Source organism: Rhinolophus ferrumequinum, chromosome 27 (assembly GCF_004115265.2).
Source record: "Rhinolophus ferrumequinum isolate MPI-CBG mRhiFer1 chromosome 27, mRhiFer1_v1.p, whole genome shotgun sequence".
Taxonomy (NCBI): domain Eukaryota; kingdom Metazoa; phylum Chordata; class Mammalia; order Chiroptera; family Rhinolophidae; genus Rhinolophus; species Rhinolophus ferrumequinum.
This window is the reverse complement of record NC_046310.1, coordinates 21880041-22082419: the sequence shown is the minus strand read 5'-3', so window position 1 is coordinate 22082419 and position 202379 is coordinate 21880041. Positions and strand designations below refer to the sequence as shown.

The 202379-nt window shown below is 41.5% G+C and overlaps 3 protein-coding genes across 8 annotated transcripts; 2 read left to right on the top strand and 1 right to left on the bottom strand.

The window, feature by feature from the left end:
* The first annotated feature begins 50995 nt into the window (after nt 1–50995).
* EDARADD (EDAR associated via death domain) lies at nt 50996–101263 on the top strand. Its single transcript, XM_033099511.1, has 6 exons — nt 50996–51195; nt 60056–60114; nt 61883–61922; nt 67198–67256; nt 87483–87528; nt 100881–101263. The coding sequence occupies exons 1-6, from the start codon at nt 51165–51167 to the stop codon at nt 101261–101263; spliced, it is 618 nt and encodes a 205-aa protein (XP_032955402.1). The 5' UTR covers nt 50996–51164.
* A 16736-nt stretch (nt 101264–117999) lies between these two features.
* On the top strand, nt 118000–144953 carry LGALS8 (galectin 8). Of its 6 annotated transcripts, none has more exons than XM_033099505.1 (10): nt 118000–118138; nt 125492–125580; nt 126468–126678; nt 127928–128047; nt 132324–132380; nt 133140–133166; nt 133290–133412; nt 133887–133975; nt 134723–134888; nt 143712–144953. In XM_033099505.1, the coding sequence occupies exons 1-10, from the start codon at nt 118097–118099 to the stop codon at nt 143859–143861; spliced, it is 1074 nt and encodes a 357-aa protein (XP_032955396.1). In that variant the 5' UTR covers nt 118000–118096; the 3' UTR covers nt 143862–144953. The 6 variants fall into 6 exon arrangements, with proteins under 6 accessions (XP_032955396.1, XP_032955395.1, XP_032955397.1 ...); XM_033099504.1 differs by having other exon boundaries at nt 127928–128083; XM_033099506.1 differs by lacking the exon at nt 132324–132380.
* A 141-nt stretch (nt 144954–145094) lies between these two features.
* On the bottom strand, nt 145095–191128 carry HEATR1 (HEAT repeat containing 1). Its single transcript, XM_033099503.1, has 45 exons — nt 190977–191128; nt 190499–190671; nt 189723–189939; nt 187689–187830; nt 186077–186178; nt 185509–185649; nt 184163–184374; nt 183878–184011; nt 181996–182098; nt 181009–181119; nt 180472–180589; nt 179332–179439; nt 176954–177049; nt 176432–176520; nt 175368–175579; nt 174920–175041; nt 174147–174338; nt 172550–172733; nt 172274–172410; nt 171312–171504; nt 166660–166829; nt 166107–166265; nt 164579–164821; nt 164170–164301; nt 163186–163289; nt 162893–163036; nt 162134–162252; nt 161912–162033; nt 160244–160372; nt 159152–159382; nt 158276–158402; nt 157067–157227; nt 154564–154610; nt 154332–154455; nt 153568–153708; nt 152735–153024; nt 152168–152315; nt 151126–151284; nt 150869–151003; nt 150629–150733; nt 150375–150543; nt 149719–149873; nt 149029–149187; nt 147526–147634; nt 145095–146688 (listed from the first exon to the last, which is right to left on the bottom strand). The coding sequence occupies exons 2-45, from the start codon at nt 190638–190640 to the stop codon at nt 146600–146602; spliced, it is 6426 nt and encodes a 2141-aa protein (XP_032955394.1). The 5' UTR covers nt 190641–190671; nt 190977–191128; the 3' UTR covers nt 145095–146599.
* Between the last annotated feature and the right edge of the window lie 11251 nt (nt 191129–202379).

Here is a 202379-nt window from a genome sequence, read left to right as displayed (position 1 = left end):
TGCACCTTTCCATCCCTTATGCCATGGTTGGAAGTTTTCACAAAGGAAGGAAAGTGCATACACTAAATCTTTGGTTGCAAGCCCCAAAAAATCACCTCTAGCTAAATTCATTTTAAAAAGACTAACAAATGAAAAAAAATGTGGATTCGCTTACAGAAGATACCACCACTCGCACCTCCCATGAGGACAGCGTTCAGATTCTAAGCAGCCTTTTTCAGGGCCCCGCCCTTGGACTGATCAATTCCAATCCCTTGTAGTCCATTGTCCCTCTTATCAAAATTCAAATTCCTTCTAGAGCTTGGATTGAAGGGGGAGAGCAAGCTCTTGGACTGTCCGCCCCACAAGAGTTCACAAAATGAGCAAAAGGGAGGTAGACAAATGAACAGTGAACGCTCTACCTTCAATTATTAATAGAAAGGAATCAATGTTGGTCAAACAAAAGCAACAGATGTGCCCTTCAGGAAGTCGTGTTTTCAGTCGGGTACTCCATTCACACTTACTTTTTCTTAACCTCAGCTTGTAGGCATATGTTCTTTAAACCATCACAGATGTCCTGAGGGTGGGACACAAAGAAGTGAAGATCAGGACGCTGGCAGCCCGGTAAGAACCACAGTGTGCCTGCTGTCATTTAGGTAATTTATGATTTACTGACATCAGCTGGATTAGATGAACCTAGTTATCTGGAATTGAGGTATAGAAAAACTGACCACATTTTTCAAATGGGAGAATTTAGGGGTCTCCCAGATCTATTCATCTGAGAAAGGTCAGGGCCAGCACTGACGGAAATTCTGCCAGGGACAGCTGTAACTCTATTTCCCGTGATTCACAATGGAGCCAAACAGAGTCAGCCATGGATGACCTCAGTGTGCTTCATCTCTTCCAATGAACAGTGTCAAAATGTGCTTACGTCAAAATTAATCTTATTCATTTTTGGAATGTAGTCACACTGACATCAAACACACACACGCATACCCAGGTTTATATTTCTTGCAGGTTCACTCCATTTTGTTCTCAACTACAAATGATCCCTCATCCCTCTCATCTCTTTGTTTCCCCTTCCCCTCCGTCCCACTCTATGTCTTCCTCTTCTCTGAGAGGACAACCTCATCATCTCATCCCCATATCCAGAGCGAGTCATCCAGAGTGTGATGGCAAGTCCTACCCAAGACCTTCACTTAGCAGTAACAGTTTGTTGCTGCTCTCATTAGGACTTAGTGTTACCTGTATTTATGTGTATTATAGACATCTAGAATGTGAAGTTTTCGAGGACTCCATCTTCTCATACCAAGTTATCTTTAATGGCTGTTCAGTTCCCATAAACAATAGTCAAGAAATATTTGTTAATGTTATTTAGGATCTCAGTTTAGAAGACATCTCTCTCAGAACGAATCCTGAGAGTGATGTGCCTGAACATTTGCTGGGAAGTGGCTGCATTGCACAGAAACGGTCCTGGAGAAGGCAGTGAGATGAAACTGGCCGTCTTTTATTAATGCAACAGAGTACAGCTCCTTAAACAGAGGGGTGTTTGGTGACTATCAAAAAGACGGAGACCAATTCCTGGGAATCCATTCCTTCAGGAGTTTTTTGTTTTGTTTTGTTTTTCTCAAGCACAACTGGAAAGACTATACCTCGTGGTTTTTGAAGCAAAGCCCTGAGAATTGTCTTGAGTAAATTACTGTAATTTTTAAGAGACTTTATGAAGTAACAAAACTGCACTAAGTAGTTACATTTCCAAGATATCATCATATGTATTGTGTTTCTGTGATGATTTTATGGCTTGGTTAACTTGTGACTTTGTCATGCGGGGATCCTGCCGACTACGCCATGTGTCATGCGGGGCGGCCTGCAGGGTCTCAGCTCCCCACATAAGAACGCAGGATGTGGCTAGGACAAAAAGGACCACCCACGGAGCCATAGGTAGGGGAGTCATACCACTATACTCTCACTGGTGGCTGGGTTGGAGACACAGGAAACAGGAGCCACACAATTCTCAACCCTCACTGCTCCACTTGCAGGCTCAGCCACCATCTTCTTGCTAGCCCCCATTTTTTTTGCTAGCCTAGCCACGGCAGTTATATTAGTGCCCAATGGCTCACTGGTTACAGCTGACGGCCAACTAGCCACAGCTGATGGCCATTTGATCACAGTCGATGGCCATTTACTACCTGAGCCAGCACCTTTCTATGTGAGGCTGAGAGCCTGGAAACTGCTTTTTGGGGCTCTGTCCCCACAGACTTCTAATGAAGGAGGAAATCATTGATGAATAGTCCTAAATAAAAGTCAAGGTAATGGGGTGGAAATTTAATAACACCAGTAACTTTCAGGCTGAATTGTGATTAATGTACCTGCTGAGCACTGGCAATCTGTTGTGTTTAAACAACTGTAGTTGCAGATATTACTGGTGTTTTAACAACGGGCCACGGCAATTTTTTAAAAAGGGATTTGCGCCTGTAACTGAATTATAAATCAAGAAATCCTATTTGCTTGATGATAGGATTTCCGAATTTTACTGAGGGAATTTCTTCTCCTTTTCTTTTCACAGGTGATAGGGATTAAAAGTAAAGTGAATGAACTTGGTTAACTTGTGGCTTGTTATTAGATACCTTCCTAAAGTATTTGCTGTTTTTCTTAAATATTTACTCAGCTGTCACACTCTCAAGCATTTTCACTTAATAGCATTAAAGCTGATAAACTCGAGTAAGTTAGATTTATTTCCATTTGTAAAGGAGTTTACATAATGATATATGCAGTTTGTATAAAACCTTTTACATAACAAACACGGTATAATGCTAGACGTTAATATATAATGTGATGGGCAATCTATTAAATCTAAATAATTGGGAAAACTGGAATTCTATAATAATTCTGTGAATTTCCTCCTTCCTCCTAATTTCTATAATGCAAAAGACTTCACATAATCATGAAGTTCTATGTAATTATCTGCACTTTGGGACAGTCTGACTTGACCCTTTCATGTCCCACTCCAGTCCACTTCATAGGGTCCAGGGCACATCACACTGAGGGCAACACTGAGTGCTTGTACAATGGAAAAAAACAGACTTCACGGGAAGTGGAGAGGGACAGGGTTATGGACAAGGGGACTGCCGATAGGGAAAGGCAGAGAAGGTCACAGGTCATAAGTGGCTCTGGAGGTGTTCCTGCGTCAGCACTCACCAACCTTTTCCCTTCTGTCAATCTGTACCTAGTCACTAGGAGCCCCAAGAAGTATAGTTTCTCCAAATTCAGTTGCTTTTTCCTGAGTTCAATTGAGTATGTTTATTGAGTCCAGTCAGCTGCTTCATCCTGGCTTCTTCTCCAAGCGTCACATCCATACTTCCTCCTCCAGTACTGGACCCTCTTACCCACCTCTCCCCCCAGTGGAGTCTGCTTTTTGTTGTGCAACCTCAATGGGGCAGGATCCCAACCTCCTGTGCACCATTCTCTCTCATCTGCCAACATGTTGACTCAGCTTCAGACTCTTTTTGGCTTTAACAGAATCACACACTTGCTGGTTTCTGTTTTGTATTATTTCCTTTGTTCTGCTTTGGGACTTTTAATGATCTCTCTGATACACCTTCTGTACTTGAGCAGGATGGCCATCTTGCATTTAGAATGTTAAGCAAAGACTCTGTGTTCTTTTCACACAAAAAAGACAAGCATAGCACACACTCTGCCAAACATAATAAGGCCTCTGACCTAATGCCTCTTAGGGCTGGGATCCCAATGGAATTCTCACGGTCTGCGACTGTCCACAGTCACGGAAGGAGAACTGACTCTGGGTGGTGAACACAAAATACAATATACAGAAGCAGGACCAGTCACCACACTAAACAACATTCTAGGGGCTCTTATAGTCCCCCAGAATGAAACAGGTAATTTATCCCTCTCCTTTCTTCCATGATTGCAGGGTTCACTTTCTGTTCTGCAATATAATAAAATCAACTCACTATTTCTTAGAAAATACTTGCTATGTTCACCAGTCTGCAATTGCCACCAGGTTATAAAACAATCAGAACACCCAGAGAAAATATCCAATTATTTCAGATTACTTTACAATATTACTTGAGAGAATTTCCCCCCCAATTTTCAGGTCTTATTTTTAAACTGTCTTGAAATCTGATGTTCCTACTCTGTGGTGCTTTCTTCAGACGTCCCTGGATATATCACACAACTAAATTAGAGTGAGTCTTCATGTACCAAGTAATTTACCTAAGAAGAAGTCCCTCATCAAAACCTTCATTGTGGTTTTTAAATTGCCATGGATAAAAATTTACTAATTTATCCAAATATTGCTCAAAATTGTTAACAACAAAAGAACATTTTGGAAATCAGTCGTTGTGCTTATTCCAAACTTAAGTTCATAGCTGAAAGCTTTGTGAAGTCAATTTTTCAATAGACTATTATTTAAAGAAGTTTTAGGTTCAAAATTGAACAGAAAATACAGTTCCTATATACTGCCTGTCCCCACGCCCCCAGCTTCCCCCACCAGACTGGGACATTTGTTACAGTCAATGAAACTACATTGACACATCACTGTCACCCAAAGCACATCGTTACATTAGAGTTCACTCTTGTGTTGTACATTCTATGAGTTTTGACAAATGTATAATGATGTGTATCCACCATTATATTGTCACATAGAATAGTTTCTGTGTTCTACCTGTTCATCCTCCCACCCAAAGAAATCATTTTTCTAGTAAACTTCCTACCTTGAGGTTTAGGTCACAAATGGGTAAGTGCATATCAGCTGGAATTAATTCCAACCACTAGCTTAAAACAGAATGAAACATCAAATTCATTCACCTGAAATGTTTTCTCTTTACTCTGTGTGCATGATGTGCTTACAAGGGGAAAAAAATTGATGAGTAGTTGTGTCTAGCTGTCTTATTAAACATGAAAGATTATCCACTTAATCTTCTGACCAAAATTCTGAATCGAGAGCATGAGATCTGAATTTGCAGCAATCCAGGCACCCTAAGCTAAGTCAGAGACAAGTGTCTGTAGCACTGTCAAGGTTGGAAGAAAATGAAGATACAGTGACCTTCCTTGGGTAGCTTTGGTATAGCACCCGGAGCTCTGACTTCCCATGTCTCTCTGTGCCCTCACCTGTGAAGTGACCAATGGTTAGGATTCTCAGCTCCTCAACCTGTGGCACGAGGTATCCATAGTACCTTCATGTCCCCATTTGTACCTACAGAAAAAGCAGAATCCTGATTTATATTTGTTGAGTAACAACTGAAAAGTCTCTTGACTGACCTGAAAAGTTGCATACAATTTATATTAATTTAAGTAGAAACCTACTAATGTGTTCTTGGTGTATAATTTCTATGATACAGAGGAATAACGTGGGTACTTCCCTGGCTGGCACTGAACTAGGTAAAGAGTGGACAACCCTTAGCAGGGATGCTAAAGGGGAGTTTGAGCATCAAGTACCTGAATGGGCCGGGGGTGTTTTGTGAGTTTTTCGATCCTGACTTTCAGTGACTCCTAAAAAGCAGAGAGCTGTACGAGCCTTTTCTCAACCAACCAACCAACCAACCAACCAACCAACCAACCAACCAACCAACCACCCAACCAACCAACCAACCGACAGAAAGCCTTTTTCTAATGTATTTTAAACATTTTAGAATTATCTCTTCCCCTTTTCAGGATGAGCATCGATGTCAGCAACTCAATAAGTGGCTTATTATCTTGTGTTCCCACAGTTAGTAGTTTGAATTGGAAAGTAGCTCTAAACGGCAAATTGAGTGAATGAACCAATCAGCAGCCATAGCATACCAATTTCTGAAACAGACTAGACTACATACAATAATGCCCAGGAAACAGGGATGTAGTGTACTCTGAGAAAAAAAATAGCAAGAAGAACTTTCAGACTCAAAGATTTAAACAGATAGCCAGTGTTTAGATGAAGGGAACTAATTATTGTGGGGCTATTTTAATAGAGTCAATTATTAAGGAAATACTTTAAAACATCCAGATAGCAGTGTCAGAAAGAACAATTTGGAAAAAGTCACTAAACTGTATTAAACTATTAGTGCACCATTTCTCTCGATGTTCACAGCAGCAGCTTAAGACTTTTCAGATTTTAAAGAGAACCTTTTCATCCCAAAGTAAGTATCTCAGCCATCACTGTCATTATATTTAAAACATAAGCATCTTAACCAAAAATTTTATTTCATTTGCAAAAAGCACACAGAAAACCAAATATATGTCTCCCACTATCACATCAAGCCACGGACTTGCATCTGTGCCCACATGTCTGCCTTTCCTCTTTGTATACCCCACCCTTCCACACTAGCCCTATTCCCTTTGCCAACTTAAGGGCACTGCTCTAACAAATGAACAAACAACACAAACAACTAATTGACACAGACAACAGTATAGTGGTTACCAGAGGGGAAAGGAGTGGGGGGAGGTCGAAGAGGGTAAAGGGGGTCAAATATATGGTGATGGAAGGAGAACTGACTCTGGGTGTTGAACACAAAATACAATATACAGATGATGTGTTATAGAATTGTACATTTGAAACTTATATACTCTTATTAACCGATGTCACCCCAACAGATTTAATTAAAAAAATGTTTTATTTGCAATACTACCTTTTTCTCTAACCTTCAGTTCAGAGTCAGTCTTTGATTTCTCAAGGAAGGCAGTATTTTATAGTAACATTGGAGCAACCATTTTTACTTTGAGCATCCCTAGTGAGGTTAAATAAGAGAGTTGGGATTGTCCAAAAGAAGGGACACCTTTGAGCTCAGTGAGGTAAGGGAGGACCATGCCTGCGTGTTCACCAAGAAATCCCACTCAGAGCATCAAGCCTGGGCTGAGGACTCTTAATGTTAGCTGTTATTATTATAGTGAGGACTTGGGAAAACTCATTGAATACTGTCAATGTGGAGGGGGGCAAAGGGTTATAAGAGACAGGACAGCACAGGGCCCTCAATAAAAGCTTAAATGGCCCAGAAATGTCAGTTTCTCTGACCTTGTTATCGAACCAAAACATGTTGTGGGGGTAGCAACTGACAATACCCAGGAGGACTTAATATTATAGGGTCATCATAGCAAAATAAGAGAAATGAAAACAAACAAATCACTAATTAGCTAAAGAGGATCCGTATCACATAAACCATCATGTATGTCAATAACCCTGAATCACTTGGCAACGTCCAGTCCCGTGCAGCCACTAAATCACTACCTCCGGAGACAGCCGGGTTGTCGAGCTCCCTCCGTTCTCGCAGGCACAGTTTGTAGTTTGAGATAAGGTTTTCACTATGGTGATCTTGTATGCATCCTTATCACCATAAATGGGTATCTGAAACAAAAGATCAAATGTCGCTAGTGGTTTCCCTTGGCGCAATTTCCCTCTCATGTTTGGCACATGAACAGAAACAGAAACAAAAACAGCCCACTGTTGTTTCCCTTGAGGGGGGCTGGAGCACCTACAAGGAATGAGCCAGGAAATCTGCTGCTGCCACACCCCCACCCCCACCCCTACCCCCTTCTCTGAAAACTGCTTCTTATGGCTCATAAGGAGGCTTAGCAGAGACGAGGTTACAACCAGTGGAGGTGCTTTTGCCTCGCTCTACTTTGAGATCTTCTATCAACAAACTCTCTCCATGCATCTACAGGGTCCTGGTTCCCCTGTCCTCGACACCCTATCTTCCCTACGAGTACCCCCTCTTCTCCAGAGGAAAGGGAAAGTAGCCTCTCTTAATCCAAGGTTGGAGAACTCGGCTATACTCGAAACAAAACAAGACAAGGTCTTATACTGGGAGGAAGAGGAAGCTATCCTGTACTTCGTATTGTAAGAAAGTGGTTATTCTAACCAATAGACTGGGACCAAGGAAAATAAAGATTTTAAAAAGGCTAGTGAGTTGAACATTGATTGATGAGTAGAAACCAAAAGAAAGTTCCTTAATTGATAAATATTTTTAGTAAAATAAATCTAAAATATTCTCTGTAAAAAAAAAAAAAGAAAAAAAGAGAGCAAGTTGTGCTTTCCCTGAGGCAATTATAGATAATATGACCATGGTTAGTAGGCTAAGCCCACACCCATTGCATGATGGGATACAGTCATGCTCTGCTCCGCCAAGGTCACGTTCTCAGAAATGTGTTGTTAGGCAATTTTGTCCTTGTGCAAACTCCACAGAGTGCATTTACACAAATCCAGATGGGACAGCCAACTACACACCCAGGCCATGTGGTACAGCCTATTGCTTCTGGGCTACAAACCTGTACAGCACGTTACTGGACTGAACATTACAGGCAACTATAACACAATGGTAAGTATTTGTGCATCTAAACAGATGGAAACGTAAACAGGTACAGTAAAGATCTATTATAATCTTATAGGACCACTGTCATGTATGCGGTCAGCTGTTGAGTGAAACGTCGTTTACAGTGCATGAGTAGTGCTACCTAAGTCTCCCCATTTAGCCAAGACCCTCACATCATACCAAAGTGATCTCACGTTGGTAGTGATCTCCTGCTCCTGGTAGAAACAAACTCAAAAGCTCTCTTGGAGGAAAATAGCTCCAACTGAGGCATTCTGGGTTCCCATAGGTTAAAATCAGTGAAGTACAAATTCACAATTTAAAAAAAATCACCAAACATATAGGTATTATCTGCTATCGATAAAAGTCAGAAACAACAACAGATTTAGGCCTCTAAGGATTCCAAGGATGGGAATTATATATCAGATTCTGATATCAAAATAACTATGTAAGACATGGTTAAAGTCTGATCAAATTAAATGAAAACCAAAGTTTTTTAAATGAGCAAACAAAGGACTGTCAAAGTCTATGTAGAAAAGAACAACAACAACAACAACAACAACAAAATAACATTTAAAAATGAAAAATATAATCAGGGATATTTCAAACTCATCACATAGATTAAAAAGTAAACTACATGCAGGTGAGAGAATTAGTTAACTGGAAAATAATACTGAAGAAATTACCCCAATTGCAGTATAGAAACTAGAAGACGAAGAATATGAAAAAGAGGCAAGAGACATCAAATCTAGAATGAGGAGGCTCAACAGACACTGAATCCCAAGAGGCGAGAAAAGAGAAAATGAAAGAAGAGAAATATTCAAGTAACTAATGGGCAAGAATTTCCTAGAAAGGATAAAGAACACATACCCACAAATTTAAGAACCCCAGTGAATCTCACATGATGAATACAAAAAAATCCACACATAGACACTTTGGAGTGAAATTGCAGAATAGACAGTTAAATAAAAAATCTTAAAAGCAACCATAGAGGAAAAGCAGATCACTTCTGAAGGAATGACAACTGTACTGCAGATTTCTCAAAGCAGCAGTGTAAGCGAGACGACAATGGAATAAACGACCTCAAAGCCTGAGAGAAATTCTGTGTCAACCTACAATTATGCACCATCAAATCTATCTTTCAAAAATGAGGGCAAAATGAAGCCATTTTCATATTGCCTAAAGCCAAAAAGTTTATCTCTTACAGATACTAAAAGAACTAATAGATGATACACTTTCAAAGGAAGAAAAACACTCCCCAAAATGAAAGTCAGAGATGCAAGAATGGATGTGGAGTAAAGAAATCAGTAAATATAAATTAATATAAACACACACTATCTGTATTAAAAAGTATTAATGCCTAATGAGGAGTTTAAAAAGAATAAATAATAAGTAAATTGGGAAGGTGTAACCAGGTGATGCTGTGTTTCTTGATCAATGTAATGATTACATGAGAAATATTACTTTGTGAAAATCAAGGTATACATTTATATTTTCTGCACTTGTTTGGATGTGTGTTATACTTCAGTAAACATACAAATAAATATATGTATATATGCATATATGTACATATCTATTTTCTTACGTATACATTTTTTTAAAGAAAAAAAGAAAAATAACACCTGCATCTGGCCAGTTTAAAAGCAAGTTCTACCTAACTTGAAAGCAATAGATCACACCAAATTTATAAAACCTCTTCTAAAGAATAAAAACAGAAGTGGTCTCCAATTCATTCTGTAAGATGAGTCGTACATTAATAGTAAAACCAGACAAGGACAGTGTGAGAAAGGAACATGAAAGGCCAGTCTCACTAAGGAGAAAAATGTCAAAAAGTCTCAAACCAAATATTAGCAAACTGAATCCAACAGCATATAAAAAAGATGACACACTTGAGTTTATTCCAGGGACATAAGAGTGGAATAACATTAAACAATCAATGTGATATATTTAACAGATTGGAGGAGAAAACGCACATAATCATCAACAGATATGGAAAAAAATTAAAACTCAGTAGCTATTTATGATTAAGGGGAAAAACTCTTACTAAATTAAGACTAGAAGGGAACATCCTTTATTCAATAAAGATTACATGTCAGAAATACAACAAACATTATACTTAATGGAAGACCTGTAAGCTCCCCTTGAGGTAGTAACAAGATAAGTGATTCCCACCATCACTGCTACTGTTGAACATAGTATTTTGAGGTCCTGACCAGCACTCAAAGGAAAGAGATGATGGATGTATAATTAAATAGAAGATGGTCTGAAAGAAAAAAAAGGAAAGATATCCCATGATTGGGGATGAAATACTTTTACATTATAAAAATATCAATTATCTCCCAATGAATCTCTAAATCTAGTGCTACTGCAGTTGGATTTTTCTTGAGAAACTCGACAAACTTGTTTTAAATTTTCCATACGTAAATAGCGGTCCATAAATAATTAAGTCAATCTTTAAAAAGAAAAAGGCGACATCTTGCCCTCCAGACATTGACAGACTTCAAAGCCATTAAAAAAAATTGTAAACAGTGACAGTGGCCAAAGAACAGATCATAGCCCAACGGAACAGAAGGGAAAGCTTTGAGATAAATTGACATCTCGAGCAGCCTTTCCACTTTCCTCTCTGCATGAGACATTTTATGGGGAAGGTTTAGACGGTCCAGGACAAATGCCTTTCCAGCGCCACACTAACTGTACTGACCTCTTGAATTTACATCTTTTTTTTTCTTTAAAAATAATTTTTGTAACAAGTATAATTGACTTACCACATTATATTAGTTTCAAATGTACAGCATAAAGAGTCAATATTTGTATACATTGTGAAATGATCACCACAGTAAGTCTAGTTAAAATCCATCTCTTGAATTTACATCTTATCTAAGCTCCTTGAAAGAATGGTCAACTAAAACTGGAGTGAAACCTGGTGATGAAGACGGGTGGTGAAGACACTGTTAGCACCCTGCTAACCATGTCTTTTTCTGTTAAAATGGCTATTTTCCACCATGGAGCTACATAGGTAATTTATTACAAGAGAACAAATATTCAAAAGTAAATATTCCGATGAAATTAATAGCTCTACTGTAGTTGCCATTTTTATACGATTATGAAGTCGTATAAAAGATTAATGTTCACCGAATGCTCTTTTGTAAGAGCATTTAAGTCAATCTTTCCTTTTGTTTTTTTTTAACTTTTGACGAGTTTTAATGGGTCATTTATCCCCTCTCTTCCCCAAGGATATTGTTCCTTGTTCTCCTTTTACATGTAATCTCACTGCAAGGTACTTCCTGTGTCAAAATGTAGAACTGGTACACACCTCTCTTCCCCTCCCTCTGACCCATGGAAGGAAGGAATTTCTTTCTTTTTTTTTCTGTTATTCTATTCTGGAATTTCTTACAAAGGTTTCATTCTTCATTCAGGGTTCAAGTACAGAGCAATGGCCTTTGATTTTCCTTCCTTGAGATCAATCCTAAATCTTTTAAGTAAATAAAGTGAGTGTTTAAGTCAGCTCTGGTATTATTATTTACATGCCCTTTATAAAGCTTGAATCATTGTTAAAAATGACATACGGCATTTGTACGCACCTGGGTAAGATCTGGACAGAAAACATAGACAAATGAAAGCACTTTGATGTGCTTGCAAGAATGTAAGTACATTTAAAATTTGTGTTTAAATTTAATATAGTTACATTATATATAAAAAAAAAATCTGTGAAAATATTAGTGATGGCACTGAAGACCTACCTACTGGGTAGGAAGAAAGGTAGGATGGGGATGTATGCAACCTACTGGGAGGCAGATACCTCCCCAGCCCAGCCTGTCCGCTTCCAGAGCTCAGGTCTCAGAGGTCTCAGGTAAAATCAGTGTTTTGATCATTCCAAAGATCAGAAAAACCTTCCTCCAGTAATGCTAGTGAAGGCCAAAAAGTCAGTGCCCTCACTTCCCCCTCAGCCAGGCCCTTCCAGAGTAGGTGCACTGGGGGGGTTGGAGTAATTTCTTAGGGTCTCCAGGTCCCCCAGTAGAGCAGATTTGTCATAAGGAATAGGCAAAGGGGAGCCGGGGACCTGGGCACAGAGGGAGGGAGCCCAGAAAGAGACTGCTGCCTGCTGCCCTAGGGGATTTTCTCCCCTCCACGTCCAAAAGGAGGTGCATCATTGAGTCCCAGATTCACCTGGACACGGAGTCAGACTATCCACTAAAGCCCTATTTGCCGCCCACGCCTCATGGACTTGGGACCCTGAGTGAGCCTGTTCCAGGAGAAGCCTCTTCCAGGACTGGTGAAACCAAGCCAGTGGGACTGCCCAGGGCTTCTGCTGCTTTGAGCTGACATGGGGCAGGGATAAAAAAGGTCTAGAAGTCCCTTTCTTTCTATATCAGCCCAATAGAATGGTCCCTTCGAATTGTATCTATAGGAAACGGTTGACAGGTGACTGTGCAGTTGAAAGTGTCCCACCGGGCTCGGCGCCAATAACATCACTAACAGTGGCATTTGAGCACTCACTATGTGCCAGGCTTTATATGCTTTCCACGGGGCACGTCTGTGGCAAGGGCTGCTCTTTCTCCTGTTTCTGAAAGGAGGAAATTGAAGCTCAGAAATTGTCCATAACTCCCCAAAGTCATAGAAGGAACAAGAAGTGACACAGGACTTGGCTCTTGCAATCTGATTCCAGGGCCATTGTCCTAACCACACACGCACGTGTTCTGGGAGTCTAATTATAATTACGCCACAGTTCACTGTATGACCTTGAGCAGTCATTCATCTGAAAGGCCTTGCTTTCCTTATCTGCTGTTAAGCTGCTTGTGAGCTCAGATTTTTTTGACTGTTGTTTGAGTTCTCGTTATTTAGAAGGGTTTGGCAGATAGAGACTTTCTGAGTGAACTTTTTGGTGTACATTAATTTTGCAAGGCCACTTAGTATTTTTTAAAAACTTTTATTTATTTAAGTGTGTTTTTCCAGCTCATCAGCTCCAAGTCAAGTAGTTGTTTCAATCTTGTTGTGGAGGGCACAGCTCACAGTGGCCCACGTGGGATCGAACCGGCAACCTTGTTGTAAAGAGCATCGCGCTATAACGAAGCCATTTAGGTTTGATCTCTGCGCTTCACTGCCTAGTTTACCACTCAAACTGAACTGATCTACTCCATCCATGCCCAAACAGGCACCAGTGATGAGCTTTTCGTTTTCTTCACTTTGGGACAAACCTTTTTATTTGGAGTGCACTGTTTCTCAGGAGCCTTTTTCTCCTCTGACCTCTGGGTTATAGGACTCACCTCAGCTCTGCCTTGTGAATCTTCCCTTATGGCCTTGAACCTGTTTTCCTCTTTGAAGGACTCAGATTTAATCGTTTAGAAGATTACTTGCATCAAGTACCAATATTGACTCCTATAATATACTGAATTCCAATGTAATTAGGATTTGTAGCAAAACCCGCTTATGTACAAATCACTTATATTAAGCAATCAGGCAAAACCACATTATTATAAGAAAATATTTTGGGGTGGAGTAAAATAGACCAGAATATGGTATCTGGAATTGGAGACACTGCAGTTAAAATCCCAGTACTTATTTTTTTTTCTAGATAGTGTCAATTAGATAAGCTAATTAGCTTTTCGAAGCCCCAGTTTCTTATATTTCCAAAATAACATATTTCTTATAATAGCAAACAACTGTGTGGCGCACTAACTATTACCTTGTTTAATCCTCACCACAACCTCATCGATAGGTATTTTATTATTCCCATTTTACAGGTGGGTTAAGCTGAGACAGTTACTAAGTAAGTGGTGGAGACAGAGTTTGAACTGGGCAGGCGGCTCCAGAAACACTGGCTCCAGAGTGTGTATAACACAAGCTCCCAGCTCCTGGGCCTGACTTGCACACTCCAAGCTCCCAACGATCTGTCACTGCAGAAGCCAAGTACTGCTCATTGTACAGGAGGAAAGTGGAGGAAGGTAAATATCTAATAACTTTCATGCTCTTCGATCCCTGGCAGAAGTCCCAGCAGCAACCCCAGGATTTTATTCACCTCCAAAGATGGACTTGTGACTCTGGGAAAGGTGGGGGCCTCTGCCTATTCTAAAAATGTGGAGAGCTGAGTGTTGCCTTTGAACTCCACGTTCAGGAGGGAGCTGGCCTAGTCCACAGAGACAGTCACTGTGCAAAGCGTAATTCTGGTGAGTCCATAGGAACAGACAGAGAACTGGTGCTGTGAGCTTTGTGTTCAGCTGAGAAGAGGCCAGCGTTTCTTCTCCAAGTGCTTCAGTTTTGAGAAAGATTCTGTTGTGAGGGTTTCAAACTGGTGGTCCGTGGCCTCACACAACCACAGAACTAACCTGTTTGGCTTCCAAACCATTGACCTACAGATTTTTTAAAAATGTAATTAGTTGTCAACATTTAGCAATAAGAAGAGTTCAGCAAATTGCTGACCTACTGAAAAATTCGAAGGTCTGACAACAGTCCCACATGTCAACTGTCAGCTGGAGCTCAGCAGATGCTGATGTCATTGGAACAGGTATAAACACCACTTCCCTACAGCCTCCCTTGTACCTCCCTAGCAGCCCATTTCACTAATGTCCATGCCTCCCGGACTCTCAATAACAGCTGAAACAGCCACCCCTATTCTAGCCTCTTCAGGCTTTTCCCTGACATCAGCCCATTTCACCAGATGCTTAGCACCTTTATTGCTGAAGGCTGCCTTCTTCAATTGATTAGGGACTATTTCCAGGTTAAAAAGTAACTTAGCCTTGCTAAAAGGCAAGCATCTCCCTAGAAGCCATTATGGGAATTGTGTTAATAATAAAGATTTGAGGCATCCAGAAAATCCATTTTATCAAATGGTCTTTTGGCAGGGCTTGCTTGATAATAAATCATCTTCAGAACATAAAATATATACATTTTAAGGACTATGGTTTTTTTAAGTTTTCATTTCACAAATGAACCTTTTCAAAAAATGAACGAGTCAACATACAGAATTACATAGTTAAGATGCTCCAAATGTCATGCCTGCAGAAAAGTGTAATGATGATCAGCCTTGTAGCTAACTTATTAAGGGGCCGTTTCTTGAAAACTCTTGAAATCGTATGTACATAAGTGAATAAGACAGAATCTTTCATAGAGAGAATCCTCTTCATGAGCAAAATTTCAAACCTCTAAACTTGGATTTTTTATGGTTTAATACTTTCTAAGAGACTATCCTACTCTGGATTACTTTTAGACACACATTACAACTCATTATTCTTGATAATAGCTAAACCATGCTAAGTCAAGATCCCTGGAAAATCTAGAAGTAGAATCCCATATATAATGAAAGTCCATTCAGATGTAAGTAGATATGAACTAACTTAGCAGTATCATCAAATCCATAGTTAGGAATATTTTTTCTCCCATAATTAATCAGTAATTATAGATTTATGTCATATTTAGCATCTCTTAGAACACATAGTGCACAGCATAAGAAGTATTATAATTTATCATTCCTCCAGGAAGAGAAGGAAAGCATTGATGACAAGAAAGAACAGAAGTGTGCACGGCAGTTGGAAGTCTTATCTTTGCTACCCTAGTCCTTGTACCAAATTTAACACAATTAAAACTATTTTCTGTGCTTTTATATATTTATAAAGCAACTCCTGGTCTTTGTTTACCTTTAATTTTCACAAAATACTATAACCATGGTACATCATAAAGAAAGAGGGCAGTCATCTACTCATATTTTATTGGACACACAAAGCTCTCTGCCAAACATCATTAGGCTTTGAGAGTCTCTGAACTCACAGCTGTTGGAGACAATGGCACCAGCAAAAACAATGGCACCAGCAAAAGGAGACACACACCGTGCTGCCTCTCTTATCTTGGTGTCATTTCAATTCATAAGATCACATGTCTGCAAAGATACAATATCTATTGATGACAAAAACTCTCCATAAATAGTGAAAAGCTGAAAGCTTTTCCTCTAAGATCAAGAAGAAGACAAAGAGGCCCATTTTCACCACTTCTATTCAACATTGCATTGGAAGTCCTAGCCAGAGACTCATGTAAGAAAAAGAAACAAAAGCCATCCAAATCTGAAAGGAAGAAGCAAAACTTTCACTATTTGCAGATGACATGATATTATAAAGAGAGAACCCTAAAGACTCTACTAAAAACTATTAGAACTAATAAGTGAATACAGTAAACATGCAGGATACAAAAAATATACAGAAATCATGGTGTTTCTATACATGAATAACAAATCATCAGAAGGAGAAATTAAAACAATCCCATTTACAATTGCATTAAATAAAACACCTAGGAATAAATTAACCAAGTAGGTAGAAGACTTGTACTATGAAAACTATGCCATTGGTGAAAGAACTTGGAGAAGATACAAATAAATGGAAGTCTATCCTATGTTCATGGATAGGAAGAATTAATAAAATTAAAATGTCCATACTACCCAAACCATCTACACATTCATGCAATCCCTATCAAAATTCCAATGGCATTTTTCACAGGACTAGAACAAATAATCCTAAAATGTATATGGAACCACAAAAGACCCCAAATAGCCAAAGCAATTGTGAGAAAGAAGAACAAAGCTAAAGATATCGTGTTCCCTAATTTCAAACTATATTACAAGGCTATGGTAATAAGAACAGCGTGGTACTGCCATAAAAAGAGATACATGTGAGAAAAACTCGTAGATCAATGGAATAGAGAATAGAGAGCCCAGAAATAAACCCATGCCTATATGGTCATTTAATCTATGACAAAGGAGGCAAGAATATACAATGGGGTACAGCTAGGCTCTTCAAAAAGTGGGGTTGGGGGTGGCCAGTTGGCTCAGTTGATTAGAGCGCAGTGCTCATAACACCAAGGTCGCCAGTTCAATTCTGACATGGACCAGTGAGTTCCGCCCTCTGCAACTAGATTGAAAAAAAAACAACGACTTGACTTGGAGCTGATGGGTCCTGGAAAAACACACTGTTCCCCAATGGTCCCCAATTAAAAAAAAACAAAAACTGGTGTTGGCAAAGCTAGAGCTACACGCAAAAAACTGAAGCTGAACCACTTTCTTATACCACATATAAAAATAAACTTAAAATAAATTTAAAAATTAAATGTAAGACCTCAAAGCATAAAACTCCTAGAAGAAAACATAGGCAGTAAACTGAAATCAGTCTTAGCAATATATATATATATATATATATATATATATATATATATATATATGTATTTTTGATATGTCTCCTCAGGCAAGGGTAACAAAAGCAAAAATAAATACTTATAAATGGGACTACATTAAACACTTTTGCAGAGTGAGGGAAACCATCAACAAAACAAAAAGATGATCTACACAATGGCACCAGCAAAAGGAGACACACACCGTGCTGCCTCTCTTATCTTGGTGTCATTTCAATTCATAATATCACATGTCTGCAAAGATACAAGATAATCTATGAATGGGAGAACATATTTGCAAATGATATATCTGATAAAGGATTAATATCCAAAATATATAAAGAATTCATATAATTTAACACAAAAAAAAACCCCCAAATGATCCGATTAAAAAACGGGCAGAGGATCTGAAGAGACATTTCTCCCAAGAGGACATACACATAGCCAACAGACAAATAAAAATATACTCATATCACTGATGGTCAGGGAAATGCAAGTCAAAACCACAATGAGATGTCACCTCACACCTGTCAGAATGGCCATCATCAATAAATCAACAAACAACAAGTGTTGCCAAGGATGTGGAGAAAAAGGAATTCTTGTGCACTGTTGGTGGGATTGTAAATTGGTGCAGCCACTATGGAAAACAGTATGGAGGATCCTTAAAAAATTAAAAGTAGAACTACCCTATGACCTGCAATTCCACTTCTGGGTATTTATCATAAGAAAATAAATACACTAATTTGAAAATTTACATGCATCCCTGTGTTCACTGCAGCATTATTTACAACAGCCAAGATATGGAAGCTTCCTATATGTCCATCAATAGATGAATGGATAAAGAAAAAGTGGCACATATATACTATGGAACATTATTTAGCCATAAAAAAGAATAAAATTATCCATTTGCAACAACATGGATGGCCCTAGAGTAAGTGGGCCATAAGTGAAATAAGTCAGACAGAGAAAGACAAACACCATATTGATTTCACTTATATGTGGAATCTCAAAACAAAACAAAACAAGCAAGCAAAACAGAAATAGACTCATCGATACAGAGAACAAACTGATGTTTGACAGAGGGGGTTTGGGAGATGGGTGAAAAAGGTGAAGGGGATTAAAGTACAAACTTCCAGTTGTAAAATAAATAAGTCACGAGGATGTAATCTGCAGCATAGGTAAAATAGTCAATAATAACCTAATAACTTTGCATGGTGACAGATGGTGACTAGACTCATCATGCCGATCACATTGTAAGGTATACAAACATCAAATCACTATGTTATACACCTGATAATATAATATTATGTGTCAACTATACTTCAATAACTTTTTTTTAAATTTGTAGACACTGCCGAATTGTGTGAGAACCACTGCTCGATCATGCCAACGGATTTCTTCCCTATTTATATAATTTCCCATGGGCACCATTAGGTCCAAGCTTGCAATAGCTAACCCAGGACACTTCCAATGTAACCAACTTTTAGGGTCAGCACACTGAATGCAGACTGCAGTGATAATACTCAGAGTTACCCATTTATCCGGATTCAAAATGATGATCCCCTTGGCCAAGCACCTTCAAAATTCCAGTCCCACGAATTGTCCCCCAAATTCTGATCCTTTCAGGATCTTTCTGATCCTGAAAGAAAGTGGTGAATCCTTACAGTTCCTTTTCCTTATTCTTATTCTGCAATTCTGCTGACCAAGCCAACGCTATGTTAAGGTTGGAACTAGATTTCATGGCAAACAACAATGACTAACGTTGCTGCATTGCTTGGAGTACTAACACATGCCTGGCACTGTTCTTTTCATTTTACAAGTATTAACTTATTTAATCTTCCCAACAACCCCATGAGGTTAGTACCGACATACCAAGAAATTAAGCAAGTTGCCCCAAATCACCTTGCAAATTAGTGGGAATATGTGAGCCAGCCTGATGTGCTTTGTCTAATAAAAAAGGCAACTCTTTGGCTAACAGAGAGGGGTGTGGTGACAGGGAAGTGTTCCCTTTCCTTCGGAGTCCTCAACAAAGAGGATCAGTGAGGCGTGTTTGTGTACAGGCAGACATTCGGGTAATACTTTCCTGAATCCTTCAATTGGATTACCTTATTTCTGGAGCCCTATACACTCTTTGTTCTGATCCTGACGAATGAAACTGCGGCTCAGGTCTGAGACTACAAACCTCTAATGAAATTTTTAATGAAATTTTTTGAAGTAAAAATGATTACTGACTCAGGTACTGTTAGAAGACAAAATTCTGAGCAGTGTTGCAATTTAAAGGATTGTTAAATAGATAAAGGCCGGCAATTTTCTTTAAGACTTGGTGATAAGATTCTAAACCGTAATGCACATTGGGGCAAAGCACGAGGGATGGGAGAGCGGTCAGATAGGACAGGAAGAGACTGAGGGTGGGCGAAGTCCTGGTGTAGGCTGATTGCACTATGGCCATGGCAACTGTCTGCAGCTCTAGCTGGGGCCAAGAGATCAACCACATAGACTTTACCTTTTCAAAGGGCTACTGCGAAAATACGCACAGATCGATATGTTTGATATATATATTCAAATCTAATTTCCAACCTCATAAAGTACCCTCCAATTCACTGCAGATCCTATCTCTGGAAATATCTCCTTTTCTCCCCCTTCAACATTTGGTGTTCCTCTCCCTCCACCCTACCCTGGTCCTTTAACTCCACTAGTCCCTCAAAGCCCGCTTCAAATGCCACCTGTACCCTGAGGTGTAACCAACCTCACAACCACAGGCCAAGCAATCTGTCTGTCTCTCCTTTGCAGTCCGGTGGTAACTGTAATGTACAGCATTCCTTCAGCGCTCGCCAGCACTGCTCTGTGTTATGAGTGGTCTTTTCTGTGGGTGTTTGTATCACAGCCCATCCAAACTGTGACATCCTTGGACAGAGAATTCCTCACTCATGTAACAGCTCTCTGATTATTTATTCCACTACCCACACACAGTAGTCGATAAACATTTGTTGACTGAATCATTGATATGGTTGGAATTTTCCATCAGATCCCAAAGAATATCCCCACCGACCATCCTAGAATCGGTGCCCCTTCTGGAAAGAGAAAATTGTAAACGCTAAATACTTCCATTTTGCTCTTATTAAATTTAAAGCCATAGGGAAAACAAAATCAGTATAATATTTCCTCGAGAGGATAAGGTCAGTGATGCAAGCACTTTTGAGAAAGCTACACTAAACTTCCCATTATCCTTGGACAGAGAAAAAGGAGAAGGCTGAAACTTGTGTACTTATCAGTTACCATCACAACACAAAGAGCATTCGCAAGTGGAGTGAAAGGCTGAACATATTCTGATTTTTAGCATTCTGGAGCTGAGTTCCTGGCTAATGTTTTTCTATGAAGGACAAAACATTCTCCTGTAATAATCTATGTCTAAGTGCACATTTTTTACCCTCTCCTTGAAAAAGTAACCCTTAAACTCGAGTCTAGAGTTACACGTTTGTTTTAAGATACTGTATTTATTATGTACTTATTATTTTTAAATTCATCTGCCATAGATATTTAATTACTTCACCCACGCTTTAATGTATACATTGTTACTATGAGGATTAGTTTGCCACCTACGACCTTATACCCTTGTTCTATAACTTCACCAGTATATATGTCACATAAATTCACTTTCTAGGCAGAAAGCACTCAGACACTTTATCTTGACATTCTTTCTCAGGTCTCTTTCAGAAAAATACATTTTATGATTTTTAACAGACTTCTTGAAGTAAAACGTGAAATCTTGTTTCTCTGATATCCTGAAATTTTCTTTTCGATGGCTTAAATATAGCATTTCTTGAAAAGGTAGTAAGATGGAAAGTGATCTTTCATTAACAAAGGATATTACAGATTCTTCCCAAAAGGGCATCAGAGTCAAAATGTTTAAACGATCATCCTACACATTGGTACCAATGCATGGAATCCTGTCAGCTCCAGGTTTTCTCTGAAGCACTATTTTAAAAGGCTAATGATGTTTTTCATAAGAAAGGTTTCAGAGCTCCTTGTAAGATTACTATAGTGATAAGTGATGTTGTGAATTAAATTGCACTGTTTGCATTTCCATGACCCTAGCAAATGTACTGCCATTCTACCATAACTGTTCTGGTTGATTTGTCATTTTTAATGAATGAGGAAATAGTTGAACATTTCTATGTCAGCCTAAGGTGTTGTGGGGAAAATGTAATAACGTATTTTGTATTTTTAATAGCAAGATAAACTTGTATTAATGAGCTAGCTGGATACTGGTGCTTATAACACTATAAAGGGGGATACTAGTGATTCATTTCTTAGATTTATATCTGTGACTTCTATGAATGACCTTTTGCTTGATGTTAGGTTTTCTGGCCTTCTCTGAAGACACTTTGTCTTTCTTTTGAAAAGTAATAGGAATAAAAAGTTATGAAAGTGAAAGAGACCTTTTTCCTCCTGAAAAACTTCTTGAGTATAAAATTTTCTTCTCTTTATCATACAACATAGAAAAACATGAAATAATTTGGAATCATGAATCACTCTAAGTGAGTTTATACAATGAGAAATGTCATGTAGAGAAAGATCCTTTTGAAATAACCAACATATTGTGCTAGGCTAGGCTTCAATGTGCTAGTTATGTTCAGGAGATGCTCAGATTCAAAACACTGGTAAAACTCATGCCATGTTTCTGCTCTGTTTCTTCACACATTAACTTCTATAATGCAAATCTTAAGATTAAAAGGAATCAAAGAGTCACGTAACAGAACCAGCATATTAGGACCCCTTTCTTAACTCCTACCAACTTCCCTACTCTATTCCACTCCTCCCGGGATCCTGGAGAAGACTCAGTGAGGACAACCACAACAAATGCTTAGACAGAGAAATGCATCATGGGGAGTGGTGCGGGACAAGGTCACGGAGAGGTGACTGCAGACAGGGAAAGGCTGACTGCACAGCCATGCCAGTCACAGGTGGCTGGCAGAGGTGATTTCGTGTTGGGACTGAGCTTCTCCCTACTGTCAATCTGTACCCCAAGGCATTGGGAACCTCATAATGCTGGGTTTCTGCACTAGCCTGGAACTCTTCAAGCTCAGTGCCTTTTCCCTTCCTCAGTGCCTTTTCACAGCCGCATTCATTGATTCCACGTGGGTGCTCCCTTTTGCTTTGTGCTGCTTCTTCTCCAAGGGCCAGATCTGTTGCCTCCTGAAGTGCCCTGTGCCTCCTGTGTCGGCTCAGCAGGGCAGCTTTCTGTTCCTGGCCATCTGGGCATCACATCTCACTTGGGCTTAGCGTCCCTCTGCCTTTGCACAATCCATGATCACTGGTGATTCCATTGTCTTGTTCCCTTCAAGGACTTTTGCCTTCTCCTTTAGAAGACTCTAGTTCACACTCATATTTCACCTGGCACACACAAATCCTATGCTCGTGTTTGGAAGAAAGACAGCAGATGCGTGTTCTGCATGTCTTTAAAATAGTCCTTTCCACTTGGTCCTTAATAGAGTGTTTAACAGGATTTTCACTCCTTGGTATCACTAATGGGAGTGACTCCTAGGCTGAACTGCACTGCTGGAATGTGCATGTCCCCCAGGGTGAAAATCGTCGTTGATGCCACCACTTTCCTTCCAGGCTCTCACCAAACATCAGCTACCCAGGGCAATCAATGGGTGATGTCTAATTTTATTATTGGCTCCTTAGCACATTTAAAGTAAAAATTATTAAAACAAAAATTTTACTCCGTTTGAAAAATTACACAGAAAACAAGGTACCATCATGCAACACAGATTATAACATTAGGTAAATTACATGTAGCTATATATTATTATATATAGTTCTATCTATTATAATTACATATAAATTAAAGTGACTGTCCTGTAATGCTCCGTGACAAAAATAGCCTCCTGGAAAGTCACTGCAGAACGAGGACTCAGTGAGGAGAAGCTATTTTCAAGGTGTTTCTAGCATTGCTGGTTCTGATACCAACGGAGATCTGGTCAATCCCTGAAAAGTCCTCGTGTGCACAGCATCTATTGTGAGGGGAGAGGAAATGGTGCCACTGGCCCTTCACACTGTCATGCAGGGTGTCAGGTGGGGTCTCTGGTCCCGCTCCCCACATAAGAACGCAGGACATGGTGAGGCCAAAAAGGAACACCCACGGAGCCATAGGTAGGGGAGTCATACCACTATACTCTCGCTGGCGGCTGGGTTGGAGACACAGGAACCAGGAACAACACAATTCTCAACCCTCACTGTGCCGCTTGCAGACTCAGCCACCTTCTTCTTGCTAGCTCCCCCTTTTTTGCTAGCGTAACCACAGCAGTTATATTCGTGGCCAATGGCTCACTGGTTACAGCTGACGGCCAACTAGCCACAGCTGCTGGCCATTTGATCACAGTTGATGGCCATTTACTACCTGAGCCAGCACCTTTCTATGTGAGGCCGAGAACCTGGAAACTGCTTTTTGGGGCTCTGTCCCCACACACACTCTACTCTGGGCGCAATGACCACAGAATCACTGGGCAATGGGAGCGCTCAGCTATTAGCATTTTCTGTGTCAGGCACTGGTCTTAGTGCCTTACGTGTACTGACAAATTGCAAGGCTCCTCATAACCCCAAGAGTTCTCTTTCCTTGAAAAGTTAAGGAACTCACTCCACATCACATTCCTAGTAAGTGGTGGGTTTATACCAGCAAGTCTCACTCCAGATGTGTATTAGGCAGGATTGTCTCAGTCACCATACTTTATACGGGGTGTTATTCCTTTTCTTCTAAAGGAGTAGTTTAGGGGAGGAGAAGGTACTTAATTCCACAATATTAATGACTCATAGAATATACCAGTATTGATTTAGAAAAAATACTCCTAATTTTTGTTTCTCTTTGGCTTTTAGCATACAGGAAAGTATTTTCTTTGAAATACAGGAATCTTGTCTTAGTGTTCTGCTTACTTAAGTTGGCTTATGCAAATAGGGCTAAAATAGGGCTAAAATTCCAGAAACAGACTGGAAGTGGATGGCCTCACATTGTCAGGATTTATTCATTCATTCATTCTCTCTTTCTCTCTTTCTCTCTTTCTCCTTCTCTCTAAACATGTCTTTCCTTCAGCTCCCACTGCAGACCAGCGTTTTCTGCTTCCCAGTCTAGATGGCAGGACATGGGTACTTCCAACTCCCAGGCTCCTATCCCCTCCCTTCTAAAATCCACGGTCCATTAGGGGAATCTCTTGGTAATCATTCTAAATTCTCAGCAAAGGGACTTGGATGACCTCAGCATGGCCAGGTGTTGGCTCTCGTACTAAAGTCTAGGTTTGGGGTAAGGTCATGTTACCCAAATGTGGCTGCTCCCTCAGCAAACCTGAGTGATGAACAGGCAGTTTTCTGAAAAGGGACAGAGGCTGGGGGGTGGCAGTGCAGAAGAACGAACGAACAGACAACCTTGGAGGTATCTACTACACTTAGATTTCCCTGAAATTCGAACGAGAAATAATTCTCAGACCCTCATTTCTTCCTGAGCGCATTGACATAGGCTTGGCTTGATGGGTTCAGAGTGACCAATGGTTACTTGAGAGCAGTTATTTTAATCCTGAGGGTCGCAGTGGCACTAACACCTGTAAAAAGCAAGAAAAGGGGCGCCAGAGAAAACAGTAAGCTTCATTAGGTTTCCATAAATGGAAGATATTAGTCTCATTACTTTAGGAACACAGCTCCTAGAACCTTCCCTGACACACAGTAACATTCAGTAAAGATTGTTTTTGTTTAGCGAAAAGCACAAAATGAATAGTATGAAATGTTGAAGTGGGAACACAAAGTGGGTGCTGGTGCCTCAATATTCTCCAAGGCCCATTACAGAGCTAACAGCCGACAATACACAGTAAAACTTAATATTACAAAGAACTATAAAAAAATTAAAACAAGGAGATGAGCATTTAATAGGCCAAGATTATATAAGCCATGTTATATGTGAACATCAAACTTATAGTAGCCTCTTTAACTACTGGGTGTTTCCTTCTAAAGATTTGACATCTCTTTGGATATCTAGTATGTCAGTCTTTTTAGTATCCTACAAGCTGTTTATACGAATTCCATGAAATGCTTATTACTTGCTGTGATCTTGAAGCATTAATGTCACAAAGAATTACTACCTAAAATTTAAAAGTAAATATTAGTTTTAAATATTTTGTGTCTTTTTGCGTATTAATTCAAATAAGTTACAAACATTTCCCGTGAAGTTCTATTATGTAGAGCAGGAGGAGGGCCCTGCAAAGGAATTTGGTCCTTCAGACCTATGGCTGTCACTCGTTGGCTTCCTCGATGGTTGGTATGGATTCTAATCAAAGTCTGGGTTAGGACAAATGGTGGCACCTTCTGCCCTGTACCACTTGGGGATAATGACCTCATCCTTCTCGGAACCAGGCACTCTACCACCCTCTATTCCAGGGGAAAGAAAACACAGCTCTTCCTCAGCAGTAAACTCTGCTGAGGTCAAAAAGGTTGCTGAGTGCCTGTCTTTCACTCATGGAGGAAGCCACGCCAACTAATCGACAAGGAATCAAGGTCCTCGTTGTATGGCTGCCATAGACGAATACCTCAAATCGTACAGTTACAGAAATCAAGAATTATGGACGGACCAAGGTCATAAAACCATTTAGAGGGCAAGACAGCTCCACAGAACTCTCAGGGTGCATTGGCTCCAAATGGCCTCTTAAGCCTGACATTCTGTAACGTCTTTTTCACCCTTGGCCGTCTAGTAACCAACCATCCCTTTCAGAATCACCATAAGTTGCCAACAGTTATCTGGGCTTCCCGTAGCATAGGACTGACTCCCAAACTTCTCTACCCTGTTCACAGCCATCCCAATTATCCTTGCCTACAGTTAAAAATTTCAAAACCAAATGACAGCAAGCTAGGTATATTAGTTTTCAGATGGGGGAAAAAGTGACACGGCTCCGACCTCAGGCCAGAATATGCTCTGGAATGCATTGGAGGGCACCGCACCATGGTTCATGAAAGCTGCAGTGAGACTGTAGACCTGCGTGTTCTGGGGCAAAAGATTAAGGGCAGAGGAGTACAATCAAACATCGTAAGCCCTGGAGAAGAAGCTGGGGTGAGACTCTTTGGGAAATTAAGACATTTCAAAGCAACTACGGATACAGGGGGGTAGTTTTAAAAAGCAAACACAGGCCCAGGCAGGATGCATGCCCCCCAAAAAGGCCCAGGCAGGATGCATGCCCCCAAAAAGACCCAAGAAGTCTATGAGGTTTCACCCTGAGATGTCAAAGCTGAGATCTTACCCTGCTAATTAGTAAAGGTCCCCCTGGCACACAGCCAGCCTGCAAAGACTGGGAAAGGTGGATGTTTTCTCAAATGCCCAGCTTTCAACAGAAAAATTACAATGCATACAAAGAAACAGAAAAAAAAACTTGGCCCATTGAAATGAAAAAATCTCCAGAATCTGCCATTAAAGAAGCATAGGCATTGGAATGACTAGTCAAAGACTTCAAACCAACTGTCTTAAACATGCTCAAATAGCTCAGGGAAAACATGGACAAAGACTAAAGGAAATCGGCAAAACAATATATAAATGAAATGAGAAGAGCGACAAAATTAATTTTTTTAAAGGACCAAATTCTGGAGCCGAAAGATAACTGATTTGAAAAATTCAGTGGAGTTCAAGAGCAGACTCGAACACACAAAAGAAAGAATCAACAAACATGAAGAATGGTCATTTGAAATTATGGAGTCTGAGGAGCAAAAGAGGTAAAAAGAATGAAGAAAAGTGAACGGAACCTGGAGGACTGACAGTACACCATCAAGCAGATGATGGAGGGGACACCTCCTAGTTTCCCTTCTCTCAGGGATTGCAGTCTGTGCTGTTTTTGCACAGTGCCTGGAAACTATTGCCTCATATGTTTTGTCTGGTTTTATAGAATTTGCTCTTGTTGGAAGACAAGAGGAAAATGAGAATTTCTTACAAAAAATTATTTTTTAAAAATCTTGGTGAAATCTAATCCTGTCATGGCTGTGCTTGAAATAAGCTCACTATCATTCTGAGGATATTATAAAAGAAAACATTTATCCATTTGAAGTACTATGATATAAGATAAAAAATAATATTTGAATCCTGTTAGCTCAAGCGTTATACGCCATCTTCACATCATACTTGTCCACAAGACTACACCTGAGCTTTGGGAAGCTCTACGTGCCCTTCACTATCTATCTGAAGAAGCCCTGCTTAAGAAGTACGAACAGACTGAAGAATTCTGACCTCAACTTAAAAAGTATTTCAATTATATGTGGATTCAGAGACTCATTGTACTGATAGGATTTAGACTAATAATTGCATTTCATCAGCATCCAGAGATTTTTAAAGGTTGATGTTAAAAAGCTCTGAGGAAAGCCTAGAAAGATCGATGATCCTCTTATTGCTGCCTTATGTATCAGTTTGAAATAGGAAAGAATATTCTATATGATTATCTGAAGCCTATTCTCATATCTAAAACACAATTTAAAAAAAATTATTTCTTTATATATTTAACAAAACAAAGAATCATTTTACAATAATGGTTTCTGTAAAAAAAAAAAAAGAAGTAATGCTGAATATTTTTACATTCTTCTTTGATATTCCCAGAATAGATGCCTGTATATTTCTCAGTTATGAAGGAGCGTAAAAATTCAATTTTTGGACACATCAGGTTATCCTATCATCACCATGATATAAAGATAAGGGAAATGTCCCAGGAATGTTTCATGCCTCGCTGTAATCCAGGCAGCAGCACAAAAGAGGGTCTGTCTTCAGGCAGGAGTCCCTCCCAAAACCCTCAGTGATGTGGGGAAAAAGATACCAAGTTACTGGGGACTCTCAGATTTGTTAATAACCAAGAAGCACAAACATCGGAGGAAAACCAACATCATGAAAGAGAGACAACAATCTCTATAAATGAAGAGTCTTTTCTGAAAAAGCAGAAGGGAGTTCTGAAATGGCTATAGTTAATATTTTTAGAGGGCTAAGTGACAATGGCACCTGCAGAAAACAGACTGGATGCTGAGAGAAGATCTTGCAAGAGAAAAATAGTTTCTAAAGTTAAAGAATTCACCAGATGGGCTATGTAGCAGAAAAGACACAGCTCAAGAGTAAATCAGTGAACGGAAATATCAAGCTAAGGACTTCTTTGAGAACACAATGCACAGAAAGGGAAGATATAAAAAAATGTTAAGATATACAAAGGACAAACCCTAAAGTTCCAACATCATTCCCACATTGTTTTATTTATACTGCTGTCATCTCCTTCCTGCCTTTCTTCCTACCCCCAAATAAGAGACCTTAGCCAGGCTTTTCTCTTCCCAAGTTTGAGGTCACTGAAGAGCACACCTTAGGGGCCCGATGAACTGAGACCACTTGAACTTCAACACCAGAAGGGGTGCCAGCCTGGCCAGAGAGCGAGTCCTCGTCTGCCCCATGGTCTGTGGCAGTCCCTCCCTCTGGACCCTGGTCTGCCACCTGCCTTCCCAGGCCCAGGTCTCAAACTGAAGATCGCTCCTGGAAGAACGCAAGGAATTGAGGCTCGGCAGAGCTTCCTTACCTGGAGTCTCCAAAATTTTCTAACTAAAATGAAGCCTGTCCAGGGGGCCTGTGCGGCCCTAGCATTTGGCCCAGGCTTTCACAAAAATAGGGAGGAAGGTGGATTCCTTCTCTCTCTTTCTCTCTTTCTATCCCCATACCAACTGGGAGTTCTTACAAGTTCCATCAGTGACTTCTAGGTGTAGCTTCTGTACCATTTTCACTGAAAGCCCAATTAAGGGCTTTCACGATCACCACCAATCGAACACACATACAAGCAATTAAAATTGTAAAATAAACAAGCCAATGTCCGTGAACCCTTTGGCAGCAGCACAGGGCACGAGAGAGCTCCCTACCTTGTGAAATGCCAACAGAGGCTGAGTGCAGAGAGCTGGGACCTGGGACCTTTGGCAGTTTCCATGATTGCAAATATAAATGTGCCAAAATCTGAAGGACAACATACTTACTCTGAAGGAGTAAAAATTTGTCAGGACTGAAAGAGTGGAAATCAATTTGTACTGAAAGAGGAAAAGAAGCCCTGCTATGAATCAGGCTGGAAGGACAGAACCAAATAAATGCAGCTGCACAAGCCACAGGAATTGCTGTCTCTTTCGGGTCAGCTGGAAAATGCCAGAAGGACTCCCTTTTTGAGTAACTACTGCTTTCTTGCCAATGATGCCCCAGACCTACTTTGCTATTCCCATGTATTACTGGGGATACCCAGTTACTAAGCCACCTTGTCCTCATGACGGCACGTGTTATATATTTGTGTCTCCCCAAAATTCGTGTTGAAACCCTACTCCCCAATGTGATGATGTTAGGAGGTGTGCCCTTTGGGGGTGATTAGGTCATGAGGACAGAGCCCTCATGAATGGCATTCGAGTCCTTTTAAGGGGAGAAACAGAGCTTGCTCTGTCTGCTGTCCATCATGTTATGTGAAGATACAGCGAGAAGATGGCTGTCAGCAGACCAGGAAGCGGGTCCTCCCCAGACATTGAATCTGCTGGTACCTTGGTCTTGAACTTCCCAGCCTCTAGAACCATGAATCATAAATGTGTGTTGTGTAAGCCATCCAGCCCACCGTCGTGTTATAGTAGCTGAACTGACTGAGACAACAAGTCCTGATGAATCTCTGCTTCTAGTAATTCCACCTCAGAAACAGCAATCAATCCAGAACTGTCCTCTGCTTCCCTCAGCCTTGCCTCAGACTCCTTCCGTGGGAGCCAAACCTCCCAAAACATGCTTTCTTTCTCCCTCTTGGCAAGTAGAATCCTGTGGCCCCTGTGGAATATCCTCCTCACTGCATCAAGTCCGTAAGTCTGATTTTAATGGACTACAGGCTTCTTCCTGGTGGGCTTTAGAAGATTAGGCTTTAACACCTCTGAGAAGGTTCTTGACAGATGGCCTCATAAAGGGGTGAACTGGGTTTCTGAAGCCTGTTCCGCCACCTTCTAATCGTGCTTGTGTGGCTGAGACAAACCCTCCCAGGTGCAGTTCTCACAGCGTTCAGGGTTTGGCTTTGAAGTTCCTCATATGACAATTCTGCTCTAATCAGTTCTTCACAGGAGAGCCAAGGGGTAGTGAGTACAAAGTGCACTGAGCAGTAATCTTAATGTCAGGGAACAGTTTTCCGAGTGTGTGTGTTTGCTAAGCATGGTGGTGAATGTCTGACAAGGGCTGAAACATTCAAAATCCAGAATAACCGTTTAAGGCAGGCATTGTTATTAACCCATTTCCTAAATTATGAAACAGGGTCAGAGAACAAGAAGTAGCAGAAAGAAGTAAGATTTGAGTCCAAGCAGCTTGACTGCACAGCCAGGATTAACCAATCAGCACGTGGACCTGGTCCTGGCTTCAGCACTGCTATAACCTTGCCATCACCTTGGTACACTGTTCATCTCTCAGATTCAGGCTCTTCCGCCACCAGTTAGGGATGTTTCAGCACATGTAACTCCCAAAACCCTCCTATGAACTCCATAATTGTAAATTCAACTGCCTACTTGACTTGTTATCGAGAACTGTGAAGGGTGTGACACTTTCCCCTACCTGCATGCTGAGAAGCTAGGCTGCCTCAGTTTCATGGACACTGGCAGAAAAGAAGGTATTTAGGTCAGACACAGGCCGTTACTCAGGACACAGCAATAACGTGAGCTTCGTGGTCACGTCGGTTCCCCTCATCCCCCATGTGCCACAGGCGTAACGTGGAGCAGCCCAGGTGGACGCTGTGCACACAGTGGGTTTGCATCACAGCTGAGGAACCCTGAGCTGTGCGACCCGAATATTTTATAATGAACGGTAAGCTCGGCTGACCTTCCCTAGAGGAGGACATCATCTTTATTGTACTGGGCAGTAAGCAAACCTGTCCTCTGCTCCGGAAAGAGACATTCCCTCTGTGTTTCAAGGATGCTCACTGCATCACACCCTTGAAGACAGTGTGGGACCAAAGCTGTCAGGGCCTCTGCTCACGAGCCATGCAGACATGGAGAACTGTCTCCCAACCATCATCACTCCTCATTTCTACTCTCTCTGGCTTCTTGTGAATTTTATCATGAGTGGGGCACTCTGATGACTCTGACCAATCCACTCATTTTGTGTCACACAGCACACAAAGTCACTATTGACAGGACCCAAGAAGCAGGACGAGGCCAACCTGCAGTACTGAGCTCGATCCCCTAGGGTTCTGGACCCAACCAGATGAACAAATCTCATAAACCATCATTGCCGTTAAGGTTCTGTTCTGACCCTTCCACGTGGCACAAGGCATGAACCCAGTTGCGGCAGGAAGTATTAGAGGCTGCACAGTCTTGGCCACGGCCCACTAGGAGGGAGTGGAGGGTCACTCTGACATCCATCAGAACGCTGGTCAGTGAGCTGAGGCTGACCTGACTGCCTCCCGGGGCCAAGCTGGTGATCACTTCTTCAAAGTCAGGGGCACATTTTGTACCAGCTTTTCTAACTGGATGAATCCCATTGTAGGGAAAACTGTCTGCAATGTGTACCTAAGTCATGAGTCAGTTATCCCTCTGGAAGTTTCCCCTGAGTAACCAAGAATAGCCTCATTTGGGGGAGCTCTCTGTAATTATCATAGGGCTACATGACCTCCTGGTGGTGTTTTCTTGAACACTTGAAGGTCTCCTCGCCACCTGCCCCTCCAAAGTACAAGTCTGAGTGTTTTTGGAAAGAGACATCAGGAGTTAGGGTTGGGGGGATTCTGGCTCAACCAACTGGACAGGATTACTGCTGAAAGCAGGCAAGGGTGATAAAATATCCAGGGTGGAGGATAAGAAATTTGAGCAGATATCGGGGGGGGGGGGTGGTTCTGATAAACTGGACTCAGCAGATTCTTGCTAAAACTGGATTAGAGGACAGAGCCCAAGGTCAGCGCCTCCTAAGAAAGAGGGCTCAGGGGAATCTGACCTTGTCATGACCTGAGTCTCTGTCATGACCCATCCTATTTTCCACAGTCACACATATCACGAATTCTTTTATCAGACATGCAGTGAGCAAGAAGTATTGAAACAACAACAACAATAATAACAACCAATGTAAGTACTCTGGCAGAGACAGGGGCAGTGCTCAAATCTGCCTCGTCAGGTTTAGAATACACGATTCCGTGAGTGACCACCACCATGTGACTTAATTATTGACATTAAGATGTAGCGTAACTCACATCTTTTGAGCAGAAGAATGTGTGGACTTTCTAGACCTGCGCTGTTTAAATACTATGGCCACTAGCCACGTGGCTATTGACCATTTGACATGTGGCAGTCCAAAGTGAGACACACTGTAAATGTAAAATACACACTGGCTTTCTAAAACTTAATACGACCAAAACGCAGACGGTACCACAACTCCAAGATTGCAAACACTGCAAGTAATCTACAACAATGGGAGTGGGACAAAATATGGAGAGGCCATGACAGTCCCTGGCATCAGATAGACCGAGGGGGAAATACTTATAATCCTGGAGGGGGTGGGCTGGGGCTAGTGACGATTTTTGTGTGTGACTCTGAGGGATAAAGAGAACTCACTGTGAACCACATGTGTGTGCCTTACATGTTTAAAGGAAAACGATCAAACTGTATCCAGAGTATAGCCAGAGTAATAACGTTTGAAATGCACTGAGACCTCCCCCAACCCAGTGAAGTATGTTCCTTCACGGTTTAGCTGTAATGTTGCTGTTTGGCTCCTCCCATTCTTGAAATCGCAGCACAGATCCTGCACCTTGCCTGAGAAAACCCAGAACTGACTACCACACTATCAAAGGCCAAAGTGATTCATTCAAACAATTTCATTTTGAGTGGCTACAGTGTGCCAGGAGCTGTTCTAGGTGCTGGTGGCATCGCAGGGCAGAAAATAGGCAAAGATCTTGCTCTCACGGAGCCCATATGTCAGTGGTCTCACTCCTCTGAAGTTTTAAGTTTATTCTTTCTTCCATTATCGGGCTGCTCTGTTTTTTCAGTTATCTTCCCAGATATGCATGTGTGTCGTGTAAGAAGGGGAAATTCCTTTCCTTATCAATACTAATAAACTTATGATGGAGGTTGTTTATAATTTCAGTTTTATCTCGGAGATATTTCAGGGGACCACCTTGCAGGTGCTTCTCCTGAAAAGTCCCCTGGAGGATTGGTTCAACCTTCTGAGTCAGGAACTTCCCTGAGAAGGGCAGTGACATGAAGGGTGACAAAATTGGCATTCTCTCATTAAGAAAAAGGATGAAAATACCTTAAGCACAGATATGCTGTTCAGCTGTCAAAAGAGCCACAAGGCTCTCAGAGGTGTGTGGCCAACTCATGGAGCCTGTCAGCTCAGAGGCTGTTGTCCTGAAGAGCACGGGAAATTCCCTGTTAGTGACTCTCCTGGACAGAGGCTGGATGATAGCCTTGACTCAGTTACTGTGCTGTTTAAGTATTGCACAAATTAAGAAAATTGCACTGGGTACTTGCCAGTTAATGAACAGTTCTAATCCATGTCAGTGTAAAGGGAATGGAATCAAAATATAACAAACAATTTATTTGTACTTCTGGGAGTGCGTTGAATTGTGCTTAACAAGCCAGCTGGGCTCTGGTAACTACTTTCATTTATACGGCATCATAGAGCTATTAGAAGGTGGGTAAGACTTCTGCGGAAGCTGATGATTCATTTCCTGAAGAACAGTCTAGACTTAGGCACACACTGCAGTTTGTGCTTGTGATAAGATTTCTGATATTTACTTTCTTCTTTCTTTGGTAAACCATCAGGATTAGAAAGTAATTAAAACGAGTCCACTATTTTCCTTACATGTTTATGGAGCTATAAACTTGCAGGATTTTTTACAAGCAGGGTTAGATATATCTGGGATAAAGTTGGAATGATCAGCGGTGTTGAAAGAGGTTACAAAATGAGAAATGTCCGTTTAAAGAACGCTGATTTTTACAACCGACAGATGGAGTAGGCAAAAGATTAATGAGTGCTGTGCTCTGAATGAAAAACAGTAGTAATCCGGTGACTGGTAAAACTTGCTCCACAATTCAGCCCCTCTGTCCACAGACATCTTCCTCAGCCCAAGGCACTTCCCATAATTGCATTCAGAACATAGTTAACACAACTGGGCTGTGAGTGTTGCTTTTAACTCCCAGCCACTCCACAGGCATGGCTGACATCTGGTAACTGACGCCTTGTTGGAATCTGCTTGTCTCCCGCGAGTGGGAGGGACCACTCAGGACCTGCTCTTCTTCCACGATCTCAGGCTCACTTCTTCCTCTCTTATTTCACCCTTACTAATGTGATCAGGCCAGATAATCTCACCAACCTTCAGCAACCAGGAAGCACCCCCAGATGATGAAATTGCCAGCAATCAGAAAGAAGCAATGCTTTCCTCTTCCACCCTCAAGGCAGAGCCAGCCTTATGAGCTCACTGCGGACACTGTGGTCCTTTTACAGACTCAGATACTTCCAACCCTATAGGCACCCGGTGTGGCTGCACAGTGACCGGAGAAGACAGAGGGGGAGTGGGACAGGAACGAGAAGAGGGTTGCAGCGTCATGGGAACTGAGCCCACATCTATTTTTATTTCTATTTTATCTCATCTCTGTCGACCCAGGTCATAGCACGGTGCCTGGAACCGAGTACAGCAAGCTTTCCAAAACTGATAACTGTTGCTGTTTGCACTAAGGACACTCAGTAAGTACGTGGGGGAAGACTGCTGACGTGGGAAGAAGGAGTGCCCTCCACCACAGCCGAAGTGGCCCATGTCCCCAGGTTCTTTGCACTGTGCTGCAGCAAGGCCCAGGTGACTTAGCACAACGAAGAATCATGCCACCAGATTCAGGACGGCGAGACACATTTAATGGGGCGAAGCTTCCATCCGCCACGTTGTACTGCAGGACTGAGGTCTTACCAGGGAGGAGGTGTTCACTCCTCTGCTCTCACTAAGCAGATCACTCCTTGGATCTCCCTCTTCAACCCTTGGAAACTGAAGTCGAGCACCAGCCAGCACTCCCTTTACAATCATATTGAATGTCTTAACATCACAGAAAAAATCTCATCAGAAACCAATCTCCTTTGTTTAAAATTTAATTAATTCTTTCTTTCTCTCTCTCTCTCTCTCTCTCTCTCTCTCTCTCTCTCTCTCTCTCTTTTTCACACACACACACACACACACACACACTCACACACAGACAGACATATTGGACCAGTGCTGGCACCTCTGCCTGCCACCGCAAGTCTGTTCTTAGCGCGCTCTTCCCCGTGCCTCCATTCCCAAGGGCTGGCTGGGTTTTCCGTCATGGTCTGCCCTCTCTTCAAGCTTTTCCACTCTCCTCAAGGGGAAGTGAACCGTCCCGTCTCACCAATGGTCATCGTGCACCTTATATATTGTAATGTTAACAGATTAGGAAGCAAAGGACCTGTGTCTGGTTATAGGTGAAACTACCTCTAGGGCTTGGGTCACATGACACCACCACACTTTGGTAGAACTTTGTTAAGGAATTATCTGAGGTCTCACGTCTGGGCAGTAGCAGAACAAGGCAGATCCCCTAGATTTCCTAACTCCCAGGAACTTCCTAACTTTCATGTCCATTACAGCACCATGTTCTCAGGCTTTGGGAGTGGCATGTTTCCAAACCCAAATCCTGGATTCTATGCTGTACTTCAGGTTCTCATAGACACTCACTTCAGCATCCCACTGGCTGGAAGCAATGGTTGGCAGAGGACTCCCAAATATCTTCCCTTCAGGGTTCCCCCTGCCTCTGCCTCATGCTGTAGGAGATGTGGGACTTCTGCTGTAGCCTGGAGCTCTAACATCCTCGTTGACTTCAGAGGTACTTTTCTATACCCGCTCATCTCATCTCCCAGCATCCCAATGTGACCACTGAAGGGTTAACTCCATGGTTTCTCTTCTACGCTGATTGTTATGGACTGAATTGTGTGTCCTCCAAACTCACACTAGTCCCCAGTGTGACTTATTTGGAGGTAGGACCTACAAGGAGGTAATGTAGGTTAAATGAAGTCACAAGGGTGGGGCCCTCATCCGATGTGATTGTTGTCCGCAGAAGAGGGAGACCAGACACCAGAACTCTCTCTCCCAACCTTCCCCTGCTGAGTGCCCACAGAGAAGAGGTTATGTGAGGACACAGCAAACAGACAGCTGTCCACAAGCCGGAAGCGGGGCCTCACCAGAAACCAACCCTGCGGGTATTTTGGCCTTGGACTTCCAGCCTCCAGCACTGTGAGAAGATAAATGTCTGTTGTTTAAGCCACACAGACTGGTATCTTATTGTGTCAGCACGAGCAGGCAAACACACTGATAAAGCCTTCTTTCAGGCTTTCCAAAAATGGCACTGTTTTCCACACACTGTGCTCCCTGCTCTAGGGGTCTCACCTCTCTATGAACAGCTGCCCTTCAGCCAGGAAAGCTACTAGGAATGTTGGAATTCCATGGGCTATTAGTAATCATCCGACTCTGTATCCTCATCTGCGAATCAGCACACACACTCTACAAATGTGATTACCTGGCTGAATTACAGTGCAGGGGGGTCCTTGGTACCCAAACCCAAATGCTGGCTCCCCTTTGGAGTGGTCACTTCACCACTTGCCTGCAGCCCACCCACCTCAGGGCAGTTTCGGGACACCCTTGTACGTCAGCTCCTGCCGAGCCAACAACAGAAGTTCACAATGCCTTTCCTACCTCTTGTGCTTTACTCATTACATCCTACACCTGGTAACACCATCCTCACCTGCTTTCCAAAATAATCCACCACTTCCTGGGACCCTTCCAGAGACATTTCTCACCTCTAAAGTCCAGTGGACAACAACTTACTGGAACAGCCAAGTGAATATTGATGCCAATTTGTCACACCACGTATGCTATGTAGTACTCTGTTCTGTGTTTGTAACAACAGGACTTGGACTTGTGGCAAAGGCCTCTGAACGTCCAAGGACTGTAAGTTTGTAAGCAGCTGGAGGCAGATTTTAACTAGAGTCTACTGTGTAAATATCGAAGCAGTAAGTCACGTACAGGTGAATGGGGCATGCATACCTCCAGAGACTTTGATCGTCCTCTCTGTAAATATGCACAATCACTCTGAACTGTCACCCCCACGCTGAGAGAAAGGATGACCATCTGAAACCAGAGTGTGACCTAGGAAAGGGGCTGCTGGACTGTGCAGGCAGCATAGCATCCAGGCCCTTTGGTCCCCGACCTCACTCAGTGCTAAAAATCCTCCTATCCTCTACGTTCGCTTCCTTTCAAAAGTCTAACCAATAGAAGCAGATAGGTCATTTCCTACATGATAACAAAAGTTCAAGGGTATGTATTTTGAAACAAATAATTTTGTACTCTGTTGGTTTTGTTATTTTAATAGGATTATCTATAAGTCATTTAGAAAGCACTTTTGATTTGCCAAAGTATATCTGAACTTATTCTAAATTAGTCATTTATTCTCTCCCCTCCCTCTAATGATTTTTTTCATGTTCCACTTTCACATGAGAATAGTCGAACCTCAAAAGGAATTCCATGTCTGAATGGGAGTTTTATAGCATTTTCTCTTCATTTCCATTAATGAACGAATTCCTTATAATTGCTTTAAACAGTATAAACAGTGTCAAGAGAATGTCCATATGCAAAGCAATGTACTTTGACTTTTCTGCTCGTAGAGTAACAACAAATCTTTTGAAAAAATAAAGAAAGCATACGTTAGAGGGCAGTTTTCAAATTCAAGCCATCATTAAAACTATATAAATCACATATATGTATGTGTGTCTAGAAAGGAAACAGCCATTACCCCAAATGATAGTTTAATTTGTTGGGAAAACATTGGGGGGATTTTACCATTTTTAGAGTTATTTTAATGTGGCTATATTATCTGCTAAAGAAAAATGCAATAAAATCTAAAACCAGTGCTATAGAGAAGTGGAAGTCTGGGGTGTGGGAGTGAGCAGTAGGTTATTTACCAAATTCTTATACGGTAGAATATGACCTGTTCAGGAATAAGGTATTCTTGTCACCATTTCTGCTTTGTTTCCCATTTAAGGAAGTATATTAACAAATTACTAGGATGAAATCCTAAACTCGAGCTTTCATGAGGCAGTTAGTTTTTAGAAAAGACTAACATTATAGGTCACAAGGTGAGAGGGGACCTAAGGAACACGGATTTTAACATTACTTGATCTTCATGGTGGTACTTGAAGTTCTTCTACACAGCGAGGATGGATCCCTGGGAGAGGAGTAAATGGGGTATTGGTGGCAGATCAACAAGGGCTGTGAGTAGTGATGTCGTTCAACCATCCCCTCTGGCTGGAAGATTCAGGGTCTGCAAACCTGAATTCTGGAACCAACTGACCTCTAGGTTGTTGGCAACTTTACACAAACATCTAACCTCTCCTTCCCTTAGATTCTCACTTCTAATATGAGAGTAGGGACACTAGCTCTCTTTAAGCCACACAAGGCTGCTTCAAGAGTAAAAGAATGAGACAAACACACATGAAAATATATGAGTAGTATTATTATTGATGATATAGTTATTCTGACCCACTAGCCTTTTTGCTCACAACGCCTTCAGTGAGAACAGTTTTACCAATGACCATTTGCAACATATGGCACTTGCTGAAACGAAACCATACCCAGAGATGTTAAGAACTGGAGATCATGCAACATGGGAAAACCGTCTTCGGCTGGTCTTCATCACAGCTGTATCCCCAGCACCTAACCCAATTCCTAGTACTTAGCAATGGTTGTATGAAAGAATGATATGCAGGTGGTCTGCTATTTTTGTACTAAATGAAGCTGACACTGAAGGTCTGAATTCCAGGCTCTGTGTTCTGCCTGATGTGAAGGGCATGTTAATATGAAGAAATCTTGTTCACTACTTACAGAGTCAGAATCTATATGCAATGTTTTAACAGAGAAGCCATGCCATGCCTACATAGGACAAGGAAGTGGCTACATTGCCTTCATCTGGAATTTAAGTCATAAGAGAAGTATGCACAATTAAGAACTGTGGCTCCTGAAGCCTTTGAAGGTGTTAGTATTTTGAATTCTATCAATGCACGACTGATAGAGACATCACTGTTTCCAATGCAGACAGGTCTGGGGTCTATTATCAATGTTTGTGCTCTCACTCTGCTACTGGGATGTGGGGGGGGGGGGAAAGGTTGAGCTAAATGAACCTCTCCATCAATGTTTGGAATTATGTATTTCTAGCTATTAGTAATACTAATTAGTAGTAGCTAGTTAATTAGCTATTAGTATTTTTATTGTACCTTTTAGGAACTGGTCAAGAATACAAGTTTTGCTGGGCAAGTTTTCTTATTTGTTGAAAGAGATGGGGAAAATGGAAGCCATAAAAGAAGAATTAAACTTTGAAGTGGATAAAGTCTGATTCTACACTCTACTGAGCTGAGTCTGGCTGAGCTTTGCAACTTAAGTAACTGCCTACTGCGTAGGTATCCAGAGCGAGGATGATAAATGTTACAGAAGTGAAAACATTCATTCAATCTGAGTGTGACATAACTCAAATGGGAAGACAGCATGTCAACCCAAGTATGCTAAAACCTTTATATGCCATAACCATTTAATCATTTTTTTGCCTAATGCCAAACATAGTCCTTATTTTTTGTGCCCTCTACTACCTGTCCGCAGAATGCTGAAAATCACAGCTGTCAATGAAGTGCTTCAGTGCTGAAGACAATAGATCCTCAAATTTCTTGACTGATTGAAAAAGTGAATATTCAAATTTAAAACTGTGCCCATTGACAATAGGGGTTCAGGGCACAGATGGGACTTAACCTGATAACTGCACTTGATCACTGTTCCAGTTTTCTTCTTCTTATTTTTTTTAAATGGGGGGTGTTTCCTTAACAGAACTATGAAAGAGTTCTTATACAGAACATGGATGAACATGTCTTTACAGTTACAAGACATAAAAGTGTACAAACATCAATTTTCAAAGGATTGCCTCTAGAAAATTCTTATGTTTAACGTAATTTTTAAAACTTATTTATTTATATGCAATACAAGAACGGATATTTTGTCATTTCTGTGGCAAAGTTATTCGTGGTATTGCTTTTCATTCATCTTTGAGAGTCCTGGTGAAGATTGTTTCTCTTTTAAATACTGGGAAAAAGATACTAAAAAAAATTTGGGAGGGCTCCTCAGTCACTCTTTCCTACCATCCTCATCTGTACAGGAGCAAAGTGGGTTGAAAATCTGGAGGGAGGAGCCAGGGGAAACTGAAAGTGTAAGTGGCTGAGGTACTAGAACAGGAAGCTGCTCCAAAATACAATCTTTCAGGAAGTAAGAAAATGGGATCTCTGCTTCCAGTTGCACACAGAGTATGGGAGCTTGGGTTAGAGAAACAAGCAAACTCCCTCTGATTATCAGGCTCAGGAGGGATGTGGGGGTGCCCCCAGATAGCTATTAGGCTACAAATCTTGTCTCTTTCCACTTCCATTTAAAAAATAAATAAATAAACCCTGCAGCACCTTCCTCCTCATCCCCCTCCCCCTGCAAAAAGAGTAAAAACCAGGGACTCTCAGGTATGCAAAAAAAAAAAAAAAAAAAAAAAAAAAAATAGAGTGAGACAAACCAGCAATCACAAACATTTCAGGAAAATGAAATCATGAAAAAAACGCTAATATATTTTTTATCTATTTTTAAAGAGAATTTGCATCTGAGAGAACTTTTAAAAAAGCGATCAGGACATTAAAATCTGTACAATTAAAATAATAAAAGGGACGGGAATCAGATGGCTCAGTTGGTTAGAGCACCAGCTCTGAACAGCAAGGTTGCCAGTTCAATGCCCGCATGGGATGGTGGGCTGTGTCCCCTGCAACTAAAGATTGTAAACAACGACTGGACTTGGAGCTGAGCTGCGCCCTCCACAACTAGATTGAAGAACAATGACTTGGAGCTGATGGGCCCTGGAGATACACACTGTTCCCCAATATTCCCCAATAAAATTAAAATAATAACAATAATAATAATAATAAGGCTAAGCAAGAATATTACGTCATGAAATGAGAGCAGGCAGTTAGGAAAAGAACCAACCAGAGATCTTGGAAATACAAACAGCTATTGAAAAAACAAACCTTGAAGAGACGGGCTGGATAGCAGAATGGACACTACTGAAAACCAAACCAGAGAGCTGGAACATCAAGCAAGGAATTCTCCCAGAAGGCAACACAAGGCATAAAACGATAAAAGCTACGAATGACACATAAAGAATTGTGGAGGACAGATCTTAAAGTTCCGGCCCAGGTCCACAGACGTCCCACTGATTTGGCGGTTATGTTTCCTGCTCGTCTTCTTAGCCAACATTAAAGCACCTTAGCGGGTGGGCTTTTCCCCAGGTATTGTTGACTTCCGGCTGGTAGCGCCGGTCTGGGCCGCGTTTTTTCCCCGCGCCCCCGGATTCCCCTACCAGCACCTGTTCCTTTCTGGCCCTCCGGGAGGCTCCCCCGGAAACCCAGGACCACCAGCAGTTTCAGTGCAACCCAGTCCCCGGCCTGCGCCTCCCCAGCAGACTTAGGCTCATGGCGCGCAGTGAGCGAGTCAGGGGCAGAGGACCAGATACCAGCCCAGCTGTGACAAAACTCCCAGCTTCTGGACGCCGGGTGGGGAGGCCAAGATGCTGAGCGCGGACCTGTCATTTGTGCCACGGCCCCGCCCCTCCGCCCCTCCGCCCCTCCGGCAGACCCCGTCCCGGAGCCCAGGTCCCGCCTCTCCGATCTGGCCACGCCCCGAGTGTGGGGCCTTGTGGGAATTGTGGTCCCCCGCGGAAGGAGGGACCGCGGCGGAGCGCCCTGGCACTTGCAGCTGCGAGGCTGCTGCGCTTTGCGGGCTCGCGTTCCACTGCTGCGGATGAGGCAGGACCACGCGGCCCCCAAAACAGGGGCGGTGCGGCCGGGAGACGTGGCGCCCTATCCTGGGCCCTCCCGCGTCCCTGGTCTCAGTCCTTAAATGCAGCGCTTCTCCTGCTCATCATTGCGCAGCCCTGAGGCTAGAATTTGGCCGGATTTTTCCGAAACAGGGCTCTCTCTTTGACTTCGTCTTTCTGTGGCTGCTCACCTACAGGCTTACAAATGACACCCTGACTTGAGGATTCTACATTGACACAGTCGGAGGCTGCGTTCAGGAGCCTGGCACCCGCGTGGCTCACACGTGCAAACACCGAGCCCTACCTGCACAGTGCCTTGCTCACCTGCTGCCCAAAAGCTGCTACACAGGAACACGCCTGGAATTGCCACCTGTCCCCAGCCCTCTGATAAAATCCCAGGCGCACCCATTTCAGGTTTAGATCGAGGTATTCCAATCCCAATTCTGATTGCCTACAACTGTCTGGAGTATAAAAAAGCCGGGAAGTTTCTCGTGTCATCCCAATAAACAATCAATTTTAATCAGACTGTAGGGGGCGGAAAAAACCCTTTTTCATCTACCCAACTAGAGTTTCCTCCTGGGGGCCTTGGAAATTAAACTGACAAAAGACATTAAGACATGGGAATTCCACAGTGAAATGTACTCAAGATGGTACCAAGTGATTGAGGCTTACAGAGCTCAGTCATTACTGCTTCCTGTATTTCTTCTATTCCTTTCTGTTTTCTTATCCTTCTGATATTCCCTTACATGTATGTTAAAACTTCTGTAGTTATCTCACAGCTCTTGGATATTTTGTTCCTTCCCCCTCCACCCCCCACCCCTTTTCTGTCCCTTCCCTTTTCCCTTTTGCAGTTTCTGTTGACATGTCCTCAAACGCCAAGACTCTTTCCTCAGCTGGGTCCTCTCCTAATGAGCCTATCAAAGGCACTCTTCATTCCAATGAAAGTGTTTTTGATCTCCAGCATTTTTGATGCTTTCTGAGGATTTCCACCTCTCTATGTACACTGTCCATCTGTTCACGCATGTCTCTATCTATTAGTGCCCTTAACATATTAATCAAAGTTGTTTTCAGTTTCCTGTCTGATAATTTCAGTATCCTTGCCATCTCTGAGACTACTTCTGATGCTGGTTTTGTCTCTTCACACTGTTGTTTGCCTTTTAGTATGCCTTGTAATTTTTTCTTGGTAGCCAGTCATGATATACTGGGTAACAGAACTGCAGTAAAAAAGCCTGTAGATGTGATGTGCTGTGGGGGGAGGGGAAGTGCTCTGTAGTCCTGTGACTAGGTCTCAGTCTGTCAGTGAGCCCGTGCCTTCGGATGTGAGCTTCCCAAATGCTTCTCAGTCGCCTCTCCCCCTTACATGGACAGGATTGCTAGTTAGCTGGAGTTGGATATTTCCTTCATCCAGGTTGGTGAGGCTCTGATAAAGCCATGATATTTTAATAGTGTCTCTGGAGGGCAAGCGTTGTTCAGAAAAACAGAATGCTCGGAGTCTTTCAAAATGATCCCCTTTTCCCAGCCCCCTGCATCTGATAATCATATGAGAACCGGGTCAAACTAGAGGCAAAACTCACAGAAGTGTGGCGACTCCCCTGGAGAGTTCATCTCTCACCCTTGTCTACACTGCACCTTCAGTGTGTCAATTACAGTTCAAGTTTTCCTGCCTTGGGGTTGGTTCCCACAGAGGTTTCTGCTTCCGAGTTTCTTTTTTTGGGAAGTTGTGATTCTCTGTATCTGCCTGCTGGTCTCTCTGATTTCAAGGGCACCAGTTTGCCCTATGACATCACTTCTCTGATGGATCTAAGGAGAGCTACTGATTTTTCAGTTTGTTGAGCTTTTTACTTGTTAGGAAGGAGTGATGACTTCTAAGCTCTTATGTGCTGGCCATTATGAAGTTTTTACTATTTGAAAGTGTTGACAAAAAAAACAGTCAGCCTAAGAAAAAGTCTTATAAGAATTGATTTGAGCTAAACTGATGACAATTACCAAGAAACAAAATCTCAATGGATTGAGAAAATGCTCTGAAAAATGGTAGTTTTACAGCTTATTTTGTACATTAGAATCAAAGGAGGAGGCATAAGTGTGTGTGGGGGGGTGTTACATGAAATCCATTGTTGATAGATTAAGAGGGTGAGAGAAAGCTAAGCAGGGAAATCTCGGAGACATTAAAGTGTAAAACAGACACATGCTTCTTTTACATTGGTGGGAACAAGACAGTTAATAATTAACATTTTTAGCACATAGAGATGGTATTTGGGGAACAAGATAACAATGAAGGGTTTTGTGGTCTGTACTGTGGTGGGAGGTTGTACCCTGAGGGGTCTGGAAAAGATTACTCTGACATATGTCATCTGAGATGCAAAAAGACAATAGACAGGCTCATTTAAGGTAAAGGTAGACCTTTGTCAAGGAAGCTACAGGCCTAGGATGTGGCTACCCACCATGGTCCGCTTTTAGTTAGGAATTTTGATGTTCAGACTATCCTTTGTGGTTACTTTTGGTCTCTGAGTTTGTAGGGCCTGCCATGCTGGCCTCCCCTGAGTTTGTCAGGTTTAGTATGGGGTCCGTTTTACGTCCACAAAAGCAAAGTAACTATTTTATTGTGTATTGATACACTTTTGTGATCATCATTAGTGTACCATAATTCAACCACTCTACTATCATTGAACAGTTAGGTGCTGCCACTTTTCCTTTATTTCTTATACTTCAATACTTAAAATTATTCTTTGTGCATTTAAAGTTATTATTGTTTTGAATTATTCTTATATCCAAAACTCACATCCATAATCCTCAATCCCAAACTCCATCAAAAAAAAAAATGATTAGTGTGCATAATTGCTTGGATCTTTTCGTGGAGAGATGGAGGGTGTGGGAAGAAAGGAATGGGGATTTAGGCCTCTTTCCTCAGATTGACATGGAAATTGCCTGAGTATCATAGGAAGTTGCCTGTTGAAACAACTAGTCATAAGCCCCTTTCTCTACCATAGAAATAAGTAGCCCTGACGGCGGAGAGAGCTTTTATTGAAATATTGGTGATTGGCATTTCTAAAATTCCAGTGCTAACTGACCACACAAAAAAGGTCAATTACCTCTGTTAACCTGTGAGAAATTGTATGCTAAAATGTGCAATTTACAGTTCCCCATGTTTCAACTGGATTAAACTTCTCTCCATACTAATGGTGCCAAGTGTAACTTAACTGACAAAAATGGACGCGTTTCTTCCACCAGCGCTGCTGATCCAGACGTTGATTTGAGGTTGTTCCTGCACAGGCTCTCCTCCGCACACTGTATGCCGTTGGCGCCCCCTACCTTTCCACTCCGTGCACTTCCCTCTCCTGCTTTTCATTTTCTCTCTTCATAATGTTCCACGTTCCCCAGAGAAAACCTGACTGATGAAAATAATTGATAAAACATAAGATTTGTATTTTGAAAGGGATAAAAATAGTGTATCACAAAGGAGTGAAACGCTAATGGCGTAAATCAGATAGGAAAAGTCTCAAATCATTTCAAATAGGCTAACCACTCTTCTGTAAAATGGAAAAAAATCAATTACTTTCATATTACTAATTTCCAGAACATCTCATAGTCTGGAAATTTTTGCAAACAGATCAATGTGAAACAATGTTTGTAGGGAGGGCAGGCAGGTCATGACTGATTTTAATGAAGCAGGCACCTTTGTGAAAATCATTTCTAAATGTTCTATTTAAAATTACTTAAAATGAAATAAAATATACATAAATAAGTATTCATATGTAAAATTAGAACACTACAGACAAAGCTAAAGTCTCTTTAAGCATTACTCTCTTCCAGTCCTGGTCCTTCTCTCATCCCACAAATTATGAGGTATTTTTCTGATTTGGTTGGTAGAAACAAGCACCATTACTGGCCCTGGGTTCCCTCTAATTCTCCTTTCCCAGCAGTAAGTGTTACCTGAGTAGTCAAGGGGGACATCCATGGATCTCTGGGGGACTTTCTGTGAAATCTTCACAGCACTCCGTCCTGTGACTTCTAGCTGTCTTGATCTCGTCAGATTTCCAGTTACATCTCTTCAAAACGGGGAGTCTACCGGGCTCTGCTTGGGTTCCCTTTCTCTGTACTGGAAATTCTCTTAAGGCAGTAAGCTCGGACACTCCTAGGAATTGCCTTGTCTATATCCTAGCCTTGGGGAGCACTGTCCTTTGCCTGGTGTGCAGTGCCTTAAAAACTATTGTTTCATGTATTTCCTCTGGTTTTTTTTGTTATTATTGTTTTAGGGAAGAGGGTAAATCTGGTTCCTGCTACTCTATGAGTATCTTGGCTATAAGGTAAAGTTGATATGTATCCACTTTTTAAAACTTATATGTAGATGTATATATATGTAGAACAGGTATAGATGGGTTTATGTCAACCCCTTATGTCATTCTGCAACTGGTTTTTTCATTTACAATGTTTTCGAGCTTATTTTTCATGGCATGATTATATCATATTCATCCATTCTCCTTTTACCGGATATTGAAGTTGTTTCTGATCTTTGCTATTACAAATAATGCTGCAACCAGCATTCATATGCATGTCTCCTTGTACCATGTGTAAGAGTTCCTTTAGGGAAGATACATAGGTCAAATTGCTCTCCGATGTCGCCATATCAGTTTACACTCCTACAATGTATGAAGACCTATTTCTGTATAATCTTGCCAGTATTTGATATTGGCAAACTTTTAAGTTTTTGCCAAACTGTTAGCCCATTATGATTTTAATTTGTATTTCTCTTATTTTTCGTGAGGTCGAGTTCCTTTTCATACTTTTATTGGCCATTTGTGTTTCTTCTAGGAATTTTGTTTAGTTTTCGCCTAACCTACTGAATTATTTTTTATCATATTTTATTTGAATAAATGTTTAAAAACTTGGATATTAATCTTTTGTTTTATATATAAATTATATAGTACATAATTCTATTTTATGTAGCTATAAAATAGAATATCATGTATGTAATTAATTAATCTAAGTTTACCCTTGTTTCATAATTTTCTATTGTCTGGTGGCATAGACTTTAAATTTATTCTGGTTAGGTTTATCAGATTTTTCTTTTATGTCTTTTGATTTTTACCTTATGAAAGCCTTTCCTATTACCGAAGTTAAGAAATTCTCTTATGTTCTCTCAAGGATTTTAAAGTTAAATGTTTTACAGTTAGATATTTAATCTATTTGAAGCTTACTTTTGTGTACAGGATGAGGTAGGAATATAAATTTCATAGTTCATATACATAGAGGAAAATAACCCAATGCTATTTTTTGAACTGTCCACTTTTCACCATTTAACTGTCTTTACCATATAGCAAATTCCAAAAGCATATGAGTCTGTGTCTTGCATTTTTTTCTGTTCCATTAATCCTTTTTTTTTTTACTTTTCTTGCATCGATGCTCATTATTTTAATTGTTGTTGCTTTATAATATCTTGCAACCTAGGAGGGCAAATCCCCTCTATTTTTCTCTTTCAAAATTATCTTGAATTTACCCTTCCATATGAATTTGGAATCAGTTTCATGTTGTCTGAAAATCCTGTTAGTTTGATTGGGTTTGTATCGAATCTACAGATTAATTAGGGGATCATGACTTTCTTTACAATAATGAGACACCTATTCACCTGGGATAGCTCTCTATTTAGTCAGATTCACTTTTATGTTTTTCAGCAAAGCTTTGTAGTTTTTGCAAATTGTTTTACAGTTTTACTGAATTTATTCCTAGTTATTGTATAGCTTTATTTGCTGCTGTAAATGGGATCATTTTTTCCTATTTGGTTATTGTTAGTAATAAGAAAGCTGTTGGTGTCGCATGTTGAGTTTATCTCTCCTCCAAGCTAAACCCACTAACTAGTTTTAATAGTTTCTCAGTTGACTTGCTTGGCCCTACATCCATCTTTTGTCTTAGCTTAGAATAAATTCGAAATGACAATTTGTTAATTGTTTTAATGATTGATGATTTTCTAGGCTTCTGAGTCACCAACCCAAGCCTATGTTCTGCATTTTGGGGTACAAAGCACAGGAAACTGTGCTCTTGCTAATGATGATGCAATTTTTTGGTTGGTCACTGATAACACCAGATTTTGTTCTCATTTGCCCTTTTCTTCTAACTGCAAAAACGAAAGAAAATCTCCTCTGGCTGACTTTAGTGAATTGGGCTTTAGGTATTAAATGTATAATGTTCATCTCTGAACAGATTTTCTCTCAAAATGTGGAGCAAGAAGTAAATTGTAATATATGAAGATATTCACTAAGAAAGCAGCTGGAAAGGGTGCCGAGTACGAGAGCACCTAAGATGTGAGTAGTGAGTAAGGATCCCAGGCTGGAGGAGTGTTTCTAGAATAAAAATGCTCACTGCACAGCTGCACCTCTTCTCCCTGTCTCTCCTGGCCACTCCACATTTCCCACTCCCCATGCCATGGCATTCTAAGTGTTCTTAGCGATATGAGCTGTGATTAAAAAAAAAAATACAGTGAATGTCTAAATAAACATCGATTCAAAATGTTTACCTTTCATGGTCATTTTGAATTTGGGGAAGAGCCAGAAGTTGCATGGTGCCAGATCCGGTGAATAAAGTGGATGAGGACACACTGGAATGTTTTTATTTGACAGAAATTGCCGTACTAGAAGTGATGTGTGACACGGAGTCTTTTTCGTTGTGATCAAAAAATACGGTGAATGCTGCTACCAGGTGCCATCCAACAGAAAAAGGGATCTTCAATATGGGAAGTGGCACATCGAACCTTAGTAACAGTGTGTGACACGTTTCAACGTGTTCGGTGCAGTCAGTTGGATATGAGCTACAGTTAAGAGAAGGTGTGTTTTAAATTGTCATTCTCCATTCTCCATTATGACAATGCTCCATGTCACACATCACTTCTGGTACAGCGATTTCTGTCGAATAAAAACATTCGGGTGTGTCCTCATTCATCTTATCTGGTACCCTGCGACTTCTGGCTCTTCCCCGAAGTCAAAATGATTCAGGACATCGAGGCAGCCATGACAGCGCAACTAAAGACACGAAAGAGGACTTCCAGAACTGCTTCAAAAAGTGGTAAGAATGATGGAATAAGTGTGTTTGAAGCGAGGGGGAGTATTGTGAGGGAAATTAATGGCAATGTGTCTTTTACTGTAATACATTTTTTAAAATTTAAACATTCATCGTATTGTTTGATCACACCTTGTACACCATACTGCCAGTTACCACATTGTGCCATTCTCTTTGTGGGAAACCAAACACAGCACCAAAACTGTGGTTTTCTAGCTCCTGCGTCTTAAGGGGCAAACAATTCAAAGTATGCTGGTAGAGTGGGCAAGCAAGATCTAATCTCCTGTTCGTAGAACGGCACTGCATAAGTGAGGAGGAGAGGGGCCTTTAAGAGTGATTCATGCTTCAAAATAGGTGCCAGAATGCTGTGCCCCTGTCAAACAGGATTGAAATCAGCAAAAAGAACCACAAACCCAACCTCAAAGTGGATTCTAAGAGAAAATACCCTTAAAAAAATTTCCCTTCCTATCAGAAGGCAGACCAAGAGGGAGTTTATCCTCCCACCTACAAATTCCCCCCAAAGGTTTCATCTGGAAGGTGTTTCTCTCTTTAGACACCCAGCGGGACCCTCTCTTCTGTCTCGTGTCTTCCATGGCACATTTCAGTGAATAAAACGCCGCTCTGGAGAGGACCATGGGCCTCAGGACTACCAAACAGGTGGGGAGAAGCGCAAAGCAAGGCCCTGGTCGCCAAGAGGGTATGTAGACATTTACCGTTTTCCTGCATTTTTCAGAGCTCAGTTGTTAGACAGAGGCTGCTCCTTTTTGATAAATTGCTGATACTGTGCACTAAAAGCTATTACGTTATCTATTTCAAACCAGTTCCTATTTTTCTATTTTTATGTGTGAAGATAGACATAGTTTATTAAAAACCCCTAAAGAGATTCCTATTAAATTGCACATCACGTTTGTATAACAGATGATACGGTGATGCTAGGTTTAGTTAAAATATAACAATCGTAAACAAAATACCAAAAAATATAACAATGCTTAGTAAACTTTGTCAATCTGTGCTCATGTAAGTAATCAACACAAAATGCCCCTTAAATTAAAACTTAGTTTTGTTTAAAGACCAATTCGGCATTTTCAAGAGAACTCCAGCTATTTTTCTGCAGAGGCCGCGCGAGTGTGCCAGGCGTGGTAGTCCCACTCGGTTTGTGTAGCGCTTGCCCTGAAGGTCATGTAATAACTAATGCCAAAGAGAAATCAAAATAGAAGTCGTTAGCGTGTACCGTCATGCAGCGGCACAGTCTGCCTGATGATCTGGAAGCTGTTTAGCCGAGATCGCCCCCGGGCATTTCCACCCGGGCCTGCCCGCCTGGTGTCCTGGCTCAGAGCGATCCTGCGCTGCTGTGCGGGTTTTAAGGCTGATTTCTCCGCAGCCCGTCGGGGCAGCCACCGCGCGAGCTCGGGAGACGTACCCTGGGACTGGGCACGAGCTGGAAGGACCGCGGCGCTGGGACGCGGCGGGGCTGGGACGTACCGGACCGGGACCGTCCCCGCGCCCGGCCCCGCCCGCAGCGCTGCAGGAGAGACAGGGGACGCGCAGAGAAGGGGTTTCGGTGGTTGCCGGAGCAGGAAGTGAGCGCGAGGAAGAGCGGGTGGAGAGCTGGGAGGAGGAGGAGAGGAGAAGGAGGAGAGAGAGGAGAAGAGAAGAAGGAGGAGGGAGAGGAGGAGGGGCGCAGGGCCGCGGCGCCTGCTCCGGGCGTTGGCACCACAGGACTTTCCTTCCCCGCGGTGCGCTCCCCTGCTGTCCCGAGGCTGCCAGCCCCGCTCGGGCGCTCGCCTGCCCACCCGCCCCATGGCTTCTCCGGACGACCCTCTACGCGCAGGTAAAGTGGCCCAGGGCCGTGCGCTCACCTGGAGGCGCCCGGGCCACGGCGGGGGGTCGGGGCTGAGCCTCCTGCGACCCTTGTGGGGCGCCCACCCGGGGTCCGCGCGCGGTCCGCAGGGGACAGTGACACGAGGTCCCCCCTCCACACACACACGGCCCTGCCCCCCTCACTCACGTGTACCCCGGACTCGCCTCTGGCTTCCCATTTCCCCAGCGCTTTTGTTCTGGACTCAAGCCGCCAGGTTGGGACAAGTCCCTCCAACCTCTCTGGCGAAAAAGAGCGCGAGGGGTGGATTACCCTTTTCTTTTGGGTTCTCCGTTTCTCCCCCTCACACGCCATCTCATTTCTCCTCTTCTCTCTTCGTTTCACTGTATTAAATGGGTTTGTTCTAAATATCGGCCCTTGAGCTATTTCATAAACTAGTATCACAAACACCAAGGGGCTGGCCCACCTGTGGGACCCCACCTGGAGGGCCTTTGATTACAGTGGCCTCTAGTCCCGTCCTTATTTTAAAACACTGTGTTTGTGCCTGAGGCAGGAATCTAGATTGTTCTCTAATCTCACTTGAATTTAAAATTCTCAGTCTTGACCTTCCAGGAGTTCTTTGTCCTTGCTCTTCCATAACCTGGGCTCTTTCTGCAGCTAATGCTTGTTGAACACACGAATGAATGAATGAATGAATGAATGAATGAATGAATGAATGATTTACACGTGGGACAGGAGGGGTCTTTTTCTAGTTTTGTGGAGGTTGGGAAGGCCGTGGGAAGGGGGGGAGTGGGAGAGGAGCGGGGAGACCAGATACACAGATGCAGAACCGCATATAACTGCTTAGGTAAGCGTGGTTTCTATTTCACTCCTTGGGCTCTGGCAAGGACAGAACTTGAGTGTTCCATCCTTAGTTTGTAGCTTGAGCAGTTGGGAGGAGACATCATCTGGAGATGGGTGAAATGACAGCTACATTGACATTGTGATATGCTCGGTTGGGTGTTTCCTGGACATTTTAAAGGAAGATCTAAACTCTTCAAGTGGGTTATGCTCAACATTTTATGATGGGAGATGGAAACTCCCATCAACACTGTCTTGATGTCCTTCCCCTTCCTCCATACCCATTGTTTGATATAAAGGGAGAAACCCTCCCGCTCTCCGTGCCCACTCTCACCTCTACATGGCTTCTGAGAACCTGACTGAGAACCTGGGTGCAAGAGGTGTTAGGCCAGATTTTACTAACAGTGCTCTCAGGTCTCATTAAATGATGATGGTGAGGGGGATTCATTGAATGGGGATAAACGTAAAATCTGCTCCCCACCCCCTTATCAAAGGTGGTGCTTAATAGTCACACAATGTATAAAAAAATCTCAGTGAGTCAATAGTGTGATGAGGCCACCAGGTTGGCTAATATGACCTTAGATGACAGTGAGAACACTGAGGAATCTAAATTCCAGTGATGGTCTCTGAGTTAGCGTGGCTCAGCCAAATGGGGGCTCCCAACCTGAAACAAAGGGACTTGGAAATCCCAGCGTATGTGTCATGATGAGAGAACTGAAGATCTGACGACAGGAGGATGTCTAAGGAAGGAATGTCTCCTTGACTTTATGGACTAGTGCCTGTAGGTGGAATCTTTTTGGCTCCTACAGAGGGGAGAGGCCTCCTAAGGTAGAGTTCTTGTCAGTTGCAGAGATGTTGAAGAACATATTCAGGCATCTGAAAGACGTCCCTGTATCCATGCCCACTCTGGATTTATCAATAAGATGAGGGTTCCTCCATTAAAAAAAAAAAAGTTTAAAAATGACTTCTCCTTTCTAACATCTCATTTGGTTTCTGTAACCTTCAGGGCACGCCCATCTACCCTTCCATTTCTGTAATGAAGCCACAGATGGTGCCGATACGTGGAACTTGTTAAATGGAATTTTCACTTCTCCAGCCCAGACCAAGTTTCCGTCCTCGCCTGATTTCCTACACATATCTCCCAACTGGTGTTTCACATCCATTCTTGCCTTCCACCAAACTGTTTACCAAAATGTGGCCAGAGTGATCTTCTACAAACAACTCAGACCCTGCCGTTCCTCTGCTTAGAAACCTACAGTGACTTTCCAACAAACCCTCCGTCCTTAAACTGCTTCCGTACTTTGTACACTGCTCTCTACCTCTTCCCTCCACTGACTGGTGCCTTTCTGTCCTGCAGCCACCTTGCTTCAGATGTGCCTTGACACTCGGGTACTTCCGCATCTTTGCAAAGGTCTTTCCTGTTTCCTGAAACGTTCCCTCCACCTGCCTCCGCTCCAGTTACCTCCTGCTCATCCTTCATATTTCATCTCAAAAGTGATGTAGATCAAGCCCCATGTGAGATACTCTGGTGCTCCCTGGAGCTTCCCTTTTAGCACTTGTCACTAGTATGATTATTTCACACCCTCCAACACACACACGCTGCATTAGACTATAAGTTCTTGGACAGAGTGTACTTCTGTTTTGCTCAGCAGATACCTCAAACACCTGCACAGTACCAGCACATAGTAAATGCTGGCTAAATACTTACCGCCTCAGTGAATGAATGAAAAGAGAGGACATCTAAGCATATATGCTTCAAATTGTGGGTAGAAAAAGCTCTTCCCATATTAGCATCTGAGGAACTCATTCTTCAAGTTAGATAATGTGAACTAAGTTTACCTTGTAAAGTTAAAAAAGATGTTTGTATGTCCACATACAAGTAACAAAGGTGTATATGTCATTATTCTGTTACGAGCTTAATTACATAAACACCCTTTACACTAAGAAAATTGATAAGATTGTTGAGGTTACATGTCATACTGGAGGAAAACAGTCATACTGGTTACAGTGTCACTATCTCACTCTGTCTCTACCACCAGTCGGCAATCTAACACGGAGTGAGTCAGAATTGCCCGTCAGATGTGAATAAAATCTGGTTCCTGTTCATACAGATATTAAGACAAAGAGGCTTTGCAAGGCCGGGTTGAGGTGATGGTGCAGTTCCTTGCTTCCTTGCGATGAGCTAAGTCCCACTGCCGACCAGCGCATCAATGATGCCCTCCCTTTGTTCCTAGGGTCTCCTTTGCACCTCACAGCGGGCTTTCTCCCCCGCCCCCCAGCCCTGGTCCTAGAGACCGGCTCAGGACATAGCCCCTTAGGTGGCAACTCAGCTGTCACCACCCCTCACAGCGCTTCTGTGTGCTGAGATGGGTCCGAGGTGCCACGTGCCTTCCTCACAAACCCTAAGAGCACTGGGAGCCGAAACCTGGACTCCAGGGGGAACCACTGCAAGCAACACCCTTGTTTGGAAAGCTGGACCAGCTCTGTCCAGACCCACCAGAGAGTGGTGACTGGTTGTGGTTTTCCTTTGTCCCTCCTCTTCCTTCTCTCCTCCCCTCCCTGGGGGTTTTTCCAATGCCCACTTCATTTCTTTTCCTTTCTTTTAATGCCTCTGTCTTGTCAGTTTCCTCCTCTCTACGCGTACTGGAACCTCCTCCTTCGTCCTTTTGTTCCCTCCTCCTCCCTTTCGTTTGTCCCTCTTCAGTTCCCCTCTGTAGGCACGGAGGGCCAGACTGACATGATTGACACACAGATGCTAGGAGCGCCCTTCCTTGATCCCTGGTTTTTTCTCAGCCTGTTCAGCCACTGCTCTGAGGTCTGAGGGTGACAGAGAGGAAGATAAATTAAACGGGGTCAGCAACACCCACAGCGGTTCTGAGAGCTTTGTCATCCTGAATCCAGTTAGCTCTCTGTGTCCTTGTAATCACTAATGCAAACAGCTGTAGGTCAGAAGAAAAGCTCTGCTACAAAAAATAATAACAAATGAAAAGAAATTAACTCTGAAATCACAAGTTCAGAGAATTGCCTTTAATTATTCACTAGAAAGCACTACAGTCCCCACCCTTTTGGCTCATGACGCTGGGAATTTGGGAAGCTCTGACTCACTTCCCTCTTTGTGTTCTCTGGAAAGACATCCTTAGAGCAGATCTTTGAACTTCCTTGGAGAAACTGTCTCTAGGAACTATTGGCCCTTATCTAACGGGACTAATAAGGGCGATGTCAGAACGTGACGCTACGGCAATGGGGCCACTCACCAGTGTCTGTGTTGGGCAAAGTGCCTCCTGCAGAGGCCGCTGGGTGCGGCGCCCAGTTTCCAGGGTCCGGAGATTCTGGATCCCTAGATGATGGGATCTGGTCTTTGGATGGACGATGAGTAGATGAGATTCTGGATGTAGAGTCGATGCTGAAATGATCTGGGGGGATGTTGGGTGAATGTATTGTGCACGTGGGAAGTACGTGAATTTGGGGGGGCCAGAGAGTGGACTATTATGGGTTGAACTGTGTCCTCCCCCCAAATGTTGTTGCATCCCAGTCCCCAATACCTTAGAACATGACCTTATTTAGAAATAGGGTCTTTACATATGTAATCATATTAAAATGAGGTCATTAGAGTGGGTTCTAATCCAGTATGAGTGGTACCCTTATAAAAAAGGGAAATTTGGATGCAGAGATTCTCCCCAGAAGAGCCAGTCAGGTGGTCAGTGCATGAACCCCTTCTAAAACCCTGAAGGTGGAAAACGGGCATTTTGAAAGCAGGAAGTCCCAGATCCAAATTCTGGCTCTTCACTACCCTGTGACCTTCGGTATTCAATATGTAAAAGGTGGGGGACACTTCTACCTTTCTCAGGGTTACTGAAAGGATGAGCTGAGACTGTGTGCAAACCATGCAGCACAGGTGGGCTGCAGGTAAGTGGGAGGCTCTAGTTGTCACTGATGAGGTTTGGGTATTTGAGTGGGTGATGAGTAAGTTCACAAACGGGGCTTCCTATGTCATAGTAACCTTTTGCCTGAAGGTGCCCTCTTACCCACAGGGCCACTACTTGTCACCACTCCTGGGCTTTTAAAGCTGGAAGGGCACTTGGGGGCTCTCTCTTCACCCAAAATATTAGAGATGAGGTACTTGTCCAGAGTAACAAATAACTGTGCCGCCCGCCTCCTTGCTCTCACCCGAGGGCTCTGAGAGCCAGGCCAGGTGTTCTCTTCAGGGCATCCGTTCTCCACTGGTTTCTCTCAGGCCTTTGGAGAAAGTCCCCAGGAGATGCTCATGTGAATGAAACATCATTCTCACCGCCATCAATGAGATCCCTCTCGTCAGTTGCCAGCTGACCTGATCTATGCCTTGTTTATTTCCTTATTTTTTTCTTTATTCACACAGCCATTTGGGTCTATTTCTAGATTCTCTATTCTGATTACTTAATTTATGCGAGCATCAAACTTTTAATTACTGTAGCTTATTTTTGAGAATTTTCTTCATTTATTTTGATTTTTTTAATAAACTAAGAACCTTGTCTCTCTCTACTCCCACCATAAAAATCCATGCATGTATGTATGTATCTGGCACTTATATAGTTCTTACCAGGCACAGTTGTGAACATGTTAAATTTACAAGCTGGTGTAAAAAGACACCTTTATAATTTTTACTCTGGTAACCAAGAATCGGTATGTCTTTCCATTTTTTTTTTTTTTTTTTTTTTGCATGTCAGTGATGCTCTGAAGAAAACTGCCATTACGCTGCATCAGTATTTTCTATTGCTTCCGGAAGACCTCAACCTACTATGAGTTTTAGCTCCATAAATCAATTTTCCCAGGACCTGATAATCTCTGGGTTTGGGGTTTTTTTCCTTTTTACCTTTTGACCCTCTTGTTTAGAGTGACCCGTCCAGGGGAGTGGAGGCAGCTGAGGGACAAAACATTGCCTGAGACAGTAGAGCTGTAGCCAGGAGCTGGAGGAAGGTCCCCGCAGTGGTGGAGAGGGTGGGGGGAGGGGTGGGATGCTGGTCTTGCCACCACGGAGCTTGTATGGTATCCTTTCCGTTTCAGCTCCTCTGTCTCATCTGATACCAGAGCCTTGTCTGAGGGCTCAGCCTATTACCTGGGCCCGTCAAAATAAAAAAAAACTTTTAAAGCTTCTAAGTAAGCTATTAGGTTTTATACTTAATAAAATTGTGAACATGCAGCTCCAAGAACTCTCAGGAATGCCTTAGGACAACTTCCTACTTCTAGACCGGTCTCACATAACCAGGATCAGCCCTTCCCCAGGCTGCTTAGGCGCACAGCTGCCTGGGTCTTGAGCAGTTTGGCGAGAACACGCGTGGAGGAAGTAACATCCACAGCCTGATCCACGGCAGAGGCTGATCCAGTCACAGCCACTGCAATCAAAATAGTAGAAGGGCCGGAAGTGCCTCTGATACCTGAACGCGCTGCCGTTCCTCATTACGCTCTCACTTTGCCGTCATGCTTCAGGAAACCTGAATTCTGCGTGCCCTTTCCAACTGCAGCTCCCTTTACTCTCGGAGATTTCAGACCAAAGCCAGAGACCCGGTACCTCCAAACCCTGTTGTCCGCCTGTGTCTTCCTGTTCCCCTCGGAACCCTCTGAGACACACTCAACGAGGGCCCAGAGCTGGGTCAGCTCCGGGGGGGATCGTAAGTTCATCCTGCCTGGTGGTTCCCAACGTAAAGGTGATCAGCTGAGTGTGGGCACCAGAGACCAGGGTCCCTCGTGCTATGACAGGAAGCTGCTAAGACTTACGTGAGTCATCCAAGGTCACACCGCAAGACTTGTCCGAGGCCAGACCACTAGCTCTCAGTGGCATGCAGTGAGGACACAGGCCAGTGTTCCTTTCTGGTAACTGCCTTATTTCCATCCTCTCTGCTCCCTTTGGTGGTGTTCTGCTTTTCCCAGCCACCTCCTCCATTTTCCTCCCCTCTGTCTTTTTCTCTTTCCTTCCCCTCTTACTAATTTGTCTGTAGGAAGCAGGACTAACTTGTCCTGGACCCACTGCGCATATCTGCCCAGGATGCTGTCAGGGTCATTTAGAAACACCCCACCCCTCCTGCACCCCAGGACTCCAGTGCTTCTTAGCCCATTGACGTGAAATTCCATTGTTGATACCTGTTACAATACTACTCCCCCTGGGGGGCTAATGTTTTAAAGTGTTACCATCCAGGTACACTTTAGTGAAAATGAAATTGTTGACATGAGGCTGTGACAGGAGGAGGGAAGAAGGGACCTGAGGCTACTTAGTGGTAGCTTCCACCACCCTCTGTCCAGCCAGGAACCAGAATGTGAGAAGTAGGGAAAGGAAAGATTAGAAAACCAAATGCAGGTATGTCTGGCTAATGTGTCACGTTCTTTCTCATCTCTAGGCCTTTGCCCATGCTGTTCCTTCTGCCTAGAATGCTTTTCCCTCCCCAACCCCTTCTCCTGGCTAGCTTCAACTCCTCCGTCCAGACTCAGATATGAATTCCTAGGCAGGCTCTCCTGCACGCCCCTCTGCTCCCCACCGTGCACCCCAGGCTGGGCACGCGCTCTTCCTGTGTGTTTCCACATCGTTAACCCGAAGTGCTCTGTGTTATAAGTGCCTGTTACTCGGACAGCAGGCATCCCATAAACTCAGGGTGGATTTAGCAACACAATTTGTTCTTATTTTCTTTATGTTGATTTAAATCCGAATCTTAGTCTATATCCCACTGGGCTGGCAGGAAATTCCATTTCAGTACAACGGGGCCCCTGGCCCCCTCCTTGGGGTCACACAGGAATCTGAGAGGATGATGTCGTGCTTGGAATATGAGGGGGAAGCCCTGAATTTTTAGTGCGTTGGCGTGGGAATCAATGTTCTCCTTGTCCAAGCCTGAGGCGACCCTTGAGATCCCGCAGTCCCCTGTTTCTGTACCAGGCACAAATCGTGGGTCTTCTTGCTGGGGCTGGGACCCTGGGACCCAGGGGTTACCCCTTCTGTGTGTTCCCTGATGTGGTCTTGCCACCTGGGCTCTGCCAGAGACCCCCTCACAGAGCTGCAGACATCTGTCCCTGCTCTTGGGAGGACTCTGGCAAAGCTCTGCCTACGTGTTCTACTCCTCTGGCCACCTCCTTTAACCTCTCCAGTGACTGTAGGGCGCCCTAAAACAAACAGAAGTGTTCCCTTCACACCACGTTTTCTTCAGGCATTGCAACGAGCTGTGGGAAGCCTCAGAGGGAAACCTCCGGGAAGACAAATGATCCCCACAAACTGTCCTTCCACGCTTGTTTGGATCCCAGAGGCGGTGCCAGGCCCCAGGGCCTGGCCCACAGCTTGTACTTACGGAGGAAGTTGGACTTTGACTAGCCCAAGGCTGCCCCCTAGGGTTTTGCTGGTCACACACTGCAAAGCTAGAGGATTTCACTCAAATACATATTATTTATTAAGAAAGCTTTCTGGCAGGTGTTTTGTAAAGGTAGCCGGTTCCTTTTTGTATATTTTCTCATTAAATTCTTGAAATGCAGCAAGTGATAAAACATAAGCAAAATACTGAGAAATCAAAAACCACTTTTGGTTTGATAAAGATTCTGTGGGGTATTTTTGACCTTGGTAATTCACACGAACTACATCCAGACGCTTAGTATTTTAAAATGATAAAAATGAATCGCCGGAGAGTAGGAAATAAGGAAAGAAGCAGAAGTCAGAATTATTAACAAGTCATTCCTGCTTGAAGTTATAATCAGATCCAATATGCAAAAGTGTTATTAATATCATATCTGCATAACTTGTGGTTATTTGTAACTCTGGGTATTTGTTGATATTTATAAGTAAACTGTTTCAAAATATGTGTTTTTTTTAAAAATAAAGTTTATTTGTCTTAATCTCTTTCTTGATACAGTTTAAACCCATCCCTTTTCATTTTGTCTACATTAACCATTGAAAGTAAGTAAGCCTGGCAATGGTAGCTTACATCTACTTGAAGACAATAATCAAAGGATACATTTATACTTCTAAATTAAAGGAAATGCTCTCTATTTGTGTTTTTGTTTTGTGTTATTTTGTTTTTTACAGATCACATGGCGAAGGAGCCAGTGGAAGACACAGACCCTAGCACTTTATCCTTCAACGTGGTAAGTTACAAATTCTACACTAATGGCGATGACTTCTTGTTTTTCCTTTTTTCCCCATTGATATTTCTTTACATTTTTTATTACTCAGTATTTCCACAAAGATCAGAAACCCCAAAATGAAAATTTCCCAAGATAAGTTTTGTTTTTTGTTTTCTTTTTAAATTATCATGGTAAGATCTGTGGCATAATAAATTTTGGGTTTCTCCAGTCTAAAAGTGCTATTAGACTCTGTTCCTGTTTTGTTCATACCAGAATTGATCTTCTCAGATTATGTGAGATCTTGGTCTACTTGTCTACCTTTAATATTACCTATGTTCAATCACCCCCTCTTTAAAATTCAAAATTCAAAATATCTAACTTGACAACCAAGGAAAAAATAGGACTGCCTAATAATGGTAACTGAGTGCTGCCTGTATGCCAGGTGGGTACACTCTGTTGATTTACTGGTCACGGTGTTGAATCCCCACCCTATAAGGTGGGCACTGCCCATTTTCCAGATGAAAAGCTGAGGCATATGGGGTGAGGTCAGTTGCCCCACTTGGAGCAGCCAGGTGGGATTTAAACCCGGCAGCTGACTTCAGATGCCCACCCCACCCTCCTGTAACCCCTCTGGCATGTCTGCTTCTTTCAGCTTGACCAAAAAGTTTTCTCACACATTGTTCTTCACCCTCCACTGAACCTATGAGACAGTGGGGCAGGCATTTTTATTCCCATTCTACAGATGAAGAAATGGAAGCTAACTGACTTGTATGAAATTACCATGCTCTCCTGTGCGGTACTGCCTCTTGCTTAGGACTAAATCTGTGCCTCTCACAAAATTCCAGGTGTTACTGTACATACAGTGTGAGACACATTCCTTTTATCAAAGTGTTTGGAGGATCTGATCTACTGAATCATGAAAAATTCTGAGAACTTATTTAGCTAAATGACCTCAAATACATTTAACATTATTAAATTCGATGTCTTTAAGTCTTTGGTGATTCACGAGACTCCTCAGTGTCTTGAAGACCCGAGGTATTTATTTTCATGGCTGTAAGTTAACCACTGCAGAGTATAAGTGATTTGAAAATAAGACCTAACTGGAAAATAAGCCCTACCATGATTTTTCCGGATGCTCGTAATATAAAATAAAACCCTAATGCGTCTTTTGGAGCAAAAATTAATATAAGACCCGGTCTTATTTTTGGGGAAATACAGTAGGGCTTATTTTATATTATGAGCATCCTGAAAAATCATGCTAGGGTTATTTTCTGGTTAGGTCCTATTTTCGGGGAAACACGGTAGGATGGTTAACTTTTATATCCAGCCTAGTCAACCAAGGACAGAGGTCTACAACAGTGAGTACTGCCCAGAACACATGCTTGTTGGCCCAAACGGACATCACAGAAATGGTGAGACAAAATGGTTCTGTCCCTATAATTCATGAAAACAAATGCACCTCAATTTTAAACTGTAGGCAATACACAGGAGGATTGCACTGCCGATAAGAGAGGAAGTGTGGTTTCATGGTCACAGCTGAGGAAATTAGGAAGGCTTATTCTGTTTCATTGTCCAACATCAACTTCTCATCAACATTGATTTTGTTTCTGTAAAACTGAGAATACAAACAAGCTTATGGGTCAGCCCTAATTATAAGTCCAAGGCGAAAAACTTGCAAGGTTTTAAATTAAAAGCATGACTTTCCCAAGACAAAGCTTTCTTTTCACTTTGATCGTATAATTGACTGTGGTATTTAAAAATAACTTTCCTCTTTTGTTGTTTTCTACAGTCAGACAAATATCCCATTCAAGATACGGGACTCCCTAAAGGTATGTACAGTTAATATAACTACTTGAACTTGCGATTATTTTAATATCTCGAACAAAGCACTAGTCAAAGTAATTCTGCATTATTTAAAATTGTAAAACAGAAACATATTGGTCATTTAGTTCACGATATTTTAATGATTATCTCAGGCATGAATTTTCTTTTTAAAATCTAGAAATTATTTTATAACCATCAAGCTTCAAATTCCTGTGTTGTTTTTAACATGCATATGCTGAAGACACCCAGGACTCTGGACTGCAAGAAGCCTAACGCAAGTTAGTTTAAAAAAGTGGTGAGGGATTCTCTGGCCCTAGCCCTTTGCCTGCTGCTGGGCCCACATGTTTGAAGGGCAGCTCCAGATAAGGCTCCGTCCCGCCCTCTTTCAGAGCTCTGTTTTCTGTGGTGGCTGCGTTCTCAGCAGAATTTCCCCACAGGTGGGAAGGATGGTCCCCACACCTTTAGCTTCACTTGGTACTGCTCAAAATGGGAGAGAGAGAGGGAGACTTTCCCACAGCACCCATAGCACAATTTTAGGGACGGTTGTAATCTGAGTGGTTTGGCCACGTGGCCGTTGCTGAATCAGTTGTGGTCACCAGGACGCTGGAGGACTTTGGCCAGGTATGAGCTTTGAGGTTGGGGTAGGGGGACCTGCAGTCATTTCCACCCAAACCACAGAAAAGCAGGTTCTGCTACCAAAGGGCAAAAAGGGCTCTTTCTTAACCCTTAGATGGATGTATGGACCTGCTGCAGACCGTGAGGTGGCCAGGCCTTTACCTGTCCTAGTCCCCCTGCCAGACAGTTTGTGGGACTGCGGCCATCAGCTATCGTGTAGGCGTAGGCGAGGCTGCTTGTTGTCATGCTGGAGCGTGTTTACCTTGCGCTCTGCTGACAACCAGGGAGGAAGGGGAAGGTGGGGGTTGGGGAAAGGAGGGGGAGGAACATTCAGATCTGACCAACTTCCGAATGGGCACCCCCCCACACCCCTCACTTCCTGCAGAGGGAGGACTTCCCAGCTCGCATTATGTGGGTTTCCCGGCAGTACCTGTGGTAATGGGTATTATAGGGTCACTGCCTGGAGGTGGGCGAGAGCTCCTGCCAGGGCCCACCTGTGGTTAAGCCTGGGTGCTGCTACCAAGTCTCCCCTCTCTTCATTCCCTACTCACCAGACTCCCCCCTGCTCCCTGAAATGAGAGTTCATTCTTTTGTCTCCTACTGCACATGTCCCAGGAATGGCAGTGGTATAGGGAAGACCAGGTGTGAGCCCCAATCCTGGCCTTGAGGGGAGGTTTCTGGCCAGCTCACTGCCCTTTCCCCTCTCCCTGAATGACTCCTGAGCGCCCTGAATCCCCCAACGTGTGGTTCTCTAGTTCAGCAGGAAAGTGGAGGGTGTGAGCCTGGCAGCCAGGCACAGAGGGGAGGCAGTCTTGGCTGGCAACAGAAGATATCAGTGTGCGGTGATGCATCATCCAGGGAGCTTGTTTAAAATGCAGATTCTGGACAACGGGTCTGGCCAGGGAACCGGAATTTTAATGCTTCTCTCAGTGGTTGAGACACAAACCTCACTTTGAGAGTCAGCCTAAGAAGCTTCGGGAACTTCGTGTGTCCGCCAGGCCAGTGAGGTATGTGGAAGAGAAAGCCCCACTCAGCCACACCGGCTCTGGGTGGACTCAGCAGCGACTTCAGGTCCCAGGTGTCAGTCTCCTGTTTGCCACGCGGGAACGACACGTCAGCATCCACCTCCCAGGGAGCTTGTGAGAATTTAATGGACCGAGCCTGGGACACTGTCAGACGGCTGGAGGGAACTATGAAAAATCAGGGCCGAGGACTGTCAAAAGCTTTCAGAGCGGAGTGGCAAAAGTGGGACTATTTTAGACAAAGACTGAGTTGCAGTGACTCTGGGAATGCAATGTCATGGTTTGATCTGTCTAAAGATCTTTCTTATTTTTTATCACTCTTTCACATGACTTCCTGTTTTCAAAGAAAAAGATTATTGCTTAACAACCTGATACTTTAGTAACTGTACGATTGGGGTTCTCCTAGAACTTGAGTTTCACAAAACCTTAATTAAAATGGTGATGAGTTGACAAGTAACAATGGCTGTGAAAACCGTACACTAAATCTTTCCTCTGTCCTTATTCATGGGGAATGGCATTATGAAGCATGGAATGTTTTATCTTCAAGGAAGTACATCATCTTCTATGTAACCAACCATGTCCAGACATTTAAATAGGTACTCCAACATTTCCATTCAATAATATAACAATTTAGTGTCCGCTAGTATTTTTTTTTAACATACCATAATGGACCCAATATCATCATTAAATGTTTATGGTAATTTTCTCATTGAAGTTGTTTTTAGGGGAAAAGACCTATCTGAATCAGTGAACAGACTAATTTATAGATTTAGAAGTAAATGTCATCTAATTTTATTAAGTACAAACTGAGACTGACATTTAAGTGAATTTTAGAGGAGCTTATAGATGAGTCATTTGCAATTAGCTTGAGCAGTTTCCATTTGGTTAAAAAGTACTCAACATGTATTTTCTTAAGCAGATTAAGCATGTTTCACAAACTCTTTATTATGCCTCTGTATAACATTCCTACTTTATTCATGGACAGGAGAAAGCTAATTCCTTAAAGCCGTCCAAACCAGAGTGGTTTTGAATAATGTGGTTTTACCATAAATCAGCTGTGGAACTCTAGTGTAATTTCAGTGATCAGCATGTTTTTGAGGTGAAAAATGTTATTCTACCTGTTTCTCATTGGGCACAAGTGCGTAGCTTCCGCCTCCCGTGATTTTAGAGACCTCAGAGGGTTCATTCTGTCCGGACTCTTTTATGGTAGGGATTCTGTGACAGCCCACAGCCACTGAACTCAGGACTAATTTAAGGTTGGACAGAATTCCTGATGTTTCGTAGAAGACGCCCGCTTGGGTGTTCTGAAGGGAATGTGACTCTTCACATTTTGAGGAAAAATATCTTTGGGAAAAGAATTCTGAATTTTGAGACTCTATTCATAGTGAGGGGACATTGCACATGAATACATCATAAATCAATTAAGATTTTATCACCTTCATTTTTTCTGGTGTGAATGCTCTTTTAGTGTTCAAAAATTTTTATAGTGAATTTAAAGTTAAAAGAGAACTAGAGTAGACTGATACTATTGTTAATAATTTTGAGGAATTTGAACTTAAGCATAAATGATCTTTGGGGTGCATTATAGAACAATTTGTTAACTAAACGTAGAAGTGGTAGTTCTTCAAGTTGTCATAACAATTTGAAAAAGTTAGTAGAAAATAAACAAGTACCAAGGAAGTCACTGAAATAATTCAGAAGTAAAAATGTCTGCCCTAAAATTAGCAAGCTGATATGCTGTGTTTTATATGATTTCTCACCTCGCAGATTGGCAGTCTTTTGTTAATAGGTTTTCTTGTTCAAACACGAAATCGAACACCCTACCACCTGCATGGTTTGCTGTATGTGCGGGTCCTGCTCATTCTATAAGTACACTGCCTCCCACCGACCTTGACAGACTCTCTTGCGAATCTCCTGTTATAATAAATCAAAACTCAACCCCCTCCCCCAAATGATAACATGAATACAAAGGTGACCATTCTGCAAAACTTGTTTTCTTTTATGGAGGGCAGAAGGGAGGTGACCACAAGAGTGTTTGGAGTGCCACATAAGAAAAATTGCTATTTCAAATCAAGTTATCCTTGTATTGGGGGAAAAAAACTCACTCTTACAAAAATGCTGGGTTGACCATTATGACGCTAGCCATTGTGAGAAGAAGTATGGCTGAAATTACAGGTCCGTTACTTTCTGCTGTGAAGAGTCACACATTAGTCTGCACCAGAGTCTGTGGAGTGCTTGTTGGATGTCAGATTTCTGGGGGCCCTGAGATTCCAGTTAAGGAGTCTGCGGTGGAGCCTAGGAATCTGCATTGTTAATAAGCAGCCTACGTGACTCAGAAGCGAGAGCTGAGGACTGGATCTTAAGAACACACGCATAGGCTAGGTCTCTACTGCTCTAGCTGGAAAAGATGTCACATAGAATTTCAGTAAAAGACCATGCTGTTAGTTTAAATTTTTCAGATAATACTATTAAGGAAAAAATGTCTTTTACTCTGGTCGTAATTGTGCTGGAGGCAATGAATATAGCCCCTGATTTGAACAAATTAGCCACCCAGCACACAATAGGTGAAGGAATGTAACAAACGTAAAAAATGAAGAGATAAATCAATCTTTCACTTGTTCTTATCTTTTGAACCCCGAGTTAAATTATTCTCTATCTAAGGCTTTACAACTCTAAAAATTTACGTGAATGAAACATTTCTTTCATAGCATACTATATTTCTGTGACCTTTTAAGTTTAGAGTGTGATGTTGAATTGTGTGGTTAAAGATCAAAATCTAATGGAACAAAATCAGTGTTTAACACATTTGTATAACTTTCACCACACATTGGGGAGCTAAGTTACAACATGTAAGACAACGTGAGGGTGAAGTTCATTCACAACAGTGAATTTTGAAAGGTGTTAAACATTTCACATGCATGTCATGCTCCTTTGACCTCCCTGGCAATCCCCACTTTCATAAGAGAACTGACATGGTTTGCGTTTGACTTTTGGGAGGGTGAACTAGCAAGACAAGTATATCCCCACTCTGCTGTCTGAACGGCTTAGTCAAATGTCAGACAAGTGATTGACACAGTGGAATTGGATGTCAGGTCAATCAGGGAGTGTGTTTTGAGTGCCTCTTATTCACCCCATTGGTGAGAGAGGGATCCTGCCTTGGGGTGGGGATGGTCAAACACACTACACCTGACACTGGATGGATGACATCCACAGCCATTCATAAGTCACATATGCTCACAGCCTAGAGGAGGCAGACACAGCCCACCACGCAGGGCCTCACCGGGGCTCCCTTGGGGAACAGAGTGAACAGCCAGGCACTGCTGGAGGCAGGCCTTGTAGTAACAAGAGGGTGTGGTGGCCCCTGGTCCCTGATGGAGGATGAGATGGGCTTGTCTGATTAATTCTGTGGGCTGGCAGGGAACGGAAGCCCACCAGGCAGGGTTAAGCACGGACTGTGCTGGTCCCCTTGGTAAGGCATGTTGTTTAGTGAGGGGGACTTCTCTGTGGAACAGAGTACCATTTGAGACTCTCCTGATTTTACCAGGTGGCAAGGCAGCATGTCATATGGAGTCTTAATTTCAGCCTTTCACCACAGAGTGTGTGCTTTCTTTATCAAGCTTCTGTTTTTTTTTTTTTTTCCTAGCTGAGGAGTGTAATCCAATTACTTTGAACTGCCCAACAAATTCTGATGTGCAACATCAGGTAAGAATAATTTCAGTTATATTTCTACCGTTAAGCACATGCTAATACAACTAGAATTATTTTTATTTTTATGAATTATCTTCTAGAGCTTTAAAAATAAAGAAAGAAGAACAGGATTTTTAGATAATAAAATAAGTTTGGAAGTGATCTTTCAGAATCCCAGTAATGTAGCATATCCATAGAACTTCTGCTACTTCTAGTAACTGGAAGCTTGCGTCTACTCTATGAAATAAATATTTATTTGTATGCTAAAAACAGACAATGTCAGTGATTTAGAGAGGAGAGTTGCTTTCTTTCCCATGTAGTTGGTTTGTTGTAGTTGGGAACTTTTTATTAAGCTGCAACAAAACTAAATAGTCTAATGACATTTGTGTAATGTTTTATAGAACTTTTTTCAGATATCAGAAGTCAAACTTTAACATATTATTTTCACTGTCTTTTCCCAAAAAGCAAATACGTTTATTGTTTTCTGGTTATACGAGAATGGTTGTTATTTTAAACTTCAGATAGGACAAAAATGTACAAAAAAAAAAAAAAGAGAATTGCCTATCATTTCACTGTTCATCTTTTGAGGTACATTCTTCCAGAAACTTCCTTGGGTTGCCACGTGCTTCAGTTACATCTTGTATTATCCTATCCATCTTGTTCACTCACTCAAAGCTCATTAGAAAATTACACAATACCTTACATCTGCTAAACTATATTTAGAGTATTAAATGTCTCAAAAAGCATAACTTGCCTTAAGTTGAGTCCTGCTCCTTCCATAACACCAGGTTAATTTTTAACAAGACAAATTTGAAGTTTTGTTTAATCTTGCTTTGAAAACATCAGTCTTAATAAATCATTACTAATGATATTCTTGGATAGCTAAATCACTTTTGTAATAAAGCAAAGTTATATAATACAGTTGATAAAACAAGCAATTTTAGTTATAAACATTTTAATTGAAAGTTGTCACTGGTGCTACTTCAACTTTGATTAGGAGGTCTTCAGTCATCCATTGTGGATATCATATTCTTCTTTGTTAATCCTGATACTCAGCATTTTCCCTGGAATTACAATCTAGTGATTGACTTTGATACTGATTGAATTTCAACTATTTTAGTAAACTTAATATATACATTTTTTTCTTGTAATTCTTAATTTGTTTAACAAAGTTTTGCTCCTCACATTTTTTTGTGACGTGTTATAGACTCCGTTAAAGATACAAGAATGCTATATTGTTTACTTTGCTTTTTGGGATTTTCCAAAACTGTTTAAGATTAGGTACAGAATATACATTAGGACACTCTTCAGTGTCTTTTCTAATTTTAGTGTTAAAGTTCTGTCTATGTGAAGCAAAGACTATCATCCTAACAGATGGAAATATACTTATCAACTAAAAAAGGGAGGAAAACACCCATTTGAGGTGTGTGTTTTTTTTTAATTTTTGTTTTAAAACAGAGTGTCTTACATTCTTATAAAAAGTAGACAGGTGCCTAGCTATTTCAGTTGGTTATTTCTTTGTATAATCTATAGGATTTGTTCTAACTGCAAGATATTCAACAGAAAGATTCTTTGAAACCAACTTGGCAGTTAGAACAAAGAAAACTCACCAGGGGAGAAACGTTTAAAAAAACAAAACAAAACAAAACAAAACTCATACTCCATTTTCTATAGCTCACACATTAAAAGTAAGCTGAAGACATGTCATTTAGAATATTTCATATTTGCTCTTTTAGTGATTTTTAGAACTTGAAAACTAAAATCCACTTCTATGAGCACTTAATTTTAGCTGCCTTGTTTGAGTGATACAAAGGAAGAACATTGTGGTATCTAGGGTTCAAAAATTAAAGTCTGACATCTCAGACAAAATTTCATAAAGAACCCTTTACTTTTAGTAATTTAAAATCAATACCCCATCTCCTAGGGCTATCCTGCTCCTTTAATTTATTACAACCTCTATCAAATAATTAAGTTTTCGCTACTTTAACTACATGTACAAATATATGGCTAACAATAGTAAAGCAACCTTTGTTCTAGTTTGTAGCCAAGAATCCATTCCAAGTGGGACTGAAGTTATAAGAAAAATAGTAAATATTAGGATGCTAAGTTGGAGTTAGAAGTAATGGAAAGAATGACATTTTCCACTATTTATGTTGTTTATTTGGTTTTACCAAACTGGAGGTTTGTGGTTTTTTTTTTTAAAGTTTCAAAAACCACATTAAATTATTGGCTCATTTAGTTGTGACAAACGTACCAAACTCTTGTAAGATGTTAATAAGGGAAGCTGGGTATAGGGTACATAGGAACTCTCTATACTATGTCCTCAAATTTTCTGTAAATCTAAAACTATCGTAAAATAAAAATTTATTTACAAAACTACACTAAATAAAATTTAGAATCTAGAAAAATGAAAAAGTTCGTCCACAATTCCACCACTCTAATACAACATTTTTTGTCATTTTCATGTATTTCCTTATCCATTTTAATATGGATAACTATAAAAACTGGAAATAATTGTATATCCTGCTTTTGATATAGAAAATTATTTCACAAACATTTTATCCAGTTTGCTACAAGGCCTTCCCATCAGTTTGAAAGGCTGCGTGTTATCATCTCTGACACAGAAATAGTTTCTAGGTGTGTGTCTGAGGGCAGGTGAGGACCCTTGGAAGGAAGGGTCCAAGCAGAGACCCTGGGGAGACTCAGTGACAAGAGTGAGCTTTGCCTGGAGCTGAAGTGTTGGGAGATCGTAGGCGAAAATAAGTTGGGTCCCAGAGCCTTGAACGCCAGAGAGGGGTAGATGGACATTACTGGGGTTGTAAGTGACAGTCCCATGACCATACTCAGGACCCTGGGTGTACTGGAGAGAAGACGAGACTAGGTTCAAGCCCGTGACTGGGACATCGTTGCCACTAACAATATAAGTGGAGAATTCCAGAAGAAGATCCGATTTGTGTGTAACTGTTAGGATTGCTTTTGGTTTGTCTAGGATAGCAAAAGAGGACATAAAGCTTTGCAGACAATGCAGCCCCAGATTTTGGTTTAGGGCTCATGGGTCAGGAGGTTGAAGGCGAAGCTCTAGGAGTAGATGAGACCATCAGGGAGAAACACAGGAGACCCAAGGATGAAGAACATTTCGCTTCAGAGACCAGAGAGGAACGAGAGCTCAGAAGCAGACAGAGGAGTGGCCGGAGAGGAAAGCTAGCTGTGGTGAGGGCAGCTGTCCTTCCCTTCATAGCACTGATCCTCAGTTGTAGTTATATGTCTGCTGACGATTTCATTGTCCCTCCCAGGATTAGACCATGACCTAGAAGGGCAGGGGAATGCTGTGTCTTTTTGCTCGTAATTGCATCCTCACTGCCTAGTACGTAGTAAGTCTCAATAAATATGTGTTGAATAAAGGCCAGGACTGAGCATTGCTTCAAGGGCCAAGGAAAGGGCTGTCAACATCCTCAGACAACAGTGTGGTCAAGGGCGAGGCCCACAGAGACACCACTGGGTTTGTTCCTGGGACCCTTCCGGAAGGAAATCGGTCATAGGGAGAAAAACACAATTGCAAGGCTTAAGGGGTGAGTGGGTGATAAGAAAGTTTGTGCAGTTCTGTCAAAGGTATTAAGGCAGGAAGCAAAAATATTAACCACTTATTTGAGGGTGTTGGAAGTACAGTAAAAGCTTCCCTCCCCCCTTTTTTTTTAAGATGGGAAACATCAGATTTTGAAGGATAAGGTATCACTGGGAGTGGAGAGATTAAAACTGAGAAGAGAGAGAAGTGGAATAATTAGTGGGATTTGTTTTCCCTGTGGGAAGTAGAGAGGACTGATTTTCTTAGCAAAGACTATTTATTGATGACGTACTTGGCAGTGTTACATCAATTTCCCTAAGGAATCTGTACTCTGGCGGGAAGACCAGATATGTGTACACAGATGTTAGGTAAAGAAAGTTATGAAAGGCACAGAGAGACGAGGTAGGATTTTAAAAATAAGAAGCTGCACTCATTTTCAGAGGCAAGACTAAGGAAAACCTGGATAGGTAAAGATGTAAACATTCTTTTTAGCTGTAAAGGCGAGAAGTCGTGTTAGCTGCTGTCCAATTAGAGTTGTTGCCTTGTATGATGACATTTGGATGGTGCAGGAAAGGAGGAAACCCAGAGAAGATATTAGGGGGTTAAAAAGTGTGTTCTGTTCATATGGCAGGGATGTCACAGGCCTTTGGAAATAGGTGGTGGCAGGATAGTGTTCGATAAATTGGAAATCGATTACAAGAGGATATATAAGGAAATATACATGCATGCATCTGTCCATCCATCCATGCATCCAGGTGTCCGTCCATTCATCCATGCATCCGTGCATCCATGCATCCATCCATCCATCCATCCATCCATCCATCCATCCATCCATCCATCCTTCCATTCATCCATCCCTCCAGTAGTTGGGTGCCAAGAATATATCACCATCACTCTCTTGGGTGTTGGGGTATAGTGGTGATTGCTTAGAGCTTATAGTCAAAGTTAGCATTTAAAATCTGCAGCCAGGAAAGCTGAGCAAGAATGTGTATGGATCATCCAGGAACAGAGGCTCAGTAGACAAGTAAGCTAAGAAACGCTCCCTCAGATTCCTAGGGTATCTGTGCACATATACCTACAGGGAAAAGGGAGGGGAGGAGACACCTGACTGAGTCCATTTACCAGGTAAGCAGACTTCTTGGAATAGAGAGACTTGTTTCTCCCATGTTGGGATACCTGTGAACTCGCCCGTATCCAGAGCTTCCTCTAAACACGTCTTTGGGAAGTGGGCTCTAGTGGATGTCTCACATGCAAGGATGGGAGGACAGACTTGATCCCCAGGCCCTGGGGAGTTCCTGAAAGAGTCTCCCCATGGAATGATGGGATTAAAACCGAGTTCTAGAAAGGTGGTCCTAGCAGTGTCCAGAGGATGGGAAGGAAGCAAGACTGAAGCTAAGAGACCCAAGTGGCTATAGTAATTCCCGGGAATGTAATCCTAGGGTCTGGATGCAGGTTGTGGAAGGGAGGATGAAGAGAGGAGAGTCCAATTAAAAAGCGTTTGTAGTCATTTGCTAGGGCATGTAGCGAAGTGCCACAAATGGAAAAGCAGAAATGTATTGTCTCCCAGTTCTGGAGCCTGTAAGTCTGAGATGGAGGTGTCATCAGGCCTCCCTCCCTGGCTTACAGACGCCATCTTCTCCCTACTCTCGTCACACCATCTTTCCTCTGTGTGTGCCTGTCTCTGTGTCCAGATTTTCATCAGGTACCGGGCATGCTGGTGTGGGGCCCTCCCTCCTGACCTCGATTTCACTTGATTACAGTCACACTCCGAGGTGCTGGGGGTTAGGCTTCCAGTGTATGTCTTGTGAGGGACACGATTCAACCCCTAACAATATTTGAAAAGAGACCAAAACAAGAACCAAACAGCAACAACACACATTTTGAAGGAGGGATGAAAAGGACTTGGTGTCCGAGAGGCCTTAGGACTGCAGAGAGGGAAGGGTTGGAAGTTCTGCTTTAGAGGGTCCCAGCTGGTGACCAGGTGCCTGGTGGGGCCACTGTCACAAATAGGAAAATGGCTTATCAGGGCCGTGGGGGAAAAGTGAGTTAGTCTGTTTTAAGCTCTTAAAATGTCATCAAGCGCACTGTAAATGCTTTATGGGTGTGTGATGAATAAATAAGACGCGCCATGAACAAACCTGCATAGTTCGTTTCTAATGGTAATAGTGCGGGAAGAAGTGTAAAGCAGGGAAGGGGTGGGGAGTACAGACTGGGTGGGAGTCGCCACCTGTAAAAGGGAACCTGAAACAAGCCATGGCTGAGTTCAGGCACTGAGCACATGGTATGTTTTTGGAAAGTGTTAAAGAAAGCAGTGAATTGTTTCTCTTAGCATAATAATCTCAAGATCCAACAGGTCAGACAAGAAAGTCAAGAACCGTATACTTCACTCACATATGGGATGTAAAACTGAAAGCAACAAAGGAACAACACAAACAAACAAAAACTCATAGACACAGACAACAGTTCAGCGGTTACCAGAGGGTAAGGGGACAGGGGGGTTAATTGAAGAGGGAAAAGGGGCTCAAATATATGGTAATGTATTATAGAAATGTACACTTGAAACCTATATAATTTTACTAACCAATGTCAGCCCAACAAATTTGAAAGAAGAAAAGAAAAAGCAAGCAAGCAAGCAGTGAAAACGTTCAGCGTTGAGAGTCCCCAGGAATCAAGGGCCCGTCTCACATGTTCAGCAGCCTGGCCTCTTCCGCCTCACAGGTTGTGGTTGGCAGTGTGGTTTGCTGGGGACCCACAGGCCTGGTTCCTCTTCCAGAAACCCACAGGGGAGCTGAGCGGGCAGGATATGCAGACGGGACACAGAGCTCGAGGCACTTACTGTAGGGTTCACCCAGGCACACGCCTGAGACCGGGGCCATCGGGGTCCAGGGCTCTTTCCTGCAGTGGGACAGACCTGTTATTTGGGGACAGTGGGCTGTAGAGGCCTTAGAGAGACCATCGTGGAGGAGAGAGGCAGGCAAGTAGAGGGAAGGAGGTAGGCCCGTTTGCAGGAGCTCTGAGCTTCTGGAACAGCAAGAGGAAAAGCAGGACCTTCCCAAACCTGGGAGTAGTGTGAAAAGCCTCATAGGTGACTCTGACGCACCCTACTTCCTCCCCTTAAATAAAGTCATTGAATGGAAGGGATAAAGTGCCTGGCTGTGGGTTAAATTCACAAGGGAGACGTAGCAATAATTTTATTTTACGTTAACATAAATCTGTAGTTGAAGCGGTTGTGAGATTCGTCTTCATCTACCTTTATCTGCTATGTCCTCTCACTGCCCTATCCTTGGCCATTTTTGGATAATCCATGAGCCTGGCCCACCATGTTGCTCACAGAAGGTGCTGGAAAGGGGCAGGGTCCTACAAGCAGCTGTTATGTGATCTGGCGCTACAGGCAGTAATGAAATTCCTTAAGGACAGATTTTAAAAGCATGGAAAGCCCCTATTGCGGCCAACAGAAAACAGATTTAAATGTTCTTACTAGGTTATTACTGCCCAGCTGTGATGTGCTTAGGCCAATGGTTCTGGATCCTGGGTCCTACCTCCCATAGATTCGAGATAGTGGTCGGGGGTGGGCTCCAAGCACATGTTTTTCACAAGTCCCAGGACTGTTTCTGGGCAGCCAGAGTGAGGAAGGCCGGGTTGGACCAGGGGTCCTCAGGGTAGAGGAACCCAGACATACCCACAGCACACAGCCTCGCTGCTCCTACCTGCCACCAGGTGTGACTTGGTTGGCTGAAATCGAATTGGGGCAGACTGACTGGTAGGCCTGATCCTGGAGGCAGCCTCCCACCGTGATCAGAGCAGGTGCAAGGGGACAGTCCCTGTTGCTGGTGCAGAGTGTGGGAGGGAGGATTTTTTGACACCGAAAAACCTATTGCCCATCTCTTAAAGCCCAATAATCCGGGGAAGTGCTGATGTCATGTATTTTCGAATTAGAGTTCAGGCCATTTAGGTTTGTTCTTCACCTAACTAATGTGCATTTCAGGTACAGAGATTATGCAGACTTTCATGGGCTGTATCATTGGGTCCGTCGTTTTGTCCCTTTCTCACTTTACAGATACGAAAATAGAGATGCAGAGAGATTTCTTTCCGTTTTAGAAGCAATGGACATATCATATGTGTATTAGTCTCCTAGGGTAACAAAGTACCACAGACTGAGTGGCTTAAACAACAGGAATACATGGTCTCACAGCTCTGGACTCGGAATCCAAGATCAAGGTGTCATAGGGTTGGCTCCTTCCGAGGGCTGCAGGCAGACTCAGTTCCCTGTCTCTCCCCTCACGTTGGTGGCTTGCTGGCAGTCTTTGGTGTTCCTTGGCTTGTAGAAGCATCGCCCTGATCTCTGCCTTCATCCTCACACGGCATTCTGCCTGTGTGTGTGTCTGTCTCCAAACTTCCCATTTTTATAAGGGCACCAGTCGTATAATGACCTCACTTTAACTTCATGACCCCTGCAAAGATCTTATTTCCAAATAAGGTCATATTCTGAGGTACCGAGGTTAGGACTCCAACACGTGACGTTGGGCAGAGGGATGCTATTGAAGCCATAACAGCTTGCAGTGATTTGGTTTTGATTATATTGCAGAATCTATCTTGGACTCTCATACTTTAATAAGTGGCGAGGATGAATGGATACATCACTCTGGACATAACTGTGTGTGTTGGCAGTTCATCTGTGGCAGAAACCCTCCCTCACTACTTACATTCTCCTCTGAGCAGAATGCCAGAGATTTCCCTCCTAAGTCACCTTGACTCTTGTGGATGATTTCGTTTTATTTGTCATTCCTCCTGCCTGTATAGCTCACACGTATGTTTTTGCCTATGCATTCTCTGTGGTTCTAACTTCCCATTGGGGCTCTGGCTCCATGCGTTCACTCATCCTTTGGCAAATCACAGGGCCTTACATATGATGGGCACTAATTATCTGTTTAAAAATGTTAAATGTAGCTGTGAGCTAGGAATAAAAAATTCTCTTTGTTGAATGATTACTTTCCCATAATCAAAGTAATGTTCTTATTAAAAGAAGATGAGGGAAATACTGCCATGTTTCCCCGAAAATAAGACCTAGCCAGACAATCAGCTCTAATGCATCTTTTGGAGAAAAAATTAATATAAGACCTGGTCTTATTTTACTATAATGTAAGACCAGGTCTTATAATATAAATATAAATATAATATGATATGATATGATATGATATAATATAATATAAAATAATATAATATAATACTGGGTCTTATATTAATTTTTGCTCCAAAGATGCATTAGAGCTGATTGTCCGGCTAGGTCTTATTTTCGGGGAAACACGGTAGATCTTTTTTTACTTTGCATGGGAGTACCTATTTTTGTGTAGTTCTAATCACACTGTATAGCAATATCATATTTTCCTTTCTTCACTTAATACAGTATCATAAGCATTTTGAATAAGGAGTTAATATGATGTAATCAAAATAATAATTATAGTTAAAATTTTTAAGGCTAAGTGTTGTTACAAGCACTTACCTGTATGAACTCATTTAATTTTCAAATGACCTTCTGCAGCATGTACTCTTATGCCCATTTTATGGATGCACACTGAGGCACAGGAGGTTAAATAATTTGTTTAAGGTCACACAGCTACTGAGTAGTAGAGCCAAGATTTGAACCACCCAGGCAGTCTGACTTCAGACTCCACGCTTGTAGATGCTTCTGGCCTCACCATGGGTAACAGAACAAGAGACACCTACTGTTCCCCTAGCTCTGGCATTTAGCTGTGTCACCTTGAGCTAGTTACCCAACCTCTGTCAGTCAGTTCCCTCCTTTGTAGAATGGGTGTAATAATCCCAGTTTCCTGGCACACAGTAGGTGCTTGATAAATATCTGGTTAGTATTGTAGTTAAATGATATGAACTCCATGCAGTACTTAAATCTCTCACTGAGCTTGAAGCTTCTCTCCTTACTTTCAACTCAGGCCTGATCTGAAATTTTGAGGCCCAAAAGAGGGGTAGCAGATCCAGTTCTCCACCCCTTCCCCAGCGAGTGAGAACTCAACTCTGTGCAATTACTTGACGTGGACAAAGCACTGCCAGCTGTATGCTTACATCTGCCCCCAGCAGCCAACCCCAGCACCTTCTCTCCCAGTATACATCATGCCCCTCTTACCTGAGCAGGTAGACGTCGTGGGCAGGGTCCTTTCAAGATGGCGTTGGTCCACTTGACCACGGACATCTTGCCTGCCATCAGGGACAGCTCCAGCTAGCTGCGCGCTTCCTCTTACACACAGGTTAGGGTCCTCCAATGGCTGAGGGTTGGGCCTGGAGTAGCTACAGACCACCAGGCATCCAGCTGAGGAGTGGGAGGCTGATCTCCCCCTTCTGGCATTCACTTCCAACTAGTGTGCTCTTGAAGCCCTCCTCACTTAGGTTGTGTGAGGCAGAGAGCCACCCCTTCTTCCTTGTGGGCAGAGGAAGGAAAGCAGTCAGAGCTCTCACTTCACCCACTAATTCCTTCAAAAAAATCTCATCTTTTTATGTGTAAGTTAACAGGTGGGGCTGGGGCAAGGGTGATCACACCACTTTTGGCCCCCGCTTAGCTGGTCTTTTAGGGTTTAGCTAGTACCTCTCTGTGGAGTGTATGCAACCACTGTCCTCAGCTTGGGGCCCCAATCAAAACTCTTAAGACATTGGGAAAACATCCCATCTCATATCCTGTAATGTTATATTCTGTGTCACAGTTACTGAAAGAGTTTCCCTCTTATGGGACTTTGAGATTGTTTCCACTATTTTGCTGTTCTAAAAACTGCTGTGGTGAACGTCTAACTGCCGATCCCCACCTGTCCCGCCCCCTAACGTCTAAGGCTATTTGTGTCTTAGGCCACATGTGCACCTCAATTCACAGACTAGACCTCACAGGCCAGACTGCCAGTCGTTCTTCCACTGAGCAAGTTATAAGAGCTCAAAGTCAAATCCTAGTGGTAAATGCCACCAAATTAAAAAACGAAAAACAGATGCTGTTTTATCTGTTGAAGGCCTATTAATGGATAATGGATTTCTTGGAAATTAAACAAGTCTTTCAAAAATAAAGCTCCATATATGTTATATGTTAGGGGGCAGGGGGCACACACAGTTTTTAAGCCATGGAACTCCAGGCATGCTGGTCTGTCGATGGTATTACAGAAAGTATAGCATGGAGGCCAAGACGAAAGTTCTCAGTCCCTTGTAATCCAGAAAGTTCTTAGTCCATTTTAATCCAGTCTTAGTTAATGACTGATGCTAAAGGAGCAGCCCAAGAAATTTGGACGGATTTTGTATCTTGTTTATTCACCAAAGAAACACAAGTCTTTGGTTTCCAAGGACACGTGTTTAGCACCTTAGGTGGGATCTCCCGGAGGCCCAACCCTCACATACCATCTGTGCCTTCCATTCGGATCTCTGGGTTCCCCACTTCCTCCCCACTCCCAAAACAGCCTGACATTCGCACAGCGGCCAGTGGGCGCCCTGTCTCCTAAGCGTGGTGCCGTCAGTACTACATCAGAGGCGTGGCTTGGAATTGCCAACCCTGGCAATGTAAAAAGTGGATTTGCGCCCGGACGCTCACATTGACAGCTTGGCATCTTCAGAGCCAAAGGGGACCTTAGAAATCATGTTGTTCGTGATTTCTCTCGTTTTACAGAGGAGCGAAGAGAGACCTTTGATGAGTGGCAGAGTTGGGACCTGGGATGTTGTCCAGCATCACCCCCCACCCCCCCTCACCCCACCCCCGACCTATCCCCAGTATTTCTCAGTCAGTAGCAGTTGGTGTCAACAGTTGCTGGGGCCTCTTGCTTTGCCTAAATCTAGGGAGATTTTAGGCTTTTCCACACTTTAAATCATATCAGTCTGGTGGTAAAAGCTACTGGGACAAAATTGTAAATGGAGGGCTGCTTTTGTCTTTAAACTGGACTGAGGTAGTTGGCAGAATGCGGTCCAACAGCCTCATTGCCTTGGCAGCACAACCGGCCAGCCGCCAGGCCATCTGCAAATCCGGAGCCTTACGTGCGTTGTATAAATAATAACAAGGAAGGGACCCAGCCAGCGCTTGCTGGAGATGATATCTGATGCGAGTGAGCCCAGCAGGCCTCTGCCTGCTCTTCTCCATGTGCAAGAATCCTTTCAAGCTCCAACAAGACCTGTGTAATAGACGGGAGAGTCCTTTGCTTTGTTCTCTACGGGAAAATCGGATGGCTCTGGTTTTAGGAAATTCTCTGTAGTTCCTCACTTCTTCCCTGATGTGAAGTTTAGAGTATGAGAAAGCAGGGCCACCAGGTAAAACTAGGAAACTTCCCCACAGCCTACACTTGGGATTTTTAACTCTGGTGAAGGGGACTCACTCCAGCGAGTCAGTCACTATTTATCAGTCCAAACAGGCCAGGAGGGTTTGTGACCCAGAGGTTTCTGGGCGTTTAGAGCGGGGAGAAGGAATTTCATCAGGGGTTGGTTTTGCTGGAGTAGGAATCACTTGTTCTGTGAACTTATCACTGATGTCTCCTGGCCGGTACTCCTCACTCGCCCTGTCCCCTCTGTTCTCCTTTCATCCGTCTTCACATCGGTCTGTAGAGTTCACATCTCACCACTAGGAAGGTGATGGAGGGTGCCATGTTAGAATAGGGAAAGAAATACACTAACCACTAGAATGTTCAAAATACATGAGTAACTCCAGCTGAACTTGATGTGTGTCTTCAAAAAGATCTTTTCTTTTTGTGCTTTGACGCCCTAGCCAAGTTTGCCTAAAACAGATAACGACCGGATTCTGTGTCCCATTTGGTACGTAACTTCCTCAAGTTGTGTCATCTTGCTTTCTCTAGACTAAGTTGATTTATCCCAGATGGTGACCTTCCGATGGCCTTCCTCCTTTGTGCTCATGCCAACCATGGGACATAGCACATTCTCCCTGGAACAGACCCCCCCCCCCCCAGACTCTCAAGCTCCATCCTCTGACCCAACCTTTTCTCTTCTTGCTTCCCCTCTCTCACCCCCTCTGCTGGTGGGCTTAGCTCTCGTAGCCTCCACCTGTCAGCCATGGTGATGTCTTGCTGATTTGGGGTGGGACCTGCCTTGCCAAACCCTAGGCTCCAGTAAACTGGGACCATCTACAGTCTCTGTTTTCGGTTGCTAGAGAAAAGAATGAAATATAAATAGCTATTCCCTCTACAAATCCATGCTACCCAACCATAGTCACCATTTCAGGGCCTTTGAGTACCTTTTCCTAATGATGAACGTTCTAGAAATAAAATTTTAAAAGAAAAATCACAGGACTCTGATTTGCTGTAGTCTACTAATGCCTCTGTCTTTGACTTATTTCTACTTTTAAACTAAGTCAAAGTACAATATTTGTGGTAAGACATGTACAAGCCGAAGGGCAAAATGCCTGCTTTCTAGTACTTTGTTATTTCCCTAAGAACAATCATTAAACTGTACAGTCCTCTATTCTATCGGTTCTAATTGTTTGACTTAATGCATCTAGCCTCATTATATAATTATATACATATTCTCTTCTAGTGTCACTTAGTGCTCTGTTGACTGTAACGCCTTCGAATTTCACAGGTGGGCTAGAATTTCACTTAAACTTCCCGCTGGTGTGGGGGTCAGGGCAGCCACCCTCATACACAGTTGAGAGGGTACGTTGATACAAGTTACAGGAAATTATTTGGCAGTATCTTACTCATGGATCCAGCAACCTCACTTAAGGACTGGATTCTACAGAAGTCATAGCAGAGGGTGTTTGAACTAGAGGAGATAATTTACATGCCCAGTAGGAAATGGATGAATAAATGTTGGTACTGTGACACGGTGTAATACTATTAAACCATTAAGACGGGAAGAGATCACTGGCCTTAAATTAATAAAGCACTACTCGTATATTATTATTGTATTATTAAACAAATAAATCAAGTTGACTAATACAGTTTGGGGCTAAAAAAAAATATCTGCATATAGGTTCCTCTGACTAAAGAATCAGGATGGTGGTGGCAGATTGTAACAGGAACCTCTGGGAGGATGATGCGATCAGGGATGGAGAGAAAAAGATTTTCACATCTCTTGCTTTTTTTTTTTTAAGTATGATTTTTTTGAATACGTTCAAGTTTTGTGTGTTTTGGGTATTTTTTCAAATTAAACAACAACAAAAAAAAGTAGTGGACTGAATTACCCAAACATTTAGATAGCGTTTAGGCGCAATACACTTTTCCTATATTGGCACTTGAAGCCAAGCGTCTTTGTTCGGCTCACACATGACTATGCACCACAGGAAGATTCCAGACTGAAACGAGGCCTTCTGTGAACGCATGTCCCGATCTGCAGCTTTTGATTGGTCTGGGCTCCAGCAATGCTTTGTATCCAAGCAACGCTTGGACTTGTGAATGAAGGAAATACAGGCAGAAACTCCCTGCCCCTCAGTTGTACTCACATCCTCGTGGTCTGCTTGTGTTTGCACATGCAAACCGTAATCTCCTGTAAAATACCTGTGACATTACTGAACAATAACCAACTATCCTTCATACACAAAGGGAAAACCGCTCCCCCTTTCATCTTTGAAACCCTAGCAAAGGTGTGAAATGACAGCTGAGTGCGGCCTCACAGGAACAGGAACAGCTGGAGCGGGCTCTGACCCCCACTTCACCTCCAGAAGCAGCAGGTCTTCCTTGTAATCCGATAGAAAACTCATTGAAGAGAAGAAAAGAGCTAAATGTACACAAACCCACAGGTTTCCGTAGCATTTAATTCAAATTCCATTCTTCTATCTGTCGTTCTTTCATCCTCAGTGAAACTTTCCCTGTTCCCTGAGGTCTCACTTGAATTTTGGCCCACCTCTGTGCTCTCTTGGCATCTGTCCATGCCTTTTTAACACGTTATTTCTTGTGGCATCAATATTTACGCACATGTCCTTGTTCCATTAATGGATTGTGACCTTGAGGCAGCAGGGCCCTGTCAGCTTTGTCCCATAGTCCAGGCCCAGAATGGTTACTTACACTGAGTAGGTGCTTGGTAAATGTATCCTAAATTAAATACATTTCTAAAAGCCAGTTTCTGGAATATACTTTCAAATAAATAGGTATGTCCGGTTTTCTATATGTATGTTATAGTTCAATAATAAGTAAAAATAAGTCTAAACAAATATTACAATAATAGTAATTAATTTGCAGAAAAAGGACTGAGTATACATTGCTTTAGAAAAACCCGACAGAGACACTTAGTCTAGCCCTAAATTTGTAAGTGATAATCGATCACCGCGTTCAGGAGAGTTACACAGATATTGGGTCTGTCTTGGGAATTCCTACCGCTGAAAGCTGCTTGAGTGTCCCTGGCTGTGCGATGGGACAGAGTTTGGAACATCCACACTACAGTAGCTATCTGAGCCCCACTACTGTTGCACACCTAAGCATTTAAAGTCCTATTTTCAAAGCCATTTGCTAAAATATTTTCTGTAAGTCGAGAGACCAAGCTTTGAGCACTGGTTCTCCTGGAGTGCCGAGTTCAGTACTTTGACCTTGTTCCTCGACTGTATGGGAGGCATTTCTTCTCAGGCTCTTTGCCTGTAGTTTCAGTTGCTGCCACCAGATGAGCTGGGCTAACTTGGTTTTGGTTTTCATGGTGGTTTCCAACCAGACTTGGGCTATAATCAGATTAACCAACATTATGGGTGCTTTCCCACTCAGCCATCCACCCCTTAGTCTGCAAAATAATAAAGATGGAACCCTGTATTTATCAGCTAAGCATAGAGACGTAAGGATGGACCTAGACAGTCCAGGAGAGCATGTTTCGCAGAACACTGGACCCTCGGTATCGGTTTCTACCTTCCCCGCTGATCTGTCAGCATCTCAGCCCTTCCAGCCATCCCCACATGGACTGTCCCCAGGGTGTTTCCTTGGCCCTGGGGTCTCTCAGAGCCTGGTGGGGAATCTTAGAGGTGGCTGTTCTTCAGGATGCAGTGCTGTCAGCTCCCTGAGCAGAGATGGGACCTGACTACCAGTTTATCACCTAAGCAGAGTGCAGTTAGTGTCACCTAGCCGAACTTCCTTCTGCTCAAAGAATTGGCAGCAGTTAACACATTTCCCCAAATATCAGGTATCTCCCCTGTGTTTGCAATGAGAAATTTTACAAAATGGGAGTTGTCTTTAGCCTATTTGAATATGTAAAATATTGGTATTCAACTTTGCGGTACCCTCAAATCTCCTAAGGAGATAAAAAAACTTACTGTGGTAAAGTACACATAACGTATTTATCATCTTGACCATTTTTAAATGACAGTTCTGTGGCATCCACATTGTCGTGCAGCTATCACTACCGTCCATCTCCAGAACTCTTTTCATCTTCACAAACTGAAACTCTAATCCACTAAACACTAACTCCTATTGCCTCTCCCACGCCCCCAGGTAATCACTATTTTACTTTCTGTCTCTTCGAATTTGACTCCTCTAGGCACCTCACATAAAGGGAGGCATAAAATAAATAGTTTGACTGACTTACTTTACGTAGTATGATATCTTCAAGGTTCATCCATGTTGTAGCGTGTCACAATTTCCTTCCTTTTTAAGGCTGAATAGTATTCCACATTTTGTCAATCCATTCATTTGTCAATGACATTTGGGCTGTTTCCTTTTTTTCTTTCTTTCTTATCTAGACCTTTCTTTTTTGGCATAGAAACCCAACCATGCCCAGAAACTATTCTCTTCCACAAAACCAGGCACGGCTGGGGCCCAGCTGAGATCAGATACCTGAGCTCAGAGATGTATGAGGTGTGTCCTTCTTTTTCCCCACAATACTTGGCAGTTTTGAGCTAGACTGGAAGAGTGGAGTTCATGCAGAGCTAAGGATTGCCAAGGGGCCCACAGCTGGCAGACAAATCTAGGGTGCTCTTAAACGTATCACTTAGATGCTTGACCACATCAGTGGGGTTGGAGGCCACCCACTGGTGACCAAGAAGCTGAGGCCAAAAGCAGGGTCAGAAGGAAGGAGGAGTAAGGAGGGTGCCATGAAGAACTGCAGTCCTGGGTGCTGTATTTGTCTCCTTTCCTCCCCCCTTCCACTCACCCTGCCTTCTGCACATGTGAAGTGCTATGCGTCTCAGATGTGCGGATCACCACGTTCCAGCATGGACAAGACCCTTTGCCTGGTAGTCTAGAGTCTAGTGCAAAAGAGACACTTCCAACCTTTACACTCAGTGGAATCAGAGCCCTGTGGGGTGGCATATACGGGATGCCGTGGGAACAGCCAGGGCACATGACACAGACGGCTTCCCAGAGGAAGTGGTGTCTGAGGTCTCAAAGAGTCGAGAAAGCTAAGCAGACAGCAGGGCTGGGGGAGGGGTGCATCCAGCAGACATGGCCATCTGTCTGCACCCCACTGGGTAGAAGCCAAAACTGGCTTCTAAACAGCTCTGCTAAAACAGCTTTCAGAAATCACCACTCATTTCCTCACCAAATCTTGTCTCCACGTGGCCCTCAGAATCCCTGGTTTTTCCACAACTTTTGCCAGTGTTGCCTCTTGCTGTTCTCCCTTCCTCTCTACTTTCCTGTCTCATTCCCTCCCCTGCCGCCGAAATGCAGGTGTCCGGGTGTCCTTAAGGTTTGACCTCTCATTTGGCTCTCCACCACCCATCGCTTCTTCCATAATCACTTCAACATCCTTATTTCCGTCTCGTGCCTTGGCCTCTCCCAATGCCAGTTCCATGTTTTCAACCCCCATAGATGTCTCATCTTATCTGTCACCTCTTCAGAACCTGCTCTCCACTTCACCTCCTTTCCTTCATGCCCCTGATGGCTGTACCTCGGCAGTGGTTCCAGCTGTATTCCTTCCTCTCCCAGGAGAGTGTTTTGGGATCTCATCAGTCCCTGCCTGTGAGTCAGTCCTGCTTTCCCCACCGCACACCAGTCACCCAGCCTCCATGCTGTCCCTGACCAACCAGGGACCCCCACGCCTTGCAGCCAGGCCATGTTTCCTGCTTTGATCCTTGAGCTCTGAGGCTGCCCTGCTTCTGGAGAGCCCTTTAATTATGCCCCCTTGTCTACGATATGGAACCCAGCTCCTTAGACAGGTTTTCAGGTCTCCATCCGGCCTCAGTCCCCTTCTGCCATCTCATCACTCTGTTACCCCTCTCATTGCCTTCCTTGAAAAAGACACAGGACCCCACAGGACCCCAGGTTTTCCTTGCTGGCTCATGGTGGGTCTCTGGCCAAATGCCTTTTCCTTCCAAGTCCCCACTCCAAATCCTCAGCAGGGCTTATCTCAAATGTCTCTGATTTAAAGAAGCCTCCTCTGTTTTGGTTTTTTTTCTCAGAAGAACCTCTCCTCTCTGACTAGCTAGCCTACCTTAGCTGTTTGTGCATCTCTATTTCCCCAGCATATTGAGGTCAGGGTTCAGGGCCTTTTATCTTTGACTGCAGGTTCCCACATGGGAGCTTGTACATACTAACTGCCCAATAAAGAGGCGTTGAATAAAGGCATGGATGTGATTTCAGTAAGACACTAAGAACCACCCCCCAAATTAATCTTTTCTGATTTCACTCTTAGAAATGTAACCTAAAAAGTATCATAATAATCAGAGCAAGAACAGAGATGGTAGATATGACCCTAAGTTCTGTCTCCTCTGACCTTCGTGAGTCATTCTAAGTCGTGTCCCTTGTCTACATCATGGGAACTGTGGGGACAGGGCCGGGAGTGCAGTTTCCAGGCTCTCGGCCTCACGTGGAAAGGTGCTGGTTCGGGTAGTAAATGGCCATCAACTGTGATCAGATGGCCATCAGCTGTGGCTAGTTGGCCGTCAGCTGTAACCAGTGAGCCATTGGCCACTAATATAACTGCCATGGCTACACTAGCAGCAAATGGGGGCTAGCAAGAAGATGGGGGCTGGCAAGCGCGGATTGCAGTTAGTAAGTGAGGTGGGTTAGCAGAAAAGTGGATGGCGGATTGCGGATCGTGTGGTTCCTGCTTCCTGTGTCTCCAACCCAGCTGCCAGTGAGAATATAGTGGTGTGACTCCCCTATCTATGGCTCCGTGGGTGTTCCTTTTTGGCCTCACCATATCCAGTGTCCTTATGTGGGAAGTGGGAGCTGAGAACCTTCATGACACCTTGCGTGACACCCCGTGTGACAGGGATGATTCTGACCTGACATTGACTTTGGTACAACTTTTCTCCAGATTGTGAGACATCAAGTCAAATATGCCCTATAATGTAGTCTTTACCTAAAGTTCACATTTTATTTAGGGACCTCAGTTGTACCAGGACCTGTCAAGCTTAACATTTCTGTGTCTTCACACCACGGGGAAGTCCTGTTTCATTTCCAGTTCAGGGAACAGAACTGTGACTTGTTGAAAGTGGTGCTTACCTGCCCGCTCCTGCTGGAGCCGTGCCGATGGGAAAAGGCAGGTCTCTACACGACCTGTTCGGTAGTGAAGTGTGTCCCCAATGCTGTGGAGCCTCTGGATTTTGCTTCGTAGAAGTGAAACGCTTGTGCTTTTTCAGAGGCTTCCTATCACTCTTACAAACTGTATGTATGTATGGGGAGCAGGTTGCTTTTTGTTCCAGGAAAGACAGTGGCAAGAGACGAGACTCAAACAGAAGCAAGAAATAATTAGATTAGTTAGGGAGAAAAATCCAGCTGGTGAGACATAGGAAGTCTTCATGTGTGGAAAAAAATTAGAGTTGTAATTAGACAGATGTCTATACACTGCTGAGACGTGGGAATTTATGAGTTTGGGGTGAGGAGAAAGGCTTCATAGAAGATTATGAAGCAAAGACTGTTGTAAATGTTTGACACCTGGAAGTTAGCACATCTTTAAAGGTGAGACCCTCAGATCTGAGAACACTTAGAGACAAGCTCATCTCTCAGGCACCTCCATGTACAAACGAGGAATGGAGACCAGCCTTCATACACAGCGTGCCTGAGGTTATGAGACAGCTGGAGGAAAAGCCTGGGCTTTTGACTTAACTGTGGTGCGTCTTCTGCAATACTGTGGATGGATAATAGTAACCGCGGAGACAGATTTTAGTTGTGCAAAGATGGAGTTTACATAAACAAGTACAGACTGGGCTGGTCTCTGCTGACTCCAGTGTAAACACACACACACTCCCTCCAAGATCAGAGTACATCTCTCTGTGTGCCACATCCTGTAGCGTGGCCTTGGTTGTGAAAATAGAACCGCAATCAAATGCACAGAGACACGATTACCTCTCAAGAGATTTTTAACAGTTAATCTTTGCTGCTTTGTAACATACCTATATGCTTAAAACGTATAAGAGATAAAGGAAAGAATTATAACTGGGACTGACAAACAGCAAGCCCACCAAGAAGTAGGTGGGGAATAAAATAAGGAAAATAATCCATAAGGAGAAATAAAAATAAAACAATAGCACATTGTTGAGTGTATTAGTACCTTAAAAAAAATGGAGACAGTAATTCATTTAATAAACGTTTGTTGAGTGTCATCTGTGTGCCAGGAATGGTTCTGGGCACTGAGGACCCAGCCCAGAGAGCAAATAGACAAGGCCCCTGCCCTCCAGCAGCTTACGTTATAGAGACAGACGCAGAGATCACTACCCATTAAAATACCATTCTTAAGAGCCACCTAACACGCCAGGTTTTGATGGAAATTTAAGTAAATTGGAAAGTTGATAATACATTCACACATGGATATAATTTTAACGATGGTTGCTTTTTGGTTTCTAGGGAGAAGAAAATGGCTTTGCAGACAGTACTGGAGATCCGCTTTCAGGTAAATGATTGACTCTAAAGATGTCTGGCTTCCTTAGAATCAGTGATAGCTAGCGTGGCTATACAAAAGATAATTGAGAATATGTTTATCATTAACTTTAAAAATCTGTGTTACAGACTTTCCAACCACATGCCATGGTAAACTGCAAGGAAACCTTACAAGATTTCACAAGAGTATTTTCTGAGTTAACCCTCCTTTGTTTGTGAGGGGCTCAGCAGGGTTCTCAAGTGGGCAGGTTTAGGATGGCGCAGAACTGGTCAGACCGACCCTCCCCGCCCAACCCCTCAGGTGTTGGCAGAGAACTTGGCCAGGTGGCAGAGAGCATTGGGACACAGGCAGAGCAAGTCAGGGGGTGGGGCCAGCCGAGCGGTCCACTGCCTCCCCTCCCTCTCTGTGCCTCCAGCACTTAGGTGCTCATAGAAGGGGGGGGGGTCCCTCCTGACATTAAGCCACTTACCATTCCCCACCCCTTTTCTGCTTTTTGTGTGTTGAACCAAAGAAACATTAAAGTTCCCCCCCACCTTTTTTTATTGTAAGACAGGAACTTTGGCAATGTTTAGATTTCTTATTAGTCTTAGGGAAAAATATGGAGTGAGCATTAAAATAAGCTGCCAAAATAATAATGAAAAAAAAAACCCTCACCAACACTTTCTACATCTTTAAAAACACATATTGAATAACCTGAGTGGTCAGGACTTTGTTTCTTTCTTTTTTAAGGGGGCTTGGGAGACCCTTGGGACAATCTGTCATCTACCCCAGACTGCGCCCAGGGTTGTTTCCTTAGAAACATGATGTTAGTTCTGGTGATGAGATTCTAGGTGATTTTTTTTCATCGAACAGCCCTTTATTTATTAAAGACCCAGTGTGTGCCAGGCTCTCTGAGGAGGCCTCGTGGCAAAAGGTACAGACTGTGAGCAGACAGAAATTGGAATTCTGGTTCCAGTTCAGATTAGAAAAATGAAGGGAGAAATTGGGCCAGATGAACCTCCAGTGTAGCCTTCCCAGAAGTTCCATGGGACAGTCCCAATGTGCAGGGTCTCATCAGGACATCCTATTGGAACTGCCTTTCTTGAGCCACACCTGCCCGCAGCAGAGACTAGGGCCGCTGGCTAATAATTACCCTCCTCCGCAAACACAGACTGAAATTAGAAGCACTTAGCTGTTTTACTGGAGGAGGGCAAAGCATCTTTGTATGCCAGCAGAGGCAATTTTTATCTTGTCTCCACTCACCTACAGTTTTAAAATTTCTAACATGCGTGGGTATCAAAAAAATCTCCTCCCCCACCCATAAAAACAACTTTAATCTGTATCTAGAGAGGTATATATAACACATGATCAGATGTAGACGAACACGTACAATGCATGATGAAATAACTAAGGAAGTCCCTAAAAGCCCGTGACTGGGCCTGGGTGGTGACAGCATGAGTTTTTTTCCATATGCTCATCCAAACGTTCAGATTTTCTCTGACAAGCATGTGTTTCTATTCTGATTTTAAAAATCCATATTTAAACTTTTTAAGGACTAACAACCACACACAAAGGTGAAATTTCAGCCAACATGAAAATGTATAAAGTAAATTGTTTAGGAATATCTGTAAACCCTTTAAGGACTCTTATGAGTTAAGGCCATTATTAATTAATAGATTAACTGTAACCCAATTTGAGGTTATCTCTAAAAATTTTACCTTCGTCAAAATAAAATGGAAGATTTTCAAAGAGAATAAACTTTTCACAGTGATAGCCGGTAACATGATTGAGAGCAGACTGTGAGCTGGGAAGTCACCTTTCCCACCTAGCACTATGCTTTGCACACAGGAGTGGTCGGTGTTTGATTGGGTCTGTGTTTTAGTTCTTCATACACAAGTAAATGAGAGACATCGATTTGAAGGCTTTGCTGTTGGATGAATGGCCAAAGCAGACTGTATATTTCATCTTTGAATGAGAGTAGCAACTTAAGATTTGTTTTATTGTTTTACTTACAAACACTAATTTAGCATTCACCATGTACCAGGCCCTCCTCTAAGCACTTTGCAAACGTCTTAGAAAAACAAGTGTTCGTGACAACTCTGTGTTTGGGTCCAATCATTTTCTTCACCAGGTGGACGTGAAGGATGCAGCACTGGGTCACGTGGCCAGGGATTGGTCACCCAGGTCCTAAGTGGGACTCCGGCCCCCACCTGACCTGAAGACCACTCCCAGCTGCCTCCCAGGCTGCCTGTCCTGGCCTGGCTGGTGCACCTCCTGTGAGCACCCACTGAGTGCTTGAGTGTCCTCCGTGGCTGAAGGTCAGACTCCAGCCACCTCAGACTGAGTCCTCAGTTGGAACAAGCTGAAGTCCACCCCACCCGGCAAAGTCAGTCTCTAAGCCACTGGATGACCTCTCACAAACGCTTGCTACTTTCCTTGGATCAGGCCCTCAGACTTAACTCAGAGCCTGGCTTTTATTTAATTCCTGTCATTTGAAAACATGAGTTAGCTGCGATCCAGTTTGTAACTCGTTAAGATAAGCAGGATGAAGGGCAGTGGAAGCAGGGTTAGGCAGGAGTGAGAAATGTGCCAGTTTGTCAAGAATGACTCTCTGACAACCTTGCATAATTCAGCACTTGCCTAATCTAAACCTAGTTTCCCAAAGAAATGAATGTAAAATAGGATTTTCATTTTTTTCAAGTTGGGTCTGTAAAGTGACAATTTGTTACTATGTTCGTGTCACATAGTTTTGCAATTCAAATTCACATAAAATTCTGTGCTGAATTTTAACCTGGGTCCTTTCTAACAGAAAAGTGTCTTTTTTTTTTTTAATTTATTGGGGTGACAATTGTTAGTAAAATTACATAGATTTCAGGTGTACAATTCTGTATTACATCATCTATAAATCCCATTGTGTGTTCACCACCCAGAGTCAGTTCTCCTTCCATCACCATATATTTGATCCCCCTTACCCTCATCTACTACCCCCACCCCCCTTATCCTCTGGTAACCACTAAACTATTGTCTGTGTCCATGAGTTTTTGTTTCTCATTTATTTGTCTTGTTCTTTTGTTGTTTTTGGTTTATATACCACATATAAGTGAAATCATATGGTTCTCTGCTTTTTCTGTCTGACTTATTTCGCTTAGCATTATACTCTCAAGATCCATCCATGTTGTCACAAATGTTCCTATATCATCTTTTCTTACCGCCGAATAGTATTCCATTGTGTATGTATACCACAACTTCTTTATCCATTCATCTATCAAAGGACATTTTGGTTGTTTCCATGTCTTGGCCACCATAAACAAAGCTGCAATGAACATTGGAGCACATGTGTCTTTATGTATAAATGTTTTCAGATTTTTTGGGTAGATACCCAGGAGAGGGATTGCTGGGTAATATCATAATTCTATTCGTAATTTTTTGAGGAACCTCCACACTGCCTTCCATAGCAGCTGCACCAGTCTGCATTCCCACCAACAGTGTATGAGGGTTCCTTTTTCTCCACAGCCAACACTTGTTACTATTTGTCTTGTTGATGATAGACATTCTGACTGGAGTGAGGTGATATCTCATTGTGGTTTTTATTTGCATTTTTCTGATGATTAGTGATGTTGAGCATTTTTTCATATGTCTATTTGCCATTTGTATGTCCTCTTTGGAGAAATGTCTCTTCAGATCGTCTGCCCATTTTTCAATTAGGTTGCTTGTTTTTTGTTGTTGAGTTGCATGAGTTCCTTGTATATTTTGGATATTAGCTCCTTATCGGAGGCACTGTTTGCAAAAGTCTTCTCCCATTCAGTTGGTTGCCTCTTTATTTTGTCGATGGTTTCTTTTGCTGTGCAGAAGCTTTTAAGTTTCATATAGTCCCATTCGTTTATTTTAGCTTTTACTTCCCTTGCCTTTGGAGTCAAATTCATAAAATGCTCTTTGAACCCAAGGTCCATAAGTTTAGTACCTATGTTTTCTTCTATGCAGTTTATTGTGTCAGGTCTTATGCTTAAGTCTTTGATTCATTTTGAATTAATTTTGGTACATGGTGACAGATAGCAGTCCAGTTTCATTCTTTTGCACGTGGCTATCCAATTCTCCCAGCACCATTTATTGAAGAGGCTGTCTTTTCTCCATTGCATGTTTTTAGCTTCTTTGTCAAAAATTATCTGTCCATATTTATGTGGTTTTATTTCTGGGTTCTCAATTCTATTCCATTGGTCTATGTGTCTGTTTTTCTGCCAATACCATGCTGTTTTGATTATTGTAGCCCTGTAGTACAAGCTAAAGTCAGGGAGTGTGATACCTCCAGTATTGTTCTTTTTTCTTAAGATTGCTTTGGCTATGCGGGGTCTTTTGTGGTTCCAAACAAATCTGATGATTTTTTGTTCTATTTCTTTTAAAAATGCTATTGGGATTTTGATGGGGATTGCATTAAATCTGTATATTGCTTTGGGTAATATAGCCATTTTAACTATGTTGATTCTTCCAATCCATGAGCATGGAATGTCTTTCCATTTCTTTGTGTCTTCTTCAATTTCTTTTAAAAATGTCTTATAGTTTTCAGCATATAGGTCTTTCACATCCTTGGTTAAGTTTATTCCTAGGTATTTTATTCTTTTTGCTGCAATTGCAAAAGGAATTGTTTTTTGTATTGCTTTTTCTGAGATTTCATTGTTAGTATATAGGAATGCAATGGACTTTTGTACGTTGATTTTGTAGCTAGCAACGTAACTGTATTCGTTGATTGTTTCTAATAGCATTTTGGTGGAGTCTTTAGGGTTTTCTATATATAGCATCATGTCATCTGCAAAGAGTGACAATTTAACTTCTTCATTCCCAATTTGGGTGCCTTTTATTTCTTTCTCTTGCCTGATTACTCTGGGGAGGACTTCCAACACTATGTTGAAAAGCAGAGGTGATATGGGACAGCCCTGTCGTGTTCCTGAACGTAGAGCAAAGGGCTTCAGTTTTTCACCATTAATTATGAGATTAGCTGAGGGTTTGTCATACATGGCCTTTATTATGTTAAGGTATTGTCCTTCTATACCTATTTTATTAAGAGTTTTAATCATAAATGGATGTTGTGTCTTGTCAAATGCTTTTTCTGCATCAATTGATATAATCATATGATTTTTGTCCTTTATTTTGTTTATGTGATGTATCACATTGATGGATTTGAGGATGTTGAACCATCCTTGTGCCCCAGAGATGAACTCCACTTGGTCATGATGAATACTCTTTTTAATGCATTGTTGTATTCGATTTGCTAGAATTTTGTTTGGGATTTTTTGCATCTGTATTCATCAGAGATACTGGTCTGTAGTTTTCTTTTTTTGTGTTGTCCTTACCAGGTTTTGGTATCAGGGTAATGTTGGCCTCATAAAATGAGTTAGGCAGTACTGTCTCTTCTTCAATTTTTTGAAAGAGTTTGAGCAGGATTGGTATTAGATCCTCTTTGAAGGTTTGGTAGAATTCACTAGTGAAGCCACCTGGTCCCGGACTTTTGCTTTTGGGAAGGTTTTGGATGACTGATTCAATTTCGTTACTGGTGATCGGTCTATTTAGATTTTCCAGTTCTTCATGGTTCAGCCTAGGAAGGCTATATGTTTCTAAGAACTGGTCCATTTCTTCTAGGTTATTGAATTTGGTGGCATATAGTCCTTCATGGTATTCTTGGATGATCCTTTGTATTTCTGTGGTGTCCGTGATAACTTCCCCTTTTTCAATTCTGATTTTGTTAATTAGTGTCTTCTCTCTTTTTATCTTAGTGAGTCTAGCCAAGTCATGTTTTTTTTTTTGATGTGCCTTCTACACACCAATTTTGTTTGATGACAAGATTGAGACCCAGCTTGATTTACCAGCCTTGAGCCATCCAATTTGTCAGACTGCCCAGTGCTGCCTCGATGTCTCCTGAAAGGGTGTTTTAGGGACAGAAAATGAAATCATATTGTTTTTCCCATTGATTGACATCAAACACCCACCAAAAGCCGATGGGTCAGTTTCTTAGTAGATAAACATAATTCTTCATCATTTTCCAGCTCCTGGCATTTAACTTATTCTGATGGATAACGTGGTGTGTGTGCACCCCAATGGTTTATTCAAGCCATAAATTGGCATTTTCAATTTATTGATTTCCAACCACATAGAAAGAAACATGAATATACACCCTTAATAAACGTAACTGTCGAAGTATTTGCTTCTACTGTGACACTGGTTGGTATCTGGCAGGCTGCAGATCTGATAATTTATAGACACCTGTGATAGAGTTATTTTATTTCAGGAACACAACATTTTGCTATTTGCAAAGTTGCCAGTAAAAAGTGTTTACTATTTAATTGTTTGAACTAACTCAAACCCTGCTTGTCCTGGGGAACATTATTATAAATGACCTAACAGCTAACAGTGGTTTGAGCCCATTGGAGGAAAACACTGTGTGATAATAGCTTTCCAAAAACCCAGTGTGCAAGATAAAACGGCACCTCCCCTGCAGGGAAATCCATTAAATCAATCTCTGATCCACTGCCAACATCCTCACTGGAGCCATTCCGAAGCTCAGCTAATCAGGACCTTTGTGAATCTCGTTCCAGGTCACAATTAACTGTTAATTGACTGGTTGTTTACAATCTGCCAGCTCCAAACTTAAGCATTAGACACCGCGCCATTTGGATGTGAACTGTTTCTTACAGTTGTAATGACTTCGACATACCTGTCAGAAGAACGTGCTTGGTTCCTGAATTCTCCTGTCAAGTATAACGTTAGAGGTGTATGAGAGACGGGCTGGGGGACGGCGCAGAAACGGACCATAGGAAAATCCATTCATGAGCTTGGGAGTGTGGGCAGTATTATCTGTCCTACACACACGGCCTCTGTCAAAGAGCTGTAGTTCCAGAACCTCGTTTTGGCAGGCCCTCTAAGACCTTAGTCTGTAGACGTCTCTAAGGCGATGTTTTTCAACTCTGGCTGCACATTAGAATTCTCAGGGGAGCTTTTAAAAATCCCCATGTCCTGCCTGCCCCCCCACCCCCGGGCCAATTAAGTAAGCGTCCTGGTGGATGGGACCAAACATTAGGATTTTGTCCATCTCGGGAGTGGGGGAATCCATCTTGAGAACCACTGCTTTACAAAAGGCCTTTGGTTATGGTTCTTCACCCACAGCTTCTAACTCTTGGTCGCTCGCTTACTGCGTGCTAGCATGAGGCTTTCGTGGGTGACCTCATCTAATCCTGTCAACAACCATATGAAATAGGTGTTGACATCTCTGCTCAGAGAGTGAGCACGTGGCCTTAGCAAGCCCAGTAACCTGTCAAAGCTGCACACCTGCACAGTGTGAATAGGTGTTGACAGTTGGGATGCCTCCGAAGGTCCTGGTGTTGATCTCGGGGGCATACAGTGTATTCCTTCTCCATAGCAACCGGTCGTCTTTTGTCTGCTTTGTATATATGTTCAGCGCTAAGAAGTTTTTCGATAGCTCTTCCCAGGTTGCCCGTAGGTTTCTCTGTGTCATACTCTTCATTCATTCGATTAACTCAACATATATTATTGAGTGTCTACTGTGTGCCTGGAACAAAGTGGTGACATCAGACATCAAAGTCCTTTTCCTCTAGCTGCTTAGATACTAGTTGGGAGTGACAGACAATAAACACAAACACGTAAGTAAGTACACATGGTGGTAGGGGCATTGAGGAAAATAGATGAGGGTAATGGGAATTTTCCTGGAAGGGAGAGGCTGCTGCTTTAGCTAAGGGACCTAAATAACTCAAAGGAGCCAGCCATGTGGAGATCTGAGGAAGGAGGTCTCCAGGGAGAAGAACTAGCTGGTGCAAAGGTCCTGAGGCAGAGCTGAGCTCAGTGTTGTAGGAAGAAATGTGGGTAATGAAGAGTAATAGAGAAGGGGGTGAGCTGGGAGATGTCAGCAGAAGCCAGATGGGGACTCTCTTCTTCCCAGTCTCCTTAAAAAAATACACATAAAACCTAACATCTTCAAATGACGTTTACATGACACTTGACAAAAATGAGTTATCTGATTTAATTCATGAGATACAGGAATTATCCTCATCCATTTTATAGAGAAGGAATCTGAAGTCTGTGGATGTTAATGCCATGAGAAGTCAGTCTAAAACGTTGGGGTACTGGGACTTGATAAGCCCATGTGACGCAGATCCAGAACGGGGTGATTCAGGGTCATGCATGTGCAGGGCTGGTTATCCACTATGCACTTGATAAGTGACACTTATTGTGATGATAAACCTCTGAGAAATCTGGGCCTTCCTCCTTGGATCGATTCCTCCTTAGTTTAAGGCAATATTCAGACTCGACTTACAGGAAACAAGTCCCTTCATGGTTTTCGCCTCTAAAATTAGAAATCATCATAAATTAATGGTGTTTTCCATTCTTGCTTTGCATCAGTCGAAAATATACAAGTTAAATGTCAATCTGTGGCAAGCAAGGACCCTAATTATTAGAGAATCTAAGTGAATTTTTATACATAATTAACTTCTTTTTTTCCTCCCCAAATCTAGAATCGATCCATCTTTTTGTATCTTAAGACCAAGTCTGTACTATTTTCCATCAATATCTGTTTACTGCCAGCAGGCACCTGCAACATTCTCTTTCCTTTCCTATTAATTCTCTATTCAGGTTCTAAGACTCATCAAACAATAATAACAAATCTACCCTGTCTCCTAAGGAGAACAGCCCAGTTCCCATTCATTTATTTATTCATTCACCAAACAATTTTTGAGTTTCTACTGCATAGCAATCTTGTCTTGTTCTTTGAGAGGCATCAAATAATAATCCCATTCCCCGACCTCCGACCCCCTTTTCTGATGAAAATTTCTTGTTTCTTCCCTGAGGCATCACCCAATCTGTCCTTCCATGTACGCTAGGATAGGAATTTAAAGCAGGGCAGGACAAATGTATTTGATGGGGGGAGGGGGAACATGTTTTCCTACATAAGTTCCCCAGGACGCTAATTATAGTTTATGATTCTAAAGGCTGCTTTGAATTTACTAAGGTTGGCAGTTTGCATAGATGATTCCAATTCAGTAAATGGTTTGTCATTCGTCACTGGAAATACAAAAGTAAAACATCACTAGACTTTCGGCACATCATTTATTTTTAAAACAAATTGATAATTGGTCAATGTCATTGTTCAAAGAAATGCAAACTTTTCATACACTAGAAGGCTGCCAGGAGCCCCACAGAAACCTTGCTGGTGTTTTTCTTCTTCTTGACACTAAAGGAGAAAACATTGTCCACCCTGAATCTTACAAGGGTAATACCAGAGGGACCTGCAGATACCAGGACATTTAATTCTGGCCTTGGAGGTTATGTCCTACTTCTTTTTTCTGAATATTTTAAAAGTATCCAATAAACACAAGAATTATAGGAAATTAGGAAATGTCCATTTTTGTTATACATACTCCCAGATTTTTTAATGTGCCTATGAACGTCTGTGTGATATACTTTACATGGATATGAATGACTATATTATTTGTTTTTACAAAAACAATTACACATAACCCGTTGGTAATCTGCTTTCTTTTCCACTCGGCAGAATATTGTTAATTTGACCCTACTTTAAATAAGGGCAAAGAAAATTGCGGAATTTCTTTTATATATCCTTCTTTTAGTGAGAAACTACTTTCACCATTAGACAGTTCTTTTGTTAGATAAATTGTGTCCCACGATACAGCCAAAGTCTTTCTTCTTTATATACCGTTACTAATGTAGCTGAAGGCCAGCTCTCCCTATATCACGTAGAAATGTATTTCTACATTTTTGAACTCTTAGATGTGGAATACAGTGCAGAAAGATACGGATCTATTCTCAGGGCATTTAAGGTAAAATAAGGAATAAGAAAACCATATAGAATGTCTCACTGCAAAGCAGAGTCCAGAGATGCAAACATAATGATGGGATTCAGGGAAATGGCGTTACAGTCGGGAGCTGGACGATTTCATGGAAAGGGTGTGTTTGAGGTGGGGTTTATCGGATGGAGGGAGTTCCCTAGTGGAAGGGAAGATCAATGGAGGAAGGAGAGGAGAGGGAGAGGGAAAGAAGAGAGAAAACTGATCAGAGAGAAACCACCAGAAAAGGAACAGAGGTAGAAAAATATAAGGTAGACTTTTTCCACCTATGAAATTGACAAAGATTTTTTAAAGCTAATACTTGGTGCTGACAAAGGTGAAGTGAGATAAGCACCATTACTGTACTCCCGTTGGAGTGTAAATTGGTACAGGCTTTATTTCTGGAAAGCAATTTGGGCACATGCATTGATAGCCTTAGAATGCCTTTTGGCCTAATAATTCCATTACTGGTGAGATGATTAAAGATGTGGCCAAAGTTTATGGGCAAGGTCTGCATCAAATTGTTCCTCCTAGTCTTGAAATTTGGGAAAACACAAGGTGATCAATAGTTTATGCAAAATCCATAATTGTATATAATTTCTAAATTTTCTACACTGAACTTATACTGGTTTGTCTATTAACATAACTAAGCTTAAAAAAGAAAAAAGAAAATGCAGGTTGTCTATTCAGGGAACTGAGTCATCCAGCTTGTCTGGGGCATAGGATATGTAGAAGGAAGTTGTGGCGAACAAGACTGGAAGAGTAAGTAGCATGGAAAGCTTCCAGTGGAGGCTGTGGCTGTGAGAACTGATTGCATAAGAGCAAAAAGATCTGTAAGGACACCAGGGAACTGCAGTGTAAGTAGGGATGCTGAAATGCTTTTGGTGAGTCAGGGGAGAAAGTTAAGTTCTGTTTTAGGTTCATTTAGTTGGAGATATCATCTGGACATCAAGAGAAGCTTTCTAGAAGTCAGTCCTAGAACCCAGGAGTGTGGGCAGGGCTAGTCATTCATTTATTCCTCATGCGTTCGATCACTCATTCAGTAAACATTGGTTAAGCATTGACTCTACGTCAAGGGCTGTGTTGGGTTCTGCCGATGCAAAAAGAAAGTTCTTACATTCTAATGGGAGAGCCTTCTAGAGGTTGTTGGGAGTGGGGGAGATGACCAAAGGGAGGAAAGGTGGAAAGGGAAATCTGAGGGCTAAGAACAGAACTAGAGCACCCCCTCATTATTCCCAAGGACTCGGCAGTGAGACAGTATGTTGGGCCGAAAAGGGGAGGGATATGGCTGGGGACATGGGGCCTGGCTGTCACAAGGAACCCCCAGAGAGGATGCAGCCTGCAGAGCAATGTACAGTATCCAAAGGGAAAAAAGAGTCTTGGGCCAGCTCCAGAGGCAGCCATATTCAAGGGAGCTGATGGGACAGGGACTTTGGCAGCAATAGGTCCAGTGATCCTGAAAGTCAGATAGGCATCCGCTTCTCTGTCCTGGATTTTCCTTCCCAGTCAGAACTGGACTTTGGCCAGCAGTTGGGGTGCAGGAAACTGGGTCCGGTCTCCACAGGGTTTAAGGGAATGAGGCGGGTCAGCTGCTGATCGAAGCCAAAGAAGGTGAAGAACACAGTGAGGCATCAGAGGGAGTGGGTTTTGAATTCTCCTTCTAGAAGTTTCTAGCACAGTGGATAAAAGAAGAGGAAGAGAAAGTGGCTTCAGCAAGTTATGAAACCAGAGGAGCGTAGTTCAATCTACCTCAGGGTTCTTATTTTTCACGATAGAGGAGCCCTTATTCATGTTTACAGATAAAAGAAAGATTCAGTCTCCAGACATGGGTGGCTGGAGATGAGGGGAAAGAAAGGAGATATTTAATGAAACAAATCACGGAGAAAGCAGGAGGGGTAGGCTCACAGGCATTAGGTGAAGCTTGCAAGGAGGGGGGATGCTTCATTGACAAGTCATCTCTGTGCTAAAATAAACCATGTGTTTGTTACTGTAACTCATTATCTTGGTTATCACAGAAATATAACACTACTAGAGAAAGTTCGGGAAATAGAAACGTAATCTCACCATCTTAACCAATAGCTGTTATTATTTTCGTACATTTCCTTCCATAGTAATGTGAACAGAGAGTTTCCACATAGAGTACATACATTCTTTACATCTGGCATTTTTCATTACAGCACAAGCACTTTCTACGTTGCTGACTGGACTCCAGCCTTCATAATTATTTAAATAATATTCTATCAAGTAGAATAATAACGTATTTCACTAGTCGCCTAACTTTCACATTTAAGTTGTTTAAAAACTGGATAACGTGGATAAGACTGTAAGAAAAATGTTTACGGATATACATATTTTAGATTTTCTCTTCAGGCTGGATTCCCAGAAGTGATATTAGTAGGTCAAAGAGAAGAAACACCATTTTCACAGCTTTTTTACCTTTTAATAGGTACTTGCTCCCAAATTGCTGGCTCTCAACCTAAGCGATCAGCAAAGTGACTCCCTTTTCCCAAATTCTTTCCTAAATGGGGAAGTCCATGGCTTAGTGTGGTAAAGGTCATTGTAACCTTCCAGAATTTTCCAGGCCAGGGGTCTCCCTTGTGGCCTTTGGCTGTTAAACTCCTGGTCAGAGGGGCCAGAGGCCCTGTGCAGAAGGTAAGTTGCTCAGGTTGCCTGGCTGTGCAGGCACCGCTCACAACCTTGTTATAAATGACTTGCCAACACCTCTTACCTGCCAATTCCCTCCTCCTGCTCACCTGCTCCGAGGACTGAAATGAGGCTAACGATGCCTGATGGGGGGTGCTGGCCGCCCTCTGGGCTGGGGCTGGGCTCTGCTCGTCCATCTGACTGTGCACACCTCGGAATGTGGGCTCCACTGCAGAGCCAGCTCCGTGGGTGAAGAAAACACAGGTGAAGGCAAAGGGACGATAAGGTGGATAAGGTGGCCATAAACTTTAAAAGTAAGTTTTCTGGCATTATCAATTATCACTCATTTTCAAATATGTGTATGAAGTGGATATTCTAGTTTTCAGTGTGTGCGTGTGTGTGTGTGTATTTAAAGAACTTTTAAAGAATTGTGCAATCCTTTACACGCTAACATTGAGAAACTCTCCGGGCTGGCTTGTGACTTGGAAGGGTTAAGGGTTGAGGTGCGGGCAAGTAAGGGCTGGTTTGCTCGTGGGATGGCAGTCTGACCCCTTGGACTGGTGACCTGCCCCCAAAGAGAGATCTGTCTCCCGTGCCCTCATTTTGGCCAGCGGCTTATGTTGTAAAACATGGGAAGTCTCAGAAAGAAAGGGAAACTGGCTTTATCAAATCTTACTACTGCTTCCAGCAGAGCAACCTCTCCTGGGCTCTTAGAGCACAACCTATTATTGTGTGAACATATAGGAGGGAGTGTCCTGAAATGTTCCTCTGTAAGATTCGTTGTGTTACACTTCCACTGATGTTATTAACAATTCAGATGGAAAATAAAGGAAGGAAGAGATGAAGGCATCTCATGGGCCTCTTGCTGACGTGTGGTCTGTACTGTTTGTTCTGCAGATATAAGCAAGGACACTTCCTGCCCGGAGAACTGTACTTGCTCCTCTTGCTCACTCCGGGCCCCCACCATCAGTGACTTGCTCAATGATCAGGACTTACTCGACGTGATCAGGATAAAGCTGGATCCCTGTCACCCAACGGTCAAAAACTGGAGGAATTTTGCAAGCAAATGGGGCATGCCCTACGATGAACTGTGTTTCCTGGAGCAGAGGCCGCAGAGCCCCACCTTGGAGTTCTTGCTCCGGAACAGCCAGAGGACGGTGGGCCAGCTGATGGAGCTCTGCAGGCTGTACCACAGGGCCGACGTGGAGAAAGTCCTGCGCAGGTGGGTGGATGAGGAGTGGCCCAAGAGGGTGCGTGGAGACCACCCCAGGAACTTCTAGACCTCTGCCCCTTCGTATTGGCCCCTTTGGACATTGAAACAACCCAGGTTAGAGAGCAACGTGAATCTTCTTTTTTAAGAGTTTAGGATAAAGACATGGTACAGTGGACACTGGTTTTCTCCCAAGCTGGTGGTTTGGGGGAGGGGTAGGTTATGTTTTGGTGGCGGATTTTCATTCATTTAGTTTTGCACATGGTTTAATTTAATATTTGCATCTGGAATTGGGATATTCCAAATATTTTGTGGGCTCATATAGGGACCAGGGCCTACAATCAGAATGGATTCATGCCACAATGAAAATGAGAGTGACCCTCTCTCTGAGTCCTGCTGAAGATTGAAGTAGGAGCTAAGACTGTGATGGCCCCAGACAATCATGGTCCATACACTCTGTCATGATCACCACTACTCACAGCTCAGAAGAAAACAGCAGAGAAGTTAGCCTGTTGGGTCCATTTGTTACCTTTTTTTGTTATAAAGCTCTTAGGTGAATTATAGGATATTGGTATTACGTGGTGGTGCCCTTTAGAACTATGTGCCCTCTTTTTTATTCAAACGCTTTTCTAATGCATGCACTATCAAAAATGTCGTTTGCTCAAGTATTTTTGAAAGAAATACAAACATTGATGGTTATTGGGAGGACAGAGTTAGGAATTAGTAGGTACAACGACCACAGGACTGGTGTTTGACAAAGAGAGGACGCAGAATGCCCTTTTGCCACCTAGGACTTTTTAAAAACTAACTTAAAATTTACTTTTACATCTTTTATATAAGGCTGAGTGTTCCACCCCTGAGATGAAGCTCTGTTAAGAAGTAAATATAAATCACCTGGCCTGTAGGGGAACTGCACCCACCTCTAACACTTATTGTTCCAGCTAAAAACACAGCTAGCATACACCGTAGCTGGGCCAGGAAGGGGGCACTTCAATGGTCATGCTGAGAGGGAGGATATGCATTAAAATCCAAATTTTAAACCCAATGAAACATTGGGTCCAAAGAGTATCTACTGTTCTTATTTGATGGTTAAGGAGAAGGGAAAGGGTGGGGGATAGAGGGTTTGTTATTGGAGAGTCTAGATGTTCTAGGTTTTACTGGGGGGGAAGAGAGAGAAAGAGAAAGCAAAGCCTTGGTTTGCTTGACAATTTCATAAAAATGCTATTTGGTTTTGGCTGTGGATTTAGAAAATTAAGGCACTTTGTTCAAGTTGGGGGGATTCTGTATAAATCCCTGACTAAAACAAGGAAAAACGATGAATTCATATGGATTGGATACAAGAAAGATTAGTATTAACTCAAAGGAACGTTATTTTCTAAACCACAAACGTTTGTTTCCACTAATGGTTACAGCGGTCTCTATTGGGTTGTATAATATAAAGGCAGCCTCAGCATCAAATGTAAACTCTAAACAAGCAAATCTATAGAGACTTACTCGTTGCTTCTCCTTCAGGGTGCATCACACCCAGCTCATCTTCCCTGTCAGATTTATCAGATAAACGTCAGGCTGATTGTAAGACGTATTTAAAGTGACAGCCAATAGTGAAATGCAGAGATTTTAAAAAACAGATTCTTTTGCAAATTGCTGTCCAGTGAGGTGGTGGTCCAGTATTTATGGTCAGCCATGGTCCAGGCACTGTGCAGACTTGTGAGGGGCTCTGGTCGTCTCAGAATTTGATTTTACGTGCTATGTTCTCATGAAGTGACAGGTGACATGTACTCATATGTTAGCCCAAAATTTACTGTGGAAAAACATAGATGAGCTCTGGGCATTCATTACTGACATTTTGGGAGACGGAACTGAAAGGGTTCTGATTAGTGCTGAGTGGTACCGGACCGCCAGCAGTTGGATGGACATCTCTACTTGTGTCCTGACACCCCGTAGGCATATCAGCAGGGGGTCCCAGCCTGACAAATGTCCTGCTAACTGCTTCCTGGCCAGAAAGTCCCTTCTTTCCCCAGGCTGCCGGGGAACTCCCCCCACTTCTTCCCTTCATAGTGCCCTCCTCACATGTCCACCCAAGCAGACTTCTCACCTCGACTCAACACCAGCCTGCAGGGCCTGTGACCATAGAGGCAGTGGGAGAGGGGAAATGGAGGAGGATGCGGAAGAAAACCCCTTTCATGTCCCTTTCCTCAGCCTGCTCCTTCTTCCTGCCACCTCTGGGTCCCAACCTCCCCCAGACAGAATCAAAGAGCAGGTGGTACCTCCACCCCACCCCAGCCCTCACGCCCACTGAGGGAGGGTGGGAAGGTTTCCCAATTCCTTCCCAGAGGCTTCTTCCACCTCCACTGACAAAGGGCAGACAGTGGGCAGTAAGAAAGGGCGACCTGAGGAGAAGGGGATCGAAATAGCACCCACCTCCTGCAACCCTGCCCTCCCTCCCTGCTTCTCCACCAGCAACCTGGTCTTCTCCCAAGTTCCCAGTTCAGTGGAGACTCCAGCAGCTGAGGGAGGCGGGCTGCTAACCCCTCCATCAGGGCCACAGCTGCCAATAAAAGCTTTTTAAAGTTCCTGTTATCCCAGATTTTAAATCTGGACAATGTGGTGAAATTTCTCCCCGCTGTAAACACTGTTCCACATGGCAGCGAGGTTCTACAGAACTGTCCGTGCTCTACTTGGCAAATTTCTGAATTGAAAGCTTTTTGTGGGCTGGCTGGGAACACTGGTACCTGTTGGCACTGTTTCTCTGGGACCTATCTCCAAAATTCCGAACTCAAAATTTTAATCTTAAAACTGGCTTTAAAGTGAAGTTATCATCATATGGATCTTGCACGTGGCTATTCCTCATAAGTGTCAGCTGAACTTACCTTTGAGTTGGATCAAATATGGTAAGACACAAAATTCCGATCAGATGTGAACAGTGTACTCCTTTATCTTTAAATTCAGGAAATACAGGAAAACCCTGTGACCATAGAGTTTTCCTGTATTTCCTGAAAGTGCCAGTGTGGAAGGGATTTTTTAAAATAGGAGAGTTGACATAAAATGTGTTATTTTAATTTAACTCTACCATTATTTGCACACATTGACATCTGTATTGACTGGCATTTACTTTATGAAAAGTTTTAATTACTAGGAGTATGATATTAGCAGAGAGAAATTTAACCAAAAGATTTTTTTCAATTAAAGTTCATGCAGACTCTAGACTTTGACTAAAATATAGAATGGCTTTTATCTGTGTCTCATACATAAATATTAGAGTTAATTCTCAAATGAAATAGAACTATAACTCAATTGTGTAATTACCCAAATCTTTTTTAAAGTTATTTCATAGCAAATAAATACTGTAATAGGATAAATACGCTGGTACTTTACAAAGGCAAGAGTGGAAAGGAAGGAAATTATGCCTAATTGATCAAATAATTGTCAAAATTGTAGTTCATTAATACTAAAGAGCTTTGCTCACATGCTGTCTGTGGGGAATCCATGTTAAATTGGACACACTATGACCTAAACTGCTTATGATGAGGTCCTTTTGCTATCAGAAGGATGACATCTCTTTAGCTAAATTCTAAGGTATACTCTTTTAAACAAAACTCCTATCTGCAATGTCACATGATGAGGCTCCATGTGATATGCATTTTACTTGGTTGCAGTAAAAAATTACTACACACAAGGGAATGAAAACAAGGTCGAATTAGACACCACACACCAGGACACACACGCAAAGAGGAAGTCCCAAATCAGAGGATGGGGACTCAAATAAGGCATGTTATTTCCAGTTGTAAGATTGAAAAATGTTAGGTCTTAAATTGTTTGCTAGGATTGGCCATCAGTATTCAAGATAACCCGTATGAACGAGTCACCCATTTTTGTGACACTGAACAGTAATTAGTCAATACTATAGAAAATTTGTAGTAATAGACAAAAGATGCTACACCTCAGTTTTTCCTTAATAGTAATTTTATGTGGTACCGCCCTCTGCTGGAGTATAAAACCTACACACACACACACACACACACACACACACACACACACACACACACACCCCCTTTCTGGTTTGGCTGCCATCCAAGATCAGCCTAGAACCACCCTTCTATTAATGATTGGTTGTATGTTAGAACCGTTATAAGTAGCCCCGTTAACAGGTAGGAAGAGCACAGTTATTTCACAAATGGGCAAACGGCAACAGAATGAAGCTGCCACCTCCCTGAGATGAGGTTTCAGGTCCCTGACGGTACCTGTCATTAATCCCGTCATTGGTCATGCCAATCCATGTGTGACAGTCAACTCTAATACAGTTCCAGACGCTGGGAATCATTTTCAGACAATCAGTAGGACGTTTCCTCCATGTAGTTTTAGGGTTAGCCATTTGGGGATACTTGGACTCTCTTTTTTTCCATTTTGTGATGCTCCAATCACTTGCAGTTATTGCAGACATCAACCAGGAGTGCTACTTTCCTCTTCCTCTGTAATGTATAAAAGCATGTTCTTTGGAATACAAGATTAATGGCTAAGGTCTAGAAGACTTTCTTTCCGTTTCTTTTTTAGGTGAATAAATATGTTTCATTTAGTTTTGAGCCAAGACTATTATTATAACATTTTTCCATTTCTGCCCTCCTGCTCTATAATTTTCCTGTTTTGACGGAAACATTTCCATGCTTAGCTTTTTGTGTTGCTTATTTTAGAGGCATTCACTCATTTCTGGAACCAGATTTCCTGTAAATGCCTATGGCCGTCTCTCTCCCAGCTACAGGCTAATATCTGCTTCCTTTTTTCACTTTGCATGCTCAGAAGTAATTTGTGGAATTGTCTTTCATATTTAATGACACTTTGGGCCTAATAATGTTAAACTGTTTTCTACCCTTGTAACTGAAGCATACATAACTACGTGTGCCCAAAGAATTGATGAGAAACATTCTCCCTATTTGCTCTGTGATTTCCTACTTGGGAATTCAAGCTCCACCTTCTGAAGCCCATGCATGTGGCTATAAATGGATGAGCGCAAATCTCACTTCCCTTGTGTTTAGGGAGGACCTTGCCCTGATGCTGAGCCATGTGCTGGGCCTGCTGGAGGTGCAGGAGAATGGGTGCTGCACCTGGTGGCACTCACCACCAAAGGAAGGCCCATAGCACAGGAGAGCCTGTGCTCTTTCTTCCTATAATTGTGTTTAGCCGAGGGTGCCGTCTAGAAATCAACTCTACCCACCGAAGAGATCAAAGCAGTCGATGGTGCAGCTTACAATGAAATGATTCAGTTTATCAACTCTTTTGGGAATGTAAAAGAGTAGCTTCTCAGGACTTCCTAAGCCAGCCATGCTCTTCTGTTGTATGTGACAGCTAGTGACCATTTTCGTTGGAGGTATACCCTCAGAAGCTTCATGGTGATGAAGGCAATGCTTTTAAACTACTGAATTTTTGTGATACTTTCTATGTTTATATGTTCTTCATGTTATACTTTTAAAGCTGCCTTCATTTTGCTCTCCTGTATGATTTTATATTTTTCTTAGAAATAAAGATTATTTTTATCTATAATAATGGGTGCTATAAAATTAAAGATTGATATCAACCACTATCTCTAATTGGTGCTTTTATGTAGATTCCAACACAGCCATGTGTTCTGTTGGTCAGTCACCAGTCAGAGACCCTGTGAGTTTCTAGAACGTGACCTGAACACTGGGGATGCAAAGATAAGCAACACCTGTTACCCACAAGTGGCCTGTGAACTCAGGAGACTGACTGCCCACCTGAGAGACATTACTGGTGCACATTTCACTAATTAGTACATTCACATTGTTGTGCAACAAATCTGCAGAACTTTTTCATCTTTCATAACTGGAACTCTATCCTCATGAAACAACTCCCCATTTCCTCCTTCCCTTAGCCCATGGCAACTACCATTCTACTTTCTGTTTCTATGAATTTGACTATTTTAGATACCTCATATAAGTGAAATCATATAGTATTTATTCTTTTATGACCGGCTTACTTCACTTAGCATAATGTCCTCAAGATTCATCCATGTTGTGGCATGTGACAGGACTTCCTTCCTTTTTAAGGCTGAATAATATTCCATTGTGTGTAAATATCACATTTTGTTCATTCATCTGTCAATGGACACTTGGGTTGTTTTCACCTCTTGGCTGTTGTGAATAATGCTGCTATGAGCACAGCTATAAAAATACCGCATTTCCCCAAAGATAAGACCGGGTCTTATATTAATTTTTGCTTCAAAAGATGTACTAGGGCTTATGTTCAGGAGATGTCATCCTGAAAAATCATGCTAGGGCCTATTTTCCAGTTAGGTCTTATTTTTGGGGAAACACAGTATCTCTTCAAAATTCTGCTTTCATTTTCATATATACTTAGAAGTGCAATTGCTGGATCATATGGTAATTTTATGTTTAATTTTTTTGAAGAACTGCCATACTGTTTCCCATAGCGGCTGCACCATTTTACATTCCCATAAATAATGTTTTGGTGCATAGATTTGAGCACATGTCTTGAGTCCAAGGGCTTAATTTCTCCACATCCTTGCCAAGACTTATTGTTGTTTGATAATAGTCAACCTAATGACTAAGGTGGTATCTCACTGTGGGTTTGATTTACACTTATGTAATGATTAGTGATGTGAAGCAGCTTTGCATGTGCTTGTTGGTCATTTGTTTATCTTCTTTCGAGAAATGTCTGTTAATGTCCTTTGCACATTTTTGAATTGGGGTAATCTGGGTGTTTGTGTGTGCGTGTTTTGCTGTTGAGTTACAGTGGCTCTTTATAGATTCTAGATATTAACTCTTTGTCTGATATATGATTTGCAAATATTTTCTCCCATTCTGTAAGTTGTCTTTTCATTCTGTTGATTGTGTCCTTTATGCATAGAAGTTTTAGGTTTAGAGTAGTCCTATTGGACTATATTTTGTTATCTGTGCTTTTGGTGTTATAGCCAAGAAATCATTGTCAAAATCCAACATTATGAAATTTTCCCTTTATGTTTTCTTCTAGCAATTTTATAGTTTTACGTTTTATGTTTAGATCTTTAGTCCATTTTCAATTAATTTTTGTATGTGACGGGTCCATCTCTATTCTTTTGCATGTGGATCTCCTTTTTTCCCCAATATTATTTGTTGAAGACAGTGTCTTTTCCCTCATTGATTTGTTTTGTCATCCTCGTTGAAGATCATTTGAACATATACACTAATTCATTTCAGGGCTCTATTCTGTTACACTGGTCTGTATGTCTGTCTTTATGCCAGTACCACATGATTCTGCTTACTAGCTTTGTAATATGTTTTGAAATCAGGAAGTGTGAAACCTGCAACTCTTTCGTTCTTTTTCAACATTGTTTTGGTTATTCAGGGTCCCTTAAGATTACACCTGAATTTTAGATTTTTTTTCTATTTTTGCAAAAAATGCTGTTGGGAATTTGTTAGTGATGTCAATGAATCTATAGATCACTTTGGATAGTATTGCCAAATTGCTTTAAAGTATTGAAATTTGATTATATATCTCTTACGAGATATAACCTAAGGACAGAAATAAACCTTGGTTTTGTTTTGTAATCATATTGTTATGGTGCTATTTATCTTTTATCCTGAAACTATTACATGTAAGAGGATAAAGTAAGTAATTATGTTAATGTTGTTGGAAACCAAGATTTTCATAAGAAAAATCAGGTATAAATATAAAATTAAAAAATCTAAATGAAAACATTGTAACCCTAAATTGAATGAAATGTGTAAACTTAGATATTAAAAAAAAAGTAATTTGTTCCTTAGCTTCACCCACTGAGGAAGTCTAGGAACCAACACAGTTGCCACGAGTATCCCTAGTCAAAATTGTGGTTTCCGTATGCCATTTCCCACTAAAAGTTTCATTGGAGAAACTGCTAAGTCCAGGTTTGGCAGGAAATGAAAATGATAGCTGGGGACATCTTCTTGTCATACCAGAAAGCAAGGAAACTGAGATTTGTGCCAAAAGAACATAGAAGTCAATCAAAGGTCAAAGGGGTACCTTCTAATTAAAGATAATTTAAGTGTCATAAAAAGAAACATCAAATATATTAATATTGTTGAATTCATAATGGTGTTTTTAAAAACCAACTAATTAGCTGCCTTTTGTGGGGGCTAAGGAACCAAGTTATTAAAAACAAAAAAAACCCCTAAGTCCAGGGAAAGGATCAAGCATGTACCCTGCCTTTCTAGTATAAAGTTCACCTTGGAGTCACCAAATAGTCGAGGAAGGAAAAGTATTTCCTTATAGAAGAATTCCAATTCATAAATGCAGGAGGAATGACGGAAGTGATATGTGGGGACAGAGCCAGGAGTGCAGTTTCCAAGCTCTCGGCCTCACGTGGAAAGGTGCTCACTCAGGTAGTAAATGGCCATCAGCTGTGGCTAGTTGGCCATCAGCTGTAAACAGTGAGCCATTGGCCACTAATATAACTGCCATGGCTACGCTAGTAGAAAATGGGGGCTAGCAAGAAGATGGTGGCTGAGCTGGCAAGCGCGGACTGCCGTTAGCATGGTGGCGTGCGGGTTGCAGATTGCAGAGAAGTGGATGGCAGGTTGCAGATAGTGTGGCTCCTGCTTCCTGTGTCTCCAACCCAGCCGCCAGCGAGACTACAGTGGTATGACTCCCCTACCTATGGCTCCGTGGGAGTTCCTTTTTGGCTTCACCATGTACTGCGTTCTTATGTGGGGAGCGGGACCAGAGACCCCGCATGACACCTTGCATGACATATCACCAGTTTTCAATTCCTAATGAAATAATGGATCTAGGCAATGACCATCAACAGCTAGCTGCTAAAAATGTTTGAGCAAAACATGATGGAAACTTTGTAATAGGTAGGTCAGACGAACAACATCTAAAACCACTGGCCAGTCTTGATATCATACGAAAAAAACAACCAGACTTCAAGTGCCTCCCGATGAGTTGCAATTGGAAGTACATACCACCTGCAAAGTCTTTTGGCCAAAAAACAGAACCTGTATCTTATTGAAGCTTTGTCTAACCAACGGTTTTGAAGTTTTTAAAGATCAAATGAAATCTGAGATCTGTTTCAAAACGAGCCCGTGGCGGGAGGGTGTGGGTAGAGTGTATGAAACAGATGGACCAGGCTGATCATGGCTGAAACTGGACATGAGCAGATGGGAAGTCATCATACTCTTATGTGTATGTTTTAAAATTTCCAAAATAAAAAAAGTTTGAAAAAGTATTTGGATTCAATGACAATTTTCTATTTGGAAAAACCACCTGGATTTCCTGCTTGCTCCAGCCTGTCACAGAAATTCTTCCCTTGAGGTTTCACTTGTCACTTTATAATGAGCGGTGTAAATACAAGGCGGAAGAAGAGTGCTGCGTGCAAGAAGAGTTGGCTAAACACTGAACCTGGGTTGCTGAGGAAGGCCTTTTAATGGCTGTGAATCTCAGCAACTTTGCAGCAACAAAGATCCCAATGAACATTGATGATCACAATGAGTTTCTAACACCATTCTTTGGCACTTTTTTCTAAAAAATAAATTTTATTGGGGAATATTGGGGGGCAGTGTTTTTCTCCAGGGCCCATCAGCTCCAAGTCATCGTCCTTCAGTCTAGTTGTGGAAGGCGCAGCTCAGCTCCAAGTCAAGTCGCCGTTTTCAATCTTTAGTTGCAGGTTAGTTGCAGGGGGCGCAGCCCACCATCCCACCATCTCATGCGGGAATTGAACGCAACCCTGTTGTTCAGAGCTCGTGCTCTAACCACCTGAGCCATCCGGCTGCCCCTGTTTGGCACTTTTAAAGATACAGATCTGTAATTACTAAAAATCTAACTCCTACTAGATTTAAGCTCCAGGAAAGCTCTTTTTTATCTACTGCATCTGTAGTGCCTAACACGCTGCCTGGCATATTGGAATCTATTTAAACTTTTTTTTCTATTCTAAAATATTCAATCTTGTTTTGACTTTCAAAATTTACATAGTTTCGGATATATTTTTTTCATGTCAAATAACAATATGGCATTCTCTGGTTAACATACCATAGTCTGCAAAGCCATTCAAGGAAAAGTATTTAACAAAGAGGACAGCATCTCATTCTTTGAGCCTTTGGGATACACCGATTTAATTTACATTCCTCTGAAGAGCTCTCCTATTTGCAAGATTCTTTTATTTTATGACAAAGCCATAGTTCTAGAAGCTTTCTCACACCTGAAAAGATTACATTTGGGACATGACCCTGTAGAACATAAGAGGTAAGCCTGGTGAATCTGAACGCAGGGGGGTCTGGAGGGTCAAAAAAGAGGTTGAATGCCCACGGGTGGTGCTGGTGTTGGGGTGTGGGAGACTTGTTCAAACAAAAGGATTCAAAGAGGAAATGAGTCTATTTAGAGTGGATGGTCAAAAGAGGTCCATGACAGTGACCATGAAATTGGTTTTTTTGGGGGAAGGCAGATAAATGTATAAGAAATGGTCTTGTGCTGTGGTATTGTAAAGAATGTGCTCCTAAAGACCGAAATTTAAACCTTGAATAATTCAAGACTAATTTTCTCATGGGAATACGTGGAAAGTAGGGTATGTGTTCTCAGATCTCATGAATCTATTACTATTGTGGCAAAGTTTTACTTTGATATTGTTTTGTTGTTACTGTTACTAAAGGTTCTAGAGTTCTGGCTCCTAAATTCACAAAATCAAAGCAGTCATTCCAAGTTGTTCTTTACCGAGTTTTATCACATCTCACTTGTATTCCGCAATTATTGATTTGGGGGCATATTTTCCCAGCACTGGCACCACTGTTTAATGAATAACTGGAGGGTCAAAAAATTTTTTTAATGATAGTAACAAAAATAACACAGCAACACAATAATAATCAAAATCACCACCTGAAGTGTTTCCTAGCTTGAAACATGGTACACATCACTGACAAAATATGTCAGGCATTTCTGTTTAATCAGTTGATCCTGCCACATAGCAATTCATAAGTAAAAAAACGTTATTTACTAGCTTTTTAAAAATGGGCAATCTATAGTCTTTCACACTTTGCTGATAAAACTTAGTATTTTGTATTATATTATTTCTAAATTTGCAGCCACACTATGCTATATAAATGTGGCTTCTTGGGTGAGGAAAGAGGACAATAAAAACAGATGAAAAAGAAATTGATCCTATCAGAAATGATCTCATCATCTTTGGAACTCTAAGGCAATTGTCTGCAGATAATTTGGAACATCTGTGTCATAGTTTTGAACCAATACTTTCAACTTTTATTCCTGTGTTGTTTGAGCAAAATCATCTCATGAACCACTTGTAACCATCCCCTCTCCTGCATCATCCTTTCCTCCTCTCTACTGGGTCATTCACGTGAGTAGTCAGTAGTGTGTTGGTAAGTGTTTACCATCTGGCTTTTGTCGGTGGGGGGACCCTAAGTTGTAGCAGTTGTCTATTTCCATGGTGTGACTACTTCCATCCTGCCCAATTTCAAGGTGCCAACATGGAAGAGATGTGCACAGTTGGCTCTCGCAGGTGGCACGAGCCAGCTCCTATACGCCACTGAAAGTGTTTTTCAAGTCAGGTCACACCCCATTGGTGGGTCGTCAAACATTTTAGTGGGTTATAAGCAGCATTTTTTAAATGAAAAATTAGAATGTTTCATGCATAACAAGAGCATTGTTTTGTGAAATTTTTGTTTCGTAACTTTAAGTATATCTGTAAGAAGTCACAATGTACATGTAGTCCTTCTTGTGGCTTACTTGAAAGAGTCTAAAAGACACTGCCATGGTACCTGGTCTTTCAAATACACAAAATACAAACAAAACAAGAAAATCAAAACCTTCACTTTGCCCCACTGCTTCCTTGGCTTCTACACTGTTTCTCTTCACAGCAAAACTTCTTGAAATATTTAGTCGTTACTTCTACCACTTCACCTCTCATTTCTCAAGCCACTTCAGAGTCTGTCACAAATGACCTCAGTGTCGCTAAATCCTTCTGCTTCTTGACCTCTCAGCAGCATTTGGTACAATTGGCTGTTCTTCTTTCTTAAGTCTTTGTTTCTCTGGCTTTTATGACAGCACTCTCGTCACGTCTCCATGGCTGCCCCTTCTCAGTCTGTTTTATCGGTTTTTCTCGACTTCTCTCCCCAGGGCTCTGTCCTAGGTCACCTTCTCCATCTAGCTACTCTCCTAGGTGACCTCATCAAATGACTTCAACTCAGACCATTTTCTCCTCACCTACTATACCTTAGCCATGGTGCTCGCCTCTCTGTTCCTGAGGACACCAAGTCTTCTCAGGAGACTTAGATTGTGTTAGTTGTTCCCTCAGCCTGGAATGTTCTTCCCCAAGATCTTCATTGTCTTCCTCCTTTCTTTCATTCACCAGCAACTTAAACTTCACCTCTTTGGAGAGGTTCTCTCTGGCATCCAACTAAAGTAGCCACCCAAATGCTTCCAGTTACATCATCCAATTTTAATCTTTTCCAAACACATCACTGTCTGTCTGTATCTCCCACTGGAATGTAAGTTCCATTGAAGCAAGAACAGTCGAAACTCCCTGCCTTCGTGGAGCTTATACTTGAGTGGGTGAAGTCAAATAAAACAAAAAGTGGATTATATAGCATATTAAAATATGAGAAGTACTTGAGAAAAATAAAGCAAAGAAGAGTGGGGACTGTGAGTACGTATGTGTTTCAGGAGGGTGCTTGCAATTTTAAATATGGTGGTCAGGAAGCGCCTCACTGAGAGATGATATTTGGGGAGACTTCAAGGAGGCAAAGGAAACATCAAATGCAAAGGTTCTGGGGTGGGAGTGTGACAATATGTCCTAAGAATACCAAGGCCAGTGTGGCTGCTGCAGAATAAGGGACGCAATAGGAAACGACGTCCGAGTGTGCGGGGTGGGGGGCAGACCATGGAAGTCTTCTTGTAAGAACTTGGATCCTTCCTCAGAGAATGAACAAAAGCTAGCAGAAGGCTTTAGAGGAGGAGTAGCTGTGTGGATTAGGCTTTGTTATGGTGTCTCTAGCTGCCGATTGAGACTAGATTGCAGGGGGGCAAGGGCAAAAACACGGAGACCAATTAGGGGGCCATTGCAATACTCCAAGGAAGAGATGTGGGCCTTCCAAATATTTAGGTCTCTTTTCTGCATTTAAAAGGGTTCCGTGAGGGGCAAGTACAGTGGTCCCCCCTTATCCACGATTTCACTTTCCAGTTTCAGTTACCTGCTGTCAACTGCAGTCCAAAAATATTAAATGGAACAATTCCCGAAATAGACAATTCATAAATTTTAAATTGTGTGACATCGTGAGGAGCATGATGAAATTGCATGTTGTCTCACCTCTTTGTCTCTACCAGTCACTTAGTAGCCTTATCGGTTAACAGATGGAGTGGCTGGTGATAGCTGGGTTTGTGTTCAAGACACTCTAATTTTACTCACATAACTTTTATTACAGCATATGGTTATACTTGTTCTATTTTATTGTTGTTGGTCTCTTACTGTGCCTGGTTTATAAACTTCATTATAGGTATGTGTGTACTGGTAAAACATTGTATACTACATAGGGTTTGGCAGCGTTTGATGTTTCGGGCGTCTACGTCCCCATCTATGGCGGCACGTACCCCCCACGGGTAAGGGGGTGCTGCGGTACCACAAAGCCATTTGTATACTTGCGTTATCGCTGTACCTCGTCATGGAGGGCATTCAGTACGTATTTGATTTTAAACGATACAAAAAACATACTGAACTCACTGAACAAAATAGGGACCAATGTGGGGGTTATTTCTAAGAATAAATTCTTGGGATTTGTAATGCATCTTTTAATTCGGTATTACTTCACCAACACTGGATTTTTTGTCCCTTTGACTCAGTTCCATTTTCACTTAAATCTCACCTACCAAAGAAGTAGAATGTAGATGTGTATTCGAGAGGTACTAAGCCCAGCCTTGCCTAAACCAGCTTTGCCTGGGCTTAGTACCTAATACACATTCAATCGCTGCTCACCTCACCAACATCCTATTTCAACCTAATATTTCCAGTGTCTACTTCGTGCAAAGCATTAGTAGGCATCGGGGAATATTATGCGACAAGTTCCTCTTCTGCTTACAGTGGAGCTGTACCGATACAACACCGTGCACCGAAAGGCGAGTCCTAGTCCAGGGGAGTGTGTGTCACGGGTTAAACGGAGCCATTTAAATTGGATCCTGGAGTCGCTCAAACTTGGAAAATGAGTAGGGGGGAGAGAGAAAAGGAACAGTGCATCAGACTGTGAGTTCACTGGTACGGGATGTGTAATGAATTCCTTAAATAGAGAATAACAGAAACAATTAAGCCAGAGGAGAAAAACCCACCGCAGTGGCACCGAGACGCGTCTTTCAAAGCAAACGCGGCTAAAAGTCGAGGAGAGACAAGTAGGAACACGGGCACTTCGTGTTCCCGAACAGGAACCGCGCCGCACGCAGCCAACCGGCCACGGTGACCTGTTTGCACTGTTCTCGGACGTTCTTACAGCAACAGGTTGAACTAGCAGTGGGTGGGGGCCCTTGGCGGAGACCTCGGGTGTTTACAGAACACCTACCGCTCAGACTCGGGCTCGTGTACAACACGAAACCCCCCACAAAAGATGGGTGAGGAATGCGCAGCGGCTGCTAGTCCCAGGCGGACTAAACGGACGCGTCCCTGGGCCGGCCACAGTCCGACTGCACTGAAGCCAGGTCCCCACCATTTCACTGACACCCAGGAGGGGCCCAAAGGGGGCGCCTCCAATCAGGTTCCCTGACCGTACAGCCCGGACTCTGATCCCAGGCAGACAAGGGAGCAAGTCTGAGAAACACCGGCGACCTGGGCAACCAGGGAAGGCCAGAGACGGGCCTGTGGTCCAGGCAGGGCCTAAGCGCCCGCCTTCGGAGACCGGAGGCCCACGACAGGGGACCGCGGGGACACGCTGGCTGAGGGGCGGAAGGCTTTCTCCGTTTTTCCCAACCCTTTCCATTCGCCTCACCCAGACGAAAAGGCAGAGGCAGCCAGATCCGCCCAAGGATTTTCTTAAACAGACTCTGCCTCGTCCAGGTCAACCCGCACCGCGCTGGCTGCGATCCGAGACCCCACAGGCCGTGTGGGAGGCCGGGCGTGGTGGCGGCCGCGGCGCAGCGGGGGCGGGGCCAATGGCGACACCCGGAGCGCGAACCCGTAAATGGCGGCGGACTGACTGCTCTCACGTTCCGTAGCCGCGCACGGGCGCTGGGCCGGGAATTGGACGGCGCGCCGCAGTGGACAAATAGCCTCGGCGTGAGCGCCTGCGTTGCTGGCCCAGGTGAGTCCGCGGCGGTGGTGGGAGCGCCCGCCTGGGAGAGGGTTCGGTCGTCGCTGTCCCAAATCAGTGATGGGGGTGGGTCCATCTCCCGTCAGCCCGCCGCCTGTGGCGCGGGGGTCCCGGCCTGTTCGCCGCTTCATCTCCCTCCAGTCGAGGCCGGCGATCTGGGGAGGCTTCCACTCTGGCCATTTAAATGACAGGGTCTTAAGTTTAGCGACAGACCCCGCAGCTCTTCCGGTTCGCTCTGAGGGCGCCCTGTGAGAGGCCGAGTCACTGGACTCCCTGTTAAACGTTAGGAAACGCAGGTTATCCGAATTGCACTGTTGGTTACAACGTAACGAAGGCTTCCTGCGAGGTGGTTGATGTCCGGGACCGCGGGGCCTGTCCCTGTGGACACTCGGGGAACGACAGGCTCCTGAAGCCTGGGGCTTAAACCGGGCCCCTGGTGACCGTGTGCACTGAGTGTGGCTCTGGGTTCTCTGCGGCCTTTCCTTTGGGTCTCGTTCGTACTTATGTTGTACTAACGTGTAATTGAAGACACAGGTCGGCGTTGCATTAGGTGCTAAACTAAGAGGGATGCGGCGTTCTCTTACTCGGGACAGAGTGATGGCTCCGGTCCGCGCGTGCAGCGGGGCAGAGTCCTGACAGCGGGCGGAAGTAGCGCAGGAAGCTTAAGTTGTGTTTTTGTTTTCGTTCTCAAGCTATCCAGTCTTCTGGGGCGCTGCTCAGTGTACCGATAGGCACTTTTTAAAGAATGAAAGTATAGTGGAATACAACGTCGTGTTAGTTTCAGGTGTGCAGCGCAGAGACTCCACACCTATGTACCTTACGAAGTGATCACCGCGGTAGGTCTAATTACCATCTGCCATCGTACAGTTCGTACGATATCATTGACTGTATTTTCTATGCTGTATGTTACATCCTCGTGACTTACTTATTTTATAACTAGGAGTTTCTCTTTAAAACTGGCTGATGCTCCCCCTCCCTTTTTTTATTTTAGCCGCAGAGAAAACTGTATATTCAAGAGATTGGATTCTTTTCCCTTTGACTAGTTTAATTTGGAAGAGGAAGAGCACTCTCTTGTATTAATAATAATAGCTAAAACTTATCTATTTCATTGTTTTATTAACTCATTTAATCCTCAGCACAAACCTGTGAGATGAGTAGTAGTAGTATTCTCATTTTATACATGAGAAAAGTTAAATGAATGTCTCTGATAATTGTACAGCAGTGTTTGCTATTATTTTATTTTAGTATTTTTATTTTTTGTTTTAATATTTTAAATAAGTTCCGTGTTAGAAATTTTCTACTGATGTAATATTTAAATCAATATTTCCTTCACTATTATGCCAAATTATTTAGTATATAAGTACACTAGGGAAGATTTGGGGTCAGATCTTTCATTGTAATAGCATCTTGTCATTTGGTAAATATCAGTGAGATAATTTATAATTTAAATTTTAAAATAGTTATGATATAAAGAAAAATGATGCATTTTGTTTCCCTCTGTTTTGATTTTACACAGGACAAGTGCCTGTTTCAGTCTGGGAAGCTTTTAAACGAAACGTGATTAAAATCTTAGGTCATACACAGAAGAGAGACCCCAGTCAACAATAAGGTGGAAAAGAAGAATGTTGTCCTTAAACAACCTACAGAATGTCACCTATAACCCGGTAACATTTCTATGAAATCACTTTTTACCTGTTGCAGGATTGAGAGCAAATCCAGTTGGAAAGTAATTATCTATTGCTGGGAGTGGAGGGGCAAGAATAAAATTCAAAACATATGTAAAGCACCCACTGTGTGATAGGGACTGTGGTGGGTACTTACTAGAAAACACGGAGCCCTTGGAGCTCAGTCTAGTGGAAGACCAGGTCACAGTTACAAAGACAAGGTGATGAGAACTGTGTTTTGAGCAGAGAACGTGGGAGAACAGTGGAGGGAACGCCAACTTGGGTGGTGGTGAGAAGGTGCAGATAATGATAAGACATGATTTAAAAAAGAAAATAGATTTCTTCCTCTATAGGTGTTTAATTTTCTTTTTTAATTAGACCTGTCCATGGCTCAATTTTTCCCTCTGCCTTTCAAATACCTCATGGTACTCAAGCAGAGAAACTCGTGGTGAGATGGAAAACGAGAAAAATTACAGGTCTTGTCCTGGCTTCAGGCTGGTCCACAAACCCCTGAGTGACTGGTTGCTGGAGATTTCAGACTTGTTTCAATTTCCACGTATCTGGAGCTGAGTCCAGAATTTAGGTCTGAGGTGGAGTTGCTGCTTTTTTTTGGTAAACACTCCAGGAGACTGTTGGACAATAGGGAGGGTGAGAGTCCTTGAAGCAAGACCCTAAACCAGTCTTACTAGTGTAAATGGGTTCAATTTTTTTTATTATTTGCTTTGTGGCTGTAACTCTTTTTTTCCCCTATATTTTAATGTCATTGCAGAAGAATAAACTACGACCACCATATCAAGCAAACTCAGTTTTAGAGGAAATAGCCTTCAGTAGTAATAGGTTTAAAAAGGATGACTTGCTGAATCTGAAATCAGAGACATTTAAAATGATTTTGTGTGTCCTAGAGTTCAAAACATCTCTAGGTTGTAGACTGACTTTCTGCAGAGGTTAAAAAAATATAGGCTGCCTGCCAAGGGTGACTGAGTTGTCCCTGAGCTTGGCTCGGGTGGAGGAGGGATGGATGGCTGGGATACACCCTCCAGTTCTGCTCTGCATGCACAAAGAGGCCTTATTCCCATAAGAAATGGGAATGTTACTTAGAAAATAATTTTCTGGATTAAAATCTCTGCATGTCTTGACACTAGCATAGTGATGGTTCCTGTGATTTCTGGGGTTAGCCCCCTAAGCTGCAGAGGTGAAACAAAGGTAGGATGATGTGTGTTTCCTGGTGAATGGGACCTGGAGGATTAGCGCCGCTGCTCTCCAGAGAGCGCAGGTCCCAGGGCTCCCGGACGGCATTATTGCTCTCAGGGCAGTTCAGGAGCACAGGTCAAAGGAAATAGTTGTTTTGGCAAATAGCTTTTTTCCCCCTTCTCTGTTTTATAGTCAGTTCTTAGAAGCAGAAGAGGATAGAGGTAGAAAGACTGAACTGAATGGCAAAAATAACATTTTGATCTGTCTTTAATTTCACTTATTGTTAAATATTCATAGCATTGAGTGCCTATGTCGCACTGAAGCTCTTCTGCCATGTGTAGCGAGTTGCCCTTCCAGTGTTCAAAAGACAATGGGGAAAAAAGGAGGCTACATATAACTTGAATATTTTATCAATTAGGATATTGTGCAAGCTAGACTTAAAAACAACTGTTTTCTTGCATTATGGTTATTTTGTCAGTGATCAAACAATGGGGAGGTATTTATTGAGTTGCTACTATATTCTTTATTAAGCATTATGAAGAAACAGAACTGTCACTTAATTTTATTTCTTAATGTTTTTAAAGTTTTTGGTCATATTGGTGATAGACAAAGTCACATTCTGTCCATATGAACTCTTCTTGGAAAAGATAAAAGTAAATTGTATAACTAGCCTATGTACTTTTTTCGTATTTAATATATTTCATTGACTATTCAACTGAGAATTCTAAACCTTAAAATAGTCAGGCTCACTTTTCTTTCCATTTAAATTCAGTGAATAATTTGGAACACAATATCTTCATACCAGAAATGCCCTCTGTGAAATATATTGCTTGACAACTATCTACCTAAATATTTTAGGTGGATAGATAAATATTGTTGTTTATAGAGTTCTTAAGATGTGATTATTAGCTGGTTAAGAAGTTATTTAGAACTTGAACAAATTGGTTGTTACTCCAAGTTAATAAACCAGCTGTTAACATTAATCCCACCCAGTGCTGAAAAACTTATGCCAATTTTCTTAGGGACCTTGCTTCCTTTCTTCTTAGTATTCTAAGTACCTCCCTTGCAATTTAATCTTAAAACACAAAACAATAAAATCTTCCTTTTTAACCTCTGAGGTTCCTTACAGCCTTTGTTCGCTTGTTGTTCTTTGGCTGAACACCTTCCTGAGAGTGAATCGGTATCAGCTGCCTTGATTTTCTCACCACAGCTCTGCCCTCTGATTCTTTTTCCTTTTTCTTAAGTTTTCTTGTCTTTACCAATTTTTTCTTTCCTTCTCTCTTTCATGTCTTTACTGATCACCTTTAGACCTTTCAAATATGTTTACAATCTGAATACAGTTCTGGCCGTTCACCTCTCCAGCTCTCAGATGCCCTGCCAACCCTTTAGGACTATGAGTTCAAAACAAAACTTGCGTCTTCCTTCCCCGAACGGGCTTCCCTTTTGCAGTTTCCATTTCTGTCAGGGTCATGGTACTTCTGCCTTTAGCTTGGCAGCTCCTCCCAGGCTACCAAGCCCTCAAGAGTCTGAAGATAATCTCTCTTCAAAATTTAAAATTCATTTAGGTCAAACCCAGTGGTTTTTCATTTTTTATTTTTTAAATATAAAGATAATATATGTAAATCATTTTTAAAAAAATTCAAAGTATTTAAGGATTTCATTAAAACAAATTTTTTTTCTACCCTGGTGCTCAGTTCCGCTCCTAAAGGCAATTGTTTTCTACCGTTTTCTTGTTTCCTTGAGAATGTAAGTGAATGTCCAAGAATGTGTATGTTGTATGTATCACCTCTTATATATCCTGTTTCTTTACATGCATGTACCATATAATCTCTTGTATACCTGGCTTTTCCCAATTAACACATTTGGAGATAGCAGCGCACTTAGAACTTCCTCGCCTATTTTAATGGCTACATATAGTTCATTGTATGTATGTTGTATAACTAACCATTCCCCTTAAAGGACTGTTTCCTTTTGTGATTACATCGAGTGCTGTGGTGTGCACCCTTGTATGTGAGTCTTTGTGCACATGTGCCAGTATTTTATAGGATAAATCTTACATGTTTTTCCAGAGTGGACTCTCTGGGTCAAAAGCTTTGCTATGCATGTCATTATCTCTTTTTTGGATCTTCCTTATTTTTCCATGTAAAGATGTGGCCAGGCCGCCCTTACTGAAATTGACTTCCTTGATGTGCTTGCTCTGCCCTCACTGATACTTCTCCCTTCTTTCCCTTCTCACCCCTGTATTGAGGTGTCCAAGACACCCTGAGTTTTGATGATTCAGCGGCATAGAGAGCTGTGATTTATTACAGTGAAAGGACACAGAGCCACATCACAAAGGCAAGAGGCACACAGGGCGAAGTGCAGGGGAACCACGTGTCAGGAGAGCCCAGCACAGGTCTACCAGGGAAGCTCATTAGTGCCTCACTGACCTGGGTCTGTACGTAGACAGCTCCTGCCTAGCACATACGAAGATTCCAGACCAGAAGATTCCAGACCAGAAGGAAGCAGGTGTTAGCATAAACCATATCTGCACACACAGTGTCGGCACAGTAAACCACCCTTATCATTAGGCTGCTGGGTGCTCTCCCCAAATCCAGGTTCCTAGACACCTGCCAAGGGGCAGCCTTGTGCTGACGCCTTTCAAGGACAGTAGCCAGGTCTGCTTTGTTCACTTTTTTCTGCACACTCCCCGTTTTAGAAACCATTGAGCTATTGCCCTGACTTTTCCTCTTAGCTTATCCACTCTGATATTTCAATAATCACCTCTACTCTGACTTCTGAATGTGAGTTCTGGCCCTTCACTGAATGTGTACCCCGGAATCTCCCATGCCTTTCAGTACCTTTGCTCTTAGAGGTCCTTCCAACCCTTCACACTGAAAATATTCAAAACTAAACTCATCCTCTTCCTCCAGAAATCTGTTTCATCCCCAGTTTTACCACTTCAGATGGTGGCCCTTTATAGAGTTTCCTTTGAAATATCTCTCATATCTTATCTGCACCTTCCCCCCACCCTGTGTCTTCTGCCATCAGCCTGAATATATCCTTATCTCCCTATGCCAGGTTTACTGCAAGTATTCAGGCTCCCAGATAATTCCCTGCCCGCTGGGTGGTTGTCCCCAAACCCCTTTCATTGTGTCATGCTAAAATCTGACCCTGACTCTTTAACTGCTCCCTTACCACGTCTGTCTCTTAGACAGGTTTTGTCTTTTCCTGCCTCTCTGCTTTTGTAAATTGACATTTCTTCCTGAACTGGCGTCATCGTCCTCTCAGCCTAACTATATTTTCCTAGCTCAGATAACACCTATTCCGTAAACTTTCTTTGGCCACTTCAGTTAGAATCTTTATTTTTTCTGAAGCATTTATTTGACACCTACTGCCCCATTTTTTAACATGTTGAATTAGTCAGGGTTTGTAGTTGCAAGCACAGAAGCCAGTCTCTAATTTAAACAGAAAAGGAAATTATTAAATGATGCTGAGTAGTTCACAGAATCTCTAGCAGAACTGCAGACCAGGCTTGCCAGCGACAGTCCCAGCTGCCAGCAGCATGCTGTCGCACTGTCCCACAGAGACACGCCTGTGGCCACGGCTGCCTCTGACCCTGAAGGTAGCTCCTGTCCCCTTGCCAGAGCGAATACTGCACGATTCTGGCTTCTTCCTGTCACTCCTTCTAACTTCACGGCTGAGTGGGGTCCTGACTGCCAGAGCTTCGTCACAGGCCCTCGCTGCAGTCACGACGAGGGCTGATGTTCCTAAGGGAGAAGATTTTCCAGATCAGGAAGGAGATTCGATTTTGAACAGCCAAACAAGTATCACATTTCCACTCTAATTATCTTTCCGTGGGTATCGGACTTCTTCCCCAGTGCATTATAAGCTCCTCATGCACAGGACTCCCGTACTTCTTCCCAGTTGACTTCTACCTAACAGAGAGACCCTTGCACATAGCAGACATTTAATAAGAAATCATAAAAAAGGCAGAGCAGTATGAATCAGATAGGAAGTTTTGGCGAGGAACACCAAACCTAACTAGGGCTTAAGCTTACGGTATTGTTTCCAATGTGATCCTACCTGTATTGGCATTTTTTATGTAAATTAACTAATTGGGAAACAAAGCATCAAAGCTTGGAATTACCTAGAAAACAGTTCCCTTCTCCTCCCTTTCACAGGAGCAAATAGCCGGGAGTTAGATGAACGGGCTGCGGGACCTTTTGTCTCACTCACCTGGTCCAAAACGCTGAGTGTTACTGATGAAATGTAGGGTACTTTACTGAGCAGGAAGCATTAATCCAGACAACAAAACGGCAGATGGCCAAAACCCTCAGCAGTTGTTTCTCAGACTGGAGCAGCAGTAACAGTTGCGAACAGCTTATCGGCAGTGAGGCCACTAGATTGCTGGTCTCTGAAAGCTCTTTCCCACCCTGAAATTAAATCTATAATACAAAAGCTGTGGCTATAAAAGTATATATGCTTATTATAGAAACCTGGAAAATACGAAGAAGAAAATTAAAATCCCCTCTCTTAAGAAAACTATGTAATGTTTTTGGCTTTCTTCTTTATAGTCTTTTTCTTATAATGTTTATTATTAACTTTGTTAAGATTATACGTATAGTTTTGTAGACTTTCTCATTGATATTTATATTACACTTTTGTGTTACTAAGTGTTCTGCACAAATATAATTAGAACATATGTAAAATTTGAAGTTACAAAAACTGTTCTCATTTATTAAGAGATTTACACTATGGAAGGTGCTACGTATTCTTGGAATCGGCCTAGGCCCAGGAGTTCAGTGCGAAGGTGTAACCCCTTCTGTACTCGCTACGCACAAAAGCCGACCATTCTCCTGTGTGGCTACAGCCACACTCTGTTCACCCGCCCAGCCTGCCCTCAGCGGTTGCCCTGACACCAAACGGTAACTGGCTTTGGAAACGTCTTCTCTTACTGCTTAAAGCAGCAGCACCCGCTGTGCAGCAGCTGCTGAGTCACCCGTCTGTGATTACGGCCTGTGGAGCCCAGTTTCTGGGTGGCGAGAGCCCATTCATGCACCATGTAGTCACTGACCATCTCTTGACCTCTGTCCTGGGGATGTGAAGGTCATCGATGGCCCAGTGCTGCCCCACGCAGCTCACAGTCGCAAGTGCTGTGAGGGCCCCGCAGAGGGGCTCACTCCGCCGGCCCAGGGAGTCTGAGAAAGGCTCCACAGAGGAGGTTGTACGTGAGCAGAGATGTTCATCTTAGGAGCCTCCAATTTACAACTACTTCATATGGCCTCTCGTTTTATTTCTTATTTCTTGACAGAGCTACCGCAGATAGATTTCAGCATATGTCATAAGATGGGTGAGCTTAGCACAAGGCACGATGGGGTCTGGCCTGCTTGGCTTGGCCACATGCTCCCAAATGGAAGAGGGAGGTTGTGAGGGAGGAGATGCAGCCACATAGCACACGTGTCTAGCCAGTGGGGTCCCTCAGGGGAAGGGGAGTGACGAGGTCTGGGAGTCTCAGGCCCCAGACAGAAAGGCTGGGTTCCAGGTGGTGAGGGGGCAGTTGAGACCCGAATCCTGTGCGGAGACACCTGTTGGAGCCCAAGCCTGCAGACAGACCAGGCCAGGGTCGGCGGACGCGGGGCCTTGACAGAGCCAAAGGCACCCAGAGCTCGTCCCTAAGGTCACGAGGTTCTCTGATTGCCCGCAGTGCGGCCTCAGGTGCAGTCTGGAAGCCCCGAGGCTCAGCACTGGCGTCCCAGGTGTGGAGGAGCCCCCTCCCCTGGCAGTGAGTGTCGTCATCTCCGTCAGCATCGGCTTAGGGCTGGTTGGACCTGATCCTGCTGTCCATCCATCAGCGGGACGTCAGGAAAAAGGGAGGGGGCAGGACCTTGCACAAGTTGTTTTTCTATTATGGGAATTATTCCATGAAGTGGAAGTTTTATTTCACAAAACCCCCAGCCAAATAAAAAGTACTGTGAAGAGTATTTATCTTGTGTCTTTTCCCAAAGAACTGTTTGCAGATATTGTAACTATCTAGGCGTGTTGTTCCCTTATAGCTGTTTGAATAGTGAGGACAGTTTGGAAAATGCTAGGTTCTGAGCAGATTTATAAGCAGCCTTTAAGAAAGTCCTCTTTCAGGTTTTGTTTATGTAAAAGTACATTTGTTAAAATTATTTTTCCTAGATCATCCCCTTCGTTGAGACCATTCCTGGGCAGTTGGTGCCTGGAACTTTGATTGTAATACGTGGGCATGTTCCTGACTATTCGGACAGGTAAAATCATTGTATTAGATGCAAAAAGAACACGAATAAACGTCTCTCTGTGGCTGTGGAACAACAGAAAATAGTAACGTGGGAGAGACATTTTGATTGTCTGAGGCAGGATTTTGCTGTCGTCAGCAGCCTGGCCCAGATGCTGAGGAGATTGGAATGACTGGGTTTTTTAGTTTATTTCTCTAAGTCTGATTTCAGTGTGAAGAGTGAGATGTATAGTTGACGAGGGGAGCTGTGATCAGAGGACAGGGCCAAAGTCTGGCTATAGTAGCACTCCCACAGCATCGTAAGGGCTGTTTTGGGTGCTTTTACCTGCTGCGGGTACAAACCGTGGATGAGGCCGCAGCAGTGAGAGTTGGGCTTGGCTCTTTGTGGCCGAAGCCCAATAACAGTGGCTGAAATGAGACGTGAGTGTCAAGTCTAAAGAGAGAGCCCTGGCCTTTTAAGACAACTCTGTCCGTTGTTAGAGAAGCAGGCCTCTCCCGGCTCCGCTCTGCTGTCCTCCTTCTCTGGATTCTCAGAAGCTGGAACTCCAGCCCTTTGAGTAGCAGGTTGGGCGCATGTGGTGTTTGGAGGGAGGGGCAGGGGGTGGAAAAAAGGCAGGTGCCACCAGACTTTGAAGGCAGCCTCCAGTAGTTTCCCTGAACACTTCCCTTCTACCCCACGGGCGTCCCTGCCTGCATGGGAGTCTGGAGAATGGAGGTGCCCATTGTGGACTGATGGGCCCCGAGCTACAGCCCAGACTGTTAGAAGGAAGATGAGGCAGCTAGGTGTTTCGCCGTGTGGGTGCAGGCCCGGTCGTGTCCTCAGCCCGGGTGGTCATGCTCTGGTCCTTCCCCTCAGCCTTCCTTCCTGAGTACTCACGGAGCTCGCCTTTCCTGCCGCAGATTCCAGGTGGACTTGCAGTGTGGCAGCAGCGTGAAACCTCGAGCTGACGTCATCTTTCACTTCAACCCACGTTTCAAAAGGACCCACTGCATTGTTTGCAATACTCTGAAAAATGAGAGATGGGGACGGGAAGAGATCACATACGACATGCCTTTCAAAAAAGAAAAGTCTTTTGAAATTGTGATCATGGTGCTGAAAGAGAAATTCCAGGTAGGTTTTGGAGAATGAAAGTCAAATCCTCACTAATGAGCGTAAGCACACAGGAAGCTTTGCACATTAGGGAACTCGCCCTTCCAGTTTTTAAATCCAGAAAAAGACTTTGCTTTATACTTTTTCTCTAACGTGGGGGCCAGGCAGGTACCTAATCATGAGGTGGGCGCAGCTCCTGTCTCGTGCCAGGCAGATTCGGGCTCAGTGCAGCCACGTCTTCTGATTATTTCCCCAGCAGGGCTGGGCTCAGTTCCAAATTGGTGCAGCATTCTATTAATTATGGGATGGTAAATCTGGAATGAATGGACCGCTAGGGAATCGTAGTGCAGAGGTCAGAATCCCAGTGTGAAGTTAAATCCTGTCAACACATCGTTCTTTAGAAGCATGAGATTTTAGACGCAGAAGAGGCCTCAGAAATTCTGTGTGTAGTAAATCACTGGCTTCCTTGATGGTTTCTTTTTTTCCTCGAGAGTTTCATATGTTGTGTGTGTGTGTGTGTGTGTGTGTGTGTATGCGCGCGCACGCAGGATCCCGCTCCCACCAGAACCTGCCCCCTAAATTTCCTAAACTCCATTTACTCCTCTCTTCTTTGGCCTTAATGCTTGTGTCGGTATCATTCTTTTTAACACTTTTTCCTGTGCTTTGGTTGATTCCTCTGTTTACTTTGTCCGACACAGGTTTTAAGCTCCTTGAGGTCAGGAACCACACTGTAGTCTGCCAGTGTTTTCCCAACATTCCCAACACCGTACCTGGTATTTGGGCGGGGGGGTGGGGGGGGACTCTGCCTCAGGCCTGTGAGTGAGGGCTTTCCCTGCCTGTGGAGAAGCTGGGGACGTGCCTGTGTTCGTTTATTCAGCAAGTTCAACAAGTACAACCCATCATGTGCAGGGAGCTCGCAGCGCAGATCTCCCCCTGGGTTCACGGGTCTAGGGCACCAGGGACCTCAGAACCCCGGGATGGCTCATATTTGTGCAGAGGTCCACACATGCACACGCACATAGGTTCATGCATGTGTGATTGCTCTGGAGAGCGGGTCCCTGGCATTTAATCAGGTCAGGAAGTCATGAGAGGATAAACTGCTGGTGCTGTGATGCTTTCCATCGCAATTTGGTCAGACACGAAAAGTGAAGACCTGTGGGAAATGGGATACAATTAAACCCAAGTAAACAGATTTTCACTTGGGTAAATGAATAAAAGTAATTAACTGGTTTTTTTGGGGGGCGGGGCGCTGTCTCCTGTGCCCGTCTAGGTGGCTGTAAATGGAAAACATACACTGCTCTATGCCCACAGGATGAGCCCAGAGAAAATAGACACTCTGGGCATTTACGGCAAAGTGAATATTCACTCAGTCGGCTTCAGCTTCAGCTCGGTGAGTGCCCTGCCGGAGCTTGGGGTCGTCTTAAACGTGAGCAAACATCTTTAATTAATATCTTCTATTAAGATAAAAATAATGTAACTACCTCCCTCATTTGTATTAATTCTTGGAATGAAGTCTTTTAGACGAGTAGATGCTATTTTTTGTGTGTGGTAAATTGTATTTGTGTGAATTAATCATTTAGCAAACTGACCTGGTTCTCTATGAGACCTATTTTTTTTTTTTTTACTTTTTTAGTTCTGTAACCCAACCTTGCCTTCTTTACCACTTTTAAAAAATTTTATTTTTTATTTTCTTATTTGTTATTCCCATCCCCCCACCTTCCTCCTCTTTGGCAACCATGAGCTTGTTCTCTGTATCTTATTATTAATAGTCCATTGTATATATGTACCACATGTTCTTTATCCAGTCATTTACCGATGGACACCTAGGTAGCTTCCATATCTTGTCTATTGTAAGTCATGCTGCAGTAAACATAGGGGTGCATATATCTTTTTGGATTTATGTTCTGGATTTCTTTGGATAAATACCCAGAAGTAGATTATATGGCACCTCTATTTTTAATTTTTTGAGGAAAATTCATGTTTTCCATAGTAACTGCACCAATCTGCATTTTCACCAACAGTGCATGAGGGTTTTCTTTTCTCCACATCTTCACCAGCACTTGTTTTTTGTTAATTTATTGATGATAGCCATTCTGAGAGGTGCGAGATGATATTTCTTTGTGGTTTTAATTTGCATTTCTCTGATGATCAGTGATATTGACCATCTTTTGATATGTCTGTTGGCCATTTGTATGTTCTTTGGAGAAGGGTTTATTCAGGTCCTCTGCTTATTTTTTAATTAGATTTTTTTTGGTGTTAGTTGTATGACTTCATTATATAGTTTGGATATTAACCCCTATCGGACGTATCATTGCCATTATCGTCTCTCATTGAGTAGGTGGTCTTTTCTTTTTGTTGATAGTTTCCTTTCATTATGATTTATTTCGGCTCGCTGTCTTACTTTCTTGGTGAGTTTGGCTAAAGGTTTGTCAATCTTGTTTTATCTTTTCAAAGAACCAGCTATTTGTTTTATTGATCTTTTCTATTGGTTTTTAAATTTCAATTTTGTATTTCCTTCTTTTTATTTTGGTTTTAGTTCTCTTTCTGAGTACGTTAGTTGTACAGTTAGATTGTCCATGTGAAGTTTTTCTTGTTTGTTAAAGTAGGTCTGCATAGGTTAACTATGCACTTCCTCCCTATTAGAACTGCTTTTGCTACATCCCATTAATTTTGAAAAAGTTGTCTTTTCATTTTCATTTGTGTCAAGGTAGTTTTTGATTTGTTTGATTTACTCTTTGATACATTGGTTGTTTAGTAGTGTGTTATTTAGCCTCCATGTATTTGTGTGTTTTCCAGTCTTCTTCCTGTAGTTGATTTCTAGTTTCATGCCACTGTGGTCAGAAAATATGCATGATATGATCTCTGTTTTCTTGTATTTATTGAGGCTTGTTTTGTGGCCTAATATGTGATCTATTCTGGAGAATGTTCCCTGTGCACTTGAAAACAATGTGTATTCTCCAGTTTTGGGATGAAATGTGTTATAAATGTCTTTTAAATTTATCTAGTCTAATGTGACATTTAAGGCCATTATTTTCTCATTAATTTTTTGTCTAGATGGCCTGTCCACTAATGTGAGTGAGGTATTAAAATAGGCTACTGTTACTGTATTACTGTGGATTTCTCCCTTTATGTCCACTAATAATTGCTTTATATATTTAGGTGCTCTTGTATTGGGTACATAGATATATATTCTGTAAGGACTGAATCTTTTTACTACCCCTTCCGTACTTTCCATTACTGATGTCACGTTTTAGATCTTTTTGTGTTGTGTGTGTCTTCTAATTAGTTACTGTAGTTTAGGCTGAGTTTGATACTTTTTTCTTTTGACCTTCATAGTAGCTTTTTAAATGTCTAATTCACTGTATTGATTGCATGTTTGGCTTTAGCTGTGAAATTTATTTTCCTTTCCTATTTTCTTATTTCTGGTTATGGCCTTTCCTTTTCTGCTTAAAGAAGACCCTTGAACATTTCTTGTAAAGCTGTTTTAATGGTGATGAACGCCTTTAGTTTTTGCTTGTCCGGGAAACTCTCTCTCCTTTAATTCTGAATGATAACCTTGCTGGGTATCATGTAGGTTCCTATCTTTTAGCACTTGAAAGATATCCTGCCACTCCCTTCTGGCCTATAAAGTTGCTGCTGAGAAATCCACTGATAGCCTTATGGGGTTTCCTTGGTTGGTAACTCTTTCCTTTCCTCTTGCGTCTTTCAAGATTGTCTCTTTAACCTTTGCCATTTTAAATACAGTGTGTCTTGGTGTCGGTCTCTTTGAGTTCATCTTGTTTGGAACTCTCTGTGCTTCCTGGACCTGGATATCTGTTTCCGTTTTCAGCCTTATTTCTCTAAATAAAGTTTCTGTTGTTCCTTTCACTCTTTTCCCTCCTGGGAACCTTATAATGCGAATGTTTGAGCACTTGATGTTATCCCAGGGGTTCATTAGACTATCCTCATTTTTTCAAGTTCTTTTTTTTCTTTTCGCAGTTCTGATTGGTTGATTTCCACTAGTCAGTCTTCCAGATTGCTGATCTGTTTCTATTAGCTACTCTGCTGTTGATTCTTTCTAAGGAAGTTTTCATTTTAGGTATTATATTCTTGGTTCTTTACTAAAGTTTCTCTGTTTCGAAGTTTTCCCTCAGCTTTTCTGTTCCACTCTCAAGTTTCATGAGGATCCTTATGACTGCTTTGTACGGCAAATTACTCATCTCGGTTTCCTTAGGGTTTTTTTCTGGAAGTTTTGCTTCCTTTATTTGAGAGATATACTGCTGTCTTTTCATTTTATTTGGCTTTCTATGTTTGTTTATATGAATTAAACAAAACAGCTCTCTCTCCGTCTTGAAAAAGCGGCCTCATGTAGACGCAGCCTCTGTGTAGGCCGTGTGCTGGGTGGTTTGGGCAGGCCAGTAGGAGCCAAGCAGGTACCTACTGCGTTTGGGACACAGAACTACCAGCTGGAACTGCTCCAGGAGGGGAGGCCAGGCGCATGTTAACGGCCTGTTGATCCTGCTGCTGCCTTTGTTCAGGGCCGAAATGGGCTCCGGCAGTGTGTCTGGGAACGTGCTGTAGCCACCTTGCACGTAGGCCGGAGCAGCTGGATAGAGCACCTGGTGTCATGGGCACCTCAGAGAATTCACCTCGGAGAATTCCTGCAGTCCCTGGAACGCTCCCATGGCTCCTAAACCTTTCTGTACAGTCACTGTCTTATTTCTTGTACCGAAAGTGGTCTTGTGTAGAAGCGCCCTCTCTGGGGGCTCTATGTGCCAGGTAGTTTGGGAGGCTGGTGGGAGCTGGGCAGGCGCTTAATGGGCCTGGGGCACTGGCTTGCCTGGCCGCAGCGGCTCTCATTAGGAAGTCAGGTGTGTGTGCTGGCGCCTGCGGTTCCTGCCTGCTCCCTTGTTGGGAGGCAAATGCTGCGGTGATCCTGCAGGTAGGCACAGCCCCCAGATAGAGCTCCGCTGCCCTGTCGGAGTGGGGGGGACGTGAACAATGGGGCTCCAGGCGCCTCCAGCCCCGAGCGTCCCGCAGCTCCCGCCGTTTCCTGGCCTCCCTTCGGTCTCTTTCTCGTTTGCTCAGAAGCTGCTTGTTCAGTCCTCCATTGTCTCTCAGGAGTAATTGCTACCTCTCTGTGCACTTGAATTTGCTCACGGGAGGGGGTGAGTGCTGTGTCCTCCTGCGCTGGTGCCATCTGGACCTCAGCATTATATTTATTGCCAGGGCTTTATTGTCATAGGATCTCACATCTAGTACAGTTTTAATGAAAAACCCCCAAACAACAACAACAAAACCCCTTTTTAGGTAGCTAAGGGGTATTTTGTTGACATAGGAGTACAATGGAGTGTTTTTCTAAGATAGTTTCCTAGAGGTGGAATGTCGGGGCCAAAGGTATTTGCATTTTAAGTTATGATAGATACTGCTAAGTGGCCCTCCAAAAAAATTTAATTTGCTCTCTTAATGATGGTGCCCATTTGCTTACTTTCTTTTTGACATTAGTTCTTATTCTCTTTAAATGTTTGCCAGTTTGATAAGGGTTAGATAAAGGACCTAATATTAAGTGCATTTTTGGATAATTTTCAGGAATATTTTCATGTTTTGTACTGTTTTTGATTGATTGATGTATCAAGCAGGTTATATTTGGAATTCTGATGGATGTTAAAAATTAATCTCTTCTTTAGGATTTAAAAAGTACCCAAGCATCTACTCTGGAACTGACAGAGACAAGTACAGAAAATGTAAATATTAAATCTTTTGATGAACCGCCAGTTTATAAATGTTCTTTTAGTTGCCATGTAAATTAGGTGGCAGGCAGGCTGTTTTTTATAATTAAGTTTTTAATATGAAAAATTATGTTTTCAGTATGAATAGGCTGAAGGTAATCATTAGAAAATTGAAGCTTGTACGTCTGTGGTGCCACACAGTGTAGGATTTGCTGAAACTGCTGGTGTATCTGCCCATTGCCCACCATTCTACGTACAGCTCTCCCTCTTAACTGTTGAATAGTATTGATAAGTACTGAACACAGGGGGTGCATTGGGAAACGATCTTGCACATGTATCTTCTCCCCATCTGGGAACAAGTGCAATTTAAACACTGAGGTTTTGCTATTATAATGGAGAAAGGAACGTATTACTCCCCTCAGCACATCTGTACCTCATAGACAGAATATAACTGCATTTTGGGAGTGCCTGGAAAGAATAAGTAAAATGTGTTTGGAGCTCACATGCAGTCCTGTGAAAAATGGTGGAGGATATAGGCTTCAGGTGAACTGGCCTACCAGACTGCATTCCTTGCCTGAGTAGCCCTTCACAACACCATACCGTGGTGTCATGAAGCTCTGGCACCTGTATGCCACCCCCAGGGCGGAGCAGGCACTACTGTCCCAGGCCCTGGCTGGGGTCGGCTCTGTGCAGCCAGTACAACCGGCTGCTCCTATAGGATTCTAGAATTCCGTTCTTCCCTTTCATCCTCATTGTGTCTTTCTCTTCCCACAGGTACAAAATGCTGGCATGTCACAGCTTGTAAGTATTCTGCCAATGTTACAACATGTGGAACATTTTGTAAAACACAGGAAGCAGATAGTTTAAATGTTGGAAGGCAGCTTCACACATTCCACACCTTACTGCAGAACTGTCTCCCTACAGCCCAGTAACAGAGGAGACACTGATAAAATCGTACCCAGAAGTGTCTACACCAAGAGCAGAGGTTCTGCTGTCAATCACACTTTGACTTGCGCCAAAATACTACCTATCAACTGTTTGTCAAAGGTTTGAAGAGCCCCAAACTTTCCTAATTCTATATGACAGATTAAGTTTAAATGAGCTGGTATTGTTACCTCTCCCCTCAGTAAAGCCTAAAGCAGCCATTTGTCACGTGTGTGCTGTCAGGTAGCCAGGCTTTGTCTCGAAGCCACTAGTGTGTATTTCCCCAACTCCTCCCCTCAGGCAAGACAGGAGCAGTGCTTCAGACCCCAAGCGCAGGTATTTCTCAGTGAGTCACTCATACAAAGGGTATTAGGTCCCACTCGACAGCCATTCATTCATTGTGTAAAACATGCGCACCGAGAGTGTGCTGGGAGCCACACAGTGCTCACTGCTGGGAACCCCTGGGACCAAGGCAGATGGAGTCTGTCCCTTCATGGGGTTTACTGTCACGGCCTTCCAACACTCCCGTGTTTGGCCAGCGTTCCCACGAGATCTCTTTCTGCAGACTTCCTGGTGCTGACTGTGGTTTCTTTGCAGTGTCTGCCATTTGTTGCGCGGTTGAACTCCCCAATGGGTGTTGGACGGACTGTCGTCGTCAAAGGAGAAGTGAACAGAAGTGCCAAAGGGTTGGTATCATTGAGTTACTAGTGTCAGTACTCTCCACGTACGTGTCCTGTAACAGTCTTCTGAGATACAAGTAGGGCTAGTGTCATAACCCTCATTTGTAAGGTGAGAATATTAGAGCAAGAGGAAGTTCGACTGCTGAGAACTAGTTGGTGGCAGAACAGGAACTAAACTGTAATGTTCTGACCGAGGCTTTTTGTGGCCAGATAGGAGGGTGGCAGTTGTCCACGAGGCCCACCCCCCGCCTTGCAGAGCTCAGGGCAGCCCCATGAGGTCACGGAACTTTGGTTAGAGGCCATCCTGTTATGCGACTTACACAATTTCTGCTTTTAGAATCTTCTCAGAGATGTTCAGACTTTTGAAAGCTTGAAATTAGAGCTCTTTTCCTAGAAGGTGGTACACTTCCAAGAACAGAACACATGTAAATGTTAGGCCAGAATCCTGCTGGAAAGGACCCCACACTCCTTCAGGCTGAGGAAATAACGTCGTTTACTGCTAACCCTTGGTTTCTTCCAAACCCGATCTGAACCCTCAACACTGATTTATTTTTATTTTGCACATAATATACTTCTATCAATGGAATTCTAACTCAGGATTTAAAATTTCACCCTTATCTGTGTTCCTGTATCCATGTGCATACTTATGTTTTGTGTACTTATAATCAGAGTTCAGTTCTGATTGTTAAAATTGCAGAAACTGCACTACTCTCTTTTACTTGGTTAATTTTTTTCTTTTTTTTCTCTCAAAAGCTTTAACGTTGATCTGCTATCAGGAAAGTCAAAGGATATTGCTCTCCACTTGAACCCACGCCTGGATGCTAAAGCCTTTGTAAGAAATTCTTTTATTCAGGAGTCCTGGGGAGAAGAAGAGAGAAACATCACCTGTTTCCCATTTAGTCCCGGGATGTATTTTGAGGTAAGGTTATATTTTTTGAAAATGGGACAGGAGAAAATCCTGGGAGCGGGGGTAGGATAAATGATCCATGTAAATCAAGTCCTGCTGTGGACAGTATGTGTGGTTTTCGTTTATGTGGAGATTGTACTTTGAGTGGCCCCTTTTATAACAAAGTACAAACGGCAAAGCCAGCAGAGTGCCACAGTATTTGCACTGGAATTATCTGACATTGGTTCTCACGTTGGAAACTACTGTGTAGCCCCATATTGGTTAATAGGAATTTTAACAGGAGCCCATCTCAATACTGGGGTAGGATGTTGACTCCTCGGTCGACATGAGGACACAGGAACCGTAAAACTGCCTGAACTGTCGTCTCATGTTGGCTGTACACAGTTTTAGGGGGTAGCCCTTTCTTCCAAGGAGTTAGTCCTGTTTGTATATATTCGAGGAAAGGGACATTTACATCATTGGGGCTTTAAGGCATCCAGTCCCGAATCCCTAAATAATGGGAACGTTACCACACCACCTTTCACCAAATGTGTTTCTGGGATGCTGTGGAGAATAAATTTTCCTTGGCATCTGGATGCTGGGTTTACTCATTAACTTAAGTGACTCACTGCCTCATGGTCATTTTAGGGTCCCTGATTTAGGTCATGCTTCTGCAGCATTTTAAACTGTCTTATGCCCTGGACCCTTTGAGTTCTCAAGGACTTATCAAAACTAATTGCCAAACGCATGACTGTCAAGGTGGAATAGAAGACGGCAATTGCACATTTCGATTTATTCCTGTTTCAGTCTCATGCAGTGCCCCGCTCTGCGGACAGATAGACGTGAGCTAGTTGTGGAAGTTGTGGATATTGGTTTGGGATTGAGAAGGATGTGAAAGGTTGAAGGTCAGGTTGGGTTTTCCAGGTTTAGGGGATGATTTGAACAAGTCACTGGAGGAGGGAAAGGCAGCACAAGGACTTGCTGACTTGGCAGGAGTCGGGGTATAAAGGGAGCCTTGGGGTTCACTGGAGGGAAGTACAGGCAAATACTAGGAAGGAAGTTGATCCTCGTCATTGGTGACAGGAAACTAGCGACACAACTTGTTTCTGACCTACTGGTATCTGAGCCCCAAGCTTGGAACTACTGAATTAAAAGAGGACAGTGATAATAAATTTTAAGGAAATCATCTTGTCCTTTTTTTGGTTTTCTACTTCAGGAAGTTACCATCCCCAGTGTGGGAGCACTGTCTGTTTCATATAGTGATAGATTTTTTCCAATTGCTTCAAACGCTTGCATTTTTAATACACCTTCATTGAGATTCAAAGATCTTTCCATTACGCCATTAATTTGATTTTAAACAGTATCTTCTGTTCCTTGCCATTTCAAATTCACTTATTAAAATACCTTTCAGTTTTGTAGTTTCATCTGTGAGCTCTTTTTATCAAATTCATGTTTTCAGCAGCTGTTCTGTAACATCAGGTAGTCGTGAGGGGTTTTGCTGTTCCATTTTCTCTTCTAGGTTACGTACTTTTCTTGTTTTGTGACAGTATTCACCTGGCCGCATGCCATTTCCTCTCCATTAGTTTGTCCCGCACTTGCTCTGATACAATGTAACTAATTGACTCTTACGTTGCATCCCTCTAATGCCAGTTTGTGTTCCCTTATGAGAGCATGAGGCTGTATGTTTTGTGTTCTCTCTCCTCCCAAAGGACCTTCCATCTGGTAGAAACTGGGATTTCCACCACTGTTGGTGGGATATAATCCCACGTTATAGATGTTTTCTCAATTGTTTATGTAGCCCCAGAGCCTGCACTTCTGTGGAATTTCCCCAGCAGCTGTTTCAACTGGTCTCATCAGTAAAGACACTCAGTTTGCTTCTTTGCAGATGCAGATTTTGTGCCTCGACCTGGCCTCTGGGGATGGGCAGGTCAGCAGCTAGGCTGTGCTGCTACTCTCTGCAAGGAACAGGGGTGGCGTGCAGGTGCACGACACACACCTGCAGTGTGCATGGAAAACAGATGGTGGAAGCAGGGCCTGGCTGCCATTGGGATGTGGTATCAGAGGATGATGTTTAGGTGTAAAAGGACTTAAACGGACAGTAGTTTCTTTCGTTTTATACTGTTTGGAGTTTTAGGCAAAGAACTTTGAAGGACTAATTACTCCATAGATTCATAGAATACTGAGCTTTGAAGAGCTTTTGAGAAACAGAGGCCAAGATGTGCTGACTGGGAAGGAAATCAGGGCTATCAAGCAACTGTGCAGGCCCTAGCAAGTGCCCTAAACTTCTGGAGTTTCCCATTGTCTGAGGCAGAGAAGTCAGGATCCAAGTCCCTTGGTTCCCAACCTATGACCTGGAATCTCCTCCTCCTTGAAGGAGGGTTAGGCAGGCAGCAGCAGTGATGGAGTTCCAAGATGGCGGTGGCATAGAACAGTGCTTAACTCGCTCCATCCCATGAGCAAATTCAAATACACAAGAGCAGTTGCTTCTGCGAGACAACCGAGCTGAATAAACAGCCTCCTGGCAAACGAGAGAAAGAGACTGAACCGAGGCCGGGAAACGGCGGGAGCTACGGGACGCTCGGGGCTGGAGGCGCCTGGAGCCCCATTGTTCACATCCCCCCCACTCCGACAGGGCGGCGGAGCTCTATCTGGGGGCTGTGCCTACCTGCAGGATCACCGCAGCATTTGCCTCCCAACAAGGGAGCAGGCAGGAACCGCAGGCGCCAGCACACACACCTGACTTCCTAATGAGAGCGCTGCGGCCAGGCAAGCCAGTGCCCCAGGCCCGTTAAGCGCCTGCCCAGCTCCAACCAGCCTCCCAAACTACCTGGCACATAGAGCCCCCAGAGAGGGCGCTTCTACACAAGACCACTTTCGGTACAAGAAATAAGACAGTGACTGTACAGAAAGGTTTAGGAGCCATGGGAGCATTCCAGGGACTGCAGGAATTCTCCGAGGTGAATTCTCCGAGGTGCCCATGACACCAGGTGCTCTATCCAGCTGCTCCGGCCTACGTGCAAGGTGGCTACAGCACGTTCCCGGACACACTGCCGGAGCCCATTTCGGCCCTGAACAAAGGCAGCAGCAGGATCAACAGGCCGTTAACATGCGCCTGGCCTCCCCTCCTGGAGCAGCTCCAGCTGGTAGTTCTGTGTCCCAAACGCAGTAGGTACCTGCTTGGCTCCTACTGGCCTGCCCAAACCACCCAGCACACGGCCTACACAGAGGCTGCGTCTACATGAGGCCACTTTTTCAAGACGGAGAGAGTTGTTTTGTCTAATTCATGTAAACAACAGAAAGTCAAATAAAATGAAAAGACAGAAATGTATCTCTCAAATAAAGGAACAAGAAAAAACCCCAGGAAAAAAAAAAACCTAAGGAAACCGAGATAAGTAATTTGCCTGATAGAGAACTGAAAGAAGCTTCATAAGTTTGCTCACTAAACTTGAGAGGGAATAGGGGAACTTAGGGAGAACTTCGACAGAGACAAAGTATAATAAAGAACCAAGCATTCCTGAAGATTACAATGACCAAAATGAAAAATGCATTAGAAGGAGTCAAGAGCAGTTTAGCTACTAGAAAGGAACAGAGAAGAACACAGAAGACAGATTAGTGGAAATCAACCAATCAGAATAGCAAAGAGGAAAAAAAAGAATTTAAGAAAAACAAGGATAGTTTAAGGGACCCCTGGGATAATATCAAGTGCTCAAACATTTGCATTATAAGGTTCCCAGAAGGAGGGGAAAGAGTGAAAAGAACAGAAACTTTATTTAGAGAAATGAGGCTGAAAACAGAAACAGATATCCAGGTCCAGGAAGCACAGAGAGTTTCAAACAAGATGAACCCAAAGAAACCTACACTGAGACATACTGTATTTAAAATGGCAAAAGTTAAAGAAACAATCTTCAAGGAAGCAAATGGAAAAGAGTTACCAACCAAGGAAACCTCATAAGACTATCAGTGGATTTCTCAGCAGCAACTTTATAGGCCAGAAGGGAGTGGCAGGATATCTTTCAAGTGCTAAAAGATTGGAACCTACCTCCTAGATTAATATACCCAGCAAAGTTATCATTTCAGAATTGAAGGAGAGAGAGTTTCCCGGACATTTAAACAGCTTTACAAGAAATGTTAAAGAGTCTTTAATCAGAGAAGGAAAGGCTATATAACCAGAAATAACAAACTAGGAGAAAGGAAAAAATATCATGGCTAAACCGAAACATGTAATAAATACAGTGAATTAGACATTTAAGCTACTACAAAGGTCAAGAAAAACGTATCAAACTCAGCCTAAACTACAATAACTAATTAGGAGATATATGACACAAAAAGATCTAAAACATGACATGAATAAAAAAGCCTGGAAAAGGGAATATAAATGGAGTCCTTACATAATATATTTGAACTTAAACACCTATCAGGTATATTGCTGTAGATATAGAATGATACACATAACCCTCATGGTAACCACAAACCAAAATGTACAGAAGATATATGAAGAATTAAGAAAAAAGCCAACAAAACACTACAGAAAAATAGGAAACCACAAGGAAAGAGATCAAGAGAAGGAACAGAGAAGAACTATAAAAACAATCAAAAACAATGAAGAAAATGGCCATAACTACCTACGTATCAGTAATTATTTGAAATGTAAAGATTAAATCCTCTAGTAAGACACAGAGTGGGCTGATGGATTTAAAAACATGACCCATCTATATGCTGCTTACAAGAGACGCACTTCAAATCGAAAGACATATTTGGACTGAAAGTGAAGGGATAAAGACACACCATGCAATATAAATGAAAAGAAAGCTGGGGTTGCAGTACTCATATTAGAGAAAAAAAACCTTTAAAACAAAAACTGTAAAAAAAAAAAAGAGACAAAGGACATTATATAATTATAAAGGGGCCAATCCAAGAAGATACAACAATTTTAAATATCTACATGTCCAATACAAGAGCACATAAATATATAAAGCAATTATTAGTGGATGTAAAGGGAGAAATCCATAGTAATACAGTAATAGTAGAAAATTTTAATGCTCCACTCACATCAATGGATAGGTCATCTAGATGAAAAATAAGGAAATAACGGCCTTAAATGTCACATCAGACCAGATAAATTTAATAAATATTTATAGCACGTTTCATCCCAAAACTGCTGAATACATTTTTGTCAAGTGCATAGGGAACATTCTCCATAATAGATCACATAATAGGCCACAAAACAAGCCTCAATAAATACAAGAAGACTGAAATCATATCGTGCATATTTTCTGACCACAGTGGCATGAAACTAGAAATCAACTACAGGAAGAAGACTGGGAAAAAACACATACATGGAGACTAAACAACCAATGTATCAAAGAGAAAATCAAACAAATCAAAAACTATCTTGAAACAAATGAAAATGAAAAAACAAGTTTTTCAAAACTAATGGGACGTAGCAAAAGCAGTTCTAAGAGGGAAGTGCATAGTTCAGCTGTGCAGGCCTACCTTACCAAACAACTAAAACTTCACATGAATTACCTAAGTCTAGAGTTACTATACCTAATATACCTAGAAAAAGAACTAAAAGCAATGTAAAAAGAAGGAAGGAAATAGTAAAGATCAGAGTGAGAATAAAATTGAAATTTTAAAAAATCAATTTAAAAAAGAAATTTAAGAAAAATCAATAAAATGAAGAGCTGGTTCTTTGAAAAGATAAACAAAATCGATAAACCTTTAGCCAAACTCATTAAGACAATAAGAGAGCACAAATAAAATCATAAATGAAAGGGAAGTTACAACCAAACCATAGAAATACAAAGAATCATTAAAGAGTATTACAAACAATTATATGGCAACAAATTTGGCAATTAGAAGAAACGGGTAAATTTCTAGAAGTATATAACCTTCCAAGACTGACCCAGGAAGAAATACAAAATTTAAATGGATAAGTTACGAGCAATGAAATTGAAGGAGTAATCAAAAAACTCCCAACATATAAAAGTCCAGGACCAGATAGATGGGTTCCAGGTGAATTGAATGCTTTCAAAGAAGAATTAATACCTATCCATCTTACAAGTATTCAAAAATTGAAGAGGAAGGAATGCCTTCAGACTCATTCTACAATACCATGACATCACAACCAGACAAAGATATTACAAAAAAAGAAAATTATAGGCCAGTTTCCTTGATGAACACAGATGCAGAAATTCTCAACAAAATTAGCCAACCAGATTCAACCATACATTAAGAAGATTATACACCTCTTATACACCATATATTAAAAGGGTTATTATATACCATGATCAAGTGGGATTCATCCCAGGGATGGAAAGATGATTCAACATCTGTAAATCAAATAATGTGACATGTCACATTAACAAAGTAAAGAATACAAACCATGTGATCATGGTGACAGAATTCAACATCCTATTATGATAAAAACTCTTCAACCAAGTGGGTAGTGAAGGAACATATCTCAACATAATAAAGACTATAGATGACAAACCCACAGCTAATATTATATTCAGTGGAGAAAAGCTGCAAGCTTTTCTTCTAGGACACGGAAGACAAGGCAGCCCTCCCCATTGGGGCTGTTAGCTCAGTTGGTCAGAGCATGGTGCTAATAACACCATGGTTGCGGGTTCGATCCCTTCGCAGGCCACTGTCAGCTGCACCCACCTTAAAAAAAAAAAAAAATCCACTATCGCCACTTCTGTTCAATACAGTATGGGAAATCCCAGCCACAGAGATAGGACAAGTAAAAGAAATAAAAGGCATCCAAATTGGAAAGGAAGTAAAACTTTCATTATTTATTCATGAAAAACCCTAAAGACATCCAAAAAACTATTAGAACTAATAAAGGAATTCAGTGAAGTTGCAGGATACAGAATCAATATACAGAAAGCTGATGCATTTCTATAAACCAGTAACAAATGAAGGAGAAAACAATCCCATTTATAATCGAATCCAAAAGCATAAAATACCTAGGAATAAATTCAACCAAAGATCTGGAAGACTGGTTTTCTGAAAACTGTAAGACATTGAAGAAAAAAACCTGAAGACATAAATAAATGAAAGGATATACCTTGCCTGTGAATTGGAAGGATTAATATTGTTAAAACGTCCTTATTACCTACAGCAATAATAGGGATTCAATGCAATCCCTATTAAAATACCAACGGCATTCTTCTCAGAAAGAACTGAAATTTATATGGAACCACAAAAGATGCTGAGTAGCCAATGAAATTGAGAAAAGAACAAAGTGGGAGATATCTTACTCCCTGATCTTCAACTATAGTATAAAGCTACAATAATGAAAACAGTATGGTACTGGCATAAAAACTGACACATCGATGAAACAGAATAGTCTAGAAATAAATACTCACTTACATGGTCAATGGATCTATGACAGCGGAGGTTAGGATATACAATGGGGTAAAGAGTGTTTCTTCAATAAATGGTGTTGGAAAAACTGGACACATGGAAAAAAAACTGGACCACTTTCTCACACCATATACAAAAATAAACTCAAAATGGATTAAAGACTTAAATGTAATACTCAAACCATTGAACTCTTAGAAGAAAGGACAAAGGCAGTAAACTCTTCACATGGCTCTTAGCAATGTTTCTTTGGATATATCTCTTCAGGCAAGGGAAACAATACAAAAAACAAACAATGGGACTGTATCAAACTACAGTTGCACAGCAAAGGAAACCATCAGCAAAAAAGAAAAGACAACCTACTGAATGGAAGAAGATATTTACCAATGATACATCCGATAAGATGTCAATATCTAAAGTATGTAAGGAATTCATACAACTTAACACCAAAAAAACAAAAAATCCAATTAAAAAATGAGCTGAGGGCTTGAATAAACATTCCTACAAACAGGACATATGCATGGCCAATAGACATATGGAAAGATGCTCAACACCACTCATTGTCAGGGAAATGCAAATTAAACCACAATGAAGTATTTACCTCACACCTGTCAGGATAGCCATCATCAATAAATCAACAAATAATTGTGGAGGAAAGGGAAGCCTCATGCGGTTGGTGGGATTGTAAGTTGGTGCAGCCACTACGGAAAACAGTAGGCAAGTTCCTCAAAAAAATAAAAATAGAGGCACCGTAGAAACCAGCAGTTGCATTTCTGGGTATTTACCTAAAGAAAACAAAATCACTGATTGGAAGTTATACTCATTGTAGCCTTACTTGCAATAGCCAAGATATGGAAGCAAGCTAGGTGTCCATCAGTTCACTGGATGAAAACCATGTGGCATACACGATGTAGTATTACTCAACAGCACAAAAATGAATGAAATCTTGACGTTTGTGACAAGAATGCTGGACCTAGAGGCTGTTTTGCTAAGTGAAATATGTCAGGTAGAGGAAGACAAATACCATGTGTTCTCTTATATGTAGAATCTTAAAAAACAAAATGAATGAATAAACAAAATAGAAACAGACCTGCACATACAGAGAACAAACTGATGGTTGCCAAAAGGGAGGGGGAATAAGGTGATGGGAACTGAAAAAACCTTAACAAGATACCAGCAATTTGGAGTTCCCAAACACGGGTGAGGAGGGTAACTTGCGACTTCCCTGGGAGCAAGGGGGCGAGAGGGAGCTGGGACAGGAAGGCCAGCGGCCCTGGGGGCTGGGGTTCTAACCATGTTGACAGTCACTTTCCTGAGGGGACAAGGCACTCCATTTAGATGAGGGTCCTAGAAATCACAGAAGAAGTTAGCAGCAGCAGGCTGGGAGAATTCTGTATAAAGCAAAGCAAATGGTTTACTTTTTGACAGTGTGCAAGAAACAAATTTTTAAACCAAGGGGAAGTGCTAATGTGTGTCCTTTCCTTCCAGATGATCATTTATTGTGATGTTAAAGAATTCAAGGTTGCGATCAATGGTGTGCACAGCCTGGAGTACAGACACAGATTTAAAGCGCTCAACAGTATTGACACGGTGGAAATTGATGGTGACCTCCAGTTACTGGAAGTAAGGAGCTGGTAGCGGACTGGACTGCCGCAAAGACTGAAATACAAAACGGCTTCTGTAACCCTGGCCTTGTTAAAATGCATCTCACTATCATTGTATCGTTTATACATACTGTTCAATGAGCTTCCGTAACATTAGTCCTCCTGGGCGTTCCCAGCCCTTGTCATGTAGCGTGGCTTGGTGTAGCGGAGGAGGAGGCAATCTGAGGCAGCAAGAACTTACAGCCATTATTAAGGCCTTTCTCCGTCCCCCACCCTGGCCTCTTGTGTTTGAACTCACTACCCATCCAACAAGTACTTATGAAGTGCCTACTGTGATACAGTAGCAAACACGCACCCGAACCTTTCGCCTGCACTGTGCTGCGAGCTGGGGATGTAAACAGTGGGGCCCAAAACCACGTTCCCTGTTCTCTTGAGCGCGGAATCTTCTGTGCGCTGCCCCTGTGCCACTGTTTCTTCTGTATAAACTCACTAGGGACGTAGAATTACTCAGCTATTAAATCAGCTAAACCATACTAATTTATAGAAGACACTACTCCTGCCCCAGTGATCAAATTCATAACGAGTGTCCTATCATCCCATAGCTGAAGGCTTGATACTCACTTCCATCTGGCAGTTTTGTTTAGCATATCTAGCTCTACTAGCTAAACGCATTACCAAATCATTAACATGATGAAATATGAATACAGCACAAAGATGAAGGCCAAAAACACCCAAGCAAAACTCCCCAAAAAACAAATGGTGTTGAAATTAATGATGTCAATCGCAAGACCACTGATTTCTGTACCAGTAAATGCTGATTTTACAATATTTGAATTTAGGGTTCAAAGGTCTGCATGTGCCTCTACAGAAATTTTAAGGTAGAAGAGGAATTCAATTTGTAAAACGTTTATGGGTAACAACGCATAGTCAAGATTTGATTTAATGATTGTTTATAAAATAGGCACTATCAGAAAGTCAAATATACCAACTGAGACCAAAGCAGAAAGGAACATAACACCTGTTGTCCACGTGTGAACCTACAGATTATTCCACCATCATTAGCCACTGAGATCAAAACATTGTTCTACTTTAAGTGATTAAAATCAAACCTGTATCAGCAAGTTAAGTTGTTGCATTTCTGTAATTTTTTCTTTTATTCTTTGAAGCAAGTTGGCAGGAATTCTTTGTGGAATTCTTACAGGTCAGATCTTGTTACAGGAAAATTCAAAGGCTTGGAGTAGGGAGGTAAAAAGCTAAATCAGTCTGATCATTTTATCATATTAAATTGCTGGGTGGGATTCTGCCAGGATTTAGTATTTTCCTAACAGATTTCAGTTAGATATTATTTGTATCCATATACTGAAAGGAATACTATTACCAATCTTACTTTTTAAAAGTGCTCAGTATAGGAACTTCTAGCACTTAATTCCTTTCCACCTTTTCATGTTAATTCATTATGCTGAGTCTTGCCAAACTCAAAAAAACATGGGTGGGGGCAGCAGTTTGGGAAAGTGGTAGAAGGCAGGGTAATTGTTTCCTTCATAAGAGAACATCAGGTTGCATGACTGGGATTTTCCTCTCAGTCTTAAACACAGTTCATTTTCGTTTGACCTGGAGATACAACTAAGACCTAAGACTGTTTCTTTGATAGAATAAATACAATAGCTTACCATGTTTTTTGAAATGAAGTTATCAGCACTTATGGCCGAATTTTACCAAAACATTTCCTGAAGAGGCATACACATTCCAGTGTGCTGCCTCTAAACTGTGCGTCAGCCTTTTGCTGCAGTGTCACTGCCTGCACTAAGTTTCTTTATTAAATTCGACCAAAGGCTTTCAAACTCAATTAGAACATTCTGTGGGGCAGTTCTCAGATGCTATAAAGTTTAAAAAGGCATACTCGTAAATAAAATAAATAAAGGCGGAGTTGTTTAATTTGAGCCATCACTTTCCAGCTTCACTGTGACACAGTAGAGATGAGAGAACTTCAAAGCTCTGAAAAGAATGTAGCACTTTCTTTCTTTCTCATACGAGTAATTCCTGGCTAACCACCAATGGGAAAATGATCATTCTCTCCTGGGGGCCCCTCACGCCCTTGGCGTTTCTGGGCCTTTCCTGCTTGTGGGATCGGTCGGCTGTGGGTCGCTTCATAAACAGCCTGTTGTTGCCTCTCCCCCTCCATCCCGCAAAAGACTGAAGGATAAAGGAGACAATCAGTCCTGACTGAAAAGCACATTCCAGAACTACCTCCCTCCATGGGCACACAGAAAAAAGTTAAGGCTGAAGTATCATCCACCCAAAAGGAAAAGTAAAAATCCAAATGTCTTTACAGTCAGAAGCATTCTTTAACTGCTGAGTAACCCATTTTCTTGAAGAAAAGTTGAATACTTCGAACAAAATCTCTGACCTGGATACCATGTGCACAAGACATTCCTTTACAGAAGAGTTAAGGCTTTACAGTCTGAGAAATCGTGAGCTTTGGGTGCTAAGACTAAACGTGTCTGTGATATTAATAACACCAGTTAAGAATGACTGTAACAAAGATTTAAAGAAACACAGCCGTCTGTATAAAACCACCACATATCATTGACTCTTTTTGCAATTCCATACAACTGGCAGGAGAGGCCTATATGGAACATACACCGGATAGGAATTTTGTGAAGTCCAAGTAGGTGTTTAGGCACCAAAAGTAACATGGTACCACACAACCCCAAATAAAAATATATAAATCCAAACTCTGAACAGAGTATGAAACATCAAAAAATGAAAATTTCAGAAGTAGCTCTGGAGCGGCTCTCCCAGTACAGCTTCCAGCCGCTGAATAGTCTTTTGACACTGATGTTCTACTTCTTCACATTCATCTAAGAAAAAGCAAATGAAAATGAGTCAATCTCCCTCCTCAGTTACCATGAGCCGAGTTCCTCACAACTTGCGTTCGTTCCCCAGCAATCAGCCATCCCCATCTGAAAGGAAAGCAGCAGGAGGCACCATGGAGCCTTCTCTGCGTCCCTCCTGTCTGCCTTCATACCCTTCTAACGGTCTTTGACTTGGAAGCTGAATAAGAAAGAACCCCAAAATAGACGTACACCAAAGTCCCATATTCCTAGTGAGACCACACTCCACATTTGTAAGAAACAAAGGTGAACGCTGGTTATTTTAGATAAGCAGTGAATCGTGACCACGACCACGAAGTGCTGGTCTACTTGCCTCCATCACCCCGCTCAATACTATGGCGTCCTGTCATTTCTTGGTCCACAAGTGCACACACCTGGACTTCAATCCCAGTTCCAACCATCACCCTTTGTTAATCAAATTACTAAACGCTCTGAAAGCCTCTCCTTCGTAAGACGGGGTGTTGACATATACCCGTCGTGAGGGTGAGATCATCCACACATATAGTGAGTAAATGCTGGTCACTGTTAACCGGTAGCTATGCTACTGCAGGCTTAATGGCCCTACACATTTTGACACAACCCTACATCCGGAAACCAAAACATTCACATGCATGAGGTAAATGAAAGGGAAACAAGTCTCACGATCATCAGGCAATCACTTCCTCCTCAGATAGGAACGCTGCCTCCCTGGGCGCAGGCAGAGGACCAGAGCCAAGGACTAATCCCACTGTACCCAAATTTGTTTTATCACTTGGCACATCCCCACAGAATTCTACTGTAATAATACAATCGTCTGGGAATTACCTTCCATCAACTCAGCTAAGAAAGGAATGGATTCTGGTAGCAAGACGATGTAATTCTCCTTTAGTTTCTCAGCCAGTGCTAATACGGTTATCAGGGCAGCAAATCGAACCTGAAAGCAACAGAAAGGTAAAGAATTATAAAAAACAAGTGTTGCTTTTTTAAGATTTACAATCTTAAAATCTGTCTAGCTTGAGACAAGCCCTTAACTTTTTAAACTAAATGTTATTTTACATTATGTCCATTTAACTTTCATCTTAGCATATCAGTTTAATGGTTTGGGATCTGTTTATACGGACAGCCTTATAAATCGGTGTTTTTCAAAGTGTGTTCCAGTACTGCAGACTTTAATGTCAATGTCTTTTTATAACATATTTCCTTTAAAAAAACAAAATGCCACATGTAAATTCAAGCGTGTCATCAAATTTAAGTGCATGGGAGGTCCAACTTGCCTGACGCAAATGATGCCGACCTGGCAGTCAAGTGTCCCCAGCCATCTCCAGGAGGGTCCCACCCACAGAACGCTGACAGTGGTCAGCACTGTGTTAGCTGTGAGCCGGGCCACCGGCTCTCAGCACTGAGTGCAGGAACACACGCACCGTGTCACAATGTCCCTGTCTGTGATCGGGATGCAAACAGCTGCTCAGTACTGTTAGTGACCCCCTGAGAAACAGAAGCTGCACTCGTCCTCACTCTGGTTTGGGGTAATTTAAAGAATACTTGGATATAGCAAAGTGAGTTGTTTAAAAAACATAAGTAACTACCTATGTTCGATCAAGATTTTGATACTATACAATCAAAATAAAACATAATGCTGCAACTTTGTAAATAGTTAAAATTTAAAATTTGGGGGTTCATCAAAATAGCCTGTGTGATTATTTCCTAATAAATATGAATTTCAACGAATAAATCTATTAATAAAATTCTGCTTTGGTTTGATTTATCCACGGTGGCACTAGTAAGGTAATTAGTCTGAGAAGTGGCGACTCATTGTTAGGACAGTGAAACTGACACTCGGGTGTGGAACGTGAACCTCCACTCTCCTCCCCTTAGTGGGTGTCAACCGCTACCACCTACCTTTCGTGATTCAACAATATTGAAGCCTGACAGAGGTGGTCATATAACATACTGCTCTAACTCAAAGGAATGTTCTATGGACAGAGTGAAAACGTTTCTGGGAGCACAATGACATTTCAATGGTGCTTAAAAAACACAAGGAACTACTTCACATCTTTTCAAGATTCAAAGGTACATACTTAGAAAGTATTTTAGTGCTTGTGTTTAAGACACCATGGGGTGGGAGGAGACTTCTTTATACATAGCCTGTAAATAAAAACTGAGTACGTCTCAGGCTCAAACTCCTGCTACCACAGCCCCATCTCGAGTCCTGGAAGATAAGCCCTGGGATCTGTCCCTGCTCGTCTCCCACGCTCCTACATCGCGTTACAGTTCAGGCGACACGGTGAAAATGCATGGCAGCAGAGCTGGTCACCCGCTGCTCCTGACCTTGGGTGAGGAGTCTCTTGTCTTCAGCAGAACCTGGTAGTTCAGTGGTTTCCAGAGAGAATCATCTGCCATGGCCACCGAGAACTGTGCAATGCACGGAACCAGGTGCTGTGTCACCCGTTCCTGGAAAGTCTCTTCTCCTCCAAGTCTGTTTTCCAGCTATTTAGAGAGAGAAAAGGACTTTGAGCTATAGGTCTCATTTCTGTTTGAAAAAACACCCAACATATAAATAATATTCATGATGTTAGCAGGCTCAAAAACCAGGTACCATTCTACCATTCTCTCTAGAGCAAATTTCACCTCTGGACAGAGAACCTCCCTTAGCAGATAACAGCCCTCAGCATCACCCCTCGTCCTCTCCGGCAGAACACCTCAGAGCCATTCTCCAGAGGGCGGCCATGCCGTCAAACATTGTCAACGCACCCAGTTTTAAAAAATTAAAAATTGAACCATTAGAGCTTATATCATGTCTTTTATTGAAAAATCCAAAAGTAAAACTATAAATGCCACTATGAAGATAAGTTATATTTATGAAAAGTGAGAAGTCAATTTTGATATAAAAACCTTGTTAAAAAACCTGCAGGAAAAAATAATTCCAGCAAGCTGTCATGTTAGTGGGTATAAATCCTGCGAAACTGTAACGGTAATGGCTTCCTCATCTTTCAACAAAAGATCATTTTATTTGGTTACCTGATCCACCAGGGGCATCATCAAGGCTTCTGCTCTCTCTTTACTTAAAAAATGCTGAGTGTCAAAAAGGAAGATTTTATATAAACAGTTCAAAATAAACTGTAATAGCAAGCAGCACTTTTCAGGGTCATTTTCAGAGTCAAAAAATGCTTCATCTGTAAGATGGGGGAAGAGTAAAAATGAAAAAAAAAATGAATTTCACCACTTAATCTCCAAAGTTTAAATTCAAATCACTACTAAAGGAACTATAATCAGAGGGTATTTCTACAATGATCTAGAAGTCAAGCTCAGGATGAAGATACAACACAAAGTGGATGGTCTCTCAGGTACGTGATTCCTTTCTTTAGAGTTCAGAGTTCAGATTATTAAAATTGTTTACTTAGTTGGACAAGTTCAACAACCAATTTCAAGTGGGATGCTTATTAGCATTAAACAAACCAATCTTAACAACGTAAAATAACGAAGTAATGCCCATTTACTTTCTTTCTCCCAAGTGAGTTAATTAATGACCAGTTTTCAATATGCTGAAACAGACACTTAAGGCCTGACAAATGACTCCAGAATGAAAAATCCACCTTCCTTACACTTACTACACTTACTGTACCTTGTGTAAAGCACAGAGCAAGGTGTCAACGGAACTGGGGTCAGCTACCAACCTGTTTTGGAGATGTTCACCTGGTTCAAGGTGTCAGCAAAAGGCTTCACTAAGTGGCCAGCGAACAGAGTGAAAAGCCCTTTCAGTTTTTCAGCGATGCAATCGGCCAAGTTGTAAAATGTCAATAGTCTGTCCTTTGGGGCATCCTCTGTCTTAGCCCAATCAAATAGCTGGAAAGATAAAGTAATAGGATCTTATTCTACAAGTCTCATAACTTATATGAGGACAAAGGAGAAGTGGTGGAAGAAAGCTTACCTTGAAAAACAGAGGTCTGAATGTGACTTCAGAAAGTTTTACAACCATAGCTACCAGACAGTCAATGATACAATTTTCTGTTTTCCCAACTTCTTCCAGATCATTCTGAAAACCAAAGAGCTGATGTATTAGTAAGAGTTCTGATATCTGACTCTAAATAATTTTGGTAAGTACAACAGGTTACATGGCTAGTTTTTCTCTGGCTCTCGGTAGGTACGTTTAGGATTTGGGGGAGCTAACCTCAGGGTGCTGTGCTCGGAAGTCCAGGGCCTCCAAGAAAAATACGGTGAGCTGAGCCTGATGGGAGGTGAGCTCGTCCTTCTTCATGACCCCGATGTGCTCTTGTAAGATGCTCATAAATGGGCCCATGTGATTCTACCAACAACACAGTAGAGAAAGGTGCCAGTCTTTAATATCCCTACAGTTCATTCAGCGAAACTTTAAAACTTTCAGTACCATAGCTCCCTTCTAAAGCGTAATACCCAATATACTCTAACCTTCCAGTTCTTCTCAATCTGCTTGTACGTTTTGCTGATGGCTGGCAGCAGGACTCGGGGTGAGAGAGTGGTAGCCAGCGTCTTTTTAAGAGCCGTGAGACGGACATTAGCTTGTGAGGCTGAACCCATTTCACTAGTGATTTTCTCCAAGTGGATCACCTATGGGAACATAAAAACAGTGATACAGGCCATTACAGGAACTCAGTGGGTATGTCTACACTCTCATAGCAAGTCAGTGAAGATGCGAGAAGTCAATCCAATGCTAGTGACTGGGGAAAGCTCGGTGCATGTTAGCTGCACAGAGAATTCCTTTTAAACTGGACCCTGAATGTCTGTACATACAAACAGACATGAGTCTCTCCAAGCTGGAAGTCAGGCATGCGGCCAATGGTGGAAGGACATGGAGCACGCAGAGGCCAGGAATCCAGCAACCCCACGAGTCAGTTCTTCTCTGTTCACAAATCTAGAAGGCTCCTCGGATGCAGAGGCCCCTTTCTGTAGATCTCGAGCGCTGGCTGCAGCGTATGTGAAGTCATTTGCATCGAAGCAGTTAAGGTTCTTGACGTCATCAATGGCAAATGATCAACACAACAGAAGAGAACGAGGGGTCACTCTCAGACATTTTCAGTTGGAAATGCCACCTGCCCATTGTCCGTTTGCAAGTAACCACTGTACTGCAGTACAGGAAACCTTCCAACATTTGAAACAAACAGGGCACCCCAGTTTGAACAGAAGAAAAGGCAGCTCTGAACGCTCACCTCCGAAGATCTCACAGGGGAAAAAAGCAATAAAATACATTCTGCAAAATCAAAAAGTAGAAGAGCCTCATGACAAAGTGACACCATATAAATGTCAAGATCACGCAGGAGGGATGACGGAAGTAGAAGAGAAAAAGTCACACATTAGTACTAACAAGCACATCTTTTCAGATATAAGAACCTTCCTGTTAAACAGAAACTAAAAACTTAAAGAATAAAATCATTAAGCTTTTAATTCCCCATCTCTGCCCCGCAAAAAGCATGTCGTGGTCGCGGAGGCTCACCTGTGACAGGACACCTTCTAGGTATGGGCTGATGAAGTGGGGGAGAGTCTCAACCACCTTCTGCAGGGCCGCCAAAGCGCTGAGCAGATAGACGTCGCCAGGCAGCAGCTCACTGCTTTGGATTGTTGTCAGCAAGGATGGCATCAGGCTAGAAACAAAGACGACAGTTTTAGAGGAGCCATAAGCAGAAGAGCCAGATGGAGACTGGAGAAGTCCCTGGAAAGGCCCAGCACTGGTGCCCACGATGGCATGGTGCATGTTAGAACCTACGAAAGGTCGTGTCCACTTTTGACGTGACTAAGCAAGACTCTGCCGAGTGCCAACGGTATCGACACAGCACTCGTTTTACAAAATGTCTTTGAACCTCACACTGGCCGTGTGTCAGACACTGTGCAAAAAGCCTCCCATCCCACCCCCACAGGCATCCTGCGTGGCGGGCACCATCTCGGTGTCACAGACGGCAAAGCGAAGTGACCCGTCCAACACAAGTCGCTAAGGCATTACTTTTCAGTTTGTACCACAAAGCCGCGTGCGTGACGGCTCTGTCCCAGGTACTGCTCGGCGTACCTGGGCAGCTGGGGGATGGCCAGTGCGTCCAGCGTGGAGGCCACCTCCGCCACACACAGCAGGGCACTTCCCAGCACGTTCTTCTCTTCCTTCTTTTCTGGCGCAATCAGCTGCACCGCGGTGTTCAGCACTGGGACGAAAGGCTCTGGGTTTTCTGCACCAAAATTCTTGCATAAAAGCTTGAGGGTATACAAAGCTGTCTGTCTGTTTACTGCTTGTTCTTCTACTCCCTTTTTTTTACGCTGCACAATGGCCAAAAGGACTGGAACCAGTTTTAGGAAATGGTAAACCTGAAGAGGACAGCCAAAATTCCCACATAGTTAAAGCTGCACACAAAATGCTGGTCCATTTTCCATTTGTACTGCTTGGCAAGGCCCAAGCGGATCAAGAGGAACTAAGCCCCACGATCATCACAAGTAGGTGTTTCTCCAGCAGACCGACTGACCACTAAGCCAATGCATGTGCTTGTGGGCAATTTTTGATTTATCTAAAACCACCTTCCTGGTTTGGAGTAAGAGTGGATGAGCATTACGCTAAAGACAATGCAGAGAACGCATGGTCCACAGTGAGCAAGTGTTCCATCAGGCGGGGAGGCCATTCTAGGAGCTCGTCTCTCTCACATGCGCGCGCACACACGCACACACACATGCACACACACACACGTGCACTCACACTCTCTCTCTATTAGAATATCACATTTTCAAACACACATCACAGTATTATATTCAGATAACATGCTTATTTAGATTGTACCACGGAGAAACTTAGGGGAGTTCAATGCAGCTTTGACAAAGCACAGAATGGTAAATGGGTCTGATTTAGTCTTCACTTACGGTTTTCTTCTTCCAGGATACATTCTGCTGTAGCTTGTTGTTCAAAAGATCCATTGCTTTGCGGCGAACAGAGGGCAGTGGGTTACTCAGCAGCCCTCTAATCACAGGGATGAAGGTTTCTGTGGGCAGCAACGCAGTGACCTGGAGAGCAGTTACATTGAACACAAAAAGATTTAAAAAAGGGAAGGTCAACTCAGATTAGGACAGACTTCTACTCACTGCACACCTCTAGGTGCCAGGCATCTTCACACACATTTTCTTATTTAATTTTTACACTGCTCTTTCAGGTAGGCACTACTAATCACATTTATTAAACAAACAAACAAACAACAGAAGAACTGATGCTAAGGGTAAGTGACTCAATCGCTCAATGCCACGCAGCTGAGTAATTCAGCCAGATCCTAAGCCGTGGTCCTTAGGTCAAGGCCAGCGATACGACACGTCCAGCAGACCACGGACTCGACCTGAGAGACACTTCTGTTCTGCTTGAATAAGGTGGAACACTCCAGTGTCATGTGACTGCATATTTAAAGCATGACATTTACTGAGGCACACGTTCACACAATCAACAGGGAAACAACTGTTCTTCCAACAAATTTATTTCTAGTCATCAAGATTCTTTTCCAAGAAAAATCTGAGCTGCATTATATTATTAAGAGAAGCTACTGCTAAGTTTATTCTTAAAGTAATACTTCGCTAAATCATTTCCCAGTGACATAAAAACAGCAACAAAGCACAGCGGACGGGGAGAAACGAAGACCTACCTTATCTAACATGTCATAAGCTTTACTGAGGAGCGCTCGCCAAAACTTCACGGTGAGTTTGTCTGCGTTTTTCTCCACGGACTGTGCGACGGCATTAATGTAGCCAAGAACTGCTTCTAGCAACCTGGAACGCAGGAGACTTGTGACAGTTATGTGCACTACCCTTCCAGTTTTTGGATAAAAAGTTGGAAATTAGTTCCAAATAGAAACTGAAAAAAGGGAAGCAACATACCTCTGTTCAAGGCCTTTTAAAACCTGAGGACCACCACTTTCAACTACCTAATTTTTAAAGAAGGCATCATTAGAACAGTATGAAAGCTGATAATAAACAATCATTTGAAGTTCAATGAAACATCTATGACTACTGAATTCAAACCTCTCACCGTTTCCTGACATTACAATTTAATCAGGTCCTGAAAACCCCAATCAAACTGTAATAACTCTATTTCCCTTATTTTAACTGTTCATTTATTTTAATTACATTCCATAGATATTTATGTCTACAAAGTACTACAAGATTCAGAAAAATGTAGCAAATGATCAATACTCATTTATCTCCTAATTTTATGAAATGCTGATCTTTCTTCAGCTCCTACCTAATCTTAAGATGAGCTGTTATGGACACAGCTTTGATCCCCTACGTACTGTCCCCTAAGCACCTTTTCCCATGACCCCAAGCCCCACAAACTTGATCTGCTGTTATCAAGGAGTGTATCTCAGTGAGCAACACACTTTTCTGGTAATTCTAGATTTCTGAGCTACCTCTACGTGACTTACATTGCTCTAGATCATTCGTTTTAACTGCACACAGTATCTGCTGTACACAGCACAACTTATTCACCTCTGACGATAGACATTTAGTTTGTCTTTTTTTTTAAACAACAATGCTAAAAAAGAGCCATTTTACGTCTCCTGGAGCCTCTAGGCAGGGATCCACGGCACCCCGAGAAGGGGACTGAGCATCTCCCCCTTGGCTGGACGCACTGCCCTCCCTCCCTGTGTATACAGCAGGCCCGTTCCCACAGCCTCGCCACTGCTTACTCTTAACAGCTTTTAATTTTTGCCAATCTGATGGACATCATAATGGCATCTTGTTTAACCTGCATTTTCCTCCTTACTAGGGAGTTTTTTTCATATGTTAATTGGCCATTTGTGATTCCTCTTCAGTGAATTCATCTTTGCCAGCTGTTCTAATGGAAACTGATACTTTTGGATTTATACGCAGCAGTAATCTCAGTAATCTCGTAGTCTGTGGCTTTCTTTTCACTTTGTTTATGGCGGCTTTTTGCTGAACCAAAGCTTTTTAAGAATTCTTTTCCACTCTCTGGTCACAATAATGTTCCCCTTGATTTTCTTCTCAAAGTTCTAAATATTTCTTTTTACACTGAAGCTTTTAATCTATCTAAAATGGTCCTGTGTTTACGGTGTGAGATCCATCTTTTTTCTCCCACACGGAAGACAAGTTGTGCCAGCTCTAGTTCTCGGACAGGTCTCTTTCCCGACTGCTCTGTGATGCCACCTGACAAAACCCATTTCTCACAAGCGCATGGGTGTGCCCAGCTGTTTCCCTCACACCAACCCACCTGCCTGCTCTTGCACCACTGTCCTTGGAAAGTTCGCTCCACAGACAGCAGTGTCTACACTGACCCATCTGCAGACAGTATCTACACTGATCCCTATGAAGTAAGCGTGCTGAACTCTTATTAGTTCTATGAGTCTGTTGATTCTTACACTTCATTCCTTTTGCCAAACAGAAACAGTAACAGAGGGCATCCTTGTTCCAGACTTTAACAGGCACACCACTGAAGTCTCATCACGAAGTGTGATAAAAATTATCGGTTTCTGACAAAAACCCTGCTCAGGCCAAAGAGTTCCCAGCCATCTCGCAATGCCAAGAGGATTATTTTCTTCTATCAGGAATAAGTACTGAATTCACTGAATTACTTCTCTGTAAATATTTCAAATATGGCTTCCCCTCTTGATGTATTCACGCAATACAGCAGACATGCTACAGATATTCTAATCACTCCTGCATTCCTGGTAATGATCCTTTTTTCTCTGTTTATTTCTTATGTTGTTTCTCTGTCTTCTTTCTCTTCTATTCATTGTTTGAACTTGAACACACCAACAGAAAGGTGCACCAGGGCTACGTGTAGGGCTCACTATTTCAGCGCTTCAAACACCCCCCACATGACCCCCTTATGACCCTCTCCCTCCTTCCCAAACACAAACACTACCCTTACTTCTGCAACCAGATTTGTTTTGCTGCTTTTGAACTTTATACGACTGGAGTCATAGGATACGTTGTTTGGTGTCTGCCTTCTTTTCTTCAATATTGTGCTTATGAGAGTCACCAGGTGGCCATGTGCCACCGAGACTCACTCACGTCCCTTCAGAACAGTACTTCCTCACTCCACTGCCAGTTCTGGGCTACCATGAAGGGTGCTATCGGGAACATTCCTAAACGTCTCTGGTGCACGGTCATACACTCCTGTTGGGGATCTGCCACTCGAGAGTGGGGCTCCTGAGTCACAGGGCTCATGTGTGCACCACCTTAGTAGGTCAGGTCATACCAAACAGTTTCTCATGGTGAACCACTACTTTTTCCTGTTACCTGTAAAGGCGTGCCTCAAGGTTTCAGGAGTTATTTGCCAAGCTCTTTTTACTAGTTTAAAACAGTTCCTCTGGAAAAAGCAAAATCACTGCATCATAAACACATTTAAAGGACACATCACCTTTCTGATAAAATGATTGGAAGCCAGGAGCTGAGACATGAAGGACACTGACAAAAACTTAAAGTGTCGCAGTTGCTTGCTAGTGTGAGTGTCTACATTAAAAATCTGTAGCATTTCTTCTTGTGATTCGCTCTTATTAGATACAGCTTTGGGAATGGTTTCTGAAAAAGAGCAACAAAACAAGGGACCGAACTCATCTTTGAGCCGAGTGGTCAGTACAGTTACGTACATAACGAGCATAGTACACAGCATACAATTTTCAGAGATATCTGTTAATTTATTACACCCAGTTTTTCCTCTTCTAAATTAGTGAAAGACATAAATATATTTACCAAGATTAAGTACTAGCAGCCCTGACAAGAGTGGGTAAGACAAAAACAACAAGAAACCCCACAAACAAAAAAACAGGCAACTGAGACAAGCAAATGGAAGAGAAAAGTATTACAAAAGGAGTTTTTACATGTCGGCTCCATACCCAATTTCTGAAGCCTCAGGGGCGTTTACTTCATGGCCCAGTACAGACTGAAGGAGGGTCATCTCTAGCCTTCAACCTTTAATTGTAGAAGTTTGAAGGTGTCCTAAACTTTGTAGGATCCCATGTTCTAATGCATCTAATATAAAAGGGGCACAGTGGTTGGGGGTTCATGGTGGGCCACTTAAAAACCACTGTCCTACAGTGACTCAAAATGAAGACTTCTTCCATAGCATGTCACCAGATATAGCTAGCTCTCCAGGCATCTTCCAGTCTGTCCTTGAGCTGACTCTAGGATGAGCCAAGGTCACTGCCTGGCCAAGCCAACAAGACAAGGCCAAGGGCTGGTCACACAGAAAACAGTCCCTGTGGAGTCCTTAGACCCTTCTTTCGAAGGCACCTCACTGTTTTGCGCCGAAGGGCATACAGCTAAGAACGTGCAACACATCAACTCTTTCCTAAGCCAACGTCATTGGTGCTGAGATTAGTGGAATTTTCTTCCAAATGGTAAATTTTTAGTATTCAGTTACCACTGCATGGTAACTGTTGTAGAAATCCTATGTTTTTCCATAAAAATTTGAGAAGGTACACAAGCACATACCCAAATTAAAAATTATTAACTTACTTCAAAAAATTCCTCTAAAGATGTTCTCTGGCTTCTAAGGATAATCTCCATCATATTCTGACTATCTTGAGCTTTCAGATTAAACAATAATTACCTCCTGAATTACGCTTACCTTCTTTTTCCTCTGGCAGGTTTATTAAGTACTGGAGGATATTCATCAAGCTTTGTATCTGATGCTGGACACTAAATTCACAGCAGACTGAAATCCAAAATTCAGTGTCTGCCTCTAAAATAGCATCCTATATAAAGAAAAGACATAGGTAATAAAACTGTACCTACAAAATGTATGTTAATTGATAAGTACAAATAAGGGAGATGTCTTGAAAATATTTCGTAGCACACAAAGTCACTACATATTGTTCCTTATGGTCATACTCATATGTATCACAAAGAGCTACTGAGCTCCTTACATAAATGAGCCAATTTGTGAGAATTATGAGCACAATTCCAGAATGATGTGCTTTATCAGTTTTGGCAGAACTGAATATACTGCTTTCCTTAGAGTAGGTTTAGATTTGGTCCAGACCCCATGTCTAAGAAGTCATTAAAAACAGTCCTGGACCTCCAAGTTCTACGCTTATCTGTCCCAAAAGGGCTCCTCAAAACAGTCACCTGCGTCCTAGTGACGTCAGTGATACTGACACTCCACCCCTTCCCCATGAAATGCCTTCAAAAGCTCTTCCCAAAGAAAGTTTAATTACTTTACAGCCATACTCTGTACGGCTTTAAACAGAACCACCCAGAAGGGCGCCAGACCTGCTCCTTACAAAAGTCAAATCACCCTCAGATGTTTTTGTTGTCACTAAAGATGTTCAGAGCCATGGGCTCTGAAAGCAACTTGAAAGAACACCAGAAACCTCTGACCGCAGTTCTGCGCAAGCGGTAAATAATGCACACCGCGCACCACCAGCCCCATATAAACTGGCAAATATCACCACGTCAGTTTGGAACACCACTGCCTCTTCCTTGCCGCCGCCTATGTTCTGACCTTTTCTCCGCAGGCAGCCGCCAAGACTGTCTTAGTGACGTACTGTTCAAACAGCAAGACGAGGAGAAGCCAGAGGAACCTCTGTGCGCCGAGGGTGTCAACGAGCTGCACCAGGATGGGCAGGCGCCTGTGGGCCGGCACGTGTGGCAGCGCGTCCACAAACACGCTCATGATCTTCACCACCACGTCTTCCACGTTTCTTGTGGCTTCTACAGAGCCTCCCCCATCAGACTGCAGAACGGCAAGCAGGGTCAGTGAGGGGCTCAAGTAACCCTCCACAAACAGGCTCGAAGAGGACATGAAAAGGCCTTCACGTGTGCCCCACGTTATCAGGGGAATTGTAATAATCCAAGAGCGACCAGCACACACTCAGTGAGTACAGACTGGGTCCCGGGCACTCTTTGGGGATACTAAGTGGGGGATACTAAGTGGGGGATGCGAGCCCTACCCCAGCGGAGACCTGGCATCCGTGTGAATCAACAGGCCTGTGTGCAAAGGCAACAGGAGGCAGTAAGTGGCAGACGCCAATGCGAGGCACGGGGAGCAAGTCTGCTCGGAGCCCATGTGGGGAGCTGCGGAACTCAAGCAGGTTTGTGTTGAGCTCGAGCAGAATGGCACGCTCCAGAGAAGCAGGGCGTGGAAAGGCCAGCACTCCCCGCTGCTTTCAGAATGAAGTTCAAAGCATCCTACTCCAGTACTGGTGCTCAAAATCGAGTTGGTGAATGAATAAACCAAAATTGAGAGAATGAATGAATAAAGCAACGCCCTCTACTTCTGTCTCAGCTCTCCACCAAATCGTCTCCACGCCATTCCTCTCACACACACTGCACACACCTGGACGGTGCCTTTTCTCATGCTACTGATGATGCCACAGTCAGACCCTTGCAGAGGGCATGTTTATTCACATTCTTGGAAAAGACTGTATTTCCAAGATTATTTCCTAGCTTCACCATCTAAAATTTAAGAGGCACAAATACCTGAGCATTTCAGAAAGGCCTTTAGTGTCATTCATTTACTATGACTTGAATTTCACACTATGTAAAATTTTAAAAATTGAAAAATAATACTAATGCTGGTATAAAGACAACTTACCTGAATAAGTGCTGGAATAACCATTTTCACTGTCTTGCTAATAACTTGAAAACTGTAAGTATCATCTAGACGCATGACATTGGCTCCCATAAATGTAAAAATGGACATGATGTTGTGTAGAACTTTATCCTGAAAGAAAACACATCTTTCAACATTTTCTATTTTAAACACATCAAATAGCAATGATTTATTAAAAGTCAGCAATAAGAGAAATAACTCAATCTAAAAACAGGCAAAGGATTTGCAAAGACATTTCCCCCAAGATAAACACACGCTCAGTAAGCACATGGAAGGATGCTGACATCAGTGGTCATCAGGGAAACGCAAAACCCACAAGGCAGCACTCACACCAGAGGACGGCTGTGATAAACCAGGCAGACGGTGAGGGTGGGGGAAAATCAGAGCCCTCAGGCACTGTTGGGTACAGAATAGTGCAGCAGCTTTGGAAAACAGTCTGGTAGTTTCTCTGAAGGTGAGAGTTAGCACATGACCTGACATTTCCACTCCTAGGTAAACTATGAAGAGAACTGAAAACATGTGCACACAAAACCTAATATACAAATGTCCATGGCAGCACAATTTTATCACAATAGCCAAAAAGTACAAACAACTTAAATGCCCATTAACTGATGGACAGATAATCAAAGTGTAGTATATACATACAATGGAATATTATTCAGCCATAAAAATACTGATTCAAGCTTCAACACAGATGTACCTTGAAAACATTATGCCAAGTGAAAGAAATCAGACACAAAAATGGCCATATATTATATGATTGCATTTATAGCAAATGTTCAGAATAGGTAAATCCACAGACAGAAAGTAGATTAGTGGTTGCCAAGGGAGGGGGGCGGGGAGGTAGGAGAGGGACTGGGTAGTGACTGCCAATGGGTGATGAAAATGTTTTGGAAGCAGGTAATTATGATGGTTATACAACTTTGTGACTATGTCAAACCACTGAATTGTACAATTTAAATGCGTGAATTTTATGGCAATAAACTATATTTCAATAAAAACAAAGGAAAAAATATCAATGATTTTTAACTGCTTCTGGATTATCAACTCCTTGAGAGCTACTGACTCTCTTCCAAGAAAAACACAATCCCACACACATAAAATCTTGCACATGATTTTAACAGCTTCAAAGACTCCGTAGCATTCATGGAAAATCCCAGATTAAGAAGCTCTGACATAAATCTCCAATATGAAAATAATTTCAATCTCCTCAAAAATCTTTAAGGGTATGTTTCTACAAGGGACACGATTTCTTTAACTGAGGTTGTTCATAATCAAATTAATTCTCTTAAATCACTGATTGGCAGCTGTGTAAGGATTGATTGGGCAGTAATTTCTCCCAAGTTATGCTAATTCTACCATTTTTCGGATAGTTCCATGTGCCAGGCACTGCGCGAGAGTGAGCCATAAACCATCCAGTCGCATCCTCACAACCGTCCTATGAAGAACGTAACTAATTTGCCACTTTACAAAAACAGGATCCACAGCTCAGCAATGTCCACCAGCTCACAGTCTCATCTACTAAGAGGCAGGGCTGAGAATCCCACCAGCACTGCATGATCCCCAAGCCCACTGAATTCACACCAGTGAGCACCGAGCAGTTCCATGGAAGACAGAAAATACCTGAAGTCTAAAGTCATTAACACTTACAGGAAATATTCCGGCCACAGTTCCCAGAAGTAAAAGGGCGTGGTGATGGGTCTGTGGCATCTCGGAAACGCGGATGCACTGGACGATCAGTTCCACATTGAACTTCTCCTCATCTAGCACGTCTATGGTGGTGAAAAGTAAACAGTGTCTCAATGGCAGGCACAGTCCTACTGGAAGGAGACAACTCTCCCACCCTTTCCCTCCAACAAAGCACACACATACCTTTTGGTATTTTGCCGCCATCTGGAGAGAGCTTTTGGCAGATGTTGAGCAAACAACTCAGAATTAACTGTTTGGTGTACTCCATATTTCCCTGCTCTGGTGGCAAAGGTTCTAAACACCTTCAGGGCCCGAAAGAGAAATGATGGGAAATGAAAGTTGTACAACTGCAGTGATGCACCAGTGACCACTGTCCAAATCACATAATAAATAAGGAACGACTAAAAGAAATAAGGAATGACTAAAGCATCAAACAGCGGGTCTACAAACAAGATGGAAGATTTCTAACTCCAATTTCTTTCTCATACGGGTAGGTGCCTATGACAGTTACCTCTCCTTTCTAGCACTTTCCACCAACCTGTTGGAACTCTTAGAATTACTTTGCTTTTCGGATGAAAGCACACATCCACAATTCAATGTTGTACCCTACAGCTATCTAGCTAATAATTTACTTCTAGAAAATAGAGTGAGTGTTACACTGTATCTTTAGGTAAAAATAATGCTGCCTGAGGGACATGGTACTGAAAGCTAAGAAGGAAGCAAGTAGGCTCTAAGGTGAGAGATCATTGAGTACATAACACAGGGCACTGGCAATGGGCACCGAAAACCATTCTTTTAGTCCTTCCACCTCAGTACTTCACTGCTTCATTTTACAGGCCAGTGAAGCAACAAGAGAACATGGTGAAAAGAGAATGTTTAATAAAATAAGATGAGGAAGAATCAGAATCCCCTTCTCTCCTGGATCCAAGACAGTGTCGTTACCTTGCCAACAGGTTGAAAAGAGTCGGTATCAGTATTTGAGGGTTTTTGAGTTTCTTTTTGTGCTGCAGTAATTCTAGGATGAGGGTTACTCTTGGCCAGTAAGAACCTCCCACTTCCTGAACCGATTCTAGATCTTGTGATTTTCTGGGAAAAAGCAGACAAAGCAAAACGTTGGGAAAGCAGACACTATCGGCGCCAAGTAAAAACATATTCAAGTATGCCAACGCACACAAGTCACAATGGTTTCCCAGCAGTCAGGCCTGGGGTGCCCTCCCTGCCCCCGTGGTGCTTACTTCTGCTGCATTTTCTGCCTCCTGGTTTGCTGGATTGTGCCCAAGGACTTAGTTTTATCTGGTGGCTCCAGTTCTGTTCTGACTTGTTCAGCATTCACGGAAATCTGAAATGTGAAGGAAGAATGGGTGATGACAGAACTCACCAAGTTCTCCTTATAACTCATCATAGTTCTCATCATAACTCAGCGAGTTATGATTGAGGAGCGAATGTTGATTAAAAAATACAATGAAACCTGTGTCCACATCTGCATCTCCCTATAGCTCTAGAGCCGGGGCCAACCCCCAAAGGCAAACACCACCGACAATTTCTTACATACTTATTCAGAAACTTTCCGTGTATCGACAGCTGTATGAAGATTTAAAACAGCAAACAAACAGGAGCACAGGATACACACTGCTCTGTATCTTATTGTTTCACTTAATGTATCTTAGAAATCAAAGTAAGTACGCTATATAATTCTGAGAACAGCAGAATCTGGATACTAGGACTTCACCACACTTGTATCTACTTATGTGAATGTGTTTTCCGAAAAAACACAACAAAACACAGAATGACTAGGCAGTAATTCTGATGTACAGCTAGGTTTCAGTGTACATATAAGCCAATGAGCAGGTTCTCAATGTGTCCCACATGTGTCCCTGGACAACTATTTAAGTTAAGCAGAAGAACCTGTTATCCAGTTGACCACCAGGCACTACTCACACCTATTCCTTGTAGAAAACAGACAGATCCCCCTATTATAAGTAAGACCCAAACTAACACACACACCCCACCTGGTCAAAACCATAAATATTTCCTGCACCAAAAATAGTGAAGACTTGTATTTTTGATTTAGCACATCTCTATGACCTACTTTTCCACGGTTCTTGTTAATGGTAACATTTGACTTTCTAAAAGCATGGAAAATAGAGGCTGCTTAAACATGGTATTACTTGGAAGAGAACAAACATTAATAAATGAAGTACAGAATGCTTGCAACTTACCCCTTTAAAAACACTGCTAACAGTCTGAGCACAATGTGAATTTTTACAGTTCACCAATAAGTCAAACAACATGTGCAAAAACTTCTGCTGAACTTTTTCATCTGAAATAGCTGCAAAAAATGGCTTCGTAATCTAGAGGGAGAGAAAAGGGAACTGAGCTCAATGAGCAAACTTGAATTCCAGAAATGGTATTTATATCATTCTCTTACAATTTAAAATTGTTCCCAATTTCGTCAGTTAAAATGCAACTTTTTTTAATGACCCATGTATATCCTTCAGTTCTGTGAAAAGGGTAAAATATACCATATTCCTTAAAAACATGTCCAGTCCACTTCATTTTCTCCAAATTAAAGCATTACACATTTTTAAAAACTTGAATGTGCTTTGGTTTCTGAAAGAAGTCACTGACCTTTTCAAGGGCTGTAACCTGAATGGTTGGCATTCCTGTGCCAAGTTCCTCTGTTGTGTGCACAGCTTTTATAAATATATCTAGACTCTTTGGGTCCTTATGTAAAAGGGAAGCTGAATATTCATTATATTTCCCCAGAGTGAGATGCAAAACAATGGCCTCATCTTGCAGGACAGCTGTGGGCTCCTTCTGGATCTTTTCTAACAGTTGTTCAATCACAGGCAATAGCTGAGAAAGCACCATCTGAAGTTTGGAAAATTGATTAGAAAATAGTTATTATACTGAAATGTTTTTCCTTGCTTTACAAAGACCTCCAACATTATCATGTTGGAAGACTGGGAGCTCAGCCTGGAGAAAAAACCCAGTAATGATGACCTCTTGCACATGGGATGGCTGTAACCCAGTTAAGCACTCGGGTCGCCTGGTACTTCAGTCTGTAACAGCCAAAAACTCTGAAGTGCGGGAAATGTGAGTGTACCAAGACTTTCTGAAAACAGGAAATACAAACTAAACTGAAGTTCTGGACTAAAAAAGTAAATTTTAGCTTTCTCTAAAACACTGCACACTTCCCCAAATAACGTTTCCAACTTGGTATAATTAAAATGAATGCAAATCAGTATGTGAAGTCTTTAACAGCTAAACCAGGTACCGGCAAATCCTGGCTGAGGGCGACACCCAGAGGACCGTGTTTTGTAAATCATGTTTACTGACACACGGCCAGGCCCCTCTGTTCCCACGCTGTCTCCACTGCCATCGCAATGCAAAGGCACAGCTGCATAGTTGCAACAGAAACGTCTGGCCTGCAGAGTCTTAAATGTTCACTACTTGGTCCTTTAGTGAACAAGACTGTCAATTTCTAGTGTAAACTACACCAGGACGACACAGAGCTGATAAATGCCATCTGTTTGCTCCCACCAGGAAATGGTTTCCACCCCATTTTACACATTTTAGTTCTCCAAGGCGCAGCCACTCTGAGACTGGTGAAGCTGCAGGCACTGGAAGATCAGGCCGAGGCACTTTCCCTCTGCTATCAGCACACACTGTCACACAAACCAGTGTTTCATGACCTCTCTTCTGTGACACAGCTTCCTTGACAACATAATAAAAGCTAAGGATTTCCCCCCAGAAAAGTGTACAAGCACCTACATTTAAAAAGTGAGCAAATGATTCTGGAATGTTCAGACTTGAGGTCTCAATATGGAGCATTTTCACATGAAGAATAGGTGCAAACCAACAGTTTTTCTGCAGTGCACATTCAGTGTTTTCCCCATGTGATTTTAAATGAGTTTAAAATCAATCATTCATTACACAGGGATGACACTTTTAAAATGGAAAGAAACTTATTGATATTTGCTTTTTGTATCCTTTTTTTTGTCCACCACAATTCTCCCCCTCCCAAATTCGTAAGAAAATCGTCACTGAGTGCACGTATGGAACTCTGCAAATGTCCCCCCCCACCCCCCACAACAGTTACAACAGGCCTCCGTGACATCACAGGGAATGCACAACCCACCAAAGCGGCACGCACCTCACTGCTGACTTCCTGAAGCACTTTCATCAGACCTTTTGCAACATAAGAAGGGGAATTATAGACACAATAAAGTAGGTTTTTCAAAGTTTCAGACAACTTCTGATGAGATTTCAGCTTCTTTTCTCTCTGTAGTTCCTCAAATAAAGTCGCCAAATCCTAGGATACCAAAAAGAAAACTGGATAAAAAGGGTTAAGGAACTATAAAGGTTAAATGTAGTAATTATGGAGGATTCTTTCCCAAATGATGTGACATTGCTTCTAATTTTTCATTTCCCCTGAAACCTTAATAGGAAAGGGCATCAATCCTCCTCAGTTAGCTTACTCTCAAAAGCTAGACACTGGTCTTCTAGGCAAGGGAAGGACAGAATTGGAACATGGTCTCGCTATCTTTTAAAAATGGGGGCAGAAAGGTGAGCAGATACTGACACTTCAATGTCTAAATTCAATGACTGAAGTCCATCAAAATCCTTGCAAAAGTCAAGAAAGGAGGCCACTGGTCACGTGTACACACAGGCGTGTGCACGTGCCATCTTCTGTGCGGATGGGTTACCTGAATGACGTAGGTGGCATCTGAGGTGATCTCCTCTGCTTTAGGGACCAAGTGATCAATTACCAGGTGAAACTGGGAAGCCACCCCGTTGAGGGCCTGCAGACAATGAATGGCCGCCCTTCGTACTTCTTTTATGGGGCTTCCCAGATTAAGGAGTAGCGATGGCACCACTAAAACCAAAGGGAAAACAATTTAAGCAACGATCTATAAAACAGAAACAGTACAAAATTTCAATAGTACCAAAGGGTACATAATGAAAAGTTTTCCTCCCAACTCAAACTCCTTCTCCAAAGACCATTCGCTACTTATTATTCCAGAAAAATGTTAAGACATGTGCTAGAACATTCTTTTAAAAATACACAAATGAGAGCATAGTATACACACAGCCACACACACACAGACACACACCCTGTTCTGCACGAACTACTACCCCATCTCAATGTATTCTGAAGTGTTTTCCACATGAATCGAAGTTAAAACATTCTTTTTAAATTGTACAGGTCTCCACCGCATTTTCCGTTATTTTTAAAACTAGTACCTTAGTGGAGAAAGTTTAGGTTTCTGGTTCTTTAGCATTAAAATTGCTCCAACAAACACCTTGTACACACACCCTTGCACAAGTCTGCCGAGGAAATTATCCATTTGTGCCTCACACTTTGCAGATTCTGTACTGAACTGATGTTTGTTTTGACTTTACTTTTCAATGCAGAAATTTTAAGTCAAATTTTTCTTATAGTTTTGTATGTTGCTCAGGAAGGCCCTCCCTACTAGGTGAGTTTAAAAGTATCTATCTCTATATTTAGAGAGATGATAGGGACTACATTGCTTTTTTTCTTCTTTCCTAATATCAGAGCTAAGTTTTTTATGTGAAATCTTTAGTTCATGTGAAATTTTTGTCTATGGAATGAGGTTGTAGTCAAACTTTTAAAATGTTTCCAAATGGCCGGCCAGATGTCCTATTTAATAATCCACCTAAGAACCCCACAGATCTGGGGTATCAGCTTTATCACTCGTACATTCCACCAGTATCTGCAACATCTACTCCTGTCAACTCATACTTCAATAATAGCGGATTTAACAGGAATGCCTTCGCTTCACCAACTGTGCAGTGAAAATGCTGGCTTTTGATTTGAGAAGAATTTTCATCAGGTTACTCCTATTTTGCTATCACTTAATTAGGAATTGCTGATTTTTATATAATGCATTCCAGATCTTCGGAACATGATAATACGAGTTTTCTCCTTCAACACTGATATAGCCAATTATATTAACAGTTCCTTTTAAAACTAATTTTGTGTTGTTGAAGAGAACTCTATTTGGGCAAATGCTTGTTTTTTAAAAATAGGCTGCTGGACTCAATTTGCAAACAATTGGATTTTGCATTATTATTCAAACCCCGGCCTATTGTTTTTGTCTGTGAGCATCAATTTTCAATGTTATGCTGGTTTTAAACAAAGAACCTGGAAGCTTCCCTTCGTCCTATGCCCTGCCCAGTTCAACTGCATTGAAACAACCTGCTTCAAAGATCGAATAGAACGCATTTGTGAGATCAACTGGATCAGCAGTTTTTGAAAAGATGTCTCTGGGATAAAGACATATCTAAACTCTTTTATGGTAATTAGTTATTTAAGCTTTATTCCATGCTATGTACTGGAGCAAGGTTTGGTGGTTTTTATTTTGTTAGAAATGATCTGTTTTACATATTCCATTTCTGGAATGCTAAGAGAGAACTTGATAAGCTTTTAAACTTTTCTGAGAAGGTCCTATGAAAGCTGGAAATCCTTCTTAGTCTCCGTAATATTAATTTATAAAATAAAGTCAGAAATGAACAGCTGGAAAGTTGAATTTACACATAGAGCAGCTTCAAGCCAAGATACCTATTTGCTAAGAATTTACATAGGGCTGCTTCAAGCCAAGATACCTATTTGCTAAGATTCCATGTAGAATGGAGCAGAGGTTCCAGAAAAAATCCAAATTCAAAATAAATTCAATGTATAGTTGACCCTTGAACAACAAGGGTTTGAACTGCGTAGCTCCACTTATACATGGATTTTTTTCAATAAATACCATAAATGTATTTTCTCTTCTTTATGATTTTAATATCATTTTCTTTTCTCTAGCTTAATTTATTATAATACAGTACGTAATGTGCATAACATATAAAATATGTATTAATTGACTATATTATTGGTAAGGCAAAGCTTCTGGTCAACCGTTGGCTTTTAGTGGTTTTGGGGAGTCATAAGTTATACATGGATTTTTTGACTGCAGGGTGGCTGGTGCCTCAAACCTTGCATTGTTCAAAGGTACTAAGAACTGTGGTTACCATGTTCAAAACAGGTATTGGAACTCAAGATAAGTCAAAGCTACATGATGTAAGTAATCAACTTTTCGGAACATTCTATCGTTTAAAAAAAAATCTATTTGACTTAATTCTAATTTTATTTAGATATCAAATAAAAATAGCTTATTATTAAAATAGCATATTTTACATAAAAATTGGAAAAATACTTGTGTTTTGAAGCAAATAAATTTACTATGTAAGGGGGCAGCTGGTTAGCTCAGTTGGTTAGAGCACGGTGCTCTTAACAAGGTTGCCACTTTGATCCCCACATGGGACACTGTAAGCTGCACCCTCCACAACTAGATTAATAACAACTACTTGACTTGGAGCTGATGGATCCTGGAAAAACACAAATAAATAAAAGTTTAAAAAAAAAAAATTACTATATAAAGTGTAACAAACCAAAGGCAGCCTCCACCTTACAAATGATGTTAAATGTTTATTCATTTAACAAAGATTTGTTACACATAAGATTGAGATGGAATACATATCTGTACAGAAAGTAATAAATGGTGGTTATAATTCCAAGCCACTGACAAAAACTTAAGTCATATATTATATTATTATAACATTACAATACCTTTTTCTTTTGAACAGCATAGCATATTTTGCAAAGAGTTTAACACAAACACCAGCCAACACTTCCTGGACCCCTGCAAACAAGGTACGGCTAGAAGCTCACTGGGGGTCAAAGTGGAGAGCACTGAGGCCAGGTGCGTTGCCTCAGTGGATAACTTGAGGCCCTCTGGGACTTTAGGGTACAGTCCTTGAACTTCCAAGTAGAACAAGGTGCATCTCTCCTGTTTTCAGTGGAGTACTGTGACATGTCCAGAAAGCATAAATGTAAAAGGACTTTAGGAAGTGGGGATGTGACAGGTACCACAGCAGCAGGAGCAGGCAGGAGCCTGTCTGGCAGCTCAATACTAGGGGAAAAGTGAAGTCCGTTGGTCCTGTTATTTACAAACAAGGAGACATACTCCACAGGGGCCACTGCCTTTGATGCCAAAGGATAGCAGACATTTCATAACTAATAAGATAATCAAAACAGTTGCAACCTCTAAATATTAATAAAATATTTAGATTTTTCTGGAGACTCACAAGTTTAACAGGAAATAATCATTTAAATAAACTATACTATCTCCATAAGATAGAATACTCTTAAACATTTTAAAGATAAATTTCTGTATTTATTAATATAACAGTGCTTGTAACATATTAATTGAAAAATCTGAGTTAAAAAAATGTACAGGAAGTTCTCATCAAAAAAACAAAACTGAAAAAATCTTCTTAAAAGTAAATCCATCTAAAACACCTTACTGCAATTCTATAGTAAGTAGTGCAGAAATAATTACATTCACAGGATTTTATAAGTAAAACGTGAATGTATATTATCTACTTTACATTATGTTTAACAAAATTTTGGTTACAATTGCAATTATGTGCTTTTTCAAGGAGCTAATAAAAGACAAACATTGAGAAACTGTTCTGGGAAAAGTGTATGATCATTCACTTGGCTTTCACAAAGTATATATAAAGAGCGATTTTGAACTTAAAAAATAATCAAGAACATCTTCAAATTTCCAAAGGGCCACTCTAGTCCTCTGATACTAAAACAATACTCATCATCCTTATCAACTTTCCCGAATCTTCCATCACTACAGGGTCTACTTTTGCCAGGCCCTCCATGTGTCAACAGCTTTGTAAGTCAGTCAACTCACTTGTATCATATTCATCAACTTCAAAAAATTCTGTGTCTTTTACAAAATTTGCAATTTCACTTTATCAAAGCTACAAATTTTATTTTTGGGTTTCATTAGTGAGTGCCCAACCTGAATATGACTTATGCCTGATAAAAAAGATAAATCCAGGAGGGTTGTCTGAGTGGAGAAGTCATTGAGAAGTCAGTTGAATACTGAATTGTATTATGATGATCTGGCTTCCCTGTAAACCCTGTAACTGCTAAAGCCCAGAAAATGAATAGTTGGCTATTAAGAACCCATGATTAATCAATCAATCACCTACCATTTCTATCATTTGTTTTGGTGAGATTTTGCAATTGACATTTATAACTTAAAAGCAATACTTAGAAGTAATCAGACATAGTTTATATGTAGAGAGAGAGCGAGAGAGAGAGAGAGAGAGAGAGAGACAAAGCGCGCGCGGGCATGCACATGCGTGCATGCAAGCCTGGTCCTCTATTTTTAAAAACATAAAGAAAGAAATCCTTCAAACTATAGCCCACATGCACTACATACAGAGAAAACACTTAACAGCTGGTCATGACAGAACACATAGCTACTTGCAGTACCTGGAGAAGACATGGACGCCAGGTGGTGCTTACACTGAGGCTTCTGTGAGGACAGCAGTGCATAGCCTGCATAAAGAGCTTGAGTCTGCAGAGCAGTCCTCACACCGCACTTCAGTGGATTTGAAAGGCTAGAACCATAGGTCCATAAAACAGAAAAGAACTTGAATAACTGGAAAACATCTTCTAGATGTTCCTAAATTTAAAAAGAAACAAACAAACAAAAAACAGTGAATATAATTTGGTTCCAAATCCTCTCTTCACCACGCACAATTATAGAAAACAAATACTTTATTGCAATGCTTTGCTTTGTCTAATCCCTTGAAATTACTCTGTACTTGGTATTTTAGCCAGTTGCGAAGTACACAAATTAATTCAGAGAACTGCTATTCAGTGATATTCAGAGGACTCGCCATCACGCTGCACTTGAACACGTTTAGTAATAAGAAAAACGAGGACACTCAGCAGAAAACAAGCCAAGAGTCATGTTGGGGCAGCCTCACTAAGAAAGTACCTCAAAGATGGAGGGGGGAATGTCAACTGTGTCAAATGCTGCTGAGAGGGCACCGAAGATAAGAGAAAGAACTGACCTCCGGACCTGCGGCACAGAGGTCCCCGGGGCTGTGACGAGACACCGTAACTGAGTGACTGCATGTGCCCAGTCACCTCTCTGAAAACCCGTTTCTGGTTGGCAGTGGCGTTCATCAACCAAACAGACGGGGCTATTATGATTAGTAAACACGAGAACAGGCCTAACACACAAACAGGCACGTGGCAATGTCAGCCTCTGTCCAACCTACTGACTGGGGTCATGATTACGGCACTGCTTTACACGGTCTGGGTTTATTATCACATACTCTTCACTGTTAAAAGTCTACTTTCATTTTCATTCAAAACTGTCAGAACTAAAACAGCCTGCAATACCTTCAAGGGAAGAGTACGCCCGAAAAAGACGAGTCTCGTACCTTTATGAAAAGTTTCATGAGGGCTCTGAAGTGAACAGCGTCAGCTCCCGTGAGGAGCGTCTCAAAGAGCCCGATGAGCAAGCGGAGGTAGTCTCGGCTGTCTTCCTCCAGGTGCTCAGGACTCCACCACACGTCACCTACACGGATGTGACGAGGGAGACAGGCACGACTTACGTCAACACACTGCTGGGCCTTTGCACCCACGACAAACAACAGTCATGTGGCCAATACTTCAGCTTTCCAGGTATCACATTCCAAAGTCACACCTTGTCCTACCTTTAGGGAAAGATTTAGGAGCCTTTAGGGTGTGAATAAAATTTTTCAGCGAAAATACGAGTAGCACGGAGTCCTCCACGGCAATCCTCTGGGCAGTGTTGACCTGTTGTATGTAATGTGCCCACAGCTCCGCTGGCATCCCTCTGTCAGTCATCAGCTCAATATGCCAATCTGAGGGGATTTCCTGAATTGGCAGAGACAACAACAGCACAGATTTAAAGAAGTTCTGAATGTGGGTTATACAGGTGGACTGCAACGGATGTATATGATTGGGTAACAAGCAAAACTTTGTCTCTATGTGCATTTAGGTGCGAATCTAATGTAAAGAGGTCTAACCATCACTTTTCACAAGAAAAAATACAAATAAGTTAGCCACGGCTTCATTTTATCTGTTGTCTTAAAACACCATCTCTAAAAACTAACGTTATTCATGTAAGTTTTGTTAAACAGAAAGGAGCTGGACTTCCATGAGATTCTAAAAGGGACTTTTCTCATTTCATACTTGACTGCTAATCTGAAGAAGGCATATGGTAAAAATCTCCAAACTTGCAGGTGATTCTAAACAAGTAGCAAAATGTTAAGGTGTTTAGAAAGAATACTGCGAATGCCAAAAGCATGAGAAAAGGTGCAGGAAAATGACAAACGAGACTCTGCACAGGTGAGTGCAGAGTAATGACTTGAAAGGAAAATAATAAAAGCCAGACTTGTAATGTTTTCAGTGAGGGAATTCCTGTCTCAATGTGCTGCTACAGCCAAAATGATGCTCGTGAGTATGAGGAAGGGGATTAAATACAAAATGATACAAAACCACCCGTATCTACGTATACATAAAACACTCAATTTGCCCACACTTTTAACACTGAGAACAAATACAGTTCAGGTTACCACACTTTACAAGACAACGAAAAAGTTAAGAAGGGCTTATCTGAGATACTTTTTAAAATACGAAGACTCACTCTTTTAGTTTATATAACTTCAGATATCAACAGCCATGACCAGAACTTATAAAGTCCTGAGCATATCTGTTAATGTCAAAAGGATGTGATTCGTTTAGATAATCTTATAATGAGGAGCCCTCTGAAGTTTGGAAGACAAATAAACACAAAATACTATTAAATATGGCAGATATTCAAATAAATAATTGTATTGCCTCAAGATGTGGTACTAGGTAAAAACATCAACCACTGAGACATGGTCCTTAGAAATACTCAGAGACAGAGGTAGGCTGGTTGAGATCCAAATCTAATGTAGTATTAAAAGAATACAAAAGATCTGTTTTTAGTAGACAACAGAATGAAGTAATATTTTGTTCAAGCACTGACAACACCTAGTGAATTCTTCATCACTAAGGCAGTTAGGTATAGGTTGGATAACTAATTAGCTAATAAAGATGACACAGATACAAAGCACTGCCTTCTCTAATTTGATTGATTTTCTGCGAAAGAAAGAGAGTGCATGGTTCACGCTCTGCTGTTCCCCGAGGCTGCGTCACTTTCACCCAGACCCGAAGACTCAACACCTCAGCCTCCAACTGTCAGCTGTGCTCTAACAGGCCAGGCGGTCACTTCATTCAACGTACAACTTTGCAGGGACTTACCACTGCAGTAATGACACTCCCAAGCTTCTTTATTTTCTCCTGCAGCAAACCGAAGACTCTTATCGCAAATGGAAAGTGAGTTTCTTTTAAAGATGAACAGCAAGAGATGAGCACGGCCATGATCACGTGAAAAGTCACTTTTTGCTTTGGGGTAAAGGACTCCTTTTCCGCAATGCTGATTAAATCCTCCACCTTGAAAAACAAACATACTCCATTACTGGTAGCTCTTGGTTTGTACAAAACAATTTTCACCCCCTCAGGCCTATGTAGGTATTATGTGTTTTACACTTAAAGTGATGACAAATATAAAGCCTTAAAAAGATAGCAAGCACTGATATCTAAGCAATTATAATAAGTCATTTCAGAAATTACAATGAACGTAACTGCACTTGCCACTGAACAAATGTTTTTAAATTATATACTAGTATCTTTACAACAGTGTATTAACTACAGCAAAAGAAAATTTCTCCTTCCTTAGATTACTATTTTAACAAAACATGTAACTTTAATATTTTAAGAATAATACACATTATCCTTATATATCCTATATCCTTATATATTCTATATAAAACCATGATGAAAAAAATTTCTAAAATGTTAGTAATTTCAACAATCTGCACAATATACTAAACAAGACTGTGTATGTTTAGCAAAACAAAGTACTCAATAATGCAAAAATTATTAATAAAAAAAAAAGAATCTAGTAAAGCAAACACCGAGAATCTAGTGAGATGAGAAGGAAACCCAGAGGGTGGCTCTGACAGTGTACCTACCATCTTTAACATTGAAGAAGGATCCCCTGAATTTATGTTGTCAGCCAACAACTCGACCATCTTCTTATTTGCTACACCAATTAGCTTTCCTGACTTTGTATTTTTAATTACATTTTCAAGAGCTGGAAAAAAAAGAAATTTAAAAACAGGCCCCTTAAGTCACCAACACTCACCTAAAGAATCACGTAGAGTAAGGAATGTAAGCAAAAATTTTACAATTTTCCTATGAAGGTTTGCTTTTTCTTTTTCCTTTTATCCAATTCTGAATTTGTGTGTGGGTCAGCTTCCTTTTCATTGCATACTTTTTATCTTAGTAAAAATTCTTTAAATCTTGCAGGTATGCAACATAAACATGATTTCAAATAACAAGTACAGCCCATTTTTAAATGTACTTATCTTCTTTTTAAAGTGTTACCTATTTATGTTTCCTAAAAAGCAACTGATTTACCTCCTTTCCAGCCTCTTAGTACAGGGTGCAGAGAGCAAATTCCTGATTTTGCTAAATAAGTAGCCATTTTCATCCCAGCGGACTCCATGTCATCATTGTCGATGACCATAAACGGAAGCAGATGCACAGCCACCTGGTTTGCCAATACCTCATTTCCACTCAGTATTTCTTCTTTAATCAGTATGTCTGCTGCAATCTCTAGTACCTTGTACCTAAAAGATACAAACACACAATTGGTTCCAGAGACACATTAGAGACTTGAAGTCAACACTAAGTTATCATTACGTTGTCACAACTCAACTGACATTATCCTGGTCTCCTCCAAACACATTACTCAGAGACACCAAGACAGCAGTAATTTTAATCTGCTAACTTGGCCAAATCTTTTTTTGAGAAATCATTAGGTTAACTATAACATAAAACATGTGTCACACTATATATCTGAACTCCACTAGAAATCAAAGATTCACATAAATTCAAAAAAATATCTGAACACATACTATGTGCTAAGAATTAAATATGACAGATACAAAAACCTGCAAGACATGCTCTCTTCCTCTAAAGAGCTTAGTCATTTTTCCATGCAAAAGGCTTCTGTGCCAAACATGAGGTAACTAGAGCTCATCAAATATTACAGAAGGTATCGTGTGCCTCTGACCTTATTTTTTATTTGTTTAATATATTTTTAAGTTATAAAGTCATTTATTATCCTTTAAAAAACATACAGAATTATATAAAATAGAAAAGGAAAGCTCTTTCCCATCCTACTTTCCAGATTTCAGTATCGTATCATACATACTTCTTTGTCCAATTTATTAAGAAAAATTTCAAACATAGATGATAGTATAACGAACCCACACAAACCCAAATGAATTGTTTTTATAATGCAAGAGGGTCACATTAATATCCATTTCACTATAATGACCAAAGTGTCATGTAACTAAATTATATGTTGCAAAAACGTGAAGAAAAAAAAAACTGGCATGGGAAAAAAAAAAAGGAAATCAAAATGAGTGTAAGAATTTCACCAATTAAAAATAGTATGAGGTGAAATGAATACATACCATCCCCTATTTTTCGAAAGTTCTGCTCTTCGAAAGAGATTCAGAAGATTTGAAACAGTCACTTCAGGACTAAAGTGTTGCTTGAAAATCTAGAAGGGGAATAAAAAAACACCTGGAGTACATTTTTACTTGCTTCAAATACATACAGTCCTTGCTAAATGAACTTAAAAAATTAATGAATTACAAAGACTTTATCTCCCAGGAATCCGACTATAATTTAAAAGTGTTAGAAGAGCAATTTCTCAAATGTGGCATTCAGGAGCCATTTCCCAGGACCGCAAGGTAAAGGTCGCACAGTACTTCCCCTTTTCGAAGAACTTCCCTATGTATAAACTTGTGCAATCTAATTATTCACTTGAGCTTTCCCCACCCAGGCTTCAGTCTGTGCTCTCAAGAGAACAAATTTCCAATGGAAGAATAATTTCCAAATACATTCCTGCCTAGAGCAGAGACTCATGTGAAAAGGGCAGGAAAAAATATTTACCAAAAATGTGCATTTCGACAAACAACAAATTTACTCACCTCAAAAGCACTTACAGCTGACAAAACAACGTCTATACTATCATCACCTAATCGTGTTAAAACAGCTTCTTTTATGAAAGACTCATCGATACTCTCCTGAGCAAGAGAAAAAATATTAATTTAGTTGTTGCTAAAAGACTTTACCCTAGAAAAGAAGCTTGGTTTTGTGAAAAGCACTCCAGAATACCAGTCAAGAAACAGGCTCTGCCCTGAATGCAAATTCAAATACTCTCAGCACACGTGCACTGAACGTGTAGATAATCTCTAAAGGCCCATTTTTGATGAGTAATTGTTTGGTACAAACCTTTCCCAGTTCCACTGAATATATACTATGTATAATCCAAATATAATTTTTGCATTAAGTAGTCCATCTCATTAAAATGAGAGTCCAGATATTGATTGCGGATAAACTAAAGAACCAGAATGTCTAGGTTTAAATCCTAGCTCTACTACTTACTAGCTGTGTGACCTAAAGTAAGTTAATCTTTCTACGTCTTATTGTTCTCATCTATTATAATAGTACCTACCTCAAGGGTTGTTTCAGGAGTAAATATTACACATCCGTGCTTAGAACAGTGCCTTACACATAGTAAGTACTGGTAAAAGTTAGCTATTATCATCATCAAGAGTTTTACAAGATAAGGACATACACTGAGAAGCCAGTCTATCAAAGAAAAGAGAGCCTATATTTTTTTTCAGTAACAAAAGAAAATAAAGCATATAATCATTCACATTAACAAAAAAATAAGACAGCCAATCCACCTGAATATATCCCTACCTGTAGGTGGTAGGAAAAAAACAACTAAATAATCCTACAAAAATAAAATAAAATATAGATCACTCTGTAGATAAACGAGAATCCTTAATAGCCACAAAACTGAAGTCAAAGTTTCATGTATCAAATGCCACCAAAATTTTCTCAGGAGCTAATAAGTCTAGAAGAGAACCTGTCCTGCCACTGATGGAGAAGGGAAATGCAAGCAGAGCATGCAAAGAAAGACATTAACTACAATTATAAAACTTCAGCCTGTAACTTGAATGTACACAGTGCCCTTCATTGAAAACTAACCAAATCCAGAGGTGGATGGGGGTAGGGGGCTGAGGGGGAGAAGAGATTAAAAGAAGGATGAGAAGAGCTGCAGGAATAATGGGAGATTCCAGGACTCTCCCTATTACAACAAAGACCAGCATTCAATGAGTGCAATTACCCAACAAATCAATAAGACAAACCTATCGCAGTTTGTGAAAGAAATATGATTTATGCCAGATCAGAAATGAATCATATAAAACAGTATTTTCCAAGTGAGTATATACAGATCAACCATTTTTAAAGAAACATTCTTAAAGCTCTTAATGTTGCTTTTATGATTTATATATCAATTTTAAAATTAAGTATAACTCCTTAAAATACAGAATAAAACAAAAACATTCAAAATATGAAACAAAATTTTACAAGTCAAATATTTAAAAACATTTAATGTGGTAATTATGGTTAGCTGAAATTAAATTCTACTTGTAATATGAATCTGGTTCTAAGGCCCACAATACGAGTTACAGAGTTTACCATGTGCTGTGGGGAAGTAAACTCTCTATCACTTTATTCCAGAAACTTTCCAAATATGCAAAAGTTAGTATATCAGATGATTTTAGATATTATACAGATCAAATTTCTATTTTAATCACAGTAACTGAAAATGTATATAATACAATTAGCACTTCAAACCCATGATTTGCTGTATTAGCTTACCACTGATATTATTTACTTAATAATATTGTGAAGGTGCTGCTTGAATGACTGAAGTTGGGAAAATACTGCTTTATATGAATCACTGTGAAGTCTCCGTAAAATATCACTTTGGTATAGAGGCATAATTTGCAAATTAAGTTGGCCTCTGTGCTCATTATTTGGAGCCACTAAAATTTTAAACACAAACACAAACTAACTGCAGGTACTGAAATCATGGAACAGTGTTCCAAAAGCTATCATTCTGATGTCCCCAAATATGTTCATGGTAAACTTAAGACAATCAAAATCAAATTTCAGAACCAAAAAACTTTCAGATAATTTGTGAACCTCTGCAAATTGATCTAGAAATTCCAGCTTGGAAAACACTGAACTGAAGTACAACTTACAATCTGCAGTGTGGAGACAGGACAGCATGGAGACATGCTGTCACCTGGCATACACAGGTTAAAACAGTAGCTGCGGCACATCCGGTCCTACGTCTGTTTTGTCCCATGTACTCTCATCTGCTTTACTCAGCTTATTTCTATAATTACACAATATCAGTTCTAGGAAACTTCAAGCTCTTATTCTAGAATTATACTGTTCATCATAAGAATAAAAACATCACAAATGAAAGCTACTACACACAAACCTTTGATGTTTTCATGATATTTTTCAGGTGATTAATGGCCAGAAGTCTCACAGGGGCAAGTGGATGATTCAGACTGAGCATCAGGGAGGTATCAGAATCTGCTAAAAACTAAAGGATTCATCATAATTATCAAATGATTTCACAGCTAGACCTGAGCAATGTATGATCAAGAATAAAAACCAGAGAAAATCACCCCAAACTGCCCAACATACTCAGTAACAATTGTCTAATTTCAGAAACCAAAAAGTAAAGCAATTTCTGTCTCGAGAATATGGTATGATGAAAAATCTGTATTGTTAATGCTGTGACTTTGTGTATACTATGTAGGCTTAACTTAGTGAGGTAATTCTGTCAAGTAATTTTATATTCTCTACGTGTATCTGATTCCAAAGTGAAAAGCACCTAAGATAATCACTATATTAGCACCTAGATGAAAACATAAATTTCAAAAATGGATCAATGAAGACGGAATGGGATTCATCTAAACGATGTAATAGTGATACTCAAATTAGTGACAACTTACTTCACTTATGTGATTAGACTAAAGAAAATCTATGTATCATGCTAAGATTTGAAAATGAAACACCACTGAAGATGAAAGTCCAATCATGAAAGAGGAAAACCAAAACAATCATATTTTTTTCATAGTGTTTATTTTCAAGACTGATTATAAGAAGTGCTTAAATGTCTAACTTCTAGTATAAAGATTTAGGGTGAATCACCAGAAGTTTCTGAAGTTCCAACATAATCATGAAATTAAAACCCACCTCCTTTTTTCTAGTCAATGATTTAAACAGCTACACGTGGCTGGTGGTATTACACGGGGAAGCGTACATACGGGAGAAAGATAAGGAACGCTAAGTGAGGCCGCCTTTTGCTCATTGCTAATGAACATCAGATACAGCATTTTCCAACAATACTTCTCCTGAAATAAGTGCCATACTCAGTTATTTTAATCCCTGTACCTTTCTCCAATTATTTAATTTCCTGCTTCACCGTCTAAACTTCAGGTAACTAGGCAAGCCATAAAATTTCATCTCTCCATCAAGAGGAGTGATGTAGCAAATTTCCTGCTGGCGTTCTTCAAATAACCACACTAAATAACCCTAAATGTCATGATTCCTCTGAAGAAAACCTTACCTGATATTTTCCTCCACTTGTAGAAAGAGAGATAAATTGGTGGAAAAGCTCTTGTTTTTTTAGGTCTGTAATTTCTTTTAGGCGTTCCTCTAAGACAACATCTAATGTTCTGGGATATCTGAGAAGAAATTAAAGAGTTAATTCATTATTCCTAATAAAAGTTATTAGCCACACACCCCCTACATGTGTACAAAGGAAGACATAATTAAAATTTTAAAGATCACTGGGATTGACACTTAAAATTTGAACTAATGAAATATGGAAAACCAAACAAAACTGACCAAGTTTGTTGCTGTGACAGTTAGAACGAAAAAAGTCTCTCTATAAAAAAATTATACTCTCCAGTCCCCACACTCCCCCAACTTCCTCTTCCATTTCAAATATATCTGAATCTTATACCTGTCCCTTCCTGAAGGAAACAAGAAGGTCTCTTTACAATCCATTTACTGAATTAAGTTGTGACTTGCAAACCATCTCTTTATCAAACAAGAGGTACACGTGAATAAAACAAGAGGCACACACACACATACAACTTACTTGCTTTCTAAAAGTCTGATAAGTGGAAGAAACTGTTCATTAAGCAAAGATACTTTATTAGGATCGATTTCTTCCTGTGAACTGTATGAAATATACTCTTCAAAAAGAAGGCTGCAAAACAAAACAATTATCAGCAGACGTGAGACTTACTGTTTATTGAGTACCAATCGTGTTCTAGGTGCTTTAGGAATATTATCTGTCATACCTCTACAAGGTAGAAACTACACTTACTTTACAGATACAAAACTAGGACTAAGAAGTCTTATAATCTGCCTGGTGAACCCTACTGTGTGCCATAGAAAGATGAGCAGGGTTTTCAGCCTCAGCCTAACTCCAGAGCCCAAGATGTCAACTCCCATTTCATTCACAAGCCACCCTGTGAGCAAGGGGCATGAATGACATAACAGCAGACAGGCACCTGCCCAAGACACAATGGCAAACCCAGACTCAGGCAATCACCTTCAGAACTTCCTATTCTCCTGGAAATGACAGAGGCAGGATTCAAACCCACATCTGACTGCAATGCCTACACTCCTGGCACTGTATCAAGTTGCCCTTTAAGAAAACAAAATGGAACAATAAACTATTTTTACAGAAAAGGAAGACATAATCTTTACTTCATGACAACCCTCAATATGAAGCTTCTAACTGATACTACCTGAATACCTACTATGATGTACTGTTTCAGGGATTGTGGTCCATTTATTATTAGGAAACTCTAAACAACCACTAGTTACATGCAACTACAAACTAAATTTAGCTTAACTATTAAGTTTCCATGATCATCTATAAGCACTAAAGACAACCAAGAGACATTACTTTTTTTTCTACTGCCACAATTATTGGACTAAATATTCATAATTAATGAAGTGATATGGACAAAGCAAGAAATACGTTATAAAGGGATACTACAAAATTGATCAACCAGGAAAAGTATACGACGCCACAAAAATACAAATCAAAAGCATGTCAAAAATAACAGCTTACCTAGCCAACAGATGGTCCACGTTGTTCTTCAGTGATATATTTGTAAGTATAGCTTCTAAATGTTTCCTGTAGATTTGGCCATCCAGCCCTTCAGTTTCTTCTCCTTAGTACACAACAGATTAAAATGGTTTTGCATGTTTACACTACAAATTTACTTATAGCAGAAAATTTTTCTACAGGAATATACATCGATACCTAGCTTTTTACCTATTTTTAAAAGTGTATTTCACTTATTCAGTTGGTTATATTTTTCAAAGAATTTTTGCATACATTACCCTCATCTATCTTTTACCTGAAATTCTCTGTATTTCTCAAAACAAGCATGATCATGCTAATTTCGTCAATGAAACAAGTCCAAGAAATAGTATGTCACATTATGAGTGGTTGAGTAGATCTCATTAAACTACAGCAACCCCCCCACTAATCCCTGGGGAATATGTTCTGAGACCCCCAGTGGATGCCTGACCACAGATGGTACTGAACCCTATATAGACTATGTTTTTGTCCTTTACATAGATATCTATTATAAAGTTTAATTAATAAATTAAGCAGAGATTAACAATATCTAATAATAAAACAACTAAAACAATATATGGTAATAAAAAACGTGAATGTGGTCTCTCAAAATATCTTATTGTCCTGCATTCACCCCTCTTCTTGTGACATGAAATGATAAAATGCGCTATTAAGTCAAGAATTTTCACCTTTCACTTATAGGAAGCCCTTTACGGCTTCTCTCTGGCATATACAAATTGCCAGCATCAGTCCTCTGATACTTTGGGACCATTACTACGTGAAATAAGGGTGACCTGAACACAAGCACTGTGATAGTGTGACAGTTGACCTGATGTCGAGACACTACTTAGTAACTAACAGGTTACACAGTGTGGAGATGCTGGACAAAGGAATGATCCACGTCCCAGGAGGAACAGAGCGCGATTTCATCACGCTATTCAGAACCATGCACAATTGAAAACTTATGAATTGTTTATTTCTGGAATTTTCCATATATTTTCTGACCGCAGTTGACCATGGGTAACTGGAACTGTGGAAAGCCAAAGGGGAGACAACTGTAGCTCTTAAAACAGGCTAAACTTTCATCTCAATACCTCCTTACTGAACTAAGAGCTGTCCTCATCTCTTTCAGAGTCACCATAAACGTATGAATCAGATGTTAGCATTGTCTTCAAAGATTGGATAACAGTACTCACCACTCAGAACAGAAAAAACACACTTTCATTTATGCTAATCATGCTTCTGAAACACGTTTCAACCAAGATTTGGTTGAGCAAACGTTAGTTTCCAACAGACTGACATAATCTTAGAGATGTCTTTCTTAGTCCAAGTAGCAATAGGACCAAGTATTTTTTCCTTGTGTTTCTGTATTTATTAAAGTTAAAACACATATAATGCAAATAATCACTTTCAAATTAATTTGAGTTTTTTAAAAAAAATTTGGATTTTTATGTATGAGATCTTCTTTGTCTCAAATTTTCAGTGACTCAAGGGAGAAAAACTCATTTGGTGGCAATTAGATATTTCTGAATAAAATTACTAAAGTTCATTAAATATCTAAATGAGAAGGGAAAGTTTTACTCGCTAACATATTCTGTTTTAAAATATTCCAGTCTTTTCATGTAGAGACTGTTTACACTTCAAAAAAATAGAATTCTGGGCATATCTCTCAATTAACAAGGTTCTTTCTTTACCCTACCTGCTCCTCACCCCAAATGTTTCTCCTAAGAAAAACAAATTCCACAAAAACAACTGGTTAGCAGACACTTTAAATATCTAAAAGATATTAACAAAAGTGTGGCTCTTATTTTCAGAAAATCAAATATTAGGAAGCAAGTTTCTGGACACAGAATGTAAAACCACATACCTGCAACATGATTAATGATGGAGACGACCAGATGGGGCAGCATGTAACGCAGAAGAGGACTGATGTCATAGGTTTCAGAAATTCCATGAAGGATGGTAATAAGATCAGGAACGTTACACAAGTGAGGAAATGGCCTTTGAAGAAACAAGTACATAAAGTGTTGACTTGAAAAGTTAGACAATAAATGGCAATTTAAAAAACAGTATAAAGTTTCTCTTTAAAAAATTACTCAAAATAAGTTAATCACCTCTAATTATCGTAATTTCTCAATTCTATTGTACGTACTTTTTCCCAAGACTCTCCAGCTTCTGTCTCTGCAGGAGCACTATCAAGCAACCTAGTCCATCCTTGACTAAAGAAGGAGTTTTGGTCAATGTTTTGGTGATCTGTGAAGCCAACGAATTAACGAAGGTATCTTCCATTGTCACTTTCACAGAAATCTGACATATTATCATATATGTTGCAGCTCTGTAATCTGGTAAAGATGATTTCAATCCCTAAATATTTTTTAAAATAAAAGGAAAAATAATAAACTATATTATTTTATTCTACTTTAAATGTTACTTTACCTTGACAAATTAGAAATGTCATAAATTAAGAGATTAATACTATCTAGTGCACACTCCTCAGAAGTGAAAAATCAAGATGTTGGTTGACACAGAGATGAGACAAGTCTCTTGGACGAGAGAAGGGATCTCAGAGGCTCTCGCCACTCAAACATGCACCACACATCCTAACAGGAGCCAACGAGCTCTTCCTTTATATGCAAAGTCCCACCTGCATAAGGGAGACTTCAGTCAGAAACAAACCAGTATCTGATTAAAGACAGTGACCCTGGGACACCAGTGAGAAGTGCAAGCAGTACCTCCATGGGAAGGTGGCAGGGAGACTTCAGTCAGAAACAAACCAGTATCTGAATAAAGACAGTGATCCTGCGACACCAGTGGGAAGTGCAAGCAGTACCTCCATGGGAAGGTGGCAGGCACCAAGGCAAGTGGAAGAAGAAACACTGAGAAGCAGAGGCCAATGGGAAAATGACGAGAGCCTATGCCTTAAAGAGATTTTCTAATCCATTTTCTTTCCAGTGAAGTAACACGACTGCTAAGAAAACAGCCTAGGATCGCAGATGACCATGTGAAGATGGGCAGAAACAAGTTGTGCTCCCAGCAGGCAGGGAGCACCAAGGACTGCCAGCAACCACCACATGCCAGGAGGGAGGACTGGAACTCTCCCTCAACAGCCCCAGAAGGAACCAGCCCTGCCAACACCTTGATTTCAGACTTCTAACCTCCAGAACTAGGAGAGAATAAATTTCTGCTGTTTTAAGCCTCTATCTATCTATCTATCTATCTATCTATCTATCTATCTATCTATCTATCTACCTACCTACCTAGGAGATAGTGGGAGGGCCAAATAGCCAAGATTTTAGTCTTTAAGGAGCCCTAATTCAGATTCAACTCAGGTAAGTTTTTACAACAAAAAAAGTTATAATTTTGTTTAATCTAAAAATTAAATCTCATCAACTATCTGAAGTAAATTGTCAACTTTAGAACATTTATGTCTAAGTTAAATTTTTTAAAGCAAGAACGTTCCTTCATGTACAAACTCATCTACACTTGAGCAAGGCTAACCTTTTGGATATACGGGAGGAGCTTGGCAACTACGTTGTCGGATATGTCCTCAGCAGTCACCAGGGCAGACACGATGGTAGAAGCATAAAAAGTTAAGAGCACCCTCAACTGAGCCGAACTCCCAGGATACTCAGCAAAAACCTGGGACGAACAACACAAAGAAAACACATTTAAGAGTGCAAGTCCAATTAGATAAAAGTATAAAAATATTTATAGCCCTCAACAACTTCAGGATGACATTTCAATTTTTACCATATACAACATTAAACAAATGCACAAATTCAATGGTTTGATTATATACGACAAGAATGAACGATCTTCCTGACATTTTTAGACTGTCTCTTTAACCTGATTATACAGTCACTATAAACAGAATCTGACAAGAAGTAGTTCAAATTTGTAGGAAAATACCACTGGTGATGAAAGACTGATCTCACTGCTTATGTTTAACAGGAGGGACTTCTTTAAAGTACCACTGTAACCACGAACGGCCTCAGTACGTTTTCTTCATTCAGAGCAAGCAACCTTTTAACGGACTTATACATTCATGAAACAATCTACTACTCACCTTCACAGACTTTGTTACCAGACTACAAATGAAATCCATGAACCCAAGATCTTTGTAGCAGTGGGTAATCAAGGTTCCTTTAGCTAAGGGCACTCCAGATTGCTGTTACGGACAGAAAGAACCAATGATTACTAAGGACAGTTATCGACTACTATCATGTTTAAAGTGCCTACCACAGTAGCAGCGCTACATTGCTGTAATTTGTCAATACAAAATATAGTCTCTCGTTAATTGGCGGCAGAGATGAGATTCACACCTAAAATTGTGCAAAGTTTAGAAATTCAAAGGAGAAGGTCAGCAACAAGGGTAGTAGAGGTGCGCAGTGAAAAATGCTTACTTATTATGTTGCATCTTGATATGTATTTATCTAAATCTGGATTCTGCAGATTCTTAGCAATTCTACTGGTTATTTTTGGTTTTTGAACAAATGTGTTGGTTTTGTCACTGCTTTACGGTAACACTAAGAAGAGAAATAGACTAGGAACTAGTAACAGAAATAGACTAGGAACCCGGCCAACTTACCACCACCTAGCATTGTGCATGGCATGTATTAGGTGCTCATAAACGTTGAAAAAAATCAAAGGACAATTTGAAGTGCACTTTAAAGGGAGTGGGATTTGGATACCTAAAACAAGGGTGCCTAGGAACAGCAGGGTCCTGTGTAGATTGGGGGAAATAAGGATCTTGGTATTAGCAGCGTGAATGTTGAGCAGTTTGACAAGAAGCTTTATCTGTATCTACCTTTAGCTACTAGGTTGGCATCCTATTGAACATTCTGTAGTTCAAGTGCTTTATACCCAAACTCTTAAATCCTCATTCTAATTAAAGATTCCCTTTTTTTTTTTTTACTAACTCTGATCATTGACCAGTCATCCCATAGTCAACTCTCCCTAGTCCCACCGTCCGTTAGCCCACTTTAGTCCCCATCTGCCCTCCTCCTATAGCCTGAATCGCCATGCCCAACATTCAATCAAGTTCCTACAAACAATATACACTCATATTCCTCTATTGTACATTGCAAATAAAGTGACGACAAGTCAGTTGTTTTACTACAAAATCATGCTACCTGATCTTAGCCAGACCCAGATCTTTTTATTTATCTATAAATTAATCCCTACCATCTTTACAACTTTAAGAATTTCCTCAAGTCCTTTAAGTTATCCTTATCCTTATAATTTTTCTAAGTATTTCCTGCTTTTCTTCATCTCCAACTTTTCTTAAGTTCCTCAGTTCCAAAATTTAAAATGCCAGACAGTACAGAACAGTGGAAAGACATAAGCTTTAAAATCAGATTTGGACTCAAATCCCCACTCTGCCACTTTATAGTTAGTTATGTGAACTCTGGAGAGTAAATTCTCTAAGCCTGTCCTCATCTGTAAAAAATGGAGTTTTGTGAGAACCCAAGATAGTGTATGTAAATCACCTAGCCTGATATCAGGCACTAAATAAAAGTCAGCTGTTATTATAATAGTTCCAATTGGAAGTTAGGAAATAAAAGTGATGGAGGTAATACTTGGACTACCCTCAGCACTAACGTCTTTATTTTTTCCAAATTATCTCTCTTAATCAGGATTTGTAATAATTACAGATACGTGTCATTCAACAATCATACCTTAACGGGCAACAACCAGAACCATTTGTGCTTTGAATTATTAATTTTTAGAAGCTGTATGACCCGCACAAATATTCTTGTCTCGTGGTACGGTAGAACACAAGCAATGAGGCTATCTTGATTATAAAGGTGGATGTGGAACCTGGGGAAAAAGCAAATAATTCAAACTGACACAAAACTTACAGGCACATATTTCCCTATACGTCCAATCATATTATCAATGAGCCAAAACTACTTAGAATGAATAACAGTAAAACCAACCACATAACTATTAATATAAGCAAGATACAGAGCACAGAAACATAAGCCCTCTGTTTTGCATTAAAGTACTCAACAGGTTCTGCCAATTCTTATGCAGTAATATTTTTTAATATTCCATACCAAAATTTATATTCCATTCACTCTCAACTTTTTTTAACCTATTATTACATTAACACAACTGTGGGATCATTTCAGTCAAACCACAGAGAAGCAACTGGTCAACCAGAAGCAACTGGTCAACCAGGAAGCAACCTGGTCAACCAGGTTCTCTTCATGCTTCAAAGCTCACCTTTCACAGCTTCCTCAGCTTCTCTAATTATCACAATTTTAAAACTAAAAGGCTAATTAAAAAGAAAACCACATTAGTTTCTTTGAATAAAAAAATTGATAAAATTACAACCCTATATAATTTGTCCATGAACTCCACAAAACTTTGCAGGGGTGCCACCACTAGTAACAAAAGACAGATTTATTAATTCTCTCAGAGACATTAACTCCTTTCTAGTCTTCAAGACCTAGCTCAAATGCCTTTTTCAAGACGCTTTTCCTAATATTCCCAGGCAAGTGATCCCTCTCATGTCTGTCTAACCTCTCCCATCTTTCTTAGAGCATCTTTCTGTATCTCTCTTAGAGTATCACACCACTCTGTCTTCTATTAGTTTTACATATGGCTTTAGTACTAGTCTAGAACTTACTTTCTCCACCAAGCTTTCCTCACCTACTCCACGTGGCAAGCAGTTAGTGCCCCAAACTTGGCACCTTTATTGTAGCATTTATTTCAAAATAGTAACCAAGGGCAGCCTACTCATCTTTGTATAGAACTTAATGTTACATGAATCAATTGCATGTAAATGTAAAAAATGCTTCTTACATTAATTGATCTATTTCAGGGAAATTAAATGCTAGAAGACAGAAGAAAATATTACAGGCTTGATTATTTTTTGTCTGATGGCTCTAATGTGCTGATAATCAGAAGACCCCAGTTAAAATTATGTTTTCTCAATGACTCACTTGTTTCCTGAAGGGAAGTCACTTTACCACGTCTTTAATTAATGAAATGGAAATCTCTCCACTCTTAAAACATATACATGGAGAATAAACAGAAATGTATAAGCTGTGTGATATTAATAAGTGAGAAAATAAACTGAGTAAACTTACTGAGACAATTCCAAAAGTGGATGCAAAATCAGACCTTGCACAAACAAACTTGTATCTCAGCGTACTAACTGTGCGACGTAGACAACTTAACCCCCTCGCCCCAGCTTTCTCCAACACGAAACGGGGTTAATACAGTAACTCCCCATAGGAATGCTGTGAGCACTGAGATAATACGCAGAGTGCTCACCACAGGGCTTGGTGTATCAACATCCAACACACATCACCGATTATTGTTTTTCTAAAGTTACAGTGTTTTAATTAGAGGACAGTAGTACCCTCTTCCCAAACCACTGATTTTGTTATTTCAGCAAGACATTTAGTAATCCCCTTTGCCCCAAATACGCAGTAACAATTTGTAATGGCAAAGTGTAGAACTCATGAGGTTTGACCTCAAGACCCTCAGTAGTTCTACTTTTCACTAGCAACAAAATAAGTTCAATAAAAGGGCACGGTCATCTCACACTCATCATGCTCACCTTCCCTCATCTCCAGATATCATGTCAATTTCTTAATTTCCTAATTTTTCTACTTTAAATTATAAATGCTATCACTACTTAATTTTGTAAAAGATCAAAGTTGTTAGGCCACAATTATTTCTGGAATTCCCTTTGTTACCTGCGAATCAACCACTCCAGACACTTCTGTGCTGGCTTCAGCAGGAAGTAAGGGGACAGGTGAATAAGGAATAACGAAATGTTTTCATCCAGCTGTTTGTTCACTGCTTTAGTCTGAACGCTGCGCTCCAAGGTTTTTGCCAGCTGGCTGAACAAGGGTGCTTCAAACTGCTCAAAGGAAGGGTCGATTCCAAGTAGCTCCTCCAGGCCAGTGCATCCTGGGAAAAGGACAGTTTATTTAACAATTCTTTGCAAACACACTCATCTCACCCCTCTTTTACAGTTTCACTTACCCCTAAAGAATGATGATTTCTTTTAGCATGTATGCTCTGTAAGACAGTCCCAAAAATAGATTTCTAGTTTTCAACTAAAAAATCGTATTACACCAACTAAGAGAACAAAAAGTTCTTCCTGGCAGGGCCTCCCCTACCCCCTTTTAAAAATATCCCCTACTGTAACTAGGGGACTAGTTACTAGTCTTCCTAGTCCAATGGGAAGACTCCTCCACCCTACCCACTGCCTCCAGCCTCTTATGGCTGCTCTCCCTCTCTGTGCATTGGATGACCTCCCGCACCTTGTTTTATCATCTGTGAAATTCAGATACTGCTACCTATACACATTTCAAGCATCTAGCATATGATTGTCACTCTTTCCCTTAACACCCAAGTCAACAAGTTAGAAGCTGCTAAGCAAGAGGGAAGGTCAGAAAACAATACAATACTGCAATATCCAGAAACAAATGCTTCGAAGACCTTTCTACGTGCAAGGGTAGCTCACCAATGGCAAAGGCGGTGTCCCTATCGACGGTGGCCGCTTCCTTGGGGTCAAACAATAAAGAGGCAACTTCATCTCTAGATAAGAGGCTGGGATCACTTTGAGGGAGGGCGAGTCGTTGCAGTTGCTGGGCTAAGGACGTCATCTCTCACGCTAGAGAATTCCTGAAACACGGGCTAAGAAACATGACCACCGTGAGAAGTCCCTACCAAACTGTAAGTCGTCTCCCGCTTAAATGCAAGCAGCAAATAACTCACGTACAAGCAGCTCTCCCCCGCACCCAGCGCTGTGGGGTACACAGAACAGGCTGCCTGCAACGCGCGGACTCGGCAGGTGCAAACCCTGAAGCAACAGTGTCAACAACTAATTGCAGACACGGGGGGCCGCGTTAAGACTCCCTTAGTCTGGCTCCGCAGACTCGTAAACGCACGAACACCTTACCCTTCTGTGGTACACCACCCGGCCCAGAGCTCCTACTCACCGGGAACTCGACTTCGGCAGGGCTTGGAACCCAAAATCTTAGCAGCAGCTCCCACATGGACACCCAGACCAGTTCTCACCCGAAAACCAAGAGCACGCCTGGGGTAACTTCCGGTTCCAGACACTACGGCAAGAGAAGACGTACAAGCTTGGCAAAAGTGCGATACTGTGACTCCGCCTCCTTGCTGACAAGCCCCGCCTTAGCCGGCCGGACTTCCGGGTTTGGGTCCAGCTCTCCGATGGGACCGGCTTTCTGCCCCTGTCGGCGTCCAAAGGTTCCGGTCTCTGCGTACGCTTTTGTAAACCCTCAGGATTTGTAGCCGGAGTCAGTCAATCCTTCATCCTAGATTCCCGAGATGACCCTCTCTGGAGATGCTGGTGCCGTCGCCTCGACCTGCGGGCCGTCCTGGCCCTACTGTGCATTCCTGGAGGCCACTACTGAGGTTTTATTCATTCAAAATTAACACTGTTGATAGCTAAACTCTAAATTACCTACTTCAGTTACACATGAATGAGTTTTAACAAATGACTATGTGGGTGTAACTGTCTCCCCAGCTGAGACATAGGAAATTTCTGTGGCTCCCAAGTTCCTCCAGCCCCTGTGCCCCGCTGCGGTAACCCCACCCTGACCCAGGCCACCCATCCTTCTGGCGTCGCTGTACGTTACTGCTGCTGCAGAGGGTCCCGTGTGGATATGCCACTGTCTGTTCCCCAAGCCAGGTGTGGTGTGCGCTTAAAACAACCAAAAGAATCTCCAGTTATTTTTACAGATAGTCAATGATCTACTTTTCACGTGCTTGCAGAGAATAACATGATTTTTAAAGTTCTGGTGGTATCTATCTCAGCCTTACAAACAGACCTCTCAAAGGATTTTGTGTGTGTGTCCTTCTAATGGGAGAAATTAAAGTAGTAAATGAAAATCAGGCCTATTATATCCACAAGACGTATTTGCTTAAAAAAAAAGTCTTCAATATACTTTTTAAAAACCATTATCAGAGTGAAAATAAAAAGAAAGATGCTCCGGGTATTTGGTTCAATGCTTTGTATGTCAGTCCCAGTGATATATGGAACCACGCAGAATTTTATTTTGGAAATAAACTAGGAAACTAGTTTCTAAACTAGAAGAAAACAAGTCAGAGGTTCATAAATACAACATTTTCTTAAAGCTTTGTTTTAAAAATATATGCCGTAACCTTGAATTATATCTTTTTCTCCATTTTAAAAGAATTCTTTGGATGTATTCCTGATTGTTCTCTGATTATTGCCTTGCCAGTTTGTGTGATTACATGCTTGCCTCCCGGTTGATCATTCAGTCGAGGACCAGAACAAACTTACTTTCTCAGTTGTTATTTGAATTTAAAATACTAGTTATAAATCAGATGTGGCTCTGTAATTCTATCTAATAATCATTTGCATGGAGTTTTCTATTTTACATTCATTAAACTCATAATTTTAGCTACAACTGATATTTATCTCTTAATGCAAGGATAAACATTGATTCAAAAACCGTGTTTTTACTATACATTCTTTAATCTGAGGGAGATTTCAGATGGCCGAGCTGTGAATTCTGCTCATTTCCATCGCTGTTCGTGGCAAGGACTCTGCCCCCAAAAAGCAAAAGTGTAAGAGTGATTTGAATGAATGAGCAGTTCGTCACAGGAAGTTCTCCCTCCCACACCCCACCCCTTTTATTATGACTATGATCACTTGTAGTCTTATCACCAAAAATTATAATTATCTTTCTAGTAAGCTGGGAGTTGAAAAACATGATTTGGAAATCAACCAGAGCAAGTGCCTACTATACCTTCAGGAACCAGCAGATGGCACAGAAGCATTTTCCTGATCTGGAGGGCATCCAGCAAGTATCCCTGGGTACCTTAGGTGGACCAGCAGTTTTCAAACTTTTAAAATTTGAAAATTGTGTACAATTATATGAAAATTGGTTCATTAAATCTTCCATATATTATAAGATGCGATAAAAATAATGCTTTTAAGCATTATTTAGAGAACCACAGGACTTAAAAATATTTAGGTTGTTCTTCACTGATGAGACTCATTCAGTTATCTGTTTAACAAATATATTAAATTGTAGGTGTGGGTAGCCTGAATCGGTCCCCTTCACCTCATTCTAAGTTAATTTCCATTGATTCTTTGCCACTGGGAAGATTTTTGTGTTGATTAGGGTAATGGTGAAACAGACAATTAGGAAAGCCAGCAAGACGAAATTAATAGAATATAATGGCAAAGAGTTATCAGGAAATCCAGGGACGTTGGGTCTATGTGAGCAGAACTTGGGTCTATGTAAGCAGGATTTGAAGAAGAACTTGGGTTAGAGAGAGGGATAAATCAAAGAGGAGAGCAGCTCCCTATGTGTAATATTAGGTAGGAAGTAGATAGACAGAAAAAATAAAAAAATTTGCTTTGTGTGATATTTGGATTCTACCTGTGGTATTCCTAAAAAAAATTGTGTGAAGATTTCAACTTATTTTCAGTTCTCTTTGGGAGCCAGACTAATGTTTCTTGTAGTATAGCTCTATGCTATAGCTACTTTCAAGATCCAGTCAGCCAGTCTAGTTTTATGTTGGTTATTTAAGTATTGTAAATACTATTTCATAGTGACATGATTATATAACTAGAAAAGTCAAGGATTCACTTCTAAAAACAACTGGATATAGTATGGAATATAGGAAACTAGACAGGTGCAAGTATACACGTGCAGACGCACACATTCTTATACATACCTGTGGCGTTACTAACATTTTATCTGTAAATACCATAAGAAAACAGACTGACAAGATAAAGGCCAATTTCCACTACTAACACACACACACACACACACACACACACACACACACACACACACACACACACTTTGAGAGAAAACTTATAAGATCTTTGTGAAGAAACTATAAAACCTTATGGAAAATTAAGATGAAAGATTTGAATGTGTGGTGAAGATTGATAGCTCTATTATTCTCCTGGATAGGAAGACAAATATATGAAATGTCTGTGTGCCATCTCAAGGTTGATTTACGTATTTAATTCCATCTTAAGAAAAATCTCAGAATGGTTCTTTAACTTTGACAAAAATTTTTCCTAAGTGAATATAAAAGAATAAGTACAACAGAATACATTTTAAAAATTCTCAGGGACACAATACAAAATACATAATAGGGGAGATTAGCATGATCAAATATTCATATATCACAAAGCAGTTACCTATAAAGGAACATAGGTCTCAGGCAAAAATAGACAAACAGAGCCCCAGTTCTAAAGAGCTACTTCAGAAATAGACTCCAATATGCGTGAGTAGTTGACATAGTACAAGGTAAATATCAAAACCAATCAGGGAAGAAAATATTCGCTAATTGGTGTTAGGGTAAGTAATTTGGATGGAGTAAAAACATCAAAATGGATATTCAACCCATACACAAGAATGTATTCCAGAATACCTACAGAAATTATCGTTCTGAACAGAATGGAATAACAGGGACTATATTTACACTGCCACTGGAAACAACCAAAACATGGACAAAATATATAAAACAATGGTTTTCAAGACACCGTACATCAGGCAACCTAGTTACCAGTAATCTTAGAGAGACGTGAAATACATGAGGTGAGCCCCACTTTACTGCCTGGGAGAGTTTCCTGGCCTTATAAATGAATGTATAAATAAACTTGAAAGACAAACAACAGTGAAAAAACTTGTAAGAGAAAAGGATAATATTATAGGTGTATATATGTATGCATATAATACCTCAATAATAATGAAAAAACAACAACTAAGATTGCAATAGAAAAAAAGCCAAAAGACATAACTAAATGATTCACACACACAAAAACCAATTATTAAATTTATGGGAAAATGTTCAACTCTGTTAGAAGGTGAACAAATGTAGATTAGAATAATGTACCTAGTACCTACTAAATTAGCAAAATTTTTAAATAGTCTTATTCCTGGAAAAATATTTTAATTCATATTTTCATGCATTACCAATGATATAAAGTGGTGTCACCCTTTTAGAAGCAATTTGGAAATACCAACCACTCAAAATATGTTCATACCCATTAATTTACTAATTCCATTTCTGGAAGTCTGTAACAATCCAATATTCCACAGCTATAAACAGACTTATCACTTTATTGTGTGGGATGGTGGATTTTTAAAAATACAGTTACATATAGTAAGTATAAATACTGTTAATAAAAGTATTTTTAAATATAAACTTGTAAAAACTATAGTTTAATAATTTTAAACAAAAATAATCAAAGGTCTTTTCTAATTTATGCATGCTAGCCATTTTTACATGGTGTCATTTTCCATTTTAAATCAGCCTCTAATATTTAAACCTTACCATAGTTTTTTTTCCCCATATATCACCCCATATAGCTTATTAGAGACAATAATATATCAACAACTATTTAAATACCGATGCACATTTTAGGCTATGCTATTTTAAATGCTTTTCTTCAGTCAGGAACAAAGAACATACTTTGAAAAAGATATTCAGTTCTGGGAGTCAGGTTTCTGTAATAGAAGGAGTAGTGGAATGAATCCAATCTGTTTGATATACTTATAAAGATATGCAAGTTTTCATTATGCATCTCATAGGACCTTTCTGTAAAAGTCCATATATGAATAAAAATGTTAAGCTACAAGTGTAATTGCAGACATGAAAGGATTTAAGGCCTTAGATTAAAGGGTGATATTATTTATATATAAAGTAGCTATTACTTTGGACTATCAGAAAAGTAAAGGGGAATCCATTCCATTAAAAGTTCCAAAATTGGTCAGGTCCAAATTATTTGAGTATTTTGAAGTTGGGAAGATGATAGCAGACTTTTATTTTTAGTTTCAGGTGTACAAAACAATGTAATAGCTAGACATTTACACCCCTCACAAAATGATAACCTCCCACCCCCCCAATCTACTACCCCTCTGACATCGAATATAGCAGTTACAATTCAATTGACTCTAGTCCCTATGTTCACTACACCTGATGATGGTAAACTTTTAAAAAATTGGGTGGACACCAACAAAGTCAGTTCTATTGTACTTCACACATGTTGTTAGTCTTGTGTTTTCATTGAAGGTGCTTTCAAACACTGCAAAAGATCTCAGAATCTTTGGGGAGCCATGGCTATTGTACAAGAAGTATATCAAAGACTATATAATCACAGAATGAAATCCTTCTCATACCTCCTTCCAATAATAGGGAGTATGAGATCACAGTGCCCTAACTGTGATTTGATAGTAGTTTGCATAATTTGTAAGTATAGCTTATTTGACAATGCTTTATTGGAACTTATGCCAAGATCACCAATAAAATGAGTTTCTAAGTAGTATCAGATTTGCCACTGTCATTCAATTCAAGTCATTCAATGAACATTAACTACGTCTCTACAGAATGCCTGGCATTTTGATAAACGATGGGAAGATGACCCTCCACAGAAAGAAACATTGGCGAAGTCTAGTAGAAGGCAACCATTTAAAATCACCACTGCCATTCTGTTTCACAGGGAAGAGACCACAGATTGAGGGCCCAAGTGGTCAGCTTCTCCTGGGGAGTTCATCTTCCCAGACAAGGTGATGAGTCATCTTAAACGGTTGGAAAGAAACAAACAAGGGGATGGTATGCTGGGAGACAAGTCACGCAGGGCAGTGGGCCTGCCATGGAAAAGCATGGAGATACGAAGCACAGTGTTCGGGGAACTGCTAATCTGATAAGACTGGGACGTGGGGTGTGCTAGAAGAAACAGGTGAGGAAGGAGGTAGAGCTGGAAATTGAGGTCGGATCTAAGACACATCTCCTGTGAAGGAGGGACGCTGTAGGTGCTGACACCGGCTAGGAATAGAGGTCAAAGTGGCAAGGCTGGCTGCAGAGACCAGGAGGAGGTGACAGCAATCTGGGGTCAGTCCTGGGGTTATGTTAACATTTTAATAAATTTCCTTACAGATGCCATTTAGAAATTATTTTCTCCATTCCTATAGTATAATTGATTGAAAATTAAAAAGCTAAAGGTTTTAAAACTGCATGTGGTTTTTATGAAAAAGAGCTACCAGAAAGGAAGGCATCAACCAAAAGCTAATGGTAATTAAGAAGTTAGCTTGGGGGAAACTCACTAGTGCCTTAAATCTAGGAGATGGCTTCTGAACCGCGCTGAAAAAGCACTGTAACTCTTAATGGAACAACTGAGTATTGGAACCAGAAGGGCACATCAATCAAACGAACCTTTGCCTGGTAGCTTTTCCATTGCTCCGTCATAATCTTTTTTTTCCCCTAGGGTTAACTGACAGTTTTGTTGGCATTAGCATAATATCTATCGATTCAAAATTTAGACAGAAAGAAGGCATTAACTGAGGGAGTTTCATGAAAATTATTATCAATGGTTAGTGAGTTCCTGTCAAACGCTAGATCTTAAATACTGAGCTTTTGTCCTTGCTTTATAACATGCAGTATTGAAGAAAGGATCATGTATTTTCAGCCTTTTTGTTCTTTTTCTTCTTCTTTTTTTTTTTGGTGTGATGCTTTCTCTCTATTAGTTAAAATTGCTGAAAATAGCAACATTTGTCTTTCTTCACTTCAGATGAGATTGACAGGTTCCATATCTCTAACTGGATGCCCCACCTCGTCTAGAAGTCTCAGCAGAAACTCTCAGGATAGTGCCCTGTAATTTTGCAGAGGGGTGAGGAACAACCCAGAAAATGTCTGATGCCAGACATTTATGTTTTTAGGTAAAGCAATTATGTTCCACATAATTCCACATGAAGCATTTTAGAACCCAAAGTGTCCCTAGAGATCGTGCAGTCCAACCCTTCATTTTATGGATTAAGAAAGTTTCAGTACAGTTCCATTTTTACAGATAAGAATGGCAGAGTATACAAAAACAGGCTGTTCAATGCTGGTGAAGATGTCTGGGTAGCGTTCTCATACTTAATTGGGGAAAGACATCAAGTGGTACGTCTTGGGAGGGCAGTTTGGTGCTACCTAAAAAAATTTAAATTACATACGTGTACACCTTTTCACTCAACAATCCCATTTAAAAAAAGCTATCCTAAAGAAACCTAATACACATATATGAGGATATGTACCAATGTGCTTATTGTGGGATTTCTAGTGAAAAAGTGGCTTCAATCTAAGTGTCCATCGGTAATGGGAACTGTTCAGTAAATTGGGATATCTTTGTACCATGAAATATAATGCTGGTGTTGGATAGAATGTCCATGACATACTAAGTGGAAAAAAAGCAAGTTATAGGAAAATATATCAAATTTGATCACATTTTTATTATAAAATATATATTTAAGTACTTATAGGAAATTGTATATAGAGTGATAGACATCAAATTTTTAACAGCAATCGAGGAGACTTGGAAAGTGAGGCAAAGTACATTTTTACTTTATATACTTAAATATTGCTTATTATTTTTACAAGGAGCATGTATTACCATTGTGATTTTTTTTTAGAGGAAAACTCTGAGCTTCAGATAAGTGATGTAAGTTTTTCAAATCACTAAATTAGTAAAAAAGAAAGGACCACTCTCTAATTCCACTTGGGTGCTTTTGCTGCTAGAAGTAAATCCTTGAGAGACCTTAACCTGAACGTCCAGTGTCCGGCGGATCTAATGCGATCTCATATTTCTTAAGAAAGGAAGCAAAATGTATCATTTCCTGCTTTTATTAAGGCAAATAAACTGCTAAGCCTCTTGGTAAGCAATATATTCTTCTCCAAGATATTTTCTCTATATATTATAATCATCTTAGAAATATTCATTTAGAGTTACTGTAGTTATATGATTAATTCTGACCATTTCCTGAACTGCTAATCCACAAAAACAAGATTGAAATTAACCTGGGTATTATTCCATACTTGAACAGAAGACCCAGACTTTCCAATAGACCACACAAGTCTATTTGCAAACGACAGAGGAATTTGCTATCATGTTTCCTCATCTGTTCTTAGAACATCTTCTACAGCAGGGGTGTCAAAACTGTGGCCCGCGGGCCAACTGTGGTTCGTGAACCATTATTAATTGGCCCGCAGCAAATTCCAAAAATATATTTAGTTTACTTAAATAAACCAGGTGAGGCAACACGTACTTCACCTCGAGTGAGTGGCCCGGCTGTTTGTGTATTTTACCGCGTATGGCCCTTGGTGAAAACCGTTGAAAAAAGTTTGGACACCCCTTTTGTACAGTGTTACTCAACTACAGTTGATATTTTTAGCTGCATTTTGGTATTCATAATGCATAACACCACTGCTCCCCATCAAATAAAATAAAACATTTAAATATAAAATATAATAAATATAAAATAAAATATAAAAACAGTTTTATTTACCTTAGTATTTACAGCAATATTAGCTTTTTCCATGTTTATTTTTTGTTTAATTTTAGTGATTAAAAAGTTTGAAATGTGGGATTAGGATTTTCAGACTTTAGGAATGCTGATATAATTGTTGGTTATATCAATATATTAATTATATTAATACAATCATTAATAAATGAAGGGAAACAACTGAAAGTAATTCAAGGGTAGCCTTTAACATATAAGAATATTTAATTCTGTTAGAAAACGTTACAACACTATGCTAAATAAATAAATACAAAAAAATGTATATCTCAAATTATCCCTACTCAGTCAACATATATTTTTTATGCAATCATATATGCATATAATAGGATCTTGAAAGGTATGTGAATATTAATTCTAGACGATAAAACTCTGATTGATGTTTTCTTCTCTATACTTTGTTGTGTTTCCTTATTTAGTCAAAAGTGTGTTTACATTTGACATCAGAAAAAAATTTTTTTCAAGAAGATTTGTAAGCCCATACAACCTAAAACAATTCTTCCTGAATGTCTTTTTCTGGGAATAACAGTCACCTTTACTCAGTCCTAGAAGAGAGTGACATAGCCTCTTATTAATAATGTGTGTACACTTGCTGGTAGAGAAGTAGAATTGAAGTTTGATCTTTCCAAGGAAAAAAAATGAACTTCAACAAAGCGAGAAAAGGAGATCAAAGAGCAGGAAAAGGGAGAACAGAAGTAAGTAGGCTGCCTGCTGATAAGCCTCAGTGGCGCTCAGATTTCAGATCCAGAATGTACAAAGACGGGGCTTCCAAGCAGGGACTGATGGAAGGAAGTGAAAAAAAAAAAAGTGTGGTATACACCACACTTTTACAGTGAAAGAGAAATGAAAACATTCTTCTGGGCACTGGAAAGGAGCAGGTACTGAGCTGTCTCTGCTTGGTTTTCCTTTCCAAACCCCCATCATTCAGCCAGCATGTGGCAGCCTCTCCAGTTTTTTTGTTTGTTTGTTTGTTTTTAGGATGATAAATGGAGGAAAATGCAGTAGCTGTATGAATCGTGAGGGATTGAGGGAAAAACCCAACAAGATGAAGGACACCAGTAGCATCGTGACATTGGTGGATAACTTTGTTACTCAGCTGAGACCAGAAAAGTCTGTCATTGAAAGCACTTTCTTCTGTCCTGACACATTTGTTGGGCAATGAGTAGACTAAAAGAGGGGAGGAGGGGATAATATTTTATCATCATAAAATATTAGAATTATAGAAGGAAAAAGAAAAGGCCAATTATCTAATGATTTTTTGTTATATTAATCTTAAGGATCAAGAAACTGGTGAGTAGAAGGTAAAGAAGATCTTAGCCACACTTACACAGATAGATGGATCAAAAATATTAATACCTATTATTTGATGGGCCACTGACTTTCCAAATCATCTTGTAAAATTTCTCTGGCGTCGTTCTGTGTTTCAATTCCACTCAGTAAAACAGGGTTCAAATGACACTTGCCTCATTATCCTTAAAAATAATGTAAGCATTAAAGTGCAATGCTGAGAGAACAACGTATAAACATATGACGGATGATATGAGTATGTTACCATTTAGTATTTGGGGGGAAAAAAATCTCTTATGCACTCATTCCTGGTGAGAAACTTTATTTTGGGTGAAATAAAAAATAACAAGGAATTATTTATAATAAATTCCCAATATTACCAGGGTTATTTACTTGCACCCCTCTTTTTCCCCTCTCCTCCATCCTGAAGTTCCAAATCAATTGAATTCTCATTACCAACTCCCATAGGGGTGGTCCAAAATCAGAAATGTAATGACAACTCCATCAATTGTTCTACCTACTACAGTCTTTTCAAAAGTCATACCAGGGAAGACAGTTGAAACTAAAGATTAAAATGAAATATTAGATTATCTGTCAATTTGACTTGCTTAAACCATCCTTAACTGGTAACCATGCCATCTGTTACCCTTACCTCCTATGATATTTGACTGCTTTGGGGAAGGTGGAGTGGAGTTGGTTCCTTCAAAGGAGTGGAGTTGTTTCCTTCAAAGAAGTGGAGTGCAGGTGTGGGAGATTTTGTTTTTGTCTTATCTGTAATCATGCATATAAATTGGTACCATTTGCATACATGTCCCACAGAATATCTTGGTATTAGTTTTAAATCTGAAATCCATGTATTTGTTCAAAAACATTTATTAAAAGCCTAATATGTCCCAAGGAGTTATGCTAGGAGCTAGACACACAGAGATAAATAATACAGGCCTCAATCTCAAATAGAGTACACTCTAAAATAAAAATAAGAAGAAACTTCTAAAGTTTGGTTCTTCAATACCAAAATAATATATAGAGTTCATTATATTTTTTGATATAGCTAAGTTAAAGGAAGAAATATAAAATCACCGATTATCCTGATCACCTAGAGATAACCACTTTTAGCATTTCTACACAGATACATGCATATATTTACAAATAATCATGTTTGAAGTATCTACTGTTTTTTAAACTGCTTCCCCCACCCTGGAATATTTTTCCATGCTAAAATCTCTGTTAATAGCTACATAATGTGTGGGTACTATAATGTATGGATATCATAATTTATTTAAATACTTTCCAAACATTTAGGTTGTGGAAAATGTTTCACGTTATAAAACAGATATACAGCAAGGGATTCTGGGTATATGCCACTTGAGTGAGGCTGTGGCTTTATGCCTTACCTGGACCAATAACTATAGCTGCAGGTAGCAGAAGCAGACCCTTTGCTCTGTGTGACGATTGGCTGTCTCTGGTGCCGGGGAAGGACATGGAGGCTAATAACATGAGGAGACTCTTGCATGAAGACTAAAAAAGGAGAGGCTTCTTGGTAGAACATGCATGGCTGAAATCCACACACCCTGCTTTGGTAGGCTGACTTTGAATGCATGAGTGTGTCCAGTCTTCCTGGCCCCAAAATGCCAAGAAGAAACTTGTAGCAGACTCTAAAATGGTCCCTGCAGCCCCTGTACTGGTGTCATGCCTTTCTCTAATGTCCTTTTTGTGTGGCTGGGACCTGTGACTTGTTTCAACCAATGGAATATGACCGAG

Bases quoted from the DNA above. Each gene is read 5' to 3' on its own strand.
- LGALS8 (XM_033099504.1), top strand. From the start codon at position 118,097: ATGTTGTCCTTAAACAACCTACAGAATGTCACCTATAACCCG. The intron at 126,679-127,927 runs GTAGGTTTTGGA...GTGCCCGTCTAG, and splicing joins TGCTGAAAGAGAAATTCCAG to GTGGCTGTAAATGGAAAACA. The intron at 132,381-133,139 runs GTAAATATTAAA...CTCTTCCCACAG, and splicing joins CAGAGACAAGTACAGAAAAT to GTACAAAATGCTGGCATGTC.
- EDARADD (XM_033099511.1), top strand. From the start codon at position 51,165: ATGGCTTCTCCGGACGACCCTCTACGCGCAG. The intron at 51,196-60,055 runs GTAAAGTGGCCC...TGTTTTTTACAG, and splicing joins GGACGACCCTCTACGCGCAG to ATCACATGGCGAAGGAGCCA. The intron at 67,257-87,482 runs GTAAGAATAATT...TTTGGTTTCTAG, and splicing joins ATTCTGATGTGCAACATCAG to GGAGAAGAAAATGGCTTTGC.
- HEATR1 (XM_033099503.1), bottom strand. From the start codon at position 190,640: ATGACGTCCTTAGCCCAGCAACTGCAACGACTCGCCCTCCCTCAAAGT. The intron at 166,830-171,311 runs GTACTGCAAGTA...CTTTGGTTTTAG, and splicing joins GGCGTCCATGTCTTCTCCAG to TGGTGCCATCGCTACTCCTT. The intron at 153,025-153,567 runs GTAAGTGAAGAC...TGTCCTCTTCAG, and splicing joins TATCCTGGAAGAAGAAAACC to GTTTACCATTTCCTAAAACT.